The sequence below is a fragment of the Sminthopsis crassicaudata genome, chromosome 6 (genome assembly GCF_048593235.1).
Source record: "Sminthopsis crassicaudata isolate SCR6 chromosome 6, ASM4859323v1, whole genome shotgun sequence".
Lineage (NCBI taxonomy): Eukaryota > Metazoa > Chordata > Mammalia > Dasyuromorphia > Dasyuridae > Sminthopsis > Sminthopsis crassicaudata.
The window spans coordinates 236,177,666-236,462,258 of NC_133622.1; the positions used below are offsets into that span (position 1 = coordinate 236,177,666).

At 43.1% G+C, this 284,593-nt stretch overlaps 12 protein-coding genes and 1 long non-coding RNA gene across 49 annotated transcripts in view; 5 read left to right on the plus strand and 8 right to left on the minus strand.

The window, feature by feature from the left end:
• Window positions 1-6,805: 6,805 nt before the first annotated feature.
• On the plus strand, window positions 6,806-13,169 carry SLC39A13 (solute carrier family 39 member 13). Its single transcript, XM_074274703.1, has 10 exons — window positions 6,806-6,892; window positions 8,608-8,910; window positions 9,831-9,944; window positions 10,035-10,159; window positions 10,494-10,595; window positions 10,687-10,776; window positions 10,858-10,908; window positions 11,645-11,777; window positions 11,908-12,007; window positions 12,284-13,169. Exons 2-10 carry the CDS (start codon window positions 8,646-8,648, stop codon window positions 12,357-12,359), a joined length of 1,056 nt encoding a protein of 351 aa, XP_074130804.1. The 5' UTR covers window positions 6,806-6,892; window positions 8,608-8,645; the 3' UTR covers window positions 12,360-13,169.
• Window positions 13,170-15,337: 2,168 nt separating this feature from the next.
• PSMC3 (proteasome 26S subunit, ATPase 3) lies at window positions 15,338-23,214 on the minus strand. Its single transcript, XM_074274700.1, has 12 exons — window positions 22,973-23,214; window positions 19,018-19,101; window positions 17,925-18,050; window positions 17,568-17,672; window positions 17,388-17,450; window positions 17,031-17,168; window positions 16,693-16,836; window positions 16,413-16,561; window positions 16,113-16,209; window positions 15,862-16,007; window positions 15,640-15,721; window positions 15,338-15,551 (listed from the first exon to the last, which is right to left on the minus strand). Exons 1-12 carry the CDS (start codon window positions 23,081-23,083, stop codon window positions 15,441-15,443), a joined length of 1,356 nt encoding a protein of 451 aa, XP_074130801.1. The 5' UTR covers window positions 23,084-23,214; the 3' UTR covers window positions 15,338-15,440.
• A 3,386-nt stretch (window positions 23,215-26,600) lies between these two features.
• Window positions 26,601-37,525, minus strand: RAPSN (receptor associated protein of the synapse). Of its 2 annotated transcripts, none has more exons than XM_074274702.1 (8): window positions 31,675-37,525; window positions 30,948-31,178; window positions 30,537-30,695; window positions 30,023-30,121; window positions 29,746-29,868; window positions 27,862-27,915; window positions 27,320-27,519; window positions 26,601-27,229 (listed from the first exon to the last, which is right to left on the minus strand). In XM_074274702.1, the coding sequence occupies exons 1-8, from the start codon at window positions 31,864-31,866 to the stop codon at window positions 27,157-27,159; spliced, it is 1,131 nt and encodes a 376-aa protein (XP_074130803.1). In that variant the 5' UTR covers window positions 31,867-37,525; the 3' UTR covers window positions 26,601-27,156. The 2 variants fall into 2 exon arrangements, with proteins under 2 accessions (XP_074130803.1, XP_074130802.1); XM_074274701.1 differs by having other exon boundaries at window positions 30,948-31,286.
• A 1,752-nt stretch (window positions 37,526-39,277) lies between these two features.
• On the minus strand, window positions 39,278-134,070 carry CELF1 (CUGBP Elav-like family member 1). Of its 25 annotated transcripts, XM_074274693.1 has the most exons (16): window positions 95,176-95,422; window positions 86,513-86,604; window positions 84,254-84,293; window positions 58,104-58,291; window positions 56,651-56,733; window positions 56,198-56,246; window positions 55,624-55,758; window positions 55,253-55,332; window positions 54,755-54,916; window positions 52,648-52,723; window positions 47,968-48,096; window positions 46,720-46,830; window positions 46,246-46,431; window positions 43,380-43,523; window positions 42,997-43,163; window positions 39,278-39,750 (listed from the first exon to the last, which is right to left on the minus strand). In XM_074274693.1, exons 4-15 carry the CDS (start codon window positions 58,279-58,281, stop codon window positions 43,036-43,038), a joined length of 1,461 nt encoding a protein of 486 aa, XP_074130794.1. In that variant the 5' UTR covers window positions 58,282-58,291; window positions 84,254-84,293; window positions 86,513-86,604; window positions 95,176-95,422; the 3' UTR covers window positions 39,278-39,750; window positions 42,997-43,035. The 25 variants fall into 25 exon arrangements, with proteins under 25 accessions (XP_074130794.1, XP_074130798.1, XP_074130790.1 ...); XM_074274697.1 differs by lacking the exons at window positions 86,513-86,604; window positions 95,176-95,422 and adding an exon at window positions 133,913-134,069 and having other exon boundaries at window positions 52,648-52,711; XM_074274689.1 differs by lacking the exons at window positions 86,513-86,604; window positions 95,176-95,422 and adding an exon at window positions 133,913-134,070 and having other exon boundaries at window positions 39,278-43,163; window positions 46,720-46,833.
• Window positions 134,071-137,503: 3,433 nt separating this feature from the next.
• On the plus strand, window positions 137,504-143,933 carry PTPMT1 (protein tyrosine phosphatase mitochondrial 1). Its single transcript, XM_074274705.1, has 4 exons — window positions 137,504-139,518; window positions 140,487-140,567; window positions 142,512-142,703; window positions 143,621-143,933. The coding sequence occupies exons 1-4, from the start codon at window positions 139,027-139,029 to the stop codon at window positions 143,783-143,785; spliced, it is 930 nt and encodes a 309-aa protein (XP_074130806.1). The 5' UTR covers window positions 137,504-139,026; the 3' UTR covers window positions 143,786-143,933.
• Window positions 143,934-144,302: 369 nt separating this feature from the next.
• Window positions 144,303-147,533, minus strand: KBTBD4 (kelch repeat and BTB domain containing 4). The gene is made up of 3 exons (XM_074274698.1): window positions 146,825-147,533; window positions 146,387-146,493; window positions 144,303-145,898 (listed from the first exon to the last, which is right to left on the minus strand). The coding sequence occupies exons 1-3, from the start codon at window positions 147,402-147,404 to the stop codon at window positions 145,038-145,040; spliced, it is 1,548 nt and encodes a 515-aa protein (XP_074130799.1). The 5' UTR covers window positions 147,405-147,533; the 3' UTR covers window positions 144,303-145,037.
• A 154-nt stretch (window positions 147,534-147,687) lies between these two features.
• NDUFS3 (NADH:ubiquinone oxidoreductase core subunit S3) lies at window positions 147,688-151,645 on the plus strand. The gene is made up of 7 exons (XM_074274706.1): window positions 147,688-147,887; window positions 147,983-148,066; window positions 148,619-148,716; window positions 148,837-148,986; window positions 149,765-149,890; window positions 149,974-150,093; window positions 151,415-151,645. Exons 1-7 carry the CDS (start codon window positions 147,824-147,826, stop codon window positions 151,580-151,582), a joined length of 810 nt encoding a protein of 269 aa, XP_074130807.1. The 5' UTR covers window positions 147,688-147,823; the 3' UTR covers window positions 151,583-151,645.
• A 738-nt stretch (window positions 151,646-152,383) lies between these two features.
• On the plus strand, window positions 152,384-154,855 carry FAM180B (family with sequence similarity 180 member B). Its single transcript, XM_074274708.1, has 3 exons — window positions 152,384-152,712; window positions 153,370-153,440; window positions 154,007-154,855. Exons 1-3 carry the CDS (start codon window positions 152,625-152,627, stop codon window positions 154,406-154,408), a joined length of 561 nt encoding a protein of 186 aa, XP_074130809.1. The 5' UTR covers window positions 152,384-152,624; the 3' UTR covers window positions 154,409-154,855.
• Window positions 154,856-156,143: 1,288 nt separating this feature from the next.
• Window positions 156,144-159,902, minus strand: C1QTNF4 (C1q and TNF related 4). Its single transcript, XM_074274704.1, has 3 exons — window positions 159,676-159,902; window positions 158,578-158,758; window positions 156,144-157,350 (listed from the first exon to the last, which is right to left on the minus strand). Exon 3 carries the CDS (start codon window positions 157,343-157,345, stop codon window positions 156,359-156,361), a length of 987 nt encoding a protein of 328 aa, XP_074130805.1. The 5' UTR covers window positions 157,346-157,350; window positions 158,578-158,758; window positions 159,676-159,902; the 3' UTR covers window positions 156,144-156,358.
• Window positions 159,903-172,919: 13,017 nt separating this feature from the next.
• Window positions 172,920-194,802, minus strand: MTCH2 (mitochondrial carrier 2). Of its 2 annotated transcripts, XM_074275349.1 has the most exons (13): window positions 194,222-194,802; window positions 189,397-189,481; window positions 189,093-189,199; window positions 183,787-183,813; window positions 183,526-183,585; window positions 181,936-181,993; window positions 181,638-181,689; window positions 181,115-181,174; window positions 179,998-180,091; window positions 177,956-178,003; window positions 177,159-177,226; window positions 175,469-175,544; window positions 172,920-174,067 (listed from the first exon to the last, which is right to left on the minus strand). In XM_074275349.1, exons 1-13 carry the CDS (start codon window positions 194,306-194,308, stop codon window positions 173,981-173,983), a joined length of 909 nt encoding a protein of 302 aa, XP_074131450.1. In that variant the 5' UTR covers window positions 194,309-194,802; the 3' UTR covers window positions 172,920-173,980. The 2 variants fall into 2 exon arrangements, with proteins under 2 accessions (XP_074131450.1, XP_074131451.1); XM_074275350.1 differs by lacking the exon at window positions 183,787-183,813 and having other exon boundaries at window positions 183,526-183,620; window positions 189,009-189,199; window positions 194,222-194,441.
• Window positions 194,803-202,511: 7,709 nt separating this feature from the next.
• Window positions 202,512-265,157, minus strand: AGBL2 (AGBL carboxypeptidase 2). Of its 10 annotated transcripts, none has more exons than XM_074275340.1 (20): window positions 265,033-265,157; window positions 264,388-264,515; window positions 263,877-263,940; window positions 249,504-249,638; window positions 246,161-246,259; window positions 244,771-244,956; window positions 243,596-243,703; window positions 238,535-238,685; window positions 236,086-236,868; window positions 234,662-234,818; window positions 232,390-232,516; window positions 230,719-230,819; window positions 222,224-222,342; window positions 219,360-219,426; window positions 215,773-215,892; window positions 215,052-215,147; window positions 212,636-212,708; window positions 209,810-210,025; window positions 206,550-206,592; window positions 202,512-203,569 (listed from the first exon to the last, which is right to left on the minus strand). In XM_074275340.1, exons 2-20 carry the CDS (start codon window positions 264,421-264,423, stop codon window positions 203,296-203,298), a joined length of 2,955 nt encoding a protein of 984 aa, XP_074131441.1. In that variant the 5' UTR covers window positions 264,424-264,515; window positions 265,033-265,157; the 3' UTR covers window positions 202,512-203,295. The 10 variants fall into 10 exon arrangements, with proteins under 10 accessions (XP_074131441.1, XP_074131443.1, XP_074131439.1 ...); XM_074275342.1 differs by having other exon boundaries at window positions 209,810-210,022; window positions 264,873-265,096; XM_074275338.1 differs by having other exon boundaries at window positions 264,873-265,096.
• LOC141547041 (uncharacterized) lies at window positions 206,603-210,103 on the plus strand. Its single transcript, XR_012483496.1, has 3 exons — window positions 206,603-206,721; window positions 207,797-207,903; window positions 209,982-210,103. It is a non-coding gene; the product is annotated as an uncharacterized LOC141547041 (long non-coding RNA).
• Window positions 265,158-267,010: 1,853 nt separating the features above from the next.
• FNBP4 (formin binding protein 4) overlaps window positions 267,011-284,593 on the minus strand; it is a 26,123-nt gene continuing 8,540 nt past the window's right edge. For both annotated transcript variants that reach the window (XM_074274435.1, XM_074274436.1), the window contains exons 7-17: window positions 283,764-284,102; window positions 282,113-282,323; window positions 280,251-280,375; window positions 278,613-278,717; window positions 277,356-277,489; window positions 276,176-276,363; window positions 270,958-271,265; window positions 270,683-270,827; window positions 269,899-270,194; window positions 268,775-268,932; window positions 267,011-268,074 (exon numbers count right to left, since the gene is read on the minus strand). In XM_074274435.1, the coding sequence (XP_074130536.1) occupies window positions 267,984-268,074; window positions 268,775-268,932; window positions 269,899-270,194; window positions 270,683-270,827; window positions 270,958-271,265; window positions 276,176-276,363; window positions 277,356-277,489; window positions 278,613-278,717; window positions 280,251-280,375; window positions 282,113-282,323; window positions 283,764-284,102 (2,100 nt within the window). In that variant the 3' untranslated portion in view covers window positions 267,011-267,983. The remainder of the gene's footprint in view (window positions 268,075-268,774; window positions 268,933-269,898; window positions 270,195-270,682; window positions 270,828-270,957; window positions 271,266-276,175; window positions 276,364-277,355; window positions 277,490-278,612; window positions 278,718-280,250; window positions 280,376-282,112; window positions 282,324-283,763; window positions 284,103-284,593) is intronic.

Consider the following 284,593-nt stretch of genomic DNA (forward strand, 5'->3'; position numbering starts at 1 on the left):
CCTAATTCATTTTCCTGGCTGTAGGACTTCCTTCTAGTCAGGCTGACTAGACCCAGGACAAGAGTCTCGAAGAAACAAATGCCTCAAAGGGTTTTTTATCTAATCTCAACTGGCCAACCCTGGAGCTGGACTTTAGCAATAGAGGGGAGGGAGCTGGTGCGATACCATTAATGGTAATGGTGACTTCAGGAAGTGTGAAATGGCTTCTGGGTCATTACCCAGAATATAGGAAGCTCTTATCACTTGGAATCCCCTTCCCCTGTTACTGTGGACCTACTCAGTCCTCAGTGCGTGTGGAGTGAGAGACAGGAATGAATGAATGAATGAATGAATGAATGAAAACCATGTCCTCAGAGCCGATCCTGAGCCAAGCTGAGAAGCTGCAGGAACCCCATTCATTTCTTCATTCTCTTCCATGTCTCTCTGGGAAGTCAGGGCCCTCCACACCACCCTGCTGGCAAGGGTTTATTTATTTTTCTTCCTAGGAAATTTATTTCTTTTTAATACGCATTATTTTATGAATCATATCAAGTGAAAAAAATCAGAGCAAAAGGGAAAAAACCATGGGAGAGATTAGAAAAGAAAGAAAGAAAAAAGAAGGGAACAGAGCATGTGCTGATTTACAGTCAGTCGTCTCCTCAGTTCTTTTTCTGGATGCAGATGGCATTTTCTGCCCAAAGTCAATTGGGATTGCTTTGGATCCCTGAACCAAATTATCCATAGTTGATCATAGCATTTATTGTGTATTGTGTATGACATTCTGCTTGTTTTGCTCAGCATCGGTTCATGTAAATCTTCCCAGGGGATTATTTCTTCTTATTATCCTCACCACATTTTACCCTACAGCCTAAAAGGCAAAAGTGGTACCTTCAGTCCCATCACTCCCCCTTCATCACACCTTGCTCTATCACCTAAGCTTTATCACTTGCCTAGAATGATGGCCACCTCTCTCTTTTTTTCACCTAGTGAATAAAGTCATCATTTAAAGTTCAAACCATATGTTGCCTCCTCCAAGAAGCCTTTCCTGATACATCAATCCATAGAATCATGGCCCCAGAGCCAAAAAGGTCCTCAAAAGTCACCTAGTCCTTAAATTTTTAAACCATGGCTTGTGACCCTTTATGGGGTCTGAACGTGGGGTTATGAAATTATGGTTTATTATCAGTAAATATTTGATGTATACACCAATTTTATATGCCTATATACTGCAGACGTTGTGTAAAAATTTCTTGGGTGAAAGGAGGTCATGAGCACAAAAAGTTTAAGCCCTGGAATAGTCTAAACTTCTTATTTTATAGATGGGAAAATTGAGTCCCAGCAAAGTTAAGTCACTTGCCTGGAGGTCACTGCCAGGGACAGGATTTAAATTAGGTCATTTCTCTCTTTTTGGGGGCAACTGGGGTTAAGTGTCTTGCCCAGGGTCACACAGCTAGGAAGTGTTAAATGTCTGAGACCAGATTTGAACTCAGCTCCTCCTGACTTCATGATTGGTGCTTTATCCACTGCATCACCTAGCTACCCCAGGTTATCTTTCTATATTTATCTCCAAGTCTTTGCCCACTGCAAAAATTTCCCTCAGATCTTAGCAGTTTTTTCAGAAGATTTATTCTTCTTGTTGGTATATCACCTTTATTTCTGAATATGTCACTGTCCAGAGAGCCATTCACAAAGAATAGAAAAGGGGAGAATGTGAGGGCCGAGAAAGAGTTCAGCAAAACTAGCCAACGTAGTATCCAACCAAATCTGACACATAAGTGATGGTCCACATCCAACCTCGGTAGCCAAAATATATTGCTGAGGAAAGGGGTGAGTATAAAAGTAAGCTTGAAGCTTAATAGCAAAACCCCAAAGATCTTGGCAACTGCTCTCAAACTTCATGGTATAGAAAGGGAAAAGAAATGGAAGCAATGTCAGACAGAGACTGAAGTCACCAAACTAAAGATGTTTCTTGGAAGAAAAGCTTTGGCAAATCTGGACAACAGATGAAAAAAGCAGAGACATCCCCTTGCCAACAAAGATCTAGGTAGTCAAAACCGTGGTTTTCCATAGCAATTTATGACTGTGAGAATTGGAAAGTCAAGTGCCCCAGAATGATGCTTTTGAATTGTGGTGCTGAAGACTTTGAGAGTCTCTTGAATGGCAAGAAGGTCAAATGAGTCAATGCTTAAAGAAATTACTTTAGGCTATTCATTGGAAAGTCTAATACTGAAGCTGAATTTTAGATGCTTTGGTCAGTAATGAGAAGCCGGGACTCATTGGAAAAGATCCGGATGTTGAGAAAGTCTGAAGGCAAAAGCTAAAGGAAATGGCAGAGGATGAGATGGAGAGCTAGGGTCACGTTAGCAGTGAACGAGACCTTGGATCGACTCTGAGAGAAAGAGAAGGTTCGTAGAAGGGCCTGGTGTGCTGTGGCCCGTGGAGTCACCAAAAGTTTGACATATTGAACAACTTAATAATAATACACATATGTATATATGAAAATATATACATATATATAGCAATGATTTAATTCTTTTATTTATTGATGAATTTCTAATGAGATTATTATATCATTTATTATAATATTGGAATTATAGTATAACATTAGAAACAAAATAATAAAAATTATAATAGTATAATAATAGAAACAAAATAGTGGGGTTTTAATAGAAACAAAATAAAATGAGTCTTAATAGAAACAAAATAGCGGGTCTTAATAGAAACAAAATAACGAGTCTTAATAGAAACAAAATAACAAGTCTTAATAGAAACAAAATAACAAGTCTTAATAGGAACAAAATAGCAGGTCTTAATAGAAAGAAAATAACGAGTCTTAATAGAAATAGTGGGGTCTTAATAGAAACAAAATAGAGGTCTGTATTCTTTTCATTTCTACATCTTGGAGGTATCTCTCTTGGCAGTCTAGGTACTTGCCACATAAGCCAACTTTTTCTTTTCTTTCTTTTTCTTTTTTTCTGAGACAATTGGGGTTAAGTGACTTGACCAGGGTCCCACACTAGGAAAAATCGTCTGAGACCAGATTTGAACTCAGGTCCTCCTGACTTCAGGGCTGGTACTTTAATTACTGCGCCGCCCTGCTGCCCCTCCGCCTGTCTTTTCTATTTGACCATCAGCTCCATGAGGGCAGGCACCCGGCCTGTATATAGTCAGCACTCAGTATTTATCGCCTTTCAGAGTAATTGTATCCCAATGCTCGGCCGGGCCCACTATCCGAACCGTCCTATCCCAATCCTTTCTTGCTGAAGAAAGACTCTTGCCCTCTCGTCCTCTTGGTGCTTGGAGACTTTTAGACGGTCCAAGGTGACAGAGCTAATTTGGTCAACTAATCTGCTGATTCAGGCCACCTCCTCCCTTCCCCCACCCCCGACATCCTCCCCAATCAGCTGCTCTGATTGGTGGGAATCTCAGACCAGGCTGAAGAGGAGGCCATCTGGCATCGAGTGGGGAGGGGAGGGAGGCCCTCAAATCCCAGATATAGATTCTAGGTGCTGTCCCTCATCCTCAGTGGTCGGGGCCAGGGGCCAAGAACAGAAATATTTGATGTCAGAATGCTGACAGTGTTATTATGAAATCATTTGTATATTATGAAGTCGGGCCTAGCCCAGGGTAAGTACTCAATAAAAGCTGGTTTTGCTGACTGGCTGATTTGCCCAGCCTGGCACTCAGCGATTTGCATGCCCCAGGGATTGGGGTGGAGGTTCCGGCAGTGATCCAGAACCCTGGATCTAGAACTGCGCTCCTGCCATGTTCCTTTCCCACCCCAGAAGTCAGCCTGGGATCTTCTGCCTCAGAGGTGGGAGCAGAGCCGGGTGGTATGTGGGGTGAGGGAGTGTGGGGCTTTTAAAGTGTTGAGTCTTGGAGAAGTTTGAGTGAGGAGAAGTCGGATTATTGACAATGGAGAGAGAATTCAGCATCTGGAGGTTGAAAACTCCCCAGCAGGGAGAGAGGAAGTAGAGAGTCAGGTAGCCGGGAGTGCCCCGGGGGCAGTGGGAGAGCCTTGCCCAGGCTTGGCCGTCTCTACTACCCAGGGTTCCAATGGTGAATTAAAAAGGGACAGTGGGGAGGGCAGGCCTGAAAACTAGTGGAGGGAGGTTCCTTGTTGCTTTTACTTACAAGAGTCCATGAGCGGATTCTGTTCTCAGATGTAATGGAAATCTCCAGGGGGAGGGAAGCTAGAAAGATGGGGGGTTCTATCCATGGCTTCTGGAACAGCTGGTGGGGAGACTCAGACACAGAAAGAACTTTCCTTGGACCTCTCCAGCCTAATTTCACATCACTCCCTCAGCGCTGTTCCAGCCAAGACCACCACCACCACGCTCCCCTCTGCCTCTTAGAATACTCCACTGCTTCCAGGTTTAATTCACATGTTACCCCCTACTGAAAATCTGTCATGATTGCCCCCTGCACGCGTGCGCGCACACACACACACACACACACACTCTCACACATACACACACACACTCTCATACACACACACACTCACACACACACTCTCTCACATGCACACACTCACACACTCAGTCACACACACACTCACACATACACATACACACTCACACAACTCTCACACACACACACTCTCACACACACAGTCACACACACACTCACACACTCACACACACAACTCACACACACACTCTCACACACACACACACTCACACACACACTCACACACACACACTCACACAACTCTCACACACACACTCTCTCACACACACTCACACACACACACTCTCACACACACACACACACACTCACACACACACTCTCTCACACACACACAGTCACACACACACTCACACACTCTCTCACACACACACACACTCTCACACACACACTCTCTCACACACACACAGTCACACACACACTCACACACACTCTCTCACACAGTCACACACACAGTCACACACACTCTCACTCACACACAGTCACACACACACACACACACACTCACACACACACACACACACTCACACACTCACACACACGCCCCTCTTAGTCAGGGCTCTTTTCTTTCCCAAATTCTCCTGCCCTTACACGTTGGCTCATCCACTACCCAGCTTCTTAAGGACGAGAACGTCTCTCACTTCCTCCACTCTTTATACCTCATTACCTTGCACAAAGTAACAGGTTGAGTTTAGAGGTCCGCCATTTTGCCGATGAGGCCATGGAAGGCTACCCTGGCAATGAGCTGTTGCTTTGGTTCAGTCCTGCCCAGTTTTCTTGGCAGAGGTGCGGAGTGGTTTGTCATCTCCTCCTCCAGTCCATTTTGCAGATGAGGAAACTGAGGCAGGGGACTGAGTGCCTCGTGCAGGGTCCCTCGCCAGTCTGAGGCCTGATGCCCCACCCACCGCTGTCCCAGTGACAGCTGTTACCACCATAGAATCCATCTGTCCACGAGCCCGTGTTTATTGTACGGACCCTGGGGATACAGACTAAAAAGGGGACCGCTCCTCGCCTCCAAGGAGTTCACATTGTGTAGAAGAGACAAGCGCCAGGTTAGGCCAGGGGAGATTCCCTGTTGGAAGGGAGGATGGGGGAGGGGGCAGTCAGAAGCGGGAGCCGTGGAAGGTCCTTGGGGAGAAGTGACCCCAGTGGGGGCCAGTCACGTGCTTCCTCAAGCCTGGCTGCAGCCGGTTTACAGTTGGCAGGATTTGAACCTGGGTCTCCTGCGGCCCCGGTCGCCGATGGGCGTCAGAACCGGAGGGAGCGATGCTTTCTAACGGCCATGCCTTCCCCCGTGACGTGTGTCACGGGGCGCAGTTGTGCTGCCCCCATTTAGACCGTGGCCTCCTTGAGGGCAGGGATCGGTTCTGCCTTCCTTAGCGGCCCCAGGGCCTGGGCACACAGCAGGCACTTCATAACTGCTCCGGGCCCTAGATCAGTTGATTCGCGGTCGCCAAGGCCGGACGGAGAAGCCAGAACTCCGGCTCCCCGGTACACGGGAGGCGCCACATAAGTGCGCGTGTTGTGCCGGCCTCCCGGGGCTGGGCCACCCTGGAGCTGTGCCCGCCGGCAGCCAAAGGGTTACTGCCCCTAGAGACAGAAACCAGGCTCCCAGCAAAACCAAAACACAAAAATAATTCGATGAGTAAGAATAAAATTCCCTCTTCTGAGGTTCCTGGCCCGCCCCTCCCTGCGGCCCCCACTTCCCCTTTCCCTACAAGCCCGAGCCCGGCTCCAGGCTGAGTCACAGCCCGCCCGGTCCGGCCTCGGCCCGGGGCTGGAGCGCGGCGGCTCCAGGCTCGAGCTCCCGCACTGCGCATGCCTGCGCCAGCTCCCCCCCCCTTCCCCTCCGCCGCGACCTGGGCCGGAGCCCCAGCCGAGCAGGGTGCTGGAGGCGAGCCGTGGCGCCACCGTGCGTCCGCGCGGAGCCCTCCAGCCGGGGAAGGACTGGCGCTCGGGGCGCATGCGCAAATCCCATGGCGCGGGGCTGGGAAGAGGGATGGAGCTCGGAGGGGCTGAGCTGGCGCTCGTCCCGCCCCTTGCTGCCCACCCCTCTTCACCCCCACGCAAAGGGGCGGGTGGGCACGCCCCGCTGCCTGAGGCTCCGCCACCGAGGACCTCCCCCTCGCCCTCCCACCGTACGGAAGCCGGGAGGAAGTGTGCTCCGCGAGCCGGTTCCCCCACGGCGGGCGAGAGGCGGAAGCCCCCCCGTCAGCGTTCCCCCGCGGTGCTGGCGCCTCGGCGTCTCGGGTTCCGGGCTCGGGATGAGTTTGACGTGGCCGGGCCCCGGGGGGGCGGAGCCGTGTGGCAGGGGGCGGAGGGCGGGAGGAGCCGCGGCCCGGGCCGAGGCCGGGGCCGGGCGGGGGCAGGGGCAGAGACGCCGCGTCTGGGGCTGGATGGCAGGGGCCGCCCGGAGCCGCGCCGCCGCCGCCGCCGCCGCCGCACGGTGAGTGGCCGGGCCGGGAGGGGGCGTCCGCCGGCCCCCGCCCCCCGCCCGGACCCCCGCCTCCCCCCACAGAGTAGGGCGCTGGACCCCGGCCCCCCTCCGGCCGATCCCCCCAAAGAGTGAGGAACGGCCCCTGCTCCCTCCCTCACACCCCAGGAGTGGAGCCCTCGCTGCCCCTCGGCTGCTCTGGACCCTCCCCTCTCTCCGGACTCCCCCGGAGTAGGCGCTGGACCCCGGCGCTCTCCTCCTGATCCCCCAGCTAGGAGCTGGACCCCTCCCAGGGGCGAGAGCTGCTCTCCTGTCCCCCCGAGCCCTGGGCTTTTCTCCCCCGGCGGCCCCCCAGTAGCGGGGAGCTGGACCTCTGCCCTCCCTCTCTAACAAATCCCCAATTAGCGAGGAGCTGAGCCCCATCCCTTCCAACTGCCCCCCAATCAATTGGACCCGGGCCCCTTGCCCCTCCCCAAGTTACCCCAAAGGTTGGGGAGCTGGACCCCGAAATACCAGGGAGCCCCCCAGCAGACGCTGGCTCCTGGGTCCACCCCGCTCCAGCATTTCTGGAACTGGGGCTCGGGTCCAAGGTGGAAAAGGACCTGGTGACCTTGGATAAGTCATTTGACGGCTGTGAAGCCGGGGCCTGTTTGGTGTCCGAGGCCCCTCCCATCTTCTGCCCCCCTTTCCCGGGGTCGGAGGGGGCGCAGGCCTGGCAGGAAGGAATCAGCCGTCTGACTTCTTTTGTAGAAAGAAGGGGACTGTTTTAATGGAAAATCAGGGCTGTCAGAGCTCCCCCTCCCCTTCCCATCTCCCCAGCCTGGGGACCCAGGAACCCTGGCTCCCCCCCCCCAGTACTCTTGTGGGGTCCCCGGGGCCTTGCTCCAAGGTGGGGGAGGAGAAGTTGTGTCATGGATGGGGAGAAGGGGCCAGGAAAGGTGACTTGGGCTGGAAGGGGCCGCGGGCGGCCGGGAGCCCCCTCCGCGCGTTGGCGCTCTTCAGGCAGAGGCTGGACCCGGCGCCCGGCTGGAAGCTTCTGGAAGGGGCTCTCGTCCAGGCCGGCGGCACTAGAGATGCCGAGGGGCGAGGCCGGCCTCCCGACCCGTCCCATGAGTAAAATCCCCCTTTCCCGGCGTCTCCTCTTGGCTGATGATGCAGAGGGAGCATCTGGGCGGCCCATTAGCTCCGGGCTCCACATGGGCGCCCGTGCTTGGGGGGTTGTCCCCGGCTGAGGGCCTCGCCCCCTTGTCGGGCCCGGGGAGGGGAGATGCGGCTGAGAAGGGGGGGCCCTGAGCCCCCAGCCCCGCCTGACTCACAGCCATCCCGGGGTGATTCAGTGGGAAAGGCTGACTCTGGCTCAGAGGCTCCGGCCCGCCCCCCTCCCCCGGTGCTCAGGGAGGGGTGCCCTGTGTCCTTTCCCATCTCGGGGGCACTCCCGGCCCTGGGGGGGGATGAATCTGCCGGGTGGAGGCCCTGCCCCCTGGCAGCAGGAGGCACCCTGCTGGGCGGGCGTTCAGAGCCCAGCCAGGACCTCACCCTTTCATTAGGAGTGCTCGGCCTTGGGGCAGAGGAGCTGTCTGGGGCTTGGGGAAAGAAGGGGTCCCAGCTCCCGGGCAGCGCCCCTCGGAAGGTCCAGGTGAAGCCCTCGGCATCCCCTTGCAGGAGGGGGGGCTCTGGGGAGCAGGGCCCCGGCCCGTGGGTCTCATTCCGGCCTCTTCTCTCTCCAGCCCGTGATTCGCCTGGATGCCCCTGTGCTGGCGTTGGTATGACTGGGCAAAGCCTTCTCCTCACCACGCTGGCCCTGGGGCTCGTCGGGGCGGCCCGGGGGGCCCAGCCGGCCCTGAGGGGCCGGGCGGCGGCGGCTTGTCGTCTGGATGACAAGGACAGCGAGTCTTGGGGGGCCCTGCTGAGCCCCGAGCGGCTGGACGCCTGGATCTGCTCCCTGGTGGGCTCGCTCATGGTGGGCCTCAGCGGGGTCCTGCCTCTGCTGGTCATTCCCCTGGAGACGGGCGCTGCCCTCCGCTCTGAAGGCAGGTTCCCCAGCCCTCTTCCCGGGGACTCAGACCCTGCCTCTGAAGAGGCTGCATGCTGGGAGGGCTCGGGCTGGCCCTGTCCTGTCCCCTCTGAGGCACTCCGGGCCTAGAGTGTCGTCCCTGACTGCGTCAGCTAGCCAGCATCAGCGTCCCATCGGCCCTGGGGAGGAGGGCTTTGTGAGGGGACGAGGGGTCCCCGGGAGCCCCCGCCAATAAAGGCCTGGAGCCGGGGCAGGAGCCTGCGCGGGAGCCCCGTGGGCTTGTCCGGTCCCTCGGACTGCAGCAGTGTTAGGTGCCAGGGGAGCTGGGCCTGGCTCTGGGCACTTGTTTACATTTTGTAGCATGGCAGTCCAGGAGACCCCTTGGTGTATGAGGTATTAGAGCCAGGGTAGGAGGAGGCAGAGAGGGACTCCTCTTCAGGAAGATAAGGGAGGGCTGCCCTGTGCGAGCCCCCCCAACACCAGCTCAACATTTCAAGCACTGCCAGGGGGGGGTGACAGGAAAGTCCTCATGTGGGAGGGAGGTGCCCCCCGTGGGCTTGGGAAGCGAGGGATTCCTAGTGCTCGGTGAACCCTGGGCCAGCACTTGGGCCTCTCCCAGGAGGCCCCGTCTGGAAGGCGCCCAGACTGGGGGCACCAGAGCGGTGAGGGGCCCGGAGCCTGGGAGGTTTGGGGACGTGGGAGGAAATGTGGAGGGGGCTTCAGGCTGGCCCAGAGGAGAGAGAGCAGCCTCGCTCTGCTTGGACCCCACGGGAGGAGGCGTGCAGAGGCGGGGGGGCAGCCACAGAGGAGGGAATGTGGACAGTTAGGGGGCCCTGCCAGGGAATGCTCGGGCAGCGGGCGGGGCTTCCCAAGGGGGTCCCCAGGAGGTGGCCGGCAGGGCTGCATCCTCCTGACGGGGCACGCTCTGCCTTCCAGCTGGCTCCCGCCGCCTAAAGCAGCTGCTGAGCTTCGCCCTGGGGGGGCTGCTGGGGAACGTGTTTCTGCACCTGCTCCCGGAGGCCTGGGCCTACACCTGCAGCGCCACCACGGGTGAGGCTCGGGGGTCGCTGGGGGACCGTGAGGAGGGTGGGGTGGCTCCCCCCAGTCCTTGGCCGGCTCTGACTCCCCCTGTGTCCACAGGTGGAGGGGGGCAGAGCCTGCAGCAGCAGCAGCTCCTGGGCCTCTGGGTCATTGCCGGCTTCCTGACCTTCCTGGCTCTGGAGAAGATGTTCCTGGACAGCAAGGAGAAGGAGCGCCCCAGCCAGGTGAGGGCCGGCCCCCCGCTCAGCAGCTCCCGGTGCCCTCCTCCTCCCCCCGATGGCCTGCTCCTGGGCCCTCTCTGGGAGCCCTGGATGAAGGGGCGCCCACCATACTCTGCCCCCAGCGGGGGCTCCTGGCGATGAGGGGAGGCCCGGGCCCCGGCCTCAGCTGCCCCAGGACAAGGAGCCCCCCGTGGGAGGAAGGGCTCGGGGCAGCCGGCCTCTCGGGGATGGGACGAGGATGCTGGAGTAAAGGGCGCCTTTTCTGTCTTTGTCTCTCTCTCTCAGTGGGGGTGGGGGGCGTCTAACGGCCGCTTCTCCCTCACTCTCCTGGACTCAGGCCCCCACCAAAGACCCGGCTGCTGCCGTGCGCAATGGAGGCCGCTGCCTGGCCCTGCCGGCCGCGGTTCCAGGCCTGAGCGTTGAGGTGCAGAAAATCAAAGTGAGTGGCCCGATCGCGGCCCCCTCCCCGGGCCCCGGGATGCTCCCGCCGCGGCCCCTCGGCCCGGCTCAGCCTCCCTTTCCCCACCCAGGTCAGCGGCTACCTCAATCTGTTGGCCAACACCATCGACAACTTCACACACGGGCTGGCTGTGGCGGCCAGCTTCCTGGTGAGCAAGAAGGTGAGTGCCCACACTGCCCCCCACCCCGGGAAGTGACTGACCCCGGGGTCCCCCGCCTCACAGACTCCCTTCTCTGCACAGATTGGCCTCCTGACGACCGTGGCCATCCTGCTCCACGAGATCCCCCATGAGGTACGTGTTGCCGGCTGCGGGGGCTTCCAGACCCTCTACGGCCCGGCCTGGAGCTCTGCTCGGCCCTGGGGGGCACGGCTGGGAGAGGGTGCGGGGAGGCGGTGGGACTGGTGCGGCCCCTGGCAAGGTGGGAACTTCTCCCAGAAAGCCCGTGACGGCCTAGCGGGGTTCGGATGGATCTCTGTGCCAGGCCTGTCTGCACCAGGCCCCTTCTCTGCCGGGCCCCGTGCAAGTGGCTACAATATAAAGGCAGATAGAAACACTGACATTAAGCACCTACTGTGTGCTAGGCACTCAGGAGAGAAGCAGGGAGCGTCCATTCTAAATGGGGGGGGCCCTTAAAGACACAAAAGTGTGTAGGAAAAAGTCAAGAGAAATAGGGGTGATGAGGAAGCCCTCAAGGCGAGACGCTGGGACCTGGTCTCGGGAAGGTGGGGAGGGGGCCGGTGCATAGGCAGAGCTTGGGCTCTCTCTGGACTTTGGGATTGAGGCCCCCAGGGGCTGGGGGGCGTCTCGCACTGGGGAATGCTGGGGAAGAAGGGCCGCAGCCCACAAGTGTTAGTGACTGGCCTCTCCTGCTGCTGAGGACGGGAGTGGGAGTGGGTTCTGGCCACGTGCCCGTCATGGTGCTAGTGAGAGGGGGAGGACACAGCACCTTGCTGTGGCCCAGGGCTCCCTGAAGAACATGGTTGAGGGGGCGGGCCCCACACTAAGCCCAGCCAGGCTTTCTCCTCAGGTGGGCGACTTTGCGATCCTGCTGCGGGCCGGCTTTGACCGATGGAGTGCGGCCAAGCTGCAGCTCTGGACGGCGCTGGGGGGCATCCTGGGCGCCTGCTTCGCCATCTGTGCCCAGTCTCCCAAGGGAGCAGGTAGGGAGCTGAGGCGTGTGGGGGCCAGAGTGGGCCTCGGCCACCTCCCGTCCCTGCCCTCCCCTGCGGTCTGGTGGACGGTGTGGGGGACAGGGGTGCCAGGGCACTGAGAGGGTGCCACATTTTGCAGGGGAGACCATTGCCTGGATCCTCCCCTTCACCTCTGGGGGCTTCCTCTACATCGCTCTGGTCAACGTGCTGCCGGACCTCCTGAAGGAAGAGAACCCTTGGTGAGTGGCGCGGGCTCTCGGGCTTGGGGCTCACTTCTCCGTGCCTGGAAGACCCCTAGTCCACGTGGGGGCTCAGTCCCAGATGCCCCCTCTCACACCCCGTGTCAGGGAGAGGAGCCGCCACTGCAGCGGCCCTCATCCTGCCATCTCTCCCAGCCCAGGCAGGTACCTGCAGCAGCAGGAGGTGGGGGGCTTGTATCTGCGGCTGTGGGAGCCCCCCATCCCCAGCCGTGGGGGGCCGGGCGGCCACCTAAGCAGAAGCCTCTGTCCCCGCAGGAACTCCTTGCAGCAGGTGCTGCTGCTGTTCACGGGCATAGTGACGATGGTGCTCTTCTCGCTCCTAGCCGAGTGACGCCGCCAAGACCCTCGGCCCCTCCGCAATAAGACTCCTGGTGGCCCCGTGACCTCGTGTGTGTGCTTGGGAGCCGGTGGGGGTTGGGGGGGTGAGCCGCCCCGATGGGCGCTCTCCGAGCCTGGCGCCCCCGCCCCCCTGGCGGCAGGCTCGCGTCCTGGTCTCTGGAAAATAAGCTCTGGGGGAGCGGCGGCGGCATGTGGGGGTGCAGAAGGGACCGTGAGGAGGAGACAGAGAGGACAGCCGGAACTTCTGGTTCCGGGGGTGACCTTGGGCCTGGGGAGAGTGGGAGGAGGGGCCCTGGCCCTGCCAGGATCCCTAGGGCCTCAGTGAGGAGGGGAGCACCCCACTTCTCTTGAGGCTCCTCTTCCCTGCTGTGATCCAACACCGCTTTTGGCCCCCGGCCCCACCTGAGAGCCGAGGGATGGGGGCCGGGTTTTTGAGGGACAGATCCGGGGCTGGGGCCAGCCTCGGGCCTCCAGGAGCAGGCTGGAAGCTCCATCCCGCCTCGCCCCTCCTGCTACCAAAGGAAGTATTTAGTCAGCACCGAGTGCTGGAGAGAGCCCGGCCCCCACCCCTCCCCCCGCCAGGCCTTCCATCGGCAGCGGGGAGCATGCCGGGAAGCTGCGCTCAGCGCCCGGGAATGTGCCCGCTGCCCCTGCGGGGAGCCCGCCCGCTTGGGGCTGGAGCCTGGGCGCCCCCTGGAGGACAACGGGGGAAGCGGCTGCAGAGACACCGTCGGTTTTATGTCGGGCCTGCTGCCCTTCTGCCGGGTCAAGGAGGATTTGCAAATAAATCTTATTTTATCCTGAAGCTGGCCGCCTCTGCCTGGGACCCAGGCCCCCAGGGGGTGGGGAAGAGTGAGACAGCCCCTGGGGGAGGGGGGAGAGTCAGTCCCAGAGGGGGTGGGGACAGGACCCTGCCCATGCACAGCTCATTTGGCGCCCTTGGCACAAGCACTGGGCTCGGAGCCAGGAAGAGCAGGGCTGTGACTCCCTCAGCGCTCCCGGCCTCATCTGTGAAATGGGGACAATCACCCCATCTCCCTGGCAGTAGAATAACATGTGGGCACTGAGGATCTCGGGAGTAAAATGGACCCCAGGAGGAGGTGGTCCCTCCTGCAGCCATCCCTCGGGCTGGAAGGCCAGTTACTATCGAGGAGGCCCAGGAGCTCAGAGGGGTTAAATAAAGTCCAACTTGACTTAGTTGGTGAGTATGAGGCATTCCTGACTAGGGGCTGGCACGCCCCCCACTGTGCCACCCAGTTGCCCCCCATTCTTTTTCTGAGGGAGGGATTTTCATTCTTAGAAAAAGATAATTTTTTAAGATTTCCATGAATTAATGGAAGTGAAATAAGCAGAGCCAACAATCTGCGTTATCCCCACTTTACAGAAGGGGAAACTGAGGCCTGGAGAGAGGAGTGACTCGCCTCCAGGACCAAAACTACTGGGCTAAAGCGGGATCCACAGCGGGCCTGTCCATGGCCAGGACAGGCCTTTCCCGCCCCATCCCCCCGTCTGACCCAGGTCATTCCTTACAAAGGGGGCTGGGGGTTCTAATCGCCCTCCTGGTGGTCTGGCCCAGACAGCAGGAGGCACTGTTTCCTCAGCAAGGTCATTGGAATTAGAACTCTTATCTTGAGGATTGGCCTTTTACAGAAAGAGAAATTGAGGCTGAAAAGGACGCCACAGTCCCTATTCTCCTCCACTGCCTGGGCTCAGTCTCTGTGAGGTGTGATGGAAACCAGTCGTTTCTGGATGCACACAGTAGGGGCTCCCACTTGTGCTCCTCGCCCCCACGTACTCCCTAGAAATCCCCAGGCTCTAGGCTGTGCACCCTGCCATTGAGGAGCCACTGCCTGGCAGCTACATAAACCTCGGCAACACGCTCGTTCCGAGCCGTCCGTCGGTCTCTGGCCCCAAGTTTCCAGCCCTGACCACAGTGGGCCCATCACGTTGGGCACCTCCCGAGCACCAGGGCGACAGATGGGAAATCTACAGAGCTCGCCCCCAATGCCTGCTCTTCCAACCTGGACCAGGCTCATAGCACCGCTCCCCTCATGCCCAGGCCCGGCAGCAGCTCTGGCCCTCCTCAGAATCCTGTCCCAAAGGCGCTCCGGATCCTCAGTGGGCACATTCAGGGCATTAAAGGGGAACCCTCTGCAGTGCCCCACTCACATGAGCATATCAGCGCAGAACTGACAGCTCCTGGTGATGGGAGAAGAAAAGCCCAATGCCTTAGCCAGCTCCATACATGATCCGGGCAGGTCACTTAACCTCCTAGCCAGTTTCCTCATCTGTAAAATGGGAGAGCAGCACCTCCTTCTCAGGCTTAGGGTGTGGACCTCATAAGCCCATCAGCAATAAGGCACTTTGCAAACCCTGGGGTGCTAGAAAGGGTGTCCCTAAAGTCTTATGGTCTCTTGGAACACCACGTCCAAACGCCAGCCCTTAGGGTGGCAGATGAGTGGTGCCGTGCCCTGGTGCAGATAGCCAAAACTGGGCTTTGGCGTCCCACGGGAAAGGTGGAAAACGGATGGCATGTGCCCAGCTCCACGGGAGCCCCCCTGCCCTTCCTGGCCATCTAGGAGCGGAGCACCCTCCTCATAGACGCCATAGCACCTTGGCACAGGGTAGCCCATAGATGTAGGCGATCTGGGTGGAAGGCTTCCAAGGAAGGAAGAACTGAGGCAGGCGGCAGCTATGCATGGAGCGCGCCAGGCTCAGGGACAAAGGAGCTGGCGAGAAGCTCCAGGACCCAAAGGCTACATCCTAAACCGCAGGCAGCAGCCCTGTCTCACTGCTGCTGGCATGAAGCCCCAGGAATCCAGGCCACGCCCCACAGCTGGGCACAGCCCCATCCCACATAAACAACAGGAGAGCCAAGAGCTGCCTCTTCAGCTCCGAGGCTGCTGCGCCAACCTCGCGGGGGACCTGCCCTTTTCTAACGGCCGGAGCAAAAGCAAGACCCCAGACCCGTTGGGAGAAAAGAACCTAACCACCTTTATTGTTGCTACTGTTACCAGCCCACGAGCCAGACGAGCTGGTCCCAGGTTTGGGGCCCGGGATCCCCCCGGACCCCCTAAGCATAGTACTGCAGATTGGCCTTCTTCTTGGCCTGCACCTCCAGGATGCCCTCCATGTAGTCTTCATGGGTGAGTTCCGTGGCCCCCCGCCGAAGCGCGATCATCCCCTACGGCCAAGAGACGGAGCCTGAAGTCAGGCAGCGCCGCAGGACCCGCACCTGCACCCTCCTCCCGCCCAGAGCCCGGCCTACTCACCGCTTCCACGCACACCGCCTTGCACTGGGCCCCGTTGAAATCATCAGTGCAACGTGCAAGCTCCTCGTAGTTCACATCAGGGCTGGGGAAAGAGGGGGAGACAGGTCAGCCCCGCACCCGGGGAGCCCGCCGGCCTCTGGCTCCCCCTCTCTAGCACTCGCTCTGGATCAAGAGGAAGTGCTAGGTCAGGGAAGGCCCCCCAGGACCGTCACCATCCCTCACCTGACGTTCATCTTCCGGGAGTGGATCTGCATGATCCGGGCTCTGGCTTCCTCATTGGGCATCGGGAACTCGATCTTGCGATCCAGGCGACCTGAGCGCAGCAAGGCGGGGTCCAGGATGTCCACCCTGTTTGTAGCAGCAATCACCTGAGGGAGGAGACATCAACACCTTAGGGCCCTGGCCCGGCCACCCCAAGAGCCATGCTTGGCGGGTAAAGGGGGGGGGGAGAAATGCTGGCGCCTCCACGTCACCTTGACTTGGGTGTTGGGCTGGAACCCGTCCAGCTGGTTCAGGAGCTCCAGCATCGTTCTTTGAACTTCTCGGTCACCAGCCTTCTCGCTATCAAAGCTGGGGTGGGAGAAGCCACAAGCAGAGTTGGTCAAGTGCTCCAGACAGACGACCACCATCTGCCTGCACTCCCCCTCCGCCCCACCCAGGGGCAGCTTGTCTCCTGGGTCACTCTCCCCTCCCCATCCTGGGCTGTCTGGAGAAGTGCATCTGGCCCAGTGTCCAGGGCCTGGACCGCTCCCCCCAGTGCATTCAAGCCTTACCGCTTGGTTCCGATGGCGTCCAGCTCATCGATGAAGATGATGGAAGGGGCTTTCTCTTTGGCCAAAGCAAAGGCGTCCCGCACCAGCTTGGCTCCGTCCCCGATGAACATCTGTACCAGCTGGGGCCCCGCCAGCTTCAGGAAGGTGGCCTGGACAGAGCGGAGGGGCACTCGAGCAGACAGCCACTGATGGGCTCTCCTGATTGGGTCCCACCCTTGCCTCGTCCCCATTTCCAGCCCCCTTAAGAGGGACTCCCAGGTTGCGGTGGCCAAGCCCTCACCTTGGTCTGCGCGGCACATGCTCGGGCCAGCAGGGTTTTCCCAGTCCCTGGGGGTCCGTACATCAATACTCCCTTTGGAGGCTGAATCCCCAAATTCTCAAACTTCTCTTTGTGGTTCATCGGCAATACGATAGCCTCGACCAGCTGCTCAAAGAGGGACAAGGTCAGTGAGAGGGACCCCAGCACGGTTCGGCCTTCACCATTAACATTCAGCCAAGGCCCTTCTGAGTTCTCAGCACCACCCCAGCCCCAGGGGCGGGACCGGAAGGAAGTCCTGCCCACAGGGTCACTGACCAAGGGAAAGCGCCCTCTCCCTGCAAAGGCCCGGCCACACTCACCTCTTGGATCTGTTTGTCCAGCCCCCCGATGTCACTGTACTGCTCCGTGGGCCTCTCGTCCACCTCCATGGCCTTCACTCGGGAATCATACTCAGTGGGCAGGGTCTCCAGGATCAGGTAGGAGTCTTTATTTACTCCCTGAGGAGAAAGTACTCAACATTCAGCTTTTCCCAAGGCCAACAGCAACGAGCAACAGCAGCGGGCTGACACTCCAGAAGGCCCCAGAGCGTGCACCGACGAGGTCTGGGCCCTCGGTCTTAGGAGGGGTTGCCAGGCAGGCCAGAAATGGCCCCGGCAGGGTTCCTGCTACAGAAGCCATATGGGGATGGGCTGTCCCCAGAGTCAAAGGTCACTCACCACCAGGTCTCCGGGCTTCAGTTTCTCTGCATCAACCAAACCAATCACTGGCAAGAAATAGGTCTACAAATAAAAGAGAAGGGCAGAGGGGAATGGTTTTCCAGCAGGCTGATCCAATGCTCTCATAAAGCCCACTTCTCTGCCCTAGTTCCCAAGCAGGCCCCCTCCTTTGGCTCTCACCTGTCGGGTTGAGGTTTTGATCACAGCACATTTGCCCTTTCTCTGGGAGTCAAGGTCAATGTTGGCGCCATCTTCTTCTTGGTCATTGGGATCAACATCCAGCAGCTGGGAAAGGGATACTTGGTCAGAGCTCCCCTAGCCCTCTGATCACCCCTGTATCACAGAGCAGGGAAGCCCTTCTTCTCTATCTTCTAAGTGTTAGCATTAAGGTTGGTCACCTGGAGCTGCCAGAGCAGAGGCACATCAGAGCCCAGCCGTGTCTAACCCTGACAATCCCCGAGGAGGAGCCTGGGATCCCAATGCATCTCCCTCCCCTCCCCGCTCGCTGCCCGTTTTTCCCTCCATGTGCACACACACCTCGATGACGTTGGAGACGAGGTAGGGCAGAGTCTTGTTCACTTTAATCTTCTCACTGTTCTCCTTGATCTTGTCCTTCATGGCCTGCAGTTCATGCGTCACACGTAGCACTTCACTTTTCATGATCTAGGACAAAGGCGCCCGCGGGCCAGCTCAGACACGGGCTCCTCCGAGCCGGCTGGGGGCTGAGCGGGCCGCCCCCCAAAGTCGCCAGCCTTAGACCCCCCCCCCACCGTCTTCAGCCCGCTTCACAGAAGCCTCGGAGGAGAGCCCCTGACCTAGGCCCGGGCTGGGCAGACACACTACTAATGTGAAGGAGAGAAAGGGGAAAACCCATTGCAGGACCTCCGATGCTCTTCGGAAGCCCTGGAAAAGGCCCCAAATCCTCAGGTGCCTCCACCACAGTCTGACTCCTAATTCTAAGATTTAAAGTCCTCTATACCCTACTTGCTATTCCCCAAAGGAAACAGGTCCCCTTCTGCCTGAACCTCCTCACAAAGTCGCTTACTTCTGAAACCCTCAGGGTAGCCTATGAAAACCTGCCCTATAAGTGAAGGCAGAACTCAGGAGCCTCCAATTTCTCCAACTACCCAGAATACCTCTCTCCACAGCTCCACCACACCCTCCCCTGAGTGGCCCTTGTACAAAGGGCCTGGGCCAGAAGCTATCTGAGAAGTGGCTATAGTGCCTGTACATAGTAGGTGCTCAATAGTGTTAATTCAATGAATTTGTCCTGAGACAGGAAAAGGATTCTCCAACAATTAGGCAGCTGGTGGTGTACTGGCTAGAATGCTGGACTAGGTACCAAGAAGGCCCGAGTTCAAATCCAGCTTCTGACACTTACTAGCTGTGTGACCCTGCACAAAGCATTTAACCTATTTAATTCAGTTTTCTCAATTGTAAAATAGGGATTAGAACTACTTCCCAAGATATCATGAGAATACAATGTGATTATTTGTAAAGGGCTGTGTGTAAACTTTAAAGAAGCACTTTATAGCTTTAAATATAACTATATAGTGCTAATTATAGCTATAATTAATGTAATTGTACCTTAAGCATCTCTTGGGATAGAGCTCCATAGGCCACCCCTTACCTTGATCTCGCTGTCCAACAGACGAGTGCGCTGAATGATCTCCTCTGTGGACATTTTGAGCACTTCCTCCCCAATTCCATCTTGCTGTAAAGAAACCAGATGACCTTGAGATTCAGAGCTAGGAAGAACCCCGGAGAGCACGTAGTCCAATATCTCACAGATGAGAAAATGATTCCCAGAGATTAATAGGCAACACATGGCAGATTCCAGATTGCTTAGGCTCTCCTCCTGTGCTTTCCCATGAGAGACTCCTTATTTACTTTCAAATTCTCTCCTTTCCTCCAGTTTCTCCCCTATGCATTGAGGAGGCAGGAAATCCAATACCCACTGTACATATGAAGCCATGTACAAAACATTTTCACGATTAGTCACGTCCAGAACATGGGGGAAGAGAGAGAGTAAGAAAAACAAAGGAAAAAAATGCTTTCTATCTGGAGGTGGAGAAAATTTTACATCATTCTCCTTTAGAATTGTGGATTGACCAGTCACCAAGTCTTTTGCAGGTAATCTTCATGAAATTGCTGTTGACTGTGTACACTGTTCTTTCAGTTCTGCTCGCTCCAGCATTCATTAGTTCACACGTTTCTGACATCATATATCACAACTCGTTCACCCATTCCCCAATGAATGAGTATCCCCTCAATTTCCAATTCTGTGTCACCACAAAGTGAGCTACTTTGTAAGTATAGATTCTTTTTCTTTAATCGCTGGGGTAGAAGCAATACTACACGGTCAAAGAGTTTGCACAATTTTATAAGCATCTGGGCATAGTTCCAAATCGTTCTCTAATATGGTTATATTGGTTCACAGCTCTATCAATAGTGTATTTGTGCACTTGTCCACGATCCCTCCAGATTGTCATTTGCCTTTTTTGTCATGATTGTGATACCTTAACAGTTGTTTGAGTTGCAATTCTTTAATTATTAGTGATTTACAGCTATACCCAGAGAAGGAACCCTGGGAAACGAGTGTAAATTGTTTGCATTTTTGTTTTTCTTCCCAGGTTATTTTTTTTACCTTCTGAATCCAATTCTTCCTGTGCAACAAGAAATTCGGTTCCACATGCATATATTGTACCTAGGATATACTATAAGATATTTAATATGTATGGGAATACCTGCCATCTAGGGGAGGGGGTGGAGGGAAGGAGGGGAAAAACTCCAAACAGGTGTGAGTGCAAGGGATGGTGTTGTAAAAAATTATGCATGCACATGTACTGTCAAAAAATAAAATAAAATTAAGCGAAACTACTAGCATTCATTAAAAAAAAAAAAAAAAATTATTAGTGTTTTAGAGCTTTTTTCCTGTCTACAGACAGCTTTGAATTCTTTCTCTGTTCATACCCTGTGACCATTTATCAACTGGGGAATAGTTTCAATTTTGATGAATTGAATTCAGTTCTTTATATATCTGAGAAACGAAACCTTTACCAGAGAAATGTTACCTTCCCCCCCTCATTTTCCTACTCACATTCCACTGGATTTGTCTGGAAGAAAACTTTAATTTTATGTAATCCCAATGAACCATTTTACCTCCTCTGACCACATACTGGATTACAAATTCTCCCCCTACCCATAGATCACCAATTTGCATATAATACCACTCTTTCCGTTGCTCTCATTTCGATTCTTGCTATCTGGTGTGAGATGTTGGTCTCTGCTTCCTTTCCACCAGATTGCTTTCCAGTTTTCCCAGGAGTTTCCGTCAAATCTTCCAGTACTTGTCCCAAGGCTGGGGACCTGGGCTTTTTCCAACACTAACTTTCTGTGCTCATTTGCTTTTGTATGCCTGTGCCTAATTCATACCGTTGATCAACTACTCCATTTCTTATCTAGTGGCAGGCAGTTTTGAAGTGGGAGGGAAACTTCCCTTACTGACTCCTTTTCTGTATTCCCTTTTGATCTGTGATCCCTTTTGGATCACAGCCCCTCCAGGGGAAGGAACATCCCCCCACATAAGTTATCTTTTGGGGTTGCCAGAGCCTTTGATTCCATTAGAAATCCTGGTCAAAAAGCACCCCTTGAAGTATTGTTAATTCCAATAGGAGATCCGGACTGCAAACTGAGCCTCTAAGCCTGGGAACCTGAGTCCTAAAGCCTCCAGACTCCTTTCAAAGGGCAGTTTCTGGACTCCCCCTTGCAGAGGCCCAAGCAGTTTGCGAGGACCCTCTGCCCGCTGAGGAGGCATTCTCTTCTCAGTGCCAGCCTCCATTTCCCTAACAGGACTTTGCCACTCTAGAAGTCAGTCTCTTAGCAAACCGGTTTCTAACAATTATCTTTCATTTTTGCCAATTAATATTTCGGGATTGAGTGAATTCTTTCACTTTAAGCCTGCGGCCGACCAAAAGGGGATTTTAACCACTCTCTTGTGGCCACTAACCTCCCCCCCACCGGGAATCGAGGGGATACACACCTCCTCATGGCGATGACTACTTTGTCATACAGACTTAGATCTGGTGCTTCTAGGTTCTCTTGCTTTCCTCCCCATTGATTCCCTTGATACTCTTATTTGTTATTGTTTTTCTATCATAGTAATTCTTTGACACCCATGCACTGTTGGGGAAGGTGTGAACTGATCCAACCATCCTAAAGAGAACTGTGCCTGTGGGGGAGGGGGGCAGTGTATAAAACTGTGCGGACCCTTTGATCAAATGGCACTACTGGGTCTGTATCCCAAAGAGAGCATAGAAAGAAGGGGAAAAGGACCCACCCGTGCAAAGACGTTTCTGGCAGCTCTTTCTGAGGTGACAAAGAACTGCAACTTACGGCGATATCCGGCAACTGGGGAATGGCCGATTACTGGATATAAATATGCCATGAGAATCGGTGAGCAGGCAAACTTCAGAAAGCCCCAGAAAGACTTACAAGAGCACCTGCACAGGATTACCGACCACCAACTCAGCTGGGCGTGGCTCTTTCAAATAGGGATTCAAGCCGATTCCCAAGGCTTAAGTGCAGGAGATGAGAGGGCTGGGGGGACTCAGGGGTGTCCCAACATACTTTGTTTGGGGATTGTGTTTAGAAGAATCGCAGGTGTGTGTATTTTGAAAAATAAAGATTTTTTTAAAAGTATTTAGATGAATACATATGCAAAAGGGCTGCTCGAGCTTCTCCAAGCCGCCAAAGGGGATGCAGGACAAAAGCACGGGAGGCCGGCTCATCCGCTGCGTTAAGCCGGGCCATCCGGGTCTCTTTCCCACGGACAGTTTCCCCCATTACTGTCTGGGCGCAGCCCGTCACTGCTCCAGCTGCCGGAGCCGGAGGGACCCGGCCTCTCGCCTGACGGGGCCAGAAGGAACCCCCCCCCCCTGCTAACAGCGGCCTCTCCCCACCTTCCGGCCGGGGTCCACGCCCCGTAGGGCCTCATACAGTCAGTCAGGCCGGTCCCTGGCTCCAGGCCCCACGCTCCATCACCCCCTCCCCCTTTCGATGTCCCCCACCGATGGGCAGCTAGCAGCTGCAGGGCAGAGAGGGCCTTAGGAGGCTCAAATCCCGCCTCTGACACTTCCCTCCGGGCCTTGGCACCGGCCGGGCACGCTGCCCTTCTTTCACGGAGCCTTATTCCGGACGCTCCGCGGGGGTCTTGGGTGACGTCTTCCCGGGACTCCCCACGCCCGCCGCTCGGGCCTGCCCCGTCCTCATCCCGCAGACCCCCTGGCCGGGACTAGGCCCCCAGAGAAGGGAGGATGGTCGAGGGCAGGGCGCTTCGCCCTCAGGTCTCACAGTAGTTCCCCACCCGGGCCCCGCAAACAGCAGGCGCTTACTCAATGCTAACACTCCAGGTCTTCCCACCACCCCCACGCTTAGCCCCGCAGCTGTGGCCGTCCTCGGCCTCCGCCTAGAGCCGCCTCTCTCCGGCACCCAGGGCGCTGCCGGCATCTCCGGGCCGGACTTAGACCCCGCTCCCTGCCCTCCGCTCGCCTCTGGCCCGCCTGGCCGCCACGGCCGGCGCTTACCTCAGCCTCGTCCCACACGGACGCCATCTTCTCCTGCCGAGTCACTGAGCCCCCACTTCCGGCCGCACTTTCGTCACTCGGCCGCGGGATTCCCTGAGGCGATGGAAACATGCGGCGATAAATGCCCGGGGCCGAACACCGGCCTCCGTCACCTAACCCGGTCTCTGGTGCCCGGCCCGACCGGTGTCGGCGCTTCCTCTAATAAGCAAACGCTCTGGGTAGCCGGATCTGGCGAATCTGCGGGAGCGTTTGCGGAGGCTTGGGGGAGGTAGAAAGGAAGCCGGAAGGAGCGAGGCACTGGCCACGTGATACTGTTCTTGCTTTCGTTTCGTTCATACTCCGGAGAGGGGGCGGGCTCTCGACCGTCATTGGCTTCGGTGGCGGCGGCGTCCTTGCGGAGCCCGCCTCTGGCGTCTCGGGGCGTGTCGGGATTTGTAGTTCTCATGGAACTGAGGGATGCTCTCCTGAAGGCGGCGCTAGGGGGCAGGCCCTCAGGAAGGACTGCCGGTGCAGTCCCGAATAGATGGAGGAGGCGGAGCCTGACAACCGTAATCCCGTCTCGGTCCGCAGCTCTCCCTCCTGTTCCGGAAGGCGTGCGTCGCCCCAGCTCACTCTAGGTACCCCAAGGTCTCCTGAACCACGTATCATCATTATTCCCATTTCACAGAGTAGGAGACTGAGGCACAGGGCAGCGCTGCTCCACGGCGGGCAGAGGGCGCTCCCAAGCCGGAGCCTCCCTAGCGAGCCCAAGGAGGCTCCGGAGCTGCCCCATCACTTTCCCAGCTTAATCCCCGGGAATTCCCGCTGGTAAACACTGATTAAGCCTCAGTTTGTGTGCTAGGAGCTGTGTTATGGGCTGGGCACACAAAGGGGGTCAAGAGCAGTATCTGACGGGGCGGCACCAAACACCGCTCTGGCTCATCCGGGTCCAGGGAGGTGGAGCCAGGAGCGAGGTGAAGGCCAGGGATCGCGGCCGGCGGCGCGGTGCAGACTCTGCTCCTGGGGGGCTCCTGCAGGCCCAACTTGCCTTTCGCACCCGACACGGAGGCATTGTTGGTGGAGTTGGAACGGATCCAACATGCTGGAGAACAATCTGGAACTCTGCCCCAAAAGTTGTCAGGCTGTGCACTCCCTTTGACCCAGCAGCGCTGCTGCGGGCTTCTATCCCAAGGAAATACTGAGGAGGGAAAGGGGCCCGAACGTGCCAAAGTGTCTGTGGCGCCCTCTTTGTGGTGGCCAGAAACTGGAAACTGAGGGGATGCCCTGCATTGGGGATTGGCTGAGCAAGTTCGGGTATGTGAAGGCTCTGTAAGAAATGACCAGCGGGGGGATGTCAGGGAGGCCTGGAGAGACCCACCGGAACCGATGCTGAGGGCGCCAGCCGGACGGGACACGGAGGTCCTGACACTTAGAAGAAACCATTCCTTGCGTTTCCGCAGCCCTGCTTCTCTTCCGGAACACAAGGATGCGCTCCTCTCTCAGAGCCTCTCCCCGATCACTCCCGGCACCGGAAAGCTGGGCAGCTCCCCGACGCAGACAGGCTCTGTCCGGCCAAGCTTTAACGGCGTTCTGAGTCCAAACTTCTCCTCGCTCCCCAAGACAGACGGCACGTGGAGATGGGCTATAGAGAGAAAACCCGGGAACACTCGCCCCGTTAGTCACGTGAGAGAAGTTTGCGGAAGGAAAAAGCCGAGAACAAAATAAAGGGGAGCAGTCGGCTTGGATCTGCGCAGACTCCGTCGGGTTCTGTCCCTGAACCTCCCGGAGTTTGTCCTGGATCCTCAATGGGAAGAGCGAAGTGGTTCCTAGTTAATCCCCGCAGGCCGTACCGCGGGACGTTCTCAGCTCACTCTGCATTAGCCCCAGTCTTTCTAGGTTTTTCTGGCGTCCGCTCGCCCATCATCCCCTAGGGCCCTGTGGTGCTCCTTTCCGTTCATATATCACAGCTTTTTTCGTTTTTTTCCTGAGGCCGTTGGGGTTAAGTGACTTGCCCAGGGTCACACAGCCAGGAAGCGTTGAGTCCTCCTGCCTTCAGCTCTACCCCTGCACCCCCTAGCTGCCCCATCACAGCTTTTTGGGCATTCCCTCAATTTCCAACCACCACAAAAAGGGCACAGTTATTGTTGCACATCTGGGTCCCTCCTCCCGTTCCGGTACAGACCTCGAAGGGTATTGCGGGCTCAGAGCTGCCTTGTGGACACAGTTCTAGGGTTAATTCTTAGTCTCTAATAAAACTCAAGGACCAGCTGGATTGCATGGGGAGAGCGTTGCCTCTGTAGTCGGGAAGACAAGTCCAAGTCTGTTCAGGTAGTCTGAGCGAGTTTCCCCATTTGTAAGATGAGGGTAATGACAGCAGCTCCCCCCCCAGGGCTGTTTGTAAGCTAATCTGCAAGATCCCCGTGTATGTGAACATTTGTGTACGTGGGGAAATACACCCGGGGGCACGTGTCTACAGCCGTGCCCCAGGATTCATCCTTACCTGCTTCAGAAGGCCCGAGGGGCAAACATGCCGAGTACTGAAGCTAAGGGGCGCACCCCCAGTCTGCAGCCTAACCGTTCCCTCCCACTCAGGTCCCCAAAGGGGCAGAGGCTCGCAGCTGCCAAGAAAAAAGCCAGCCCGGCTCGTGGCTCCTGAGGAAGCTGAGCCTTTGCACTCTCCCCAATACCTCACTGCACAAGCTTTGGGGGGAGACGCTGGCTGCGGAGGCAGAAGCCATGGCCCTCCGTCGCCATCTCTTTGGGGCTCCCTTCCAGTACTACTGTTTTGTAGCCCATCATCCTGCAGGAACTGCCCTGTGTCCTGCTGGCCAAGGTGGGCACCTCACCTCCCTCTGTGGGGGAGGAGCAGCAGCAGCGGGGGCTGAGGGGCCCGGCCAACCTCACACCCCCAGCTGTTCCCCAGCAACAAGAATCAAGTGAGAAGTGCTGAGCAAGGGTCAAGTGCTGAAGTGTTTTCTTCTTGTCAAAATGCATTAATACTGAATGTGAGAAGCCAGAGTACCATGGCGGGTGCGTGTGTGTGCGCACATGGACGTGCGCGTGAATGTGTTTAAATAGTGAGGCAATTATTGCAACAATTGGACCTTCCAGTCCAGTTTTTGGGGGGCAAAGGAGGTAAACTTCTTAAATAGATAGAATAGAATGCCGAGCTTAGAGTCAGGAAGCTTAGTCTGCCTCTGACGGAACCTGTGTGAGCCAAAGCAAATTACTTAAGCCTAATGTGCCTCTCAGATCAGAGCCCATCTATGTTGATAGAAGGCTGTCCCACATGAGGAATGCCTGGCACCCAGTAGGTGCTTAATAAATGCTTATTGCTTTCCTACACTGAAATCTTTCTTGTATGATGTTCTAGCCAGTTTGTCATCTACAGTGTATACACTTCTCAGAGTCAGGGACAAATTTTATATGACTTTTTGTAGTTTTGTTAACATCTGGTTAATTACTTTGCATACTGTAGGTGCTTAATGTTTGTTGATGGCTGTTTCAGGACGGGCTCACCAACCAGGGTCCTATTATTCCTGATGCCCCGCCCATGTGACTTGGTCATAGGATGGTGGATGTCCTGAGAGCTGGCCAGAAATGACTGACGAGAGTTTTTCTGTAAATGGTACATTACATAACAGCCCTGCATAGAAATGATTTATTTTTTCTATAAAGAACAGAATACAGACAAGTGGAGGGTGGGGGGGTGGGGCTTGGGGGGAGGGCCACTTCCCGCCTGATGCCTGATCCACTGGCCCAAGCCTAGGCAAGGGGTGCAAGGCAGCCCCCAAGCCAAGAAAGGAGCTTCCCCTTCAGCGGGGAGTGGCCTGGATTCAAGAGACACTTGGAAGGGGGAAAAGAAGCGGGCTGATCCATGTAGGTTCAGGACAGAACATGGCAGCCAGGAATGCTACAGGACCATGGAAGGGCAGAGATACCGGGGGGTGACACGGACAAGGAAGTATGACCCCTCTGGGCCACATTGGAAACGAAGCTTTTGGGTGGAATTCCAGGGGGAAGACCCGAGGAGGACGTGGCTTTGGCAGTGGAGGCCGTGAAAGCTCTGAACAGGCTAAGGATGCCGAGGTCCCCAGGGCAGGGGCAGGACAGCAGAGCCCCCGGACAGGCGACAAGGCCTCGGGGATGACAGGAGGAGGAACTGTTCCCCCTCAGGCCACTGCAGGCATGGAGCAGTCCCTCCGTCACACAAAACCCGGCTTCATGGACGAACGGCGGCAGTTGGGGCAGCTCTGGGTCCCGTGGTTCTGGAGGCACCTGTAGGGGCAAAGTGGGTTTCTCCTGGCCCGCTTGATAGCTCACCTGCGCCGGTCCTACATGGGCTCCCCACCAGTCCTAGCCTTTTACCTGAGGTGGAAGAAGTGGGAGCACGGCAGGGCCTGCAGCCGGTTGTTGCGCTCGCCGATGGACTCCCCGCACAGGCCACAGTAGAGCTCCATCTCCTCCACACACTCGTGGAAGCGCACGACGTGGGCCCGCAGCTCCCGCTGCTGCCCCCGGCTGCGGTAGATGCCCTCACTCAGGCAGTGCAGCTTCAGCTGACTCAGCTGGACACGGAGGCGGGCGGGCGGAGGGAAGGACCCGAGACTGACGTGGGGGCCACGCAGGAGCCCCTCACAGGTAACTCTCAGGGGCTTCCCCACCCGCTTTTTACCTTTAGCCACCCAACAATGGTGCACGAGGGGCAGGGCTAGGAGAAGTCTCAGCGGGTGGGCAATGGGTTCAGGCAGGTCTGTTGGGCAGGGGGTGAGACCCTGCATCCGCTCCCCCCAACGCTCCCTCCTCTGAGCCCACCTCATCTTAAATCAGCCCAGGATCCCTGATAGCCCCCACTCTCCCTCGATTCTAAAGGCGCCGGGAAGGCCCCAGAGGGAAGGCCCCAGCCTTACCTTGTTCCCCAATCCCTCGGCCAGGTCCTGGGCCTTTTCGATGACATCTAAAGCCTGGGAGAGGTTCAAGGAGAGAGACATGGGGCAGGCCGGAGGGCAAGGGAAGGGATTTCCGGGGTACCCTCCATGCTCAAACCCACCCCCAGGCTGCCAGGTGGCTCCTCCACTAGAAGGCCGCCCACCGCAGGCTCTGCCTTTGGCTAGCTCAGACCAGGAGACCCAGGGGCCGGCGCCTTATCTCAGGCCTCACCGCCACTCTTGTTCTTTCTTCTCAAACCAAAGAGGGACAAAGAGCAGCCCTTTTCTCAGCAGCACTACAGTGTTTCCTCAGTCTGCCCTGACCTTCCGGAAACATCCTCCCTAACCACGAGTCCGGTCTAGGCCCCGGTCTTGTCTTTCTCTATATTCTGGATACATATCTGTATCCCATCGATTCTCCCAGGAGCCGCCACTGGCGACGGATGGGTGGCTCTCCAATGTGAATGTTTCACTACCTTTCTGCTCCGTTTGTGCCCGGGAAGGAACAGCCACAATTCCACTCCCGCACCAAAGCCAGTGCACAAAAGGGACTGAATCCTCCGCCTTCCCCCGTAGCCACAGGACCGCGTAGCCGGACGCCCGCTCCGGCTGTTCGGAGGATGCGGGTTTGGGCAATGGCGCCAACTGCCCTCAATCTCTCTGAGCTGGGTGCCCACCTCTATCAACAGGGGCAAGAGTGGGGGAGGGAACGCAAGTGGCCAGTTGGCTGAGACGATGGCAGAGCCTGATGGAGGCCCAAGATGGGCGGTATAACCTGCCCACTTCTGTTAATGACATCACCCTTTCCCACAGCACCGGGCTTGAAACTTTGGTGTCCCTTTTGGCTTTTCTTCCCATCAGCCTCCACATCCAATCATCCGTCTCTTTCAAGCATCCCTCTCATCTCTCCTGCTGCGATGACCTCATTGGTTTCCTGTCACAAATCTCTCCCCACCCTCCAAATGGCCCCATACGGACCCCCCCTCCAAATCTCTCGCCGCCAAGCCACCTTCCACACGCTCGCCACACTGACTTTTTAAGCACGGTCCTATGTCACCTTCTACCCAGGAAAGTCCAGGAGCTTCCAAACCAATAGGAAGTCACTCCTTGTTGGGCCTTGCGGCTCTTCACAATGAGGCATCTCCCTGCGTTTTAGGTTTTCTCGCGTTCCCCTCCTTGCGTGCTGTTTCTAGCACCTGCCACACGCTCCTCCCCTCTGGCTCTTAGCTCCCCAGTCTCTCTCAAGGTTCAACAACCCCAATATTCTTTTAATTAATCCCCCTGCCTCCAGGCTCCCCTCACATAGCTGCCGACAGCAGCCTCCCAAGGGATAACTCTGTTATTCTTCTGTTAAAACTGTCAGAGGCTGGCTCCCTGTCGCCCATACACCAAATAGCTTTGAGCTTAGCACTCAGGACCTCCGCCACCAGATCCGGCCTCGCGGGCCTCCTTCAATGCTTCCTCTTCCGACACCGCCCTGGACTAGGAGCAGGCAGACATGGCAGCCCTGCCCCGCCTTTGTGCCGGCCCTCCTCGCTTTTGCCCGATTTTTCTGGTTTCCTCCGTTACCCCCTCAACATTCCCTCATGCACGCCTGACTCTCCATGCTCCCCTCACGCACTACTGGGTACCTCCGCCGGATGCCCCAAGTCCCACCTAAACTCCTTGGGGGAAGAGACGGGCCTTTCCTTCTGCCTTTTTCGGCCCGTAACAAAATGCCTCGCATATAAGGCCCTTGTAAACGTTGGAAACGCCCCCAGGACTCCCTTGTTGGGCGCGGGGCCAGAGGGGAGCCAATCCCTGGTCAGACCCTGTCAGGCAGAGAGGCGCCTGAGATGGGGGGAGGGGAGCGGGGGACGAGCTCACCTTCTCTGGCTCCTTCCTGGTCACCCAGCACTTGGCCACGCCCAGCAGGACATACACCTGCCCCAGTCGATTTCCAATCTCGGTCATGATGCTCATGGCGGAGTCGTACCTAGGGAAGGCTGTCTGGGGGATGGGGGGTTGGAAGGTGCAGGGAGATAGTGGGGGGTCAGGTCCACTCCTCCCCATTCTCCCAGTCCCAGGACCCGTTTTCCTTTTCGCCGATCTCAGCCAACTCCCCGCCCCCCAGTAAAGGCCCTTCCGGACTCGGCTGTCTCACCTCCAAGTCCCTGCGGCTCCGGTGGATGTCGGCAAAACAGAGGAGACACAGAGCCTGGAGGGGCCGGTCCCCGTGCTGGAGGGCAATCTTCATGGACTCCTGGGAGGCAGAGGCCCTCAATCCCAACGTCCCCCCCCGGCCCCCACCCGAGAAGGACAAGGGAAGGGGAAACACTGGGGACAACCCCCTGCCCCATAATACCCTCTCCCCCGAGAGCTCCCCGGAGCACCCTTACAACAGGCAGGGCTCCCTCCTAACAGGATTCAGGAATGTTAATTTGCAGCCATGACAACTAGGCCCAGTGAGGAAATTTTTATCAAGGAAAAGATGGCCTGGAGGGGGAGGGGATGCCTGGGAGCTGGGCTGGGGAATGGGCCTAGGCCAAAACCGCCATGGACTCTGAGGTATTCTGGATCAGTCTCTAGGGTATCAAGTTGGGACTGAAAGAAGGAAAAGGAATGTTCCAGTCAGGACCCGTGCCAGGCTGCCACCCCCTCCCCAGCCCCAGGCGCACCTCACAGCACTCCATGGAATCACCCAGGTGCCCGAGTTTCCGATAGGCCACGGCCATGTGGTACTGACTCATGGCGCGGTACTTGAGGCTCCAGCCCTTGCCGTAGTCGTTCACCAGCTCGGCGGCTTTGCAGGGGAAGAACAGAGCTTTCTCGTAGTCCTGGAGCCGGAGGGGGCGGGCACAGGGAATAAACAGGGGCGGCCTGGCTTGGCTAAAGTTTCAGGGCCGGACCCTTCCAGCGGCCGGTCAGGGCCCATCCAGAGTGGATCGGGGCCTGCTTTAGGAAGGTGGAGGGTCCGGGATCCTGCCACGTGCCCACTCTGCATCAAAGGGCAGCACCTGCCCCCTCCCCAGAGCCTCCCTTGCCTGCCCTGAGGCCCCTGTGCCTCTCCTGGCCAGGACACCACTAACCTTGACCTGGGAGTAGAAGTTGCCCAGGCTGCAGCAGACCCGGCACTCCAGCATCTTGTCGTCGTTGTTGTGGGCGTAGCGAAGGGCCTTCTCGAAGCTCTCCAGGGCCTTCTGGAAGAGGCTGAGTCCCAGAAAGGCGTTGCCCATGCTCAGGCTGACCTGCCCGTTGAGCTGCTGGCCCACCCGGGTGCCCTGCATGTTGAGGCAGGTCTTACAGTAGGAGATGGTCTTCTGGAATTCACAGAGCTTTTCGTTGCTGCGGGCCAGGTTCAGGTAGCTCTCCATGAGGAAGTCGGCGTCTTCCAGTTCCCGGGCCGTGTCGATCTGCACCACGGCAAACTGACCCCCGGGCCCTGCCCTCAGCCGGGGTCCGAGAGGAACCCTCCGGGTAGCTCAGGCCCCAGAACTCGAGGGAGGTGGAGCATGGCCCCGGGAAAGCAGGGGGCCGCCAGGACAGGGAGCGACAGTCTGGTATCTGGTTTGAAGCCCAAGGAGATCGGGATGGGTACCCCCCAATTCCAACTGGCACCTCCTCCAAAGGGGGAGAAAAGGAAAGCCCCTTGCTATGGGCTTCCCGAAAGCGGCCTTCCTTGGTTCCACAGGAGGCACCTCTCCACCACTCCCACACTTGTAGGCCGGCTCCCCACTGGCCCCTATCTGATGAACCGGGGAGTGCAGCCGGGGGCCCGAAGGGTGGGGGGGTGGGGGCGCGGAAGCCCCTCCTTACCTTCAGCATATCCTTGTAGCGGCCCATTTCTGAGTGCGCGGTGACCAAGCAGCCCAGGACCCGGAACCTGCCCACGAGGTCTGTGCTTTTCTCCAGCATCCTCATCCACACCTGCAGGGCCTTCTCCGTCTGGTTCGACTGGTAGAGCTGCAGCCCCTTCTCAATCTGTTGTTTGGACTGGTCCTGTCCCATCTCTGGCTCCACCGCACCCCCGAGGTCCCCAAAACGATCCGAAATCTGAGGAACGGCCCCTCAGCAGAGAGAGGAACCAGCCAGCCCGAAGCTCGTTGCCATAGAGGGGCACGACCCCCAAGCTCACATCTCCCAAGAGATGAAAGAGGCAGTCTCCCCCCAGCTAGAGGAACAAAGGACAGAGGGACAGCGGAGGGACCCTGGGCGGAGGGAGAGCTCGACACCCGAGAAACGGCTCATCCGGCCCCCGCCCAGCCCGCAGCTGTCCCTGCCAGTCCGGGCCACATGGCCAGCCAAGAATGTCCGCTCCAAGGTCACGCTCACCCCCTCCCCCAGCAGCCAGCTCCCAGAGGCCTTGGTGACTGTTGGGACGATGACAGCCCGCTGACCAGGGGCCTTTCTCCCCCTTTTTTGGGGGGCTCCCTCCCTCCTCTTGCCTGAACCCTGGGTCACAGAAGGGGAAAGGAATCGGAGAGAGGGCCATCTGTGTCTACCAGAGCCTTAGAGACGGGGGGAGAAGGGAAGGCTGGGAAGCTTCTCTGAGCCACCAGAATGGGAGAGGACTGAGACGGGCTAAGTCAAGGAAGTCAAACTTAGAAGGTGACGTGGAGGAGGCAGCTGGGTGGCGCAGTGGATAGAGCACCAGGAGGACCCCAGTTCAAATCTGGCCTCAGACACTTAACACTTCCTGGCTGTGTGACCCTGGGCAAGTCACTTAGCCCCAGCCTCGGGGGGAGGAGGGGGAAGGTGCCATGGTTGACGCAGGCTGTGTGGACAGCCACGGGGCACCGAGGAAAGTGCTGGACTTGGAAACCTCGAAGCCTAGGCTTGAGTAATGCCGCTGCCCCTCACCAGCGGAGCAACATGGACAGCCACTTTACCAGCACCAAATATGGGGGAGCCCACGAGATGGTAGCTCATTCGATGGGTGGCTGATCCCAACCACCAAGCTCCTTCTTGTCCCAATATCCCCTGATCTTAAACATGGATTAAATAAAGGTTTTCCCAAAGCTCAGCTAAAAAAAACAAACAAAAAACGACTGTGTACAAAATACTTAAGAGAAAGGAAAATCAGGGTTGCCATCTCCCAGGGATCAGGTGAACGCATCTCCCTGTCTGCTGCTTCCTGGGGAACCCGTACAGAGGGTTCTCGTTTTGTGGCAAAAGGCTCTGCAGGAGCTCAGACGAGGTTCCTAGGAAGGACGATCAGTGGACACAGATCACAGGCCTTGGAGCCGGCAGAAGTCACGGAGCCAAAGCCCTTCCTAGGAAAGGGAGGAGAGGGGCAGGGGGAAAGGAAAGAGGTGGGGAGGGGAGAAGAAGAGAAAAACAGGCAGGCAGAAGCATCCCACCCTGTATCTGACATTACACCTGTTTTAGCTCTTCAGTATTGGAGGGGTTTCTAATTGGAAAAACAAATCTGAAAAAATTCCAGGTATAAAAGTAATAATACTGGGGCCGCTAGGGGGCGCAGTGGAGAGAGCACCATCCTTGAATTCAGGAGGACCCGAGTTCAAATCTGCTCTCAGACACTTGACACTTCCTAGCTGTGTGACCCTGGGCAAGTCACTTAACCCCAGCCTCAGGAAAAGGGGGTAAAAAAAGAGTAATACTAATAGCATTTATAAAATGCTTTAAAATGTGTAAAGCACTTTCTATGTTAACATTTCCGATCCTGAGGAGTTGATGTTGTTATCCCATTTTACAGATGAGGAACCTGAGGCTGACAGGGAGTAAGTGCTTTGTCCAGTATCTGAAGTCAGATTCTTCCCCCAAAGTTAGGGGCAGAGATTTAATTATACGCTAACAGTGGACCAAATACGGTCTTTAAAAGCTTTTAAAATTTATTTTTAATACATATTGCTTTATGAATCATCCATAAGAGCTTTTAGCAAGAAAAGGAGTTTTATCAAATAACCCTAAGATGCCAGTTAGGAGAGAGCCGCCTGGCAAGTGGGGGATTGCGTCATTGGTCGGTGGGCTGAATCCCTACTGAAGTTTAGGAGAATAAATCTCTTACAGGGGAACTATAACCCGAGATAAGAGTCTAACTGGGGTCTTCCTGACTATAGATCTTGCACTCAGTACCTAACTGCTGAATGGAACTGATGAGGAGAAAGAAATCACAGCTTTGCCTGGGAACAGACTGGTGCTTTCCCACTGAAAAGCTGCCTGCACAGGTGTCTCGTTGGCCTGTGGGGTGGTGGGTAGCACGGCCTGCTTGCAGAGACCCCCAGGATATCTTAAGTGTTTAGGAACAGCAGCAGCTGCTCCCATTGCCACAATACCGGCTTTTATTTAGCTTTTTATTTTATTTTATTTAGAAACTTGCACAGGCCAGGATGCTCTTGGTCGGCAGTAAATAAATATTCTTAGAAAAGGGAAGAAACTAGAAAGAAAGGTGAAAAATGGATTCCCTCATCAGTTTCAGGAACCTTAAATTTGGGCTTTTCCACAAGGCTTAGAACATTTGTCAAATTTTTTTTTTGTATGTAGAAGCACCATAAAGGCCGCTAACAGGCAGGCCCAAGAACGGCTTAAATTACAGATCCTTGCCTTTGTATCGCCATTGCAAGCAGAGCCCACCACACGGGCGTTCACTTACTGAAGGAACAACACGTGCGTGTGTGCGTGTATAATTAGAAGTTGACTACTTGGCCGTCTCCTAACCCATTTCTCTGTGGAACTAGAGGGGACACAGTGGATAGAGCACTGGCCTGGAGGCAGAACCCAGGTTCAAATCCAGCCTCGAACACAAGCTGTATCATCTTAGGCAAGTGACTTACCAAGTCTTTGTTTCCCCATCTGTAAAATGGGAAGAAAGGCTCTCAGCTCCCAGGGTTACTGGGAGGATCAAATGAGAAAAAACAGTTACCACTGTGTCTAGCACATAGTAAATACTATATAAATGCTAGCTATCATTAACTTTATGCTGAAGAACAAGGAGGATTATTTTTTGCATTCGGAGGCTGGCCCTCCCAAGACTATAGCATTACTGAGTGTCAGAGACCAGTCTGATTGCCTCCTGAGGCCTAAGGTTAAATTATCCAGGGTAATAGATAGGACATAACAGCATCTATACTCAATCTGAGGTCTCCCTTGACCTTTGCTCCACCACGCTGTAACCTTTTTAAACTGAATTTGTGACCCCTGTGGGGGACACTGAGATGCGGTGACTTCTGAGGCAGCAAGAGTGCGCCAGCCTGCGGTCAGCAGGGGACAAGACTCACTCACCCACCAGCCGCGTGACCCTGGGCAGGTCACAAAGCCCTGTTTCCCTCAGTTTTGTCATCTGAAAAATGAGCTGGAGAAGGGAACGGCAATCACTCCAGTATCTTTGTCTCTGACTAGGATCCCAGAGTGGGCCATGAGTGAACCAGTGAGTGCTAGGAAAATCATGGCAGCAGGGGCTAAACACAAGCACTCACCTTCGCTCTTTCCTGGCCATTGGTATCCAAACAGCATGCCAAACAGTGTCAGAAGGAAGAGTCCTTGGTGCGGGGAGATTATAATACCAGAATTTACATGACAGAAAAAAAAAGGTGGGGTGTTTTTGTACAAATCCATCTTGACAGAGGGTGACATAATCTGAGCGGCTTTATTTCCACACTTAATTGATCTCTGGTTGAGAGTAGCTCTTGACTCTCATTAGAGGCTATTCTGAGCTTGTCAAGTACTCGCTGGGTCGTTAGCTATCCCTATGCCAGCACTTTAATACAACAGCAAGAAAATGAATCTTTTGGGGAACGAAGTGACTCCCCCACTTCAAAGCTGGGCAAGTAGCAGCTTCTTCCAAAAGGGTTGGAGCAAGAGCCTAAGAGATGGACGCCACCCAATTGGATCCAAATGACTTAACTGTATATATCCAGAGATGGCTTTTTGGAGCCTTTTCTCCCAGGGTGCAGGGGCCACTGAAGGGGCTGCTCAGCCCAACGGCTGACCTCCCATTTCTAAGCTAGATGCGTCTGATCCTCCTGAGGCAGCTTGGTGGCTCTGGCTGCAGAGCTGCCTGCCATTCAAGTGCCACTTTGTGCAGCCATCCACATCCACTTGTGCTTCAAGTGACTTCCCAACCTCAGCTTCCCCAATTGTGCGGATCACGGGTTTGCCCCTCCGCCCTCTATAAGACATTCTCACATCCTTCTTTCATATGATCTATAGCAACCCTGAGGTGAGTAGTGAACTCCAGGGGGGGTAAAGGGGAAAATCAGACTAGAAGCTGGGTTTCTCACCTTCTGTGCCACGTGGCAGCACTGACAGAGATGGCAAGGGTTTGGTCAGGCCATTCCATCAGTCCCCACCCACTCCCCGGCTCTAAATCAGGGTCCTGACCCCTGTACCATGTACATCAGGGAATCAAATCTGGACATTCTCCAGAAATGTCCTCCCAATTCCATGCCCTCCACCAAAATCTAAGCCGGCTCTCGTGCCATCCTCTTTTACCGTTCTGACTTACCTGGGCACACACTCAGCCCAGTCCCGTAGCAGGACCACATGACAGGGCCCATCTAGCACTGGATCTTCTCCACAGAGAGGGTTCAGTAAATGGGTTCATTGGATGAACTTTGGTAAATAGTGGCACTGGCTGCACGGTCCCCAGACCCAGTCTAGCCTCTGCGGTCAGGGGCAGCGGCATTAGGACAAAGGTTACAGGCAGCGCTTCACCTTTATTATTGAAAGAGGGAGTGTCATACAGATTTTTTCTGATAATGTCCGTTGGAGGAAATAGGAGAGGGGTGGGGGGAGGTCCAGAGAAGAGGCAGGAGGACTGCGGCATGTATCTTGGGAAGAGAAAGTGTGAGGGGGCTGGGGGGCAGTTCTCCGGGAAGAGCTACACGCGGGTGCTCTTTGAGCAGAGTGTTGTTACCAGCTGTGTCACGGGGCTCTGGAACACCCCGAGCAGCAGGCCCCACAGGAAGGCTTCTGTCTCACGTCCCACAGAGCACCATCTTCCCATCCCAACAGCATTAGAAAACAAAGATATGACACAGATTCTTCTCAAACAGTTTAATAGCAAATAAACAAAGGAAGGTACCACACTTGGCAGATACAAAATGACTTTTTGTCCGTGTGTCTGTGCAATTAAAACAGGTTTAGGTTCCCCATTGGGACAAAAGGAAAACACACAAAGGAAGGAAATTTCCTTTTTTTTTTTTTTAAACACATACTCGCTTGTTCCAAACTTGTAACAATCTTTTCATCTTTAAACCCACTACACAAACTCTGCGACCAGGCCAGAAAAGCCACAGGGCTCTTCTTGCTGCTGCTTTTTTTGTTTTTTTTTTTTGTTTTTTTTTGTTTTTTTAACGATTAAAGTAAAATCCATAATTTTCTACAGAGTACAACACAATTTCACACAAAAGAGACGGTTTCTTTTGCAAATCAAAACAGGGGAAAGAAAGGAAAAGCTTGAACAAGGTTAAGGGGAAAGCATCTCTACAACTGAATCACGACTTCGAGTTGATTGAACCCCATTGCTGCTGCAGAACAGACTGTACGTTTGGTCAGTGGCAATTTTTTTCTCTTCACATTGTGAAATCACTTTACATTGTTTTCTAGTAGAAAAGGCAAAAAACTGTACAAAACCCCTAGTGTTTAAATACAACGTTTGTACCAATAAAAAACTCACACAGGTTTGTCTCCAAAATGGAAAGTTACTTTTTTTTTTTCTTTTTAAATTATTCACAAAAAGCAGCTGGAAATCAGAAAGGCAGCTGCCGTCCCAGGGTCTCAAATCCATTAAAACCACCACAGAACAACTAAAACAATCAAAGAGAGGAAAGGAAAGGAAAATAACATCCAACGTTTGGCATTTTGGTTGTATCCACAGGTTTCCCCAGAGCTCCTTTCGGAATCAAAAGCAAAACAGATTGGCAAAAGAGAGATTCTCCGGATCAAGGCGGGAAGGGAGAAGATCTCACTCGGGCTCTCTGTGCGGTCAGACTGTGGTGCTCACCGCCTTTTTCCATGCAAAGACCCCCCCCCCAAAAAAAAAAAACCTTCAGCTCTCCCCTTTCTCCTTACTATAGGGTGGCACTACCCAAGAAGCTGCCCCACCTCCCCAAACTGAGATATAGCTGGGATTTGCTCCTTTATCACCCCCTCTCTCCAGATCTTTCCAGCAGCGCCTCACACTTTCCTCTAGGCCTTTTACTCTCTCACCCTAGTCCTAGAGAATCACGACACTTCATCTCCCACGGCCCCCCAGAAGTGTCTGGCCCGTCATCCTTAAGCTCCCTCCTTCTAGAATCTCTATCTTCCATCAAATGGACACTTTCAATTCTTTTCTTTACTCTTCCACTTCCTAATGACTAGACCTCACTTTTATGCAATTCAGCTTTTTACTGAAGCGGGCTGTCCAACGAATCCCAGGATCCTGGGGAAAGCGGCCCCCGTGAAGGGCAGGCAGAAAAGCTGCTGGCTCTTCCTCCTGAGGAGAGGGGATGCGGAGTGCGGGAAGAGCCGGGGCAGTGCCTGAAGTCTGTAAACAGCAGGGAGACCGGTGTTGTGCTTGTCACCTAGGAAAAGAGCTGGTACGTGTGTTGCCAGCAGGGTCACGGGCTCTTTCCAACAGTGGGTCAAGAAACTAGCCTTTCCTTGGAGGCTAACTGGGGCTATCTCTCCAGGGATCAGGAAGTCAATGAAAGGCACAAACTTCCGAAGGAGGTCTTTGTGTGAAGGGATTTTTCAAATTCACATTGTTGGAAGTGTCCCACCCTCGGCCACCTTCTGGGTTCCCATCTCTTCTACCCTTTCCATAACCTTAAGTCTCCCACTATACTCAGATTTCTACTTGACCAGGGTGTAACCAGCCTTCCAGAAGCTCCCTCCCAAGGCCTGGAGGCCAATCAGGACAGTCCAAGCGCACAGGCAAGTAATCTTACAGGCAACCGAGGAGAAAATTGCCACATCAAAATAAAAATAATCCAGAAAAAAAACAAAAAAACAAAACCCCACAACAATTTGAAACAGCTTCTTTGAAACCCTTTAAATCAGTCAGTTTTTGCACAAACTATAGAAAACAGAGAGGTGAAGGTGATATATACGAAGGTGTGAAGAAAACAGCAGGAAACATGCAAAACGTGGGTTTTCTGGGCATTATCTGAGTTGGAAAGGAAAACCAAAGCATCACATTTTGCTGAGGAGATTGTAGAAACAAGCATGGGAGTTAATGAAACAGGACAACATCAATGTGGATCCAAAGGTTCACCGAAGATGGAGGTGGAGAACCACAGGGAAGGACAAAGAAAAGGGGCAGGGAGGCCAGAAGGCTGCCCGCTATCAACACAGGAGAGGGAGGAGTTCAAGTGTTTTCTGCAGTTTAAGAACTCAAGGGGAAAAAAAAAAATACATGCTGTCTCCTCAAGCCCCAGAAACTAGATCAGCAAAATGTGCTCAGGAGCCTCAAAGGTTTAGTGACGTCTTTTATTTCATTGTTTGCTTCAAAGTTTTGCTTTAAAACTAAGCACACAGAAAAACAAAGCCTAGAAACGGACTGGCTGTGTGTTCACAGAAATACAAACACCACACGGCATGTGCTAGTAGGGCTGCTCTGAAGACAATTACAAAGAATTGGAATCACAAAATCAAGTGGTTATCTTATGAAGTTCTAGAAAAATAGATTTTTTTATATTCAAATGCAAGTTTAAATATTTCCCCTTCAGCAGTCGTTCTAGCAAAACCAATTTGGCAGCACAAAAAAATTTAAAGAAAAACAAAGAAAGAAACAAACATAATAAAAAATACACATCAGCATCAAAGGTCAACACAAGGTCAAAGGTGAGAGTTCAAGCATCAGAGAAGCTGAAGAGACAAGGATTTGGACGATGTACTTGACGCCACATCGACATGCTTTAGGCACAACGATGAACAAACGGCAGGAATCTAGAAAAAAACAAACCAGAAAGAGGGAGACCCACTGAGTTACACAGAGCAATACGTCCAAACAAAGAGAGAGAAAACAGGGACACTCACTGTGTGTACAGCCCTGAAACGAGGAGGCCTTCTGGGGGAGGCAAGTGACAGGGAACTTTTGCACATGCTAACGATGGACACAGGGGAAAGTCAAAGTACATGGAGGACACCAAGAAGACATCAGACGGCCAAGAGCAAAACAGAAACCGAGGCCTGGATTTCCTGGGACGTGTCGCGGCAGACTCCACCAGACCCAATGTCCGGGTCCCCTTCTCTCCCTCCTCCACCCTCCCCGCCCCAAGGACAGCAGCAGCCGCGCCCCTGAAAGAGCAGGAGGGGTCCTGGTGAGGAGCGCCCTGGCGGCTGGCCGCGGGGAATGCTGGCGAGCCCTCTTCCTTTTCCGTCTGGGAAATCCAAGTTCTCGGCTTCCCTTTGGGCCCGCCCCAGTCTTAGGGAGGTTGGAGGTCTGGCTGCTTCCGAGACAAACTGATTTCATGATGGAACTGAGAAACAGAGGACAGCAGACGACACAATGGGAGCCGGTGACAGGACCACTTAAGACTCGACTGCATGTTCGGGCCAGGCCCTGGGCCTGACCCGCGCCCTTCCGCCGACATGGAGCAGCTTTTCCGTAAAACCCATTTCTGGCCTGAGGAGAGGGCTGTGCTCCGGGCTGACTGAGGGACAAATGAGGGCCCGGGGACGGCTGCCTCTCACCCTGACCCTCCTCTGGGAGGGAGTGGAGCCCCTTGACATAGGCCTGCAACCGGACACATCTTCCAGCATTGAGAGGGGGACTGTGCCCGCTGCTAGGGGTGTCAGATCGTGAAAGGCTGGCAAAACACTGGGGGAAAAGGTCAAATGAACCCTTGTGGCAAGAAGGCTTTGGGCACCTCACAGCAGAGAGGTGGCAAAGGAGAGAAGTGGAGAGGGAGGCTCGTGATTAACTGCAGTGCTCTGGGGAGCACGGATCTCTCCCCTACCAAGTCACAGCATCGATCCTCTCCCCTCTGGCGGGCTAGTCAGGCTGCAAAGGGGCCACTGAAAGTCAGTAGTTTCAATAATACACAGCATCCTGTGTGTGTAAAACAATCACATTCTGGATTCTACAAAATCCTGGCCTTTTCCAGAGATATAATTTAGTTAATAAATATTCTCCACCCTGGAGCTGTATAAAACTTCTATAAAAATAGAAATGACATTCTCAGTTCCAGCAGGTAGGGATTCAGAACAGTGCCTCCCAACCTTGCATTTTTTCCTCTTTTTATTATTTTTTTTCTTTATTTAAAAAAAAAAAAAAAATCCCACCATGAACCTGGAAGCCTTTGGAACAGTTTTCTCCTCTGAAAACCAGGACACATTTCTCCCAGTGCACAGAATTCAAGTTTACATGGTTCAGCCTAAGAGGTGTACATTACGTGCTTCCCTAGAGGACACAGACCCACATTATCACTTGGAGAAGGTAGCAGGTGTTCGCCCGTTAATGGAACAGGTCCACCACTATGTGGAAAACAGAAAGACTGACTTCTTGCCAGCCGTCCCTATAGCCAGCACGAAACAGAGAAGGCCCCCGCCTGGCTTCCTGCTGATAGTGGATGTTACGGTTCAGGGCTAGTACTTCTCGAAGCTTAAGGACTCTGGGGCCCCGGTTCCAGAGCTGGCCGACATTCACACTGAACGGTAACACAAGTGGCCCTGCAGGGCGTGCGTTCTGAAGAGCGTTTCCTTTCTCAAGCTCAGCTAACCCCCCACCTTGTGGAGAAGAGGCAGAGCCCGGGGCCGCTCATTGGGTACCGGCCCAGGGAGGGAATGAGATGGGGTGAGAGGCAGCTCGGATGCTCACTTGAACGGGGTCAGCACAAAGGACATGAAATGGACAAGATAAAAATTGAGGTAAATGAAATGAATACTATGTCGAGCGTGTAAACGTTCTGCCACCAGTGAAGGTGGGGTGTTGGTGGTTTAAGCAAGGACCCACAATGGCTCTGCAGAAACGTCCAAAACCCAGCTCTGGCAGCCACCAACATCCACAGAAAAACTCTGGAAAAGCTGACCCTGTGTGAATGCAGGCTTCTCATTCTTCTTAAATACAAAGTACTGGCCCTGGTCAGAAGCAGGCCACTGGCTGCAGGGACCAGCCGTCTGCTCTGGTACACTGGGAAGGGGACACCAAATAATGAGGGCCAGTGATTTATTCTGGCCAGGTTAGGGAAACTGCTCCTGGCCGGCTGCCCTTCAACTAGAAACCGGCCTCATAGAACACTTAGGATAAGACAGGAGGAGATTCTTTTTTTTTTTTCCTTTTTAAGAAAATCCAGTGGACAGAATTGTGAAAATGTAAGGTGGCCAACCCACTTTGAACTAGCCCCTTCCCCATTGAAGCTTCTGTTAAATTGTCTATGGACACTTTTAGTGTGTTAAAAAGGAGGGACTGTACCATGGCTTTGTTAGATCTATTTCTATCTAGCAAGGGCACTGGGCATCCAGAGCTATTGAATGCATCCCACTGCTATGAAAGCTAATGACTGATAACGACGGTTTCTCTTGTGTATATTGCTAGCTAATTTAGCAGGCGCTTTATTCCCAGAAATCTTGCTAGCTCCTTTTTTCAAAGAGAGGCAAAAAAACAAGGACAGGTATCCTAAATATAGATGGCAAGAACAAGAACCTCTGGAGCTCTCTGAAGCTGTTTTTTTGTTTTCTGTTGTTGTTTTTTTGCTCTAAGCAGCTGAAAAGAATCATCCTGAAGACAGCCACTGAGAGAAGGAGCTCTGTGAACCTTGCTCCCAAAGGCCATTTGGTGTCAGTCCCATCACCCCATGCTCCAAAGTCAGTGCTAATCTCCCTGCCTCTCCATCCTTGTCCCCAGGACAATCTGTTCTGGCTCTCTTGAGCTCCTTTCCATTCCCCCCTCCCACCCCAAGGCGGTCTGGTGTTGGTCCTTCTCAACACACACTGTTTACAAACACAGCAAACTTTAAATAAAGAAAAAAAAAAATCTCCGCGATATGGCACCTAAACTCCAAAGTAAAACACTGGAAACCAAACAAAGCACAAACTCGTCCTCCACACGAAGCCGAACTCCCACAGGAGGCAGTAGCCGAGTCTTCAGGGCAAGAGGTGCCAGCGAGAGTGGCGGGGTCAGGGTCCAGGGCTGCCAACACACAGCCTTTGGGCTTCGAATCACTAAGGGCGGGCGCTCCTTCCCCCACTTACCAGAAGACCCTCTCACTCCAGTCCCAGAGGGGAGAATGCTCAGTAGGGCTTGCTGTCATTCTTCGAGCGTTTGAGCTGCACTTTCAGTCGTTTCATGCCAATCTGAAAGCCGTTCATTGATTGGATGGCAGCCTGCGCTGAAACAGGATTGTCATAGCTTACAAACCCTGTGAACGAGATAACAAGCCACCGTGAGGGGACGAAGAGGAGGCAGGCAAGCTCTGAGCCTGATGCCTTGCCCCCACCCTCTTCCCAGAGGGCCGGTCCAAGGTCTGCACTTTAAGAAGTTGCGACAAGAAGCTAGGGGGCCGACAGCTCACTACACAAAGCGACCCTTGCCAGAGCCCTCACCTCCAAAGCTGGAGAAAAAGAAGCTAACGTACCAAAGCACTTGCTCAGGTTTGTCTGCTTGTCGATGAAAACCTTGGCAGAAACAACATTTCCAAAAGGCATGAACATCTGCAGTAGGTCCTGATCTCCAAACTCCTGGGGCAGGTGGTAGATGAACAGGTTGGCTCCTTCTGGACCTTCAAAATACCCACTGATTAAACAGACAGATCAGGGCAGCTGCACATCACACCCAGCAGACTGCACACCATGCAGACAGCTGAGTCCTGTAATCCTGCACCCCATCCATTCACACACCTGAAGCTTCTCCTTTCACGAAGGCAGGGTCTCTGCCTCCTAGTCCTGCTGTCTCTCCCCCACCTGAATTACTCTACATGAACACGGCACAGAGTAGGTAACCAGACCGGGCAGTGCCGGATCTCGGAGGAACTGGCAGTAACGGGTGAGACGATGGAACACGTTCCAATAGTCAGTCACCCGAAAGGCCAGTCTTGACAGCTTAGGCAAATGAAAGGAAGCCCTCAGTTCTCCAGGACTATGGACTACACACAGCCCAGGATTCAGTTTTACAGACAAAACCTCTAGAGTTTGATAGAAACAACTACCTATAATTGCAAAAAGATATCAACTCTGTACAGAAGGTGAGGTTTGGGAAGGAGCCATGCCCGAGGCGGGCAGACTCAAAAGGAGGACTCAATTCTGGATGGCGTGAAGGGCCCACCCACAAAACTATCTCACTTCATACAGCCTGAAATTTTACTAGGTTAAGAGAGAAGGAGGTTAACAAGTCTCCCCCTTTTGAAACACATGAACTATTGTTTTCTTTCCAATGAGCCCCACTTTCATAACCATTTAAGAAAAAATCTTGTAGTTGTTTGGGGGGGTTGGGGGGGAGAGGAACATACAGCTAGCAATACTTTTTATATGACTTAATATATTAATATAATTATTGTTTCTAAATGCACAAGTGACCCATGAACTGGAGAGAGGCCCAAGTAGAATGCCTCCAGCCCTTTTATCCATTAGCAGATTAACCATTAGTCACTAGGGTAAAAAGAGCCCCATCAAAGCGGAGAAAATTCAGGGAAAGACCGGAGACATGGGAGAGGCACTGGCAATGCAAGCATGTGGCCAATGGGGATTTGGGGTGAGAGTGAGGTCCCAGGTGGGACACTAATGGAGTGGGAACAGGGAAGAGGGCAGCATGCATGGTCCCTAGAAATCTTATTTGGGGGTACTGAATGCTGCTGTTTATCAATGACACGAGTCACTGTCTCAAAGAGACACTGACTCTTTCTGGCAGAGATTGCTACTTGAGCAGCCAAGCATACCTTGTGGATGCCGCACCAAATTGGGAATTGTAAATTAGGGCGGAAGAGGATGGTAGTTTGGGACCATCACACACCTTGGGGGATAAAAAAATGCCTTAGGATGGCACGAAGAAGAATTAGGGCACAGGATACGAATAGTCGTTCAAATTTTTGCACTTCTATCTCAAATGCCTGGCACGCTAGAACTACCTAATAAATATTTGACTGACTGAAAGAAGAGTATAGAAAGGGGACAGGAAAGAGTTAAAAAAAAACCAACAACATTTTTCCTTTGCCTCGTTCACAATTTTCGCCGAGACTGGCTCTTTCCTTAAGAAAGGAGAATCCCCTTCCTTCAACTTCATTCTGTATCACGCTGGCACCAAGAAGTCGGGCTAATACTCTTAGTGCAATTTATTAGGGTTAAAATAGAAGTCTATGACCTCTTAAAATTGGTCTGGGAATCTCATAGAAGACACTTTTCTCTAAGAAAATATGTTTCAAGTTATAAACAACTGATTTCCAAATAACTTATTTATAAGTGGGTCCTGCCTATAGAGCAAGGAAAAAAATCAGCAAAGCCAGTTTCAAGTGTGTCGTCTGACTGCTAGTGCTCTGAGACGCTTGTGTCTTTGTAATTATATTTAAACAATGCCAGCTCTCTATGGGTTACAAAAACACAGTCCGATGTGAACACTAGATGCTAGAAGTCATCCTTGTTCCTGCAGCAATATCTAAGTGACAAGAAGCTTATTACTAGGATGGGCCTCCTAAAGTCAATAAAATTTATGTCTAAGCTGAGATTCTTCAACAATCCTTCTTCAAATTACTGGGCCAATTCACTCCCTTGCTTCTTTCCTAATACATCACATCTTGCTTTGTCTTCTCTGTTAATTAAATTGAACTCATTTTGAAAAATTTAAATCTGAAGTACCTTACCTACACAATAATACAGTTAAAGGAATACCTAGGCATAAATAATACTGTAGAAATAACTTTCTAATAAGAGTCAATTTCTAAGATCTTCATCTGGTTTTAGACAAGGCCACAAATTGTATGAAAAGCGAGCTCATTTCAGGAGGTTCAGTATTAAAGATCACAATGCTAGAAATAAGATAAATTCTGATTTAAGGAAGAACCACATTGCCCAAGCAGATTGTTATGATCCCCGAAAATTAAGGAGAGGCTGTCTACTATACACAGAGTTTGAGATCCCAAGACAAGGTTATACATTGGCCAGAAGGATCCTGGCTCTCCCCTCCCTCACTATGGTACGAAAGTAACTTTGGATTCTTGAAGGCTGTGCCAGTGCAAACTCCCAGAGACCCTGCCAAGCTTCAACTGTCATTTTAGTGACAGACCATATCTCTATTATCTAAGGACTAGGTTAGCCATGGGAAAGAAAACCATTCTAAGAAGAGTGATCGCTAGGTGATGAATCTTTCTGAGACACACTCCATGCCAGTGCAATCCCAGACCTCTTTAGGACTGCATTATGACATCATGCCTGGCTCTAGGCCTTCAGTGTCCTCTGCTTCCCTCCCCTTCACCTCCCCTCCTCACCACCCTTAAAAGCTAATTGGGAACCTACCTTCCTTCTGACTTCCTGCAGCACCAATACTTTGCTGTGTTAACAGGTTCTGGTTGTAGAGAGTTGGGAGTGCAGCGGCAGCATACTGCTGGATCCCAGAGTAGGCCTGCGTGAGGGCCTCCATTGTGCTTCCAGTGCCATTAGAAAGACCGCCACTGCCCAGGCCACCGTTTAAGGCGGCCATCCCTGTATGGGGGAAACAATAGCGCTTATTCTCCTGATTTTCAAAGAAAGTGGTCTTTAGCCCTTCTCCTTCTTTGAAAGCTGACTAAGTTATGAAATGTACAGCCCTATCAAGGGCTAGTTCCCTTGTATGTAGGGCTCCACAGGTACATGCTTAACCACTGGATGTCTGGGGAGACAGAGATGTTTGTACAGTATCACACTTTTATGTCTACTTGGAATCATTAACATTTCCTCCATGACTTTCTTAAGTTCAAACCAAGGCCCGATGCGGAACATTTTGTCTCTTACCTGCTAAGGAGCCAACGTTGAGGCCGGCAGTTGCTCCTGCCAGTGTCTGTAGGGCTCCAAGGGAAGCCATTGGATTAACAGAGTTGCTGCTACTGGAGCTCGGTGAGGACCCTGCTATTAAAAATGAAAGCCTTAAATACAGACCATCTTCCTACTCACATCAACAATCATAGTGAGAAAGCATCCTATTTGTAAAGGGCATTCTAATCACACAGTTTTGTCATCTTTCCCACAGTGGCTAATAAAAGAAAAGGAGGGAAAACAATAAAATGGGATCTAAATTAGAGAAACCTTGTAAACAACTTATTATCCATTTTTTGAAATAGGCTAACAAAAGAAAACACTGAAGTTTCATCTCATACTCGAATTAGAAAGGAGAAAAAATGACAAATGTCAAAGATACAAGATGGCAGGCCTCCTAATGGAGCTGTGACTTGGTCCCCCTATTTTCAAAAACAACTTAAAGTACATCAAAAAGACTGGAATGTATGTATATGTTTGAATGCCAATATAATCATGGGATGTATATTCTAAGAGGGCAAAGATAGCAAGAACCATTCTACATAGAGTCCATTCTGGAGAAGAGCTAAATGGATCATGGGATATAGATAGAAGGAAATAGCCCTACATCACAAAGAAACAACAAATAAGACTTCAGAGGAACTGTGGCAAGAGTAGCATGAAATGATGTTGAATAAAGCAAATAAAGCAACTTTTTACAATAACTACTACAATTTAAGGAAAACAACACTAGAAAACATCAGAATGCTGAGCAATTAAGTGACCAGTCAGAGGACTGCAGGAGCATGGACTCAATGAGACTAAGAGGTGGCAGAATAAATAAGGCAGAGGAATGCTATCAGACAAAAGCAATCAGAGGATCTGTTTTGCTTCACTTTATTTCTCTGCTGTGGGGATTGGCTAGTAGGGAGATGTGTATGACCATTCATATGATGTCAGTGTGAAAGACAGAAGGGTGAATAAAATATTTCAAACTAAAGGCTGGGCACTGAACAAGTTTCCAGGATGAGATACTTTCCTCCTAGACAGATAGCAGAATGTTTAGGGTCAGAATGGAGCCTAGAAAGAATTTAAGTCTACACCCCTCATTTGACAGATAAGGAAACTACAGCGCGCAGAAAAGTCAAGTACAGACCTAAATTAGCCAGATAAGTTAGTGGCAAAGTCATGATCAGACTTTCAACAAGAACCAGCCTTCCCCTCGCCCCTAGCAGCAGTCAGTCTTACCTGAACTGGTGAGGACACTGAGAGGACTGCTAGATGTTGTGAGAGCATTGGTACCACTTGGCGTATTCTGAGCGGCGCTAGCAGCCGCCGCCAATGCAGCCAAATTCTGTAACTGCATTGCATTTAGTCCTGCAAAATTGAAATAAACATTTCAGACAAAAGATTGCTCCCACTGTTGAGAACAATGACAGCAAATTTGATAGAATACTAGCTTTAAGAATCGAAACGTTTTCTATCAGCTTCATCATAAGGTTCCAAAGATTTGGGTTATGCTTAACTTTCTCAGTATTAAGAATTAAGTTGAAGGATAGGAGATTAGGGTTTATTAGGAAAGAACCAGTCCCTGTCTGCACTTAGGAATGATCTATGAAGTACAAGGGGCTGGAACAAAACTGAGGGCCATTTTGCAAGAGTTTCTGCTCTTTGGAGGAAGAGACACAAAGAGAAAATGTAAGAGAACTAGGTCTAGAAAGCTAATTCAGAATGACAGGGTTCTCCTTTCCCCTATTTTCCCAAAGTTCTAGTTTTCTCTCGTTAGGATTATAATTAGTTTTGCTGGGTTACTTGTGAGGACATGGACAGCATATACAATAGATACATACTAGAAAGAATGACAGACAGAAGACCCAAAAGAAAATGTTTAAAAATTAAATCTCGGGGCAGCTAGGTGGCGCAGTGGATAGAGCACCAGCCTTGAATTCAGGAGGACCCGAGTTCAAATCTGGTCTCAGACATTTAACACTTCCTAGCTGTGTGACCCTGGGCAAGTCACTTAACCCCAGCCTCGGGGGGAAAAAAAAATCTCACTTTTAAGTCAAAAATAATCTCTTTCCTTCTCTTCAACGTTGACTTCTGCTCTTTCCCATCGAGAAAGAAAAATTCCTCATAATCAAATAAAATGGATCTCCACATCTGCCACTTCCCCCAAAAAGGTCTCATTCTGCTCTTTGCATCCTTCACCTCTACTGAGAAGTACATAGCATGATCCATCATTGGTCCCCTGGAATTATGTATAATCTTTAGACTAGTCAGACACTCCTAAAGTTTTCACTATGCCTTGTCTTAATACTGTTGCCACCTGGTTCTACCAGGTAAAAGTTCATACAAGTCTTTCCAAGTTTTTCATGTCTTAAAGTTCAATAGCATTTCAACACAAGTATATATCATAACTTGCTCCGTCATTCCTTATTTGGTGGCATCCCGTTGGTTTAATTCCTTATTAAGGGCAGAAAGAGCTCCTACAAATATTGTTAAACAAGAGAGTGTCTTTAGCTGAGGGCTAGTGCCCCATTTAATTTGCACTCCCTCTTATTTCCCTCTCTCTTTTCTCCCCTTTCCCTTATTTTCCTATTGACACTGTAACCAAGTATGTATTTTGCCTCCTTTGACCAGTTTAGATGAGAGATGAAGTTCAAGTGTCATTCACTCCCTTTACCCTCACCTGTTTCTTCATATAGACTTCTACTAGCCCATTCCAAATGTGAGATGATTTTCCACAACCTTTTTCTCCCTTTTATCTCCAATCAAAACTACTCCCAAGCCTTCTGTCCAACTGGACTCCATCTGCTATTCCTAACAATGGGCTTCTAGAGGGACACATGTATGTTGTCCCATATTAAAATGGAAGCAACTTCTCCTTTGATATTTAGTCCCTTGTGATTGTTTATATTGACTTTTTTTACATTTCTCTTAATTTGTGTGTTTGAACTTCAAAGTCTTCATGCACCTCTGATTTTTTCATCAAGAATGCTTGGAAGTTCTTTGTTATAGCAACTACCTCAAAGGATTGTTGTGAGGATCAGAAGAAACATCTGTAAGAAGCACTGAACACAGTACCTGGTGTAAAGTAGGTGGTACATGAAGATACTTATTGCCTTTCTTCTTCCTCTTTTCCATTTACTTTTGCTGAGCAAAGTATTACTGGCTTTGAATCCATATTGTCTTCTTAAATGTCATTTATCTAAGCTCTCCATTCCTTCCCAATGGTGGGTGCTAAATTCTATGTGATCCTAATTGTGGTTCCTTCCTTTTTGGCTACTTGCAGTCTTCTTTAAACTGATTGATTGTTCTAAATTTTAGCTATAACGTGCCAGGGAATCTTCGTTTTGGAATTTCTTTCAGGAAATAACTGGTGAATTCTATTTCCACTGTGCCCTCTGCTTCTGAGAGATCTGGCAGTTGTCTTTTGTGATTTCTTGAAATGCTACGTTTATGTCTCATCACGGCTTTCAGGTAGTCCTATGATTGTTTGATCTGTTTTTCAGGTCAGTTATTTTTGTCCTGAGATGTCTACGTTTTCTTTTTGTTCTTTTTTTCCCTTCAGTCTTTTGACCTTAATACTTCTAGTCTCAGTAATTCATTAGGCATCTCTTCAGGCCATTTTGATTTTCAAGAAATGATTCCCTTTTAATTCTGCTTTCCATAACTTTAATTTTCTTGGTAAGGATTTTTTCCTAACTTTTCTTCTTTCAGAATTCTAGCTGAATTTGTACCCAAGCAGTGTTTTGTTTTGAGTATTTGCTTGTAGACCTTTTGTAGTCACTCTCTTCTGGGTTTTGCCAAGTATTCCTGTCACCATAACTGTCTTTAAATGGTCAGATTCTGTTTGCTTGCTTATTCTTCTAATATTCTTCTTGACTTTAGATGTTTTATACTAAGACCAGACTCTGTAGGAAATATGTGGGCTGGCACTTCTTTCTCAAAGTACTGAGTATTGGTTATTACAGGATCATAAGAACACCTCAAACTGGAGGTTCTTGTGATATAAGCTTCTGGTGTTCCCAAAGTGTTCTTAAACAGAGCAAAATCTGATCCTACACACTGAATTCAGCCCAGTAGATTGCTGCTAGGCTTGACAGTTTGGAATGCTCTGAAGGCTTCCATTTGAGCTGGGATTTCTACTCTGATTATAACTATGCAGGTTTCAAACCATGCTAGAATTCAAAACAAAAACTACAAGCTACACTGCTGCTCTGCTGGACTCTGAATGTTCTCTTTCCCCCCACCCCCGCTTGGCACACCGAGTCCCCTCTGCACCCTGCACACTTAGGTCCCCCTTTGGGCAGGATCAGGTACTTTATTTCTCCCCATTCTGTGTTCCTGATCTGACTCAGCCCTCAGGGTCCACAGATATCTCATCTCTGTTTCCATATGTCTCCTTGGGCTGGAAGTTTTTCTATATATGAAAGGACAGGAGGAGGGTGGGAGGGAAAAAATGTACTTCTTTCTGTTCAATTGTCATCTTGGGTCCAAGGAAAATATAAATCTGATGGGGATGTGCCAAAGGAAAAATCTGATTATGGTGAATAAATAAGAGGTGACACAGTAGAATGAGAGCTAGGAAGCAAAACTGAGCAAGCTAATAATTTTCTGGCTCAAAATGAACCACCTTTTAACCTGGACATTTTTTTAACTTGGGAAAAAAACAAAGTCTGATTTCTTTTTAATTATTTAGTAGGCTGCTATGTGAGGGTGGGTCATGGAGTTCAAAATCCATTATACAAATTTTGGACTCAGTGGGGTGAAGCTTGTGATGTCAGGAAAGGGTGGGAAATCTCTTGCCTAGGAGATGGCCAAGCAATAACTGGACAGCCACAAGCCAGGCAATATTTACAGAGGAACTCTTCAGTTATAGATTATAATGAATGGCCGCTGAGGTCCCTTCAAACTCTGAAGATCATTTAGAAGAAGAAATTAATTTCTGGACTATTATTTCACGGAATAAAGGAAATGAACATTTATCTGCCGCCACAGCTCCCTGAAGGCACTTGCTTGACACAATCTCCCCTAATGGGGCATGGCTGGGACAGTGTCACGACAAGCCTCTCCTTTAATGTCATAAGACTTTGGGGAGTTATCTCAGGTAGAATGTGGAGGCTTTTTACATTATTAAATGATGAAAATATTTATATGTCTGATTTCTTTTTATTTTATTTTAAGGCACATTCCCTACAGAATTAAAATTTTCAAGGTTAATGCAACTTACATAAGAGATAAAGATGACTGAAAAATCCTTACTCTAGCCAAAAAACATGAAAGGTGATCCCCTGTGACCACAGAATAAAGATGGAGGGCCAGCAAAGACATTTTATTATAGAAATGAATAATTTCTTCAACACTTCTCCAACTTAGATAAAAGGAAAAAACCTCAATCATTTAATATCAACTATTTTGATGCCCTATAAAATTTATGAGGCTAAAATGAGCATGAGATGACAGATTCAGAGCTGGAAGAGACTTTGGGGGCCACCATATCCAACCCCTTGATTTTACAGATGAGGAAATTTGAGGTAGAAGGAAATTGGGTAACATGCCCAGAGTCTAAGGTGAGATATGAATCTACAACTTCCCCCATGTTTTCTCCATGAAAGTTGGGTCTTAGCCTCTTCATGAAGCACTAGGGAATGAAATCATTATCTGAGTCTCTTTCTTCAGCTGGGTGAATCTATTTTAGTTTTAAAATACTGGCAGGTGGAACCCTTTAGTGGGAGATCTAAAATCAGAATACAGTTTTTTCTGATGACTCCAAAGATCCTAATTCTAGTCTAGACTCTGCCCCAGAACAGGAAGTTCCAAGATGAGTTCTCTTTAAGATGACAATCTGATGTGGTTCATCTAATTGATACCCACCACCCAACCTTAATGATGTAGCCGAAGATGATAAATGAAAAGACCACTCACCTCCCATTGGATGGAGGCTGCCCAGGGTGTTGAGGTTCCCAGAAGAGGCAGTCTGCTGAAGGAGCTGCAAATAAAGCTAGACATTACACCAAAAAACAAAACAAGAGTGAGAGTGAGGGCTGGTTCCGCGTCTGGGAGAACTCTACAGCACAGCAAAGCGAGCACACAGGCCCAGGCCCCAGGAGAGAAAGGGAAGGAGTCTCAGAAGCCCCAGACAGCCCAAGAGCGCAGTCCAGCACAGCACGACACGGCGCAGCAAGAGCCCGCAAGGCTCCAACACAACAAGGACACAATCAGAGAGCAGCACAGGAAAGAACAGAAACCTCCTACCTCAGGGACAGGCACTCCTGCACCCAAGTCATTTCCATTTACTTGCCTCCCACCCATCTGGAAAATGTCTTCCCTGCTACTGTCCCTTCATCTTGGCCAGGCTGGCTTGCATCTCAGACAGCCCCCGATTCTGAGTTCCAACACTTCTTGAATGTTTCCTGCCATCACCCTGATTCTCCTTCATGTGAGCTAGACCCTATTCTCTAACTCCACCTCCCCAATCACAAGAACCTTTCCATACAAACCAATCCACACCACAGCTCCCTAGGGATCAAACTCGTTTTCTTGCCTCAAGAGACCCTAAAGCCGAGAAAGCACCTGCCCTCCCCCAGTCATATCTGAGTCCCTTCGTGAAACCAAGCTAATAATGACGCCATCCTCTAGTGCCTGACGACTCTCACTTCTGAACGCACACTATAGCTGGATGTCCACTTACTTCTATCTGCATTTGTGGCACATTTCTTTAGGAATGCTGCAACTTTAATGGAAGAAACCAATTCACACTCGAACCCCACAACCTTTAGAATACAGTGACAGACCCAGGCTGTAGATAATGAGAATACCCTCTAAAGCCTCCTGCCATGTCACTTGCCCAATGCTGAAAGAGAGGTTAAACCTATTTTACAAATGAAAAAGTTCAGACTCAAAGAGTAAACTGGCTCAAGATCATTCAGCTTTTCAGAGTCAGAAGCAGAATTTAAAGCCAGGTCGTCCAGCCATGTGCCAAGCCTTAAAAGTCACCAGGGAACTGCATCAGTGAAGGCATGCCCCACCGTGCTGAAACCTACCCAGCTCTCCAAGGCCACATGCAAGGTCCTAAAGGGTCTTTCACCAAAATCAGGACCGACACGTTACATGACAAACCCTAACAGAACCATTTTAGCCCAAGCTGAGCTGCTTAAACTAATCAAAGTGAGGACACAATCAGATTAAACAATCATCCTGTTAGAGAAAGCATCTTGGATCATAATAAATCTGAGCCTAAATGTACTTAAAACAGGGATAAGCACATGTCATTCTCCCAACCACAGGATTGGGCCCCCCACCCCCACTCCAACAACTCCACTAGACTCACTTCCCTCCAGTTTAGAACTAACCCTGGTGCTTGTTCCCTCTTCCAGCTCTTCCATAGCAAAGAGAAAGAATCTTATTTCCTAGATGCTGTTTTCCCTCTTCCACAGATATTCTAGAAACAGCCCATTTCATGTGGGCAATATTTCTCCTTTCCCCTACTGACTACACCTCTCTGGAAAGCTGGCTCCAAGAGTCACTCCAAGAAACTGGACTTACTACTGAGGTGCTCAATTTGGGTCTGTTCATGCTGACAACATGGGGACAGAAAGATGGAAGGGAAAGTGCAACAAAGGCAGGCACTTCTGATACAACACAGTGTCCCTGGAAGATGCATCTATTGGTTTCCTGTAATAATCATGTCAGCTTCTTGTTATCTTGAGAGAGAACAATTCAGGAAACCTTTGAGGAAACCTCTGCTTCCAGCAGGAAAATATCTATGACTAGGCAGTCCAATAAGAGTACCATGATATTAGAAGAGGAGAGGATAAATGGATTAAGAACTTAGTTTTCTGCCTATCACAGAAGCCTCAGGTGCAATTAGAGAACAGACAAGACAGACAAGACAGACCAACAGACAGACAATTGCCCAGAGTCTCCACTTTGGTGTCTGCCCATTACTGCGCCTGCTTCGCTGGCATCTACTTCACAACCAAGTACCCAGGAGTCCTGCTCCACGGGCAAAGAGCCAGGCGTGAAGACTCACTGCTAAGTACTGGGGTCCCAGAGTGTTCAGCCCAGCGAGGTTCCCCCATACAGATGCAGCACTGATCTGCTGCATCTGCTGTTGCAGCTGCTGGGCCATGCGCTTCTGTTCTTTGTCCTTCTGAGTGTCTGCAAACTTCACCACGATGGGAGAGGAACAGCCCTAAAGAGGCAACCAAGGGAAAAGTAAGAAAAAAATTAGTCTGTTCTCTAATTCTAGTGCCAAATGGGGAAGGAGATGAATTCTCAATAATAAGGGTCAAAGGTGAAGTAGCAGATTTTAGCTTCTGGGACTTCAGAGAAGCCATGAAAACAGGGTGGGAAACTGACATCAAAGAAGAGCCTCAACCGGCCCTGCTTCATGTTGGCAGTCACTCTTGGATGCCACAACCACTTTCCTACTGAAAGCAGAGAGATCAGCCTTGAAAATGGCATTGTGGCCCAATGAATGACAAAGGATCCCCTTATAGGATGTCCTCCTTATCAAAGGGGTCTTTACCTCCATAGTCTGTGCTTGATGCATTGCCTTGATGGCTGTCTGCGCCATGGCTCGTGTTGTAAATGTCACAAATGCACAACCTGGTGGAAGAAGGAATATCCTCAGCCTTCAAAGAGTTCAAAGACTTCTCATGTACAAAACCAAAGAGTTTTGGCTAGATGCTGAAAAGCAAGGTGGTGTGCAGGTCATCTGGATGAAGGCTGAGAACATCAGCTTTAACATACAAGCAAACATACTGTATTAACAAAAGGGTACCCCACATCTTGTCACACCGATTAGTCCTTGCTGTCTACAGATCACTGATTTTATAAACTCAGCTAAAAGGAGGGGAAAAATCACATTTAACATCTCAAGATCTAAAAGATTCATACCTCGGCTCAGACCATCAGGACCTCGTAATATTCTGCACTCTTCAATCTGTCCGAAGGAAGAGAACATGACTCGGATATCATTTTCATTGCACTTCTTGGAAATCATACCAATAAACAGCTTCCTGTCTTCCACTGCTAAGAAACCAAAGTAAAAAAGGCTTCTAAACATTACTTTGAACAAGAAGAAAAGGGTGAAGGTTATCTGTGCTCACTGAGGGCCGAGGAAAGACGTCTTTCACTGGCTCTGGATAGCCACTTGCCTTTTTCCACCTGGCCTCTAATAGTTCAAACTCATTCCCCACCTTTTGTGCTCCAAACCACAAGGCCTACAACCACCAAGATGGAAATTCCACTTAATTCTAACAGTTCTTAAATATATTCAACTTGCTACTAATTCTCTCTCCCTCTTTTTTCTCCCCCACTCGCCAACGCACTTATTTTTATAATACAGGACAATGGAGACAACCCTTTATTTCTTGTCCAACCCACCTGGATCTCTGCAATTCAGAAATTTTGGTAATATTAAAGCCCAGAGAATTGTCCTGATTAGGGGAAAGTTCAGCAATATATTTACCATTGTTTTTTTCACTGTCTGCAGGTTTCATCTGTATAGGATGATGCATCTAAAAAAGAAAAATACCATCACCTTATACTCATGCATTGGCTACATGGGCTATTTAAGTTTGGGCAAAAACTAAATCTCAATATGCATTATAGCACAACACTGCACATACTAAGCATCTCAGGTCCGTGAGTCAAATGGACAAAATACTAACAATACGGGTGTCTTGGGAGCTTCTCTTGATCCATGACAGCAACATTTTAATCCCAACTTAGGGCTCAGAAAACAAATAAAGGGAACATTATTGACAATTTTGTCAAAATCTCTTTCTTAGAGCTCTTTGCAGAATTCCTTGAGAGCCTGCTCCATGGGAAAGGGTATTCAATACCAAACCCAAGAGTTCATCCTACTTGTTAAAAACCATCCTAGATCTTCCTCTAGGAAGAATGGCCACTCTCTTCTTACCCCTGGAAGGATCTTCATATTGTGAAGAGCGTTCTGTGCTTCTAGTGCAGCTTTCCGGGTGTAAAACGTAACAAAACAGCACCCTGTAATCACAAACTTAAATGATTAAGACCATTCTTCTGCAAAAAAGCAATTTTGAGGGAGCTTGGCTTTCAGCTGAAATAATGTCAGAACTGTTGTAAGGAGAACCACTTGCCTGGACATTCAAGATGGAGGAAAAAACAAACAATTCCCAAGATCAATTTGCTCTAACTAAATAAGAAATGAACAAAGTTATATTGAGACTGATATAGTTTCTTATGTCAGTATATGCATTCTTCTGGAATCAAATTGAGCCTATCTGCAAGCTTTTTGAGCATTTAAAAACTTGCAAAGGTCAAATGCCTTTCTTTTTGATTCTATCCTTTAAAAATGTACTGGGTATGGAAAATGTGCTTTGCTCATAGCTGTCATGTATACCTATGTGCTGAACTTCACGTCCCTGCCCAGGGAAAGATACCAACTCTGCCAAGTGGTACTCCTACAAAGGATGACTCCAGAGATGACTTTTATTCCTCTTGCCTTGTGCCCTTTAGACTTCCCTAAATCTCCTCCTGCTTCTTGCCTCTAGGCAGGAAAGGGATCTTCCCCAATAGATTCAGCTTGGGTCCCACTTCCTAGACAAAGCTTTTCTCAAAATTTTCCAGCTAAAAAGGATCCCTCTTTCATTCAAACCATGATCAGATTTATATATATATAAGTTATATCACACTTACTAGACAATTAAGCTCCTTGAGGGCATGGATTATATCCTTTTCAATGGGGGACATGGCAAGACTAATCACAGTAATAATAATAGCAGAAGATAAGAATACTACAAACAACAATGGAATTTCAAAATGTTTTAAGGAAGAAAGGACAGAACAGTTAGATGGGATCTAAGTAGCCACATAGCCCAGATACTACCTAAAAGGAATCCCTACTATGACATACTTGGAATTGTCCATATGATTCATGCCATTATAACCAAAGGGAATCCAAGGTTCGCAGCTGACTAGCCCAGAGACCCACAAATAATAAAGGATGAGGGTCTGCCTGAAGCCATGATGCCTCTGTATACCCACAATGACAAGCACTGTGTTTATTGTACACACAGCAAGGACTTCTATGAATGTCTTCTAAAAGAGCATCAGACATTATCCTTGTTATCCCCAATCATTTACACCTTAAGTGACTTTTATTTTTTTTTCCAAGCCAACAATATGAAGTACTTTCTCTGTGCCAGGCGCCGAACCAAGCAAAGTTTGGTTAAAAGGGCAAACTTTCTTTGATGAGTACAGAAGTGACTGAACAATGAGAAACCATCTATCTAAGATAGACAGCTCAACCAACACAGAAAAATATGTGAGAAGAAAGAATCACACACCAAAAATTACACCTTTTCTCAACAATGAGAAAGAAGCAAAGTCCTCACCTTTGCTCTGGGGAGGGTTCTGGCTCCGATCCCTCAGGACATTGATTTCGTAGACAGCACCATACTGTTCAAATAGTTCCCTCAGATCTTTTTCAGACCAGCTCCTAGGAACCTGACCCACAAACATCTTGATGGCATCCAGGTCAGGTTGGTCCGGGTGATCCAGTGTTCCATTCATTTTCTTTGAGCTGCACAAGATAAAGAACTCCCATTATAGAGGCCAATTATACTCACCCACGGGACTTCTCTTCTAAGCAACTATAGCACCAAAGTGCCTCATCAAGAATGACATCAAGTATTCTAGTAGCTTAATGTACACTTATATACTCCAGAAACCTGGAAAAAATTCTTTACCTAGGGTAAAGGGGAAACATGGGGAGACAAGGAACTCAAAAGGTTCTTCTTGCTAATAACGAACACATCCCCAAGAATTAAGTCAATCATTCAAACAAGCATTTATTAATCACCTACTATGTATGTGCCAAGCACTGTGCTAGGAGCTGGGCATATACAAAAACCAAACCAAACCAAACAAACAAACAAATAAATGAAGCAATCCCTGCTCTCAAGGAGCTTACATTAAGAAGCAAAGGAAGAAGACCAGTCAGGAGCTGTTAGCATCTACTTGGAATTGGAATAATGGAATTAAAGTTGCCAAGAGGACTGAAGTACTATTCCCCCTCATTATCCGCTCCCCCCACCACCACCTCAAGCAGTGCTTGTACAGGGAAAGGAAAGTCTACTTGATAAGCATGTTCTTTTCTTTTGCTAGCCTCCAATCAATTTGTCCTTTTGCTGTCCCTCCCACCATGGCTTTCCCCTTCTGTTGGATCCTGCCATGAAGTCACCATTCTGTGTTTAGGACATCATTGTCTGTTGCCATGGAAATGATAATGCTATTCTCCTAGCCTGAGAATTTCACAGCAGAATCAAAGAGGCAAGCCAACTCCAAATAAGACCATTTTTAAACAAACTTCCAAAATAATTAATAGGCTAATAATGCCATAGAACCAAGAGTAACTAAAAGCCTGGGACCAAAGACAGGTTCTTGACTTCCTCGGCCTAGACTAAGAAGGCACAAGTAAAAATATTGACAAAAGCGATTAATAACAAGTCCAATAATTCTGAGTCTAGGGTTCACAGAGTAGAAGGAAAAAATGTAAAAACTATTCTGATAATTTAGAGCCAAAAAGGGTACACTGGTTATCTAATTAAATCTCATCTTACATAGTTATAAACTGAACATGATAGAGCTGAACAGAGTTGACACATAGGACAAAGGAGCAGGGCTGAAACTCCAATCAGATCCTATCAAATACTTTGTGCTAAAATTCAAGCACATGTACTAACTAGATGTGAACTTCAAACATTACACTCTCTAAAATCCAAACTTGCTTCTCTTTAGGCAGATGCATTAATTTCATCACTTCTCAGTTACCTTGAAATTCAGTATCCCCACTAGGTTGTGATACACTGTTCAACCTAGCTCTGTACTGATGCCATTTCACCAAACTCAAACTCCACGGGGACTTTTGCAGATCATCTTGAGAGAATTATAGGGCAACAAAATTCATCATTTTAAAACTATTATTTGCCTTTCATCTTTATCAGTCTTTCAGGAAATTTTTCTTTTAAGTTCCCTTATAGTTAACAACATTTTAAACCACTTCTTCTACCAACTTATTGAACTGGCCTGAAATCTTCACCAATATACCTGTGATCAGTTCTTTCTCCTTGGTCGTTAACCACACTCTATAATCTTTCTAATGTTTAAAAAAAAACATACATTTTCTCCAATCACCTCTCCTTTGTCTTGTTTTCTTTTAACTTCAATATTTGTTACTTAAAATGAAAATGTTATATGCTTCTACTTCAATTATTTCTCAATTCCATGCACTTTAATATTTGTGATTTCATTGGGCAGCAGTGTTTTCTGGTCACTAAAGATTTTCTAAGTAATTACCTTTAACTCTTAAGGCCAATTAGAAAACATTTAGCACATGAACTGAGAGCTCAAGTCACTGATATCCTGCAGATGTTCAAAGATATTACTGCAATATTGGGTTTTTCACAACCTGCTAATTACTAGTCATCTTCAATTAATATTTCCCCAATTTTTGAATTAGAAACAATCTCAGATCTTTCAGTGCCATCTATTTGGAAAGAGCCCACCTTTTTTTTCTTGAATTTTAAGGCTGAATAAATCAATTACCTCTACAGAAAGTCGATTCTACTTTTAGATAGCTCTGTTAGAAAATTCTTTTGATATTAAATCTTAATTTACTTCTGAACTTATATTCATGGCCTTGGTTTTGTTTCTGAAGCCAATCAGATTCAGTCTAATTCCCCAAGTAAGAAGGATGCACCCCTCTAAAAGGTGTCCAGGTAAACAGCTTTCATTTCTTCAACTGATCATTTTATGGTAAGACATTCAGGGCCTTGTCTCTTCTGGATTCAGACAATTTTCACTTTAAGTAAATTCACATTAGGCAAATCTGACTTTACATTAAGAATTGAAGAAATTTGCATTCCAAAAAAATCATTTATGTTAACTTTACAGTACAATCTGTTCTCTCCCAGCTTCTCTGCTCAGCATTCAATGGCCTTCCATGCCCTCACCAAAAAAAAAACAAAAAACTAACCAAACAAAAAATCCAAACCACCTCCAAAGGAAAGCAGAAGAAAGCAAGTTCAGAGACGGCCACCACTGGATCAGGAACCTGGCCTGAGACCTCTGGCATGGAGAAAGGCCCTTGCCCACCTGTTCAGCTCTGCGTGTCTGCTCTGGTACCACATGTCTATCCCTGGCCTCCTGTACGATGCCTGTCTTTTCTTTTCTGTGTCTGGCCCCCATATGTCAGTCCCTCATGTTCTTTCTCTCAGTTCCGGCCAGAGCCCTACAGAGCCGGTGGCCCCCATGTGCTTCTCCTCCTGCTCCAGATTTTCTCTTCCCAGCTCTTACTTGTCCTTGAACTGTGTGTTAGGCCCTTCCCCCTCAAGCACACAGGCTCCTTCCTGCCCACACACCTCCCTCCTTCCCTTCCCAATGTCCTTGAGCAAATCTGTATTACATAAATGTCACTTTTTATACATAGGGCCTGTAAAGTGGTCCACTTTTTTTTTTTTTTTTTTAAAATGATGACTGGTCTGTATTATTGTGCTTATCAATGATATTCCTAAGCTGTGGCATTCAAAAGCAAACTTAATACTACATATTTGGCCTAAGATAGAATGCCAAAAAGTTACTTCTTTATTCCTGGACACTATGCTTCTCCTAATACAACCTAAAATATCATTCATTAGCTTTTATTTAAACCACATCACATTGCTGACCCACAAAGTCCAAGTCCAGTAAAACAACCCGGTCTTTTCCAAATCACTATTTTACTATGTCTTCTCTCTCCCTCCCTTGTACTTATGAAATAAAGTTTCTGAATACAAATCTAAGACTTCATATTTATCCTATCCAATCTCATGTTATTGCATTTGGCTCAGTTTCAAGATTTTTTTGGCTCCTAGGATTGAAAACATAATGGATTTTTGATCCTTACAAGGTGTTAGGTAACTCATTCAGTTCTTTCATCTACAGATTTGGTAAGTAAACCATCCATAGTTTTACTTAAGTAACTCACAAAAACATTAAATAGCACATAATCAAGCACACATCATTTGGGAATACCTCATTTGAGACCTTCTGGCAAGCTGACATTTAACTACTGACAACCTGAATTTGTTTATTCAACCATCTATTGAATTTATCTAACTAATACTCAATATTTTGCTGTTTTAATTAAAGGCTTTGTCAAGTGCATTTCTAAGATCAAAGTAAACTCTCTCTACTATTCCCCAAATGTATCAAGTTTAGTCACCCTGTCAATAAAAGATATTAAGTCAATATGATGTAACCTGGCTCTACATGTTCTACACTTCCATTTAAAAATGTCTGTGCCTGGCATATAGGAGGCACTCACAATATAAATGCATGTTGACAAACCAACAGCCATGTTTTTAATTATATATTTTAGAATTCTGCCAGGTAGTACAATCAAGGAAGCTGGCTAACAGCTTACTGAGTTTATTCTTGTCATGAGAGTGAGACAATTCCCTCCCCATAATCTTCTCTTGTTATCTGACCCTATTTACAGAAACATATATTAAAAGGTATTCCTGAAACACAAACCCTTATCTTACATAGCTGCTCAAAATACCTGCTGTCCTGGTCTGGATTTTAACTTTAAAATTTTCCTTAATAATTAATCTTCCCCATTTGTTAAAAGTTTAAAATGCCATAGATTTTAATTTATTTAATTCTATACATGATTTAAAAAAAAAAAAAAAAAAAAAAGCTTTGGATAATGGAGTCCTAAGCTATATCATATGAGAATGTCACTGTGTGAAAAAAGGTTTATGATTAGTCAAACAATGTACTTGACTACACAATTCTCAGAGCAAGAAAAAGAGGGATTTTATTCTTTGAAAATAAGTGACTCCCCTTTCTGATAACTCATCCTGAAACAACTTTTATTCCCCATGCTTAAATATAACAAAAGAGTAAATTATGGCCATATTCCTTTCAATTAATGTAGCTGAAATATTTCAAAGAAAAGTGACCAATTAATTAAATTTCAAAGAACAAAGATTTAACTAAGGCCCAACTTGGGCTTCTAGAACCAAATTGTGTGCATGAATGGCACTGTTTTTGTTTGTAAAAAGAAAGGAAAGAGAAGCAAAGAAAGAAAATATCAATGAAAAAGTTAAAATATATGTAGAGAAAACAGAAGGAAGTTGAGGTTTTTTCCTATCATGCCTTAAAAATAAAATTTAGCTTCAGCATGCACTCAAACTACTTTCTCACCTTGCAAAACTTTGCTCATGGTTTCCTCAATAAAAGAAAGGTAATCATCTCCTAGTTCATGGGTTCTCAACATGGATTATCCCCCCAAAAGCTGGTGTTATTCTCCCACTGCAGAATCACTCTTAAAAAAGTCACACTGGACTTCACTTCTTTCCCACACCTCATCCTGCAACCTTCCTCTATGCTTGGGACCTTCTTGAAACTGGATTTTTCTTCTGGTAAGGCACACCCACTTGACCCCACCAAGAGATCCTAAGGTTCCATTGTGACCTTCGTTCCTGGCCCCCTGCACCAGATTCTTATATTCCCTTCCACTCGCATTCCTTCACCCATCAGTTTTTTCTAGTACATCATTCTTTCACTGGCTATACTTCCATGCCTGTCTTGAAATCTTGGGGAACTAATTCAACTCAAGTGGTTGCTCCTCCTTGCTCTTCCTGATCACAGCTAGCCTAAAGCCAACTTTGAATAACTTATCATCTATCTTTTTTGCTCTTGGTCACATGCTACTGATTGGAGCCAGATAGCATCACAAAATAGTACCAAATGGGTACATTACAAATTTGTGTTACATAATCTCTACTGGGCAAGAAAATCTTTTTATAACTCTGATTCACTCTCCCACTCACCACAGGAGCTATTCCAAACATCTTCATAAATCCTCAAGTCTCCCATGGCATCTCCCTCTTACTCTCAGGAAAGCACTTTTCTTCATAGTTCCGCGAAAAAATGAAGACCAATCACTGACATATCCCTTTTCCTTCTTTTATTCCATATGACTCAGATCTCTTTCACCCATTTCAACTGAAGAGGTGTCCAGTCTCCTCGTGAAGAACACCTTATTCCAAGCACCTTGGATTCCATTCTACCCAATCTATTCCAGCCCTCTATCATCACCACTTTTCACTAAGCTCTGGCCTTTTCCTGTGGCCTATGAACATACCCATTCTTCCCCATTCTTAAAAACTCTTATCTAATCTGATGATCCCTTCAGTTTATTCTAGATTTCTTTTCTCTTTTAAATACAAGCCCCTTAAGAAAACTTCTCTTTAATTACTGCCTCCACTTCCTTTCCCAGCACTCTACTCTCTTGTAATCTGGCTTCCATCTAGCCTCATCATCTCACTGAAACTTCTCCCTGCCAAGATATCAATGACCTCTTAGCTGCCAAATCCAAGGGTCATTTCTCAGCTTCCTATCCTGCTTTCCCTCTCTGCAGAGTCTGACACTGTTGATCACTTTGTTTCAACTGTTCTCACTACATTTTCCAAGTTATTTCTTTGTCCTGCAGCAGACTAGCAGTCTTGCTATTCCTCATTCTCCTATGCATTCTCCTCTTCATCATTAATGTACCCCAAGACTTTGTCTTTGTCTTCTTTCTAAATACTATTATTCTTAGGTATTCAAAGATCATCTTTATGCAGATGATTTCTAGGATCTATTATAACCTGTCTCCCGACCTCTAGCAGTCTAGCATCTCTAAATGTCTACTGTACTTCTTGAACCTTATGTCCCTAACAGACCTTAAAACTTTTCCAAAACTAAACTCATTCTTTCTCAAACCCTCCCTTCTAAATTTTCCTATTACCATAAAGAGCACTAACCATCCCAGTTACCCAGCCTCATAACTTGTCACCCTTTCTTCTCATCACTACTCTCTCTTCTCATTAACCAATCTGTTGCCAAGACCTATTGATTCCACTTTCACCCTATTTCTTGCTTTCTCTCCCTGATACGCCTACCACACAGGTGTAGGACTGCCTGCCCTCAACAGCTCAAGCCTGGACTACTCCAATCTATATCCAGCCATCTGGACGATGTTCCTGCCTCATCTTTCCTCATTCCAATCAATCCTCCATGAACTGCCAAGTAATCCTCCTAAAAAACAAATTTGATAATGCAGCCTCCTAACTTAGTCAACTCCATTGGTTCACTATTACTTCCAGTCAGTCAATTGTTATTTATTATATACCCATGTACCAGTGCTGGGGATACTAAGAAAATAAAAATAGTCCCTACTCTCAAGGAGCTCACAGTCCACTGTGGGAGGAAACATGCAAACAGCTGTGCGCAAACAAGATATATACTGATTAAACTGAAAAAGAAATGAGAAAGTTCTAGTATTAAGGAAGACCAAAAAGGCAGAAGGTAGGACTCTAGGTGGATTTGAAGGAAGTCAGAAGGAGGAGATGAGGAAAGAGATATTTCCAGGCATATAATAACATCAAGTAAGAAGATGGAGTGTCTTCTGTGAGCAAAAGTAGGAAGTACACGTGCATGCAAATGTATGTGACAGACAGATAGATATGGTCAAACCAGCTAAGATGAGGATGGACTAGAGTGGAGAAAGATTTGAGACAGGAATACTGATGAGCAGACTACAACAGTCAAGCATCTGGATGAATCTGGACCTGTACCACTGTGGTGGCAAGTGTCAGGATATAAAATAATTTACTCTCTGGTGCAGTATCAATATGCCTAATTTGTAAACAAGGGAATACTTTTCACACTATATGTACTGGGAGTAAAGAAAAGGACAGGAAGAAAGAAGGGGGAAAATAAGAAACATTCAAGAAAAAATATTAAAAATCTTCTAGCTTTTGTTATTGTTTTGTATGATTTTATTCAAAGTTCTCAGAAATAGTTCACTTTTTCTTTCCCAGAGTCTAGTCTAAAAGCTTCCTTGGGTTTGTTTTGCCCAGATTTCAAAAAGACTAGCACTGGCCCAAACCATGCAAAGACAAGCAACTGCCTTGAAATTCTTTTAATTTTTTTATAAGAGTTTTCTCTTCTCATAGATATTTCTGATGAGTTGGATGCGAACCTGAGTTCTTTAGGATGGCTACCTCCTTCTTAGGGGCAGATGGTTTCCTTGAGAAGAGGATTAGTTCAAAATACTATTCTTTCAGCCAATGCACATTTGTCTGGAGAGACTCTGTAGACTTATTTTGGCGATGAGGGTCCAGGAATATCAATAGTCCATGCCATTTTTGTGTGGATACTAGCCATCCCCATATGTCTTTCAAGTTGAATCCTTTACTAGGACATACTTTCATGTGGTTCTGTACAGTAGGAAACTTCACAACTGTTCAGAAAAAATGAGATGCAGGATGAGGAGCATTTCGACAGGTTTTTGCTTGATGGGCCTTTTGTCTTTCCATCTCCCTGGCTGGCTAGAAGAACAATGTGGAAACTCATCTTTTCCAGTCTTTTGAGAAAATGAGGCTTTAGACTCATGTCATTTTGGCTGGATGCCATGGCTGCTTAGAGGCCTCCTCAGAAGCACCACAGCCAAGTGGAAGGCTATTTGACTTCTAAAGCCTTTTCCAATCCTGTCTTTTCTTTTTATTTATCTTCATAGGTTTGTCCCCCCACACATACTTAACAGTATTTTACTTTTCTAATTACATATAAAAATTATTTTCCTAAAAGAGCTAGGGAAAAGGAACTGTACTTTCCTTGCATCTCTCTTCTTCCATCCCTCCCCAAGTTAGCAAGTTATCTAATATCGGTTATATATGTACAATCATTTTAAACATATTTCCATATTAGTCATGTTGTGAAAGAAAAAACAACAACAAAAAAGTAAAAGTAAAAATAGTATGCTTCAATTTGCATCCATCCTCCATGCATCTTTCTCTGGATGTAGTTGGCATTTCCAATTCCAAGACTAATGGAATTGTTTTGGACCACTATATTGCTAAGAGCAAGTCTATCATAGTTGACTATCACACGGTCTTGCTATTACTGTGTACAATGTTTTTCTAATTTTGCTCACTTCACTCAGCATCAGTCCATGTAAATCATTCCAGGCTTTCCTGAAACCTGTTTGCTCATCATTTCTTACAGAACAACAGTATTCTATTATATTTATATACCACAACTTATTCAGCTATTCCCTAATTAAAGGACATCAATTCAATTTCTAGTTCCTTAATAACTCAAAAAGAGTGGCTACAAACATTTTGCACAAAGATTTTCTTCCCTTTATTACAATCTCTTTGGGATACAGACCCAGTAGTGAGGGGTACTGCTGGATTAAAGGTACACATAGTTATGACTTTTTATAGCCATATATATAACTCAATATTCTGAAAGAACTGCATAAATTACTCTGTTTTCAGTAATTAAGGGCTTAGGGAGAGAAAACCTACAAAATTGGGCAGCTTCAAAGCATTGAGATCTTCTGAGATCACAACTGTTATCCAATGCCAAAAATTTATCTCCTCACTTTGGGTTATCAGCACATTATAGAGAAATATCATCTAGTTTTTATCCAAATCATCATTATCACATACGCTGCCAGGTTAAATGCAGTCCCTGGTGGCATTTCTTTGGAAATCTTATTCTTCTCATGGACAAGCTATTTAAAACTCCAAGTCCATTAATTTGCTATTCCCATCAGTTTATCTCCATTTAGTTTTCCACAGTTAAATAAGTGATTCTGTGGAATGCTCTGTTAAAATTTAGGTAAACTTAGCATAACAATTTATACAATGACTATGATGTTATATGACTATGAAAATAACTGAAAAGCTAAGAAATCTGATCAGTGAAAAATGAACTGGCCAACCATGACTCCAGAAAACTATTAGCTTAGACAAAAATAAACCCTTTATATGATTATACTTATTTGCTACAGGGAAAGATGAAGAGAAGAAGAGATAGAGAAAAATGATATATTGATAAAAAAAAATTAAAGAAGGCTTAATGAAAAAACAAAAAATAAACAGAAACAGAAGAAAGTTCAAAATAGGACAAAGATGAGCAAGAATGCTAATATGATTATCTTTAATAAAATTCTTTTGAAAAAACCAAGCTGTACTTGGTAGAGATTCATTGTTTCATACACAATGTTCTTTATGTTCTTAGCATGCAACAGATAATGTAAGAAAATAATTGTAATAAAAATATTTTTTAAAAAATCAAGATAAATTGTATCTATCATATAGTCAATCATGTTCCAAATTATTTAACTGATATATTGTATCTTAAAAAACAATTGTGTACACAAAAACAGGGTGTAAGAAAAATCACAAGACACTTTTCCCAATATACATCTCTTCTTATTCACATTCAACTTTCTGGTTATAACCACATTCCTATTGAGACAACATATCCCAGAAGATTACAAGATCAGATTTAGTCATAGAAGAAGTGCAAAGTAGAAGATCAGGTTTAAAAAAAGTCATTGATCTACCTAAGGTCATACAGAGTCAGCAGTGACATCTTTTCACTGAACCACAATAAAAACAAGAATAACTGGTCATCAAACCTAGCACAAATTGGCAAAAGTAGAAACAACTGATACTGAAAAGGCTGCAGAAAGAGATGTACCTAAAAAAACATTAGTGTAGGAACTGTGAACTGATCCAACCATTCTGGAAATTATGCTGGGAAATGAAATTGACTAAAATGTCCTTAACTCTTTAACTAGAGATCCTACTGCTAGATCTAGATTTGAAGGAGGGCATTGAAAGATCAAATATATGCCAAATGATTCATAACTGCACTTATAACTCTGACTCTGGATAAGAGATTTTTAAAAAATGGTTTTACTGAATACAAAAATGATATTTCTCCATTAATTTTTTCCTAAATATTATTTGCGTTAGATAGAAATGCTAATGATTTGTCAACTTACTTCCCACAATTGTGAGGAAGCTATTATCTTGATGATATTGTTACTACACAATAGCATCTAATAAGAGTAGACAACATTTCCCTATTTAAAAGGCATTAGATACAATGCTCAATTTAAATTGGAAAGTTTTGGTTACAAATAAAAATGTATCAATTCCAATAATAAGTATTACAAAAGCCTTACAATAATTTGAATGATTTGTTTATAGCGATAGAAACTTAAGCAGCAATTTATTGGTAGAAGGAATTGTACAATCACTCATTCCCTGAATATACAATTTGTCATATTATAGTCACTAGAACAGTAAGTGAGAGGGTTAAGTATTTAAGACTTCTTTACCATCGTAGCATTAGGATGTGTTAAAGATAGGACTTGACTCCAGGTTTTCCTGACTTTTTAAAGATAAGCTCCATTCACCATATCACCATGCCTATCTATGATATGACTATACCAATGGTATTCCCAATATTGAATTACCTTGGTGTATTTTGTGTAAATGTCACTTGATCAAAAAAAAAAAAAAATCAATATGGTAAAATAAAAAGAGAACTGGTTCAAATTCTATTTCTAACACTTAAAAGCTCTAGGAACCTGTGCTTATCATTTAGCCTCCTGGGCCCCGTGTTTTTATCTTTTTTTAATTTTTTACCATCAAAAGGCTGCTGAGATTTGAGGGTCAGCTTGAATAGGAAAGCCTTATTAGCAGGAGGTAGGACAGAGTAGTCCTATCTGCCAAGTTTCCCCTTCTATCACACTATCATTCCAGGCCACAAAGTCCCAAGTGAAGATTGGGGGGTATAAACCTCAAACACCACCTTGATAACATACAGGCCTCAGCTCCACATGTATTTCATCACTTATTCAGGGATTGATAATCAAATTGACATGATTATTACTGCTATTATGATGAAGGCAATGACTTTTTAAGTTCACTCTTGGTTTGCTCAGCCCTATCTGCCCCGTATGGTCTTGTCCCACTCTACCTCTGCCCTTCCACATAGCCTACTGACCTGGAGGCAGACTGGCACTCAACTGTCTATCATATTCAATCCAAGTCCTCTGTCAGGCCCTAGCAATCATTTTTTACAGATTAGTTGTCTCTCTTTGTACATGCTGATGAACTATAGCACAGCACAGTGAACAGAGTTGGCCTCAGACCAATAAAACCTGGGCTTGAGTACCTACTGCTTCTCATGTCTGTCAGCCAGATCACTCAATGCAAGTCACTCCAGCGTAGACCTCTCTAAAATAAGCAGTCAGAGAAGAGGTGGCAAGCTACCTTGGTGGAAAAGTATCTTCAACTGGAAATAATCTACACTAATGAAACCAGAGTCAATGCCCTTTCTCTACACATATGTGCTTATTCTCCCTTTCCCCAAAAGAATGTATCCTCTTTTAAAAAGTTGCAATTATTTCCTTTTTGTCTCTTTGCTTTAACCTGATCTCTTTGGGAAGAGCTGGGGAAAATTCAGTTCACAAAAAATGATAAAGTGATCTCTCCATTTTCTGATAAGTTTATACAAGGTGATTACTCTTTGAATATTAATAAAATTCATAGGGCATACTTGACCCTTAAAACTTTACATGTCAGTTTCTTTTAGTGACTTGTTAAAAGTTTTTCTTTCTGACCCTAGTTTACTTATTTTGGTTATTTCCTGCCTTGCCAATTTAACCAATCTGCCCAAAATCATTTGTATCAGCCTTAGTCCTCACATCAAAAAGGTGGGATTAACTCACACAGCAAATGATTTCAGAATGAGTGGATATTGGTATGTAAATGAAATGGAGTAATATTGCACCATAAAAATGACAAATATGGGAAGACTTACATGAAGTAATGCAGCATGAAGAAAGCAGAAACAAAACAACATACAAACTGACTAAAACTATGTAAAAATGACAGCTGCAACAAAATCTGAAAAAAATGTACAAAAGAAAAATGTTTAGAAGACATGGAATTAGAAGTAATTTTATTACAATTCTGGTCAAATGAATATACTTTGAAAGTTTATAATTTCCTGGTAATCTTTTGTTTCTCTCCTCTCCGCCTCCCCCCTGCCCCAACCCGGGGAAAGAGGGGTTAGGGTAATAGAAGGGCATCTGCTTGTTGGCGTGTAGAATTATACTGATTGATGGTTAAACATCTAATGCAACATTCTAGTTTAAAAATCCCAAGTGCGAGTCCCCCTCATGCTCACCCCTCTTCTTCCCCCCCCCCCAGAGAATATGCTCTAAGCCTCAGAAATGAAGCACCTACCCTCTTTTTTGAGGTGACTAGTGGATCAAAATCATAGAGACCAACAGGACTTTGAGCTGGAATGAATTGGCAAAGTATGATGGATAACCATGGGGTACGGGATATGAAGGGATGGGCATACCAAGAGCTAGGGAAAAGGAATTGTACTAGCATAGGGCCGCACTTCTTTCTAGGACAGAGGGAGCTTAGAAACCATCTAGTCTAAGCTTTCCATTTGAAAAGTGAGGCCCTCATGCTCCAGGAGGGATCACACTCTTTTGAGTTCTGATCCAGGACCCTCCTGGCTTCAAGCCTACCATTCTCTCCACTGCACCACCCTCACTACCATGATGTGAGGAAAGGCAGCAGTCATTACTCTCCCCAAATATGAGAAATTAGACAGGTTTTTGTAAAAGACATCAAGTACCACTGGCTCTGAGACAAAATAGGAAAAGCTGGCACAGAAAGGTGCTACTGTATCTTTCCAATATGCTTTGTGTTTGTTTGGGTTTTTGTTTTTGTTTTGTTTTGTTTTTTTTTTGGTTCTTTTTCCCTCTTTTCCCGACTTTCTTCTCAGGTCTTTTCCCATTTTCTTCTTTCCCCTCCCTCCCTTTGTTTAGCTTGATAACAATAATCCAATAACTACGGTTCAGAACTTTATAAAGGTTTCCACTAAATCTGTTTACAGACCCTCACAGAATCTTCTGTCATATTAGCCATTAGGTGGCGCAATAGGTAGAAGGCTGAATAGAGTCAGGAGTTAGTTTCCTCTGTAAAATGGAGATAACAATAGCTATTTGTATCCTAAAGTTGTTGTAAGGATCAAATGAAAAATATTTGTAGAGCACTTCCCCCAGTACCGGGCACAGAGTAGGCACTTAATAAATGCTCTTTCCTTCCCTTACAGAGAAGGCCTATGTATTCACTGTCCTAGGGAACTCCAGTGTAGACCTGCTCCACCAATCTGCAAATTCACATCTTAAAGAACTGTCCATGGTAAATGGAGTCACACAGCCAGTGTGTGTGTCAAAAGCACTTCGTGTTGTTCTTCAATCATGTCCTACTCTTCGTGACCCCATTTCAGGTATTCTGGTGGAGATGCTGGAGTGCTTGACCATTTTTTCCCTCAGTTCACTTTAGAGATGAGGAAACTGAGGTCAATAGGGTTAAGTGACTAGCTCAGGATCACACAGCTAGTGAGTGGGGCTGGATTTGAACTCTTCTTGACTCCAGGTCCAGCACTGTACACTTCATATGCCATGTGGATTTTAGAGATATTTCAGAATGAAAACAGAAAAACGAATCTAGAGCCTATCAAACAGCTGTTATCCCTTTCAACTGCCAGTAACAAAAAAAAAAAAAAAAGAATGAGTAAATTATATGGAAAGTGATTTGGTGAAGCTATGAAGGTATTTCAGTGAGGTGTTTAGACAAATAAGATTATCAAAGGAAAATGTATTGGTTTAGCATGAATGATTTTTATTATTTAACCATTCTCCAAGAAGGCAGATTGATAGATTAGAGAACACTTTAGATCACTTCTATGAAAATGCTCTATTAGAACAGGATTCCATAGAACACAAAATATCTAATATTTTAACCTAGAACTGGCCTTAGAGACCACCTAAGCAGAGGTCAAAAGATGCTCAGAAGCCAGCTGGTCCCAATAATGAAGATGCTTTTTTTTTTTTTTTTTGGGTGGGGGGGGCAATAGCCTCAACCCAAAATCAGCTTGCCCTCTGGAAGGAAAGTACAGTAGAAGTGTATTTACTGGATCTGGGCCCAGAACCTCCCCTCAAATCCTCACTGTTACTCTCCAGATAACCTGACCAGGTGGCTTCTGATCAAGCTCTACATCCCTGACCCTATGGGCACTATTCACTTTCCCAACAGCAAAGCCCTCTTTTCCTTTACATAAAAGTCTTTATGTCACTTCCTACTCAGGGTTCTTCACTCTACCCCCAAGGGCCAAGTAGATGAGACAACAGTTCAGGGAAGCAAGAGGGACCAGAGTTCAAACCTCCCCAGTTCCTTTAGGCAGATCTATGATGTACTATGATCTCAAGGCTCATCTTCTAAATAGTTTAACATCGTGAATGCATTCAGAGAGATTTTCAAGCTTATCACTGACTTTCCTAAAGCATGGTACCCAGAAGGTAACATGATGTTCTATCTGGGGTCTAGCCAAGATAGAGCACCACCACCTTTCTCTTTTAAAGAAGTCTTTTGTCTATTTTTTAAAGCCTCAACTTAGCTCCACATTAACTAAAATGAACATTTCCAGATACACAATACCACAGAAAGAGGAAAAATACACATGAAACTAGACAAGAAAATATGCTGTAAAGTTTATAGCACTTCTAGAAATGTGAGAATTGCCATCGTTAAATTACACTATTGTGTTTTATACACTATAGCTTCTCTTTGTGGATAAGCAGTATACCTATAACAAATCAAAATTCTTGTTTGGTTTTTCAAGTTCCCCCACTTGCCATCAGCTTCCACCTTCTTCCCTCTCAACATATTCTGCAATCCAGTGACTTTGGCCCCTGGACTCTTCTCTAAACAAGGTACTCTAGCTCCCAACTCTGGGCATCTTCTCTAACTGTCCTCTCTCTTCCCCCAATCCCAGAATCCCCTCCTTTCTCTTCTCACCTCAAAGTCTCAGCTAAAAATCCTAGCCTTAATACTAGAGACAGTCCTCTGAGAGAATCTCCAATCTATCCTGTCTAGATCTTATGAGGACATAGTCGTTTTTATGTTTTCTTCCTTTTCCATATGATGAATATTTGAAAAAAGACTTGTTTGCCATTCTTGGCATAGTACAGTGTTTGAAAGATCATAAGCAAAAAGGCAAATGTTTGTTGTTTTAACCTAAAAAGAAACCCAGGAAAACCTGCGTAAACCAATGTTGAATGAAGTAAAGAGAAGCAAGAGAACAATTTATGCCACACTGAAAAGACAGTTTTTTTTTGTTTTGTTTTGTTTTTTTGGTAAAACCCTAAGAATCCTAATTAATTTAATGACCCATCTCAAATCCAGAAGAATATTAATGAAGCAAGCTACCACTTACTGACAGATATGACAGAGAAGTCTTATATATATAAAGGAAAATTTAAGCATCTTCTTTTAAAAACTCTATTTCTATTAAGAAAATATAAGGAGGGGGTAGCTAGGTGGCGCAGTGGATAGAGCACCAGCCTTGAATTCAGGAGGACCCAAGTTCAAATCTGGTCTCAGACACTGAACACTTCCTAGCTGTGCGACCCTGGGCAAGTCACTTAACCTCAGCCTCGGGAGGGGGGGGGGGGGGAGAAGAAATAAAGAAAAGAAAATATAAGGAAAAAAAAAAAATCCCAGACAAGGAGAACATCAAAAGGTACATAATGAATACATGGTATAATTAAAAAGAAAAGCAAATTATACCAGATCTAGATCTACCATTTCAGTAACCATTTAATGCTCTGTTTAGTTAATGTTTTTTTTTTTTTTTTTTTGTTTTTTTTAAAGAACAGCTGATTTGGAAACAGAGGATTATTTACTAATTGTGTGACCTTGGACCAACTTAAACTACCCAGTGCCTCAGTTTCCTCATCTGTACAACAAGAAGCTTTGAAAGTTCTTTTTGGCTAAATGATATGCTAGAGTTCTTAACCCAAGGCTAGTGAATTTGTTTTTTAAAAATATCTTAGCAAGTATTTAAATGTAACTTGCTTTGTTTAGAAACCTGTGTATTTTATTTTATGCATTTAATAGCAAGTAATAATAGCTATTTTATACCTATTATATAATATAGTACTTATATGCCAAGAATTGTGATAAGTATGTTACAATTATCTCATTTGATCGTCACAACCCCATTTCAATGTGGGTATTATTATCTCCATTTTACAAATAAAAAAAATTGAGGCAAACAGAGGTCAAATTACTTGCCCAGGGTCACACAGTTGATACATGTATGAGGCTAAACTCACAGGTCTGGCATTCTATGCAGTATATGACTTTGCTGCCCATTTAAAAATATTATTCCAAGAAAAAGTCTACAGGATTCAGACTGCCCAAGGGGTTACATGTTATGAAAAATCAATTAATAATATTTGATCTCATTATTTCCTCCAGTATTAACTAAAACAAGGGATTCCACCTGGCCCCCTTTATATCACAAAAAGTCTAGGAAAAGAAAATGAGACCATAGACCTCAAAGGAACTTGAAAAAGACAAATGCACTATATGCAGGACTAATTTTTTATTAATGTAGGAACTTTAGCTAAAGCATTATAACCAAAGGAAAAGAAACATTGTAAAAAGTAAACTACAAGAAAGAAAAAAGCTCTTGCTCTAATAAGAGTAAAGAAAACCTCAAATTTACACACACACGTTTTACATGCTGTATTCTCTCCATCAGGTTGTGACCTTCTTGAGAGAAAGCTGTTTTTTGCATCTTGTGTACCTAGCACTCAGCACAGAGCCTGGCATAGAAAGTACTTAATAGATATCTGACAACTTAAATTTTTAAATTCTACATAAACATAATAAATACAGCTAAAATTAGAAAGGAAACAGTTAACTGGGGGAAAAAAATCTTTACAACAAGATTCTCTGATAACAGCCTCATTTCCAAGATCTAAAAGGAACTGATGAAAAAATTTAAGAATAAAAACCATTCTATAACCAATTAACATCCAAATAGCATGAACAAGTAGTTTTCAAAGAAAGAAATATAAGCAATCAAAGGAGGAAAATGCCTTAATTTAGAAAGTAATTTAAGCAATTCATACTATCGGACTGGCAGTTAACAAACACAAAAAGTGACAAGTGTGAGAAGGACTATAAGAAAGCAGGATTACAAATCTGGTGGGTTGGTAGGATTCTCAATTGGTTCAGCCATTTTGGAAAGCAATTTGGAACTACGCTCCCCAAATCAATCACTTATTGAACACTCTTTAACTCAATACCACGACCAGGTCTGTCCCTCAAAGAAAGCTGAAAAGCATTCCTCTGTACAACATTTATAAAGTGGTTCTTTTCATCTCTATCACTTGTTTGATCATGAAAGAAAAACTAAGGACTGCCCAACAATTAGAGAACCCTGGAAAGACTAATATAAGATGAAGCAGAATGAAGTGAACAGAACAAACTTTTAACAACACAGTAAAAAAAACAAAAACAAAAACAAAAACAACTTTTGAAAGTTTTAAAAACTATCATCAATGCCATTATTATCCAAAAATTCCAGAAAACTACACTTGATAAGAGAGGGGTTAAAACGAAGAATGAAAAAGGATAGCACACCCCCAAAGAGGGAATGTTTTGTTTTGCTTGACAATACATTTGTCACAAAAAGTATGCTTCCATAACCCAAGAAATCAAGAGAGTGCTAGAAATGTGTCCCTTAAACAATACTAATAAAGGCTAAGTTTTTCTTCCGTGTAGACAACTTAAAACCTTTTCTTTACTTGTAAAATATTTACTCTGTTGTCACTTCTGGCATTATCAGTTAAAAGATAATCTTTTTTTCCTTGCTCAGAATTTACTTGTGCACATTTTGCTTCACATTCAGCATTATGATTTCAACTATCTGGTCATCATCTGACACAGGCTCCTTAAGTAAAAATTTAAAATTTTAATGTAAGTTGAGGAGGAATGTACAGACCCACACTAGACATGAACTATCTCCCAGCATCCATTGTAATAGGTTTCTTACAGGTACTTAAAAACAGTCATTAAGTTCCAAAGTGCCATGTAATATTGTACAAATCAGGACAAGACAGAGCTATAGTTCAAAGATGCTTTATTGTCATAGGGAAAGTCTACAGAAACTAGAATCATTTAGTAGGGTTAGAGCTCTATGAAGCACACTATTTAAAAAAAAAAAAAAACCCATTGGGCCTAGTGAAAGAAAACCAATCTGTGGATCCAAAAATAGCTATTTTGAAAGGGTTAATCTTTTCTCTTTCCTCATTCCAATTCTTTAACATTCTGGAAGAGATCAGTTTAGGCAAATAGAAAAGAAAAAAAACAATCCGTTCTATCTGCTTACAATAACAATCAAACCACAAAACAAAAATACTTACACAGGACTGGCATTCAAAGAGCAATGATCCACCATCATTTCTGGAAGAAAATCCAACTTAAATGCAGCCATCACCTCACTTTTCTTACTACACTTGTCTGACCAACAAATATACAAAGCTAAAGACTCCTGAGTCTCACAACAACAACAAACTGAAAAGAGCAGAAGAAGCTCAGGAAGACCAGCAGTAAATGATACACACAGGCTGGGATGGGAAAGGGGCAAGAGAGTAGTGGATTAAAAAGGGGCTGTAACCATGTAAAAGGAGGCTCCGCTCTCCACACAATGAAAGTGCTGATGCAGGAGGCTTGTTTTGTGTGGTTTTCCCTGGCAAAGCAGTACTAAGTGCACTGTCAGATAAACAGTGTCAGATCCATGAAGATAGCAATGGGTGACAGAGTGGAAGAAATACAAACTTGTTTCTCATTCCCCAAACTCCTGCCCCTAAACATCAGTTCCCAAAGTCCCCCAAAGCATGGGATTACCTGAACTAATAATCTCATCATTATGACTTGTTACATCTTCAAATATTTTACAGAGGGAAGAATTCGGGCTGTTTTAAGTTGAGTTACAAACACAGCCCCTATCTAAATTGGTTAGCAATGGGTACAATGCTAACTACTATATATGGTGATAGAGCATTGCCATATATGGTAATCCTCCACAAAAGTCCTATTCTAATGCCTCATATCATGTGTAGAGGTGACCCTAAGATCTTTAAAAAAAGAAAAAAGAAATTCTTGCAGTTCCTGCCTAATTGACTCCTTCAAGCAGTTCACCAGTGGATTCTTTCCTGAACACTGGTTGGCTCTTTTGAAAGACTTAGCACCATAAGGCTAGTCATCAAATCAATTAATTTTTTTCAGTTCATAACAACTCAGGAGGAGTTAACTCACTTAAGGTTAAAGGAGTAACTACACTAGTGAAACTACAGATCCTAATTTAAATCCTTTAAGCATTCGAGTGACTGGAGTAAATAAGAAGGCCAAAGCAAACATCCTGCTCTCCCCACTCCCCCAAATTGGAAAGTGTTCACAGTCAGTCATAACACTTCCTCCAACTCAGAGAAGCAGTAAAACTCTGGTGCATCCGGAGCCCTGAGAGCTGTGCTGGAATCCTGCCTCTGCTACTTCCTACCTGTGGATCCTGCTACTTCCCAATCTGAGTGTTTCTCCATTTGAAAAAGGAGAGGATTGGATCAGATGGCATCTAACTTCCCTTCCTGTGAATCTGTGATCCTCCCACCTAAATGACTCAATTATATGCTTCTGAAAAGAGGGACTGAGACCTATTTGGGAAAAGAAGGATAACTGCATCTCTCTGCGTTATCAGTAAATGACAGTTTTCAAAAATCCTGGTTCTGAACAATTGTGAGGCACAGTCAATATTAGATTTTGTTTTTAAAAGTTTCTTAATAACATCTATTCAATTATGTGGTTGGTCTTAATTTTAAAACAACCAAAAAACCTTCTGCATAAATACATATCAGTAATTTAGGGGAAAAAAAAAAAAAAAAAAGGCATGGAGCCTCAAGGTCAAACAGGTTGATGTTAAATAAAATTGAGATGTGTAGAACCCACACATAAAAATTCTAATATGGATCAGCAGCAGAGATAGCTGTCTAAATCAGGCACATGTGATGTCCCGTGTCTGTTCTATAGTCCTCCAAGCAGCAAAGATTGCCACATTTCAGCAGTGACTTAAAGCAACACTGCCCAAGAGGGCATTGTGGAACTCTGCAGGCTCCTTTCTATGTTTACCTGGAGTTTCCCTTAGCATCATACTCTACAGCCAGAATTACATTACTTCTTACACTATCTCACAGCTGTATCAAACACATCATGTTTTACTCCAGATTTCTATCAAAGGCCTTTCTGTTCTATCTTAAAAAGGAAAATAGGAAACCTTTTAAGGATTTAGGGTTACTTTAAAAGCATAAGGCAGACTTCCTGAGAGTGCAATGTGAGTTGATGTAGGAAGGTCTGATAATTCTTTACAATTCGCCCTAGTGCAAACTGAAAGACATAGTAACAATTCCAACTTGTTGGTTTGGTTTTGTTGTTGGAGAAGAGGGGCACTTCTAGAGCTTTCTGGCTCACATATTCATGTATTTGGAAACTGTTTAGAAAGAACATAAATACCACATCCTACCAGCAGTTTGGATCATGATCAAGGTTAAACAATAACGGATCAAGAGAAAGTTAGAACCATAAAGCCAAGTTAATTGCACTCTTTCCTCCCATGCACATTTTATAATCCTGTTTGGGAGACAGCAGATAGTAAACCCTATCTTCAAGTATAATACTGATCAAATTATTTCTCTTTGCCCTAATTTCCTTTCTACAAAGAGTAATACTGGACCCTTTTTATATAGAATTGTTTGGTTCACTATTAGTAAATTCAACATGAAATTACTGTGGAAAAAGCAATTATCCAGATGCCAAATAACTCAGGATCAGCAGTAAGCATGCAGGAATAAACACTATTAAATGAATCAGAAAGCTTTCCCTTATATACATACACTGTAAAAATTGACGTGGCAAATGTTATATGCTTAAACTTTAATCCAAAGTTGAGGAAAAGACCTTTGGCTTAATTTTATATTAGCTATATATAGTAAGCTTTCTAAAATCATCAAATCCAGTGGGCAACTTTTCTCCTGCTATTAAAATCCACTTGATACTAGAAAAATACTACATGGCTTTTAAAATCTAAACCTACCTAATAGGAATCTTAAGTAACTGAACACAACAGTGTTTGATAAAATGTTTAGGAAATAAGAACAGCAGCAAAGCATCACAAAATATACCTAAGACCCACTATAACCTTATCTTTAATAAGGGTTTGATAAAAAAAAAAAAAAAAAGACTATTAATTGCAATACGTGAGACCAAGGCACTATATACCCTAAGAGAGAAGTGGTGAAAAGATGAAAAACAGCTCTTAAAAAAAAAAAAATTAAATTAAATTTAAAAATTGCTAACATCAACCACTACTGAAAGATTGCTCCAAAACATCACTAAAAAGAGAAATAGAAATCAAACCTCCCACCTAGCAACTTGTTAAAAATGCTGGAAGGTGTAGACAGTCAATATCAGGTTCTGTGAGGACAGGCACACTGGAAAGCTGTTGGTGGGGTTATAAATTGGTATGTACATTTTAAAAAGCAAGTGGGAACACAAGAAAAAAGGTAGGTTAAAAGGGAAGAGAGGGAGGAAGGAAGGAAAGTCAGAGATCACAGATACAGAAAGTAAGAAAGTCAAAGATAGATAAGTTTTTATTTATGCCAAAATAGTCACAGGAGACCTTTTGTAGCAGCAGACAATTGAAACAAAGTAGATTCCAATCAAGTGATTTTAACAAATTGTGTTTCATGAATGTAATGAAATGCTGCTGCATAATTACATAAGAGAACAACTATTTGTAGAAATACGAACAATTCAAAAAGTATGATAAAGTTCATAAGCACCATACAGAATAAGCAGAACCGAGGAAACAATGCCCACAGTAATGTAAATAAGATAATAAAAAGAAACTAAATACCATGGTAGAGAAAATGTACTTCTCTTCTTTCATGGCAGAGGTAAAAGACAATGAATATGAAACCATGTACACCCTTTGAGACACTTAATATCCCGCTTTGCTTGCTTCTGCTATTTATTTTCTTTATATTTTAATATTTGTTACAATGTAAAGTTCATAGGGAGAAAAAAGCAGAAGAGGGAGATTTTGAATGCAAACCTTGTACAGCAGATGGAACACTAATCCTGAAGACAAGAGGATTGAGTTCAAATCCAGCCTCAGACACCTCACACTAGCTATGTGACCCTAAACAAGTCACCTAATCCCAATTGCCTCCCAAAAGAGGAAAACAAATATTATTTTGCAAATAAGAAACCAAACTGCATAAATTACAGTAAACAAGTTTTACTAGTGCTATTTTAAGGAGAGTATGTGTCAAGTTAAAGGCACTTAGATGTGAACTACCACAAGTACAAGAAAAGTATTTTATAAAACATATCTTTTCTTTGTGATTTAGCCTGTGTACCAGGAAACCAAATCTTTTCCATTTGTATTGTCTTAGGAAAATTCTGAAGATCACCTGGCAGAATAAGATACCAGACACTGAGGTCCTTTTTCGAACTAAACTGCTAGCTAAGAATGTAAATTGTTAGCACTACTGTCTATCTACCCAGGTTACTTATACCTTCGGAAGCTAATAATTAATGTGCAACAAGAAAATGGTATTTACACACATATATTGTATCTAGGTTATATTGTAACACATGTAAAATGTATGGGATTACCTGCCATCGGGGGGAGGGAGTGGAGGGAGGGAGGGGATAATTTGGAAAAATGAATTTAAAAAAAAAAAAAAAAACTGCTAGCTAAGAATTTCAACTTTACTGCAGAGAGCACAATTCAAAAGAGTGGCCCCATTGTTTGATGTCAAATGTATGTTTGCCAAAAAAATGATTTTATGGAGAATTCCCAAAAGGCAATCATTCACAAGGTGAAGAAGTGATACAAGGACACTCTCAAGGTATCTCTCACTAACTTTAGAATCAATTTTATGGCATAGGAAACACTGGCACAGGACTGTCCAGCATGGCCTGCCTTCACCAGAGAAGATACTGTGCTCTAACGAGCAAAGTAGAACTGAATTAGCCCAAAGGAAACGTGAAATACGCAAAATAAGAGAAGCTCCCCCAAATGTTCACCTGGGCTATTTGTGTCCAAGCTGTGGCAGAGCATTCTGAAGGCTCATATTAGTCTGATCAGCCACAAATGGACACACTTTGACTCAACTCTAACATAGTGATTTCATTTTGGTCCTCTTTGAAAACAAAGGACAACAATCAATCAGTTATAAATAGTAACAGTAAATACAAAGTACTTCACTGTTTATCAAAAACCTTTTTCTCACAATATAATTTTTAAAAAGAAAGAAAGAAAATGGAAGGAATGGTGGACTTGAAATTAGGAAGTCAAATCCTGCTTCATTCAATCACTTATTGATTGTATGACCTAGGTAGGACATGTAACCTATCACAGCCCTCCAGGTTAGCCATCTGTAAAATGGGGGAAATAATAGCACCTGCTTCATATACAGTTAGGACATAATGTACATAAAATACTCTTTGTACTTAACAAGCTACACAGATGTCTATTACGTTCAGCATCACATAATGTAAAGAGAACAGGATTATGAATTTATAGCTTGGGCAGTAATCATGTCTATGACGTGCCAGATACCAGCACTAATAACAGTTAGGGATGCAAAGAAAGACCTAAACAAGTACCTGTTCTCCAAGAACTAATAGACCAAAGGAGTCAGTAAGATGCAAACCGATATGTACAAAGATCCATAAACAGGACAAACTAAAGCCAATCACTAAAGAGAAGGTACATAGCTAAGGGAAAATCAAAGAGATTTCTTGTTTCCAATAGAATCTGGAAGAAGCCAGGAGTCCCAAAGTTGGAGATCAAGAGAGAAAAAATTCCCGACCTGGTACACACAGCTAGTGAGAATGCACCTCCATGGAAGATGGGAATGGTCCTGTGTACAGACCAACAAGGAGGCCAATCTTATGGGATGACAAAATAAAACATAACTGGAAAGAAGGGTAGGGATAGGCAATTTCTGAAGGGGTTTGAAAGTCAGAGGATTTTATATTTTATTTTAGGGGTAGAAAAGAAGCCACTAGAATTTGTTGAAAAGGAGGGAAGAGAAGAACTGTGATTGTTGAGATCTATGTTTTCAGGTCACTAGGAAAACTAAGTGGAGGGAGGCTGCAGTGGGGGGAACTTAAGGCAAGCTTTAAAACCATTCTGGCAGATGGTAGTTTTGGCTGGTGGTATCAGAAAAGAAGTAAACATATACAAAGACCTATTCCCCTAAAGCTGAAGCCGACCTTTTCTAGCACAAATACTGTATACACTGTGGGAGGGGGGTACAAAGAAAAGAGCCAGCCTGCCCTGGGCTTTCCATGATAGAAGAATCCTTGGTAAGGAAACTCTCTACCAATGCAAATCTGTAACTATTCAGCAACTCGGTCTTAGAAATACTTGGAACACAAAGAGAGATTTGTCCAGTAAAACCATCAGTATGAATTACAGACCAGACCTACATTCAGACCTTCTTACCTCCAAGTCTAGATTCCTAGTCACTACTCCCAAGCTGCCTCCTTAATGTTTGAGTCTATTAATTCAAAATCTCAGTAGAAGAAGGAAAACCAGAGATATCCATCACAGCTGTTCAATCTTAGAAAAAGGAACATAATGAAGAAATGGGAAGAACTGCAAGCCAATTTAAACCAAGAGAATTTGAACCAATTTAGAGGAAGTTTCTTAGGAGAAAACTTAACAGGCTGCCTGTCAAAACTGAAAAATAAATAAATAAATAAATAAAAACAAAAGCCAAAACAAAAAAGCCCCAGAGAAGAAAAGGAACAAATAAAATTAGCAGCAAATCTAAAATTAGACGTCAAATAAAAGGTATCTTTTATTTTTTCCAAAAGGAAAAATAAGCCCAATAAGAAGAGAGGTTCAAATTAAAACAAGTATAAATAAGAAATTAGTTGAGGAAAAAAAAAATTGAGGAATAACACTATAAGAAACTAAGAAGGTCTTAGAAGACAATAATATGATAAAGAAAGCTGGAGAACTGATGATCTATTTGATGCTCACAGAGCTAAAAATATAGTCAGAAATAAAAAGATCACAAAGATGCATTAATTTTTTTCCTCCCAACGGATCTCAGAGAGTCTAATCCATAACATACATGAAATCTCCACTCTATAATGTGGGGAATGTATTTCTATATCTTTGATTGAAGACTTGTAAAAGGAGCAAACCCACCCCTGGAGAACATCTCCTTGTAGATAGATAGCTCTTATCACCAGGAGGTTTTCTGTATCTCAAGACTAAGTTCTTTGCTGCCACTACTGTTCCTAGTTGTACCCTTTGGGGCCATTCAGAACCCAACTAACAATCAGAAGAGAGGTCATCCAATTTAAGCTGAACAAAAATGCCTTCCACAATATGCCTAGCAAGGGGTCATACTGTCCATGGCTTAAAGATCTTTTGGGAAAAGGGAAGGGAAGAACAAGGAAATAATCATTAGTGTAGCGCTTCCTATATGCCAGGCAGTGTATAGTTTCACCTCAAAGAAAAATAAAAATCCAGTCAAGAAAATGCTTCCAAATAGTATCAGGCATAAAATAAAATGTTCTTAAGATAAAAAAGGAGGAAATCTTCACCTTTCTGAAGTCAGCTTTCCTATTTAATATACAAACTGGGGATTATTCAATAGGAAAACCTCAATTAGGTCCTTACTTACCTATGGTTTCACACCTGTATTTTCTGGATTTGTCTTCACTCTAGAAAACAAAGAAAACAAATAACAGTGAGTAAACTTTCCATTTCCACCTTTGACATCACAACCCAAGTTTCATATATATTGTTTCTTTCTGAAGGAAAGCCCTTTCACCATCATGTCAAAAGATAAGAAAAATGAATCATTTCACTCTCCTGGGAACATATAATACCACCTGACATATCAAAGTACAATTATAAATAAATCAATTAATTAATATAAAAAGAAAGCAAGGAGTTTAGGAAATTGCCTAAAACTAACCTGCCAAAACCAAGAATCCACAATCTTTGTGAATTCCCTATCATGTAATTTCTAGCTCACACACCTACTTGTAGGAATCTGAAAAACTCTCTTTTCAGAATTAAGAATAATATTAAAAACATGGTGTTACTAATGATACTATTTGGAATATCCTAGTGCAACTTTCCTGAGTCCTACCAGACAGAAACTGAGTTCTTGCCTAAGTAAATGAATTTCAGAGACCCCAGAGTTAGTGGTATACCACAGAAACCAAAGAAATCTTAAGATGGAAAAGTTAATAGAAGGTAAAAAGCAAACTGAGAAACCACAAAACCAATCTGTCCAGTAATGTTAAAAATAAAGCTCTTCTGGCCAAGGATCTAGAAATCCCACAAATTTGTGTTCACATCAACTATTAACAGCAATATATCTGATGTTGCTATCTATTCCCAGCCTACTTTGGTGAAAGTAAAGAACAGCTTAATGTTACAAAGGGACAATAATTTCTACTATAGAAAGTATAAGACTTTTAAAAAAGACATTCATTGGCGTAATAAGAGAAAAGTCTTTTGACAATATGGATAGATATGAAGACAAAAGCTAATTTCTTTTTTTGTGTGATTCATTTTAAAAATAGCTTTTTATTTTTCAAAATACATGCAAAGATAGTTTTCAATATTCAAACTTTCAAAACTTTGTGTTCCAAATTTTTCTCCCTCCCCTAAACAGCAAGTAATCTAACCTAAGTTAAATACGTACAATACTTCCAGACATATTTCTACATCTATTATGATGCACAAGAAAAATGAGATCAAAAGGGGAAAAAAAAAAACACAAGAAAACAAACAAGCAAGCAAACAACAAAAGGCGAAAATACTATGTTGTGAACCACCTTCAGACTCCATAGTCTTCTAACTAGATACAAATGGCTCTTTCCATCCCAAATCTATTGGAATTTCCTTGAAACACCCCATTGTTGAAAAGAGCCATGTTCATCATGGTTGACCATCACAAGATCTTTTTGCTGTGTACAATGTTTTCTTGGTTCTACTTACTTCACTTAGCATCAGTTCATATCTTTCTTTTCTGAAACCATCTTGGGTTTGCAATAAGAAAGAGGAGTTCAAATCTAGCTTCAGAGACTTATTAGCTGTGTGACTAAGACCCTTAACCTGTTCTTGTCTCAGCTTCCTCATCTATAAAATGAGGATAAAATATCTAATTCCCAAGGTTATTTTGAGGATGAACTGAGATAAACATTGTAAAGGGCTTAATGCTTACACAGTAATCAATAAAATGTTAATTATTATTTTTATGGTTATTTATCAAATATATTTTATATTTAGCTTAAATGCCATAGTATTTTTTTTGTAGTAGCACAGGTAAACAAAGCAGACACCACTGATTGGGGAATGCCTGAACAAATAATATCCATGCCTTTTATATTTCAGTTATAAATGACTAATATTAATCCAGAGAAACGGCATGTTTTTAAAGAACCGACAGAAAAAGAAAGCCAGGAAAATTATGTGCACAATGATTACAATAATAGAAATGAAAAGAATAACGAAAGGAACTGTAATGCTATTATAATCAACTTCCCCCTTTCCCTTTTCCTTTCCCTATCCCAAGAAATTAGAAATGTAACTCCAACCCTTCCTTAGAAGGGTAAAGAATACATACATGCTGCAAGGCTTGGTAATTGCATTCCTAAAATATGTTTAGTTGCTTTTCTTTCTTATGAAGATAAAAGGAGAGGCTAGAAGGCATTAATTCTTGGTCATATTGTGGTATTTAAATAAAAGAAAGCAATAAAACTTTAAAATAAAAGAATGATGCAATAGTATCAGTCACATATTTGTAAATAATTGCAGAACATCATTAAAAAATTATAACATTAAACTGCCATTATTAAAATACTGGCTGTAAAAGAAAAAAGTTAACTGGCCTACAAAGGAATTGAACTCATAAAACTATTCTCACTTGCCATGGTATTCTTAAGCCAAGCAATGGAGAGGGAATGTCCAAGGTTTACTATGCCGATCTTCATTCATATATAACCTGATCAAGTCTTTCTGAAAAAAGTAGGGAAAAAAAAAAGGCAAAGTAAAACATTTAATTAACAGAAGTACAATTATCTGCAATACTGTAAGAGTAATACAAATCTACAGACAGGTAGGTGGCAAAAATAGATAGAGCACTGGCCCTAGAGTCAAGAGCTCTGGAATTCAAATCTAGCCTCAGGCACTTAATAGAAGAAGCAAGTCACTAAACCTCACTTGTCTTCCTCTTCCTCCCCACCCCTCCTCAAAAGAAAAGTAACACCCTTGAGATCTAAATCTAACAAGGTTGCAAAACTGCTAATAATAGGCTCTCTCTTTTGGCAGGAGATTTTTGTAACAATACATCTAAAATACAACAGGAGAATTCCCAATGACCTAGATAGTTCAGAATGGTAAATAATCTTTCCAAATCTAGCTCTATAATATGTGTATACATTTATATTTGTAACAGAGTATTTAACTAATTAACTTTTGGTCGATATTAAAATCAGGTCTAGAGAACTTTTGGCAGAAGGCACAGAAGGTCTTCCCTTCACTCTTTACTACCCCACTCCCACCCTACCTTTCAAAGAGTGAAGGGAAGACTTCTGTGACTTCTGCCAAAAGTTCTCTAGACCATCCAGGCTCAAAGGTCAGCTTGGGCCCTTCTCTTTGCCAATGACAATTCATTTCCTAATGCCTTTTAGCCATCCCCTCTCCTCCACAAAAAAGTTTGCCCTTACATCATTACTAAGAGTCAAAGGCTTCCCTGACTAAACACTCCTCTTTCTGATTAGTCCGCTCTTCCAAATGCTGTCTTGCTCTATCACTAAATTAATTCCTTGAGACAAGGGATTGGTTTTTTTTTGTTTGTTTGTTTGTTTGTTTGTTTTTTTTTGGGGGGGGGGGGCTGGTTTTACAATTAAGTAACAGCAGGATGTTTGTTTTTTTAATTATTCAGAATTTGTCTAAAAGAAACTCCTAAACCCAACCCTAACAAGTTTCCTTAATTCTCTCAAACAGAATTACCATTCTTTCAGTTGAGACAGTACACAACTAATTCATTATAAGAGGTTTCACAATAAAGAATATCTTCTATCTCAAAGGAATATAAAAACGTTCCCTTTAAAACTCCTGTATTAATGAAAAATATTCCAAATATTCAAAATTCAAAATCTGCTTGGCCACTATTGCTCATAACCTCTATCTATCAAAAAGAGAGTGACAAGGCAGATAAGGGAAGTAAATAATCTACTATGTGAGGACTACTTACTAAGGGGGAATTCCGTTCCACAAAAACAGAAATGGTTGCAAGCACCTAGAAAACATAAAGGTTAATAACCTCTCCATTTGAATGGCTAAGCTATCTTGTCACAACAACTAATATTTATTTGGCTCTTCCATTAATATTCACATGTTACTGACTCAAATCTGATGCATTTTTAGTCTCTCTGCCCTGCCATCAAGCCAGATCTGTTTTATTCAATGAGTCACCAAACATGACTCTCTCAAATTACATTTTCATTTCAACCCACTTCTCCAACTCATCTCAGCTATACCATATGTTAGTCCCATGTAGGCACAATGTGACAACTTTTTCTGGAACACTGATTTAAAAGTGATAAAATTTCAAAGTAGCACAATCTTGATTTTTTTAAATTAAGAATTTCCGTAAAATTTAATATTTTGAAAGATTTTATAATTATTAATTTTTACTCAAAATACTTGTAACATATTAACAAATAGTGAGTTACCTGAAAACTAAGATGGGACTTGGAATAAAAGCCACAGGGACATTATTTGGCAAATAAGTGATGATGATTTGAATATATTGCTATTAGAAATAAAATCAAGAATAACTAATGTAGAGAATTACATTAAGGGCCATATTATATTGATTTTTCTGAATTACTAAATAAACTTTGTTTAAGGTAAATATGCTTGGTTATGAATCCATATCATAAGCAGCTCCCCAACACAAAAATTTTTTTGAGGCACAGGGTATCAGAGGCAGAAAGGTCTGAATCCAAATTCAGCTGCAGGCACTTACTAGCTGTGTGATCTGGGGCAAATATCCTTCAGTTTCTCACTTGTGAAATGGAGATAACTTTGAAAAGCTGGTGTAAAGATCAAACGAGAAACTTAATAAATGCCTGTTTTCCTTCTTTTCCTTTTCAACATAAATATTCACTTAGTAATGCTATATGACTGCAAAATAAACATGAGATGTCCTCCTGCTGTTACTAAAGAAGTAAAGGGAGAAAAGGCTTCATATACAACAAAATATTGATAGCATCATTTACATGTTTACTCATGGTACCTAACATTTCCAGGCACAACTTGCTAGTGGCTGCTGGGGATCTAATTCTGACCAGCAGAATAGATCCCTTCATGTGAGAGGATGATAACGATACAAGGAGACTGAGAGGCAGTTGCATTCTCTGATCTCTCTCCTCTTCCCCCAATTCACAAGCAACATCTGTGTCAGGAAAGGCTGATTTACAATTACTTCAGGTGTGTTATGATTCATAGCTGTGAGGGCTTTCGGACAACTAATTAACCTGGCCCTTCACACTTAGGTAGAGTCCTTAATGCCTAACCAAAGCCACCAAGTTGCTTACTGCTCCCCAGACATCATCCCATGACACAATATACATATAATTTCTGTCTGTTCCCTTTCTACTTCTAACTGGACAGAATAATCAAATCAATACTATCACTCCTGCATTTCTTAAAAAGGCAACCTCAGTAAGTTCCCTTATGATTCCAATCACTATTCCTTCCATTTGCCTAAGACACTTCCAGGCCTCCATTCGTTTTTAATGTTTGGTTTTGTTTCCCAGGAGAAATTAAGTTTTTCTGGGTCAGGGAAGGCAGCTAGATGGCTCAGTGGATAGAGTGCAGCATTAGATTTTAGCCAGAAAGAATGGAGTTTAAATCTGGTCTCAGGGGGCAACTAGGTGGTGCAGTGGATAGAGCACCACCCTTGAATTCAGGAGGACCGAGTTCAAATCTGGTCTCAGACACTTAACACTTCCTAGCTGTGTGACCCTGGCCAAGTCACTTAACCCCAGCCTCAGGAAAAGGGAGGGGGGATAAATAAATCTGGTCTCAGACACTTATTAGCCTTGTGATCATGGACATCCACTGAAGAAAGAAATGGCAAACCATTCCACTATCTTTGCCAAGAAAAACCCAGAATTATACTGACCTGCTAAGGTGTACAGGGTCCCTACAAATACAACTTAACAACAAGGTCAGGGATTGTCTTTTTTGTATTTGTATTCCCAAAACTTAGCACAATCCTCAGTCTATAGGTGAATGCTTCATAGATGTTTTCCACTCATTCACAAACTAACATCACGGGTATTACTGTAAGTAATGGGTAAGTACTGTAAGAGGCACTTAATATGGAGAAGCATGAGAAGATTCATGAAGGGATAGCAAGAGAAATAAACCTACACAATGTAACAATGATTACAGAGCTCTGTAAAAGAAAGAAGACATTTCCCCCTTAAATAGTGTCATTATAATGACAGAGTTTGTTCCAGAAAAAAAACAAAAACAAAAAAACCATGAAAACCTAAACTTTCCTTAGTATTTCTCAAAGGTGATGCATTTCCAAAATGGTGCATATAATGCCAGACTCAGCTAATGTGTTGATTAGTTGTGCTTAATTTTTTTTTCTTTCTTATTAATTACAGGGAATGATTCTCTGGCTATGGGAAAGGCAAGGTGAGGAAAACCGTGATATAAAAGCAAAAGAAAAACTTCTAAAAATTATTTAAAATATGATCATCTTGGACTTGGTTCCTTTCAATTATGAGGTGATTCTAGGCAATTCCAATAGTCTTGTGATGAAAGGACCCATCTGCATAGAGAGGGCTATGGAGACTTGAGTGTGGATCACAGCATAGTTGTTGCTTGTTTTTTTCTCATTTTTTCTCCCTTTGATCTGATGTTCCTTGAGTAGTATGATAAATGTGGAATAGGTTTGGAAGAATTGCACGTGTTTTACCTATAATGGACTGTTTGCTCTCTAGGAGGAGGGAAAAAGGGAGTGAGGGAGAAAAATTTGGAACAAAGTTTTGCGAGAGTGAATTTTGAAAAATAAAAAGCTGTATTATATATTTAATATGATCATATGGTTTAGGCCAGTTCCAATGGTCTTGTGATGAAGAGAACCATTTGCACCCAAAGAGAATGGTGGGAACTGAGTGTGTATCAACAACATAGTATTTTCACTCTTTTTGTTGTTGTTTGCTTGAATTTTGTTTTCTTTCTCATTTTTTTCCTTTTTGATCTGATTTTTCTTGTGCAGAATGTTACTTGTGAAAATATGTACAGAAGAATTGAACATATTTAAAATATATTGAATTACTTGCTGTCTAGGGGAGAATATGGGGAGAAGGGAGGGAAAAAATTGGAACACAAGGTTTTGCAAGGGTGAATGTTGAAGGTTATCTATGCATATACTTTGAAAATAAAAAGCTTTAATTAAAAAAATAAAATAAAATTTAAAATATGATCATCTCCAAAGAATCAAAATAGCCAGTGACCAAAAGGCAAAAGAGAAATGCATAATAGGTTCCAGAAGTTATTCTTCTAGTTAGAAGTGGTGCAGAAGACATTTTTTTAAAAATTACTTCTGTAAGCAGAAAAAGAGTAGACAAATCATGTACCAAAAGCTAAGGATAATAGAGCCCCCCACTCCAAAGGATTGCTGACATTCATGATGTTGATCTTAAAAGACCAAAGGTCCAATTGGGTAGAGGTTCTCCTCTACATGGTCCTAAAGAAGGAGAGGAATGAGTAAGAATTACACAAAATAAGAAGGCACAGATGGACCACCATCTGAACTTGTGGAAGGAGTCCCCACATTGATGAAATCATGGATTTACCATACTTGGGCAACTAATAGGAATTACAATGAATATTTTTAAAAGGCTTCCAGAAGATTTTAAACTCATCATCACATTTGATATTCAAAACTCATTAAATGCCAGTTTCCTTGCTAGATGCAAGAAATACAACATAATAACTAAAAAGAAAACAATTAAATGGCTACTTTTAGGCAGTTGTTCTATACCCTGCCTTCATAATTCTCTCAAACATACAACTTATGTTCATGCAGTACTCAGTGCAAACAGGGAAGCTGTCTTCAATAACAAAGTTTGGCATCCCCTTTTTGGTCACACAAATGTTATTTCTTGTGTACGTTTTCTTCTAATAACCTTTCCAACCAGCCAGAATGCAACATTAGCTGGATTCCAGTAAGGAAGACAAGGGCCAGGATGAGACATCATGTCAAAATAAGTCCTATAAATATAGCTCAAAAAAGAATTAAAATAGCTTCAAACCTGAATACAAAATTTAAATCTGAAATGTCTTCAAGAAGGTTCACTTCATGACTCCAAACAGACAACATCTAGGGGCTTTACAATAATCCTTTTCACCTTATTATCTTGTCTCTCTAACTTTCTTTCTAATCTCCAGGTCAGGTTTAATACAGCTTATATGCAATTATGAATTCACCATCATCTGATGATCATTGTCACCCAACTCTCATCTACATTTGATCTCCATATAACCAGATTCCTTTCCCACTTAGATAAATGACTAGCATAGAAAAACCCTTACAGACTACCTTACACCTCTAATCATCATCATCTCTTATCAGCTTGGATTGAGCAGCCAGCTTCCCTACTTGCACCATCTGTCCTAACACCACCCCAGAGCAAGAAAACATGCACATGGGCATTCATGCAGTATTGTTCCTTATGGTCTTTTCTAAGGAGGTTTGTCCAGCTTGGATAAAACAGAGAAAACTTTATTCAATCCCTTTCTGTTCTTACATTTCATAATTCTACAAAACGAGAAACAACAGAAGCTCAGTATCTAGAATGTGATGACATTTCTACCATCTGTACTACACATATTTATAAGCTTTATGTGCAAGGCAGAACAAAAACACCATGAGATTCTTAGCCCTCCTCCTCTCTATCATACCCTTCAGTTAGTCAAGAAAAAATAGATTAATGCCACCAAAAGAATGGTCAGATCATCCAATCCTAACCCAATCAAGCACTAGATATTTAATAATAATAATATAATAAAAAAATTGGGTGAATTTGCATCACTATATTCTTTTAACTCTTTTTCACACCATTCTAAAACCACCTTTTTATCTTCTAAAAAGTATTTCATATTTAAATACCCATTAACATGTTTTCCTGTATTTCCTTCAACTTATTACTAAAACCATAGTTGCTCTAAATCCCTCTTATTCTCTACATTTAGACTTTCAATAATTTGATTTCATTTTGGTTTGTAAAATGAGAACTTAAAAAATGAAAATCATTAAATCAAGAGTTTGAGCATATGCCCAGTGAAAGAGTCATTAGAAAGAAGTTTCAGTATTTATTTGCCCTCAATAAATCTACAATCTAGTTAAAGAGATGAGACCTGCACAATCAGCAATTAGAGGAAAGGTAGGATCAAATATTAATTATGGTGTTCAGAAAGAAGATGCTATCAATTCTGACTGTTTCTAAATTGCTGTTAATCCCATAAATCTTTAGGTTATTTCGTCATTTTGATTATAAAAATAGTTTCTATCTATGACTTCTAATCCTCCTGCAGCAAGCTATTCTTTATCTATAGACCTAATATATCTTCTAGTTCACAAAAAAACATGTTATTCAAAACCATCAGCTTCATAAATATAGGAATTAATTATTCAGTTTATTATTTATGTGAGTCCTTTGCTTATCCTCTTTCTTTCACAGTCCATTTTTGGCTAATTCACTCTTCATTTGCACTGCAAAAAGTGGAAAAATTTAAGAAAAAGAGAATGAAACTGAAATCAGTTGTACTTTCAGCAGTTCTAGTAAAAAAAAAATAATAATAACACCACACACAAAAAAACTAATGAAGAATAGTGCCAAAATTGGTAACTAGGATTTTAGCACTTTCTATATTCCATAGGCAATTCAAAAATTATATGTAGTATACATAAACCAAATTATCTATGTATTCTTGTAATGACTGAAATAATGCATAATCCATCTGTACCTCTGTAAAAAAAAAAATTCAAATTAATTATAAAATATTACAGGTTGGTTACTCAATTATCAAATTTATTGAGCACCTAACTTGTATACAACATAATGTATGACACCTTCAAAGACACAAAGAAGGACATCCTTGGTCATCTTCCTTTCCCCTCCAAAATGGGGTGGCTTTCTTTTGATAAAAACAATTTTCTCTTTTTGGCGTGAAGGTAATGGCAGAATATTTGATAGACCAAAGTAATTTTGATTGTCAAATGAGGTTGCTAGATCTCAGTATAAGCATTCACTTTTTGGTGAATTATTTAACCATTTTATTTTCAACTAAGATTCATATTCCTCTTGTAATCTCCAATGAGTTCCCCATAGGGAATATAAAAAGATTTTATATTACAGATGGAGAAATGCCATGGAGAAATCAACAGCTTAAAATGAAGCAGGAATTTGATTTGTTCTAAGAACAGTTTTTCAAAATTGATGAAGTCAACAAATTGAGTAGTTCCTATCAACTAAGTGCCTAAGACCATAGTGCATAGATATATATATATATATATATATATATATATGGAGAAACCTAAAGGATGGCTAGGATGTTTTTAAACATAACTAGAATACATCAGCAAATAATTGCATGGCACTCTGCAGCAGCACCATTACCTCCATGGAAAGAGGATGCCTCTAGGAAGGTGGTTTTTATCTAGCACTTAAAAGCCCATCAACCTTTCCTTTCCAGGCATGGCTATAAATATAGACAGAACCACCTCTTTTCCACTGAAGGTTTGTTCCCAACAGTACAGCAACTAGGACTGGAAAGTGGGGGGAAGGGGAAAGCGTCAACTACAAGACAAAGAAAAACCAAGAGGAACTTACATTATTAAATAAACATACAGTTGACATTTCTTTTGGTTATTTAGAATAAAGTGAAAAACACAGGTTTTATTAAAAATATCAACTCGACATCAGGTTTTCCTTGAGATGGCAAGCATCCACACAATTCTTCTCTAAGTTTTTAAAGGTAATTCATTAAATAGAGATAATACCCAGAAGAACTTTTTAAATGTCAAAGTATTAAAAAACGTTTTGAGAATTAAAGTGCTGAGCAACAGAGTAGCAGAAAAACTAAATAAAACACAATTAAATAAACCATTTTTTAAACAAGGTATTTCATCCAACTTGTTACTCAGCATTATACTTGGTCAACAGGTCATCTCATCCTAAACTAAATAGGAAATCATCTCTAACAGAATCTCAGCCCTTCTCTTCCAAACATTTGTTATAAACAGGGAAAGCAGCCTCCATCTTTCTGAGGAAGGTTTCTTTTGACCTGTAAAAATCTTTCGATGAAAATTGTTTAAAATGGGTCCAAAGACCATTTCTCTTGTAAATATCTATGTTTTCTATACATTTTACCAGCATATCTTGCACATTTGGACAGGCAGATAATTACATGTTTCTTCCCCTTCCCTCCCAGCTTCTAAAATATTTTTAAGCGCTAAAAACTGACAAAACAAGAAATAAGACAAACGGGTCACACCTCTTTCCCCTGGAAAAATCAGTCCTCCACAGATAAGCACACAGACAAACAAATGGACGAAAGCATACAAGAAAGGACAAAGACTGCAAGTCTTGGCTCTGAATCGAGCAATGTGGGAGCTGCGCATGGGCCCACACGACCAGGCAGCCACAAGGCCTCGCCAGCAAGAAGACGGCTGCTGCTGCTCCTGCACAAATATAGAAAGCAGAAAAGTGGAACAGCGACTTCAGCAGAACAGATTCTCTTCAGATCTCAGAGGGAGGAGCACACAGCTGAACAGCTTTACCCATACATGGTTGCTGAGAGAGGACCATCAGTGAGTGCCCAATTCTCCTCAACACAAGCATTCGGTATCAAACAATGTGGGCACTAACTAAAAGCCGAAATTAGTAAGAGAAAATATACACGAATTTAGGTTCAACAGATTCAACCTGAATAAGAGAATTTCAAAAAATAGCATTCTCAATAATTACCAGTATGCTATAATCCCACCAAACAATGGCAGGTAAGGAGGCATTATAATCAGTTTTACAATAACTATGAGACAAGCCTCACCATTTAATTCCTTGATTTACAGAATGACAAGAAAACAGTTATCCTCATTTATGTGGCTTTCAGTTTGGTTCCAGACCTCACTGCTTAGGTCCCTACTTTCTCACCCTCCAAATGACCTACTAGAAATTCAAAAGATTGTCATTAACTAAAAACTTTCTTGTGTTGTCTTTTTATAATAGTCTCTCTAGTAGGGAAAGGGGGCAGGAAAAAAGGAAGGTAGTACCTACTATGTGCCAGGCACTCTGCTAAGCAGCTTACAATTATTACTGCATCTGATCCTCACAACCACCCTGGGAAGTAGGGGCTGTTATTGTTTCAGTATTACAGTAAAGGAAACAAGGCAAAAAGGAAAAGTAATTTGTCCAATATCACATTGCTAGTATACATTTGAAGCTATATTTGAACTCAATCGAGGTCTCCCTGACTCCAAGCCCAATATTCTATCTACTGTATAATCCAACTATTTCTAGTAAATATCCTAGCAGATCATTTTTATTCAATATGCATTTATAAACCTATATGCCAGGGATTGTGATAGCTTTGGGGAGACAAAAACAAAGATTAAAACCTTTCTTGTCTGTAAGGGGTTCCTATTCTATTGGGGGTAAACATGTATGCAGACATGTAAATACAATTTAAAATACAGCTTTGATACATGCATACATACATACTCAGTATCTGTTTGAATCTGTGATCTCTTTTCAAGAGAAAATTATGGCTAACAACCCCTGTACCTGGCTATCTCTTGCCTATGGACTTCAGGAGCTAAACAGAGAAGCAAAGTTTTAGAGAGTCCTCACTTGCCACCCAGGATCACTGGGACATCCCTGAAGAACTCTAGCTGACCCCTGTCACACACCTCATTCTCGCTATGTGGTCAACCCATCTTCTCTTCCTCAGGTAGGATTCACTGATGACATCTTTTAACTCCAGTTCTTCAGCTGTTACATGGTCCAGCCTACTCTACACCCTTCCCACTGTCCTTTGGGTGAATCTCATGTTTAATTCTTCAGAAATAATACTGTTCCACATCACACTGTCATATAGCAAGACTAGTAATATGTTAATATTAAAATATTTGGGTTTTTACTTTCACAAGTCAATAAAAGGCTTCTGAAATTCCCCCAAAACAATCCAACTCACTGCTTACACACATGGTCTGAACCAGAGACATATGTAATTGGACAATGTTCATCCAAATAAATCTAGACAAGAGTTTATTAATTCCTTCAACTTGGTTCTGAGGATAGCCAGGCCAGACTTAGTACACTTTTCTATTTTTATAATCTTAAATACTATTTCTATCTCCTCTATAAATATTTGTAGGATTGTGAAGGGTACAAGAATATGGTTCCACTGATCTGGATTTAAAGGTGGGTAGGTGTTTTAGAAGATAGATACAGTCAAGAAGACCAAGTTTGAAGGAATCTGGCCTCATTCTATCTGTATGACTCTGGACAAGTCACTTAATCTTAAACTAACTTCCTCGGTTTCTTCATTTGTAAAATGAAGATGACAGTAAAAGGACTTACCTCTAGGGGTTATTGTGAAGATCAAATGAGGTTAATATTTATAAGGCACATTTTATGGTACTATATGAATGCTAACCATTAGAAAGTTTTTCAAAAAATGATTTTTATAAATCTTTTGACATTATCCTGTTTGAAGTCCTCCTTTCATCTTTGAATGACCTTAGAATGATTCTGCTTAGCTGATCCTGAAGTGCTTTTTTAAAAAATGGTTTAACGTTCCCCTATTTCTCTTTGCTTTATGACATGATACAGTATATAATCATCTGACAGTTTTTTCTAAAGGTTTTAAAAATGAGTTTATTTTTCTCCCTCAATTTTATTTTTCCAAATACAAGTACTACAAGATAGTTTTCAACATTCTTTTTATAAAGTTTTTGTGTTCCAAATTTTTCTCCCTCCCTCCCTTACCTCCCCCCCAACACAGCAAGCAGATAGGTAAAAAATGTGCAATCATTTTAAACAAATTTGCATATTACAAATGAGTTTAAATCACAGCCCATGTTATAATTGGCATTTGTCACTATTCCCTTATGTCAAATATCCAACTAAAGGACTCTTGGTCTCCTTATTGTGACAATTAATTTACATTTATTAAGTCTATGGATGAAATTAGTATAATCTGTCAATATCCTTTCTGTCATCCATTTCCCACTTTTCATTTTTAAGTACTTGTTTAAATAATTCAAGATTAAGTCATTTAAATTATGCACCATATCTGTTTCTCATCATTCTTTTTTGTTTTGTTTCAGATCTGAGTTCTGATGATTCAATGACTTGACTGGTCAGTGGACACAGACATTTGCCACGTCAAAATCAAGTCTTTTTCTTTCTATAAAAATATATTGTGTGTGCTATTCACAATCTGACATGCCAAGTTCTTACTGATTTGTGTTTTTGAAGCACATAGTTATGAAACTATGGTTCTGTTATAGAGCTATGTGGGGTTTGTGCCAAGACTTTAAGCTGTCTAATTCCTTCTTTCTAAACCATGCTTTCCCCTCTATGTTTCCCCCAATTCCCATACACTGAATATATCAGATTTGGAGGCTCTATTAAACTTTTCACAGAGTTTCTCCAGCACAGCATAGATATTGACATGTAAGCTACAAGTATTTTCATTGAGTTCTTTTTATAAAAACTAAACATTAGTACTTTGATTCATGCCGACCAAATATCCCATAAAGTGTTTCTTCTTGCCTCTGGGTAAAGATGGTGCAGCGTATAGAGCACTAAGCTTAGAGGCAGAAAGACCAGAGTTCAAATATAACCTTAGACATGTATTAGTTGTATGACCCTGTGCAAGTCACTTAATGACTACCTGAATAAAAAACCGGAAAAGGAAATTCCAGTATCTATGACAAGAAAACCCCCATGGTATCCCACATGACCCAACAACGAAATATTATGAAATCCACACTGCAAACCACTGTCTCTGCCTCTCTGAGTACTTGTGAACCAAATCTTCCTTTTGGCTGCAATTTTCTTCATTCCTCAGGTTTCATTTTTACAAGAAGCGTTAAAGTCTGACATGATTCAGCTCTTCTAGCAATATGGTCATTCACCAGTCATTAAACAAAGAACTCATGTTTAGAACGCTAGCAATAAAATTAAAGATTATTGATGGTCTATAAATTATGGGATTCTCAGCATTCTTTGGGACAGCCACTCTGCTACCACAGGGCTGCATAGGTCTAAGGTCCATTATAATAAGCGCTGAAGTCACTATCCTTTATGTTCAAATAGGTCCAAAATGGGTAATATGCTGGGGTCAAGGTATAGCGAGTCTAACTGTGGCTGATAGACCAATAAACTCAGAAGGCTCTACACTACAGGTTGAGCACAAAAAGTGTTTCTTTCTGAGCTACAGCAAATCTGCTTTGCTGATAGAGTACAGTGCTTCTGATGATGTGTTTGCCTTGCTGGAGCATCCCTCCCATGCCTCACAATCAATTTTCAAAGTGTCCCTGTATTATTTCTTCTGACCAGCGTGGGAGCCCTTATTTTGTGTGAGTTCTCCCAAAAATAGTCATTCAGGCAAATGTACATTTAGCATTCGAACTACATGGCCAGCTCATTAGAGTTGTGCTCTCTGCAGCAGTCTGATACTTGGCATTTCAGCTTGAAAAAGGTCCTCAATGTCTGGTATCTTATCCTACAGGTGATCTTCAAAATCTTCCTAAGACAATTCAAACGAAAGTAATTCGGTTTCTTAGCATGAACTTTTCCTGGCATGTTTTGTGGGGTTTTCAAAATTAAATTTGTTGGCTAATTTACATGGCCAACTAAATCAATAAATCAATGAATTTGGGGGCAGTGAGGGGCCAATCTATTTTGATTTTAAAAGTTGCTCAGACCAACATGTTCCAAAAGTGAAATTACTTTGATTATTCAATTCAGTCTATTCTCATCATGAGCCTGGAAAAACTCAATTCCATGACAAATAAGGGATCCAAAGCTAAAAAAAAGTTCACTAAAGATTTTGGTCATTGCCTTCTTTTGGTCTAAATCTGTGTTGGGAGGTTCCCTGAAAGAAAACTCCTGTGCCAAAGCAAAGCAGCAGCTATCCTGCAAGTTTTACCTCAAGGACTAAGAAACAACTTGCCCACAACAGATACCAGCTCTATCTACAGCTAGTTTTCTCTGCTGTGTGCTTCTATTCTTTATATCTTATTCAATCAGTCAAAACAAATTTATTAAATATGCACTAGATCCTTTGTATTGTAAAAGATATGGCCTCCTATCTAGGGAAATAAACTGAACATACAAATTAAATACTAGCAAATAATTATTGAGATACACAGTGATATTTAGAGAAGGGAAAAGTCTTTTCTAATCTTTCTGCTTTCAAAATTTCCTTTCTCATTGCCCTTCCTCCTTCCTTCAAATTGTCCAAGACCTTGCCTACATAAGGAAACACTCATATCCACATTAAGTGCTCAGGACCAATTTACAGGAAAGCTGTTCTTTTTCAGATCAAATGGCTCCTCTCATTCCTCCCACCAATCTCAAATTCTCTCCTTTCACTAAGCAGTTCTCAAAAATGAAGATGGAAAGGGTTAGAGGGAAAGGAAGAGAAGAGCATTTATTAAACACCTACTACTTATTAGGCATTGTACTAAATGCTTTACAAAAATCTCATTTGATTAGACTAAAGAAATTTTCAATAAGGTGTTAAATACTTTAAAACAACAAGCTAATATAAACTACAGATTACTGTTCTCTCTCCCAGAGGAAGTTGTATTAATAGCAGACAACTCTTCATCTGGAAAAAAAAAATGCTAAAAGATTTCAGAGATCAACAGACGGGTTTTCCCCCTTTCTACTTGTGTGCTGAGTCCTAGCTGTTCTGGTTAGTGTAAAGATGTCACAAAATCTAGCTGGTCCCAGCAAGATTAAGTCTCTTCACCCCTGCTATCATCTGACTTAATTCTAGTTTGCATACCATCCTAAGCATTCTAACCCTCTTCATCTTCCTCTGTGAACTGTCATCAACACTTTCTGGAAAAAAATCTATCAAATAATTGCTACTTTCATCAACCCTACTATCTCCCAAAGGTAAATACTATTATTCTCAGTGTTTTCTCTCCCATTAGGATGTAAAGACCAACTCAATTTTGTATTTTTTTCTCTGGTACTAATGCTTATTAAATATCTTTTCCATTTATCCCCATTTGTGATTGGGAAATAGGCAAATTGTGATAAGAGAAATATTCCAGAGAAAAAAGATGACAGGCTTTGAATCTCAATCTGCTGTTTATTCCCTGTATAAACATTGGCAAATCACTTGGCTCTATCAAAAGACTGAATTAGATTATATGACCTCCACGGCCACTTCTAACTCCATATGGTTCTTATATGTATATCTGAGAAGTGTTAATGAATAACATAAGTAATAATGAAGACAAAGGATTCAGACAAGTATAAGAACAATATAAACTAATATAAAGTGAAGCAAATAGAATCAGAAAAACAGTGCACATAAATCACAATGATGTAAACAGAATAAGAACAAAACAATTTAAACTAAATTCTATTGAAATTATATAGCCAATAAAATGACAGGAACAAATAATGATGAATGTTGGAGGGGATGTGGGAAAACTGGGACACTGATACATTGTTGGTGGAGTTGTGAAAGAATCCAGCCATTCTGGAGAGCAATTTGGAACTATGCCCAAAAAGTTGTCAAACTGTGCATACCCTTTGACCCAGCATTGCTGTTATTGGGATTATATCCCAAAGAAATACTAAAGAGTGGAAAGGGACTTGTATGTGCCAAAATGTTTGTGGCAGCTCTTTTTGTTGTAGCTAGAAACTGGAAGATGAATGGATGTCCATCAATTGGAGAATGGTTGGGTAAATTGTGGTATATGAATGTTATGGAATATTATTGCTCTGTAAGAAATGACCAGCAGGAGGAATACAGAGAGGCTTGGAGAGACTTAAATCAACTGTTGCTGAGTGAAATGAGCAGAACCAGAAGATCACTATACACTTCAACAACAATACTGTATGAGGATGTATTCTGATGGAAGTGGAAATCTTCAACATAAAGAAGATCCAACTCACTTCCAGTTGATCAATGATGGACAGAAATAACTATACCCAGAGAAGGAACACAGGGAAGCGAATGTAAATTGTTAGCACTACTGTCTATCTACCCAGGTTACTTATACCTTCGGAAGCTAATAATTAATGTGCAACAAGAAAAAGGTATTTACACACATATATTGTATCTAGGTTATATTGTAACACATGTAAAATGTATGGGATTACCTGCCATCGGGGGGAGGGAATAATTTGGAAAAATGAATAAAAAAAAAAATTATATAGCCAAGGCTGGCCTTGAAGAAGAGATGGATCTATGAGTGCAGGATAATGCATATATGCAAGACTGCAAGTTGGTTAACAAGTTGGTTAATTTGGCAAACATTTTTTCCTCCCTTTTTAGTCTTTTTTTAAAAAATTAAGTATATTTGAGCAATGACGGTGATGTAAAAAGTTATTAATTTTAAAATTTTCCAAGTAATGACATGAGAAGCACAAAGAAAAAGGGTATCAACTCTGTCAAATAGTACAAAAGAGGAAAACCACCTATAACAATCAACTACAAAGATTATAACTAATGAAAAGTCTAATGAAATATGAAACCTATCATATCAGAAGGTTTTTTATTAACTAAAAAAAGGATTTGTATATTTTCTATTTTTCATTATTAACATTTTATTGTAAAATTTACTAACCACATGATTTTTGCATCCTTTTGAATATAGCCTCAAAACGGCAGTAAGCAATGTCCCAAAGTAATGTGGCCCACAGCATTTCCCAGATGGAGCCCAATCAGATTAAAAATGTAGCTTAAAAATTTATGAGCAAAATAAATAAAATTACAACACATAATAATATCAATATTATGAGAGTTTATGGTTTTCTAAGTCAATATGCTGTCCACAAGGGTCTTTCCTATTTGCGTTTTGACATCACTATTCTAAAGTTTGGCTAACACGAGCTTAGCAGAGATAAAGAAAAAGTGATTGCTTAGTAGTGTCCAACTCTTCAGAATCCTTTTTGGATTTGTTAGTTTGGCAAAGATACTGGAATGGTTTGCTATTTCTTTCTCTGGCTCATTTTATAGATGAGGAAACTGAGGCAAACAGAATTGAGTCCTTTGCCCAGGATTACATGGCTACTACGTGTATGAGACAAAATATGAACTCAGGTATTCCAGATTCCAGGCCCAGAATTTCATCTACTCCATCCACTTTGCCACTTTATTGCCCACAAAAAAAGGGTTCACACAAAGCAATCAAAAGGCATCAAACTAGAAAGGTCAAGGAGATAGTTGCAAGCTTGAGAAAGGAGGATGAGATTAGTATGGAATGCAGAATTTCAATGTGACTACCATTAAGTTAACATTTCACCCAGGACAGTTTGTAAACAATACTGCAAAGAAAATCAGGCCCCAATGTTGCCTTACAGCCTGTAAATTTTGGTTCAAGTCATCTTGGCCTCAGTTTCTTCATCGCTAACATGAAGGGAACAATTTAGATTATCTCTAAAATTTCTTTTGAGCTCTGAAATTCCAGGATTTTTGTCTGGAAGACAACTTACCACAATCCGATTCCTATATCAATGTCTGGAGCATAATTTAAACCTAAGGCAAGTTCATCAGTCTCCCTTGAAATAAAGACCACATTGGTTTTATTAGCAAAAATATGTATATTTTTTATCTTAGGTGAAGGAACTAGGAAAAAACTTTTTTTTAAAGATTATTAATCAGAATTTAGAATGCAGGCTGATATCTAACAAATGTTAAAAATTTACCAGTCTTGGGGCAGCTAGGTAGCGCAGTGGATAGAGCACCAGCCTTGAATTCAGGAGGACCGGAGTTCAAATCTGGTCTCAGACACTTGACACTTCCTAGCTGTGTGACCCTGGGCAAGTCACTTAACCCCAGCCTCCAAAAAAAATTATATATACATATATATATATATATAAATTTACCAGTCTTAAATTTTTGTTTTTAGATTTGGAGAAAATAACAATCAAAATCTGAGATAATTACAAGAAATGACAGGGATATAATAGGGAAGAGGCAAGAAAAGAAATCAATTCTGTTAATGGACTCCAAAAATCCTGGTTATTAACCATACCAAATAATTAAGGATTCCCTTCTATTCCTACCAATGAGTAGATATATGTGCAGTAAGAAACTATTTCACATAAACTCTGTACTTAAATCATGTTCTACCTCTAAGGAACAGGGATTAGACCTGTGTTTTCACTGATGCAGAGAAAACCAGGTGAAGAAATACCTACCAGTGCAAAGAACAATCTTAAAAGTTGCTTAGAAGAAAGCTTTTTAAACCATAGGTTATGACCTCATATTTGGCAATAAAAGGTTTCTAAATGCAATAACCAAAATTTTAATTCAAAATCAACTGTGCAATGAATGAATCCAAAGTATTTCTGTAACTATGAGACTTTACTGCTGGCCTTATTTCTGAACATACAACATACACACTTTGTACTGCACATGCACAAATGATGCCAGAAACACCGAAGCTCAGATTTGAGAAATTTTTCAGGTGAAGAGGAATTGAAATTAAAAATGTTTAAGAAACCCTGGCCTGGAGCATTCAGAGTTAAATGAATTCCTGGATTGTTTCAGAGCAAAATTTGAACCTGAGTTCTAATTTTTAGCTCTCTACCCATTATGCCAGACTGCCTCTCATTTCTAATCTTTTACTTTACCAAAATTGTTGTCCCCAAATTGACAGCAAAGTTTCAAAATGAAACTATAATCAGTCATCAATAAAAAGTGGGAAAACATTTAATTAGCAAAACACTCAATAGAAAACAGAGTTAGTAACACATTAATATTAGTAATATAATTTGTAGAATTTTGATAATTACAAACTTAGGCTCTGAGGCCCTTATTTCAATTAAGCCCTCAATGAAAAAAAAAAAAAAAAAAAGCCACTATCTCCCTCCCTTATCTCTCTCTTGGGCTCCAGCACCCCATCACCAACACTTCAGATTGGGAGTCCCATAGTTATCTCACACTCAACATATCCAAAATAACATCCTTCACCTCCATATAGCTTTTATCAGTTCCAAAAGCAGTCATTCTACCTGCCATTTCTATCTCTTAAATCCACTTTCTTCTCACTACCACCCACCTTCCATCTTGTCACCCCTCACCTGGAATATTGTAATGGCTTCATTAATCCCCCCCTTCCCCTTTCACTCCAATGTAACTCTACCTTTGCCTCCAAAATGATCCTTGCTAAACCTTGGTCTGACCATATCAAACTCCTACTCAATAAATCCAGAAGATCTTTAAGGCCTCTAGTAATAGGGAATCAGAGATATAAAACTGGAAGGGATGTCAGGAATCAAATTTCTAAGTTGGGCTTTAAAAGCACTTTGCCATCAGCCCTTTATTTCTGGGCCTCTGCATTGTCCACTGTGCTTGCCTAGAATGCCCTCTCTCTTTTTACTTCCTTTAATCTTCAACTCATGATTTTAGAAAAGACTGGAAAAATGTATACGAACTAATGCTGAACAAAACAAGCAGAATCAGGAATACATTGTACATAGTAACAGCAAGAATGTATGATGATCAATTATGACAGATTTGGCTCTTCTCAGTAGTTCAGTGATCCAAGGCAATCAAATAAACTTTGGATGGAAAATGCTATCTCCATCCTCTTTTTAAAGAGAGATATAAAGACTGAATGTAAACCAATACATAATATGTTCATAGGGCACTAAGGTTAGACTTGAAATCAGGGATTCCCAACTCTAAGGCCTATTACCACTTTCTAGCCTTTCCATATCACCTTTCCCTTGCAAATATATACTGGGTCGGAGTTAAAATGAACTGGCCTCATCAAAACCTGTTTAAAAAGCCAACATGTTTTTGTTCCTAGTTAAAACTGATTTGGTTCCAAAAGACTGAAAATGATTACCTTCTCATCACTAGAAATTAAGTAAATTTTGGTTTGTGATATTTACTCTTGACTCCCTTCAGAGCTTATATCAAAATCAAATTCTGACATGCAATGAGTTATGTCCTACCAAGCACATTTGCTGTAGGTATTTTGTTTAACGACAACAATAGAAGAAAAAAAAATAAATTGGCAAAGCTTCCAGTTTTCTATTCTATTACTACTCTGTAGCAAGGAAAGTAAAAGGAGACAGGACAAAGAGAAAACTGGGGCAAAGACTGGACTGAAGCAAGCAGTCAAACAAAGAAGCTATCCTTTCTATTAGCTGATATCTAAGTAGTGATTAAGCTGCAATTTGTAAAATGAATTTCAGGGTAAAAGAGTAACAACAATCTGCCTTGATCTAAGATGATAAAAGATAAAACATTAAAGGCTACAAAACTTAAAATGAAAGCAACTCAGTTTCTCCTAGCAACCTAAGACAACACAATGCATATACTGTATAGAAAGTGCACATTTAGAAGCCTAACTAGTAAATATAAATGTGACATGTGCAATGTGGGCGATAACATTATTCTGGGAACTTAACTTTGAAATTTTCAAACTTTCATATTGCAGTCTCAATGATGATATAATAAAGTCAGCTATGCAGAAGGTGCAAACTCAAGGAAGAGGAGGTACTAAGAACAAAAATAGAAGCAAAAAAAAAAGATAAAAGACAAGAAAATTTAGGTTGACTATGAAGAAAGTTACTAACATCTCTCCAACTATGAATCAGCCTACAGAGACTTATGAAAGCACCTTTGTTTTTCAAATTCCATGTATCTAGGGTACTTTATATTTACCATGTCCCTAAAGAAAAGAATAATAAAATACATGGCTGGCTTTGAGAGGATCCTTGGATGAGGGCGAATGCCTTTATTTCCCTTGCTCATTTCCATGACCCACTGTACTTTACAAGCTGTTATCCAATTAAGAGTTTGTATGTACTTTAACATATTTCATATGTATTGGTCAACTTTCCATCAGGGGGAGGGGGTGAGGGAAAGGAGGGGAAAAGTTGGAACAAAAGTTTTTGCAATTGTCAATGCTGAAAAATCATCCATGCATATATCTTGTAAATAAAAAGCTATAATTAAAAAAAAAAAGTTTGTATGAAGTAGAATAGTTAAGTTAAACCAGTAGTTCCCAATCTGTAGGTCAAATAATTCCAAAAAGTACATATTTAATCTTGTATTGTCTTAATTAACTAATATTGCTGACATTAACACTACCATTATCACATGATAGAATTCCTCTAACCAAAAATTTGATGTTAAATAGAGATCCTTGTAATCACTAAGTTTGGGATTAATGGTTAATGATAATTTAAAAAACCCTTGAAGTTTTAAAATTCTAAGACTCAATGTTTCCAAATTTGGGAATAGGAATTCTGTGAAGAGTTTAAAATTTTGTTTTAACAACCCATAAAATATTCATATCCTTAGAGATAGGACCTTATACAAATAATATATAAAAGCTATATAAGGTACTTCTATATCAGTTGGTTTAGGGCAACATCAATATACTCTATATCCCAACAAGACACTATTACATACTTGTTTGACCTTAAGGCACACACCTCCCATTACTGGACCTCATTTCTTCATTTATAAATTTCTGAAGGTATTGAATTTGACTTATGAAGATTCCTCAAACTCTAAAATTCTATTAGATTTTAAATCAACATTAGACCCCCAAAAAAAATTAAAAAAAAAAAAAAAAAATCTAGCCAAAGTGGCAAACTAGATTAAGTAGTGTCATGCACAAAAATCACTGAAAATGTCAGTCCTTGTTCCTTACAAATGCAAATATTTGTATTAAATTTAACTTAAAAATAAAAAGTAGTTTAAGAAGTTAAACAAACAAAAAAAAAAGATAGTATATCACAGAAAACAATATCTAATTGGATGGACACAGAAAATTCAAGGTAGCAGCAGCATGTGACTAACAACAAATAGCAACAGAAATTCTTATCTTTTCTGTGGAGGCTTAATTTGACAAAAAGGGTCAGATAATAGATTTACCATAGGAAATCAGAGAAGGACCTTAAATGACACTGACGCATAGGTCAACAGTTAATAACCAGGATAAAATGCATTAAAAAGTTATATACCACATTAAAAACATGAAACCACTTATTCAGTTATGTCTGACTCTTCACATCACAAGACTAACCATATCAAACCACCTATCCACAATGGTTAATAAATTCTAGTGCCTACCTCTTACACCCAAGATCAGATGCAAAATCTTATTTGTTTTTCAATTCCTCATATAACTTAGTCCTCTTCTTACCTACCCCCAACCCATATTCCCTCCTAGATGTTTATCCCAAAAGATACCATCTTACAACTCCTTGAATTTTTGCTAGATGACCCACAAGCCTCCTCTCTTTACCTCCACATTCTGAGTTCTCCCAAATTCCAGCTAAAATCCTGCCACATGCAAGAAGCCTTTTCCAAAACCCCCCTTAATGCTAGCATTTTTTCCTGAGATATTCAATTTGTCTTGTATATATATGGGCATTTAATACTTATAGAAATCACTCAATGGTCTTTTAGGCAAAAGGGAACTGGATTAGCCCCAAGAATGGGGAGATCTACCAGACCTACCAAATAATAAGCATTCTGGAATCAATAATAGGAATGGGCATTTTATGCTGTTTCTCCTGTCTTGCAGAAGAGACCAGAATTTGATGTTATTTTCAGACCAGAACAGCTCAAAGATTCAAATACACTACTTTTAAAATTATGGAGTCAGAAGAACAGAGTCCAAATTATGCCTGTCACATCAGATTCCTCATTTGTAAAATGAAGGAACTGTAGCAGACAGTTTCCAGGGTTTCCTTCTAACTTCAAACAATTGTTCTATGATCCTGAAAGAGCACTTAAGTGCGTGTGGTCTCAAAATTCAGGAATGCTAAAAACTCAGCGACACCATACATTGACAGCATCATCTCCTATGCTTTGGTGAAAATCACAAAAGTATTGGCAAAACAGCTTCATATCCAACTTTGAATTTTGTCAAGACATTTAAAAAAAGAAAAAAAAATGTTTTTAATCCAAATGACAAATTTTTCACAGAATACATTATTGTGCTACAAAAACAAAACCAAGAGCCTACATCTCACTGGAGAAAAGCATCTGCCTCTTTCAGAAGTTCAAATCTTCAAGTCCATAAGGATCTCTGATTTGGCAATTTGGAGCTCTTTTTCTTCTGCTCAGCATCACCAAGAACTTGGTTCTTGCTTCCTTCACTTCCCCAAAGTCTTCATGCTTTATTCTTCAGACTTGCACAGCACAACACAGACCACAGCCTCAGAAAATTTTTCATCTTGGAAGAGTGCCTCTCCTTCGGATTGAATGGCTCCTCCACGCAAGTCACTTCTGTGAATTTCTTACCCACTAACAATCCAGACTCTGTTCCACTAAGTCCCTACCTGAAATCCACTTTAAGTGTTGTCTTCCTTCATTAGAATGTAAGCTCTTAAAACATAATTTAGTTTTTCTGCTTCAAGCTGCACTGAAATATTTTTTTTTATCAGATACTGAACAATTCTGGAAAAATATTAACAGTAGTTATATTTTCTTTTTGCTTTTGTTTATATTCCTAGTGCTTAGCACAGTGCTTTATGAGGTATTAACAAACAATAAATGTTTGACAGGCTGACAATAAAATTTTGATTTCTCAAAGACCTTTTCTAAATTTGAAATTTAACTTTATTTCTTTTCATTCTCAATTCTCTCCCTCCCCTTTCACTGTCAAAGAAGACAAAAAATGAGCATGGATAGTTAAGAAAAAGAAACTCGCATAATGATTATGTTTTCTAAAAAGAAAAAAATCACGCTGCACTCTGAATCCATCACTTTTCTCTATATGAAGGTTGGATAAACAGTCTGTTTCATCTTGAATTCTCCAGAATGGTTTTTGATCATTGATTTGATCAACAAATCAAACTTAATGAGGTTTTCAAAGTACTGCTGTTACTGGCTTCTGCTCATTTTACTTTTTATCAGTTCATAAAACCTTTCTCAGATTTCTCTGAAACAATGTCTTTATCATTTCTTACATTCATCTTCAAAAAGCCTTCAAGAATTTTCAAAAGAACTAACTGAAATAGAAACTATATATACACAACACTGGCAGAAAAGAATTGTACACATACAAAATTAGCCTAAATATGATCTTCTGTCAAACTTGGTAATCCCCTTGTTTTCCCAAAAAAGAGTTTTGAACAAGAAGGCAACACAAGATAATACTTATACACACTCAACAATGACAAAAACAAGTCATATATAAACTATGAAAATACACAGTAACTTACACATTTAAAAATTCCTCTTTTATATGAATTTTCCCCTATGTGAATTTCTTTATAACCAAACCAGTTATAATTATCTCCTTTTATAAAGCACATAATTAACTGTTTTAAAGTTCAATATAATAATTCATCATCTTCCTTTCCTACATGCCTAAGGTCCAAATTTACTTTTCTAAATTCTGAGAATAATCCTCCTCCTAGTTTATGTGTGGTATAACTCCATTAAAGGTGTATTTCCTGCCAAGTGTTCTTTCACAATTTTCAAGCCAGACTGGAATGTGAAGTGAAATGGAGATAAACATACACTGGAAAACACTTTTATACATGCTGAAAATTTTCTAAATATGTTTTAAAATTGCTCTTTATAAAAGAAAACATACAAAAAGGAGAAGAGTTTTAAAAGGTAAGCACTGACATAATAGTTTTAATCTAGGGCCTTCTTTTCCCTCTCCCTTCCACCCACTTAAAAAAGCTAAGTTACATGCTGAGCCAAACAAATAATTAAGCAACTTTCATCATACATCTCATTTAAGAGATTTAAAATGAAAAAAAAATTTCCAGAAACACTTCTGACTTTTTAAAAATCTGTATGTAACATCTTATCAGACTAACTTAATGCCAGTTTTTAAAAGCTGGATTTATTTTGAACCCCAGTGACAATGACAGTGATAGAATGACGTTGCAAGCAAGTCTTGACTGTTACTATGGAGATTTGAATGTAACAAGCTTTCAATATTTTTTTTCTAAGTATGTTTTAATATCCTGATTTCTGTTAAGCTAAATCAGATTTTTAATTTTTCTGCTTCAAGCTGCATTTAAGTTATTTTTACCTGATACAGAACAATTCTAGAAAAATACTAACAGTAACTCTTAAGTTGCTTTGTTCAAGTGGAGAGAGCATTCAATTTGGAATAAGATTCAAGTAACTGTTACTTGCAACAAATCACAATTTATTTTTTAGAGCACAAAAATCATGCAAAATGAAAAAATGCAGAAATATTAAACATATCTTTAGTAAACTATAATACATTAAACACTACATTCAGTAGGGGCCATGGAAGAAATAGTTATTTGAAACAATAACTTGAGGCTGTATAACAATCCTAAAGAATTTTTAAGTTAAAGAGAACAAATCATAGAAACAATAATTTCATCATATAAAATGGTTTGCCAACATGCCAAACTTTGTGGGGTGCAGCCAAGGCAATCTTTAGGAGAAAATTTACTTCTCTAATTATTTTCATCAATTTGCAATAGAGAGGGGAAAAAATCAATGATATAAAAAAAATCAAAAATTAATGACTAGAACAAAAAAATTAAAGTAGAAAACTAATTTTTAAAACCCCAATTTATAAATTTTTTAAAAAAATAAAATAAACCCAATTGTACACCAATGCAATTCTGAAAATCAAAAAAATTAACAAGACGTTTAATTAATAACAATAGAAGAAATAAAAATGATAAGCCATTAGCAACAAATTACTAATGCCAAAAATGTAAAAAGGAGAACTCATAACAAATTATTAAAATGTATTATTAGAAACTATTTTGCACAATTATGCCAATAAGATGACTGAGATGAAAAAGATATTCACAGAAAAATTAAATGCTCACATTAACATGACAAGAAATAAAATTTAACCAACTTCATAAAAATGAATTGAATAGTCCATAAATGAGTTCTTAAAAGAGATTTTTTAAAATCCCAGTATCAGACTGAATTAAAATCAAGTTTGATCAAATAAAAATCAAAGCACATTAATTCCAAATAATGAAAAATTACATATAAATAACAAAAGATAGGATTTCTTCTATAATACCAATATGGTGTTAATAGGGTAATAAAAGTAACAAGAAAAAGAAAACTATAAACCAATATCAATGTAAAAAGGTTTTGACAAAATTATCAGCAGAGAGACTGAAGCAACACAACAAAAAAAGTATACACTATAAAGTCAGATTTATACCAGAAATGATTCAATAAGGAAAAAACATCTCACCTTGATAACAAAATGATGAAAATGATATATTTTTAACAGATAGGGAAAAGGACTGACAAAATCCAATACCTGTTTCTGTTCAAAGAATTAAGAAGCATAGGAATAAATGGATTTTTCCTTAACATGAAGAATACTATTATCTAAAACTAAGAGCAAACATTACATGTAATGTAGATTTTTCCAATAAGATCAGGTGTAAAGAAAAGGTGTCAATCATCATTATAATTTCATGTACCATTTTAAATACTAGGTATCCTAAGGGACAAAAAAACTGAGAAAATAAAACAATATTATTCTTTTTTGCAGATTGTTTATAAAACCCTAAAAATTAACTGAAACAATTAAAAAGCCAGCAAAGTTGCAGAATATAAAATGATCAGCTTTTCTGTACTTTGTATATTCTGTTAAAAAAAAAATCCAGTAAGAAAATTAAAGAAAAAGTTTACTTATAATAACTATAAAATAGCTGAGTCTATCGATCAATATTTATTATCTACAGGAATTATAAGAAAGCAACTACAAAAACTCTAAAAATTTGACTAAGTAATTGTTTCTGAGTAGCTTGAGTCAAAATAAATGAAAATGACAGTACTATTAGTTTATTTAGTACCACACCAAACTACCAAAAGATTACAAAACTAGAAAAAAAATTGAAATCATCTGGAGGAACTAAAGGTCAAAAATTCTCAAAGAAAACAATGGAAATGAAGAGAACCTGGTAGCCTGCAATTTCATAAGAGGAAGGAAGGAAGAAGGATGTGAGAGGGGGGAATTGGGGGCAGGGAGAAGAAGAAGAGGAAAAGAAAAAAACAACAAAAAAAAAATCTCAACAAAACAAAGAAGAAATCAGTGGAATATTTCAGTTACACAACATACAGAAGCAAAAATATTACATTACAGTTTGATAAACCCAAAGGGCCTAGCTAAGAATTCACTATTAATATAAATTGCTGGGAAAATTGGAAAGTAGTATCAGAAACTGAGTATTGAAATGAGCTCCAAATGGATATATAAAAGATGATACTGCAAACAAAGTAGCAAAAAAGATTATCTTTTAAGATAAACAGATAAATGAAGAGCTCAAAATCAAACAGGGACAGACAGGATGCACAGAAGACGGGCAATTTTTTAAAAGTTTTTGCACAACTGGAAGGGGAAGGAGCAGGTAGGAATCTTTGTATCAAGCTTTATTTGAAAAAGTTTTCATTTCCTAGCTATAGAAGAAAATGGTTCAAATTTTAAGATCCATTCCCCAATTGATAAATAGCCAAAGAATACATTTTTCTTTTCTTTTCTTTCTTTCTTTCTTTTTTTTTTTTCCTTTTCTGCTGAGGCAATTGGGGCTAAGTGACTTGCCCAGAGTCACACAGCTGGGAAGTGTCTGAGACCACATTTGTACTTGGGTCATCCTGATTTCAGGTCTGGTGCTCTACCCATAGGGCCACCTTGCTGCCCTCAAAGATAATTTTCAAAGTAATGTGTCAGCAGCCTCATGGAACTATAAACATTAAGAGAAATATGTATTATAAAGCAAGTTTGAGATTCCATCTCACAAAAGTCAGGTGAAAAAGGTGACAAAAAGGAGGGACTGAGAAAAATTCCATTATTGAATGAGCTGTTAATTGATTCAGCCATCGTAAAAAAAAAATAATTTGGAACCAAAGATCTAAAAGTCACTCAACTGATGGCTAAAGTTTTTCATTATAATTTTTTAAATTGTGTCTTTAAGGCCCATAGGATGACAAAGTTACGTTCATACAATATTATTACAAAAAAATACTACATAGGGATTACATAAATTTCTGGTAAAGTTGCATCTTAGTTAAGTGTCTTCATTTGAAATTAATTGAAATTGGCTAAAACACTTCAATATCTGAAGAGTAGACTTTAAACAAAGGGTAATACAGGTTTTGTGTCTAGTTGATAAGAGCCTTCTCAATTAGTTCACTCATTTTCAATTGTGTGATCATTCGTAATTCCTTTTAGGGTTTTCTTGGCAGAAAAGGTAGAGTGGTTTGCCATTTCCTTCTCAATTTAAAGATGAGAAAAATGAGGCAAACAGGGCTATGAGACTTGCCCAGGGTGTCACACAGTTTAGTGTTTAGAGCCAAATTTAAACATAGGAAGATGCCTTCCTGACTCAAGACCCTATCCATTAATTCACCCAGCTGTCCTTTCTCAGCAGGTCAGTCAATACACATCTATTAAAAAGCCCATATTATATGCTCACTAAGAAGTGTGTCTAGCAAAAGGCAAAAGACAGTGCCTAATTTTTTTTTAGGAGTTTACAAACTTAATGGAGAAGACAATGTGCAAGTTATTATGTACAAACAAGCCATGTATAGGATAAATAGGAAATAATCAAAAGAAGGAAGGCACTAGAATGGAAAGGAGTAGAAAAGGCTTCATGTAGAAAGTGGGATTTTTAGTTGGGACTTGGGGAAAAAAAATACAAGCCAGGAGGCAGAGGTGAGAAAAGAAAGAATTTCAAGAACATAGGGTGACAGATAAAGAAAATGTCCAGTGCCAAGGAATGAATTGTCTTGTAGAAAGAGCAGCAAGGAAGTCTGTGCCACTAGCTGGCAAAGTATCTGGTAAGGTGTAAAACATAACTAAAGTAGAAGGGGGAAGAGTAGATAATATAGAATTTTGAATCCCAAAAGAGAAGTGGGGGTGGGCAGGAAATTAGGTATAAGAAAATGAGGGAGGGAGAGGAAGGGAGGAAAGTTATAAATAAACAAAAATAAAATTCCAAGTTGGAGGGAATCTCTAGATCTCTAGTTGCATTTGTCAGAAGAAATCAAGTCATAACCTTCAATGGGTAACTCAGTAAGAGCAATGGCTTATGATAGCCAAGCACAGTCTGGAGTCTAATTGTACCAATTTTTACCTTTACTTAATAAGATTTACCAGAAAGTCTTACATGTGGTAAGCACCAAATACTTGGAAAGACTATCAATGTGTGTGTGTGTGTGTTGTTTTTTTTAACTACTGGACATCTAGGGAAAGGGTTCCTTTAAATTCTATTTCAAGATAGCTTGAAGGACTCAGAACAGGAACAACACATTTAAATGTGAATTTTTAAAATTCTTGATTTCATTAATTTATCTTCACTTCCTAAGGAAAAAAAAAAAAAAAAAAAAACAACCTTCAAACCCCAAATAATTTATAAACAACTAGAGCTTTCTTCAGAAACAGCTTTACATAGAGAGATATAAATGTTTGCTCAAGGAAAGCTTTATCTGAGCACCTGTGATCACTGGAAAGTGAGTTAGATGCCCACTACTTGGGGAATGGCTAAATAAGTTATGGTATATGAATATTATGGAATATTACTGTTCTATAAGAAACGAAGAGGAAAAGGATTTCCAAAAAATCTCAAGAGAGATTTACATGAACTGATGCTAAGTGAAGTGAGTAGAACCAAGAGAAAATCAGCAACAAGATTATGTGATAATCAACTCTAATGGACATGGCTCTTTTCAACAGTAAGATGATTCAGGCCAATTCCAGTAGACTTGTGATAGAAAAAGCCATCTGCACCCAGAGAGAGGATTGTGGGGACTGAATGTGGATCACAACATAGTATCTTCACCTTTTTGTTGCTATTTGCTTGCTTTTTGTTTTCTTTCTCATTTTTTTCCTTTCTAATCTGATTTTTCTTGTGCTGTATGATAAATGTAGAAATTAAGTAAAATAAAATTGTACATGTTTAATACATATGGAATTACTTGCTGTCTAGGGTCAGGGCTGGGGGGAAAGAGGAAATTCTGGAACACAAGATTTTGCAAGGATGAATGTTGAAAACTATCTTTGCATGTATATTGAAAATAAAAACTATTTTTAAAAAAATCTTTCCTTGAAAAAAAAAATCCTTCCTTGTTAACCTGTTTTTCATTCTTTTTCAATAGTACCCAACTCTTTGACACACCTTTTGGAGTTTCTTGGCAAATATACTAAAAGGTTTTGTCATTTCTTTCTCCAGATGAGGAAGCTGAGGCAAACAGGGTGAAAAGTATTGTTCAATGTTAAACAGATTGTAAGTATCTGAGGCCAAATTCAGCCTTCCTAACTGCAAGTCCAGCCCAGCCCTCCACCCACTGCGCCAATTTGCCAATGCTGTTTCTCAAAGCTCTAAAGAATAAGCACAGGAGCATCTCATGTTGTGAACAGTTTGCATTGCTTTGCTCTTGCGGGGGCCAACAATATAACATTTTATTTAAAAATAAAATAAATAAAATTATAAGTCAGGAGTAAAAATGAGCAAAGGACTCAGGAGAATGCAACTCCCACGTCCCAAAACATCCCACATATTCTTTTTTCTGCCTATAGACTGTCTCTTGTTATCAAACTATTATGGCAAAAGTATCCCCAAGGCTTGTCCTTCAAGTTTCCTCTTTTAAGTTTATGGGAAATGTTCATGGAAAATCACCAAGTTTATTATATATTTACTATATTTATTGGCTGCTGCTGCTGCTTAATAGCCTCTGGATGCATTTACAAGTATTTAAAAAAAAAAAACAGCAAGCATTTTTACTAAGCTAATCTGGTTTTGGATTGTGGTAAAAAGAACTGGAAAACTAAATTTAAAAGTAATTCTTCTAGACCTGCTAGCTGGAGTCATAACTAGGCTGGGACAGGATTACTAGGAATTTACCCAAGGGCAAAAAAAAATTTGTTTGATTTAGCCCTTTTCCCCACTCTCCATTTCCAACTGTAGACTTCTCATTTTGTCCACTAGAGAAAGACTGAACAGGAAGGAACCTAATAGCAACAGAGCTCATGAAAGAACAAGAGGAAGATTCTGGAGTGGGCACAGGATGGGGGCAGCAGCTTGATTGTCCCAATCTGAATTCAAGGTAGCCCTGATTAGGACTAAAGAAGAACACAGGTCTAAGCCATATAAAAGACCTTGCCAAACAAACCAGATCCCACAGAAAGCCACAAAATGGTGTATGCTTTTCAGTCTTTCAATAAGTATTTATTAAACACCTATTGTATATCTGGCAGTGTGCTAAGTACCTTTCTGGGGAAAAGTAAAAGGCCAGGAAGGCTCTCTACTGCACAGCCTAGGAAAGCAAGTTATTACTTCAGAGAAATGAGCCCAGAATCTCAACCTTACTTTCTCTACTCCTGTAGGAGAAGAGTACTTTCCAGAACACCCCAACCTCCAAAATGGGGACTTTTTTCTCAATTAAAAAAAAAAATCATTGTTGATGTTTTAGAATGTATATGTTCTTATTTTGTTTTGTTTGCAATCCCTGGAACCTGAGTTGGTCAGGATAAGATCTCAAGTTAAGAATACTATCCTATTAGGTTAGGGGTACAATGCAAGGATCCTGAGCCCCAGTAAGAGCTTAAGCATATGGAAGGCGGAGAGAACATCACTATATTGGGAGCCTTTATATTCCCATAGCCTTACCTTCTCTTCAGTTTGTATTTTTCTAGGGGGGATACTTGTGTTGAGAACGCATCCATGCCTTGGCCTACAAGTATGTACAATTTAGACTCCACCTTAGCACAGACTCAATTAAAGAGCTGAATGAATGAGACCTACTATAACAAGTCATTTCCCCTATTGGGAGAAATCTCTTAAATGTTAAATCAAGTCATCTGAGAACGAAGGGAGAAACGGCTTTAAATCTTTCCACCCCTCACACAGGACTGCATCATCCAGTTACTAAGAAAAAACTAAGAAACCTAATGGATCACTAGGTGGGAAGGGAATGGGGCAACTCTCCCAAAAGCAGTTGCCTTTTGGAGACCAGCACCCTTATTGAAGGTATCATCAGTGCCACTTGCTTCAGGCTCCATTTGGTGGGCCTATAAGTGAAAAATTCCTAGTTATAACTGTGATAAACCAGTCAATTAGCATTTATTAAACTCATATTATTATAATATATTATATAATATATTAGGTTCTAGTGATACAAACAAAGCCAAAAAACTGTCCTGGCCTCAGAAAAAGAAATAGGCAGAAACAAAATGTAAACAACTATGTACAAGTTATATACAGAATTAATCAGAGTGGATAGCATTGAGATTAAAGAGGACAGAGAAAGCCTTCTTAAAGAAGGCAAAACTTTAGCTGAGAAAGTCAGGAGGTAGATATGAAGGAGCTTAAGGGACAAGGAGTAAAAATGATTGGTGCTAGGAGATGGTTATACTTAATGAGAGAAACAGCAGAGTCAGTGTCACTGAGTATGTGGAGGCAAGTGTAAGATTAGAAAGACAGGAAGGGGCCAGATTATGAAAATCCAGGTAGCAGGAATCCACTGGAGTTTATAGAGTAAGAAATAACATGATCAGAACTATGCTTTTTAAAAAAAAAAAATTACCCAGACAAGTAAGTGGAACATGGAGTGCAGTGGGGAAGACTCTTCAGTAGGAAGCATAACCAGTAGGTTTTGGCAATAGTGCAAGTATGGAGTGATGAGGACCTGCACAAGGGCGGTAGAAACTTCAAGAGAGAAAATGTCTTAAGAGACCGCAAGAAAGGACTTCTTGGACTAGGTAACTGATTAGATATGGGGAGTAAAGAATAGAGGATGACAAATAGGTTGGGCACTGGGAAGATGGGTTTGCCAACAACACTAAGAAGGACAGAACAACAGGCAGTTGGGAATGCAAAACTGGCGGTCAGCAAGGAGAAGAGCTAGGAAAGTAGATCGGAGTCATCTGCATAGAGGTGATAATTGAAACTATGGGAGCTCATGAGACCAAGTGAAATAGTATAGAAAGAGTAGAGAAGTGGGTCCAGGACACACAATCTTGGGGAACTTCCACTATTAGCCAAGGAGACAGAAGAGTGGTCAGGATGGGAGGAAGAAAACTAGGCAACAGATCAACGTAACAGAGAAGAGGAGGTGTCAAACACATTGCCTCTTATAACACTCCCACAACAAGCTGAGAACAAGCTGAACCAGATTAAATTTTAATTAGGAAATATTTGGCAAAATAAATAAAAATACAATAAAACATAGGTAGTATTAATATCCTCAGGGATCCTTATATAGAGTTAACTGACCTTTGTTTCTGAGTTTGACCCCACTGAGCTACAATGTCAAAGGCTATTTAAAAAATCAATTTGAGAAAAGTCCATTCGATTTGGCCATTATTAAGTTTGCAAAGAGTTTCAGTTGAATGATGAGATTTAAAGCCAGACTACAAAGAGTTAGGAGAGTAGGAGGAAAGTAACTGGGAATATAAATTGTAGAAGATTGCAAAGTTTACCCATATGATTCAGATCAATTCCAATGGACTTGTGAGAGCTATCTGCATCCAGAGAGAGGAAGATGGGGATGAATGTGGATCACAACATACTATTTTTACCTTTTTTGTTGTTGTTGTTTGCTTGCTTGTTTTTCCTCTCTCATCTTTCCCCCTTTTTGATCTGTTTTTTCTTGTACAGCATGATAAATGTGGAAATATATTTAGAAGAATTGCACATGTTTAACCTATATTAGATTACTCGATGTCTAGGGGAGGAGATGGGTGGAAGGAGGAAGAAAAATTTGGACAAAGTTTTGCAAGGATGAATGTTAAAAAAAACTATCTTTGCATGTATTTTGAAAAACAAAAAGCTATCATTAAAAAGAAAGTTTACCTATAAAAGGGAGGAAATACGGCAAAACTTCAGTTTCTAAAAAATCTCAAAATTAGATTACAAAGTAGATGAATGGCAATTTTATTGAATTTGGTTTTCTTATTTGTAGCATAATTCATTTAAATATATCTTTTCTTTTTGCTTATAGATTCTGAGAATTTGCTTCTCTTTCCTATTTTGATTTGCAAATAATGAGCTGGGATCTCAAATCACATGGGTGCATTCACAATCAAAAGGTAAATAGTTGTTTTGGACAGGAGAAAAGGTTTTTAGGAGACCTAGGCAAATTGCTTCAATAGTGTGCCCCAGATTCTTCTTTGGGTCTATTGAAGTTTTTAAAAATGTTTTATTGATTTTTAAAAAAACATCAATGTCACTTTCCAATGATATATCCTGCCTCATAAAAAAAGCAGAAAGCTCAAACAAAACACATTTTTTCTGGATAATTCTTAAAATGAGAATTACTAAGGTTGAAAATAAGAGCTTTACTGCTACTATATAAGAATGGAGGTGAAACCACAATTAGAATCAGAAAGGGGGGGGGGGCTTTCCTTCCAGTTAAAGATCCAGGCAATTTATTTAACCTCCTTATGTCCTCAGGCTACTTTCTCAGATAGCTAAATACCAAAGTTTCGTGTTTTATAATGGTACAGGAATTTCCTCTCCTAGATCCCTCCAAAGCATTGAAATTAATGTTATTGTTGTTTGGTCATTTCAATCTGACTCTTCCAGACCCCAGTGGGGTTTTCTTGGTAGATACTGGAGTGGTTTGCCACCACTTCCTTCTCCACCTCATTTTACACATAAGGAAACTGAGGCAAAAAGGGTTAGGTGACTTGCCCAGGATTAAATAGTAAGTATCTGGGGCTAAATTTGAACTCGGAAAAATGAGTCTTCTTGACTCCCGGCCCGGTATCACAAAGCTTTCCCAACAAAATCATAGGTCAAAAAGCAATAACCAGAAATAAATTAATAAGTATATAAATCCCACTTTCAAAGTAATGTATGGTATGCAACCCACCCAATAAATCTCAGCGATCTCTCAAGGTGTAAGGAGAAAGTTTATTTATTTCTCATATGAAGCAGACAGTCACTCTCACCATATAGGGGTGGGGGAAGTGTGAAAGTGAGGCACTAAGCACAGGTAGTAGGGGTAACATGTTCCCTGACATTCATCTTCTCCCCCATCCCTGGCTCATTCTCACTGAGAATGTCACCTTACATTCTTACCTTACAAAACTACATTGAATGGGGAAGCCACACATAGATTCAATTTTAAACAAAAACATGTTTTTTACTGATCCTGAGACATGAACTGGATAGATTAGGGCTGAGTCAGTCAGCTCTACACCCTCCCAGATTTGCTCCATCCACCCATATCTTGGGAACTATTTGCCAATGAGGAAAAGCAGGGGAAAAGAAGAAATTGATGTTATAGCTTGGTTAATTTATAATTTTCCTTTTGAAGAAATCAAAATTTCCATTGAGTAGTATAATATAATGTTGGTGATGAAGTCATGAGATGTACCTTTACCTTCAATAGTAAATGACCACTGTTGCTGTTTCCTACCTACTACTGCATTTCTCCCAAAGATACCTTGCCATGTCTAGTAGTCTGAGCTTACTCTAGCATTAAAGTCACCCAGAATTATTTATATATTTGTCCTCTTTCAGTGCATTGATAATAAGGGGTTCCATTTATCTAAACGCAATAAAACTTTATGGATGCACCTTCGCAGCAAACATAGGCATTTAATAGACTGTGATCATAAGGAGAGACAGACAGAAAGTGAGAGTGACTAAGGCAAAGTGTGGGGCAGAGTGCTGGACTGATCACAGATTTATCCTTCTCAAGCTAAATATTAGCATTCAACAAAAGCATTGGTTCCAAGGCAAAAAGACTACGGGGAAGAATTAATGTCTACTGGTTAAAGTGCTTCTCTGAGACAGAACACTTTGTTGTTAATTTGAAGGTTAAGGAAATTGTGCCAACACACAGTTGGCAACAATGGAGCAGAAAAGGTGTAGGCAGTTCTCAGATTTGGATGTACAGTATTGCATTTGCTCATCTGGGACAGAACATGCAAACATCAAGAATGGTTTGATGAAAATGATGGGGGAATTCAGAAGTTGCCAAATGAATAACAAGAACTCCACAAAATGTACCAGCAGGATAGTCCATCCATCTCTAAGAAGGTAGTATTCAATTCTATCAAAAGTAAAGTAAAATTGAAACTTAAGAGAAATGCGGGATTCTTATGTCAGTAAGAAGGCAGATGAAATTCAATTTATGCTAATAGTAACAATCCAATACAAAGAAAGTTAATCGTGGAATTAGAGCTAGAGATGGATATTCAGGTTCTAATCCTGCCTCAAGATACTGTGACCAGGAGCAAATCACAACCTCTCAGCCTCAGTTTCCCATGTGTGAAACCATGATGATGATAATCATACCTACTTCACAGGGTTGTGGTAAGAATCAATTAATGTGATATAAAACAAAACACTGCAAAATCTAAATAGTTTTTAGAAATGTTGGCTACTACTATTATCAATGAAAATTAAACTTCCCTACCCATCAAGAAGCTTACATTCATTCCCTAGGGAGAGAAGTATACACAAGTATATACAAAATAAGACAAGGCCCTTTGGTTTGGGAGAAGGTCCAAGGAGGGCTGGGGGGTGGGGGAAAGGAGCCTAGGGTTAGGAAGTGGGGACTATAACCTTATACAGAACAAAATATAAGCTTCTTGAAGGTAAGACAGTGTCATTTTGGTTTCGATAACTTCAGTGTCAAACAAAGGCTGTTGATCAAGCAACTGCTAAGTGGTCTTTAAAGCTGGTTTCAAAAGAAACTAGGGATTCTAAAGGAGTTGTAAGGGGAATAGGCGAGAAATAAAAAGGCTGATTAGGTTATACTGAAGTAGCTGTAGGCAAATGAAGCATAAGGCTGAAAAGACAGGATGAAGGGGGTTAGTTAAACATTTTAAATGCCGAACAAGAGTGTATACTAGTTTCTAGAGATAAGAGACTCATTGAAATATGTTGAGCAATAAATCACTTAGCAGATAATATTTGAATGAATAGTGGGAACAATAAGAGAATCTACTCTTAGAAAAGCTGGGTGTTAAACTTCTCTGAAGCATCTTCATCTACATTTTGAGCAATATCTGTTTAATCAACAGTGGTATTCCAAGGAAATACTTTATAAATCATAATGATCTATATTATTGAATTATATTATTACAGAATACTTTCTGTATTCCATGAAGGTTTCAGAAAGAATACTGGATCTGTGGCACAGCAGTACATTTTTACCAATCAACCAGCAAACATTTTAATCAAAAAGCACTTACCATGTACCCTCATTGTTAAGTAGCAAAATACTACCTTTCAAACACACAAAAGAGGGCAAAATAATTGTCCTTGTGCTCAGGAAGCTCAGAGGAAAAGCGGGAGGAAGGAGAGGAGAAAGGAAAGAGATCAGGAAAGGACGTTTTAAAAGATGGAATGTTAGAGATCCAGTCAGTAAACATTAATCACCTACTATGTTCCAGGCACTGTGTTAAATACAGGATAAAAAGTCCAGAAAAGAGTCTCCTGTCTTCAAGAAGCTCACAATGTAATGTAATGGGGAAGACAAGCAAACAAACACATACCAACAAATTATACAGGAAAAACAAGAAATAAATGAACAAAAGCACTAGAATCAAGAGGGATTGGAAAAGACTTCCAGTGGAAGATGGGACTTAAAAGAAGCCAGGGAAGCCAATAGATGAAGATGCGCAGGAAGAGCATTCCAGGTATGTAAGATAGCAAGAGAAATCTCCAAAAGCCAAGAGATGAATTTAGTGTCTGGTTCATGATCAGAAGAGGGTAAAGAAGATTGTAAAAGTAGAAAGGAGATTACAATCAAATAAAAATATTCATAACCTGAGACAAAGGTAGTCACTGGAATGAGACCTAGAGACTCATGAGTCATCCCCTTCTTTTTCCCCTTTTCCTCTCTCCCAGAACTCAAGAGTTCAGGCCTGAGGGGATAAGAGCCAATACCTGGGTAGGGAAAGTGCCAGGAAAGGGGAATATTCAAGAAAGGTCACAAAACTGAAATTAACAGGCCTTGGTAGGTAGCAGCTTGGAGACTAGAGGGGGGAGGGGGGAAAAGAGTGAGTGAGGAATCAAGGATGACTCCCAGCTTGGAAGCTTTAAAGACAGGGAGGATAACTTTGCCATTTACAGAAACTGGGAAGATAGGAGGGTTTCCAGGGAAAGATAATGAGTTTATTTTGCACATGTTGAGTTTAAGATGTCTCCAAGACACCCAGTGTGAGATGGGAGTCTTGAAAAAAAGCCAGAGAGGGAAACATTATTGCCATGAGGGCTAGGGGGAAGAGGAATCACTACAAAGAAGATAGAGGGTGGTGTGCTAGTAAATGCAAGGAGATTAATAAGAAAATGTTAAGAAACATTCACAGATAGGCTTTATATATTTAATCCTGGAGGCATTAAGGAGCCACTTTAGTTTACTAAGTAAGAGGTAGTAAGGTCAAATGAGAGAGACTTGAAGCAGGTAGAAGAGTTATAAGTTTAGTGCAATTGTTCAGATGGGAGAAAAGAGATAAAGGATCTGTACCAAGGTGGTGGATATGCAAGAGACAGAGATCTATCTGTATTTGACAAAAATTGTTGGGAAAACCAGAAAGTACTCTTTAAGAAACTAGGTAAATTTCAAACTGTACACAAAGATGAACTCAAAATTGGTACCTGATTTGAACATAAAGAATGGCATCATCAGCAAATTAGGGGAGTGTGGAGAAATTACCCGTCAGATCTATGGATAGGGAAGAGAATTCATGACCAAACAAGAAATAGAGAGGTTCACAGGCAGTAAAGGGATAATTTTGAAAGCTTTTGTACATGCAAAATAAATGCAGCTGAAATTAGGAGAAAAGCAAAAAAAATGGAGGAAGAAATCTTGGCAGCAAGTTTCCCTGATAAACGTTTCACTTCTGAAATATAAAGGAAACTGAGTTAAATTTATAAGAATTTCCCAAACGGTCAAAGACATGAACAATGAATGAACAGATGAACAATTTATGTATTAATCTGAAGACCATAGGCAGTATTCAAAGGAAGGAATCTAAAGTATCCATAAGCACATAAAAAAAGTGGAAAATGACATACTGGAGTTGTTCAGTTTCAGTTGTGTCTGACTTTGTTTCTCATTTTGGAGTTTTTTTTGGGCAAAGACATCGGAGTGGTTTGCATTCTTCAACTCATTTAATAGAAGAAAAATTGAGAACTCCTGAAGAGTCTTCCCCTCCAAGACTAATTACATTTTTTTGGGACTCAAAAAAAAAAAAAAAAAAAAAAAAAGCCTCATTTCTCTCTAACATAGAATTAATTACAGAATGGGCAATTGCCTTAGCAAACCACTTAAAGACCTTAATCTTTAAAAGGCCAAGATTCCACTATATCTAGGGCCCTCTCCAGTCGTCCAGATCTATATCTGGCCACTATACCCAGATGACTCTAGAGAAGAAAGTGAAGCAGGTGACTTTGCACAGTCATCCCTCACTCAAATCTAGTTCACTTACATGTCATGAAATCACTTCTCTGATGTCTTGGTCCTCTTCCAGAACAAGGACAAACAACAGATGAGGCAAATGGGGTCAACTGACTTGCCCTGAGTCATACAACTAAGTAAATGTCTGAAACTGGATTGAATTCATGAAGATAAGTCTTCCTAATGCCAAGGCCAATACTCTATCCATCTGGCTGCCCATAAATGCTGGAAAGGATGTAGGAAAACAGGTAGACTAATTTACTATTGGTGGAGTTGTGAACTAGTTCAACCATTCTGAAAAACATTTGGAACTATGCCCTTAAGCCTTGTTAAACTTTGCAGACTTTGATCCAATGATAATGCCACTAGAAATAAAAGAAAGAAGACCCAAAAGTATAAAAACATTTATAGCAGCTCTTCTCGTGATGGCAAAGACTTAGAAACCAAAAGAATGCCCATCAATTAAGGGAATGGCTCAACAAGTTACACCACATGAATGTGATGAAATACTATTTCTGCTTTAAGAAATGATAGAGAAGAAGATTTCAGAAAAAACCAAGAAGATTTGTATAAACTGATGCAAAGTAAAATGAGCAGAACCAGATGAACAATTTATGCATTAATCTGAAGACAAACAAATTTGAAAGACTCAGTAATTCTGATCAACACAACAACCAAACACAATTTCAAAGGAAACATGCTATCTCCATCCAGCTGCAGAGAGAGAAGGCTAATATATTCAAAGTGTAGCAGGGGTTCTCAAACTACTGCAAGAGGGTCAAATGTGGCCTGTTAGGGACGTTTATGCAGCCCGCTGGCTGTGGCAAATGGGTTGAGGGGTGGAAACAGAGTGTGAGGTTTAATTTTTACTATACTCCTGCCCTCCAACAGTCTGAGGGAGTGAACTAGCCCCCTATTTAAAAAGTTCGAGGACCACTGGTGTAGACTGAAGTATATTTTCTTCTTTTTGGCCATTCTTCAATTTGGCCATTTGAGAAATTATTTTTTGTTTTGGCATAACTATACATATTGGTGATGAAGTTTGGTTTTGTTGCCTTGGGGAAAGAAAGAAGAGAATTCAGAACTTAAAATAATCAGGAAAAGGCAAAGAGAGTTTGATAACTGATTTTTAAAAGAGGGGGTTAGAAATGTTAAAATCTGAGAACTGTGGATGAAATGTTTAAAGGGATCTTTATGTTGAAGTTCCCTAAAATTAGGGAAGGGAGAAAAGCTATGAACCAAGAACTAAATTCATATAGTATGGAAAAATTCACTGATTGAAGGGGGAGGGAGGTCAACTGATAATAATCCCTAGTATCCAATGTCTCCCTTCTCTCTAAATCATCTTCTACATAACTGTGCAGCATACCTCTGACCAAGAATCTCCACAGCTCAATAAACACCAGTATTTCCCAACTTCCTAGAAGGAAATAAAGTAAAAACTCTTTCCTTTGGTTTTGAAAGCTCCTTTACAATCTGGCTCTTATTTCATATTTCTTTCTTTTTTCTGTTCCAGCCCTATTTACTTACTTGTCCTGTACACAATCACTAGGCCTGAACTTGCTTGTTTTTCTAAGCTTCTTCTAGCGGAATCCTCAGTTTTCTTCAAAGCTTTCCATTGGAAGCCAGTTTCCCCAGTTGCTATTGCCAAACCCCAAATTAGATATGTAACAAATTCAACATATAATTTTCAAAGGTGTCTTCCACCTATTGTCATTTGGAAAGGGAATTGTATCCCTAGTCCCCTTTCTTTCTATCCTCAGCAGATTAGTTGAAAAGAAAAGTGAAATCTTTGTAGCAAGTCAAGCAAAACAATTTCCCTTTTTTGGCCACGTCCAAAGAATATAAGTCTCTTCTGAATTTTGAGTCCATCACCTGTCAATAGGTAGTTAATTTGTTTCACCATCAGTACTATGGAATCATGGATGGTCATTACCTTGCTCAAAATCCTTAAAATGTTTTTTTTACTTTGTATTATATAAATTGTTCTGCTAATTTACTCTGCATGTTTCATGCAAGTATTCCCGGTTTGACTTCAAACTGTCCGAATTACTATTTAAGGGTGCCATAATATGTCATTACATTTATATATAATAACTTAAAGAGCCATTTCCTAAATGAAGTGTTAATTTCTAGTTTTTTGCCACAGCAAATAGAGCGATTATAAATATTAAGGGTCCTTCTGATCTTTTAACATTTGATCTCTGAAGGATAGGCTTAGCTGGATCTTTTTGGTCTTGGTTCTAAATTGCTTTCCAGAATGGCTATAGAAATTCCTAACTCTATCAAGATTGCTTTAATATGTGTGTTTTCCTGAAGTCCTTCCAACATCATTCTTCTTCCTATTTATACTCCTTCCTTTAAAACCACTTGCTTATTTCCTATGACCACTTATCAACTGAGAAGGAAGCTAGGAATTCCAAGAAGCATAAGTAAGGAGGGACAGCCAGTGAAAGGACATAAGACTACTGATAGTTTAAGGGAGGATCAACAACTAGACAAATTTGATAGAATTGTAGAATGAATGCAATCAGTCAGTCAATATTTATGAAGCATGTAACTATGTATCAAGTACCAGAATGATGGGGATTCAGTCATATAAGTCAGTTTTATTATAAAATCTCCCTGAAGGTAGGGATCTCTATGCCTGTAGACTACACATAGCAAGCACTTCTATTCAACATTTCTTGTCAACATTCTTAGGAATGTGTTCTGTGCCCAAATTTGCCAAAATCTTACAATATTCAAATAGTTTCTGATTTACCTAAGTGGACCATTCTGTATATCCATCTGTAAAATGATTTTTCTCTAATGAGAATTTGCCAGAAGAAAGGGAGGGAGGGAGGCTAACTAGGGAGTTGTAGACCTGTGGAGGGAGAAAACTGGCCCATGGTTTAACACAGGACTCATGAGAGCAGGACCAGATTCAGAAAGGTGGGTATACACACACATCCAGGTAGGATGTGGACCTAGACAGAAAAGGAAATGTCCTCTCGAACAGTGAAGGGGGACAGACTAATGGAAGACACATGGGCCAGATGGGCCTCAAATCAAGACAATCCTATGATACTTATCAAGTTCTACTTGCACTTAGAGGGATTATTAAATATATATATATATATATATATATATATATATATTTCTGATGGAGGATATAAGTCCAGAAAGAGACAGAGAGGGAGGGAAAAGGGGGGGAGGGCACAGTACTGTACAGTAAAGTTATTTACACAAAGATGGATTTGCATAATTGTTAACATTTGCATATGTAAAGCAAGAACTGTCAGTATTTTTAAACAGGCAAACACAATCAATCACACATCTACAATCAATTTGCTTCCCAGCCTATGTTCCACCCAACTTAAAAGGTTAGCAACTACAATGTCACAAATACAAAATTAATTCACAAAGCAATAAAAATTACTTAAGGAATAGGAAGCAAGGGAAGGTTGGAGAGAAAAGAGGGAAGGAAGCTCAAAAAGAATAGTACTAAGAAGGAACATTTCTTACAAGCAAACAAAAGACACAAAGAGGCTGAGAGATGTTTATAGGAAATTATCTGTACAAAAGAGAAACTTGTAGGAAAAAGAATCTGTGCGAGTTTTGACAGATATTCAAATAATATATTTTTTAAATGGAGGGGAGGGGGAGAGAGAAGGAACAAGTATATATTAAGCACCTACTACCTGCCAGGTACCGTCTAAATGCTTTACAAATAATATCTCATTTTGGTCCTTGAAACATCTTTGTGATGTTATATTATTACCTACATTTTCCAATTGAGGAAACTGAGGCAGACAGTTTAAAGTGATTTGTTCAGAGTCACAAAGCTACTAAGTGACACAGACTGGATTTGAATTCAAGTTACCATTATTCCTCAACATGTCTGAAACTTTTTTACTGTAGAATATCATAACATCATCATTGATGATACAAAAGTTCCTTGATTTATTTCCTATACACACTGAAAGAGCCGAAATCAAACTTTAAAAGGAAGGGGAGGAATTTAAGATAGGACAATATGAAAACAAAAACATCTGCAATATTAATGTTTTGATGCTCTGGACTAACAAGGCTACATAAACAATGGTTATCATAGCAATTTCCAGTTGAGTCATTTGAGTAGTGCCTGACTCTTTATGATCTCATGTTCGGTTTTCTTGGCAAATTAACCACAGGATTAAGTGACTTGCCCGGGGTCACACAGTTACTAAGTTATCTGAGGCCAGATTTGAAATTAGGTAGACAAAGGGCAGCTAGGTGGCGCTCTCAAATCCGACATCATATACAACACTGCTGAGCTATGTGACCCTGGACAAATCACTTAACCAAAACTGCCTGTCTCTCCCCCCTCAAAAAAGGTACATTTAAAACTGATGGATCCTTATGAGATATCTGAGCTAATCATTCCCTTTTTATAAATCATCATTTATCTTCTAGTAGCAAGGGCAAAATTAACTATGTCAAGCACCTAAATAAAAAGCTTTATTTGAATTGCTGCTGTCATTAAATGAGAGGAAAGAAACTATTCTGTAAAACACATGAAGTATTCGATACACTGCAGGACCCTTTTCAAGGATGATCCTTAAAAACTAAAAATATAAAGAATCTACTAAAGGTAAATTTCTATTTTCCATCACTTTTAAAATTCAAGCAAATTGGTCACACACACACAAAATCCAAGTTCGTGAGGCCCCAAAATTATTCAGAAAATAGAGAAATATGAGGAAAAATTACCTAGATGTTATAATATCAATGATAACACAGATTTAAATCCTGACCTGAATAGCTTATGGTACCTTAAAAAAAAATAAAAAAAACTTTCTCACATCCTGTATATAGCATCAGAAAATGCCATGCTTACATTTCAAAATTTTACTTTTTCAGGAAAAGCTTCTCTAAGGGAAGGATATGGAAATTCAAAATTCTTAAACAGTTCATAACTGCTACCTAATAAAGGTGATTCAAAGAAATGAATTCTAGGCCCTGAGGTCAGGAAGAAGAGGCTCCCTGCCAAATGAAATTAGCCAACAGTTGAGGAGGAAGGCAGGAGAGGAACATTCTCAGATGATAAGATATTCCTAGAAGATACCTTCCGCCTTAGTTTTACCCTACGACAACAATAACTAACAAGGTTAGAATAAGCCAGAATATATTACATGCTAAATAGAGTAGTATACATACCAAGATATTGATCCTACAGCCATATTTGTATTTCAAAAGATCCCACTCAAGAAAAATCCATCATATGAGGGTCAAAGCCAAAAGGAAATAATGACTTGTAAGTCATGTTGAGTGATTCCATAAAGCAAGGGAAGTTCCAGACAAGTCCACGAAAAGGGAATATTAGTAACTTGATCATAACTAAAAGCACAACTGCTGTATCAAACTAAGAAAACTTTTGAAGGCAAACTAACCACAACTCTTAGAGCAATACATGTTGTTCTTTAGACATTGACAGAGTACAAAGCAAAGAAAACTGATGACAGTCTTCCCAGACTACAACCCTTCTACAGTGAGACTTCTTTGAAAGCAGAGCTTCTGAAAGGTCACTTAACTAATTAAAGTGCAAAGGGAGCCAAGTTTCCCTTCTAGTTGAACATAAACTTTCAATGCAAATTCTCTAATTTTTATGAACATAAAGAAAAGCCTGCCTTAACTAGTAACCTTCATCCAGCAGCAAGTTCTCTCTACCAAAATTGAAACAATGAAAAAAATGGAGATAATAAGAGATACACTATCTGGGTATCACACACACTGAGCACTGAGCTCTAAATTTCTAGGGGAGGTTGGATACATTATATAGAATCTATCCAAGTAGAAACACCTGTGGATGTCTGGGAAAAAACAAAAATCTGTACCAAGGTTACAAATATAACTTCATATGAATGTTTCTGTTACACAGCTTAACAAAACCAATCCTTAAGAGGATTGTGAAAATTTTCTTTTTCTTCACTTACCTTGTGCCCATCTCACCATTCATTAAGAAATCTATCAAAAATTCCACAGAGTACTAGTTATTGTTCAAATTCTATTTCTGATCATCTGGGAACCGGCACTGTCTATGCTATCATTAATATAAATAGCCAAGAAAAACATTTTTATTCAAGTTTCAAAGAAGTATTTCTACGGTTTGAAGAGATGCTTGAAGGTGTTTTTTTTTTTTTTTTTTTTTTTTTTTTTTACTATTTGGAGGAATCAGTGATATCACATGACTGCTTCAATTTTAAGAATAAAATGACAAAATAAATTTAAGCCATAAACAGGACCACCTAAAGATCTTAAGTTTTGTAGTTCAACTTCCTCACTTTACACGTCAGTAGGCTGGGACACAAGCCAGGGTGAGATTCAGTTTATGCTTCTGTAAAATATAATGCAATGGGTGAAGGAGGTCAAATGTGAAAGCTATGTGCTATGAAACTAGAAAGGTAGTGATTTCTTAGGAAAAGTGTGTGTTTTTCTGGCTCCATTCAATTCTTTGGGGGTAAAGACACTAATAACATTTCCCAGTTCATCTTCCCCCTCCTGACCTCACAGCAAAGACAATAGTAGGGGGACAGAAAGAAAAAGCAGCATGTCAAACAGCAGTTAAGGATGTTCCAGAAACTTCCCAAAAGGAGACCTGTAGACTTCAAAAAGTATCTCATTTCTATTCCTCCTCCCCTCCCCAAGCTTAATCAGCATACTCAATGACCAACTTACAAGTTAGAAATCATGGCAAATCTTCACTCATTTCATAGATGCTGGGAGACTTCAGAAGCAGACATAAGACAACCTCCTTATCTGAAGATAATATAAATTCTCCCTCCTCTAACGGCCAATTCAAATATCACCTCTAAGAAGCCTCCAAATACCAATTAAGCTGCAAACTTCATAAAAGGAAGGCCCCTCTCCCCTGTCCTAGTATACTGGAACTTGAACTATCTGAAGATGAAGACCTTCTTAAACATTCACAAGCCTCATATAGGTGTGTGCATCGGCAACGAAAGTCTGTAACAGGCTATTCAATGGGCTTTTACTCACATAAGGTTTTATTTTTGCAAAGTATTTATTACAAAATGTATCTGTAGATGAATGTGCAACATAGTCACACCACCCAAGTTTGATTCCAGTAAAGACCAATGAATGATAAATGACCTACGTGCATTTACAAAAATGGCTAGGAATTAGGGGCCGCCAGAGGGGGAGGGCTGTAAAGGGTTAGGAGAAAGGCCATTTCTTAGGAGGAGGTGGAAGGACAGAATGCCCCATTCTGGTCCTGCTAGATTCTTCACGAATGCAAAGTGAATCAAGCTTCCTTTCTCACCACCACAGGAGAGAGGGCACCCGGGCCACTTACACTCTCGTCTTCTAGCAAACACTCCCCCCCCCCCCTTAAGGCAGTCTCTTAACCCACAAGAAAATAAGGTGCCGGACTGCCAGGAAGGCACAGCGAAGTTGGGCGCTCGGGACTCTCCGGTCTCCTCACTCTTTCTACCTTCCCCGACAATGTCCAAGTTTCCAAGCTGGCAGCTCATTCATGCAGCAGCCAACTCGTACTTAATGAAGTGTATTTTAAAGAGCTCATCTCCTCAGCTCCCCCAGCCCTCCTTCCACAAGAAACTCCCCGGGTCCCTCCCGCAGCAGAACGTCTTCCAATGTCAGCGAGCAAGTACTATCCTGTGCTTTTAACAAATGTCAGCCCCTAATCAGACGGGGGCTGCCTGCGGGATTTCCTTTCTCCCGGAGCCCAGCCCTGCGTCTACAAGGAACACGGCAGGTTTGCTCTTGGTTAAGTTCTTGTTCTCCAGGAGCTCCCACTTAAAAACGCCCCCGTCCCTCGGGTTACGAGGAGGTGGCACGCGGCGACCCCGGGCCGGGCAGGGATGTGCCGTAACAAACAGCCCCAAAAGCTGAAGGGTTCCATCGGCGAGAAGCCATTTTCCCCAAACAAGACCCTCGTCCCAATCCCACCGGCCCGCCTCTCCAACTCGGAGGGACAACTCCGAGCGGACTCCTCCGTGATACTGAGGCCGGGCCGGGGGAGGGTCCCCGATTCCCTAAGGCCAGCCTGTAAACACACCGGCTCGTTCCCGCAGAAAACTCCGGGGAGCCCCCTCACTGCCTCCCCTCCAGCACCGCTCTTTTCCGAGGGCGGGGTCCACTCCAGGGGAGCACCGGGAGGGACCGAGCACACGAAGCTAAGCCAAACTGTCCCCTGCCCCCCAACCCCGGCTGGGCCAGCAGCCTCCGCACCCGCCCTCCGCCGGCTCCCGGACTCGTGGGGGCCACGGCTGGGGGGCGACCGCCGGGGCATTTTAAAGACCGGGGTCCCAGTCACCTCTCTCACACCGGGGCCCGCCGCGGGTCCGTCCGGGCAGTGTAGACGCGCCCGGAGGAGCAGGAGGCGGCGGCGGCGCGGGGGGTCACGGCGTGGCCAAGGGGTGGGGAGCGGCTCACGTGGGGGAAGGGGGAGGAGCGCGGGCACGAAGCCCGGCAGGCCCGAGAGGAACGGGGGCAGCGCTCCCCGGGGGCCGAGGCACGCGGCGCCCGCCCCAGCTAGGCCGGGGGCGAGGAGCGGCCGGCGGGAGGGAGGCCCCGTGACCCGGACCCGCCCCGCGGCGCCTCCCCGCCAGCCCACTGCCCGCCCGGCCGAGGCCCGTTATCCCGCCGAAGCCAAGCTCACCTGCAGCTGCACCTGCGCCCGTCGCCGTCGCCGCCGCCGCCGCCGCCGCCTCCTCAGCCGCCGCCGCCGCCTCGCTGAGGCCCAGTCCCCGGGGAGCCTCCGCGTCCCGCCGCCGCCGCCACCGCCGCCGCCGGAGCCGGACACCCCAAAATGGCGGCACTTCCGGCGCCTACCACCGGGAGACGAGGGAGGGGTGCGGTGGAAGGAATGAACCACCGCGGCGCCGCCCTGAACTCCGTACACCCCCGCGCGGGGCTGAATGGAAGGGGCGGGGGTGGAGGGAGAGGAAGAGCGCGGCAGCTCCCCCTGGGGCGGGGGAGTGGAGAGACATTCCTCGGGCTAGGGTGCCGGACCACTGGAGATAGCGAGCTCGGGCTTCCGAGAGGGGGGTCACTGAACCGCGCAAAACTCCGAGCGGCTCTTGGTTAGACCGGACTGAGGTGCGACCTGCGGTTGAGTGTGACTCTCCGACCAGTGGCAGTCCAGCCTCCGCTTGCAGACTCCCGGTGATGGGGAACTCGCTACCTAGTGCGACAACCCCGGGCAGTTTTTTAAGTGCAAGAGCAGCCTCTCAGCCTAGTCAAGCAAAACAATTCCCACGCGTGTCTCCTGCTTCCCATCGCTAGTGTGAGGTACAAGAATGGAAGCGCCGCCTATAACATTATTAGGAATTTTTCCTTCTTCCCCTAGCCGGAAACAATGGAAGTGGAGCCCACATTGTAAGTCCGAGGTAACGGGGAGGGGGCTCCGCGCATCGGAAAAAGCTTCCAGAAGATGGGACTTAGGTAAGAAGGGCATTGGGACAGGTGTGGAGGTGGGAAACGGAGTGTACTTGGTGAGAAACAGCTGGCAGTGCAATTGGGCTGACCTCCCCCCCCAACCCCCACCCCCCCCCCTCCGGAAGCCGAGTTTTACAAGTCTTTTCTGCAACAGCACAATAAGAAGTACATGGTAAGTCCGGACTGTATTAAATCTCTCTTAGCTGATCCCCTAATTTTGCCTAGTACAAGCAAGGCATTGGACTGGCCACTCAACAAGTCTCTGCTTTCAAGGAGTCTGCTTGGGAGTATCTGGACTCCCAGCTCCCAGTTCCTTTCCACTCCATGCTTTAAGTAGCTTACAAATGATTCTTCCCAAAGTACTAGTTTGATTGTCATGTGACTTCCCTGACCCCAAAACTTCAGTGGCTATTATTTTGCATCTTAGCATTATCATATAGCACATATATAACACATTTATTTTATACTGTATGTATATACATTCATATATGTACATATATGTATATATATATATGTACACACACACACACACATATATATATATATAATGTTGTATAGGGTAAAACCCCAAGTCCTCTGCTTAGCATCAAAACTCTTTCCAATCTGACTCCTTCCTACTCTTGCTAGGATGGTTTCACATGAATCCTTCCCCTTACATCCCACTTAAACTGGATTATGAAACTGGTCCATAAACTTTGTATCCATCTCTCACCTTCACACCTTTACAGAGTAGCTTTAGCCTCTTGGCTGGAATGCAGTCTCTCTACCTCTGACTTAGAATGCTTAGCTCCTTTTAAAGGCCAGGGCATGTATTCCCCCCTCCTCACTGCTCTCCTCCTTCTGAAATAACCATGTACATATGCACATACTCGGAATATATTTAATGCAGATGTAAACACTTGTAATGTTATACATATATCTAAACAAGCATATATGTACATAGACATAATTTCGAAATTATGTTCTATCACCCTGCTCCTTACCCCACCCCCCAAAGCGTAAGCTCCTTCAACAAAAGTAGGAACAATTTCTTTCCTTTTTTGTTTTTGATTTTGTACATCCACTATGTACCTTGCACATAGTGGGCCCTTCGTAAAGATTTGTCGGATTTGGATTGACTTGCCATAGTTGAGGAGAACCCTCTGTGGTTTACTGTATAGGGTGTTGCCTTCACCTCCATTTTACAGGATTATAAATCCTCATTAATGCCGCTCGTTTGCAGACTGGCTCATTTGTGAGTAGCAAGCTTTCCTGTTCAGTTCTTGCCTGGGGGAGCATAAACTCTACGAATAACAGGAATTCTGGCCAGAGTCTAGTTATCTCAGAGGAAACAAGTCATTGATTCCCCCCCCCCTTCATTTATTCCTCTGCGCCTCTTTTGCTAGAGGGAAGGAGGATACAGAAAGCTGGCAAGGAAGCATTACCCTCACATTCCCAAGCCTAGTATTTTACCCTCAGACAAAGCCGGTTAAGAGAAGGGATTCGGGAGCTCTGGGCGAGGAATTTGGGCTGGCGATTATGTGGAAGGGATCACTTCGTGGGAGCAGGAGGAGGAGGAGGAGGAGGAAGACACTCTCCCACCCGTACCCCCAAAGCTCGCTCCCTCCCGGAGCCAGGGACCCTGGAGGAAAAAATACAGCCTGACAAGAGTTCACATGTAACAGGAGAGTGCCAGCGGCCGCCAGCCGGGCTGCCGGGTGCGGGTGGCCAGCCGAGCAGCTGCCTAGGTCTGGAGGTGGAGATAAGCGCCTGTGGGGGAGGGCTGGGAGGGTCCGGGATGGGGAGGGGGTTGGGTCGCGAGATAAGAGCTCCTCCTCCTCCTCCTCCTCCTCCGTTTGGCTTCTAGGGAACCATTTTGCGGGATTCATTGCGACCATTTTCCCAGCTTGCGAGAGCACCTTTAAAATGCCAGCGTTCGGCTCGGAAGAGCGAGCTCCCGCAGGCCAAAGTTCTGGCGAGTGCTCCCTGTTGCGGCTCCCCGGCAGAGAGGAACAGGGCGGCAGCCGGGGAGACCAGAACCCGAAGGGCTCTCTGCCAGGCCCACGGTCGTGTGGGAAAGACCCCGCCGGGGGGCTGGGTGAGGAAGGGACTGAGTTCGGACTCCCTGGGTCTCCTCTCTGGACGGGACCTGAGGGAGAAGCAGCGGGGGCTCATAACCAATGATTTCTAAGCCATCCAAAGCCGAGTGATCTCAGCCAGAGGCTTCTCGTTACCTTCGGGTCTGTTTCCTTACCTTTAAAATGAGGTTGGATTACAGACAGGGGCTCTTAACCTGGGATCCACCAAAGAGGTCATTGGATAGATTTCAGGAGATCTGTGAATTTGGGTGTGAAAACATTTCATCTTTTATCTTCATTAAGCTCTAGCATTTCCTTTAGTCAATTAAAACATGGTTTAGAGAAGGACCCTATAGACTTCACTAAACTGTCAAGAGAGGTCCAAGATTCACAGAGGGGCCAGATCCCCTGAAAAAGAGGATTTCTAAAGTCTCTTCTAGGGGCATAGCCCAAGATCTAAAGTTAAAAGGGTGCTGACCCCCGGGGGGGGGGGGGGGGGGGGTCTGTTGGGAATGGAATCACCAGGGGGCCTGGCCATTCAGTATTCTACAAGTCAGCACACATTCTGTACACTCTTTATTCCAGGGACTACCACAAAAAGAAGTTGAACCTTAGGACCATAGATCTGGAATTGGGAGGGGACCCACTGGCCAATTAGTTAGCCTCTCCCCCCTGACCCCATATTGATGGAGAAATGAATGTCCACAGAGGTGATATGACTCCTCCAAGATAACACAGGTAATAAGCTTTTAAGAGACAGCATTTGAACCCAGGCCTCATGATTCCAGAGAGCCAACAGGCTACTGGAGACAAGTTTTGGGGCTTGTTAGTTTTTTTTTTTAAATGTTTAAAATGCTGGGGTACTGCTATATTCAATCTTTTCTTTATACTATGATTAATCATTTTTGTTTTGTAAATTTAGGGTTTTAGGGAAATTAGATCAAAGATATGTACAATCATTTGCAAGCTTTTTTTTTTTTTTTTTACCTAACCCTGCATTTCTTATTCTCTTGTTTCCCTCATAACTCAGGCCAAGAGCCATTTCTAGGAAAAGCCCTCCTTATCATAAGCTGCTAGGATTGTTGTTTTATGCCTTTCATTCTGGAGGATGACTATGACATCTGGGAGGTGATGCTGCTAGGAAGAAAGCTTTTGAGGAGTGATTCTTCTTACTTTTTATCTTTAGCACCCAAAAGATATTTAATAAATCTCATTGACTGATTCCTTTACCTTTCTATTTATTTTGTCGTGTTTCCTTGTATAAACTATAAGCTCTTTTCGGAGCACGACTGTTTGTTGTTTTTGTAACTCCACTGCCGGCTATGTAATTGGCAATTAACATGCTTATTGTTTTGTTCTTATATTTGAAACCTCATTCTTATTAAGGGGAGCTTCAATTTAAAAAAAAACACATTTTAAAAGATAAAAACAAGTTTGAATTTTTGTTCTTCAACAAGATGCAACAAACGATAAGGAAGCATCTCCTATGTGCAAGAACCAGATCAGGTTTTCCTACATGGCGTCAGGGCACCTAAATGGATCTCCTTTTCTCCGTCCCTACCAACTCCCCCCCCCCCCCTCCTCGCCCCTCCACCACATTCCTACAAACCACACCCCCGCAAAACGCAAGCTCTCCAAGGTGGGTCACTTTTCCTCCCAGCGCTTGCTGCCCCCAGCTCATAGCTGGTACGGAAGGCGTCTGGTCCAGAAAGGGTCGCGTCGCTCACTTTCTCTGGGCTTGTCTTCTTACTGGTCGCCACCTTTTAGGGAGGAGATGGTAACTAAGAAGCGCCCAGAGGGACGGAGGCTAGGTCCAGAGCTAGTCTTTGACTCTGCTTTAGGGAGACAAAAAGAAGTCTTTTAGCCTCGTAACTGTGCGAGGAAAACTAGGAACCACGCGGGAAAGCCTTCCCGGCCCGTGGGGAGTACAGGCGGAGCGGAGGTCTCTCCGGTAACAGGTGGCATCGCCGGCGAGAACGGACTGCCCCGAACGAAAAGCTTCACGGGAACTTCAGTCCCCTTCCCGGCCGGGGGCGGGACAGGTGCCCGAGGCTTGGAGGCCCTTTCCTCTCTCTCCGCAGCGCGGCTTCGTACTCAGAGGCCCCGACCGCGAACTTCAGTTTCTCTCGTTTTCATTTAGCCCACCGCCTTCCTTCCTCTCTATTGGCCCGCGGTTCTGCCGGTATCCCTCGGGCTCTGCCGGCGGGCCTCCCCATTGGACGAGGCCGACGAGCGGCCGCGGGAGGGCGGGTCCGTTCCTCTTCCGGGTCCCGCCCTCATGCCGCCGGTGCCCGCCCCCTCGCTCCCCTCCGGGGCCACCGCCCAGCCCCTTCAGAAGCTGAGCCTAGACTTGGTTACCGACTCTGGAGGCTCGCAGCCGCCTAGTCAGCTATCCTTGTTCCCGGGCACGTCATCGGGAAGCTCTGGGCTCAGCGCGGAGGCGGTTGTGGAGGAGCGAGGGCGGAGGCCGAGCTGGCGCTATAGACGAGGCCAGAGCCGGAGCCGGAGTCGGAGCCGGGAGCTCCAGCCGGAGCTCCTGAGCCCGGATCCAAGGTCAGGCCTGAACACGGACTCCTCGCGCTGGGCCCGCACCGGCATGGCGGCCTCATCGGTGCTGAGCGCCGGCCTGGCGCGGATTCTCTTCTATCCGACGCTTCTGTACACGCTGATGCGCGACAAGGTGTCGGGACCCGGCCACCGCGAGTGGTACCACCGCATCGACTCCACCGTGCTGTTGGGCGCACTGCCGCTGCGCAGCCTCACGCGCCGGGTGAGCGGGAGGGAGGAGGGATGCAGGGAGGAGTCGGAGGCACTGCCGCTGCGCAGCCTCTCGCGCCGGGGAGAGCGGGAAATGGAAGGGGAGCTGCCAGGCACCCTTCCCCCAGCCTCTGCGGCCGGGTGTCCCGGCGCCGCCGCCGCGCAGCCTCACGTGCCGAGAGTCTGAGGGACGGGACCGTGCCGGGAGGGGGGGCAGGGATCTGGGCCGCCCGGGGCTTCCCCCTCTGCGCTGCTGGCTCTGGTCGCGAACGGCCTGGATGGGGGAGGTGTGGGGCTTGAGCCTGGGCTCTCGGGGCACGGCTCGGCGGAAACCAGCGTGCCTGGAAGGGCCTGGCTCGCGGGAGAGTCTCCGGGTCCTCTAGCCGGGCCGAGAACCGAAGCGATTGGCTCGCGTTGTCCGGGGCGGTCCCTGAGGCGGATCTGAACCCAGGGCTTCGCTTTCTGCAGAGGTCCGGCCCCCCCTCATTTTTAGACGGCCAGAAAAGGCATGGCTCTCTGGGAGCCGAGCGGAGCCGGCGTCTCGGTCCTGGTCCCGGGCCGGGAGGGGGCGCCTCCACCGCTGGGAAGTCTGCCCGACGGGCCGGAAACTCGCTGGAGCTGTCCAGAGTGAAACTCCGCTGCCGAAGCTTCCGGAAAGAACGTTCTCTAGTTCAGGAGGAGGGGGTCACCTCAAACTCAGAGCCTTCCACGAGCGTCAGCCCTTTCTGGGGCAAGGCTATGTGGGAAGAACTGGCAGTCAGGGAAGCTGGCCTTGAGCTTAGGGGTTAAACTGTTCTTTGTGCAGACTTTGGAGCTTTCCTTGGCAAACTGAGATTGGGAACTTAGCGCCCTGCGTCCTTTCATCTTCCTAATAAATACAAGGTGTCGCCAAATGTAGGAGGGAACCTCCCCCCAACAAAAGGAGACACAACGCGGAAGGAAAGTTTGAAAAATGGAGTGGCTCTCCTTTTCTTTCTACAGCTAATAGAGGAGGAGAATGTTCGAGCAGTGATCACCATGAATGAAGAATATGAGACGAGATTCCTGTGCAACACTTTTGAGGTGAGGGCTTCAGGAAATCAATGCCACCCAAACCCGCCAAGCACACTCTCCCTCAAATCGCACTCAGGATTTGTAGAGTGGGGTGGGGGAGGGGAGCAGACTGAAGGAATATCTACACGGTCTGAGCATTTCCAGCACCCTAAAATCCTGAAGAAATACAGAAAATTGACCTTGGGTCATACACAATTAGTTATTTCTTCAACCTTACAGAAACGAAGGATCTTATTAAAGTCTTTTTTTCCCTTTTAAACTAAACTAATTTAGGGGCAGCTAGGTGGCGCAGTGGAGAGAGCACCAGCCCTGAATTCAGGAGGTTTAAATCTGGTCTCAGACACTTAACACTTCCTAGCTGTGTGACCCTGGGCAAGTCACTTAACCCCAGCCTCAGAAAAAATAAATAAATAAAAATAAACTAAACTAATTTATATTGTAGATAAGAGAGGAAAAAAAACCTGCATTTTGAAAGCAAATTTATTACAGTTTAAAATGAGTACATTTATTCCAGAGTTGTACACAATGTCATTTCAGGTTCTGTGACAAATAAAAATTGGCACTGTTGGATAAGAATATAAACGAGGCCCTTTGTTAAACAAAACTTAGGTCCATGCTAGCTATTAAAAGAAGATTCACCATTCTCACTAGACAGATTATTGTTTCTATCATCTCTACAATCCAAGTTACTAGAAAATTTGAAAATTCTACAAGGACTTTCTGTAGGTCCTATACTGTAGAAATATGTCTTCATGATAATAAAGTGATAAAATACTAACCTATTTCCTATCAGTTTGGGGAGAACATGAGTTTGTGGGAAACATTTTAAATCAGAAATACTCCAGAGCCTTTGCCGGGCTGCCCATTTGGGGAGTGCTTAACACGAGCAAATTAGTCACTAAAATTTTCTGTCTGTCTTGCTCACTCCTTAGGAAAGCTATTTCTTTTCAAAAGACCCGAGAAACTTTAAAGCTCATTTTTGAATGTTCTAAGATCTTTTTTTGGACTTCAAAAGCATTGACCTTAAAGATCATTAGTCAAACTTTAAAATATAGATTAGTCCTATCAGTTGTAGGGCAAGTGAAGGATATACATTTTCTACAGAATAGCCCTGGATTAGGTTTGCCAAATTCAGATTGGGAAAAACATGATTACCTTCTGTAACCTTGAATATTAATACTTAAAAAAAAAAAATCCAAAATAACACATTGCATGTATTTATGGCTTTATGTTCACTTATCAATATTTTTTAAACTATGGCCATTACTCACGTTTTAGGGTTTTCCAAGTAAGACTGAGACCTAATTGATTACGTATACACTGCCAAAATCCTATAAAATACTCTATATTTGCAGCTTTTCTTTCAAGCAAATATACAAAGACTGCTGTGTTGATTTAAATTTGAAATTTTTGTTTCCCAGATAATTTATGCACCCTCTTCTGTTTCTTAGACCTATATTTCTCCCATCTTCCAATGGGAATTCTTCCATACCGACATAGAGAATCTGTAAAATAGTTCTATATAACCTATCAATCACTCAGGTACCAAGATGATCCAAAGACAGAATCACACAATTCTACCTCTGTTAGATATTCTGTAATGGAAAATTCTGTAAAAGGAAATTAAAATAGCCAAGAGATGCATTAAAAAAAAAAAAAATTTGTTTTAAATCTTTAAAATGTTCCCACCATTAAAAGATCAACTCTTCTTTCATTAAATATTAACACCCTAAGATCCACTATTTTGGAGAACTTTGTGCAGTAGGCTTGATTTTACAGAACAAGGAACATTCAATTTTACTTAGATAACATTAAATTAACCCTGGTAATTGTTTTGTTCTGGTGAATCTAGTGCGTTCATCCACATACCAATCACATTGTGTTTCACTTTATTTACCTTCATATCAGCCACATTTTTAAATTTTCTTTTTCTAATGGTGGAATTGCTTTCAGGAATGGAAAGCAGTTGGAGTAGAGCAATTGCGTCTCAGCACAGTGGATATGACTGGAGTCCCAACTTTGGAAAACCTAAAGAAAGGTGTCCAGTTCACACTCAAGTATATGACACTGGGGAAATGTGTCTATGTTCATTGCAAGGCTGGGCGTTCCAGAAGTGCCACCATGGTGGCAGCCTATTTGATGCAGGTATGAGTTTGGGCAGAGTTCCATACAAATCCTTGCAGGGACCCATCCCAGACTTCAAAATTGGCCTGCTACTAGATCACTTGGCTCTTGAGAAGGGAGCCACCGAAGAGCAGGTGACCAGTCCAAATTCTAGCTTGTCCCTGATGGCAGTCTTTAGGTTAGTTCTCCCCCTGTAAAAAGAGTAAAGTTCTAAGGACTTTGTATCACTCCTAGCACCTATGAGTGCTATGTCCTTAAAAGTCACTTAACAAATGATTACTCAGTGAATGAATGTATTTCTACATCAAGAACTGATGAAGCACATGGAGCTTGAAAAGAAAGAGAACAATATTTTCTAGGCAGCAATGAGCCCAAACAGATTTCTTTTGGTATTCCAATTAACTGTTGGTGGGAGTGATGCTTTACCTTCTGTTAAAAGAGTTTCAGGAGAAGGCCTGAAGGACAAAACCTTGAATTATCAGGCAAGGCCTTCAAAGGAATCCCAACTATCTCCATTTCTGATTTAATGCAGCAGCCTTGATATAGAGCAGTGAGAGAAACAGGAGTTGGTTTTCATTGTCTTGATGAATTTCTTGCCTTGCTCTCCTTAAAATTCTTAGTTCCTCATTTTGGAAAGAAATAGTTGGCAGTTCAGGCTTCTCTCCATGACTAGGTTACAATAAGTCTCTACTCTGTAGCACTACCAGCTTATAGAAGTTTCTTAAAGCAAGAACAAGTACATAATATGGGAAACAATTACTGCTTACCTCCCAAGAGTCTTCAAATTGTGTGTATAGAGAAAGCTGAAACATAAAGTACCATTGAATAAAATTCAGTTCAAAATGACTTGAGCGAAAGTCATTAGCATCTGGTCTTTGGGTTTGTACAGAGACACTCTTCCCTTCATTCATATCTTCCTCACTTTCCTTTTACTCCAGGTATATAACTGGAGTCCAGAGGAGGCCGTGAAAGCTATTGCTGACATCCGTTCCCACATCCACATCCGACCTGGGCAGGTAGAGGTCCTCAAGGAATTCCACAGACAGGTCATGGCTGAAGCAGAAAAAACTAACGTTTCCCAAAAAGAACCAGCTGATGAATGAAGTAGGAAAACTGGAAAGAACTCTTAAGACTCTGCAGCTCGTTACAGAATAAACAAATGCATTCATTGGACCCTGGGGGCTGTAACTTGTAATAGGCAGAAAACATCCTGCTCTACCAGAAATGTGGCAAAAGAATGGATAAACCATCCTTTTTTTGTCTGCTTTGCTTTGCTTCGGTCTCAGAAAACTATTCATTCTGCAACAGAAACTAAATGTAAACTTGGTTCTTAATAGATTTTATCTTTTACTACATAGGGGCCGAGAAAAATTCCATTTGATAAATATATATTGAGGCCCCATGTGCCCAATATTTTTCCTCTTAGCATTTGTCATTGCAAAGCATTTTAGCCCTGGAAAAGGGGAAGAGAAAGGTCTTAGGCTCTTGACCTTTACAGATGTCATTTTCTTGGATGTCATTGATCCTGGATGAGAAAATGTCACAGCAACAAGTCTTGGGTATATAGCCACATGGCTTTAGGAGGTGATCCATTCAATGGTAGACACAAACACATATATATCCCATCAAAGACTTTTATTAACAAGAACAGTCCTGGCATTTGCCTGGGTTCACAGCCTCTACAAGAAGAGGGGCTATTTCCACAATGCAAAAACAGTTTCTGCTATGGATCAGAAATAAAATCTTGTGCCCCAAAGATAGCCATGGGGTAACCTAGAAATAAATGCCATTTACTTTGACCAATGAGAAGACATCAGAGAATTCCACTTCATCATTGTAGTCCCTAAAGGGCAACCAAGCAATAGCTGAGGCCAAAACCATAGATCAGAGACTGAAGGAGAACTGCAAACTAACGCTTTTCTTTAGTTCACAAGGAAATAGCATCCCTTCCATTGCTTCGGTTCCCTGAAAAGAAAAGGCCCCTTTAGGCCCTCGTGTTTAACATAGTTCAGACAGAGGGAAGGCTATGCCACAAAGATTTGAGAATGGCTCTGTTTAAACCAAGCAAAAAAGTGCCTGGGGATTGTGAACAACAGGCTAGCCTACCCTTAATTCCAGGTAAGAGTCCGAGATGCCTCTGAGTAAAAAGCCCCAAAAGAATTGTAGCCTATTCCAGCTTGGAACCAGGCTGGAAGAATTTGCCTAAGGGGAGCAGCAGAAGGTAGCCTAGTGTACTTAGAGGCAGGATTCCTTGGAACAGTGGGTTAAAGGAGGTCTTTTGGGCTAGGATGAAGAAGGGAAGGAAGCATCCTGGGAAGAGGAAGGGCGAAGCTTTGCCTCCTCCTTGTCCAGGGCCTAGGCCAACACAAATTGCAGGTTGGTGAGCAACACCTTGATGCCACTGGTGACCGTTAGAGCCGAGGTGGCAGGGTCAAGCTTGTAGGTGCTGGCATCGCCCTTTTTGTAGTGGTCCCGGAATACATAAATGCTGCCGTTGCAGCTGGCAATCTTCCAGAGGGAGGGAGCCGAACTCCAGGCCTCAGGAAGGCAGAGCCTGGTGAAGCTATCCAGCAATGGGTTATAGCATGCTAGGGAGTCCCCCTCTGCTACGATGAAGACCAGATCCTTGTGGACAGCGGCATGCATGTGGCCTGCAAAAGGCAGCAGGTAGGGCTTCACGTGGCATTTCTCGGTCTCTGTATCAAAACACTGGATGAGCCGGGAAGGTTTGGTGAAGAAATCCAGGTCGTTCTCCTCGCCCCCTAGCAGATAGATGATTCCATTGAGATTAGCCCCAGCTGCTCCTGATACCGCCACCTCCAGCTGGCTAGTCTCTGTCCAGACGTTATCTCCCACGCGATAGTAGATCACAGCATTGGAAAGAGTATCTTGCAGGGTCTTGCCACCTAAAGAGTAGATGGCATCTTTTCCTGGCACAGAAACCAGGGTATGCTGAAGCCGGTCACGGGGCAAGGGAGCACACCACTCCCAGTCAACAGTCGCATTATTGCACTTCCACATTCGACGGGGGATCGACCCACCTACCACATACAGGTCACCGCCATGCTTGCAGGCTGCTGTGATCTGGTGGCACAAACTGTTCTGGCCACTTACGCTGATAGAGTCATCCCCAGCACAGCGTAGGGAGACAGCCAAGGAATGGGTTCGAGATGATTCCTTCCCAATCAGGTAGATGTGGACATTCTCACCGATTTCCTGTTCATATAATTAAAACACAAATTGTGTCATTCTTGAGTTCCAGCTGACAACGGCCTGACCCCAGTGAGCTCCCCTTCCCCCGACTGTCTTGCTCAAACTCACCCCCATCTGGTGACTATGGGAGGCTCAGCCTGGTTCCTATCACTGTCTTTGCAGAGCTTTTTAAGCTAGAGGAAGAGTTACTTGCACATCTCCAGCTGTTTTTACTGTAGCTCTAATTGTAGGGTCTATGCCTTATCAAAGGTTTCCCAAGTTTGCTAATGATCAAGCTGAAATGGAAAGACCACATTTAGAAAGAAGCTGCATTGACAGACAAGTCCCAGCCCCCAAAGGGAACGAGACCAGAGTTTCATCTGTTTTATCGGCCTGGGGCAATAGACATTCTCTTGGGTGATCTTATTACAGTCCCTCAAGGCGGGCTTCCCTGGCCTTCTCTGCCTGTACCGGGGAGGCAGCCTGATAACAGGACTCTCAGAATTCCATACCTTTAAACTGGACTTGAGTGATTCGGAGAAACTCTCTCTCTCTTCTTTGTTGAAGTTGACCCAGGTTTCTATGGCCTCCGATGGGTTCTGGGAACGTGGGACACCATCTGGAGTAGGGAGAGAGCAGAGGGAACAGGCTGCCACGGTCATCCAGAGGACTCAGGGGCAAACAACACTTTCTCTTAGGAGAAAAATAACCAGCCTCAAATTAAGCTACCCCGGGTTGCTAAAGGGGGAAGAGGGGAGGGTTCGTGCCCTAAGGTTCCCGCTTCCCACAAGGGTGTGCAGAGCAAGGTGGGCTTCATCGGCCCCAACCCCGGGGATTCGCCCATGGGCGGCGGCGACTCCTTAAAATTGTTTCCAGCTGTTTGCGAGATGGAACACCCGCTGGGCTCCCGGGCCGGGGCGCCCCGCGCGCACGCGCTCTCCCGGGCTTACCTTTGATGATGTCGGCGAGGAGGTGCTGGGGCAGGTGCAGGAACTCCTCGGTGTCCCGCAGCTGGGCCAGGTGCGTCTTGGCGCAGTGCTTGGCGGCGGCGTAGAGCTCGGGGTCGCTGTGGCGGTCGGCCAGCCACATCACCTGCAGGCAGTTGGCCACCTGCACGGTGCGGGCCAGGAAGCGCGAGCACTCCTCGAAGAGGGCGGTCAGCTGGTACATGTCGGACACCTCGTAGATGTCCTGCAGCTCCTCGGCGCGCAGCTTCACCGTGCCGTGGTAGATGTAGTCCACCAGCAGCTGGAACACGGACTCGCTGACGTCCTGCAGCACGATCACGCGGTTGTGCGCCTCCCGCAGCTTGGTCGTGAACATGGACCTGAAGAAGCAGCTCTGGGCCGACAGCACGAGCCGGTGCAGCTGGAACTCGCGGCCCTCCACCGAGATGGTCACGTCGGCGAAGAGCTCTTCCTCCAGGCACAGCTTCAGGATGCCCTGGGCCACGCGGCCCGAGTGGGACCGGTCCCGGAACGTGTAGTTCACGAAGTAGTTCTCCTCCGTCGAGTCCCCTGGCCACTCCATGGCGGCCGTCTGCAAGGCAAAGCTCGGTCAGGGCCCGGGACGCGTCGAGTTAAAGGGAGCGGGGCGGGGCCACGGGCGGGGGCGGGGCCGCCCAGGTGCGGCCTGGAAGCTCCTCGCGGCCCGCCCTCTCCTTTCCCGCATACGTCATCGCCACTTCCGGCGCGCACTTCGGCCCTCGCATCCCGCTCTCCACGTACCGCGCCGCCCGGCTCGCTCGCGCCTGCCTCGGCTTCCAGAGGTGGGGGGTGCCTCACCGGAGCTCCCCAGTCCCCCCGCTCGCTAGCTCACCCGCGGCCCCCGTGGTCATCTCATACACCGGAACCTCTGGCTCGGAGCCCGCGTTCCCCCGGACCCGCCGCCCCTTTCCGCTTCCGGTCCGTGCCCTTGGCGCTCCGTCTCGGGCTCGGCGTCCTAGGGACATGATGGCGGCGGCCGGGGGCCTGCTGCGGGCTCTCGTGGGGGCGTCCGGAGCGCGGGCGCGGGGTGAGCCGCGGGCAGGCCGGGGCTCGGGGTGAGCTGGGGGCGGGAGGGGCTCGGGATCCTCTCGGGCCTAGCTGAGGCCGCGTGTGTGCTTGCAGGGGCGGCGCGCGCTGGGGCCCTGCTGCCCGTGAGGAGGGAGAGCGGCCCGGGAGCCAGCGACCAGGCGGCAGTCAGCCCGTCCCGTGAGTAGTGCCCCGGGGAGCCCGAGGTCGGGATGGGGGAGGGAAGGACCGGGCGGGCCGGTCTGCGTGTGAGCCGCGGCGGAAGCCGTGTCCGGCCGCGGGGCGTTCTGGGGGGCTTGTCATCCGCTAGCCCGGGGTCTCCAGCAGCGCCCGGCGTCCTCCTCCCCCGGCCTCGGGTGACAGCCCGGCCCCAGGTCCCGTTTCGCCCACGAGAGCTTGGAGCGGTGGCACGCCCCACCCGAGCCCGCTGGCGCTTCTGGGCAGACTGGCGTAGTGGCCGGCCGGCCTTCGGCGACGCGAGCCGGTGCGGGAGTCTCCGCGGATCTGAACGTTAACTCGGAAAATGGGGACTAAGTGAGTGCTCCGGGCCTCGCTCAGGCTGCGGTCCTGCTCCCTCGTCCTGTGCCACTGGCGCCGGGACGCACCCGAGTGTCCACAGGCCATGCCAGGGTGCAGAGCGCCGCCGGGCCGGGACAAGGAGCCCCTGACTCAGCTTCCAAGAAGGGCCTCGGCCCTCTGAGAACGGGGTTTCTTTCTCGTGCTCCTTTTCAGCCACCGTCAAACAGTGGGACGAGGTGACCCACAAGCAGCTCTCTGCTTTTGGGGAATATGTGGCCGAGATCCTGCCCAAATACGTGCAGCAGGTTCAGGTGCGTGATTCTCCTAGCTGGGGGCGTGGCTGTGGGAGGGGCCGGTCATTTCCGGCAGGACCGAACTTCCACCTGGTCTTCCGCCCCGCCTGCCGAAGCTCGCTCTCCCCTGCTTCCTAGGTGTCCTGCTTCAACGAACTGGAGATCTGCATCCATCCCGACGGAGTCATCCCGGTGCTGACGTTCCTCAAGGATCACACCAATGCCCAGTTCAAGTCCTTGGCTGACTTGGGAGCGGTGGACGTCCCGACCCGGCAGAACCGTTTTGAGGTAGAAGATTGGGAAGTTAGAGAGGAGCCTGCCTGAGGAAACAGTGCGGGGCCAAGGGGACGGGATTTAGTCCGAGGGTGAGGGCAGTCCCTTCTCCCACTGTGTGAACCGGGCCAGCGCTTGGGCTTTCAAACGGAGGCATCAGAATGGGACTTGACCAGGGGCTGGTTAGCACCTCCATGAGCCGAAACGGACCCATTCTAGCGCGGGCGGGAGGAACGCCAGCCGCCGGGCACTTCTGTTCTCTCCCCCACAAGATTAGTGAGCGTGAAACTTTGTAAAATGATGGCAGACGAGACCCTGTTGGGCTTTTGTGGATTAGTCATCCTGGAGCTTTTACAACAGACCCGTCCCCGGAGTTGGGACCCACTCTGCCATCTAGGGTTTGGGAATCCTGTGCTCTCCTTGGCTCGGGAGCAGTTGCTTCTGGACACTGGCCCTTTGACGAGAGAGGGTCCTCACGGGAGCCCCAGCAGGTGGCTTGTAGCACCACCTACTGACTGGGATGCCAGAAGTGCTAAGAACTCTCAGAACTAGTGGGGGAGGGGGAGCTCAGGGAGATCAAGGCCTCCGGATTGTGGGCAGGTCCGTAGGCCAAGCCACAGGCGCACTTGGGAGCTGAGGGGCAGCTGAGTGTCTGGAGGGGAGGGAGGGCCCAGCAACTCGAGGCTTAGACTCCTCATTCCACATGCTTGTCCACTTTTAGTCAGTCTTACATCAGCCCCACTGCTCTCCCTGGAGCCCAAAGGAGACCCCGGTGGCCATTTTCCTTTTTCAGCTCGTTTATAACCTGCTCTCTCTGCGCTTCAACACTCGGATCCGAGTGAAGACGTATGCAGATGAGTTGACCCCTGTGGATTCGGTGGTCTCAGTGCACAAAGCTGCCAACTGGTATGAGAGGGAGGTGAGTTCCGTCAGTTTGAAACTGGGATGGTGAAGGCCAGAAATGACTCCAGGAAATGTAAGCCTGGATTCCCTTTCTCCTAGATCTGGGACATGTTTGGAGTCTTCTTTGCCAATCACCCCGATCTCAGAAGGATCCTGACAGACTACGGGTTTGAGGGCCATCCTTTCCGGAAGGACTTCCCTCTCTCCGGCTACGTAGAGGTACGGGAGTTTGTGATTCTGTGATCTGTCATGTCCCTGCCCCCACTCCCTCTTCCAGATCAGAGCCTCCAGGGTCTTTCCATGTTCCACTCCCCAGTCTCCCTGCTTCTCCCTGGCCCCCAGCCCATACTGAGCCCCTCAGTCAAAGGTCGTTCTCAACCCAGCCTCACAGACCGTCTGGTTGAATCCCTTGGTTTCCCAGAAGAAGAAACAGAGGCCCAGGGAAGTGGCCTGACCCTTAGGTCAGGCACAGCTGCTACGTTTTGATGGCAGGTTCTCTGGCCCCTGAGTTCCCTCAGACTGATATCAGTCTGGTGCCCGGGCACTTGCCCGTAGGATGTTTCGAGTTGTGTGGCTGCGCACCCTGCAGGAGGGGCTGGGGGCATTCCATGTACTTCACCCACCCCATCCCTGAGCCTCCTAATGGATGTGTGGGGATGTGGCTTTTATACAGCCACATCAATGTGACCGATACTTGTTAAACACCTACTGAGGGCCGGGCACGGGGCTAGGCACATGGGTGCCAAGACAAAAAGGCGAACCGGCCCCTCGAGCTACTTTCTACAACTTGGACCCAACCCGTTCGTCAGCTAGCACCTTGCCTACGATGTGCCAGATGCTGCTAGGCCTTGGGGGTGCTCACACAAAGAAGTCTCTTAAGGAGTTTATCGAAGAGACGGCTGTTTGTAAATAGAAACTGAGTCAGTTCGAAGCGTGTAACTCCATTTGATTTTGAGAGGAAAGGTGAGATCAGGAAAGGCTTTTACCTGGAAGCGTTCCAAGCAGCTTGAGCGAGGAGGCTGGCCAGTGGAGCGATGTGGGAGGGAGAGGGCTTTGGAGGTGGGGAGGAGGCTGTTCGGCTGGATCTTGGGCTGTGGTGTGGGAGTCTTACACAGAGAAGCTAGAAAGTCTTAAGAGTTTACCAATGTAGTCATTTGGAAGATTCGGTTACAAGATGGGGGGGGCCTACACAGCAGAATGTGGGAGGGGCAACCCCATTCCTCCAGCACAGCTAGAGAAATCAAAGCCTCTCCGCTGTGGGGGTAGTCGGGAGCTTCCTCGGCCCATTGGGCTAAAGACCTGCATTCACGTTTGTTCTTTAATTACCTGGCTCTGGAACCCCCTTCGCCCATGTCTCCATCAGCCTCTCTTCTCTAAGGCCCATGGGGTCATGGATTTTGCATGACAGCACTGGAGATGCCAGCATGGCGCTGATCTGGGCACAGCTGGCATCAGGAGCAGAAAGTCTGGGGCAGCCACTCAGGGCTCCATGCACCCCCGAGCCTGCCCCAGCGTCAGCAGCAGCCCTTCCCTTTTGCAGGTCCGCTACGACGATGAGGTGAAGCGGGTGGTGGCAGAGCCGGTGGAGCTGGCCCAGGAGTTCCGGAAGTTTGATCTGAACAGCCCCTGGGAGGCTTTCCCTGCCTTTCGCCAACCTCCAGAAAGCCCCAAACTTGAGGCTGGAGACAAGAAACCTGAAGCAAAATAGCTTTTAACGAGAGCAGAGCCTGCCTTGTCACTGAATATTTCTGTAAATAAAATCATACCTGAACCTGCAGCTTCCTCTTCATTGGTGCCCATGAAAACCCGGGGAGCTTTGGGGGTCCTTTGTTCATTCTCTGTGCCCGTGAGATGTGACAGGGAGTGTGTCAAAGCTGGAGGTTAGTGGCAGCAGCTTGGGGCGAGCCAGCCGCGCACCTAGTGTCCAACGAGTTCTAGGCAGCTATGGGCCCAGATGAGATTTGGTTTGTTCTGGAGAAGAGCCAGGGAGGGGACTGGCACTGGCTAGTCAGATCGGATGCCAGAACCCACCCTGGTCCGGGGCTTTGTCTCTGAGGACAGAGAAGCCCCAAGTTAGCACTTTGGGCTGGTAAACTGTTTAGTACCAAGGAGAAACATCCTGTCCCACCCATCCTTTCTTTCTTCACAATGTGACAGGAGCCATTGGCTCCATTTTAGGGAACTGAGCTCCTTTCTGGTCTCGGGGCTTGCCAGACCTCCAGGATGGCACTTTTGAGAGGCCTGCCAGGATTGGGGGGCAAGGAACCAAGCGTGTGGAGAAGTTGCAGAAAGGGACCGGCCAGCGCAGGGGCACTCTGAACTCTGAACAGCCAAGCTCACCCTCCCGGGTCTCGCCTGCTAAGGAAGTCCCAGAGCGCTGGCTGTGACACGTAGAATGAGCATGAGAAGTGTGATGGGGTCACCAGAGCCAATCACCAACACCCGGGGGGGGGGGGGGGGTCATGTTGCAATGATTTGCTACCAAACACCCTGTTTTTATTAGCCGGACGCCCCAGCCAACTGGGCATAAGCCGAGGGAAAAGGCCCTGGACGGCAGGGAAACGGGGCTCCGACTGCCAGAAAAGCTAATTCCCCCCGTTTGAGGATGCGAAGTGCCCCAGACACCAGGGAGCTTCCAGGCAGCCCCACCCTGCTCTCCATTGGAGACAGATGGAGAGTGAGGAAGAGCTGCTTCCAGTGGAAAATTGGAGCTGCGGCAAACGGGGGAGCCGGACGGCGTCCTACGTGGCATGGCCCCGGATCTGCAGCTCTGCAGCTGGCTGTGGGCACTCCTGTACCTCCAGCTCCCTGTGGGGGCTGCGTCCCAATGGCACCCAGGTCAGACCAAGGGATGGGCAGCAGGATGGCAGGGCCATCTCAGGGGGTGGGGGCCAGGGGGCGGGGAGCAGGGCTGGGTGGGATGAAGTTTGCTCAGTAGTCCCTGTCCCAAACCCCAGACAATCCTGGACTTAACAAAGGGAGAACCCTGCAAGTCTCTGGCTCCGGGCCCTGGAGAGGTCTCCCTCAGCCTCAGAGGCTGGAAGGCCTTTGCTGAGCCTGACAGCTTTCCCTCTGAGGGCCTGAGCCAGGAGATGACCCAAAGGACATCTCGTTGCCTTTGTCTGAGCCAGAGCTTTCAGGCCCTCCTGCCACTAGGGTACCAAGGGAGTCTGGGACAGTGCTCTCCCCTGTCAGGGGCGTGAGTTGTCTCTCTGTTCCCTGTCCTAGGACTTGCCACGTCCTCCCTACCCAAAGGATCCTGCCCTCTGCTTCTCAGTGTTCTCACCTGTAACAAGTGGGGATCGGACTCCATGATCTCGGGACCCTTCCTGGTCCAGACTCCCGATCCTGTGGTCTTTCAGGGCCCTGAAGCAGGGCAGCTAGTGGGCCAGGATGTCGGGGAGATACCCAGCTCGTTCTACAGACATGCTTAGAGCGAGCGCCGCGGCTAGGGAAAAGGCCAGGAGGCCCTGAAACTTGTGTCTGGTTCCTCAGGAGGGCCTATGGACAGTGCTGGTGTGGGCGGTGTTCCCCTGGAGCCCGAGCAGCCGGACCTGATGTTTGAGGTCGCTGACCAAGGCCAGGACTTGCTGCCTGGGGATGGCGTGGGTTGAGGAAGGAGCTTAATTAAGGCTCAACATGGGTGGGGAGAATCCCAGGGGTCCCTGAACCATGAGAGCCCCTAAGTCCTGGGAGATCTCATCCTACCCCGGGAGTCTCTAAGCCCTGGGAGACCTTACGTGTCCAAGGGTTCCCAAGTCCTGGGAGACCTCACCTGGCCCGGGGGTCTCTCAGCCTTGGGAGACCACATGTGCCCAGCAGTTCCTGAGCCCTGGGAGAGCCCTGCTCTGCTTAGGGAATCCCTAAATCCTAGGAGACCTCACCCTGCCCTGGGGGTCCCAGAGCCCTGGGAGAGTCTTGTTCTGTCCAGGTCTCTAATTCAAGTTTCTGTCCCGAGTCCCAGCTGACCTATAACTCCTCCTAGACGAAGCCCTGCCCCCCCTGTTTCCCAAGACCTGCTTGGACCTCGTTTCAGTCCTGGCACTAGGGCCCCATTTGCCCCTGACCAGTCCGTCTCCTTGACTTCTCCTCTGGCTCCCTGTCCTCCCCTGAAATCCCACTTTCTCTTTAGTTCCTGTGGTCGGGACTGGAGCTGGACGCCCTGGGACAGCTCCACCTCCAGGATGAGGAGCTGGCATCGACGCGCCCCGGCCGCCGGCTCGGCCTCTCCCTGCAGCAATGGGTCCCCAGCACCTTGGCGGGCACCGAGCAGCGGCTGGGGCACTGGCACCAGGCCGCTCCCCTGAGCCCTGCAGACTTCCAGCGGCTGCTGCTGACCGGTGTGGCCTGTGTCTACCGCCTCCATGCCGCCGGCGAGGACGAAGAGAGGGCTCGTTGGGCCCAGCTCTTTTCTCTTGTGGCCCAGGAAGTGCTCCAGGACCTGTGCAAGGGCCACTGCCCTCGGGGCCAGACCCCCTTGCTGAGTCCTTGGGCCTTCCCTGGTGACCCACCCCAACAACGCTCCAGCCCCTGAGCTCTGGCACGGGGCATCCTCTGCTTCCTTCCAGCTCACTCTCCCCGGCCCCTCCTGGGGGGCTCAGCTTCTCTCTCCGCTTTTGTCCCTTTCTGAGACCCGTAGTCCCAGGAAGCCCGGGGGAGTCACTGGGCCACTCAGGCTTGGCCTCCTCACTTGTAAAGTGAGAATTCTAGTGTGCCTTTCAGCCCTAATCCTGGTGTGGGTGTAAATATAGATACAGAGACATGTACGTGTGTGTATATATATATATATGTATAAAACCACTTGCACACATAAACATGTCTATATCGTATGCATGTATATGTACATGTACATGTGTATACACACACATATTATTTCTACGTATGGAGGGATCCCAGAAATGAAAGGAGCAGTCCCACCCAAGAGCCATTACAGATAGATCAGGAAATATGGTGACCCCACCTAGAGGGAGTCATTAGGAATCCTCAGAGGGACCCGGCCTACGGGCAGAGGTAGGGATAGAAAAAGAAACTTCTCCCGGCCCTCAACTTGACCCTGACCTTCAGTTCTTCAGGTCCGCCATAAGCCCAACTCCCAATCCCGTAACTTACTGAAAAAATGTTCAGCAATAAAATGAAGTGAAGAGGTTTGGAGGAAGGAGCCAGGAAGGAGTACGGGGGGACAATGAGGGGGACAGTGCTCGGGCTATCCCTGCCATCTTAACCGGAGACCAGCCCGCCCCCATGGGAGAGCCAAGGGCCAGGAATAACAGGTCAAGGCACTCTCTTCTTGTGGCTCAGCTGGCTACTGCAAAGTCCTGGGATAGCACACAGAGGTCAGACGAGGCCCTCCTTTCCACCCACCCACTGCTAAGGAGGCAGGAACGTAATGTTGGTGGGGGAGGAAGGGGCTGGTTCCTTTCAAGAATCTCAGGTGGGACATGAGCATTGGGAGGAGCAGAAAATGGCCCAGTGGGATCTCCCAGCCTGCCCCCTCCTTCCTGCCCCCAGACTCCCTGCGTCCCAGGCGCCAGAGCCACCCTGACCGTCTGTGCCAATCTTGCCCTAAAACACTGCCCATCTGCTCCCTGGGGACGGTCTGCTGGGGCCACGGGTGACGTCCTTTTCTCCCCTCGCTGGTTCATCCATGTCAGAACAAGCCAGACATGGGGAGGCTCGCCTCCTCCCTGGCCGTGACAAGGAATTAGGGTGGGCCCCAGGTTGGACCGTGGGTTCCTGAGGGGCCTCAACAACGTGGAAGGAGGGTGGGGCCCATGCTCACATGGGGTTAGCTAAGGAGATTCACCAAGGAGAGTCTGATGAGCAGTAAGGGGGGGGAGAGGTCTGGAGGGGAGTCAGGTGACAGGAGCCTCTGTCTGGGGAGAGGGCATGATCCCCCCAGGGAATCATGGGGAAGTCTGACTCTCAAGGGTTAAAACCAAAATCGAGGCAGACGGGAAGAAAAGATGGGCCCAGGGGCAGAGGGAAGGAGGAGTCCTACCAGCATCACTACTCCTTTTCTTCTGTCAGGGACTGCCCAGTCCAGGCCTCTGGCCTCCAGAACCAGGGTTCTCCCCTCCCCGAGTGAGCATCTCTTTCCCTCTCCAAGGCCCCAGAGAAGAGTCTGGTTTTTTCAGGCTGTGTCCAGCACCATTCCCGGCGCTTAATAAATGCTTGTTGAAGTGATTTTCCCGAATCTTGGTGTTGCCTTCTTCCCCTTCCCCTTCCCCATCCCTCCCATGCTGGGCGGTGGAACCGGAGAGAGTCATGGCTTGGCTCTTGGACTCCTCGGGAGCCCCACTTTATTGGCCCAGACACTGTCCGGTCGGTTCCCGCAGCACCTGCGGCCTTCACGCTCGCCCGGAAGGCGGACGGAGCAGTTGGGCCTCACCCCCACCCACCCTGGAGCCTGACCCGGCCGTCCACGCATGCACCCCTCCCCCTCCCGTCCCCGGCAACGTCCACCGTGCCCAAGCGGCCCCTCAGCTCAGGGGCCCGCCGCGCCGTCAGGGTAGACCAGGAAGCCGGTGAAGGTGATGTACTTGCCGTGGTTGCTGTAGGCCCCGTAGCCCTCGTGTTGGTGACTCTGCAGCCAGACGGTGTCCCCCGGCTTCAGGGCCAGCATCACGCTCTGGCTCTGCATCTCGCGCCTCCGCGAGGGGCTGTCGTCGTAAATCATGGCCTGGACCTCGTCGCGGTTCTTCATCAGCTTCACCGACAGCATCTTGTGGGGCATCTTGCCGATGGTGAAGGAGAAGTAGTAGGCGCCGGGCAGGCGGCAGCGGAAGAGCCCGGCCGCCGCGTCGAAGTCCCCTCCGATGTTGACGAACTCCGTGTCAAAGGTCAGCGGCCGGTGGCGGACGGCCGGCGCTTCGTCGATGCCCACCAGGCTCTCGGAGCGCGCGGCCGAGAAGGCGGAGCGGGGGTCGGGCTCGGCGGCCCCGGGGAGCTGGCCCGCCGGGCCCTGCCGGCTGTGGAAGTAGGAGGAGGTGTCCGGGTAGATGAGGTAGCCGCTGAAGGTGGTGCAGGGCCCGGCCGCGGAGCCGTAGAGGGCGTACTGGGGGTCCCCGTGGAGACGCAGCCAGACCGTGTCCCCGTAGTCCAGCTGGAGCATGGCGCTCTGGCTGGCCGCCTTGCGCTCGGGCCGCTGCTGCTCGTCGAAGGCCAGGGCTTGCACCTCATTCCTGTTCCTCACCAGCATCACCGAGAGGCTCTTCTGGGGGTACTTGCCCACGGTGAAGGAGAAGTAGTAGGCCCCTGGGACTCGGCAGCGGAACGTGCCTGTGGCGGGGTCGAAGTCGCCTCCGATGTTAACGTAGACCTTGTCGAAGGTCACCGCCATCTCCGTGGTGCCCTCCAGGCTGCTGGTCCGGGCCACGGAGAAGGCCGAGCGCAGCTCGGAACCCGAACCCAGCGCCCAGCAGGCCACGGGGCCAAGCAGGCTCAGCAGAAACCCCGCGGTCAGCAGCGCCATGGCCCCTGCAAGGGAAGCGGAGGGAGGGGTCCATTGAAGGCAAGCCCAGGTCCCATGCAGGTCCTTCAGGGAGGTCTGGCCAGCTTGGCTTTGAGGGAAAGGCAGAGTGGCCCTCCAATCTGGGCCAGCCTTGGGACTAGTGCTGGGGGAGGGAGTGCTAGGAGGGGCTGCTGGAGAAGGGAAAAACAACTAGACTTGGAATAGGTGGGAGGAGATGTAGAAGCAGTCCTCCCCTGGGCTGGGGAACTCATCTGTAAAATGAGCGCTTTCCACTAGATTACTTCTCGAATCCCTTCCCACTCAGAATCGGTGATGTCATCCCCTGTGAACAGGACTGGTGGGTAATAAGACTGTTCAGCCCACCTCCACCCCAATCCTGGCTCACATGGACTTGGTGCCTTATTGGCAGCCCAGGACCCAGTTCTCGATTTAAAAACCGTCATCCCCTCTAAAGTCTGAACTTGCTGAGACCCTGAGATACAAAGGCCGGAGAAGCCGCTGCCCCGCCAAAAGGAGTGATTTCTGGAATTTGTTCAATGGAGGAGCCCCTCAGATTGGACCACTTCAACTGACCTACTTAAAAATCAGCCCTGACTAAGAGAGAAAATCCAAGAGGATCCCAGAGAGTAGACATAATATGGACCCCCGGGATCCTGCTTGTCCTATATACACTGTACATACATGCCTGTAGTATACAGAGCAAGACATTCTGGGTAATGGACCTTGTAACCTGGGAGGAAGGCTGGCGAGAACTCCAAGAATCACGCTTTGGGGGTGAGAGTGGACCGTGTCTTTTGTCACACTGTGCAGGAAGTCACTGTGTAGAGGCTGCTCTGGGCTTTATTCTGGAACCCGGGGCTGGGGGCCAGCTCTGTGCTTGCCTGTAATCAGGCCCTTCTCTCTGGTTCCTAAGAAAGTTCAAAGGCCCAACAGGAGCGGAGTGGGACCTGGGAAGAGGCTACAGTTGAGAACCTATCAAGAGCCCATGGAAAGAGAGCCCCAAGCCCTGAGCAGAGGGCAGCTGGTCCACAGCCCTGATCTGTCCCTAATCTCTGCCACTTGGATTCCTGCCTCTGCCCCTGAGGAGCCTTGACAGGTCTCCTCCCATCACTCCTCCCTTCAGCCTCCATCATTTGCACAGGCCGCTCATTCCTCCCCTTCCAGAGGGCCCCCCCCAGTTCCCTTCTTGGCCCATCCGGGACCCTCTCCCCCATCCTTCCCCCACTGCTTACTCTGCTTCTGCCCAGTCCAGCCCCAGATGAAGAGAAATGTTGTCACTTAGAAATTCCAGGGAGGATGGAGCTGGAGCAAACCCCAGAAGCTGTCGATTCAGACTCAGTTTCTCCTTTTGCACACTGAGGGAAGACAGGTGGATCCCAGCGTCGGATGGGAAGCGGCCAGAGTGGTGGGACCCTTTGTAAAAACAAAGAAACAGACAAAAATCCCCCAAACTCAAGTTTCACCCAAAGGAACAGGGAAACTGCTCAGCTCTGCCCAAGCCCTCCCGGCTCTATTTTTAGAGGCTTCTGAGTGGGTAGAACCTTGCAGATCAGACAGTCCAGCTCTTCATTTTATAAATGTGGAAGTGGGAAGGGAGGGAAATGACCTGTCCAAGGTAACTCGACTGGCTAGCGGCAAAGCCAGGCCTAGAATAAGCGGGTCCCCTGCGCTCCGGCTTCTTCCGGGTCTCCCTTTTCACCTCCCCCACGTCCCAGGCTCCCGGCACCCTCTTCCCTTGTCCATGCTGCAGCTGGCTGCAGACCCTTCTCCTCCTCCATCCTGGTGGCTTCTGGCGGAGGGGATGGGGGAGGGGGATGTGGAGGGGGTGCCATCACTCTCCTGCTGCCCTTGGCCTCCCCGCGGGCCAGCATTTCCACTCCCGAATTCGGAGCCCCCCCCCCGCCCCCCGCAGATGGGAGGCAGCACTGCCGGGGCTTAAAGGCTGCTCCCTCCCCTCGCCAGGGGGGCCTGAAATAATAAAGGAGCGAAAACTGGGACAGGGAACGAGAGCAGCGCGGGGGGCAGCGGCAGCGAACGGCAAAGGCGGCGGGCTCCGGCGGGAGAAAGCATCGCCCCCAAGTGTGGCCCCGGGCCCCGCTCGGACCCAGCCCCCCTCCGGCAGGGGTGCCCCCCGCGCCCCCCCCGCGGGACCTGCCGCCTCCCGCTCCCCGTGCGCGCACCCTGGATGCGCCCCCGGCCCAGGAACAGCCCCCCCAGGGCGGAGCCCCCCGGGGAGAGGACCCTGCCCTCCCCTCCCGCGCCCGCACCTTCCGCCCGCCAAAAGCCCTCGTCCCCTCCGCGGGCCGGGCAAGGGCTGGAAGGAAGCTCACCTGGCCGAGCCGGCTCCGCGCTGCGCACTGCCAGCCGGGACGGCGCCGAGGACAGCGCGAGCGGCCGAGCGCGCTGCGGTGCCTGCCGACTGCGGGCGGCCCAGCGGGGAGCCGAGGGGCGGGGGCCGCAGGGCGCGCGGGAGGGGGAGCGCGGGGGGCGCTCGGGGCGGGGGGCCGGGACAGATGGAGGGAGGGAGGGAGGAGAGGGGGCGCGACCGCAGGTGGGCGAGGAAGGGAAATGAAGGAGAGGCTGCAAAGGAAGAGGGAAAGGGCTTGTGGAGTGTGTGTGTGTGTGTGTGTGTGTGTGTGTGTGTGTGTGTGTGTGTGTATCTGTGTGTCTGTCTCTGTGTGTGTGTGTTGTGTGTCTGTGTATCTGTGTGTCTGTGTGTTGTGTGTCTGTGTGTCTGTGTGTGTGTGTGGGGGGGTCTGTGTGTGAGTGTGTGTGTCTGTGTGTCTGTCTCTGTGTGTATGTGTCTCTGTGTGTGTGTTGTGTGTCTGTGTATCTGTGTGTCTGTGTGTGTGTCTGTGTTGTGTGTGTGTATCTGTGTGTGTGTGTGTGTGGGTCTGTGTGTGTCTGTGGGTCTGTGTGTGTGTGTCTGTGTATCTGTGTGTCTGTGTGTGTGTGTCTGTGTGTGTGTGTGTCTGTGTGTGTGTGTATCTGTGTGTCTGTGTGTGTGTGTCTGTGTGTGTGTGTGTGTCTGTGGGTCTGTGTGTGTGTGTGTCTGTGTGTTGTGTGTGTGTATTTGTGTGTGTGTGGGTGGGTCTGTGTGTGTGTGTGTGTCTGTGGGTCTGTGTGTGTGTGTCTGTGTATCTGTGTGTCTGTGTGTTGTGTGTCTGTGTGTCTGTGGGTCTGTGTGTGTGTGTGTCTGTGTATCTGTGTGTGTGAGTGTGTGTGTGTGTTGTGTGTCTGTGTGTGTGTGTCTGTGTGTGTGTGTGTGTGTGTCTGTGTGTGTGTGTGTTTGGGCAAACAGCGGCTGTGCTCCCTCAATGTTTATTGAATGAATGAAGCAGCCCCTGCATCCTTGACATGGCTCTGTTGGGATCTCTTTGGACCTGTCTGGGGGGGGGGGGGGGCACAGGCCCCCTCAAGGCTGCTCTAGAAATGTTACTGTGCCCCTTGCCAGCAAAAAGGGGGATGAGAGTCATTGTCCAAACACATGCCTAAGAGGAAGGGAGGTGGGCTGGCCCTTTGGTGAGGGCGAGGACCACAGACACCCGCTGAGCTGCCCAGGGGCCCAGTGGTACCAGGAAGGAATGCCAGAGTCCCCGGGGCCTTCCCTTCTTCTTAAAGGCATAGGGCATGTGTGGGGACAAATACCAAGAACCTTAGAGAGGCGGCTGGGGAGTCAGCTGGGAGGGTCCTGGGGGCTTCAGGAGACAAAGATTTAGGGCAACACTTTGGGTTATGGTTTCTTCCTTGAACTTGCTGGATCATGACAATCTCCCTCCAAAGAACGATTTCCCATCCCACCCCACCCCAGAAACTTTCATTGACATTACCAAGGAATTCTGGGTGCTCTCAGGACCAGCTTCAGGTGAGAACCTTCCTATCTGGATGAACACAGGGCAGGCCATGGATTTTTCAGCCACCTCAGCTTCTACTAAATCATAAAAGAGTTGCAATCTGCGTTGGTGGACAATGCCCACATGGACCAAACTCAGATCGGAAGTACGGAAATCATAAGGAAATTGAAGGTGGAGGGATGGAGTACCTTGCCAAAGGTCAAAGCGAGATAAGGGGCTCAGCTGAAACTCAGTTCTCCTGGACAAGGGTAAGATCCATTGAAGGCTCAAGTCTTGGGCAAAGAAGCTCTTGGGTGGAGAGGGGCAGAGAAAGAGGGCAGCAGATCTGAGAGAATAGGAAAAGAAAGGTTGCCATGGCTTAAACCCCACAGCATCACAGCGTCCGGTCCCTCACCCTGCTCCTAACCTTGGTATCATCCTCAACCCCTGACTTGCCCTCAGGCCACGGATCCAACAGCATCTTTCCTCTCTATCCCCTTTTCTTCTCTCAGTGGTCACTCTGGTGCAGCCCCTCATTCCCTCACCTCCCAATGTTTTGCAATAGCTCTCTGCCTCGAGTCTCCTCTCCCTCTGATCCATCTTCCGTCTGGCCGCCAGGTCTGGTCATGTCACATCCCACCACCAACATCCCTGCTCCTCATTCAAAAAATTGCACTAGGTCCTATTATCTCCCAGCTCAAATAGAAAATGTCTGGCCCTTCACAATCTGACCCCTTTCTCTCTTTCTCCTTCCTTCTCTAATCTAGCTGTAATGTTCTTTGAATATAACATTTCATCTCCTTCCTGACTGTTCACTGCCTGTCTCACTGGAATTTTTCCTTCCTTCCCTCCATCTCCTAGCTTCACTTTCTACTCTTTCTACTTCCCACTTTCTATAGTCTCCTCTCTAGCCCCACAATGCCTTGCCTCTGACATGCTCTCTCATTGGCATAACATAGATCCTGAATGCACTTTGTCTCCCCAAATTAGAATGTGAGCTTCTTGAGGGCAGGGGGTGTATTTTCTTCCTAGTTTTAGTTTGTAGCCTCAGGGCTTAGAACAGTGTCTGGCCACATAGTTAAATGCTCATTTAATATTTCTTCCTCACTAATCTGAAGAGGTGCAGACAGATTAAGATGGGGCAAAAGAGAAACTTCTTGGCCACATGAGGGGGGTTCATCCTGGATTTCTCTATAGGAGAGAGAGACAGAGACCAACAGAGAAACAGATGGAGACACACACACAGAGAGAAAACAAGAGAGAGAATGAGAGACAGAGAGAACGAGAGAGAACAAAAGAGAGAGACAGAGACAGAGAGAGAGAGAGAGAGAGAGAGAGAGAGAGAGAGAGAGAGAGAGAGAGAGAAAGACAGAGAGAGACAGAGACAGAGAGAGAGAGAGAGAGAGAGAGAGAGAGAGAGAGAGAGAGAGAGAGAGAGAGAGAGAGAGAGAGAAAGACAGAGAGGGACAGAGAGAGAGAGAGAGAGAGAGAGAGAGAGAGAGAGAGAGAGAGAGAGAGAGAGACAGAGAGAGAGAGAGAGAGAGACAGAGACAGAGACAGAGACAGAGAGAGAGAGAACAAAAGATCCATAAGGAGCAGGGTTCAAAGCAAGATAGAATTAAGTAATAAGGCTATTTACAAATAAAAAGAAGAATTTTAGGGGAAGAGGTAAGTAGGAAAAAAAGAGAGAGACAGACATAACTATAGACAGTTGCCCTATAGAAGCTGGAGGTTTTAGGAGTTAAGTAAGAAACAAATGACAAAAAGTTACACTTAGATAATCTCTGTTGGAAAGGATCTTAGAAATAATTGATTCCAACCTCTCATGGGCTCCCTGCAGGAATTCTCTCTATGGGATCTCTGAAAGGAGGGGGAGGTTTGGTTACTTAGGCTCTGCCCAAATAGCTTTTTTGATGGAAGCTGGAGGAGATGGATGATGGAGACAAGGATAGGGAGGGTCAGCACTCAGTGGAAAGGTTGGAGTCCCTCCAAACAGTATAATTAAATCCCAGCAGGATCCTGCCTTGGGGTTCTGAGCCATGTGGTCCTTTTTCTTCTCTACAACAATGAGTTTCTCCAGGGAAAGGAAATCAGGACAGAAGGGAATGGGTCAAGGGCGAGAGGATTTTCAGTTATGGAATATACTGGGACTTCTGGAGTGTGAAAGTGCCAGGTCAGGGGAGGGCAGTTAAAACCTAAGGGATTCCATCCTGTCTCTTACAACAGATTGTTCCCTCTGGCATTGCTATTCTCTCACTTCTTTTTAATGTCTGTCTACGAATTTGCTCATGTGACTTCTCTTCCTCAAAAAAACAAAACAACAACAACAACAACAACAACAACAACAACAACAACAACAAAAAACAAAACCCTTACCCTATTCTTCCCTGCTAACTATCGTCCTAGATCTGTTCTGCTCTTTGTGGCTGAATTCCTTAAAAAGACTGTTCACACTTGTGATGGAGAGAGCCATCTACATGCTGAGAAAGGTCTGTGGGCTCTGAATGTGGATCACAACATAATATTTACATCTTTTTGTTGTTGACTGCTTGCTTCCCTCCCCTTTTTGATCTTTTTTTTTCCCCTTGTGTAGCATGATAACTGTGGGAATAGGTCTATAGAAGAACTGCACATGTTTCATCTATATTGGATCACGTGCTGTCTAGGGGAGGGGGTTGGAGGAAGGGAGGGAGAACAATTTGGAACCCAAGGTTTTGCAAGGGTGAATGTTGAGAATTATCTTTGAATGTATTTTGAAAATTAAAAAAATAAAAAATTTAAATTATTAAAAAAAAAAAAAGAAACAAAAAGAGACTGTCTACAATGAGCGGCTCCAATTTATTCCTCTCCCCTCCTTTTAACTCCTTTACAATCCAGCTTCTGGCTTTATCATTCCACCAGATCTGCTCTCTCCCAAGTTACCAACAATCACTTAGCTGATACATCCAATGGTTTTTTCCTCAGTCTTCATTTTCCTTCCGTCTCCTGACTTTACTGATCCCTCTTTAATCCTTGATATTCTCTCCCTTCCAGGTTTTCTGGACAACATTTTCCTTGTTCTCCTCCTATCTCTCTGACCTCTCTCTGTTGCCGGAGTCTTTCTTCAATAACTCCCTCTAATCAGAGGTGACCCACAGAGTTCTGTCCTGAGCCTTTTTTTCTTCTCTCTTTATATAACTTCACATGATCTCATCAGCTCCCACTTATTTAATTACCATCTCTATGCTGATGTTTCTCAAATCCAACTTTCCTGCCCCAAAACATTTCTGCTGATTTCCAGTCTTGCATCTCCAATAGCTTTTCATACATCTCAACTCGATGTCCAGTAGATATCTTAAACTCAACACATACAAAACTGAACTCCTTACCTTTCTTTCTAAACTTCCCCCCACTCATTGTACACATCAACAGGAGGATTGTACAATGAATTTTAAGAATCTAAGTTGACGATGGTTTCAGACATGGGGATAATCTGTTCAAAGGCATGGAGATGGAAAATGTCATAGGTGATAGATTTGGCTCTTCTCATCGCTTCAGTGATCCAAGGCAATTCCAATAATCTTTGGATGGAAAACACCATCCACATCCAGAGAGAGACTCATGCAAATCAAAATATAATATTTTTACCTTTTTTCTTCTTGGGTTTTTTTTTCATGGTTTTTCCCCTTTTTGATTTTTCTCTCTCAACATGACACATGAATATGTTTTAAAAATGAACATATATGTATAACCTAAAAACAAATCTAAGAAAACCTTTTAAAAATGAAAAAATAATTAACTACCTCCTGACCTCTCCTATTACTATAGAAAGTAACACACTCCTTCTAGTCCATCAGGCTCAAAAACTAGGAGTCATCCTGGAGTCCTCACCCTCTCTCATCCTCACCCCAAATTCAAGTTCGTGCCCAGGCCTATTGATTTCACCTCTGCAACATCTCCCAAAATATGCTCCCTTCTCTCCTCTGATCCTGCCCTCAATAGTGTAGGCCCTCATTCTCTCATTCCTGGACTGTTGCAATCGCTGCTGGTAGGTCTGCCTGCCTCCACTCCAATTCATTCTCCATTCCACCACTAAAGTGATTTTCCTAAAATGAAGGTCTGATTGTCACCTCTCTTCTCTCCCATAAACTTTAGTGGGTCCCACAATATACTTCATCACAGCCCTCTCCTCCCTTTCCAGTTTTTTATATCTTACTCTTTAAAGACCCTGGCCTCCTTCCTAGCTTTTCAAGGAACAAAACATTGAATCTCTTGGTTCTGGCTTTTTCCCACACTTGGAACAATCTCTATTCCTTTCGATCTACTGGCTCCCCAGCTTCCTTGAAGTCCCAGCTAAGATTCCATCTCTCACATGAAGCCCATTCCACCCCCTCTTATTTCTAAGACCTTCCCTCTCTGAATTATATATTTATTCTGTACTTTGTGTAGGTTGGCTTGTTCTCTTCTCCCTATTAAACTGTGAATTCCTCAGAGACTGTAGCACAGTGCGCACTAAGCACTTAATTTAATACATAAGTAATATATTATTAATATACTATATTAATATATGTCATATTAACATTATACAATATATAACACAATACTATTAATATATATTTAATATGTAATAATGTTTGACTAACCAGTAAAATCCCAGAGGTACACACAGAAGGCATGTCTTGTATTGCTGAAATGTAAGCATTCTTAAAAACTTAAGGGATTTAATTAAGTATCCTGGACCTTAAAAGGCAATTCTAAGGAAGAATAGTAGTAGTTAAAGGCCAGTAGGAGGAGCCAATGAGTCAACAGTAGAATGGTGAAGAGAAGAATCTTGGGGTCACTAGTCAGTCATTCCCTTCCAGAAAACCCCTTTTTGCCCCATCTGTTAGAGAGTAGCATTCTTGTACCTCAGGGGGGATTTATGGGTGATAGGAAGCATATTGGTCTTAGAATAAGGAGAGACCTGGGTGGAATACTAGGTCCACAACTCTCCGTGATTGCTTCCCCATCAGTAAAATGGGTTACTAGCTATCATAGCCTTTTGTAGTGAGGCTCAAATGAAATAATGTATACAGTGTGTTTCAAAAATGTGTAATAGTTTAAACTTTTAAAAATTTAATCATTTTAAAGTCAATGTGCTAAGATTTTTAGAATACAATGTATAAAAAATTCTTTGTAAATGTAAATGTGTTATTAAGTGTTTAGGGTCTCTGTAGAGAACACAGCATCCTTAAGGAGGATTGAGGAAGAGGTTACTATCTATAATAGGGATTATTGTTTTTTTTTAAATATCATGAACCCTTTGGCAGTCTATAGACAACTCTGGAGTCCTCAAAATATTTTTAAATGCACAAAATCAAATACATAGGATTGCAAAGGAAACTAATTCTATTGGGAAAAATAATGAAAACATTGTTTTTTTAAAAAGTCTCAAAATAATGGAAACTAAGGTACTGGGTTTCCCAGGTATAGCTCGTGTCTAATGTCAGAATTGAGCTCATCTGAATCTAAGCCACTGTCTAAGCACTGTCTGCTGACTCTAAAGTTGGGTTCTGAAATATATCCCTAAGTTCTCAAACCTGCTCTAGTATTCATCTTTTCTGCCCTTCTCCCTTCCTTCAGTCAGTGCTATAACACATGGGATGAGGTCGTCCCTAGAAATGTGGCGTAGTCTGAAAACATTCCATTCCTTTGGCTGCCTTCTCACGGCTGGGGTCGATTCCAGTGAAGGATTCTCTCCCATCTACCATGTTTCTGACTGCCACTGCTTTTTAAGATCTAAGAGTGGGAAAGACAAAAGGTGAATGTGATGGTGGGGGTGATTGTTGTCTTCAGATCCTTGTGGATCCTTCCAGGAAATGCTTCTCCCTCCCCTGCCAACCTCCCTCCAGATCCCAGTTGAAACAGCCAAACCCTCCCTCACTCCTGTCCCTGGAATGTTGGCCACGCATCTCCCTGTTCCTGCCTCTCTGGGATGCCTTCAGGATCTTTGATCTTTAATTTCCCAATCTGGCACTATTAACAAGATTCCTCTTAAGGGTTGCAGTTAAGTTGATTCCAGGACAGTTGCAATTTAACACAAATTTTAAGAAATGTTTATCAGTCCCAGCCTGAGACCTGGAGTCAGAATGCCTAGGCATTGAAATGGACTTTTACTCAAGGCAAAGTAGGTCCTTGTTGCCATTATCACCACAGGATCCTAATCCATATAGGGACAGTGTTCCACTTGGGGATACCTAACCCTCAACTAGAAGCCCTTCCTCAGTCATTTACTATGTACCTCAGTAGTATTTAATTTTTGTCCAGTTTTCACTCTTATCACCTTCTGTTCTTGCCTAGAGACACATAGGTATTCTTGCCTCGGAGCTATGTAATCTTTTAAAAAAATTATATTTTTAGGCTATATAATCTTAAGGTTGCTTGTCTTGCAGATTTAAAAATTTTTTTCCCACCATGGATCCCTAATGTTTTTAAATGCATACAATATTCAGGACAGTAAATTTATTATACTGTTAGTACTTATATTTATTTATTTTCTGAGGCTGGGGTTAAGTGACTTAGGAAGTGTTAAATGTCTGAGATCAAATTTGAACTCGGGTCCTCCTGAATTCAAGGCTGGTGCTCTATCCACTGCGCCACCTAGCTGCCCGGAAACACTTATATTGAAACAGTTAATATTTTAAAAACACAGAATCCTTGCTGAGAACACTTATGTAAGTAGGAGCACTATAACCCTTCTCTGCTTTCTCAAATTAGGTCAGTTTTTCATTCAAAGGTATTAAAACTATTCTTAACATTTAATTGGCTCAGGGGACTAAAGTCTCAGGCTACTGACATCACTTCTTGGCCACTTGAGAACAAAAATGACAAGAAGCTGGGTGCTCTGCTGTCTAGCTGGAAACCAGGCTAGTTCAGGCAAAGGAGCTTAGCTGAGATACTCGAGGAGTCCTTAGGAGCCACTCTTATCTTTCTCATACTATGACTAAATAAATCTCCTTTTGGTAACCATTGATTTTTTTTCCCCCCATTCCATTCCAATATCTAACATAAATGACTTGGATATCAGCTTGAGTCAAGCACAGCCCCAAATAACTCTGCTTAGAGGTAAAGATTGCTAATTAATCATTTATTAAGCATCTAGAGTGCTAGGGATTGTTAGGTTACTGAGGATTCGAAGACAAACATAAAATTGTCCCTGATCTCAAGATTACATTCTATGGGAGAGCGCTACACATATAAGTGTACACAACTGTAGCTGTCCACTCATTTCTGATAGTGACCCCATTGTATGTGTGTGGGGATTTTCTTGGCAAAGATACTGGAGTTGGTTTGCCCTTTCCTTTTCCATCTTATTTTGAGAAAAACAGAGTTAAGTCAATTGCCTAGAGTCACACAGCTGGCTTCTAAGGCCTGATTTAAATCTAGCAAGATTTAAACTTCTAACCATTTTGCCATCTAGAAGGTAATTTTAAGGAAAAGGTATGAGAAGCTGGGATAGACCAAGCAAGACTTCAAGGAGGAGGTGACTATGTTAGTCACAAATTTAGCGAACTAAGCTTTGGAGAAAACAAGGAATTTTAAGAATCGAAATTGACAATGGCTTCAGACATGGGGACAGTCTGTTCAAAGGCATGGAGATGGAAAATGTCATATGTGAGGATCAGAAAGGCTGACAGTTTGGTTGGATGGAAGGATATGTGATAAAGGGACAGAAAGCTCTAAAAGTAGGTCAGAGCCAGGGGAGTAAAGGATTTAAATGCCAAATGATTTGATTTTGATTCTAGAGTAAGGGATTTTAATCATTTATGTCTCCTGGACCTCTCTGGCAGTTTAGTGAAAACGTACCTTCTCAAAATATTTTAAAATACATACGATTTCAATTATACTTAGTTATCAACACATATATGTATGTATGTATATACATATACATACATACACACAAGAAGATAAGTTTATTGACCCCAGGTTAAGAACCGTTTATTCTAAGGTAACAGGGAGCCACTGGAGCTTACTGTACAAAGAAGTGTATTGTCAGGAATGTGCTCTAGGAATATCATTCAGTTGCAATGTTTTTGTTTTTTTTTTCCTTTTTCTGAGGCTGGAGTTAAGTCTTAGACTTACCCAGGGTCACACAGCTAGGAAGTGTTAAGTATTTGAGACCACATTTGAACTCAGGTCCTACTGAATTCAAGGCTGGTGCTCTATCCACTGCGCCACCTAGCTGCTCCCTGGTTCCAATGTTTTAAGTTAGCACAATCTATGGTAGGACAGGCCACAGTAGACTGTGTTCTTTGTCTTCTCTGAGGTTTCTTCCTGAAAGAAAATGTCAATGTAAGAGGAAAGCTTCTTTCATAAAAAACCACTGTTGGACTTGTAACTTACTAAATGCTGGATGGTAGAGGAAATAAAATAGGAGAGAGAAAATTAAAGGAGATGTTATTGTAGTTTAAGTGGCTGACCCAGTTTCCCAAAAACTGATGAAGTGGTCAAAAGAAAACCCAAATAGTTATAAAGATTGATGACTTTTATTTAGGTGATTAATGTCCAGGTGCGGGGAGGAAAGAGGGAGAAGGGGAAAAAGATATAGGGAAGAGAAAAAGGCCAGAGAGTGAGGGACTGAGCTGAAGAGAGAAGAAATAGAGAGGGGAAAGTGTTAGGATTACAATTTAGAGAAACAACTTTACAGGAAAGATTTTGTTATTTGTAAATGTCATCATAAGCATATTATCTTTTGTCTATGAGACAAAATTTTACATGGTAAAAGACAAATACAGATCCCCCAACACTGCACTGAAGATCTTCTTTAAACTGCAAGTGACCACCTGACCAGTTTCAAATTCACCTAAAATCTATTGTCTAGTTCCAAGCTTCTTAAAATTATGATTTTTTTTTTATCTGTAAAATTAATTCATGTATCTATTCTATATACCTGGGTTCATGTAAAAAAATTTCTTGGATGAAAAGGGTTTGAGAATATAAAGTTTAAGAAATCCTGGTTTAATTCACATCTGTTTTTCATATAGAAAGTACAAGATACTTTTATCAGAGTTTGCTAAAATTTCAATACAGATTATCTTCAGCACTGCCCTGATCTGCCATCTCCTGTCAAAAAGAGAAATGAAGTTGTCATCATCCGTCCTACACTGGCCACTTGTGACTCAGTTTCCTTCTTACTATTAGGGTCTAGAACTTTGTCATCAATTAAAGTTACTTTCAATGGCCAAGAGAACCCATTTTCTCTTAAAAATTAGGAAAACATTTGCCCCTTTCTAGTTCTATAGCACCTTTCAATCTCCAGACCCTTTCAAAGGTCACTAACAATGGCTGATGGCCATTTTGGATTTTGTCCTTTCTACTTCTAAAGCCATTCTATGTAGCAGAGAAAATATGATTCATACAGATCAGTTCTGTATGGTTCTGACTGGTGAAAATTATCACCAGTTAACCTATTCATAGCAGTCCCATTTCCTCCTTAACTTTCCTGTTTCAACATAACTCAAAATCACACACACCTTCTTGTCCTTAGCATTCCTTGCCAGACTTAACAGTCTAACCTTTAGCACACCTAATGGTCTTCTAAACTTTACAATTCCATTTGTGATCTATTCTGCTATTTTCTATACATACCTTGAAAAATCTGACTCGAAAGGCAAATTCCTATGGATTCATAAGATCATCCAGTTCCACAAATCCAATTTCTTCTCCTCTGTCAGAATTGCTTCTTTTGTCACATTTCATTCTTCAGTTTTCCATACCTAAGTAGTCAATTTTCCTCATGGAACTTTAGTCAATGGAATCCTAACCTTCTTCTGAACCTTTTGCAATGCACACTCCTCAAATTTAGGATGCATTTAAAGTATTTTTCTTTATTACAAATTTATGTAAAGGAAAACTTGCACCTTCCCTTAAGGTTCTTAGAAGACATTCCCATCCTAGCAGTTCAGATGCAGAATATAATTCCCTCTTGTTGGTCATGCTACTCAAGGCAAAAGGCTCTAGCTGATATATCAATAAGTTGCTCCTGATACATACACAATACCACGTCCTTGTGCCAGATCCGGCATCTCATGAACTCATCTATTTACTCTTTCTGTCCAAATGGTCTGTAGTAAGACTATGATGACAAAGATTTTTTCCCCTCTCCCTCCACTGATCTCCCCTCAAATAATTACTGACATGGCATGTTCCTATATTAGCAGTTTTAAGTTTTAACAACTTTGCAAAATATAAATACTAGACATCAAAAAAAGATTTGAAATATGCTACAAATTTATAAAAATACTTATTTAATGAGAAAGTATAAACCAGAATTCCCACATGCAATGCAGAATGACAGGATGTCCCATTTTGTTTAAATTACATTACTTGAAATTCACAAAACTAAATAGAAATGTGAATAATCAAACTTTCAAATGACTTTTGCTAGCATTTTTACTTCTGAAGTTATTCAGATTTAAAGTTGCCTTTTAGAACACCAAGTATTAGGCTATTTCCCTCTAACCCAATTATTTTTTTTTTTCCTAAATAATGCATATTCACTGAGAAGCATATTCCAAAGAGGTTTCACTTCAAGCCTCAGTGATACACTTAGGAGGACCAATTTTACTTTTTGTGTAGGCAGTTCTAGTTTTATTTTGCTAGTGGCCCAGACATTTGTACAGTGATATTCAAGGTTATGAGTTTTACTTATTAATGGTTCCTTTCTTGAATTTCATCTTCTGCAAACTATTCAGTTATCTTCTAAAACACAGATATTCTCTGTTGTAGCTAGCTTCATAGTTATGTATATCAAAGACAATTTTCTTTCTCCCTCATAATTTCATGACTATAATAGCATCTGAAGTTGGGCTTTGTTCTCCCATCTTCTCTATCCCACCCAATTCGTGATTTCATAGCCTTCAAATGGCTCTCCTCACCTGACAACCAGCCCATCCTGATGGGGAGGGTTTATCGATGATAATGCTGAAATGACTTAAGAGGCTAAAGTGTAACCTTTGTGCATTGTCTAGACTCCCAGACAGAAAGCTGGACAATACTGTTGCTCCATAGAACTTAGTTTAACCTGAACCTTACCCTCATGCTCTCTGGACTCTATTCTCCCTCAGGAATGCCAAGAACCCCTATTTGGTTTTCTGTAATGGTCAAATCAATTCTGTAGATTGTCCCACTATTTAAACAGCAGCATCTAACAGTTTTCAGCCTTGTACTGCCAATGAAAAACTGTAGCTAAGCGCAGAATTGTGCCAGCAGATTTCTAGGTGTAGCTCATTATCCTATTCAGATTTGTCAATATATGTTGTACCAAAATGGTCTATTATTCTTTAAAACAAAAATAAAACCCCCCCACACAAAATGCTCTGCATTTACATTGTAGGTAGCAAAATTCATGTTTTCTGAAAGACTCTGATTTTTCAAAGTGCTATATTACAACTTCCTGCAAAGATTTAGATGCTTGGATGCTTATGATTCTGGAGCTTGCTTCATAAAACAGTACATCCCTTTTATGTAACCACATTTTAGAATGCTGGGAAGATAAAGGCAAAACTTTTTCATAAGATAGCAAAATCTAGATGCCCTCTAGTGGAAGATAAAAGGCTATATAGTTAGCTTGCTCCTAAAGCCAAGAGCACTTTTTTCTTTTGGATTCAGCAATTATCCAATAAATTTTTCAGACATGTGACTTTGCTGGTAACAGCAAATTTTCTTTAGTGAATTGTTCTGAATCTTTTAAACATTATTTAAAAAAAAAAAAAGAAAAAGAATTAAAGTTTTTTAGAATTTTATTTTTCCGTTTCCTTCTAAAATGTTTTTTGTTCTGTAAATTCCTGTAACACACTTAGTTGTGGGTCACATCGTGCCAGGTTATTGATGCTTTGGCTAAAAAAAATCTTGGTAGTAGAGAATGAAATTTACATTATCAGACCCAATATTACAAAAATCCTTTTTAAGAGTGTCATGAGGAATTAAAACTAAACCACTCCCACCCTCCTTTAAACAAAATGGGGGAAGGGAGTAGAAGAAAAATTTAAAAAATCATGTACAGTTCGAATTATAATGCACTGTTGGATATGGCAAGGACACAGCTCATAGAGAAGACCAAGGACGGGACCTTAAGTCTGTTTCTAATTTGTGTTTTCTACTTTATAGGATTTGTTGTGGAGCTTATAGGGAAGGAGGGTTGAAGTCATTACAAAGTCAGCTTTCTTGTACTTCATTTTGGTTAAATGAATTTAAAAATAATCTTTGCTATTGTTAACATGTCCCTCTCAAATCTCACTTCTATATCCACTGAGTTGTGCAGAATGAGGGATAGGGCCAGAGAAACATAGTTATTTAGAGCCCTATACCAGGACATAGGCTCTGTGGGGATCCTACTGTCTCCTCAGACAGAGTCCATAAGAGGAGAGTAATTATTCATCTCCTACAAAGTTGCTTTATTAATTTTTCTGAAGTTTCACAAGTTGTTTCTATTCCTGTTTGGAATTTAATGATTCTTCATTCTTAAAAAGTTTCAGATTGAGGCCTAAACACCAGAATAATCTGCCCATTCCTCTAGAAAAGTGCAATTTTGCTTTATGTAAATCATATTTAAACCCAAAGCAAAAACTGCCCATTTCAGGAAAAACAATCACTGGGGAATCTCAACAGTAAAGCAGCTTGCACTGGGAAATGAACAAAAAAGGCAGACACCAAACACCTCCATTTTCCCAAGATTAAATGATTATTAAAAAAAAGCGCACCACACTGTGTAGAAATCAACATTCTCTCCCATAATTCTGTGCATCTGGGACTACAGAAATGTCATTGCCCCTGCCCCACATCTTCAAATCAACATCCTCAGGTCACAACTGTAAGTCTTCCCAAATGGGACCTTCCGGAAAAACAAGCTATTTCCACGACTCATGTTTCCCTGGAAAAAAATCAAACAGATAAAATTTATAGTGAAGGCCATGACATCAGTAAATCCAATCGGCAAAATGAGCAAAGATACAACAGATGTCCTGGAAATGCAACTAAATGGTTAGCGGATACAAAGTCTCCACTCCTACAGAACAGAGAGCTATACTCTGATTAATGGTAACAAACCAAATACAAAGGAAATACCATTGTACCTCAGAAGGAGGATGAGAAGAGGTTCTTCCCAGCCTTTATAACACTGTCAGTGCCACAGGGGCACAGGACAATTTTGTACTCCTTGGGCTCCCTTCTTTACAGGCCCAACCCAGCATCTTCCGCTGGAGCTCGCTCCATTTTCCAGTCCATTCAGAGGAAGTACAAGAGAAGCAGCCACAAGGAGAAGGGAAGGCCTCCATTCTTACTTTTCCACCAGGGGGCCGGAGGATGGATCAAGAGAGAAAAAGGTACAACTACAATGATAAACTCTCTCTCTCCTTAAAGTGGGGACCACTGTGAACACTCATTTGCTGCTAAATGCAGGGAGGAAGTGTGATCCCTGAGAGCAGGCGTAAAAAATTATTCTGAAGGTTATTTCAGTAGAAACATTGTAGCCTTTAATTCTCAGAGAAGGTCACTGGATTTCTGTCCTGGGACACGGCAATCCTAATGGGACTGGTTGTCTCTACTCATTTTTATAGACTGATCCTGAGCGTTAAGAAGCAAGGCCTGCCTTTTGTATATATTGCAACTGCCACAAAATAATGCAACAAAGAATTTTATCTCCTTTCTTCCTTACTTTGTCTCTTATAAATATTCAAAAACAATTGTGGTGAGACAATTCTTTGCATTTTATAATAAACCTGATGCTTAATGGTGGCCCCTGTACAGCTAGGTCAGACCTAAGAAATCCGTGTGGGCACAGCATCCCAATGCATAAGCTTTGGGTCTACGGGATCAATGATTACCCTAACACTCAGTCCAGGTGCTCTAACTCTGACACTTATTTGTTGCTATAAATTAATGTAATTTCTAGTGCCTGAAATTCCTCATCTGCAAAGTAGGATAATCCTTAGCTTATAATATACTGTTGGAAGAGTAGGGGAAAAAAAAAAATCTGAATCTCTGCATTTGATTCAGAGTGGGAAAGAAATAAGTATTCGGTAACCAAGACCTTTCAATAACTTGCAGAGGCAGACCCTCTTATAGTGAATGTGCTTTTAAAAATATAGATTATTTAGATGGATTATTTCTCCTATCTCTAGTACAACATCTTCCCCTTCTGCTAGAATGTCAGATTGAACGTCATTTAAGTTAAACAAACGAGACTGGTAGCTGCAGGTGAAATTTGTGGGAGAAGGAAGGATCTGGATAAAAACCCAAAAATACTGGTTCAAAAAGCTAAGAATACCAATACCTCTTTTTGCAGCATGCACCAACAGTCTAACCAGGAAGAGTAAAGTGGGGCATAAGGAGGACATCCACCAGCAAGCCTGAAAGAGAGAAAATCTCAGTTATCCTACCACATCTCTAGGGGCTCTCGTACCCTTGCGTCCACAGTTCTAGTCACAAAGGTATGGAAGAAGAAATGCCAGTTGTGAGGAAACTGCCAGTTTCACTGGAACAAGAGTCACAGGCAGGCTCCACTTGGCTCACTTTTTTCTGGCACTGCCCATGGCCCTTCTGTAAGCACAGCATTATACAGTGGGGGCCCTGCCTGGCAGCCCTTTAGACTCTGAATATACTGAGTGCTCTGCTGCTTTCACAGTATCTAGACAGAATGGTCATGAAGCCTTCCTCTTATGTACACTACTCTGGGCTGCCTTAGAATCAAAATGGGTCAAAAAGCCCAGAACACCACATTTCCTCAGCTTGCACCCAAGGACATGGCTACATTAGGCAAGGCACAGGGACACAAGGAATTACTATTATATCACAGACATGCATTCTGGAGGCCACTTGACAGGTCAAAGTTGGAAATTTCTATCCTGGTCTCCATTTAAACACTACATAAAGCCCTCCTCCGGCACGAGCCAGGCCCGACAGTGGGGACAAGAAAGAAGCTCCTTGCCAGGCTGCAAAGACGGGGGTGGAAGTGGGGGAATGATTGTCTGCTTAGATGAAATTATGGACCCCAAAGTAAAGTGATACAATGTAAGGGAAGGAAGAGAAAAGGCAAAGAAAACCAACATGCCCAAGCAATTCCTTTGAAACCCAGTCCTTCCACAAAGTGCCTTCTGACTGTGGTCCTCCCAGCCATTATCCAGAGGGATCACTCTGGGGGAGGAGGTGCTGGCTGTCCCCACCCACTGCCACCCAGAGCAAGCAAGCCAGCTGAGCCGAAGTAGTGTGGCTTCCTGAGACAGGAGGCAGGCCATGTGCCAGCCAAGTCCAATTGACCACCATTTCCCATGAATCCCGATGGAGCTAAACCAAGAGTCTTGGGCAGTTGTGCTTCTAGGCCCTATTCTGCAGTCCTGGGCCTGGGAAGCAGCCCGGATACCAAAGTATCTGACATGTCTACAGTTTAACATTGAAAACAGACCATTTTTTCCATGGAACTAATATTAAAGGGGCATTAGTCACTGTACCTAAAGGACCATGGGAATCTTTCCATCTGACTTGAAACCTGGGGCTGAAACTGTCCTTATGTGTTGTAAGCTCGTGCAGAGGCTGCCTTTTTTACTGTAATTCCAATGCTTGAGACCCACAGAGTGGCTAATAGCTCTCTCCTTCCCTCTCAATCAGAAGGAACATGGCAGTACTTTGTGTATATGGGTTGATAAAGAAATAGAAGAATTCAAGTTAGTTTGCCTCCTTTAGTATGGAAGCTCCCTGAGGATACAGATCAGAGCATCTGTTTCATGGCACACAGCTCACAAAGTTCACTGAATGTGTTGTTTGTTAAGACATATACAGCCACCACCTGATAATAATATAAAAATCAAATATGGGACCAAAAGTCACAATGGGTTTCAATTACAAACAAAAAATAACTAATTGCTTTGGGGAAAAAAAGTTGTCCTTCTCAAAATTTCCATTAGGCTCACCTCATCCGAGTCAAAAAGGAACCAACATCCAAGAGAAAGCAAGCAACGGTTACTTACCCACAGTTGTTGACAGCCATCAGGTTGGAGATAAGTACAAAGGGATAGGTCAGCATACTGGCAAAGAACTAGAAGACCAAAAGGAAGGAAAAAGATGGCAAAGCTTTCAGGACAACTTTTAATTTTCACCTTCTATTCTGTCTCTATTCTTCTATTAAATGGCCTGGGGATACCCACTTGGAGTGAAAAAAAAAAAAATGAGTAAATATTCCCTTTGAGCATGGGAGTTCCACTGAACATTCTACACAGTCTTCAAATATGAGCTATTAGCAGCTGGAAGTTAGTCAGTGGACCAAATTCTCTATTTCCCCATAGAGAAGTTTTACTTTTGTTGTGTGATCAATCATTTCACATAGAGAAAAGTGCTTTGCAATACACAGTGTAAAATCATATCCACCTATAATCAAGATATATAAATCAAAATTGCAGAGTCTCTTGGCTGAATACATGAAAATGGTTACCTATTCCAGGATAAAAGGATGCTGGTGATAATAAGTGATATTTTAGGATACCACATAGATCAAGATAATTAAAATTCCTCAGTACTGAAATACCAGGAAGCCCGCTTCCTCAGGTTGGAGGAGGTGGCGGGGTCTACTTTTTAGACATGGTGTGGATTCAATAATAAGGTTTAAGAGATCTAGGTGCCTCTATTCACCTACAAAATAAATTATCAACGAACTTGGGAAGAAATATTCTGAGACATGTGATGGATGACTTTTTCATATACTCTCAATACAGACTGGATGATAAAAACAAGTCTATTTCTAATCCGAGGAGAAGATGAACAAACTTACTCCGGTGACAGCTTGGGAATAACTCTTCATTTCATTCATGGTGGAAACCTAAAGAAGGAGAAAACCTTTAGAACAAATGAAAAAATTCTGCTGCTATTAACAGCTGAGACCATCAATATATCCTTTATCTCAATTACTATCAATTTCTTTGTAAAACTTAACTTTCCAACTAGATTTTAGAGAAAATATTAACAAAAAGTAGCTAATTATTTAAATCCTTGTGAAAGCAGACAAATATGTCTTAGGTCAAAGTGATTTTTGGGTATAGAAGAATGAGTACAGATTTTTAAAAAGGTTGGTTAACTTACTTAGAGACAGCTAGGTGAACCAGTGAATAGAACAATGGGCTTGAAATCAGGAAGACCCAAGTACAAATCCAGCCTCAGATACTAATAAGTATCTGATAAGCTCTCATTTTTAATCTCTCTTTGCTTGTTTATTCAACTGTAAAATGGGATTAATAATAGCATCTGTACCCCAGGCATGTAATGAGGATTAAAAGAGATATTTGTAAAGGCTTAGCAGAAAGCAGATATTTGTTCCCTCCTTCTTACCTAGAAATATAATTCCTCTACCAAGAGAATATTCCACTTAAGACATATGGGCCTCCTAGAGGGAGTTCCATCACATGGTCCTTTTCCTCAAGTGATATTCAAATAACCCAATCTGGTCCAAACATATTTTCTGACATTTTCTGACATTTACTCACATACCCCTAGGGCACTGTTTTTCTCCATGATATGGGGTGGTTAGTTGGATAAACAATAGGGTTGAAATAAGGAAATCTCATCTTCCTGAGTTCAAATCCAGTCTCAGACATTTCCTGGCTGTGTGACTCTACACAGGTCACTTCACCCTGTTTCCCTTAGTTTCCTCATCTACAAAATGAGCTAGAGAAGGACATGATAAATCACCCCAGAATCTTTACCAAGAAAACCCCAAATGGGGTCAAGAAGCATTGGACACCCCTAAAATGAGGGAAGCCGCCATGGTAGCGTTACGCCCCAGAAGGGCACTTGATGTATGGGCTGGGAGTACCACCAACAAGAGAACATGGTCAAGTGATACTAGCTCTCCAAACCCAGGGTACAAGGGAAGATTTCAAGGGAGCTAACAACTTGGAACTTTTAATATCTGAATAATTGAATTTCAATATAGCCAGTTTCCTTGGTAATCCTGGGGATTTTATTTTATGCATTTAAAATCATTCTGAAAAGGGGTCAGTCTCACCCCAGATCAAGGAGGTTCAGAACCTTTTCTCTCATGCAGCTTTTAAAAGATCCAAGGAAGTGAAGGATTCTTCAGGACTTCTTCCAAATGCCCCATTTCTCCTAAATATGGTGGGGAAGCTCAGCCTACAAGTGATTTGGAGGCAAAGAATTGGGCTCCTGAGATCACCTAATTATTCTCCCATACACCTGTTGGCTTTTCATGGTGTTTCCTAAGGTAGCTGGGTACCATCGGACACTGAGATCTCTACTGGGAGTCAGGAAGCTTAAATCTGACTCCAGACACTTACTGGCAAGTCTTTTGAGCTCAGACTAGTCACCCAACCTCTGCCTGGCCTAGGCTCCTCAGATGTTAAATGTGACTAATAAGAGCACCTATCTCCCAGAGTCACTATGAAGCTAAAATGAGATAATATTTATCAAGTGCTTTGCAAACCTTAAACATGATAGATAGGGGGCAGCTAAGTGGCACAGTGGATAGAGCACCAGCCTTGAATTCAGGAGGACCCAAGTTCAAATCTGATCTCAGACACTTAACATTCCTAGCTGTGTGACCCTGGGCAAGTCACTTAACCCCAGCCTCAGGGGAAAAAAAAAAAAAAAAAGAATTTAAGAAACACAATAGATAAATTCTAGTTATTTTACAGGGCCTTATTAAGGTCAAAGATATAAACTTCTCCATTAGCTCCTGGCAGTCTGGCTTTTACCATATATTCTGGAACCTCAGGGAAGGCAGGTCACCATTATAATAGTCATTATTCACACCTAAAATCTGAGTCTAGTCATAGTTCATGCAGATCTCACACAACCTACCCCACTCTCCAGTGCATAGGTATTGACGAGGTAGGCCAATGAATTACAGAGCCACAAGGAAATGATATCTCCCAGAAGGCGAGGAATAAGGCCCCTGTCATTAAAAAAAAGTTAGAGTTTAGAATAAAGAGTAAAGAATGAAAAAACCTACTCTATGTACACATTGAAATGTATTATATTTCATATAATATTTTGAATTTTTCAAAATTAGATCCAGAAGTCAAATAACTTTGAGTAATTTTTTAAAATTTGAAACCAAAGACCAGAATGTAATATCAAATGGAGCACATCTTCACCAAATTCACCCTTCAGGAAATGGGGCAGAGGCTAAAATATGGAAGGCTGATTTCCAAAGCCCTTAATTCCCTTTTTAAAAATTCTAAGTGAAATAGCCTTCTCATACTGTTTTGTCCACCATATCTATTATCATGAATTATATTTTTTTTGAGGCAAAAAAATCTATTAGAGGCTTAAAAGCCTCTAATCCTAAAGAGGATTAGATATAGTATCTGTCCAACAAGATTTTATAAATATAAAATTAAGACAAAAGAAAAATCAGGAAGAAAAGAACATCACACAAAGAGGATGACACCATGAGGGGCCCATATGAGCCTGAGAAGAAAAATGGTAAGCAAGGACAAAAAGTTGGGCAAAATGGACCTTTGTATCTTCCACTTCCTCAGGATAAATAAAATCAAATGCTGATAAGAAAGACGAAATTCCTTGAACTTGCTACCTGCAGAATCCCTTACTGAGAAGAGACAAGATGATACTTAGAATGAGGTTATTTTTATGCATCCTTGACCAGGACAAAGATTTTGGATGAAAAACTTTAAGAAACAGGTAACTGAAACATTTCAAATGCACAGAAAGATATTTAGAAGGAAACAAATAACTGGGACAGCTTGGAAAGTAATTTATTATATCTTACAAGGAAAATCAAGTTAGATTTACATGGTTTTAAGTACAATTCTCATTTTATTTGGAGTCTCATGTTCAGAACTTAAAAAAAGGTATATCCAGAGACTAAAGAGAGATCACTCTCCTAACAGCTGTCTCTGAAGATACCCTCCCTTCCCTCGCACTAAATTACTTAAGCAAAATAACATCAACTCACGCAAAGAATCCTAGGAAGCCTTCCTCTCGGTAAATGGTTATTATGGAGTCACACAGTCCGCTGAATAAGGGAATGAGGAAAAAAAAAAAAAAACAAAAAATGTTTTGTTATTTTGTAGACTGAAGAACAGCACTCATGGGTCTGGGAGGAAGCTGAAGGTCCTCCAGTACATGCTTCCTCCATCTTCAATTTGCTTTGGTTAGTTCTTTAAAAAGACCTTGCTTTTTTTTTTTTTTTTTTTTTTTTTTTGGAACATCCACACCAAAAAAACAGGGCTGATGGCATGTGCTGTGTCCAAACAGCAGGAAAGACAGCATCACTTTCCCATGATGTAGTCAATAGCTCAATATTTATGAAATGATTACTATGTGCCAAGCAATGTGCTAAGTGCTAGGGAGATGGACCCACCCACCCATACTTCTGTCCTCAAGGAGCTCCCTGTCTCAGTTTTAGAAGAGTCTTCATTCTAACGGTCCAAACTCTTTCAGCCTCTCCTTAGGAAAGGGTGTCCTGAGGCACTTACCAGTATTTGCTCTCTCTGCCAATGAACTGTACCATAGATCTCAGGGTAATCACTGTAGGACAGAGAGAAAAGGTATTGGTAGACACAGATGCTGAAAAACCACTTATTCCACCTAGAGATACTTGGCCATCTGGATAACTTGGACTATAAAAAGAAACCACAACACCCACGAAGAAATCCCTAAATGAAATCCCACAGTAACCCTCCTCAGAGGTCAAGGGGCCAAGTCAAAACGGATCAGGAATATCAATGGAATGTGCGCCACAATTTCTGTTACCATGTCATACCAGAAACATACCATGGAAGGGATGTGTAACGAGGGTAGCAGCAGAACGAGCCATCATCTCTCGAGTAGTCTAGAAACAATCGACACACATTTCTGAAACCTAAATTTTGACATTCAAAAGTTGTATGAGATCAAATGTGGGTGAATACTGTACTATATGAAAAGGGCGTGAGGTGAAACAAGGCTCCAGCCTTGGAGTCAGGAACAGTAGCGTGGAGAGGATACAGTAGAATACTTTGTCATTCTAGCATACCTTTCACTCATGGATTTCAATGTTCTTTTTTAGTTATTCCTCAAAATATCTCTGCGAAGCCGGTTCCCGTTATTTTCTCAATTTTATAGATGAGAAAAACAAAAGCAAAAAACAGGGAGGGTCACCAGCAGGTAGTCACAGAGCTGGAAGAAAAACTAAGAGTCCTGAATTCAGAGCATAAGGTCACGCTCTCTTCTGAGTGATTTGCAATCAATCCAGATCCCTCTATCACGCAGGCATTATTTCATGAGCCTCTCCAGGAGAGATGGAATGACTTTTAATAGGGCTCTCTCCTACAACCCTACAAAAGTAAGAAACTCAGAGTTGCTGAGGTTAGCTGTCATTTTTCTAGTCTAGGGCACTGTGTGTTAGGAGCAAAAAATTAACTATGATTCCTAGACAAAAAATTCGGGGCTTGAAATATGCTAAGTTGGTCTTATAACTTTCTGCACAGAGACATTCTTGGTATTAACAAGAAGACAGTCACTGTAGGAGTCACTATCACCTAGACAGAAGGATTTTGGGACCACCCAAATATAAGCAAGAATAAAATAGAAAAGGGGCTAAAGTTAAGTGAAAAAAATTTTTTGTTACCACTAATGCTAGTTTTTGTTTGAAATGACATTAAAAAAAAGTGTATAAAACCAAATCAGCTTTTTGTTTGATAAACTTAAATTTTAGATGATGAATGCTAAAGTTAACTCTAAGAAAACATCTAATATCCAAACAAAAGCAGCAGTTTTGGGGGGGAGTCTGGAGAGGCAAAACAGAAATTGCTTTAGGGGAAGAAGGGATGGAGAATGGGCAATGGTGAAGGGGATATCCCAAACATGCCAAGTGTCACACAAGCATTCTTAGAGATATGACAGTTAACATGCCAAGGGCTTCATTCTGTCTTTAACCTTTTCTTGAAGATTTTCATTCAGTAATTACATAATGGGATTGTTTTAGACAAGAGAATCTTAATTTTGGTTGAATGCATCTTTTTCTCTAAAACAAGAAGTGTTTTTCTTGGTTCTTTCTAGCTAAATAGCATTATTAAGTCAAAACCAAGTTAATGTTTCATTTTAAAAAAAACAAGAGACTAAAGAATGACATTATATTTACAAACTATCAAAGCAGCCTCTGGGCCTCTTAGAGTCAGGGCCAATACTAGGTACTAGGAATCCAAAGACAAAGAATGAAACAATTGCTATTCTCTGAGTCAAGGTAAGAAGCAAAGGGAAGCTTGAGGCCTTGAATCAGTCACTGATTACATATGGCTGAGGGGCTACTCATTCTATATATATTGCAGCACACTTAGTTCAACTTAGAGAACAATTTTTTTCATATCTAGGTTAACTTCCTACCTCCTTGATAACCCTGTCAAAGCTGGATGGGCCATCTTTTTGCGATCCTTGTTTTAATTCCTGTGAAAAGAATAAGAGATAAGAGAATCAGGCTTCTGAGGCTTCACACAGAATGATTCAGATTGGTGTCTACTCCTTAGGCCAGCAGTTCACTAAGTACTTAAAGGTTTAATTATGGTGCCTTCTCCTGAAGGGAAGGGTTAAGCAGCAATAATCATTTGCAAGGATAGGGTTCATGCATAAAAATGAGCTTCAACATACCTCAGTTTTGTCACAATCCTGGTATTGCTATAGAGGAAGGAAGGGAAAAAAAAAGAGGATTTAGGTTATTGCAGAATCCTATGAGAAAAGACACAAAACACAATTGTATTGGTGGTGGCTGGACTAGATCAGATATCATGGGTAGTCTCCCATCACTCATCAATAGCTAACATCAACCAAGAACTGGGAACAAGCTCTGTCAGCCCGACTAACCAAATCTGTCATATGGGTCTTAGACACAAACAGTGCTAACACTAAAGCCAGACATCTGTGCAAAAAGCTAGTGAAATCATAGCACAAAATTCATTTTCTTCTGGAAAGAATAGAATGGACACCAAAGAGCAAGGCTACAGTGTGGGACAGGAAAAAACGTCAACTTCCCAAAGTCTGGTCAGCTGAAATCATACAACTATTTAAACTGTTCTAAATCAAGAAAATAATATTTGCACAGAGACATATAATATAATCATTTCTTTGATCCTACAAATAGCCCTATAGGGTTCAGAAACTCCAAAAGGCCAATCTAAAGTCACATGGCTATTGTCAGCCAACACAAACTCCCATATTCTGACTCCAAGGCCAATGTCTGTCTGACTACACTTCAGAGAAGGTAGTATAGAAGGATTAAGTATGGTTTCTGCTCAACCAGATTTTTAGAGGTAAAATTAGACATTTTAGACAAAAAATTCACAAAGGAAAAGGACATCTTACAAGAGGATAACTTTTAAAATGATAACACAAGGGGCCCACATAAGCCTAATACAGAATAGGGATATCTATTTATATCATTTGCCCTGGGTTAGAAGATGAAGTAGGAGTTGTGGGATACTTTAGAAACATAATCTTTAAAGTAAATAATTATGTCATATTTGAAAATTGGACTTCTTTCTTTAAAGTCACATAAACTCAGTTTTGACAAAAATAGAGAGTGCCAAGTCATATTCCCCTAATATTTTCTTTCTCACAAGAACACAAAGACAGGGAGTCAAATGAGGGACCTACGGCTTAGGCAGAGGAAGGGAAGGCTTCTAGATAGAGTACATTTTTTATATCTAGGAAACCCCCATTCAAGCCTTTCCAGATCCAGGGCAAATCCCTTCACTTCTAGAGGAAGTTTTAAAAATGGATATTAGGATAACATCTTGTGTACTGGGCTGCAGTGAAGAACAAGTGAAGTTGGAGGAGCTTCCCCCCACTGTAATGGCCTAGAAATGTTAGTTATTATTATAGTCAATAGGCACAAAAAGGCCAGGCCAAGCGCTAGTCAGCACTGTAGCTAGGACTTGGAGCCGAGTCTTGCCTAAATTCAAGGTCAGTCCTTCTACATCTCCTAAGAACTGAAGGAAGGTAAATAACAGAAGCCAGAAACAATGTCAAAATTAACTGGAGTTAAGGCTTGGTAAATCTGCCCTTCCTTCCACAGATTCTGTTCTAAGAGTCTGTCTAAAAATGCCTATTTCTGGACTTTTTTTTTTTTTTTTTTTTTTTTTAAAGCAAAACTTTTTGCTTCTTTTACATCATTCTGGACTAATTCTAATATGTGCTTGGTCCAGACATAATCCAGATATATTTACTCTCACAGGGGCTGAAAGTTATTTCACATTGGAGGCACTGGCAACAGAAGTTTCTTCACCTGGGAGGAACAGGTTAGATAAGGAAAAATCAGGAAAAAAATGAATTCAGAATCCAGTGTTGGCTAAACCTGAAGACATCAATTTGGGATAATTTACCTTTTAATAACAACTGCTAGGAAACTTGGGAAGTAATTTGGTAGAAACTAGACTTAGACCAAGCTACAACTACATATACCATAGTGACCTCAAAATGCTTATATAACCTGATTATCCAAAAGTCCACCATAGAAAATGGTGCAAGAGAACTAGATAAGGTACCTTTTAAGGCTGTGACTAGCATTTATTCTAACCTAAACAATAGATAGATATCATTATAAAAGATTAAATACTAAAATTTAAATTCACTGAAATTGAAAAGCACTTCCAAGAACAAAACTAATGCATCAAGGAGACTATGGAAATTGATAGGGGGAGGGGAAAAGAAGAAATCTATGTACCCAGTATTTTGTGGAGTACTGGACGAAGCACAGGTCTTGGAATTAGAAAGACTAGCTGTGTGATCCTGGACAAGTAATTTTTGTCTCAGCTTCCTCATCTGTAAAACAATACCTTTCAGCTTTTATTCTGCAATCCTATAATCTCATTTTTTAATATCCAAGATACAGAAGGAACATAGGATCGACATTCTCCATGAGGTAACGGTCTTTCAGTCATTGGACATGAAAGGAGTAGATATTTCATATAAATGTCAAACAGATTGGAGCAGAAAATCAACAAGGAAAAGGCCACGGTCAGAGAATTCTGGAAAGATGGTGGAGATCAGAAAATATCAAGTTCTCCAGATTTCTCCCATCAGGAAAATACAACTCAGGGTCAGACTTAGGCTATCTAATGATGAAAAATAAATAAGGTTTGGGGCAGACAATTGGAAAAGATCAAAAGAACTCAGGACAGAAATTTGACCAGCCTGAAATGTAAACATATTCAGGATTCAGCAAGGGCTGGGGGGAGCCCTGGAGCTTGCTGGGAGGCAAATGAGGGAGCCCCAGTCCTAACCACAGAAAGTGTAACCTTCCTGGGGTCTGAGTATGAGAAGACTGAGGGAACCTTGGCAGATAAGATAAGAAGGTGAGTGCAGAAGCAATGTGGCAGGGATGCTGTTGGCCTCAGGCACTTAAAGCAAGTGGGAATGCTTAGTTTTAGGTTCCAGGCAAGAGGGGAGAACTAAAGGAAGAAGAGACACTATATCCCCCATTCCAGAATTTTAGTAGTGATTCCACTAACAAACTTTTATTAAAAAAAAAAAAAAAAAAAAAGGCAAATGAGAAAGAAATGAACTACAGAAAGTTACTATGGAAATAGGTAAGGAAGACCAGGATTCATCTTCAGAGGAAGATACTAGGTTAAAAATAAAAAAAATAAAAATAATAATAAAAAAAAAAGCCTCCCCTATCCCAAAGAGTAATGTTGAATGGTGACCTACCAAAAAGAGTTCACAGAAGAACTCAAAAAAGCTAAAAATCAAATAGAGATTGAGAAGAAACTAAATAATAAAAAAAGAACAAGATTATAAAAAAGAAAGTTAACCAATTATAAAAAGAGATCCAGTCTTAAGGAAGAGATGGCTCATATAAAAAAATTTTAAAAATATATAAAAAATGTGAGATAGCTCTTAAGAAAACAACAGACCTGGAGAAAAGATTGAGAAAACATAAAAATAATTGAATTATGTGAAAGTTATGACCAAAAATTAAATAAACAAAAATGAAAATCTGGGGCAGCTAGGTGGCACAGTGGATAGAGCACCAGCCCTGAAGTCAGAAGGACCTGAATTCAAATCTGACCTCAGACGTTTAACACTTCCTACTGTGTGACTCTGAGTCAAGTCACTTAACCCAATTGCCTCAACCAAAAAAAGAAGAAGAAAATTTAGATACAATAATGTAAGAAATAATTAAAGGAAATTGTCCTGAAATGTTAGAACCAGGGAGAAAAGTAGAAATAGGAAAAAAAAAAATCCATCAATCACCACCTGAAAGAGATCCTAAAAGGAAAACCTACAGGAACATTATTGCTAAATTTCAAAACCTCCAAATCAAAGAGAAAATTTTACAAACTACAACAACAATAAAAAAAAACCTGATTCAAATATGCTGAAACTAAAATCAGAATCACACAAGACCTATCAATGGTACAATAAAATACCAAAAGTAATGGAATACTATATATTAAAGGTTGTGGCCAAAAAGATTATATCCAGCAAAATTAAATATAATCCTGGGGGGAAAAAAAAAAGGATAGCTAGATTTCCAGGATTTAATGGCAAAGAAACCTGACCTTGACAGAAAATTTGATGACATATAAAAGTTAACATCATAGATTAATTTCAAGGAACTCAACAAGATTTTTCATGTGTATATGTGTAAATGTAAGCCCTGTGGCTAAGACTTTCATTAAACATTGGATAGTTCAAAACAAAGATTGGAGAAGAGTTTAGTATGATGTGATTTTAAAAAGTAAAATAGTGTAAGAATAGGTAAAAACAGAAATTATGTTAAATGAATAAGTACAAGAGCAAGAATTGCTACAAATGAATTAGGAAGAGAGAGGACTGGTGATTCTAAAATCTTATACTGGAATGAGAAACAATCACATATACACCCATACCCACCCACCCACATACACACCCATAACCTTATTCATCCACAAGGGTTTATCATAAAACCTTCCAAAACTCAAAATTCATAAAGAAAAAAGAGGGGGAGGGAATAGGATAAGGTGGAACATTAAAAAGTTTAAGAGTGGGGTAAGGCTCAGAGATTAATGGGAATGGAATAAAGAGGAAGAGAAAAGTTAATAGTAAAGCAAACTTGTGGGTAGAAGTAAAGGAGTTAGCAGGGATAGTAAGCAAGAGCTATATGCAAACACAAGATCAGAAAGAGAATTTATTAGGAAAAAAAGTGGGGGTAATAATTACTGATCTCAGAAAAAGTAAAAGTTAAAAAGAATCAATCAAAAGAGAAAAACCTATATATTTCAGCTATATTAATATAGCTTTAGATGCATATGTATACATAAGGATATCTGTATACATATATATGTATGCCTAAATATATCTATGCTTAACCATATTCCACTTGGGGGGAGGTGGGAAAGGGGAAAAAAAAAGAATAAAGTAAAAAGCGCACAGAACAAAAGAAAATCCACAATGAAGAAAAGATAGTTCTGAATATAATGTCTTCTATTATTATATGATTTCTTGAAATGTAAATTTATCATTACATATTTTGAAGCTCTCATGTTCTGCTGTGAACATAACAATCTTTTTTTTTTTCTTTTTCTATTTTGTATTTAAGTTTCATTTTATTTTATTAAAGCCTTTTATTTTCAAAACATGCATGGATAATTTTTCAACATTGACCCTTGCAAAACTTTGTATTCCAAATTTCCCTCCCTTTCTTCCCCACTTCCTCTCCTAGATGGCAAATAACCCAATACACGTTAAACATATTAAAAATATGTTAAGTCCAATATATATTGCATTTAAATTTTAAATAAAGAAAGCTTAAAAAAAAAAGAGAGGGGGAAAAAAAAAGGTCACAGTTATAAATCTATCCCTGGAGTATGTACACACAAGAATTTCTCCACTGGACCAACAGTTTAAGTTATTAAAAAAAAAAAAAAAAAAAAGAATATTTACATATATGTGAAAATGGGTCTGAATTTACTTACCTGCAAAACTTTACTGTGGACCACAGTTCCAATGGCTCCAGAACAGAGTCTGGGAGTTAAGCCTTTAAAGAGCCCGCTTTTTCCATCGATATTCATAATATGTTGAGCTAAGAAAAAAAGCCAAATACTTAGATCACAATCTGAAGGAATCATTACCTAGACACAGAAAAATGCCAGAGAATCTTCATGATCCATTTCTAGAATTCCACATTCTACTCTCTGCTTCCTTTTAGACAGACAAATAGACAAACGTACCACAAAGTTTTATAGCTGTCCATCTCAAAAGTTAATAATACCAACTTACCATAACAAAAGAGACCAGGGAGTTGATAGACTTGCCGCCCAAAAATATTTCTTCCCATAGTTGGAGGAAGAGGCTCATATCCCACCTATAAGAGTTAAAAAAAAAAAAAAAATCATTATGGCCTTGAAAAGAGAGTAGAATTAAGTTTAAATGTTACTATACAACTAAAGATGTGTTGTTGGTTTTTTGTTTTTTTTAAGCCAGTAATGAAATAGCTAAGCAAAACCACAGTACACAGCCAACTTTAGACTGTAAGGAAAGTAATTTTGTTTCAGGAAAGCTACCAGAACTGCAGGAAATGTGACAAGTAATCCCCAAAGAAAATCTGGAGTCATTTACATTTGGAACAATAACCAAAAAACCAAAAACTAACAAAAAAACAACAACTGTGAATCAATTAGAGAATATGAGTGCATGAACTGTAATTAGTGAGGCAGTAAAACAGATTTGACGGATAGCTTCAAAAGCTGTGACTAGAGGATTGCCATCTCATTTCTATAATCTGTTCAGTTTTTCAAAGTGTTTAAAAGGATATTGTGTGTGTGTGTGTGTGTGGGGATATGGATCTTATTTTCTGCCAACACAATTACTAAATATTTGTTTCCCTAAAAGTATAGCCAGGCATTTTTCTTTTTTTTTTAGAGTGAATATTATTCCCCAATGGATAAGTAGTTAAAGGATAAAAAGAAACAATTCTCAAAATAGGAATTACAATGAACAATTAAAAGAAAAACTGCTCCAAATAACTAAGGACAAGGGAAATGCAAATCAAAATAACTTTAAGGTTTCATCTCTCATACCCAGAAAGCTGACAAAGATAACAACAGGCTGTGGAGCTGTGAATTGGTCCAACTGGTTCTGGTACGCTAAGAAAGTGACTAAAATATTCATATGCTTTGACCTATAGATCCTATAGCTGGGCTTTTCTCCTAAGGAAGTCAAAGACAGAAATGATAGTCTCATTTACAACAGTAATAGTCCTTATTGTGGAAGCAAAGATATAAAATACATACTCCCTGTTAGAAGTTGGAATAACTTATCTAGTTTTGGAGTAATGGGTTTTTACTATAAGGAATACTGAATATGAATAATTCAGAAGCATGAGAAGGAATATAAACTCATCCAAAGAAATAAATTAAACTAAGCCAACAATGGGCACAAAAATCAGACGTGAACACTTGGTCCTATGGGTGTAAAATATTTCTTATATAATGTTATTAGAGTTGGTTAATGTGCTGGCTGGTTCTTCTAAATTGCTTTTATTCTTTCTTTTTTTTCTTATTTAAGTGATGGCTTGCTAAGTAGTGGAGGGATAGGTTTAAATAAAGTAAATACTAATAATTTAGAATTCTACCAAACTTTTAGGAAAATTTGCAACAAAATTGTTGTGAAATCAAAGTTAGTAATGAGTATTCTAGTTTCAGATACATGAAATGTCAGAAGCTACCAACTTGACGCTTTTTGTTGAGAGGACCTCAGAGGCCTTTCTCTTAGCTCAGCTGTTAACAAATACAATATAAATTATGATCGCTTCCACATATGTACTATTCTGTCATAACAGTACTGTGATTTTGCACATATCAAATTTCAAAGACTATGCTGAGTTTAAATCTTTTCTTCCCAATCTATCTAACAAATTAACCCCGACACTGTAGAATCTAAATCCACAAAAGTCAATCTTTGTCAGACAACCTGAATAGACTCAAGCAAAATGAATGTTGAAATCTGTGTACCAACACATGAAATTCATGTTCATATTCCAAGAGATATGAATACTAACATGATCTGTTCTAACCTGGAAAGCTATACTGGCTCTAACTACTAAGCAATAAGTAATTATTAAACACCTACAATATACAGCACACTATTCTGGGTGCTAGGAATTACAAAGACAAAAATGACCTAGTCTCACCTACACTCAGGAGCGCACACTCTACAAATGGGGATAACATACATCTAAGTAAGTATATGCAAAAAGCATACAAAACAGACATAAGGTTAAGTTTGAATGGAAAGGCACTAGTCATCGAGGAAGGCCTCCAGTAGAAGATAGTGCTTAAGCCAGAGTTCCAAAGGAAGTCAAAGACTCCAAGAAGTAGAGAGAATATTCTAGGAATGGGGAATAGTTTAGTACAAAGGCCCAGAAAATGTATTAAGTTTTCCTGTGAGGAGAATAGCATTATGGTTAGACTTCCTTGTTTGTCAAGGACAGTAATACGGAAGCAGACTGGAGCAGTAAGAAAGGGCCAAAATCCTAACAGAAATAGGGAGTCACTGGAATTTATTTTTTTTCAATCAAGGCTTTTAAACTTCCTCTCATCTCCCCCATACTGGACATAAAAACCAAATTTCTATCATAAGCACAGTCAAACAACAACAACAACAACAACAAAAATCCCTATCTGCTACGTCCAAGAACATGCTGCACTGGAAACTTTCAGGCAGGAGGCAAACATCATGCTTTATCACTGACAGGCTAGAATCATGATTGATTAATCACTATACTGATCAGTTCTTAAATCTTTCAAAACTTTTGTTTTACAACACTGATGTTAAAGGTAGAAATTATTCTCCTGGTTCTGCTCACTTCACCCTGCAGCAATCCACAAGTCTTGCTAATTTTCCCTAAAACTACCTTTTTAGTCATTTCTTATAGCATTACATTACATTCATATACTGGAACTTGTCCCCAATTGATGAGCACTCTCTTAGTTTCCAGGGTTTTTTTTGTTTGTTTGTTTGTTTTTTTGCTAAGACACAAAGGTTGCTATAAATATTTTGTACAGGAGCCTTGCCTTTTCCTTTATTTACTTGGGGTATTGCTTGTAGTGACTGCTGGGTCAAAAGGTATACTGTACACAGTTTAATAATAACTCTTTGGACACAGTTCCAAACTGCTTTCCAAAATGACGGTATCGATTTACAGCTCCATTAACAGTACACTCATGTATTTGTTTTCCAAAAACCATCTCAACATTTGTGATGTTCCTTTTGCTTTAATTTTCATTTTTCTAATTACTGTCGCTGGGGTTTACTGCGTGGACGTGTCTATGGGAGCACGTATGGGGGACATATTGGGGTGAGGAGAGGCCTGAGTTAGAGACCCGTTAGAAGACTGACTGCAACAGTTTTAGGAGATGATGAGGATGGTAGAAGAGATAGAGGAAAAAAGGGGAAGCGCCACCTGAGATATGAAGATCTGGGAACTGATGGGATATGAGGGAAGAGCAAGGCTGAGGATTCGAAGACACCAAGGATGTGAACTTAGGAGACAAGGGCAGTGATAAAATGAGCGCTCTTCTGAGGGGAGAGTGTTGAGGGAAGGAATGCGTTCCGTTTTGAACGTGGCTAGCGGATAGCTGGTGAAACAGTACTTGGTAGTGCTGAACTGGAAGTTGGTTTATGGACTAAGCAGAACTGTCCAAGAAGCTGCTGAGGTCACCAAGTGAGAGTACACAAAGAGCTGAAAACCTGCAGGGGGGCAGTGTGGGGTACATGAAGTTGTGGACTTGACTCTAATGAAGGGCCAAAGGACACTGAGAAGAAACATCCGGACAACTGGGAGAATCAAGGAAAAGCAGCCCCATGGAAGGCCCAACAATGGCAGCCAAAGCAGTAAGTGCTAGACAGTATCAGCAAAGGGGAAATTCGGGAGGAAATTCAAAATACTTCACACTTCAACTGAGGCCCTGTTATGTTGACAAGCCCATTCACGGAAACAACCAAGCAATGAATAGACCGCCACTGCACGACCCTTCTACAAGAATATTTCAAATCATCCGAACTTGGCTAAAAGCCTTTCAAACAACCTGTTTTTAAGCTCTAGGTAAATGTGATGCTCATGCCGTTCTAAGCCACATGGGGTCCCACATCAGAACCTCATGGATTTCTTCAGAAACTTGACTCAGCAACCCTTCCCACTCGGCCTATTATTTCTGAATGAGCTCCTTGTGTCTAACTGGTATCTGGTTCCAAAATCTGCTACAGAATAGCTGCACAGCCCCTCCCCAGCGCAGCCCCTACCAACTTCCCCTCCAATAACTGCAGTGGGTAGGATCTCCGCTGAAAGGCAGAGGAAGGGGAGGGGGCGGCAAAGAGGAGCTTTTTTTCCTTTAATGGGACCTTTCTTCGTTCGGAGGGTGAAAGAATCAAGATCCTCCCCCCCCAAAAAAGGCTGGTCAGAACCATACTCGGGGCTGTTTTCTCCCGCAAGGTCAAGTCACTGCAGCACCTAAGGGCTGGGGGAGGCAGGGAACGAGCCGGTCACACTTGGTGGGGTCGGGGGGAACCTCGGCTCCGAGTCGGGACCAGGGTCCCGGCACCTTGGAGCAGGTTCTTTTGAATTGACAGGAAAAAGGTTTGGGGGGCGGGGGATGGACCGCCGTGCAGGAGGGGGCGGAGGGGGATCAAGAACGAGCCCAGAAATGCTCGGGTTCCGGGTCCCGGCCACGGTCCAGGTCTGAGGTCACCTTCCCCAGATTCCCCCAGCACTCACCACAGGTTAGACCAGGGTGGGGGCGAGGGGGAGGAGGAGGGCGCGATAGCGGGGAGACCCCAAGGCCCAGCTGGAGGGCGGAGGCCGAAGCACCCGAGCGACCCCCACTCCGGGGGCACGACTGTCCCACCCGCCCTCACTCCGGCCTCACTTTCCAAGGTTCCCTTGGAGCGACTTGGCGGCCACGGGGAGGGCCCTCAGGCCCCGGGAACGAGGAGGAGCGCCACGGGCCGGGCCCTCGGGCTCGGCCGAGTCCTCGGAGCAGGCCCGGGCCGGGCGGGCCGGGGCCCGGGCGGGGAGAAGGCCGGCGGCGGCGGCGGCGGCTCCTACCTGTACGAGCACCTTCACGTACATGAGCGGCTGCGAGAGGATGGTGAGGCCCGAGCCCAGCAGCACCTGACTGGCCGCCTCCGCCATGATGGCACCCACGGACGGACGGGCTGACGGAAGAGCGGGCTGGGGGACCGAGCCACCGACCGACCGGGTCCCGGATCACGTGCCGGGGCCGGCGGCTTCGCTGACCCGCGGAGCGCGCACGCACGCGCTCTCTCCGCCTTCCGTGAGCGGCGGCGGAGGCGTGCACGCAGGGCCCAAAGAAACGGCAGCGCCTCGCGGGCGGCAAGGAGGCGGCGAAGGCTGTGGGCGGGGCCGCACCCGCGCCCAGGCCACGCCCCTCGGGCCTGCCCGCGCCCAGGCACCCCGCGGCGAGGCGAAACGCTACTGCGCTTGTGCGGGGCAGCCCAGGGTGTAGCGAAGCCGGAGAAGGAGGAGGGGGAGGAGGAGGAGGAGGAGGAGGAGCCGGAACCGCCGTGGCGGGAAAGTTATGCTGGCGGCTAACTGCCGGAGAGTTCGGGAGAAGCTGGTTCTTGACGGCCCTGCGGCAGCCCTCCAGCTCTCACCCTCGCAGAATCACGGAGACAGATAACAGCCTTTTCCCAAAACCAGTCCGCGCGTGGCGGAGGCGGGGCCTGTGTTGCTCCCATTTCACAATTGGGCAAACTGAGGGCGGAAGAGGGGCCGCGGCCGGTCCGAGGTGCCAGGCACCCTTTGTCGGGCGAAGGCCTCTGGATCTGAGTACCCGAGCCCCGGGGCGCCACGTGGCAGCGATCCGACCGCCGAGGCTGGGCAGTTTGGGGGCGCTGAGCTCTCAGTATGACCTCCCCCTCCTCCTCCTCCTCTGCCACCTCCTTGACCGCCACCTCCTCTAACACCTCCTTGGCCTCCTCCCCCTCCGTGGCCTCCTCCTCCTCGGCTTCCTCCCCCCGCTCCTCGGCTTCCTCCCCCCGCTCCTCCCCCCGCTCCTCTCCCCATTCCTCCTCCTCCTCCTCCCCATCTTCTTCTTCTCCCCCTCCCCCTGCCCCAAGTCCCTCTCCTCCTCCTCCCCATCCTCCTCAACCAACTCCTCCTCTTCCTCCTCCCTCCCCTCCCTCCCCTCCCGCTCCTCATCCTCCTACCCCCCCTTCCCCTTCCCCCCCTCCCCCTCCTCGACCCCCTCGACCCCCTCGACCCTTTCCTCCTCCCTCTCCACCTCCTCCTGTTCTTTAATAGTCCTGGATCGATCGAGCCGCTCGGAGGTCGTCACGGGCCCGAGCGAGGAAGTGTGTGGGGGGAGACTTGAACGCGGTTCTTGGGGGCTCCCAAGGTCAGGAGTGATGAGCAGGAAGCAGAGATCCAAGTGGATGGCCTGGGAAGGTGGGAGGACCAAAGTAGCCTGAGGACGGAATATAATAAGACCTCAATATAATATATCAATGTCTTAATATAATTTATAATAGTTTCTTAGTATAAGACATGATCATGTCTAATTCTGGGCATTATAATATAGTCTTGATCATATATAATAATATCCTGATATAATATAATAACATCTTAATATAACAATATGGCCATTTAAAAGTTTTCAGAGCAGCGATCTCATGTGATCCTGAGAACAGGCCTGGGAGGAAGGCACCATGCACATCCTGAACAGACAAGCACTTGTCCCGGTCACACAGCCAGGGGGTCAGAGGTCACCTGGGGCCTTGGGGCTTCCAACTCTGGAAAGCCTGACTTCCTTCACCTAGGAGGGAACTGACCCAAACAGGCTAAATGACAACAGGTGGACTCTGGGAAACAGGTTGGGGTCATCCGGTTTTGTAGTTACATAAAAAGGAAATAATGGAACTGAGGTTGAAAAGGAAGCTTAGATGTGTGACCAAATATTCCAGGATCATTTATGCACCGTTGTGGGAAAGAAATATAAACCCCGCTCCTACTCTTAAGAGTTTATAGAGCTCCCTAGAATTGGAGAGACAAGATTAAAATGCAAAAAACAGATTACATGACAATAATCCCCTCAAGAGTTCTCTGATGACCTGCTGTGCGGTGAAAGTGAACCTCTGTTTCCTAGCTCTGTCAGGGCTCACCGGCAGGAGTTTGGCCAAGACCCTTAAAACAATTCCAGAGTTCTCCATTGTGACCTTGACTCCGTCAACAAATTCTCATATTCCTCCATTAAATATACACTGAATGCTGAGATACCGGTACAGATCCCTCTTGTAAAGGTAAAATAGGGCAGCTGAGGGTTATATGGCTGCATTCTAAAATGCTGGCTCCATGTGTTTTTCTTCTGTGGCTGACTGGTTTGAGGAAATGGATGGTAAGCAAGGTACTCTGGGGAAACAGAGTTTGGGGGAATTATTCACATAGAGGTGACAGATGAAATGAAAGACATCTCTTGAAAAAAAAGAAAAAAACCATGTCTGAGGCCTGACTTAGCCAATACATATTGAATTGACCAGAAGAGGGAGAAAAGCCAATTAAAGCTCCAAGAGAAGCATTCTGACAAGTATGATAACCAGGGGTAGAGATGTGACCACAAGACCCCCCTAGAAGAGAATTTTGAGAAATGTCATCTCTTTCAAGGTCAAGGTCTTCTCAGAAGACAGTTATTTAGATCAGGGATTCTTCATCTGTTTTGTGTTATTGTTCCTGTTGGCAGCCCCTGTTCAGAATCATATATATATACATACATACATGCATATATATATTTAAAAACAAATAGCTTTATTTTCCAAAATACATGCAACGATAGTTTTCAACAATCCTCCTTGCAAAGCCCCACGTTCCAAAATTTTCTCCCTCCCTAGCTAGCAAGTAATTTCTCCCTTAGACTGCAAGTAATCCATATATGTTAAACATGCAATTCAAAATCATATTTTTAAAATGTAGCAAATAAAATACATAAGACTATAGAGGTAACTAATTATATTGAAATAGTTGCAAAATATTTTTTAAAAAGGCAGAGGCCCTATGTTAAGAACTCTTAGAAAGTAACTTAATTCAACTGCTTCCATTATATTATTTCACATTGGTCAGAGGAAAAGTGTCAGGTTTTGGAGTTTTTTTTCTTGTTTTTGCCTTGTCCAAGCCTAGAGGTGTTTGACTTTATTTCCTTGTCTCTCTATTCCATAGCAAACTTGGCCTTGAAATACTCTAATCTGGGCTCTGTTTCCATTCTATTGTCCTATTTAGCCTATATTTTATAGCCTGTCTGTACTGAAGTGGATAATGTCAGTCCAAGAGGTGGATACTATCAGTCCACAATTCTCATGTCGTTCCTACCAGTAAGCAATCAGCAAACAAGCTTTTTTTTTTTTTTTTTTTTTAATTTCTTTTTTTGTCTCATTTACTTTTAGCAAACAAGCTTCTAATGATCATTTTAAAAGATTGTGATGTTAATCATCAAGGTCTTTATTTTTTGTACTAGTTGATTCTTTTAAAGCTATAAGAGCATTAGCAACAAAATTACATGTCTTGAATTTAGTAATTTTGCTATTTGGATGGGAAACCATATGGATGGAAATAGTTTTTGAGATGGTGTTTTAATTGTGCTAGGTCAAATGTTGCTAAATCATCAAGTACAGTGAGATCTTATCTTTGGATTAATTTTGTGATAGATGTGGTTTGCTGTGTAAAATTGTTCAGGAAAGCCTGTCTCTACTCGGCTAATGTCTCCATCAAAGATTCCTCAGCTGCATGTGTCCAATAGGCTCTTGGAAATTTGATATCTATAGGAAAGAAGGCATTTAGATTGTAGCTAATGTTTTTTCAGTGCCTTTTCTTTCCTTCCTCCCTTTCTCCTTCCTTCCTTCTTCCCTCCTTCCCTTCCTTCCTTTCATCAGTAATGTTTGAGAATCTTTTTTTCTATACTTCAATTACCTACCCTTCCAGATATCTGTGAATTGATCCCTCGGCACTCTCAAAAGTGTCATTTCACGATCTCAAGGTATTAAAAGCCTTACTTTTAATATGTCTGATTTCCCCAACTGTGTTTTTTCTAGTAACACAATGACTTTAGGAACATATTTGGAACTGTGATGTCAGAGTCCAAGGGAAGTGGCTCTGCTGTCCATGATAATGACAGTTATCAAAATTTTGCAGATCTTTTACATTTTTTTTCCCTGTTGACGTTCCATTTCATCCTTAAATGCCCTTGGGATAACTTGTGATCTTTTTTGGAAAATTGGATCAGCTTCTTGAGTTTTCTTTAAACTGATTTTACTTTTTCCAGACTTTTTATTATTATTATTATTATGAAACAGGAGGGGGATATTTATTGCAAGTGTCCTTTCCTTACAAATGAGTTTGTAACTTAAACTAGTGTTACCTCTAGCTACTAGGTCTCTTTTTTTGCAAGTAAATTGTTGACTAAGATGTTTTTAAAGGATCTTTTACACTTCTTATTATAGAAGTGGATTTATATCAACTAAATTCTATAATAGATTGTTATGGTTTGGGTTTATATAGTTTTTCTATCTAGTACCCATTTTTTGTTATCAGTAACTTGTTTGAATATGACAGGATTGAATTGTTTTGTACCATTTTCTTTTTTCTCATTTTTCTTTTTCTTGCTTTGTAATACTTTTGAAGTTTGGTCTGATAATGGTGGTCTATGTGAATATGATTAGACATAGTTCATTCAGGTAGACCTGTAGAATGGATCTCTTCATGTGAGAGGATGAGGAGGAGGAGGAGGATAATGAGGATGAGGATATGATGATGATGATGATGATGATGATGATGATGATGATGATGATGATACAGTTTCGTTGTCTGACCTCTCTCCTCTTCCCTCTTGCCTACAAATTATTTCATTCCCGGTCCACAAGGAACATCTGCGTTAGTAAAGGTAACTTTGCAACTCCTTCAAGTGTTATGATTCACAGCGGTGGAGGCTCTCTGAGAATTGATCTGCCCTCTCACTTAGGCCTGGTCCTTAACAGGAAACTTATTGAATTCTATTAGAATTTCTATACCATCTGGAAAACACTGATACATGAATTACATTTTTTTTTTTTTTTTTTTTGGCTGAAGAAATTGGGTTAAGTGACTTGCCCAGGGTCACACCTAGGAAGTGTTAAGTGTCTAAGGCCAAATTTGAACTCAGGTCTGGTTCTCTATCCACTGTGCCACCTAGGTGCTCTTGCAGTTATTTTTTTTATGGTGGTCTTTTTGCAAAATTTTATTTAACGTATGCAATAAGTTGACAGAATGTCCCATGAAGTGATGAATTACTGCCTTTGGATGCAGAATAAAACCAGCTCTTCCAGTTTCTTTATCTGCCTCTCTAAGGAGAACCTGTGAACCACTCTCCCATTTAATTATAATTTATGGTTTTGTGTACAGTGACAATATGAAGATTGACATGCTAAGTTTCTCTAGTCATTAGTTTTATGTTCTCTCATTTAAAGTAGCAACAGCCAAGTTACAGATCTGTAGGTCTAAAAGCTATGATTCTGGATCCAACCCTTTTCATTATCTGCATTCATTATGCATATCATTATCTGCTATCATTACTGAAGAAATGGAAGGGGGGGGGAAGCTTTCTGGAACAAGGGCAATTAAAGTGTGTGTGTGGTGTGTGTATGGGTGTGTGGTGCTTGCCATAGCCGATCCATTGTCAGTCATTTACAATCGTTTATTAAATGGTTAACTCTGTTCTAACACTGGGTTAAGTGCAGTGGATATAGTGAAGGTCAAAAAACCCTAAATTATTCTTAAGGAACTGGCATTCTAACGGAGGAGACAACTGTGACATTTAGGAACATGACATATAGAATATGAAGGGAATTTGAAGGCAGAAGGCAAGAGCAGTATCAAAGAAGGCTTCTGCAGAAGTCTTGAAAGAAGTCAGGGAAATGAAGATGGCAGATTGGGGAGGGAGGCAGAGCCTAGTGAGCCTGAGAGTCAGCGAGAGCAAAGGGGGTCCAGCCTCTTATTTGTAAATACCCTTGGTATTTAGCTACCAGACTGGTCCTTGGAAAGCAGATGCTAGCTGTTGCTAAGACCTTTCTTGATAGCTTTCCAGGATGGCAGAACCTGCCAAAGTTTGGGAGAACTCAGGGTCACAAGTCCCATGCCGTAGTGGGACTTTATGGTAAGTAAATGGCTATTACAAAACTATTTCCACAGCAGTCTTTTCTGAAAAACACAAAAACACTTTTGTTCCCAGCACTGTACGTACTATGTAACATTATGACATGATAGAATCTCACTGGTGACCTGAATTTACAACATTGTTCCCTCATGTCTGAAATGTACTCCCCCATCATGTAGGACTTTCTGAATCTGTTCATCAGAATTCAGCTCAGACACTGCCCTGTGTCTTGCCTGATTTCCCCTGTTGAATATGATCTCGAGTAGTCCCAGTACATTTTGGACTTCTCTTTTGCAGTCATCCCATTCTATCTTGTATTATCCTTCCCTCATATTTGGCGTATCTCTACTCTCCTCCTGGAGACTTTTATGCTCCTAGAGGACATAGACCTTATCATCTATTTGACTTTTATTTTTAATCTCCTTGACTTTTGACATCTTTGTATCTTCAGAGCCCACCACAGTGCTTTGTATGTTTAATATCTGTTGAATTTAATTGTCAGAAATTGACTTTTAACAAAATATTGCTCCTAAATTTGTGTCCTACAAGTTGTGTTATTCTGAGGTGAGGCAGTAAAAGGACATTATTGTGCCACTTTTTTGAAAATTGAAATCCACCATCTTGGGGCATTCAGAAGGCATCTGACATAGTCTGCTATTGAAAAAAAAATTTTTTAGCAAGTTTAAGGCCTCAAATATAGGGAGAATGAATCAAGTTTTTAAGACTACAATTCCATTCCCCAGTTAATAAATAAATGGTCAAAGGATATGAACAGGCAGTTTTCAGAAGAAATCAAAGCTATAGTCAATATGAAAAAAAACCTTTAAAGAAATGCAAATTAAAACAACTCTGAGTATCTCACATCTGTCAGATTGGCTAAAATATCAGTAAAAGAAAATGACAAAAATTGGGTCACTAATGCCCACTATTGCTGATGGTGGTGGGAGACTAATTAGAGTTGTGTCCAAAGGGCATTCAAACATTGCATTCGCTGGCTCTAGCAATATTACTACTCGGTCTGGATCCCAAAGAGATTTTAAGCCAGAGAAAAGGACCTATGGGCAAAAGGACTATTACAAACATTTGCAGCAGCTCTTTTCCCGAGAATTAGAATTAGAAATTGAAGGGATGTCCATCAATGAAGGAATGACGAGTTGTAGCATAGGATTGTGATGGAATACTATTGTGCTATAAGAAATGATGAGCAAGATGGTTTCAGAAAAACTTGAGACATGAACTGATGCAAAGTGAAGTGAGCAGATCCAGGACATTGTATACAGCAACAGCAATAATATACAGTGATCCACTGTGATTGCATTTTTGCATAACTTTGTTATTCAGTTGATTTTCAGTTTTGTCTGACTATTCATGACCCCATTTGAATGAGGCAGACAGGATGAAGTGACCTTCCCAAAGTCATACAAGTAACAACTAAGTGTCTGAGACCAAATTGAAACTCTGGAAGATGTCTTCCTGACTTCAAGTCTAGGGTTCTATCCATTGTGCCTATCTAGTGCCCACATGTGCGTTTATGTGTGTGTATGTATACATATATATGTAAACAAATTGCCTCTTCAAGGAGGTTATGGAAGGCAAGAGAATTTGGAACTCAAAAGTTTTACAAAATGAATGTTTAAACTTTTACATGTAATTGAGATTTTAAAATATTTCATCCTTTGTCCCTTTTTTCACTGTTTTGCTTTTCCTTTCTCTTACATACCCTTTGCTCTTTTCATTTTATCTTTTTTCTCTTCCTCTCATCTTCCCATCCAAGTCTTATTTTCTCCATTTCCTTCCTTTCAAACTGGTAACTAGAGGTAATGAGAGGAGCCAAGCCTTTCTCCAGATCATTCTTAAGTGATCCTTACATACTGTGGGTAATGACGATTCCCAAGCCACACTTTGGTAGCTAAATAGTTAAATTTCCCATAATGCCCTCTTACAATTTGTCAACATTGTTAACTTATGGATAGAGTGCTGGGCCTAGCCTCAAACGCTATAGCTGTGTGACCCTTGGCATTTAACGTTTCCCTCAGTTTCATCATCTGTAAAATGAGCTGGAGAAGGAAATGGCAAACCACTCTTTGCCAAGAAAACCCCAAATGGGGGTCATGACAAATTAGAACTGAATACAAAAATTAATGTTATATAGTCCTTAGTACACTTCAGTGCTTCATATTAAATAGGTTAACAAAAACAGTATTTAGAAGCAAAACAGGACTTTATTAAAGAAAAAGGAAGGACAGAGATGGCTTAACTGCCCTAAAGAATCAGCTGCATTTAACAGGAAAATGCAGCGTGATGAGAAAAATACATTTCCTGGGGGAAACAGTGTTTGTCAAAAATACAAATGATGGATCATCAAATGGAAATGCCTTTCTTGGTCGTCTTCAAACAGAATTTGTGGTGGGAACTGGATTTGCTTGGAAATACAGAGAACAGCAAGGGTTAATGTGGAATCAAAGTGGTGACATCAGATTCCACTTTCAAAAGATCCTTATGTTTGCTTAGTTGGAAAGATGAAGGTCCTCATGAAGGCTCTTGAGAAAAGTACTGTGCCCCAAACCCTCACTTTGGGGGAAAAGACACAGACATTGGAGATGAAAATGTTATGAAAAATTGAGGAGAAAAAAAAAGCAAAACAAAATTGTTAAATGACATTTCCTGCAAAGAAGTCTCTTCCCCATCCTGCCGCCTTCTCCACCTAGAATCTTGAGTTTCAGAAAAATTCCAGCATTAGAGAAGATTACAAATTGGATCCTTTTTGCTTTATGTTAGCCTGGTATCAAATGAGAGAAGTTGCCTGTGATTTTTCGTTTTGAGTTTGTCCAAGCAGCAGTGGTGGCAAGTGAAATTTGCCTTGCTCTTTCTATCCTTGGTAACTTGCCTTGCGGGTGTTCGTTAGCTTGTGGATTGAAGCATTCCTTCAGAGGACATCCTTTTGCCGTGCCATCGGCGAGAGTCTTAATTCTGAGAAGTTAGAATCTTATGAGAAGTTAACGATATTGAAGGAATTCATTGTCCTTTTGAATTCTTTTTTGGATATCAGTGAAGATTTGAAGCCATGTTTTCTTTTTGCTTTAAGTTTTCCCCTTTCTCCAAAAAGACTGTGCTGATCTTTCTTGGTCAGGTTAGGCCTTCCAGGAAATTTCCATTTGTTTTTCTTCCGTTTCCTTTTTACAGAGATCTTAGGGGTCAGAGAGAAAGTTTTGTCCAGCAGCATGGACACAGACGTGACTTTGGGAATCCAGCACAGCGACCTGATAAAAAGGCACAAAAAATTGTCTTTCAGCCTTACTGGGCTCATTTTCACTGTAGCTATCCCATCTCCTATATAACATCGAGGCACCTTCCAAACCTGCCTTTTCATGGGGGTGAGAGGTGGGAATGGGGAGAGCTTTATCTTGAAGGAAATGCTGGCCTTCACACTTGAAACCACATTAAGACTCTATATAAGACTTCCCTTTCCCCACCTCCTTTCCTAGTTCATAGACTCCTCTCAGAAACCTCAGACTAATCTGATTTGGGCATGTTAACTTTGTTGTCTGCACAGAATTTTATCAGTATTTAGAACTAGAAAGGGCCTTGACCTAGCCTAATCCCCTCATTTTGTAGAGGAATAAATTGACTCAGTGAGGTAAAACATCAGACCACAGATTCAGTGCTCTTTCCAGTGGAAAAATAGTCCCCTTGTTATGAGATCCTACTTGATAGGAACATTTCAGCAGATTTATAAAAATTGGAATAGAAATGAAATTGCCTCTGCTAAGAAGGAGCACCATGTGATAATCAGGCTTCCATATTGTGAAAAAGTTGGATAAATCCACATCAGTTGAAAAGTTTAAGTTCTGAGGAGTTACTTGTAAATTTTACTCAGTCTTATGGTTAAGAGTGAGGTTGCTGAACAAAGCCTAGAAAAGAATTCTCTCTTCCTTGCTTGGATTATTAAAATGAGGGGAGATGGCGGGGCGGCTTCAATAACTGAGAGACCAGCAAGACCTTAGCCAGTATCAACCCATTGAAAATGCCTGAATCAAGAATCAACCATATGAAACCACAGCCAACTGTTGGGTGCTATTAGTAAATAGTAGGTTAAACAATATACAACTAGGTACCACTGGACGTAAGACGCCTTTGGGTGGCACGCCATCCCAAGTATGGATGTATAGCATCAATCTCCAGGAAAAGGGCAAATCTACATGGTATAATTAAGGTAGCCATCTGTGTAAAATGTCTGCTGTTCCCATGCCTGGGCTGTAATCCTTTCAATGGAAGTAGCAAGGAACCTGGGCTGTAAGAAGAGAAGGGTAGGGTTAGGGTTCAAATCATACATTTCCCCTATCCAGAACACTGGGATTTGGAACAGAAAAAGGGATCCTTGATCACCTATTGAGTCTTCTAAACTGAAGGCAATGGAAGTAGAGAACTCGGGAAGATAATCTCGAAACGGTTTTGTTAGCGGGTGTAACTAAAGTCTAGGGCCGTTGGTACTGGATTGGGTTACTTTAAGGGATCTAAGATAATGCTAAGACCCATTAAAAAATTCTTGAAGGAAAATTTCAGAAAGGACACAGACCCTGAGGATCTGGGAAGGAGAGCCCCAAACACCATAATTTTCTTGAAATTAGAAAATTTGGATAGATTATTTAATCCTTGAGCACATTAAAGGATAAGGGATTAAGATGTATGATTGAGTGCCATGCTGAGTACACTAATATTTAGACATATTCCAGATCAGAAAGGGCTTCTGGAATAAAATTACCATAGAACCAATGGGGATAAAAACTCCAGGACCCAGGGGCTCCATGAGCCAAGTTTTCCATCTCTGTTACTGGAAGAAAAGCTTCCTATATATATTTTTTTTTAAATGGGAGGAGAAGCTTCTAACGGACTAGTCTCCCACTGAAAAATGTTATGGGTCCACTTGATACAGAAGGGCATGAATAGCAGAAATTCTTTTCCCCCTTTACAATTGAGAAAAAAAGCATCCAGGGAGAAAATTTGTTCAATTGTGAATCTAGATTGGTAAAGGAACCAAGACTTGGAAGAAGGGAGAGCTGGTTCCAAGGTTAGCTTTCGGGTACCCTTGATGCCTTTTTGCCTATTTTATATGGGATAATGCATTGCTAACCCAAGCAAACAATTTGCATACGAGGTTTTGGAGAGGGACATTATCCATTCTCAAATCACACAGACTCCTGGATTCTTGATTCTGGAGTTGTGAATTTGTGTAGCGAGTCCCGGGATAGGGAGAAGCCTTTTGAATACAGGTGGTTCTAAAGAATCTTGGAAACAAAGTCATCACAAAATAACTATAATTTATTGGATGTCTTAATACAGAAAATAGTAACTTTTCCCCACAACCCACTACCCATATATATATATATATATATATATATATATATATATTATATACATATTATTTTAGCATTTTACTCAATTGCCAGTAATTTGCCTCGCTGGGATTTCTGACTAGGAGTATATTCTAACACAATAATGCCTAATTGCTGCAAGTACTGTCTCCTTCCTGCCACATAGACATTTTCATGATCCACCATTCAGTTTCCTGTCATCTTTAAGTCTCTGGTTAGCATCACATGTTCAGCATCAAGCTCAGCTGCTGGTGCCCACTGTGGTTTTCCCTGTCTCCTATGGATGATATTTGCATTACTGGATCATGCAGGAAAATCCTGAGGTTTGGATGCTGTGGGTTGCAATCCAGTATAATAGTTATTAACCAGCAGAGAGAGTAAATTAGTACTCAGTATTTTAACACATATAATTTATAATCTCGTAAAAGGATATCGTTAAGTCGTGGTGGTAATTGATGCTTTTCTTCTATATAGCATTTCATATTTTTAAAAGCACTTTCACGTACATTATTGAAATTGATCCTAACTACCATATGAGGTAGTAGATAGGGCAGGTACTCTTGTCTATTCAGATACTAATAAGAGTTAGGTAAAATAGCTATTTTTCAGCGGGGTAGGGAGCCTTTGTCTCCTGCTCTGACAGTGCTCCTTTTTCTACTGTGTCCTTGGTAGTCACTGCTAAGATCAAGAGCAATATTTGGTATATTTTTTTCAACTGACCAGAAGTTAAATCACACTTGCTCTCTCACATGGTAGACATGATATATGTTCAATGGAATTATGGGGAATTACTTGGGTAGCCACGGGCAATAATTTACTACTACTATAGAGTGCAAGTTTAATCTTCTCACGTATATCTCTGTAGTACCTGGGTGTTATAGGAGATGAAGTTTGTGATGGTATCCACTTGCCTGGATGGAGTTGAAGAGAGGAGACAGATTTGATTAACATGGAGAAACAAACCATATCTTTGCATTGCCTCTTCTATAAAATTCAGTGCACCACATGCTCCCAGATCCTTTGGACTAGACTTGTGAGAGGTGAGAAATAAGCTTCTTTCAATGATGAATATCATAATAGGTTGAAAGAAAAATCTTTTAGTCTTAGGCCTGTCCTTTTGGCACCGTTCCAAAAGAGCAATTTACTCTTTGCCACAGCACTTAACTCTACAGTGCTCGACATATGGTAGATGTTCAATTCTTGTTTCATTCACTCAACCATTGTTCACCTCTTACATATACTGGGCACTGGTTGGGGGAATGGGGAAAAGGAATACAATTATGATTAAGAAATATTTGCTATCCTGAGGGAGGTTACAATGAAAGTCATCTCAGGATTCTAGTCTCTGCCCACTTTTTTACATTATGGCTACTTAAATCCGCTTTTAAAAAAAAAGATTAGCAACAGGGCTCATATAAATCTACATGTTGCAATTTGAGCCCATTAATTTGGTATCAGGGAATCATTTTATTTCCTGCATTCACTTAAATCCTCCGCTTTTTTTTTTAGACTAAAGATTAGCAAATCTACATGTTGCAATCTGAGCCCATTAATTTGGTATCATGGAATCATTTTATTTCCTGCATTCACTTAAATCCTCTGCTTTTTTTTTTAGATTAAAGATTAGCAACAGGGCTCATATAAATCTATATGTTGCAATTTGAGCCCATTAATTTGGTATGGGGGAGCCATTTTTATTTCCTGCATTCGTAGTAGAGGCTGTAATGAAGAATGGCAGTGTATCTCTGACAAAAATTGGTACACTAGGCACTGAAATTGGAGGGGAAGGAGAAAGTCCTAGCTTTTCTGAGATTCCTTGAGGACTATCTCTTTTTGCTAGTCCTCACTGGCTGTAGAGCTGGAAGGAGCCTTAGAGATCTTGTCCAACCCCTCATTTTAGAGAGGAGAAAACATCCAAAAAAGTGAAGGGCCTTGCCTTCAATCACACAATTAGGAAGCAAGCAGAGCTGGAATTAAAACCCTGAAGCTCTGAGGGCCTGCTACAGACCTTTCAGGGAATACTTCACGTGACTAGCCCCTCTTCCAATTACATACGCTATGAAATGGTAAAATGATACTTCCTTTCACTGTTGATTTGTTATCTTGTGCTTACAGGTAAAAATAAGGATGCTGGAAGCTATCAGCCTAAAGAACACAGTACACTGATGGTAAAGCATGGAGCAAGCATGATTAAGGGCACGAAGTTTGAACCAAGCCAAGAGGTAACTAAAATCAGTAAGAGAAAAAGAAACTTGAGGTTATTAGTAGCATTTCTAGTGAAAGGAACTAGAAAACAGCTTGAGTTAGCCAATATAAACTGAACATGACCTTTGTGAGTCTGGGAAAGAGATTTCTGGTCAGAGAATAGAAGGATTAAGATGCAGCCGGGCCACATGGCTGGGGAGAAAGGGGTTCTGACCCGACCTTGGGAGTTTACTCAGAAAGGCCCTTGTTTCCATTAAAAACCAAGAGTTGAGATTTAAGAGGAAGGCAGACAGACTCGGTGTCAAGCACCGCATCAGCCTGGACTCGAATGGTTTGTGTCTGAGTATGGCTGGAGAAGACAGGTTCTGAGGGGTACGATTGCCACAAAATCCCAGGCACGTGTCATAAACTACCTCACCTCTTGTAAATGTCTGACTTGCCATATAGCTAATGTTCCACAAGCTATACATAGGATAGTCACATTTCCATACTAACTCTGAGATTGGGTGTCAAGGGAAAAAAAAAGGCAAGAGAACCAGGAATTGTGGGCCTGGACAGCTCTAGGGAAATAAGTGGGGCTACCCCGGCTGTTGCCAAAGCAGATGCCATCGGGCTGTGTGTGCCTGCGTGTCCTGGTCCGCCCCGGCTGCCTAGAGGGGGAGTGTGAGAGGGGAGCTGCAGAGAGGAAGTCAGGGACCTTGGGCCCTAAGCAGCCAACATGGCTTCTATGTTTCAGGGTTGCAACCGAGGGAGATATCCGCATCTGCACTGGGCGAGGGAAAGATTCACTTCTACTTTTTCCCCTTTACCCAACTTTGGTCCCTCTCCTTCCCTCCTGATAATAGGGTTGAGGGTAGTGAAGGAACCTCTATGTCGATTGCTTTCCTTCCTTCCCAGTTCTCTCCCCACCCCCCAAAAAAAAACTTGTGGTTTTTTTGTTTTTTGTTGTTTTGCTGAGGCAACTGGGGTTAAGTGACTTGGCCATAAGTATCTGAGGCTGGATTTGAACACAAGTCCTCCCAAATCTCATTTTGAAAGCATTTCCCCCTTGTGGAAACAGAAGTTGTCTGTTAGCTACTATGGTCTGTAGGCCAAAGCATAGCCTAAGCTGTAAATAAATCCCTTTTCTTTCAGATACTCTGAACAGAAATGTTCTTGTTTTCCAAAAATATCAGGTGACTGGTTAAGAATATTCCATTTCTCAAAATACAGAAGGATAAGTCTAGCTAGGGTAACCTATGCCCTTTCACCCCAGAATTTACAAGTGTAGTCAGTATAGTTCAAACCAAAAAGTTTTATGGAACTAAAATTATTTTCAGAAACATTGACCTAGTTCAGTAGTCTCATGTAACAAACTAGGAAACCGGCACTGAGAGAGGTGATTAGTGCCGATTCTTACACATAAAGCAGACAGGGGAGCCACGGATTTGAGCAGCTTAGCATTCAGTCCAAGTGAGGCTCTGAGGGCTCGGCCACGCTCACAGAACTACTTAATAGGAGCAGCATTCTGAGCATCAGGGTCTTCCCCAGTTCCTAAGGGCAATCATTCATATCTCCGCTGCCTCTCAAGGGCCAAGGCCGGCAGACTTGTCGTCCTTAATTAGAGACTGGCCAACCCTCTTTGAGCAGACCAGGAGGTCTGTGGGCGGACATCTTGTTTCTCCCTCTCCTTCTCCCTTTGGGGGCCCCATCCTGGGAGGGTGTGGGGGGGTGCTCAGATACCTACAGCTGTTCCTGATGGACAGACAACTCATGTGTTATTTAGAGTCCGAGAAAGCTGCCCAAGGCCACAGAGATGAAGGAACTTATGGTCCCCGTTGCCTCGGTTAGCATATGCCAAATCCTGGGGCCAAAGCTTGCCGATCCCAAGGTTGGCCCTTGGTCTGCCCCGGCACATGCTCTCTCGTCTTTTGACATAATTACCTTGCTGAATCAGATTACGCAAAGCCACCTGTTTCTCACAGCCCTCCTGGCTCAGCTGCAGAAAGACTGGAGGCGAGTATTGCTTAATTGCTATAGGAGTCTTGCTTCTTTCTGGAGGCATCGCCGTGACGAGTGCTGGCTGATGATGGTTGATGTCTTGCTTCGTTAACAGACAGTTTTGGTACCTGCCCATCTTTTCCTTCCACGGATATGCTACTAAGAAACAAACAGAAACGTCACCTGTACCACCGGCTGCTGATCGGGAACAAAGCCCGGGACAGGTCAGAGAACGGCATCTCTCACACAAGGCCAGTCTTTTGTGTGAAGGAAACTGGAGTGTCCTTGGAGACAAGAAAACTATACTCTGAGGGAATGTGAGAAGCCTACAAAATTTGCCCACTGTAATAATACAAGTCTTTCTCAGCTTCCCAACCAAACTTTCTGAGCACGCAGTGAAAGGCATTGTGACCTGGGCATTCCAGAGCAGATGGACATCTAGCAGCACTCCATGACTGAAAATCCCTTTTTATAAAAAAGGCAAAATCTAGTTGGAAAAAAAAACTCAAAACTTTTGTTCCCTCTAAGAATATAAGAATATATCTAAATTAGAACACTACATCTAAAGTTCTAGTCAAAAAGGTTTTCTCACTTTACATACATACACATATGTATATTTAAGAGCAACTTTTCTGAAAATTGGGGTTCACAGATGGTGGTCTAAACAGTGAAGCTTCTACTATTGGTGTTCCCCTGAGATTCAGAATAAAGACATGACTAATTTTTTTCTTAAAACTGAACTTAAAACAATAAATAACTACATTTAATGATAATATACATGGAATAAGACTTGTGGGTACAATTTAGCACCTTTCATTCATTCATGCATATTCTATTCATTCCTAAGTAGAAACAAAGTCCAAGATATAGTTTGGCCCTTTTTTCCCTTTTCTCCTTCTAGGAACTTGAATTTATTTCTTCACTTCTCAGTTTTCTCATCAGTGAGTGAGGGGATCATCCTCATCCCCTGAAGAGAACATATGCTGGGTATCATGGGGACTACTGGTGTTGTCTCCAACATCCTTCCTTCAGTGATCAAGATGAGTTTACCTCCATTTTTACTCAATTAGAAAAAGTGACCATTTTCTCCACCTTCACTTTTAAGCCTGTCTCCTGATCAGTAAGCATCAAAGAATAACAGTTGATAATTACTTGTTCTGTGCTCATTTCCCATCAGTTCTCCTTTAAATATGATTTTTAAAAAATAAGTTACAGCTCTTTCTTTAGGCCAAAATACAAAGAACATGTTTTCTTATGATTACCTTTGTCTTTTTAAAAGAACAGTTGGCAGCTTTCCTAAAAGGATTTGCTCCATACCATGTTTTGACATGGCCATTCAGTGATCCTTCAGCAAGTCTAGTCCAGTTTCCTTTCCATTTTAACAAACTTCATCTAAAAGTTTCTTAGTCCTGACAGAATCTGGGAGCAAGCAGTCTGGGAAACACTGTTGTTGCTCTGGCAGCCTCTGGGGCTCTCCATCCTTCGTTCCAAGAACTGACCGTTTTTTCTTGTATTTGGATGATCACCCACCTCTAACCAACCACTAGCCAACCAGTCAGCAGTAGGGGAGGAGAGAAAAGGGGGAAAGAGCAGAGGACAGAGAGATTGAGCAATAAGAATGAGACAAGGAATTGCACAAGGCTCAACAGATGTGGTAGGAAAAGAAGGCAAACAAACTGAATTTGGAGGAAGCTGCAGAGGTCAGTGGTCATTTCTTACCCTGATTTTGGTAGTACTGTAACTCTGTATGATTGCACTTGGAATACTTGAGAGGATATGCTCAAATGAAAATAGTTTACAGTGGTCCTCAAACTTTTAAAATAGGGTCCAGTTCACTATCCCTCAGTCTGTGGGAGGGCCAGACTATAGTAAAAACAAAAGCTCACACTCTGTCTCTGCCCCTCAGCCCATTTGCCATAACCCGGCGGGCCGCATAAACGTCCTCAGCGGGCCGCATCTGGCCCACGGGCCGTAGTTAGAGAACTCCTGGTTTAATCTTTTCAATAGGAATGTTACACAATAGGTAAAATATAAGTTATAATATAAATATTATTTATAATATATAATATAAATTGGAAATTACAAATTTAATAGTCCAACTACTAGGGTGAAGGAAGGAGTAAGCTGAATGTAGAATTTTAAGTAAGCCATAAAAACAATTACATTACTTTCCAGCATAACAGAAGGAAGGTTAAAGTATGAATAGTATGAGTTACTCATGGTATTTGAGTTGCTTATGCTGTTTAATGTCTACCTTGCTTTAAGCAAACCTGAACAGGATAATTTGACCAATGAAAAAGAAGAACCTAGGAAGTGGGATGATTAGTAATTAGAGAGGAGGATTTATCTTAGGATTCTAGTAAGTAGCATACTTTGTAAATATATATGACTTGATGATAAAAATTTGATTTACAGGAAATAATATATTACATAAAGAGAAGTAGACTTCTAATAGGAATTCAGTAAACATGCATTTCAATTCCCAAGAAGGAAATTTTTATATATATCATGGTCACATTTAATTTGATGGAAAATAAGGTATAATGCTGGGAAATATATAGATGGATTAAAAACAAAAATACAATCAATACAGAATGAATCCACTGTGGTACACAAGCATAATCTACCACAAAACATCCATGGGGTAATATAATGCAGAGCATCAGAGTCCTGTGGATATAAGTATGTGAAAGGAATTCTGGGACAGAGAGAAGACTTGAGGTGTCTTGTTTGCGGGGTGTCTGCTCACAGACCCGATTTGCTCCATACCTGAAGCGACTTCGTGACTGCTGGTTGGGCCCTTCTTCCGAGGCTCTGGAATTTTAAAACCCGGTTTCTTGCTCTGTGTAAACAAAATAATTGAAGACGGAATTCACTTCACATCAAAGTCCCTCCCTGTCAGTGCTGCTTTCCCTCCCAGATTTCTCTTTAACATGGACTGAACTTCTCCTTCCCAAGATCCCTTGCTTGCCTTTGAATCACAGGGATCAGTAGTCCTTTGTTAGTCTGTGAATTCCTGGAGAGCAGAGCCATATCTGTCTTTGGCCCCCAGAGCCTAGTAGTGGTTCACATGTAGTAGGTTCTTAATTGATTGATAACTTCTCAATTAAAGTCAAATAAGTGCAGCATCTTACAAGTAGGGCTAGTAAGAGTTGCCATCTAGTTACTGAAAAGCACTTGCATTTTTCTTATATATCTGCTATTCAATATACTTAAACCTTACAATTCCCAGACAAAAGGCACCTCAAGGATTGGCACAGGGACATGATAGAATCTTATTCACAAGGATCTGGGAAGATGGGCCTGAGGCCCATTTAAATTTTAAGCTAGAATTTAAAGCTAGACTCTTAAAAACTGGCTGTAGACATAACAGCAAGGAGAAGAGGAAGAATTTTCACCTGGCGAAAGAAAGGCGTCTCCTTTTATCTTTTCATGAAAGATTTGAATAATTTAAAGGCCAAATAACTCTTAGGGTGTCATATTTAGAAGTCAGAAGAGTGAAAGCATGATAAATGTGGCAATATATTTGGGAAAACTGTACATGTGTAACCTATATTGGAATTTGCAGTCTAGGGAGGGGGAAGATGAGAAGGGAGAAAAACTTGGAATACAAGGTTTTGCAGGGGCAAATGTTGAAAACTGTCTTTGCATGTATTTGGAAAAATAAAAAAGCTATTTTTTCTTAAAAGAACAATGCTAGAAAACCTTTAGGAAGGCCTTTCTGCAGTGACCGTGGGCCATCCATCAGTGCATCCACAAAGGGTCTGACAAGGCTTGTGCCCATTGGCTGTTTATGTCTGTGAGAAAAGCACTGTCCTCATGGGGCTGTGATGAATAACATGGGTTCTGGGACGTGAACCAGAAGAGACCTGGCTTTCATCTTGCCTCTCTGACACTTGATGGGGATGACCACAGGCTATTTCAATTCTGTGAGTCCTAGCTGATCAGGGTAATCAGAGATAATGTACCTGTTCAATTTACTTAGCAAAACTCTTGTCGAGACAAAATGAGAAAACACGTCATTGATACCAGCTATTGGGCATTATCTGTTGCTCCCTTTTCCCCTACAAGCTTCTTGGCTGTGAGGCTGTTTGTCTCTGGCAGTAAGTACTTAAGAAGTGCAAATCAACTTGGTCAGGACATAATTTTTAACATCAACCTGGCCCCCATTCCAAATTTCATTAAAAAGCCAGATGTAAACAAATTTTAGCTTATCCACTCTTTGAAGTAAAGTACTTGTGACTTATCTTTATTCATAATCAGAGATATGATGGGCAGTTTTGGTTGGGTGAGAGCTACCTTAATTTCTTTCCTTTAAATTCATGTTAAAAATGGTATGCAAAATAAAATAATTTGTTTCATTTAATTAAATGTGATTAGTTTGAAAATACACATATGCCATTTAAAATGCAAATCAATCCTCTGTGATGGTCTAACATTGTTAGGAGGGTGAGATACAGAATAGGAGACCACAGGAGAGATGCTTTTAGGATGTTATGTTGGATAAACAGTAGAATTCAGAAAAGAGAGTTTGGGATTCTTCCCAAGGTAGTTTAATTATAACAGTTAAGTTAGCTAGACCTGGCCGGGGAAGAGATGACAAAAGGAACCCCCTTCCTTTCAAGTGAGGAAGAGGAATTACAGGTGCTAAACACAGCATACATCGTCAGACTTAAATGTTTAGTTTTACTGAATTTTTTTTCTTCCTTTATTACAAGAGAAGGAAAGAGGGATATATAGATAGATAGAAAGGAAAATGGTATAATAAATTTTTAAAAAAAGTAAAGGGAGCTATTAATATAAACTAGTGCCATGCCTCGGATTCCCAGAAACAGCATTTGAATGAGGTCTTAACTGCTCCATTTCTGGCTGCCCATACTTTAGTTTCCAGAATCAGTTAATTTCCTGGGAGTCTTCCTTATAAAGAAGATTTCAGTCCAGGGTTCAGCCTAGCTCAGCTTGGCCCTTTCCTCCCTTGGGGGATTCTGGGAAATTTCCTTCCTGAGTCAGAGTGGGGAAGGGGGGGTGTCTTATGCCAGAGGAGCTGCTGATGCTCTCCCACCTTTTTTGGTAGTGTATGATGAGAACACTTTGGAAGCCTTAAAGCCCCAGAGAACTGCACGATTCTCGGGAGCTTTTCAAGTCGAACATATTTTGTGGAGAAATGCTCTAGCCCAAATCTTACCTCGTTAAACTTTGAGTTCTCATTTTTCATTCGGATTTCTGGACCTTTGAGAAAGCCTGGTGGTTTTTTCAGTACGGCAGTAAATTCTGTTTTTTCCTAGTATAATTGATTGGAAAGAAAATGCCTTTAATTAACCTAAAAAACACACACATTCCTAGTCTGATATTTGAATCTCTGCCAAAAGTCAGATAGGAAAAGGTCACAATGAATTTTAGAGGCTCTGGCAGGGCAGGAGGAAGGCAGGCCACGCTTCCCCAGCCCTAGCCTTTATCAGAACAGTGTCCTTGGGATTTACCCTATAGCCAAAGGCCAAACTTGCCACACCCTGAGCCCAGTACTGGCTGAAGGAAGAAATATCTAAGGGCTCTGGTGGAAAAAGGATGGGATTCTGGGCCCAAGAGTCATCACCAGAAGTTTATAGATAAGTTCCACTTCTAGAACTGAGGTTTTCTTTTTTTTTTTTTTTTTTTAATGTAAGGAAACCCCTTCATGTAACTAGATAGCAAACACAATTTGGAGGCTGTATCCATGTGGACATAAGGAGTGCAAACCCTGTAGAGTGAAGGAGTTCTCCCTCTGGGGGGCTGTGGCCGGAGTCACTTAAGAGAGGGAGTCTGGGATCTTTCCCCCAGGGGAAGCTCCCCTAGGTCTTTAGCTGTGAAACTAGCTAGGGATGGAGCAGAAGGGTCCATACCTGCCTTCCCATGGATGCCCTCCTTACCTGGCTGTCATCAGCTAGCTTAGTCTCCTGGATCGCCCTGTGCTTCTGGTGCAGCTCATTTCTTTGCTTCCTCGTCTCCAGAGGTTTCTTTTTCTTCTTTGCCTTTTTCTTCATTTCAAGCTATTCCAGAAAAGAAAAGAGAAGCATTTTCAAGCATTTTTCATCCTGCCACTAAGGACCATCTGCCCAGCACTTCCTTTTGAAATATCTTCTCCGTCCTCTGACAACACAACCAATAGAAGGAGCATCAGAAGGACATGAGTCCATGTGGTTCTGGAGGTTTTGCTAAAGCCCATGCTCTTCTTAAAAAATGTAAATGGTTCTCCAATGATAAATGGTCAAACGTATGAACAGACAATTTTCAAACAAAGAAATAAAAGCCATTTCTAGTCATATGAAAATATGCTCTGAATCACTACTGATCAGAGAAATGCAAATTAAGACAATTCTGAGTTACCACTACACACCTCTCAGATTGGCTAAGATGACAGGAAAAGATGATGAATATTGGAGGGGATGTGGGAAAACTGGAATACTGATACATTGTTGGTGGAATTGTAAATGGATCCAACCATTTTGGAGAGCAATTTGAGTCTATGTGCAAAGGACTGGCAACTGTGCATACCCTTTGATCCAGCTGTCTCTCTACTGGGTCTGTATCCCAAAGAGATCATAAAAAAGGGGAAAAGACCCACATGTGCAAAAATGTTTGTAGCAGCCCTTTTCATAGTGGCAAGGAACTGGAAACTGAGTGGATGCCCATCAGCTGGAGAATGACTGAATAAGTGACGGTATATGAATGTTATTGTTCTTTAAGAAACGATCAGCAGGTCGATTTCAGAAAGGCCTCGAGAGACTTACATGAACAACTTCTGAGTGATGTGAGCAGAACCAGATCATTCATTGTACACAATAACAAGATTATGTGATGATCAACTGTGATGGACTTGGCTTTTCTCAATGATGCAATTTAAGGCAATTCTAATAGACTTGGGGTGGAAAATGCTATCCACATCCAGAAAGAGAACTAGGGAGACTGAATGTGGATCGAAGAATAGTATTTTCATCTTTTTGTTGGTTTTTGTTTTTTGTTTTTTTTTCTTTCTTGTGTATTATTCCCCCTTGTGTTTTTTCCTCTTTTGGTCTGATTTTTCTTGTACAACATGATAAATATGAAAATATGCTTAAAAGAATTGCACATATTTAACCTATATCAGATTTCTTGATGTCTTGGAGAGGGGGGAGGTAAGGGAGGTAGGGAGAAAAATTTGGAATACAAAGTCTTATAAAAATGAATGTTGAAAAACTATCTTTACATGTATATGAGGAGAAAAAAAAGCATAAGACAGTTTGGGATTTAAGAGCAGGGGAAGATCTGTTTTTATCTGTATTGCATAGTGTAACGCTCCGCATGGAGTAATAGCTTAATAAATGCCTGGTGAATTTGTCAAAAAAAATTTAAATTTGTTGAATTTCTTACCAACCAACAGTTGGAGAAATGCAATGAAGGGTCCCCTCTAAAACATAACAAATGGTACATTAATATTTATTTTATGACCTTGGAGAAGGTGAAACTTACTCCTGGCCATTCATAGTCACTAGCATTTACTATGTGCCAGACACTGTGCTAGGAAGATAAAGGCAAGTAGCTCCCAGCCTAATGAGGAGAAAACCTACAAACAATGATCTGCAGAGAAGATCTGGACAGTGTGAGTTGAGATGATCAGCAGAGGGAAGGAGCTAACATTAGGAAACTAGGATTTGATCTGGGCCTTGTAGGAGAACTAGGGAAGCCAGGAGGGAAGGCACAGGGGAGAGCAGCCAATGAAAATGCTCACTCCCCTTTGGAAAGTTCTGGTTTTTGCACATCCTAAAAACTTGATAAGCAAGTCTGCATGTCAGTCTGTCTCTACATGGTATTTGGGGTTTTTAGAGAAAACATAATTGCCAGATTCTTTATGTGTTTTACAGCTTACAAAGCTCAAGTGGAATCAGATTCTGCTTGGTGGCAGAAGGTAGAAGTTGCAGATAGGCTGATGAACCAAAAACTTCTTCAAAATGAACCCCTTCCCAGAGTGAGATAGGCCATCCGGTTGTCGGTCAGGGCGTTATACAGGGGTTGCTTGTTGGACCAGGGGGACCAGGGAGGACTTCTGCTCTGACCTTCTGGGATCTGCTTAGGCTCGACAGTGGTGACTTTGAAGAAGATGGGAAGCATCTGGCGCGACGTAATGTGAAGCATTTTTAGCACATAAACTACGAAACTATTTGTTGCTCTTAAATCCCATTTTCCATGTGAGGAAGCATATTAAAAACTTTTTGGTTCAAATGAAACTATTAAGTAATAAATAGTTCTCAAGTCTTAAGTCCTCTCCCTCTTTCTCGCCGGTTTCTTTTTCTTTTTCTTTAGGAAAGTCTGACAAAAGTTACTTCAGAATATCTTGTATTAAAGGCATAGCCAAAGACATGAAGAGATTCTACTGTTTTGGACATCTTTCTTGCTAAATTAGAAATGGTTAGATTTAAAATAATGATAAATTAATAAAAATTTATTTTTGGTAGACTTAAATGCAGAGTATAGCATTAAGATTTTTTTCTTCAGTATGTAAGAAAATGTAAGGAAGGTCTGTGGAAAAAGAACAACTATTTGAAAAGGCTAAAATCAAGCATTTAAAACAATATAGATGGAAAGAATAAAGAATTTAAAAATCCTCAGAAGTGTTTTTTTTTTTTTTAATGGCTCCTATCACAAAACAATTTCTTACTTTCTCTAAAAACATCCCCGTGAGGAAGATGGGGACTCAGTGAAGTCTGCTAGCAGCCTGCATTTGGGGATAAGGATCCCCTGATCTCTGCTCAGTCCTCCTTGTCTTGGGGCAGGAGCCCTTTGGATGCCTCTCTTTCTCTCTCTCTCTCTGTGACACTGTTCCTGGCCCCCTCGGACTTGACTGTCCTCCCTCATTCTCCATTGCTCCTTCTCATCCATACAGGTGCCTCCTGCCCCAGCTGTGGATGTTCTCCAGAGTGCCACTATCCAGCCTCTATTCTTGTTCCTACCCAGCTGACTCACTGTCCATCTGTCCACCTGATTTTTCTCACTAAGACCTCAGCTCCCCATCTCTTACTGCCTGCTGGACATTTCCACCTACATATATTATAGGTTTTTAAAAATTAAAAGGTGCAAGGGAAAACTCTGAATATTTTCCCCAAACTTGCCTCTTCCAACTTCACTTATTTCTGAATGAATAAAGAATGGAAATGATCATGATAATGTTGGAGCTGTTGACTTTGGTATTCAGTAAGTCCATTGTGATGGATGACTACAGATTCAAATATTGATTTCTGGCCTCCTGGCTAGTTGAAAATTAATATCGAAGAAAACTATGTTCAGCTTATAAAAAAATAAGATTCCTTATTATAAAAAAAAAAAAAAGTCCTCTGCTGTAAGTATGACCTAGGAATACGAGGGAAAACCGATCCCAAAAGATTACCTCACATAATCCTAGGCTCCAGTCTACAACCGTGACTGATAATATTTAACTGCTTGTTCTTTTTCTTGGGTTTATAACTCCACTTCCATTTCTTACCTTTTCTGACATATCCAATAAATGAATAGGAAGCCCATCGGAGAGAGAGCTGTCTGAACCACTTGTACTGTTTGAGGAAAAAAAAGGCACAAACGTTATTTGCAATCTACCCAGAAAGAATAACACTTGCATCTTCTCTCCAGAATAACTCATTTACTGTAGGCGACTGCTCTTTGAAAACCCCAGAACCACACTGAGAATTGGGACTTCACAGGCTCACCGACTGCAGAGCTGGAAACACTTAGAGCAGAGCAGAGGCGTCGACTGCCATGCATTAGTCCCCCAGTGCTGCCCAAACAGGATTCAAATGGAATCGGGAAAAGTTGGAAAAAAGAAATAACAGGTAATGCTAGCTTAGTTCTCTGAAGAGAAAGCACAACCAATTTGTAGCTTGGCGCCTCTGATTCCAAATGCAAAGCTTTGTTCACTGGGCCATTAGACACTTATGGATGGATAGACCAGAACTCATACTATGAAGACCCCCTATCAAGGGGGTACAGTGTGGTATAGCACACTTTGGGGCTCCTGTAGAGATAATATGGCAACCATAGAGCAGATTATATGGAACTCCAAGGCAGGGAAGCTCTGTAGCCCCCTCCCTGGAGGTATCAACTCTATCTACCTGACATCAATTGATCTTCAAATACCTTTTCTACCCTGCTGGGCTTCTCTTCTCCTAAGGTTTTTACTCTTGGGCAGTAGCCTAAGAATATTCAGGCTACAGCAACCTCCAGTCCCTGCCTGCCCTCAGTGCTGGTGACTCCAATCCCTCCCATTTCAGCTCCCCCATCAAGCCTTGATTGCTATGCTGTGCTGGGGGAAGAGAGCCTCTAGTCCCAGCCTTATTAACAGCTTTAAACCGTATAGGGAAGGTGAAAAAAAGATTCCTATTGACCTGCAGAAGTCCATTTCTCTGCCTCCTAGATAAAGTCTCTGGGGAGCATGCCATTCTGAAGCTGTCTGCCTTTTGAGCTTTTATACTAAAGATTATTTTAGGATCTGGAAAATGGGATTTATAAGATGCATTTTGTAATGGAAGAAGGGCAGGAAGTATTAGTGCTGAGGCTAGCCTGGAAACAGTAGTCTTATGATAACTGGGGCCTCCTGGAGTGTGGGAACTCCATTTCCCAGTAGATTTTGTCCTCTACTTAGAATAAGGAGATTGTCATCCTGGAAGCTTGGCTCTGGGGGAGCTCTTTCCCCCTCAATATTCCCAGGCCTCAGTCTGTTTCATAGTTCTTCTCCCAAAACTATCTATCCCAGTAAAAAAAAAACAAGAGAAAGCCCCATGCAGAAGGCCTGCATGGGAACCTGGTGCCGTGGCTATGGGCAAATCTCCTAACTTATTGTTCCCTCCAACCTCACAGGGTGGCTGGGTGGGAAGCAAATGTGTGTGAAGTGCTTTATACATCTGCCATCTCTCTTTATTACTGCTGGGCAAGGAATTGGCCTGATGGCCATCTATGGCCCCTAGGGAGAGCTCCCAAGGCCACCCAAACCCTCGACAGGGGACCCCTGATAATTCTCAAGACAATGACAATGGTGATAATTCTGGCTTTTCTCTCTGTAGCTGATTAAAGAAGTGCTAAGTAGTTCCATATCATCCTGGATCTCGGGCACACACAAACCTCCCCATGTTAGCAGAAGAAAGCCCTCTTGCTCCTCCATTGAGGAAGCCTTCAAGGCTTCTTCCATGGGAAAATCAGATGGTTTATTCTCATTATAGATCAGAGAAAGAACATATCATTTCAACTTAACAATTTTAATTGATATTTAGATCAATTAAAAACCCTATCCTCCCCATTTCCTTCAGGCAAGAATGAATTAGGATCTAAATATCCCTACTGATCATTTCCTTTTTATATCCTTAATTTGATTTTTACGTATTAAATTTTACATATCAGTTTTCTTTCACATATCAAATGCTTCTGTTTCCTGGGTTGTGATTAGACAGAATTGAGAAGTAGGCTCAGACCACTATCTTTAGCCTAACAACTCCCATTTCTACAGTATTTATAGGTTGACATAACACTTTTCTCACCACAGTCCTACGCTTCGGGTTATGTCTGAGTATTTTTCTCATCTGACAATTGGGGGGATGGATGCTGAGAGAGATGCCATGTTTGGCCCAGTCTCTTGACCAATAAGTCTCTGGAACTCGGGTCTTCTGATTTTAATAGCCTGAGTGCTATTTCTGCCTGCTCATGCTGATTTTGCTTAGTCTCAATGAGAGATTCATGAGATAAGAAATCTAGCTCTTTCTTTTTTTATTTGTAAGGCGCTGGGCCAGATGATGGAGTCTGATCATTTCAGGTTTCTATGATTCTCCCTTTCAGCTCCTCAGCAAAGCCACATAAGGAACCTTTCCCCACCACCCCTGAGATCTGTCAGCACTTTGAGTCCCCACCAGTCAGCTGGCAATCTGGGTAGCCTTGGCTAATGTTTTTCTGAGTGCCTCTAAAGGAGGGAACGTGGGAAGTTAACAATTGTGGCTTCTCTCAGAGAAAGCCAAGCTCTGCTCCAGCTGGGTTTGTCCCCCTCTGTGCTCTGGAGCTTCCACATTTGCTGGGCAGAGGGGAGAAAATGTCCTCTCCTTCTTGAATAAGCCTGTGGACTAAGCCCTTGGGTACTGATGGTGATGGCAGTGGAGGTGGGGACGGGTTTGAAGGAGTTTTATTCCTGATCTATGGGTTGAGGAGGCGGGTTAATGAATTCTTAACTAAGCCCCCTGGAATTTTCTAATATATTTGAAATGGCTCCTCAATATTTTTCTTGGACTCGAGAGTCTATTTTGACTAATAGTCAAGATAATATAACAGAAATAACAACTTTTCTTGCTTTTCTCTGGTAATAGAATATATTACCTAGATTCAATGTCAGACAAGGAGATGTCGCTCCAGTTGCCATCCAAGTCCATTTGTTGTCCAAGTTCTGAGAATTTCTTAAAGATTTCATCTTTAAGCTCTGTTAGACACTGCTGGAACTTTGGGAAGACGATGAGATTGAATGAGATAATACATGTAAAACTCTTTGAAAATTTTAAAAGACTAAAGAAGTGCTAGTTATCATCACTATTATTATCTTTATTCTTCAGGAGTTATAAAAAGAGCTGTTTTTAAAAACTTGGAAAAATAATGACATTTCAGGAAGTACTTGGACAAATCCTTTCACAAATTTTTCCTGGAAATAAAGTTGTGCTAGCATTTAGGACCGCAGTTATTTGGAAACTTAGAATATTAGTATCATTGAAAAAGTATCTAGAGGAAAAAAAAGTGAAAAGTGGCTAGTCCAGATTCTATCAGTTGACAAAACCCGTAATAACTAATCTTCATTCAGTACTTTGTCAGCATTTTTACCAGCACCACTGACACAAGAGCATACTCCTGCCTAAACTTGTCCGGGCAGTCTCCAAGGGCTTCACTTTCACTCTCTCTGCCTCCTAGGGAGCCTTTTTTCATCAGCCAGCACCTAAATTTCACTGCTGTGACTCACCTGAGTTTGAGGTCCCATTGACTGAATTTCTACATAAACAATGAGGCTAAGGGACAGATCAAGCCAGAGTTGTTATTATGGCTCACAGTGCATTCTTATGGCATTTACAGAAGTAGTGAGGTAGCACAGTGGGTAGAGCACCAGATCTGCCATCAGGAGGACCTGAGCTAAAACCCTGCAGGACTCTGGGCAAGTCACTTCCCCATCTCCTTCATATCCTCATCTGCAGAGTGGAGATAATACAGCTATCCCTTCCACATCGCCACTTTCCCCACTGCAGTTCTCACATATCATGGGTCGTCATAAGAATTTAAATGGGAATTTGGGGGGTTTTGTAGAAACCCCAGATGACACACCAAGAGCTTATGACTAAATGCTTAATACAGTACAAACCCCCATAAAAGAAAAAAATTCAAACTCCTTTCCTGCAAAGGGAAGGCCAACAAATTTTATGTGAATTTTCTGGATCATGGGATCAGAGGGAGGAAAGAGATTCCCCATCCTTAACCCATTGGGATATAGAAGGGATAACTTTTATAAGACCTATCTCTCACCATTGCTATGAGGGGAAACTAAAAAATATTTGTGAAGTCTTTAGTATAGTGCATGCAGAAGGCAGTTAATGTTTATTGCCTTTCCATTTCTTATTTTATACTGAACCTACAAGTAAAATAACTATTGGGGAACTTTCTTTGGCAGAAGAAATATCTGTATTGCATTTCTTTTGCTTTAAGAAAATTTTCACACTTTTATCATATAATGAGGTACTGAGACATCTGAACAAGTAAATGTCTAGACTTCACAAGCAGCTAACCGCTGCTTTGCGTTATTAGAGCAGTTTATCAGCACATTAAGAAAGGATAATTGTTTGCATTATTAGCATTATTTAGACATTCTCTAGTGCAACACAGACTTCTGAGGTGCAACTGCTTTCACATCCAAACATGATGTATGGCACTCAAATAGGGATGCGTTACCCAAACAGGGATGCCGTCACCCCGACAGGGGCGCCATCACCATGGCGTTCTCCTGCCATGTGTGTGAATCTTGAAATGCTTTGAGAGGATGGGGAAGAAGGCAAAAAGGAGGGAACAATGTGGACCTCTCTAGGAGAAGTGGCTCAGTCCCACTTGTGCCATGTAGCTTGAACAGGTTAGTGTGGGCCTAAGTGCTATTGATATTCTTTAATAGAAACATCTGGGGGAATCCTGGGCAGGGGGGAGTCTTCCTTAGCCTGTAGCAGTCCCATGACCATACTGAGTGTACAGCTGTCAGGACGGGTTGGAAGTCCCATGTTAGGACAATGTTATATTGTCTGGAATGGAAGACGAGACAATTTCTCTAAGATGGCTGCTTGACCTTGAGCGTCTGGCTTTCCACCAAAGACAGGATACAGCTATCTCCCTCTCAGTGTATATGTGTAATGTACATATGGACATGGACATGTATGTATATGTACAAGTATATAGAAGTAACCTAATTGGTTCTATCACAATCAAATAACTGATAATAATGCTGGTCAAAGCTGGATCCAATCCATTCACTGCCATAGTGGATCCTTATCCAATAACACAAACTAGGATAAAAGGTTGAATCAGATGATCTTCAAAGTCTCTTCTGGCTCATAAATTCTGTGATTATTATATCCTGTTGTTGCAATGAGATACAAAGTCCTCTCCACTTTCACTCCTGAGGCTGTTTTATTGTGATCCTTCTTCCCTATCTGTAGAGTTACTGATTGTGAAGTACACACAATTGCTTGCAGGCTCATAAATGTGTTTGTCTCAAGTTCCATGTGTTTTAGGGTTTTGTTTTGTTTTTTCCCCATTAATCTTTGCCCTCTTCCCTGCCCTCCATATTCTAAGACAAGAGGAGTTGTTATCAAGACCTTTCTCAGGGCATTTATTAATGTTCAAGTTGAGCAAGTTCCTGTGCTGAATACTGCTACCTCCCAATGTCGCTGACCACATTTCATTCTTATATTATGGGAAGCAGCCCATCACAAGTTTTCCCACAAATAGTCAGCGGAGATCACTGGGAGCATGATGGTCTATGAAGACTGAGTTACCCCCAAGGACCAAATTTGAGGGCATGAAAGACTAAGTGAGGTGTGGGAGCCTTGGCTGATTAACTTTTGTACGAGCTCCTTTAGCATACAGTCTTTAAGACCACCTGAAGAACGAGGGCCATGCTGAAAAGGTCTGTAGTTTTTTTGTCTACATGAGGCAGAAATACAGACTCAAATTTCTTTGCTGTCCACAATCTTTCTTTTTCACTCTTCCACAGAGAATGGTATTTTATCAGTGTCAAGGAACAGGAATTCTTCAGGCCTAGAGGAATAGATTACTCAACTGGAATGAAACTGTACTGTTGAGCCAGCATTCTACTCCCGTACTAGTTCTTCATCCAAGATCTGGCTAGCTGTAATTCTTTTCCTTTTTTTTTTACAAGGGCAATGTGGAGGCTCAGGGACTTGTCCAGGATCACCCAGCTAATAAGTAACAGGTGTCTGAGGCAGCATTTGCATCCAGGTCCTCCTGCCTCCAGGGCAGTGCTCTCTCCACTGCACCATCCGGCTGCCCTGCTGGCTATCTCTCAAATCCTCCACTCACTCCCCCTGAATCTCTATGACTCCTTTCTTGCTTTCCTTTCTAAGGGTAACGTTTAACACACAACCACTCATTGAGGGAGCATTTGCTGTTAAATGTTGAGTAATGTTAAAGAGATCCTGGCCACCTCTCCAACTCTTGGAATTAGTTCCAGGAACACAATTTTAATTATTCTGGTTCTTAGATTACGGACATAAGAGTCCACTGCTGGGCACATACTCAGGACCTTACTACTTGATTGGCAGAGCTTGTATTTCACTGACATAGTCTTCAAGCATGACCATACAATACAAAATAAGGCATCATCAAATTCTGAAAACAAAATCTCTCTGAGAATGATGAAGTTCCTAAATTATGCCTTTTATACTGACTACAGATGCATTTGGGAACTATGGAACAGGAAGATAATGGAAAAAACCCTGAACTTGGGAGTAAAAAAATCTCAGTTCCAATCTGGCTCCTGTTTATTATCTGTATGATCACTGGGAGAGTCTTTTCCCATCTCTGGAAGTCACTTTCCTCTTATTAATTGAGGGGGTAAACTGGACCTCTTTGGTTCCTTCCAACTCTAAGATCTAGTGTATGTATCACAGTACAATTATTCTTTTCTTTTTTCCTTTTTCTGTCCTTGACATCATTACAGATTATCACTTCTACACACATAATAGAAATAAGGATTGGGCACGTAGTTGTGACTCTACTGTGATAGCTTACATTTAAAAATATATAATAAACACTCTATGTCCATTTCAAATCTGTCCTGCTTCTCTGTTCTCTTCCTAACCTCCTGCTCACTTCTGCATATTTTTTATTTGTATGAGCTCTATGATGGCCCTTTTTCATTCTGTCTTTTTAAGCATTTCTATTATTAGTCTCTCTCTCTCTTTCTGAATCCCTGCTACTTTGCCCCAAATGGATTTGTGTGTGTGTGTGGGGGGAAAGTCCTCCATTACAACCAAAAAAAGACAATCAAGTAAAACAAGTTTACATATTGGCCATGTCCAAAATGATCTTTCAGTTAGTTCCTTGAGTCCCCGACTTCGCTGTCAGATGGTGAGAACAGGCTTCATCACTGATTTTCTGGATTAAGGGTTGGTTATTGCATTAGAGTTCCTAATTCTTTAAAAAATGATTTTTCTTTACAGTGTAGCAGTTATTGTATACATTTTTCTCCTGGTATTTTGCTCATTTCATTCTGATTCAGTTTATATAATCTTCCCAGATTCTCTGAATCTATCTGCAATAACATCCCATTAAATTCTCATATTATTAAATGGTTCAGTCATTCCCCAATTGGTAGGCATCCCATCAGTTTCAGAATCTGCAGCCTGGCTTTTGAGCTGATCGTTCTTCCTCCAAAGTCTCTTAATTTCCACATCCAATGGCCTTTCTCAGTCCTCATCCTGCTTGTCTCCTATCGACTTCTGCAGCGTTGAATGCGACAGATCACCCTCTTCGCTCTAGCTTTCTGGGATGCTACTTGGTTTTGGTTCTGTCTCCTCAGCTTAATTTTAATCCAGATCACACTCACTAATCATTAGTGTCCTGGACTCTCTTCTCTCCTTTTCTTCTTCATTTAATGAAGTCTCATTAACTCCCCTGGATTCAGGATGCTAATGATTCTCAAAATCTCTGTAACTAACTCTAACCTCTCTCCTGACCTCTTAAATCCTTGTTAATGGAATACAAGCACAATTTAAAAATATATAGGTTGGAGCTGACCCTAGAGGATCTTAAATGGCAAGTTAATTACTGTATTTTAATCAGCAGTCAATGGAAACCACTTTGAGCAATAAAGTGATTTGGTCCCGAACCGGCATGGGACAATTATTTTGGGAATGATGCAACAAATTGGAAAAGAGAAAGTAGAGTCCAGCTGAGGGTGAGCATGGCCAGGGGATTCTAAGTTTTACAGCTGTAAGGGACCTTTGAGGGTATGTGATCCAACTCCCTCACTTTATAAGTAGGAAATTCCCCTGAGGTGAAGGGGTTTCCCCAAGGTCATCCAGGCAGTAAAGAGCAAAAGTAGGATTTGAATGAGGATGAGGCATTAGGGAAAGAGAGGAGAGGGGCAGATAGGGAATCTAGGATGGGAGCAGAACTTTGGGACTGGATGGCAGGGGGAGACTTAAGGAGGGATGGGTCCGAACTTTCTCAGTGACACAAAGAGGTCATCATCAACAAAAGTAGGGGAAGAAGGAGGAGCAGGTTTGGGCACAGATGGTGAGCTTTAAGTGCCAGGGAGCATTCCCAGTGCACTTGGACATGGTCTGCAGGTAAAGTGCAGGAGAAGGGTCAACCCCACGGCTATGAAAAGGAAGCACTGGGAAGGGCGGATAGAGAATGCAGGGCCACCAATAGCCATGGAGGCAGAGGAACAACTAGGGAAGGAGCCCTAGACAGGGCAGCCCAATGCAGTCTGGGAAGTGCAGTGCAAAAATGCAATTTCCTGATAACATGTAATTCATGAAGTAGGTCGAGCATTACCTAAATGATTTGAATTATGCAATCTGATCTGACTGAAAAGCTGCAAGAGTGCTGGATGGGACCCTATCATGGTCGGGAGGGGGAACGCACAGCCCAGGCAATTTTTCAAGAAACGGTTAAGTAGCCATTAGGCAGCAGGGAGCCTGCCGTCTTGTACCCAGATACGATGGAAGAGAAAAAAAATATCCTGGAACAGCAGAAAAATATCTTTGGGTTGCTCTCTGTTCATAAGGAAATGATCTTCTCAGAGTAGGAGAAGGGGATCCTGAGAAACCTCATCTTTGACTTTCTCAGAGTGATGATGATTCTTAAAATTTATATAGAATTGTGACTTTAATTGCAATTTCATGAGTTTCCTATCTTTCCTATTTGCCTTTAACAACTCAGTAAGATAGACAATATGACCTTAGAGATCACTGGCTTTGGAGTAAGAGGCCCTGGGACAGATCCCTGCCTCAACTGACTGCTGCCACTATGAGGGGTCCTTTTCCTGTCTGAGCTCCAATTTTCTCATAAAATAAGAATGTTGGATTAAAAAATTTGGATTCCAGGATTTTGTTCATTTCCACCTCTACACTTTCTCTTATCAAGATTTTCCTGCTTGTAGGGCCCTTCCCAACTCAACCCTGTTTGCCCTTTGAACTGCAGAGCATTCTACTTCCAGTTTAAAAAGAGAGAAAGACACAATCACGGGGTGCAGGGATAGGGGGATAGGGGGAGTGGGAGCGGGGAGAGTGATTTACTGATTTTTTCTATCACTGCCACTTCCCAAAACTTTCCCTATAATCCCCAGGATCCTCCTCTTTGATACAGAAATAGAATGAAGTGAAACAACTGGGATAGGGGAAGAACGGCCTCTTTTTATATCTGTGGCCCATCTACCACTTGTTTGTGGAGAGGAAAGAGAAAGACACCACCGTCAGCCCTTTGGAAAACGAAGCAGAGTTCTGACGTCCTTCAATGCCGTCTCCACTGTGTGATTGCAATCACTGTGCAAATTGTTCTCTTGGTTCACTGTGTGATTGTAGTCAGTGTGTAAATTGTTCTCTTGGTTCTGTTCGAGTCTCTGCTTTCCACTTAATTGTCTTTTTACAATGCAATATTATTGCAGCACAGTCATATGCTATAATTTCTTTAGCCATTCCCCAAGTGATGGGAAGCTATTTTGTTTCAAGTTTTTTTTTCTAAAATAGTGCTGCCAATTAAGAACTCTTGAGATACCACTACACCCCTATCAGGTTGGCCAAGATGACAGGAAAAGATAATGACCAATGTTGAAGGAGATGTGGGAAAACTGGGACGCTGATGCATTGTTGGTGGAGTTGTGAATGCACCCAATCATTCTGGAGAGCATTTTGGAACTATACTCAAAAAGTTATCAAACTGTTCATACCCTTTGACCCAGCAGTGTTTCTACTGGGTTTATATCCCAAAGAGATATTAAAGAAGGGAAAGGGACCCATATGTGTGGAAATGTTTGTGGCAGCCCTCTTTGTAGTGGCCAAAAACTAGAAACTAAGTGGATGCCCATCAGTTGGGGAATGGCTGAATAAATTGTGGTATATGAATATTATGGAATATTATTGTTCTGTAAGAAATGACCAGCAGGATGATTTCAGAAAGGCCTGGAGAGACTTACATGAACTGATGCTGAGGGAAGTGAGTAGAACCAAAAGATCCTAGTACACAGTGGCAACAAGATTAAATGATGATCAAGTCTGATGGACGTGGCTCTCTTCAACAATGAGGTGATTCAAGGCAATTCCAACAGACTTGTGACGGAAAAGCCAATCACATCCAGAGAGAACTATGGGGAATGAATGTGGATTGAATCATAGTATTTTCACCTTTTTGTTTGTTTTCTGTATCATGGTTTTTTTCCCCCTTTTGGTCTGATTTTTCTTGCACAATGTGACAAATATGGAAATATGTTTAAAAGGATTTCACATATTTAACCTATATTAGATTACTTGCTGTCTCAGGGAGAGGGAAGGAGGGAGAAAAACTTTCAATACAAAGTTTTATAAAAATGAATGTTGAAAACTATCTTAACATTATTTGGAAAAATAAAATACTATTAAAAAATAAAATAGTGCTGCTAAGAATATTTCTGACAGTATTTTGCTTTCAAGCAATGTGGGAGATATATGCACACATACATATGCATATATGTATACAAACACATATATACATATATACACGTGTGTGTGCATATCCAATACATATATATGTATGTTATATATAATGTATGTGTATAAACACATTCTTCTCTGTATTACTCCACAGTTCTATGCTTGGTAAGCTAATTAAAATTTACTCATAAGAGAGGTGAAATAATACATATTATCTCAAACATTATTAAGTGCCTAGTGTATGCACAGCACTGTGCTCAGTGCTGGAGGAGGTACAAAATGGAAACATAATGTGGCTCCTACCCTCAATGACATTAAAATAATAAATAATTGGGGATACAAAAACAACATGGAAATTCTCCTCATTTTGATCTCATAGGGTTTGAACCTCCTATTATTGAGTACATATATTTAGCATCATTTAATGATTCCACATTGGGGGTAAATTTATTTCCAAGTCTGTATTGAAAGGCCTGGGTTTGGCTGCCTCCAAAATGGGTCAGTGAAGAGGAAGGAGATCTTTGAGTTGTGGGGACAGAAAGCAGCTTTTCCACACATTCTGAATACTCATCTAGGCTTTTACATTTACAACTAGAATCTTCTTTTTGACTCTCTACTGACTAAAAAGAGCTTTTTTACCTTAGTGCGATCAGGATCACAGAAATCAAGAAGAGTATCACAGACATGATAACCAAGGGATGTCAGGTCCTCAGTGTTAAAATGAGTATCCCTTTTCTTGCCTGGAGAAAAATATGGACATCAGTGATTGAAAGTCTTTTGCTGAATCAGGGTGATATAGAAAGAATCCAATAATTCCTCTTTGAAAACACCTTTCTCTCTAGTTCTACTACCATCTGTCTAAACCAACCTGGCTAACTCATTATGCAGACCAGCAGTGGTAAAATCAGATAGAAATAGGGGTCACTAATCCATACATAAAGATCCCTCTGAGCTAATATTGACTTAGTTTTAAAATGTAATACTAGCTATGTTTTGTTGTGGATTTATTTATTTTGTTAATCATTTCCTGCAAATTAAAATAACTCTGACATACCACTTCACACCTCACAGATTGGCTAAGATGACAGAAAAAGATAATGATGAATGTCGTTCAGGGGATGTGGGAAAACTGGGACACTAATACATTGTTGGTGGAGTTGTGAACTGATCCAACCATTCTGGAGAGTAATTTGGAACTAGGCTCAAAGGGCTATCAAACTGTTCATACCATTTGGTCCAACAGTGTTTCTAGTGGATCTTTGTAGCAGCCCTTTTTGTAGTGACAAGGAACTGGAAACTGAGTTGAAAATCATCAGTTGGGGAAATGGCTGAATGAGTTATGGTATATGAATTTAATGGAATATTATTATGCTATAAGAAAGGATCAGCAGAATGACTTCAGAGAGGCCTGGAGAGCCTTACATGATGTGATGCTAAGTGAAGTGAGTTGAACTAAGAGAACATTGTACACAGCAGCAAGATTATGTGATGATCAACTGTGATAGACTGGGCTCTTTTCAACAATGAGATAATTCAGGCCAATTCCAATGGACTTGTAATGGAGAGAGTCGTCTATATCTGGAGAGAGACCTGTGGGAACTAAGTGAGCATCTCAACCCAGTATTTTCACCTTTTTTTTGTTGTTGTTTGCTGGCTTGTTTTTTTCTTATTTTTTCACCTTTTTATCTGATTTTTCTTGTGCAGCATGATAAACATGGAAATGTGTTTAGAAGATTTGCATATGTTTAACCTATATTGGATTAACTGCTACCTAGGGGAGGAGATGGGTGGAAGGAGGGAGAAAAATTTGGAACACAGGGTTTGTCCAGGTCATGTCCCCTGAGCATGGCTACTGTTTCCCTATGTTCTGTGCTCACTCTTCTTTCTCCCTATCAGTCTCTTACTGATCTCCTCATGATCCCATAAGTTTTCTTATCATTTCTATGCCAATCAATATCAAATCATTGAATCCAAGTGCAGTATCTCATTCTCTTGATTTTTAATCCTACATTACCAATTGCTTAGCAGACATTTCAAAGTGGACTCCCTTCGAACATCTTTGAAAAAAATTGCTAACCATTAAATACAAAATATCATTTCTCACGAAAATACAGTATTTTTTTTCTCTTTGGGGGAGGCCAGTATTTTCTAAGAAGCTTCTGTTTCACTTTTATTATCAGAGCTAGTTCAAATGACAGGTGGATGGCAAAACATTTCCTTAGGTTCAAGTAAATCAACAATAATGAAATTATGCATATCTTTACAAGGACTTGGCTTGTCCTCATAACCTTGGGGGAAAGGAGGCCTTACCTAATGTTGACCCTCCAAAGGTAGATTCCATAGTGTAGCTGTTCAGAATTCCCATCCGCCACATCACAACACGTCCAGTCCCTTCTTTGCACTTGTGGACTTTAAAATTACAACTCCGGAAGGAAAACTGAAGAGAAATCCAGCTATTCAGTTAGCAGACAACTAAAAGTCAAGAACACTCAACAACAGTTGTTTTTGTCTTTCCATTGTCAATTCTGACTTCCTTATGGGAATACGGCCTCTTTATGATGTTACAAATATTATTTTTACCTCATCAGAAATTTGTTGTTACTTTTTTTGATCATGTGACTCCCTTTACCCCCAAATCAATCTCTCCACTATCATCTGACACTCTCCTTGGGCCCCAGTGGGTTTCCCAAGGGATCTGCCTTACATGACCTCACTACTGGCCCCTCTGGCCTAGTCACATCCCTCTTTGAGGGTGTCTTCTGCATGGATTCCCACTTCTGAATGGCTTCTGCCCTTTCCCCACTAATCTAATTCCATTCTTTCCTCAAAGTCCTGTTCAACTTCAACCCCTACAGTGTCAATGTTCCTGACTATAAGTCTTTAATAAGACCTTCTCTCACATTTTATATTGTATATTATATCATAGCTATGCTATAGAACAGGGGGTCTCAAACTACAGCCCTCAGGCCAGATGCAGCCCACTAAGGATGTTCATGTGGCCGCCGAGTTATGGTAAATGGGCTGAGGGGCGGAGACAGAGTGTGAGGTTTTTTTTACTATAGTCCGGTCCTCCAACAGTCAGAGGGACAGGGAACTGGCCCCCTATTTAAAAAGTTTGAGGACCACTGCTATAGAACTTGATGTTCTAGGTAATTCTCATATTCCTAGGGTTGCTTAGCATAGCATTTTGAACTGTGCATAGAATCATGTAACATTTCATAACATGAGGGGACCATAGAAATCATAGTTCTATTGTGGATTAGATTGGATCCCTCACAGAATCTGAGGGATCACAGCAGGCATCCAATCCAATCTACAAGTGGAAAGAAATCTCCACTATGAAATATGGCACAAGTGGATATTTAGTCTCTCCTTGAAGGCTTTCAAAGAGGGGAAATACGTCCATTTTGGAGCAAGTCATCCTTCCTTAGGATCATCTATCAGCTGAAAGGTTTCCCTGACATTAGGTTTGAATGTGTCTTTCTATACTATCTACTCTTTCCTTGGTTCTGCTTTCTAGTCCCCCCCCCAAAAAAAAGAACAAATCGCATCCCTTCTTCATGTTGAATCCCTGCCAATTTTACAGATGAAAACAGCAGACACTTCCATGTTTCACAGTGGTGTTTGGCCACATTCCACTAGTTCATGTGAAGAGATAATTTTATATAGTAGGTCTATACCATCCAAAAACATCTTTTATTCTAACCAGTTACTTGTCAAAGGTCTATTTTTTCAGGGACGTGGCAATTCTTTCAACTGGCATAGATGACAGCCCCCTTACAGACTTTAGCCAAGTGGCCTCCATGAGGTCTTGGTCCAAATTATGGCGAGAACAAGCCACAGCAATGTCAGTCAATCTGGCTTTTGGGTCACAGATACAGAATCCACTGCCAGGCCTATTCTCTAGATCTTTATCAGCCTGGTAGGACCTGTCCAAACTTGTGGTTCAAATGTGAGACTTTCTAGGGGGTCACCTCACCAGGATGAAACATCAGATTAGCTATTTAGGAGAGGTTCAACCAACTGCTTCCTTATCCTACGTATTTAGTAAAGATCATCTTACTATTCTAAAAAAAAGTTGGATTTTCACTTTCAAATTATCACAGATTGTTATATGCATCTCTCTCAGCTGCAGAATTGTTTCTAAACATGCTTTATTATCTGAGGCCTCTTTTATCAGCTCCTGAGTGGCCTTTTTATTATTTGCAAGTTTGAGGCAAGTATGAGGGTGTTTCAGATTACATAACCTTATGAATTTGCTGGCTTATCTATTATGTAATTCCTTCTTCTGATGCCACAAAGAATTAAGAGTTTTTCACTTACTAAAAGTGTAAGCATTTGGCCCAAGAGAAATGGAGAAATAACTGTGATTCTCTGGAATCTCACTTGGAAACACACTTCTAACCCTGAAGAAGTTTTCGCTGGGACTTACTTTTCTACTCACTCATCACAAAGGAGACCATCTTTAAGGCCCCTTCCAGCTTTAAGTCTTAGAAGAAAGTTCTGTTTTCTCTATGAGATTTTTACATGATTGCCCCTATGTTTCATGGACTATTCTGTTAGAAGTATCTCCCATGCTTACCTTATCTGGGGCATTTTTGCTCAGCATTAAAGGGAAGACTCGCTCATGAAGCCATTGTTTGCGACTGGTGCTGTTACACCCGTACAGGAAGATGTTGTTCTTGCGACTGTGCCCGTGGAAATCACAATACAGCAGGACCTCCCGCTCTTCAAGGACTCTACAGAATCAAGGCCTCATTAGATACAGTCCCTGCAGCTCTCGCCTTTGCCCCATCCCCTTTTATTATTTGATGTCTATTAGAACATGCCATCTGTCCATCTCCGTTAGGTTCCTTGAGGTCAGGGTCTGTACTCAGTTCCTGGGAATATTTTGCACACTGTAGCCACGTGATAAATAATTGCTGAGTTAAGTTGGTATGGTTGTTCCCTTACCTTCCCAGAGTCCATCAGTGACTCACATGAATGAATCAATGAATTGCTGGATACTATGCTAAGGGCTAGTAATACACTTCTATAAAGAGAGAGGGTGTTCCTACCTTGAAGGAACTCACGTTCTAATATTAAAGAGATCTTGACCAGAGAAAGGAGTACTGACCTAGGGTGTCACAGAGACCGTGAAAGGATTATATGATAGGCCCTTTTCAGAAGTAATGATGTTAACTTGAAGTCTTATGTTCTGAGCTAGAGGTGGAAAGAAGATGAGAGATGAGATGGAGCTGGGGAAAGAGGCACATTAAGTGCATCAATAACAAAAAACTGAATAAGCATTTAACATGTATGAAGCATGGAGCTAGGTGCTGAGTGAAGAAATTAAAAAAAAAAAAAAAAAAAGGAAGCTATAGTTCCTGCTCTCACGGAACTTATAGCCCAGTTAAGGGAGATGGCCGTCACAGGTGATCACAATATAATACAGAGTAAGCACATTAGGGAGAAGAAGTGCTCTGGGTAGCCCAGGCCCAGTGATGGCAATGATGGGCAAAGCAAACACATCTGCTAACTAAAGCTGGCTCGTGTCTCTCCAGAGACCACATATGTCTTGTGCCCTCTGTCTGAAGTGCTTTCCTGCTCTGTTTCAATGTGCCCTCTCTACCCCAGTGCTGCTCACTCCCAGCCTCCACGGACCCGGGGCAGGCTAACGAGGCTGCCTGCCCTGCCAGGGGACTGTGTTTCCTCCTATCCTTGTCTACAGACAAGTTTAGTGGGCCCTTAAGGTGTCTGCAGAGTGTGTTCATGGGCATTTTCTTTTAATTTGCTCATCTCCACTAGGTCCCAGATCTCTGAGGGGGAGGGCCTCATGGCAAAACCAGAAGTGCCCTGGACTGTGTGATCTGAGTGTGGTCACTTTTGGCTGACCAATCCATCAGCCCAGCTGGGGGCTATTGGGGCACAAGGCGGGACGTGGTCCCAACGTGTCATTAAAGCCAGCTTTCTTTTATCAACCAATGGGACCGTTTTTACAAAAGGGTTACTGAGCGTCTTCCTCACCTCTTGATCATGTTCCTGGTGTGCCAAATGCAGGGGAAGGAGTCTTTCAGGAGGGTCTTGTAGTGCCTGTTCAGGTCTCTGCCCGCCAGCGAACAGCGGTAATTCCCCACGATCACCCCATCTGGATTTAGCATGGGAACCACCTTAAAAATGAAAAGGTCCCTGAGGAGGTGGGCATCGGGGGAGTCTCCGAGAATGAAGTCCAGGAATCCTTTCATCATCCAGGAGCCGTTGCTTTCCCCGGGGTGGACTCGGGCACTCAGAATGACTGCTTTCTTTGCTGCGGCCATTTCCAAAGTCTTGGATGGGTTGGTGATGGTGAGCAGGTAGACAGTGTTGCCTGCCAGGCTTCTGCACAGAGTCCTGAGCTTGCAGAACTGAGACTGGATGGGATTGTTGGTCACCGTCAGCAAGTAATACTGCAAATCCGTGTACGTGTAAGGGTAGAAGTGAGCAAAGTAGCAGGTGTCCTGGTCGTGCGGGAAGCGGACCGTCCAGGTGAGGCAGTAGAAGGTTGGCTGTCCATCCTCAGCAGCTTTCCGGTAGTACTTGATCTCATCCCCCGCTCGCCTCCAGCCCATGTTCTGGGTGCGGGCATCCACCTCCGAGTACAGGAGCGGCTTCATTCCTATGGTGTAGAGGCTCTTGGGTTTTAGCAGATTGACTATGGTGAAGCGATAGGTGATCTCCTTCCTGGTGTTCTGGACTCGGAAATAAAACCACTGAGTGTGCTTGTTAGTATAGAGATCGGTCCGAAGAGTGAGTTCATAGTCATAGGTGTCTCTGCAAGGGACAAAACCAGAGAAGGCCTAAGCCTGGGGCAGCCAAGAGGCTTCCCTAAGAATCTACTCCAGCAAGTGGCCAGATGGGCTCTGAACCCTTCTTCCTGACTCTCAGCCCTATTTCCTACTTATTGGTCCATCAGTTGCTTGAGGGCAAGGACTATATTTATTTTTGCTCCCTCAGGGCCCTTTTCAGGGTCTGGCTCTGTTTGACTGGCAGCTGGCTGTGCCATTCTCCTTTGGTTCTTGCTTTGGGTCTCAGGATATTTGCTATCATTTATATAGGCTTTTATAATCAGTATTTCTTTGGAAACTGCCCCTTCTTTGGAAACTTTTAACAGCCTTTTGAGGTCAGTTGTATGGTTATTGCCTTCATTTTACAGATAAACAACTGAAGGATAGAAAGCTTGTGACTTGTCCCCAGAGGGTGGCTTAGCCAAGCATGGCGCCTTCCTCTAAAGGAAGGAGGGAGATCCGGGACAGATACAGTTGACAAGATGATGACCCCTGAGTAAAGCTCCAGACCCAGTTTACCCTTCTCTGTCCTGATTATGAATGGCATACATTTGTTAAAGGCTCCAGGCTCCTTTGGCTTGGCTCAGCAGACAGCCCAAACAATAGTCATTAGTTTGAAGCTCCGGGCAGGGCCAGTTTTCAGCAGCTGTTAGGTGACGGCTTCATTCTGCAGACCCAGAACTAAAGGCAGAAGCACACGGCTCCTTGGGTCAGAGGGAGCCTGGACCTTTGGATTAATCAGTCTATCAAAGCCTTCATACGTGTGAGAAGTCTTTGATTCATTCATTGACTGAAGAGACTTGGTTAGGCCTTCAAGCCCTTGACCAACTGGTTCAGGGCAGAAGTCCAGGAACTCTGTAATTCCTGAGGTAAGCTTATGATAATGTCCCAGCCCTAAACCAACCCAACACACACACACACACACACACACACACACACACACACACACACACATCCTTTTTTTCAGTGTTATTGTTTCAATGGTGGTCTGCAAACTCTTAGGAAATTTTGCAGTTGCATTAGAAGTGAGCATCTTCATGTAGTCACTCACTGAGACTTCTGTCTAGAATAATTCACCAAGGCTGCACAGTCCATGGCAGTCAGCATTGAACCCCAGGCCTCCATCCAGAGGCCACATGCAGGCCCTTTTCAACTGCACTTTGGTGTCTCCTTTCAAAACTTATGAACAGACCATGTACTTCAAAAATGTAAAACTGGCGTTATATAATTTTGATTTCTTAAGGAAACTGAAAGACTTTATTCCTTATTTGCTTCTATTTTTGTGAGGACAGATGGGGAAATGACTACAGCATGTGGAAGACTGGAATTAGAACACGAAAAATGGTTGACCTCAAAGGTAGACACTGAAGTGAGAGAAAAGCCACATGTCTGAACGAGAGATGTATTTGTAGCTTGCCGGGGTAGGTGGGGGATGGCAGCTGGAGAAACTTGCTCTTTTAATTTTTTTTTTAGAGAATTAAGAAACTCCAATTGCAAGATGCCCTTAGGAAATATGGCAAATAACAGCTTTTCCTTTTATTTCTACCCTTCTTTCAAGAGTTAATCTCAAATTTCATCCCACTCTTGCAGGAATTCTCAGTTGCCCCTCCAATCACCATCCCCACCAGAAATCCCTTTTCAGTATTACTCACACTCTCACAGCTTTCTGCAAATTCCCACTCTCGAATCTTGACTCAAACAGCAGGGTATCATCTTCTGGGCCTTGCAAGTTCACAGAAAGTTGTTTGATCAGTCCTCGTTTGCCTCCCACTCTTGAGCTGGTGAAATAGGAACCCGGGGGGGCTGAGAAAATGGACAGACTTAGAAGTGGGGACAAGTTGTCTTCTCTACTTACACAATACTTGGGCTGACCATTATCCTGGCCTGGCCTCTGGCCAAACTCCGAGGAGTGTGATTTTGTCAGGGTGGGTACTTCCTCTGCTGACATAGTTCATGGCTTCTCTGTGACTTAAACAGTCTTAGAGAGTTCCAATCCCTGAAAAATTCAACTATCTTCACCCAAGCTTGGTGACGAGCTAATCTGACATTAACCAGGCAGATCCTCAATAAAGACCGAGGCGGTCAGCTGGCTGACGCCCCACAAATTTCTAGTTTGTTTGGATCTGCCCATTTGTGCTCAGTTGGCACAGGCTTCTAGAAACCAGGCTACCTCTGCCCTACTGGAGTAGGTCTTTAGTAAAAGAACATCAAATATATGACTATAAAGTCCTTTCTTCATAAAGCTTTGATAGCAACAATGAGGGACAAAAGACGGAATTCATGTGGTAGCCCTGAATACTAAAAAATGAAAAAGTGTGTGTGTGCATGTGTATGTGTGTGTGCGTGTGCATGTGTGCGTGTGTGTGTGTGTGTACGCATGTGTGTGTAGAGGGACAATGGAAAAATTTTCATGGAGGAGCTATACGATGAGAACTGGACAGGATGAAAAGCACAAATGGGCTGTATTCTGCCATAATGGAAGGACAATCTGCCCCCATTAAATACACAGCCTAGAGTCACCTTTTACTTGGATGCAGGGTTTGGGGCAAGAGAAGAGAAGGGGCAGTATATGAGGAGATCAAAGGAAGAAAGCAAGACCATCCGAGGAAAGTGCCATTATTGGTCAGAGTGGGGGTGTAGAAGAGAAATCCTCCATCCACCCATCACCATCTCCATCCAGAACCCGATAATCACCCCAGAGCCAAGGCAAAAGGCTTCAAGAGCTCCTGCCTGAGCCAAGGTGCCAACCTCAAGGCACTTTATGCCACACTTAAAAAAAGCTTAACAATTTAGGCACTTGGTTATGGATTGGAACTCCTGTGTTCATCCCTTGATGTGCTGGGGATGGATAGGAATGAGGTTAGTGGAGACTGGGAAAGAATTAGATTATAATCTACCTGAAAGTTGTACGGTGGCCCTTGAGGGGCCACTATCCCCAACCTGACACTCGTGGATTGGTTCCCTGCGGGATGGCTACCTCAGTTTCAAATTTCTGTGAGTCTGTAATTTTGAAATTCGGGCTCACCAGCATTCACCTTTAACAGTCAGCCACTTGTCACAATTATCTCAAAGCATTTACTAAAACACTATAGCACAAACTGTAGATTAAACATTCCCCTAAGCTTTGCCCAGGGAAACGCAAGTCGGTGTGAAAGGTGGGCACATGCACAGAATATTCTAGAGAGGGGTACATGTGAGGGTACCAAGTGCAGCCAAGCACCTCATGGTTAGCACTGCAGGGTCTCGTCCTTTCTGTTGGGCACCAGCCTGCTGGGTACTTGCCCTTAGTCCTCCTCTTCCCTCTAGTCCATCAGCTGGACCTGTTAGCCTGCTTTGTGCTGGCTATGGCAAATCCTCCTGGATGAGCTGATTGGGGGGAGAGAGGAGAGAGAATCCCTTCCTCTCTGTGGCCAACCTTTGCCGGCCACCAGCTGCTCTGCTTCCTTGGAGCCTCACCACCATCATCATGACCTACCCTCACCCCCAGGAAAAGCTCTTTGGCCCTTACACTCATCAGAGCTTCCCCTTTGACAGGAGAGCTGGAAGATGGAATAACAAACTCCTCACAGCTTGTTTATGGAGGGCTCAAAATCCAAGCCGTCTTTTCATTTACCACCAGTTGCTCAGCTCGGTTCCGGCTCTGGCAAACATCTTCCCCCTGTCTCTGTTGTGGCCCTCCCCTTGCCCCACCCCTTTTCAGTGCCTTTTTCTACTTTGTCTTCCCTTGCTAGATCATTAGCTCCTTGAGGGCAGATTGGCTTTCTTTTTCTTATTTGTCTCCCCAGCTCTTATCCCACTGCCTGGCACATGCTTGGCAGCTGCCCTTTGTTCTCAAGGAGGAACAGAATGACACCCCCATGTTAGAGTCGAGCCACTATGTGTCTGACTGTGGCCTATTAGAGCTCAGAATACTCGGCCACGATCGGACAGGTGAACATTTGGGGACTTCGCTAACTGAGCATCTCGTATTTCTTCTGGGGTAATGCAATTCTGCTTTGCTCACAGAGCCGCTTCTCTGGTGAGGGCACACCATGCTGGAGGGGTCCTGGGCCCGTGTCTCCCATGGCACACAATCGATTCCAAAGTTCTTCAAGGACTCCTTGAGAGTGTCCTTGTATGGCTTCTTCTGACCACCCTGTGACCTGGCCCTGCGCGAATTCTCCCTGAATTTTTCAGGGATAGGAACTCTCCAAGACCATCTAAGTCACAGGGAGATCATGAGCTGTCTTTTAGGGAACCACACGATTAGCATGTGAATCACATGGCCAGCCCACCAGAGCTGCACTTTCTACAGTTTGAATGCTTGACCGCTTAGTTCGAGAAGGGACCCCTGTGTCTAGGATCTTATCCTGCCACATCTTCAGAATCTTCTGAAAACACTTCAAATAGAAGTAATTCCGTTTCCTGGCACGGCTTAGTTGGCGTTTAATAAATGTTCATTTTATCACCTCCCTCTGGAGGAGGAATGATTCCTTTACAGGAACTGAATTCTTCGATCATAGCTGGTTCTCTTTTCCAAAGCCAGACAAGACTCCCTGTAGACTAATAAAACTTTCTCCTCAGGTGAGTGTAGACAGAGCTGGCAGGCTTTTTGAAGGCTCCTAGGCTGTGACTAGCCCTTAAGTGGACAACAGCTGGTTGCCACTGCTATGACTCCATCAAAGTGATGGAGGAACTTCCTTCTTCATGCCTCCTAAAGGAGACTCAAGTTCTCTGTGTCCTTTTCATGCTACAAGTGGCCTACTCCAAGTTTTGTAGTATTTTGTGACATTTTACTTACAAAGTCCTAGAGAATCAGCAAAGAAAATGATTGAGCCCATAGCAGCAAAGTTGCAGATTCTATAGAGTAGTAACAAAACACAGAGACAATCAAGATGAGATTCTCACTTAAAGTAACTAGGACAAGAGGGACTGATGGCCACAGAGTAAGGGCATCAGTTCTGCTTGTCTGATGCACATCTCCCAAGTGAGAAAGGCTGGAGACTCTGTTTTGTGGAAAATGCTAAGAGTGTCATAAAAATGTGTTGGGTAGACTGGGGCATGTGGAGACATTCTGTAACTTTGGTGGTTAAGTGGAGCCTGAATGGGGAGAGAGTCGGACAGGCGGACACCTCAGCCCCGCAGTTGTTGTACTGATCAAGGGGTCAGGTGATGGGGGGCAGTGTCAGAGGTGAAGAAGGGGCATATTCAAGAGCTGTCTGTAGTATTATCATTGTTAATTTTTTTTGCCATGGCCCAAACATGAGCACTGAGGATATTCCTGCAGCAATGAGGTGATTCTAGTTTTTTAAGGAACACTTTGTAACCGTACAAGTATCAAGTATTCTTTGGCAGGTGAACTCTGAGACATTTTATATACTTTGCAGTGAGGGAGCATGGTGGCTTTTCTCTTAACCTAAGTGAGGCTTTTTGGGGGGCTGTGATGGGGGGGCTATTCTTACTGCAATGCTGTGAGCTTTCAAGTCACAGGAGAAACAGAACCGCAGGTGAACGAACAAAAGAAGAGAAAGATGGGCTGACAAGGCAGGGGCGGACTGTAGCATGCTGTCAACAATGACATACATGGGGCGCAGTGTGAAAGACATCCTCATGGTCGACTTGCTACAAGAGCAGAGAATACCGGGCAGACAGGCCAAGCTCAGCCCTGGTTGGCATGACCTGCAGGGAATGTGGAGGAGATTCTCTATGGAGGCTTTATGCAAAAACATGGACAGAAAGCATGAGGACACAGAGATGGGCTGCCATCTGCAAAGCCAACACGGATTCACTGAAATCTGGCCATGTCCTTCAGACGCTGGATAGGGCTGAGACTCAGAGGGCCTCCTGATCTTCTAAGCAGCTAAAGTGCCGCTTCCCAAAATATCCACGGTGATTCACATTAAGTGTCCGAGTCAATTGTAAACATCGTCACGGACAGAGCAGGGACATAGCTGGCCCATCGATTCTTCATGTGCTTGGGGCTGCTACGAGCCACGAAGGCTTACCCACAAGTTGTAGCAACACCAGCAAATGTATCATCCAGGAAAAGATGACTGAAAAAGGAGGCAAGCCTGTGACATCACAAGAGCATGCAAGGCAAGAAATGGGCAGATCGAGAGCCGGCCGGAAACCATCAGCACGCTGAGTGGCAAGGCTCTGGGATGCTGGGTCCGTTCTCTATGGAGTCCATGGAAGGCATGAGGTGAAAAAGTGGGAGAATGAGATCAAATCTACACCACTGGAGGGAATAGGACCAGCTGTGAAATCACAACTCCATTGAAACACTCATGGATTCTAATTTTTTTTAAATGCAGCTTTTATACATGTTCTCTTAACATAATAATCATGTACAAATCATCCCCACAACTATCTTCCCTTTAAAAATAAGTAAAACCCAGAATGATGTGTCTTATAAAAAACCATCAGGAAATGGAGGAAGAAGGAAGGATGAAAGATGGTGTCAGTGACTTAGCTGGGAGGTGAAAGCAGGTTCCCTGGAGGCAGCTCTAGTGAGATTTGCTTCAGAGAGAAGGAGGAAGTCACAATACAAGCTTATAACCAAAATAATAATGATACTTCTGCAGAACCGTGAAAGTATTAAGGTTGACCTCCTACAAATATCAGCATTCTTGCTCAATCTGGTCATCAAAAGATACTTCACTTGCTTTTCATTTATGTGATTACAGATTTTTCCAGCTGCCACAATGAAGCCCTTTTGAGGAAAATGAGGATACCTGATTCAATGTGATAGACCACTGTGCCTTTTCCCTCTCCAACAATTTCCGGTACCTTCTCATTTCCTGTAGGATGATAGAAATACTCAGGCTTGGGTGGGACCCATTCTGAAAGGAGACATCCAACAGGAACAGGCAGTCAATAACCACCTAATGAGGAGCAAAACTACCAAAATTACTCTGTTCATTTCTACAAGGACCACAACAAAGACTTCTTCTCCCTTCTAAAGCATTCCCCCTGGCAGCTCCCACACGTGGGGTTATTTGGATGCTGGGACAATTAGGCCGTGAAGACTTCCTTGGGGCAACTGAGGACAAGAATGTAAATCAGCCTGGTCACTGCAATTGCCTTTTAGAATAGAGGCTCAAAGTGCATTTCCCAGAAGCAGTTTAGGGTTCCACAGGGATTTCTAGAAGGAATAGAGATAACGAGAGGCAGCCAGGACTGAGAGTGCCTGCAGGGTGTTAATTTGAAGGTCTGGAGTAGCACAGGATATGAGGACGGCCTTAACTCCAATGGGGAAGTTCTGAGAAGTACCCAGGTGCAGGGCACACTACTGGGCCATCCAACTTTCCTTGCTTTGCTTTTCCAGTTGACAAAGCAACTATCTGATCACCAGGACAATTCTTAGTGACCTTGATCCTGGGTGGGGCAAACATTGCAGGGCAAACACTAACATGAGTACATAACAGTAAGGCATTATCTCCTCTCTCAACAAACAGTTTTGGATTCTGGTTTGCTTCAGTTACTTGTGGCCCGGTAATAACGTGAATCATTTTGCCAGAACATGGTAAGCTTCGGGATCTAGAAGCCCTGGGTTCAATCACTGCTTCTGATGAATACTGTCTTTGTGAAGTGAGTAATCACAAGCCAGGCTCTTCCCCAAGACAATTCCCTAAGCTACAGGAGCCTCTAACCTTCATCAGGGGTGAGAATTTCCACAGGAGGGGATCCCACGACCAATTAAGTCACAGGTCTTGACGTTGACAAGTCTAGATAAATGATTACCTTTTACTTTCTGAAGCTGAAAGGTAAAGAGCCAGAGCACAGACCTGTGGTGATCCCTTTAAGTGAGAGGAGCCCTGGCTGAAAGTTCTTGCCAGTTAGTTGTTAGCCTTACTTGGCAGAGCCCTGTTACTACTAGCTCACGGAAGCAGCGATAAAGTTAGATTACCGATATGTTGAATGTTTTCCTTGATGACTTCGCACTCTACGGGCCATCGGGGAGCCTGCAGAAACCCATCATTAGAGAAGAAAGCAAAGAGATTTCGGGGTTCTCGAAGGCGCGGGTTTCCTTCACCAAACTCATCAAAGAGCAGTTGGTTGCTCTTAAACAGAGGTGTATCCAACAAAAGGGAACCTAGAGAAGAAAAAGGGAGTGAGGAAAAGGTTTTCTTCTTAAACCTGAGAGATCTAATCCTGGAAATATCAAGAATTTGGTGGCTTTTTTTCTATAAAAGACTATGGAAGTGCTTTTCTTGGTCCCTTATTAGGAGGAGAGAAGGGAATAAATAGGCCTGTTATGTGCCAGGCACCATGCTAAGAACTTTTACAAACCCTTTCTTTTAATCTTTACTCAGAAGTGGGTACCATCATTGCCCCCATTTTACAGCTTAGGAAACCGAGGCAGGCAGCAGTTATGTGACCTGTCCAAGGTCACAGAGCTGGATTTGGATTCAGTTGCATGAAAAGGCAGCGTAGGTTACAGACAGACAGACAAACACGCTGCCTGTCCTTCATTTAGGCTCTCAAATGTGATGCCCAAATCACTCTTTTCATGCAGTGCTCAGCAAGGATCTAAAAGACTCTTGCAACAAATGTGATTCCTCATCTGTAGATTTTAAAAACAAAAAGCTGTACAACTCATTTATGAGCATCAAAAAGCAAAGTGGGAGTAACAAGCAACTGAATTATTTCTTTAAACGAGAACTTATTTCATTAAAAAAAAAAAAAAAAAGAATCCATATTAAAAAAAGAAAAGTAGTTGCCCACTGGCCACATCCCAAAGCACGCCGCCTCTCCTGCCTAAGCCCAGACAAGGTCCTTACAGTGGAGGAAGAGTGGCTCTGCAGCCAGAGATCTGAGATTCAAATCTTTCCTCCAATCTTAACTGAAATGATTTGATCTTGAGTAAGTTCTTGAATCTCCTGGGTCTCGGTTTCCTCATTGGAGGCTCTGACCAGTTCCAGATCTAGGAGGTGAGATCCATTAAGATAAAGAGCTTTATCTTTAGTGACCTCAATTCTCCTCACTTCTTCCTCCTATTCCCCCTAGGTCGGATATCCTGAGGTCAGTTCCTGCCACCAAAAAGCAACTTCTTTGAGCTTTAGCTTCCTTTTCTGTAAAATGGGGAGGTCTGCCACCAGGGATCACTGGGAGGAAAGTGTCCTATCTGTCATAGTCAGGACTTGCAGACATGAAACTGGCCCTTCTTTTCTACTCATTCTAACTGATTTTATTCACACTAAGGCATACTTTTTTCCTCCCACTATAAGCTACCTCAGTACATTTAAATATTAAAAATTCAAGTCAATGTTTCCTTCTTGCTACACTTCCCAACTTACTGTCTTGGGAAAATGAAGATGATCCAGATTTGAAGAACCATGTATTGGTTGTCTCCATTCGGGACAGAAGCCCGGAGGAAGAGGAAGCACATTTATTCCCTGGCACAGAGGAAACAACTACATTGATTAATTTTCAAAGAGTTAAAAAAAATGATTAGCTAATTCAACAGACACTCAAAAGCAGTATTCCCAGCACTTTTCTGAACCAAATGCAGCGACATCTGTAGGAGAGTACGTTGAAGTCATAATTACCCAGGCTGATACTAAAGAATAATAACAAAGATAATTACTACGGAATGATTAAGCTCTTATTCTACCTGCCCAGCTCTTTCACTTGGCTCTCTGCTCCTTGTTCACTATTCTTAAGACTCCTACTTCCAAACCTGCTACGAGTGCTTTCTCCAAGTCTCGTTGAATTTACAAGCTGTTGAGCAGCATTCATCTTATCAACTGTTAATCAATCAACAAGCATATTAATTTTTTTTGCAATTCTTCTAAACACATTTCCATATTTATGTTGCACAAAAAAATATCAAATCAAAAAGGGAAAAAAAGAGAGGAAAAAAAACAAACAAACAAGTAAGCAAACAACAACAACAACAAAAAGGTGAAAATACTATGTTGTGATTCACACTCAGTTCCCACAGGCCTCTCTCTGAATGCACATGGCTCTCTCCACCACAAGACCACTGGAATTGGCTTGTATCAGCTCATTGTTAAAAAGAGCCATGTCCATCCAAATTGATCACTGTAAATTTGGCGTGTACAATGATCTCCTGGTTCTGCTGATTTCACTTAGCATCAGTTCATGTAAGTCTCTCCAGGACTCTTTGAAATCATCCTGCTGGTCATTTCTTATAGAACAATAACATTCCATAACATTCATATACCACAACTTATTCAGCCATTCTCCAATTGATGGGCATCCACTCAGTTTCCACTTTCTAGCTACTACAAAAAGAGCTGCCACAAACATTTTTGCACATGTGGGTCCCTTTCCCTCCTTTAAGATCTCTTTGGGATACAAGCCCAGTAGAAACACTGTTGGGTCAAAGGGTATGCACAGTCTGATAGTTCTTTGAGCACAGTTCCAAATTTGTTCTCCAGATGCCCATCCATTTCTCACCCAGGCTGTTGCCACATCTTGTCACTTCTACTTTTACAGGCTCTCTCATGGACATCACTCACACAATCATCCCGGTGGTTCGACCCTCATCCTCCTCTCTCTTAGAATTTGTCTCCCAGGCTTTGTCTCTGCATTCCATTTCATTTTCCCTCAAAGGGATTTTCCTTAAGCCAAGGGTCTGACTATGTCTCTCTGACTCTCACACACATATATACATACACACATACACACACATCTCACCTCTGTTCTCTAAGCTCCTGTGGTTCCCTATTAACCAAGAATCAAAATCAAAGAATCAAATAGAAAGTATGTTTTGGCATTTAAGGCTTTTTATTACCCACACCCTTTTCATTTTTCTGGCCTTCTTAAATAGTTTTCCTCCATTCCCTCTGGGTTCCATTTATTTTGGTCTACTTACTATTCCTTGATTATACAATACTCCATTTCCTGTCTCCCTTTATATTAGCTGTTTCTGTCTGTGCTTAGAATGTCCTTCCTTTTCACTTCTGACTCTTGGATTTGTGCCTTCCTTCTAGACTTGGCTCAAATTCTGCTTTCTACAGGAGGCCTGTCTCTTTTCCCCTAGATTTTAGTACTTTCTTCTCTGAAATTACCTCCTATCTCTTTTGAATGTAAACTGTTACGCATCTAATTTTATACATGTTATTTACATACTATCTTCCCTCATTTAAATGGGAGTTCCTAAAGAGTGGAGACTTGTTTGTCCTTATTTGTCTCCCCACAGCTTAGCACAGTTATTGACACAAGTTCAGTCATTATTCAGTTATGTCTGATTCTTTGTGACCTCCTTGGGGTTTTCTTGGCAAAGACATTGGAGCAGTTTGCCCTTTCTTTCTCTAGCTCATTTGACAGATGAAGAGACTGAGGAAAACAGGGTGAAGTGCTTTGCCCAAAATCACACAGCTAGTAAGTGACTGAGGCCAGAATTGAATTCTAATTTTTCTGACCCCAGGCCTGGTTCTCTAACCACTGCACCACCTAGCTGCCTTAATAATATGCTTGTTGAGTACACTGATAAAAAGTCAATATGTGCAGACAATCTTCAAAGAAATTAAAGCATTTCTAGGTATATGAAAAAAAATGCTCTAAATCACTATTGATTAGAGAAATGCAAATTAAGATAACTCTGAGAAACCACTCCACACCTGTCAGATTGGCTAAGGAAAAGATAATGATGAGTGTTGGAGGGGAGGTGGGAAAACTTGGACAATGATGCATTATTGGTGGAACTGAACATATCCAACCATTCTGGAGAGTAATTTGAATCTATGAGCAAAGGGTTAAATCAGCAATGTTTCTATTGGGCCTGGATCCCAAAGAGATCATAAAAAGAGGAAAAAGGACCCACATGTGCAAAAATGTTTGTGACAGCTCTTTTTGTAGTGGCTAGAAACTAGAAAATGAATGAATGCCCACCAATTGGAGAATGGTTGGGTAAATTATGGTATATGAATGTTATGGAATATTATTGTTCTGTAAGAAATGACCAACAGGAGGAATACAGAGAGGCTTGGAGAGACTTACATGAACTGCTGCTGAGGGAAGTGAGCAAAACCAGGAGGTCATTATATATGGCAACAGCAAGATTATGGGACGATTAACTCTGATGGACATGGCTCTCTTCAACGATGGGGCAGCTAAGTGGTGCAGTGGATAGAGCACAAGCCCTGAAGTCAGGAGGACCTGAGTTCAAATATGATCTCAGATACTTAACACTTCCTGGCGATGTGACTCAAGGTAAGTCAATTGCCTCAGCAAAAAAAAAAAAAAAGACGAAATGGACTGTTTCAGAGAAAACTGGAAAAATCTGTATGAACCGATGTAACTTGAAGAGAAGGGACCCAGTGAAGAATTTATACAATAATAACATTATAAAGAAAACCAATTCTGACTTAAGACAGAGAGATGAATTAATAAATATGCAGAATGATACACATTTGTGAATATGGCCAATATGGAAGTTTGTAATTAGTAATACAAGTCCCACTGGCATAGCATTCAAGAAGTCAGCTGAAGGGCTAGGAGAAAGATAAAGATAAATAGGCCTCTCATAAACCTTTGCTCCCCAAATTCTTAGCAGTAGCAACCCAACTAAAGAACAAGGGCTACTGTGGGAGGAATCATTCAGGCAGCTTCCTGGGCTTTTTCTATCAGATGAGAGAGGCCTTTGGCTCACATTTACTCTTTAATACTTACATATTAGCTTCTCGTCTTGCAAAGTATCCTGATTCAAATCACTTCTTTTCCGTAAATTCCCCTTGAACAGGTATTGAGGATGCCTCTCCCAAGTATCCTGGTGTTTAGCAGCATTTGGCAAACCATCACCCTGAGCTAAAAGCAAATGTTTAATTAAGGGAGCTGAAACACTCATCACATGACAAACTTAAGCTTAGTAGGATGGAAATTGCTCTATTATTGTTACCAGTAGAATTAAAGCCTTGCCAACATTCCAAATTGGTTTCACGCTCTTTATGGAATTATCTGGCAGAAGAATAGGGGGATAACATCTACACACCTCCACTAATTCTTCATGGTCTTATGGGGAATAGCTTAAATTAAAATATGGGTCACAAAAACCAAAATGGTAGCTACTCTTTCATCCCACAGAAAAGAACCAGAGGAACTTGGGAGATCAGTGACCAAACTCATTTAGCTTCCTCCCAATCTAACTGACAAATGGAACCCATGCTCATTCCCTCACCTTCTTTCCTCTTTCCTCCCTGCCACTCCTCCAAACAGTCCATCTTCCTAGCTAAGAACCCAGCAAACAGAGGCCATCCTACAGGTGCTCCCTTAACTATTCTTTTTTCCCATATTTAAACTTCTCTGTATTTTGTGTCTTGATTCCTTGAAAAGGTTAATTCTTCTACCACCATTTCTGCTTTAAACTCACTTCCTGCACTTTATTCCAGCAATTAATCCTTTTCTTGTTTCTTCAATCCTTATTTGCATATAAATGGATTTCCTAAACCTAAAATAAAAAGCCTTTTCTCCACACTCTACTCCATCAAGATACCATCCCATCTGTCCTTTCTACTGCCAAACTGGATGCCACCACTTCCTCAGTATTCACTCACTACTCAAACCCCTTAACACTCTGGCTTTGGTATCTATCATTCTATGGAAACTGCCTTCTCAAAGATAATTCAAACATCTTATATCTATAGCCCTGACCTTTCTTCCAAATTGTAGAAAAGAATATCAAATTACATAATTCCATCTGAATCTCCCAGTGGAATTTCCTTGTAGCCAAAAATAAAGACCTATTCTCAGTCCTCACTTTCCTAGAGGTCTCTTCATTTTTAATGGCTTCTGAGATATACCTCTTTTCTGATGCTCCTCCCTCTTAACAATTCCATCAGTCTCTTTTGCTGGCTTTTCTTCCTCTTCATGACCTTTTAATATTGATATCATCCAAAGTTTTATCGACAGTCTTTTTTATCTGCACTCCTTCCCCCAGTGATCACATTCACTCTTGTGGTTTCAAATATTATCTGCCTATGTATGAATGCTAAATCAACGACTCTAGTTCTACCTTTTCCCTAAGTTTCAGCATCTCAGCTGCTGATAGAAATGTCCTATTGATGCTACAAATTAAACATATCCCAAATGAACACTATTCCTCCCAAAAACCTGTTCTCCTCTTTCTGACTTTATTATTTTTGCTAATGGCAACTTTATTTTCCCTATCACCAATGTTCAGAACTTAAGTATTTTCTTTGATCTTCCCCCTTCCCTGCTTCATCTAATTAGTTGTCAGTCCTTAAGTTTTGAATATGACAGTTTATCTTGCTCTCTTTCCCCATATTACCAATCTGGTTCAGGCCTTCATCTAGATAATCATCTATCTGGCCTTGCTGCTCCTACTGTTTTTTTTTCCCCTGAGGCTGGGGTTAAGTGACTTGCCCAGGGTCACACAGCTAGAAGTGTTAAGTGTCTGAGACCACATTTGAACTCGGGTTCTCCTGAATTCAAGGTTGATGGTCTATCCACTGCGCCACCTAGCTGCCCCTTGCCCCTACTGTTTTAGCAATTTCAATATAGCTTTCAAACTTCTACTAGCCTTATGTTTCCCAATGATCTGAGTATGTCATTGTTCTGTTCAACACAGTTTAATGGTTCCCTATTATTTATCAAATGAAGATCAAATTCTTTTTTATAATAATAATAATAGTTTTTTTATTTTTCAAAATACATGCAAAAGTAGGTGGTAGGGGGGATGTTTGTGATCTCTTAGACTCACTTATGGATATATGGGCATGTGAAAAAAGGCTCTCTTTTCAGTGTTTAAGTTAAAAAAATTCAACATCCATCTCTGCAAAATCTTGTGTTCCATATTTTTCTCCTTCCCCCTCCCCTCCCCTAGAGAGCAAGCAATCCAATATGGGTTAAACATGTGCAATTCTTCTAAACATATTTCCACATTTAGAATAAAGATAAAATGAACAATTCTTATTACCTAAATTAGAAATATTTTGCACAAACAAAACCAATGCCAGTAAAATATAAGGAAAACAGTTAATTTGTGTATAAATATTGTGCATGTAGATTATAGCTATGCATGGAGATTGTCTATATATATTTATGTATATACCCCATATATGTGTACATATATATGTGTGTGTATATATATATATATATATATATATATATATACACATATACATAAAACATACACATATGTTCAAAGAAGTCCAAATTGTTAACAACCTCATGAAAAAACGCTCCATATTAATAATCAACAAGATATAAATTAAAATAACTTTGATTTTCAACCTCACAACTATCCAAATGATAAAGAGGACAAAAAAGGAAAATTACAATTATAGGGGAGGAAGTTATTTCAAGAAGAAAACAGTTATGTTAGGAGATTGTCAGCGAAGTCGTGAATTGGTATATTCATTGAAATTGTCATTCTGGAAAGCAATTTAGAATGAGCAAAATCACTTCGGTGTATATACCCTCTGACGAGGGATACCACTAGTAGGCTTATACCTCAAAAAGATTGAAGAGAACAGAAAAAGGATCCCACATGTATAAAAATATGGTGGCTTTTTTTTTTTAACTGTAACAAAAAACTGAAAATTAAGAGGGTGACTTTCAACTGGGGAATGGATAAATAAATTATGGATATGAATGTAAGAGACTTTTAATGTGCTATAAGAAATAATGAAAGGAGCAGTTTCAGAAAAATCTAGGAAGACCAAGAATAATGTTGGAATTTGTTGCGAGACCATATCTGCAAAGCACTTAGCCTGGCATACAGTGGGCACAATATAAATGCTTCTTCCATTCCCCCTTCTCTTCTACCTACTGCATTGTAAACTCCGTGAGGGTACAGATCTTATTCTATTCAATACTTCTTTTATCAGAGTGCTCTACACACAGGAGACTTTTTGAAATATTTACTAAAGTTAAAAATGGTCATTCAGAACTGTTTGTGCCGAGGAGCTCAATTCTTCTGAAAGCAGATTGTTATGTGCTTGGATTAAACTCAGTAGAATGTTTTTCCTTATATAAAGTAACTGATGAAAGCTGACTGGGAAAGGATAAAGTCCTGAGTCCATAAGCACATCACTAGAGACCTTTAGTTGATTGCAGGATAAATAAAGATGTGAGAATGATACTAAATTGGTTGGTAGTTACATCTTTTTATAAAAGAAAATTATTTGCAAGAAATCTTTCAATCAATAAGTACAGAAGAATTGTATATATTTAACATATATTGGATTACTTGCCACCTAAAGGAGGGAAAAGAGAATTTGGAACACAAGGTTTTGCAAGGATGATTGTTGAAAATTATCTGTGCATGTTTTGAAAATGAAAAGCTTTGATAAGAAAAAAAAGAGATATCTTTCCATCTCTCTACCTCTTTTACTTTCAAGCTACTCTCTCCCTCATTCCCTCTCCTTTCAAAATTCCTCCTCTCCCCCACCTTTCTTGCTTCTCTTCCTCTTCCTCCCGGCTTTTCCTTGGCCCTTTCTCTATGGTCCCCACCATGGACAGATCCAAGCTTCTTTCCAGTCTGCATAGTCTGTTAGCTGCTACCAAATATGAAGCCACCCATCAAAAAACTTGAAGCTCTAGGAGCCCCCTTCCCACATTATTCTCTTTTCACATAAAACCACTCAATGTGGAGCTGAAGGTTAAATGCAAAAGCCAGAAGGGCAAGGCAGATGGCTGAAGCCAACTTATCCCAGAGTCAGAGGACACAGATGGAGAAGTCTTCTCATGTTGATGAATAAAAGAATGGAAAGCCAAGTTATACTTAAATGTATTGGCCCAGAGAACGTTTTAAAAGTACAGACTTGTTAGAGAAACATTTTAAACTTTCTGAGGGCATCCTTAAATGTAGAAAGTGAGTTTATTTACATAGTTATTCAAATGTGCCAATGGAGAAATTCATGGCTGTGCAATACTCTAACCTGGCAAAATAAGACACAATATTCAAATTTTGTTCATAAACATTGGAATTCATTAGAATGTCAGAGGCCATCTCACCTCCTTGTGCACATGAGGAAACTAAGGCACAGGGAAATGAAGTGATTTACCCAGAGCCGGGTCTAGAGTCAGAGGTGAGAAGCCAGCTTCTGCTACTTTCAAGCTGAGGCAAATGGTTCAGCCTCTGGTGGGGGTAGGGGAGAAGTGTGGGGTAGTGGGCGGTGGTGGTAGGGGGGATGTTTGTGATCTCTTAGATTCACTTATGGATATATGGGCATGTGAAAAAAGGCTCTCTTTTCAGTGTTTAAGTTAAAAAAAATTAAAAATAAGTTAACATAAAAAAGATTTCAAACAGGATCTTACACCATCTGTAACAAAAGTTCCAAAATGATACACAACCTAAATGAAAAAGGTTACCTCAAAAAAATTACAGGGAAATAAATGGAAACACTTTTTATAACTATGGTAATGAGGGGATTTATAACTAATCAGAATGAAGGAGATCAAAAAAGACAAACTAGATAATTTTAATTAAATGAAATCTAAAAGTTTTGGAAAGATGAAAATCAGTATTATTAGTCTAAGATGGAAAGCAGTCAGGTGAGAAAAATTTTGTGTGAAAACCATATGGTAAAAATCTAATATGCAAGATCTACAGAGAAGTGACATAGATATGTAAGATTTAAGAATCATTCACAAACAGATAAAGTGGTTAAAAGCTTTTAGAAAAAATGCAAAATATTAACAGTTATATAAAGAAAGACAAAATCACAAATAAAAATGCAAATTAGAACAACTCTGGGGTTTCCTCTTATATACATCAAATGGCAAAGATGGTGAAAAGTAGAAATAGACCATTTGGGGGGCTCCTGGCAAGACAGGTACATTAATACATTGTTGCTAGAGCTACTGTGAGGATTAAATTAGATAATATATATAAATGCTTTGTAGATCTTAAAGTACTTCATAAAGTGTTGTGCATTATGAAGAAGATGATGATGATGACTGCTATTATAATTTGCTAAGAAGAGAGAATCAAGGGGGACATTTATTTGGAATATAAACTCATAAAATCTTATGGAAACTGGTGATGGGAGATTATGAACATCATCTTTTCACAGAACACAGAAGCAATAGGTATAAAAAATTAAAGAAAACTTAATAAGAGGCCCATCTAAGCAAAGTTATCCCAAAGGCATCTCAGTATAAAACTGGAAGAACAGATGCAAGAAACAGGAACAGATTTATAAAAAATATTTATAACTTTTCAGCCTTGAAAACAGTGGAGCTATCACATTTGGGCTCTAATATTACAGTCTGCTCTGTCCTTATAAAAAAGGTAAATATGTTACTGAAAAGAACAAATAATAAACTAGACCAATGGTAGATAGAGGAAGTCTGTCCTAGAGGTGACATAAAGGAGAGCACATTGAGGGAATGATTTTCAAGGTATGTAAAGAAAGAAAAAATAGCAATGGCTTAGGAAAAAAATTTTCAAATTTTATTACTATGAAAAAGGCAATCTCGAAAACATCAGCAACCAATGGAGTATATTTTTTTTATTTCTTTAATTTTATAATTATAAAATTTTTGACAGTATATATGCATGAGTAATTTTTTTTATAACATTATCCCTTGTATTCATTTTTCCAAATTTTCCCCTCCCTCCCTCTACTCCCTCCCCTAGATGACAGGCAATCCCATACATTTTACATGTGTTACAGTATAACCAAGATACAATATATGTGTGTAAATCCAATTTTCTTGTTGCACGTTAAGTATTAGATTCCGAAGGTGTAAGTAACCTGGGTAGATAGACAGTAGTGCTAACAGTTTACATTCACTTCCCAGTGTTCCTTCTCTGGGTGTAATTGTTTCTGTCCATCATCGATCAACTGGAAGTGAGTTGGATCTTCTTTATGCTGAAGATATCCTCTTCCATCAGAATATATCTTCATATAGCATTGTTGTTGAAGTGTACAGTGATCTTCTGGTTCTGTTCATTTCACTCAGCATCAGTTGATGTAAGTCTCTCCAAACCTCTCTGTATTTCTCCTGCTGATCATTTCTTACAGAACAATAATATTCCATATCTTCATATACCATAATTTACCCAATCATTCTCCAGTTGATGGACATCCATTCATCTTCCAGCTTCTAGCCACTATGAAAAGGGCTGCCACAAACATTTTGGCACATACAGGTCCCTTTCCCCTCTTTAGTATTTCTTTGGGATATAAGCCCAATAGCAGCAATGCTGGATCAAAGGGTATGCACAGTTTGATAACTTTTTGGGCATAACTCCAAATTGCTCCAATGGAGTATATTCTTACCTTCCCAGCTATATAACAATTTTATAAAAATAATCTACACAAATCAAGGCCTTGATCCTTGGGCAAAGGATAAAGATAGGATATTTTATTGTAATGTTCCAGAATAGATGGTATCCTTATAAATATCAGATAATTGAAAGATATAAAGAATACAAGATCTCATTGTGCTTAAAGTTATTGTTAAAAAACAAAACAAAACCAACAACAAAAAAATTTGATTTAGTAAAACAAAATGCACTTTTAAAACTCTCCTTCAATAGAGTATCTTATACACATATGTCAAAAGCATGCAGATTTTCTGACAAATAATTTTGTTTAATGACACTGTGGTCATTAACACAAAAAAGAATCCTATCCAGCAAAATCAAAGACTGCTTTACAGGCTCTTTTACAACAAAGTGTTCCCCATCCCTACATCAAGATCATTAAAGCTACCTTGGAAGATAGAAATAACTCTACTTATCAACTCTCTGACCATAAAAACAAGATGAGGCAGACAATAGGAAGATGTATATTTGACAACAATATCCATCATTTGAAGAGAGCCATCTACACTCAGAAGAGTTATTTTCTCTGTTATTTGCTTCCACTGTGTTTTCTTTCTCAGTTTTTCTTTTCCTTCCTTCTTGATCTGATTTTTCTTGTGCAGCAAGATAACTTTATAAATATGTAAACATATATTTGATTAAACAAGTATTTAACATGTATTGGACTACCTGACAACTAGGGGTTGAGGAAAGGAGGGGAAAATATGGAACAAAAGGTTATGCAAGGGCCAGTGTTGGAAAAAATTACCCAAGCATATGTTTTGTAAATAAATAATTAAATAGAAAAAAAATCAGTATCCATCACTGTGCTAGAGAAGGCCCAATGTAAAGCCAAGATCCAGAGAACCAAGGAAGGTGAGGGCCTCCAGATGCTCCTTGCAGATGCCACCATGATGACCGCGTTAAATCCCAAGTTACTGCAGGATCGGGGTCAGGGTACAATATGTCTGACTATAGCTGATCAGACCAGTAGACCTCAGAAAGCTCTGCAACAGGTCTGGCACAGACTGTCTGAGTATTTGGGACAGAGATGTCTCTAGATTTGTGCATCTTACATTTCTTTTGAGCTACTACAATTCAGCTTTGCTCCTAGAGCGCAGAGCCTTTTGTGATATGGACATGCTGGGCGGTCCCATGCCAGTATCTCCCATATCTGCCAATCGACTCTACAATTCTCTGGAGAGACCTTGAACATGATTTTCTATCACTTCTTCTGATCTCTGTGCCAGCCCTTGCCTTGGTGTGAGTTCTCCATAAAATAATCTTCTGGCAAACATACATCTGGCATTCCACCAAAAAGTGACCGGCCCATCAGAACTGTGCTTTCTCCAAGAGTCTGAATACTTGGCAGTTCAGTTTGAGAGAGGACTTCAGTGTCCAATACTTTATCTTGCCAGAATCTTCCTAAAACAATTTAAATGGAAGCAATTCAATTTCTGGGTGTGGTGTTGGTGGGTCTTCCAGGTTTCACAGGCGTACAACAATGAGGCTCTATAGACCTTCAGTTTGGTAGGCAATCCAATATGTCTTCTTTTCTAGCCTTCCCTTTGGAGCCTCCCAAATCCTGAGCCAGCTCTGGCAATACAGGTGTCAACCTTATCATCTATGTGTATATCCCTGGAAAGTAGACTGCCAAGGTCAGTGAATTCATCCACAGCATGCAAAATTTCTCCGTTTTCTGTAACCAATGGTTCCACTGTTTTGTTGTTATTGTTACTTGTAAGGCACAACCAGCAGAGAGTCAAATCATACTCTGTTGCATCTCAGCCTCCGAGGCTACACTGAGTACACAATCATCTGTGTATGATAAAAATCTGATATGCCAGATTTTCAGAGAAGTGACATCGATACACAAGATTTAAAAGCCATTCCCCAATAAATAAAGTGGTTAAAAGTTTTCAGGAAAAATGCAAAGTATTATATAAAAGAAAGCTTTAAATCATTAATAAGAATGCAAATCCGAACAACTCTGGGGGTTTCCTCTTGTACCAACCTTCTTCCACTTAAATCTTGGCCTTTTCAACTTCAACAACTTACCATCAGTGCAGCAGCGGACCTTGATGAAGGTGTTCGACAACATTGCTAAAAAACAACCTACTAAAAAATGTGGGAGCAAGCACACTGCCCTGCTCCACTCCACTGATGACTGGCAAAGAGGACATTATCTATTATCTATAAGCTGCATAAGCAAGCCGTCAGCAACCTTAAGATAAACTTTTCTGGGTAACCAAACTTTGCCATAATCTTCCACAAGCCCTCACAACTGACAGTATGAAAGGCCTCAGTCAAATCAACAAACATGCAGAGATCCCTCCTCTGCTCCTGGAGTTTCCTGTGGAGCAAACACCCTTAATAACCATTTTTCAGCCCCTTCTGAAGCCACGTTGGCTCTCTGTAGGTAACCATCTTTCAGGTGGAGGATCAGTCAATTAAGGAGGACTCTGGAAAGAATCTGGCCAGCAAGGACTGAGAGAGAGAGAGAGAGAGCCCCACCTTTCACCAGCCCATGATAACCTCCAACAACAACCCTATTTTCTTTTCTTTTATGAAGATAGGCAAGGGACACCTCCTTGTCATATAACCTAGAAGATTTCAGTCAGCTTTTGTACAAGCGGTGGAGCCCTGCCTTTAAATATCAGCTGGAATAGAATCGGCACCAGGCATTTTGCCACACAAGAGAACGTAATGGCATTCAAAATCTCTTCAGTTGGAAATTCGGAGGGGTGGGCAGCTAGGTGGCACAGTGGATAGAGCACCAGCCCTGAAGTCAGGAGGACTTGAGTTCAAATTTGGACTCAGACACTTAATGCTTCCTGGCTGTGTGACCCTGGAGCAAGTCACTTAACCCTAATTGCCTCAGCAAAAAACAACAAAACAAAACAAAACAAAAAAATTTCAGGTGTGGCTTCAACACTGGCTAATGAAGGTCTGTTGAAAATGCTATGGAAGTGTTCAGCCTACTTTTCCAGAACCTTGTACATATAGTAATTGATGAGGCTCCATTATTACTGAGTAGCTGAGATGCACCATTAGTCTCTGGCCCTTAAATAGCCTTTCAGGCATCATTAAAAGCACCTCAGATTGTTACTATAAGAATAAAAATAAATTTCATCTGCCTTCTTCCTAAGCCAAGAATCCTGCATCTCTTTAAGCTTCGCTTACATTTTACTTTCAATGGAGTTAAATGGATGAATTATCTTATCAGTAAACCCTGTGCTTACCAGCTTCTGAAATTTCCCCATTGGGTATGTTTGGAGTATTTTGGGTACAGATAATACAGAGCCCAGAGTCAGAGAAGGCAACAGATGGGATTGCTTCTGGCCAACTATGAAGCCTGGGTACTCACTGCAAGCTCCTTTAATAGTCAAGGTCCATCTTTTCAATACAAACATTTTAGTGCTGTTGCTTTAAGGCTCTAAGACCTGGAACCCCACTGCTCAGTGAGAGTGTCACCCCAAGAGCAAAGGGAAGAGACATGGTTGGGGAGAGCAGGCTCCAATTAAGTGCTCCAAGAACAGGATGGATGCTATGAAGGAATTGTATGACAGAAAGAGAAGCTAGGCTGGTCATGTGATGATGACTGGCTGGAATGCTACCCTGGCACCTTCTTTTTTTTTTTTTCCCCCTGAGGCTGGGGTTAAGTGACTTGCCCAGGGTCACAAAGCTAGGAAGTGTTGAGTGTCTGAGACCAAATTTGAACTCGGGTCCTCCTGAATTCAAGGCTGGTGCTCTATCCACTGCGCCACCCAGGTGCCCCACCGGCACCTTCTTGATATTGGGAGAAAGTGAGGAAGGTTTCCAGTAACACTGGCAGGAGCCATTGGAATGAACTTTTGGGAGGACATATCTAAAAGGAGGGATTCCCTGCAGATAGTAAGATCCTCCAGATATCTCTGTTTTCAGATGACATTGTGGTGATGTCATATAGTCCCCAAACAGAGGTGCTGCCCTGGATGAGATCCACATCTACTGAAACAGTCTGGCCTGGCTGTTCATGCTGGAAAATCAAGGATGTCTATTGTCCAGACTCCCATCCCCTCTTCAGACTACATATTATAAAATAATAGGGGGAAGGTGCGTCAGTCACAGAAAATCTTGTCAATAATTAAAATTATTATCAGAGTCTAAAATACTATGAGAACGACTAAGTCCTTGATTAATTCAGTGGATAAAAGTAACTCCTAAATTCACCTTTGTAAAATTAAAAAAAAAAATTCTTAGTGGAAAAAATCATAAAGGGATTTTTGACTTGTTTTCCACTTTAAATGAATGACTTGGAGCTAGAACAGAACACAGGGAGGAGACCAGGCTGGCTTACATCTAAAAACTACAAACTTCTTTTACTGACCTTAAATTTCTTTGTGATACAAAGGCCTATTGTCTTAATAACAATGTTATTATAATTGTACAATGTAAAGTTACAATTATAATCATAATTATAATTACATTATGAAATAACAATGATTATCTTATATCTTTAAGTCATAAAATATTAAAGTTTCCAATAAAGTGAAAAGAATTATCACCCAGAAGGCCATGGATAGTTCACACTGGATAATCTAAATAAAAACAACAAACAATTAGGGAGAGGAGGAACAATGCCTGTTATCCCATAATGATAGGAGTGAAAAAAGAAATTGCCAGGTCACATGGCTGGGGTGAGGGTTAAATAAGCAGAGACTGTACAACATCAAGATCTTCCTGGTGTAAAGAGAAACCAGGGAGGCTTAATTTGTTGGGTGGGCCAACAGAGACAAACTTGTGGCAGAATATGAACAAGAGGGCAGGTATGGACGGGAGGTGACCTACACCACCAGAGAGAACAGCCATTCACTGTACTCACAAAGCCATGTGAGAGTTCAAGTCTCTGTGCAGAGTGTGCACAGTCATTCTCCAAAATCTCACTATGGCAGCAGGGGCCCTTTGGGTCTGAAAAGGGCAGCCTTGCTAGTTAGCACGGTGCAGGGCACTGGGGTTGGGTCCAGTGTTCCTCAGACACTGACTAGCTGTGTGACTCCGGGTCCTTCAGTTAACCCTCTGCAGCTTGGCTGCAAGGGACTGGATGGCCTCTAAGTCCACATGAGACAGAAGAACTGGAGATCCCTGCTCTGGCTCCTCCTCTAGGTCATCCCACAGGGCTCTGTCCCAGACCCTTTTCTCTGCTCCCCCATGCCAACTCACTGGGAGAGCTCATCGGCTCCTGTGGACTTAATTACCATCTCTTCGCTGCCCATATTTTCCCCCAATCCCTCTGCTGGCCTCCAACCTGTCATTTCACTGCCTATCAAAGTCAATGTTCACTAGACATCTTAGACTCCGCATGTTCAAATCACCACTCTATCCTGGCTTCCTCTGCCTCCTCCAGCCCCGTACCCCAGCTGTTGTCTGGGCCTGTCCCATTCACCTGTGAAGGCCGTCTTGCGCACTCCGCCTTCTCTTCTCTCGCCTCCCCGGAGGCAGGCCCTTCTTCCCTTCCTCAGGCCTGGACTACTGCCATGATGGCTGCAGCTCTGCCTGCCTCAAGTCTCCCCACTCCAAGCCACCGTCCATTCAGCCTCCAAAGTGAGTTTCCTGAAGCCCAACTCCATTCAAAATCCAATTGCTCCCTATCGCCTCCAAGCCAAAGGCAAAATCCTAAACCAAAGTCCCTTCCAGTTCTAAATGTGTGATTCGAAGATCCCCTTCTTCCCTGCCTCTACTTCTCGGGACAAATGCTTCTAAGAAAAAGAAAACACAAAGGAATTCTCCACTGCTTTCGAAGTGCGTGGGACTTCAATGGGGAAGTTTGGAGACATTGCTGATGATTTGGTCCAACCCTGCCATTTTACAAAGACTGAGACTGGACAGTGTGATTGAGTGGGTGAACCTCCCAGCACAACCAGAACAAAGCCTTACTCCTTACCCAGTGCTTGTGGCTAGGATTCTATTAAAGGCTATTAAGAGAGTAATACAATTATCTGGGATAAGTCCTGAAAGAATATATACATTCTATACTAAAGCACAAATTAATGTATGCTGTGAGACCATCCCAGAATGGCAAATTTTATTGGCCACCACTCCAAATTTTGCACATGGATCTCCATTAAAGATAACGCGGCTACTACATAATTGGCAATGGATTTTTGAAGAAAAGGTTTCTAAGGTTCCTCTTAAAGGACCAACAAAGGCTGCTCGAGCTTTACGTTTACAATTTGGAATCACAAGAGAGGAAGCTAGGAGCACAGTAAAAAGCTGTACAGCTTGTCTTCCTCTCCACGCTCCTACACTCCCTCCAGGGAAGAATCCTCGTGGTTTGAGACCCAATAAAATCTGGCAAATGGATGTGGCCCATTATAAATCTTTTGGTCTATCTTTTATTCATGTCGTAGTAGACACCTTTTCAGGATTTACTTTTGCAATGCCAGCAGCAAAAGAGACAGCCCGAGTGGTCACTGAATTCCTTATACAAGCATTTGCAATTATGGGCGTGCCACAAGAAATAAAAACAGACAATGGACCTGCATATACTTCTAAATATTTTACACACTTTTGTGCACAGTATAAGATTTTACATACCACGGGCATACCCTTTAATCCTCAAGGTCAGGCAATAGTAGAGAGAAGAAACAGAGATATTAAGACACTCCTCCAAAAACAAAAGAAAGGGGGAGCCACAGGTAACCCTAGAGAACTTCTAAATTTAGTTCTCTATACCATTAATTTTCTAATTTTTGACAAAGATGCACTGGCTCCGGCAGACAGGTTTTATAACCCACCAGAAGGGCAGTGTCCTGTGTGAGCAGCTCCACTGTCCTTAGATAATCTCCAGGTGATGTGGAGAGATCCAGAAAGTGGTGAATGGAAGGGACCAGAGAGGTTAACTGCTTGGGGGAGAGGGTTTGCTTGTATTTCTTCAGCCGGAGAAGGAATCAGATGGGTGCCAACGAGTCGTATTCGCCTTGTCCATCAGAGAGAGACAGAAAAAGAGAAAGACCTCAAAACAAAGGGTAAAATCTAAGAAACATCTCACACCGAAAGAGCATGGCTAATAAAAAGACTGTTAAAGAACTTTAAAACCAGCAGGAATCATTGGACTTCCTAACACAAGATGAGACTAATGGACAATGGACTTATGGACATTTATAAATTTTCAATTTATGATTATTTGATCATGTTATTTGTTATATATACTTCTAGCATGTATTATGTTACTATGTTAAAAAAAACAAACAACAAAGACTGAGACTGGGAGTATTCATGAGACACAAGGAGCTCATGGAAAACCTTGGACTCGGTGTCCTAACTTTCCTGTGCTTTTCCCTTTACTCTGTGAATCAATCAATCAACAAACCCAACTCTGGCCAGTTTTAATGTCCCTCTGGGAGGTGGGATGTTTATTCTAGAACACTGAAAAGGATGAGCTCAGTCACTCCCATCCAAGATGCACCAGAAATGGGTGCTTGATCCAAGGGAAGAAGAAACGTGAGAACCTCTCTTTCTGAGCACAGAGTGATGCACCGCTGGCGGCTCACGGTCCAGGCCACGCCGCCTGCTGGATTCAGTGCAGGCTTTGGGCCGTTTGAGCTGAATGGCCTCTCTGGAGGCTGCGCTTCCACCTCCTCTGCTGACTTTGGTCCCGCCTGCCCTTCCCTGGGAGCTGGCTGGGACTGCCACCTCCTGGGCACATCCTGAATGGCGGAGATGGGTTCCATAGAGCACTGGAAGGGGAGGGCGCTGCTGCACAATCCCGGAGCAGCTTTCTTTCTTACCTTTGAAGTATCCATAGTACTGAAGGTGATGGTTCATAAAGGCTTCGTAGGGATCTTTGAAGTTCTGGGAAAGGAAAGGACGCCTGGTCAGGCAGATCCCCCTCGGGGAGGCAAGTTAGAGCACTTGTGTGTTACTGTGGTGATGTCATTTGTTCTGGAAGAGGATCATGGTATCAGGGAGGCCCGCTGAGGGAACACAGGGGCCCAGAGAGGCTGGGCCGCAGGAGTCCCCTATCTGGTCCTGCACCAGGAGAGGCAAGGGCCCAAGACTGTAAACATTAAAATTGCTCCTGGCGCCCCTCAGGGGCCTGAGCTTGAAAGAGCGTCTGCAAGGCCTGGAGGAGCTGGGGGCATTCTTAGGGTCCGGGACCCCCAGGCTGTAGGATCCGGGCTGAGCCCCTTAAATACCGTGCTCGGATCCCCCGGGGGAGTTACCTCTGCCGCCCCTCCCCCACGCCCGGCCGAGCCGCTGGCACAGGGCGCCCCTCCCCCCGGGGGCGGGCACACCGACCTGCTTCAGCTCGGCGGCGGCAAACATTGGATGCATGTTTCCCTAGCCCGGGAGCTCCGACTGCTCAGGCCGCGGGACCCGCCTCACACAACAAGCTTCGCCCAGGCAGCTCCTCGCTTTGGAAAAAGCTGCAAGGCCACAACGTGACGACGCGCCCCCTCCCCTTCCATCCCCCCCTCCCCCGGGTTAGAAACACGCCCGGTGCCTCACCTCCACCCCCTCCCACAGGGCGAGGGCGCGGGGCTCCCCGAAGGCCTGGGGGCGGGGTCCCAGAGCCCCATTTCCCCTCTCACAAACCGCCAGAGCTCCCCCACAGCCAGTAGGAACGAGAAGGGGGAGGGGACGGGGAGTCAGGTCGAAATTGAGATCGGGACAGACCCTGGAGAGATGGCGAAGGAGCTGGGGGGACTTCCGACCTCCCCCAACGCCTGGAATTGGGACCCAGGGCCCTGAGTTCGAATGCCGACTCTGCCACCACTTACTACCTGTGTAACCTCGAGCAAGTCCCTGGGCCTCAGTCTCCCCATCTGTAAAATGGGGGTGGGGAGGCCGGACTAAGATGCTCTCTAAGCTCCCTTGCAGCTCTAACTTTTGGGCGGCCAAGGCTCTGTGAGGGCTTCGTGCAGGAGACCCCAGGCTCCGCACCTGGCTTCCGGAGCCCAGCGCTGACCCTCCAAAGAACACCCAGGGTCGCCTAGCAACGGCGCGGCGAACCCGGAAGCGCGACGCGTGGGACGCAAGCGCTATTGCTGAGGGAAACTAAGGGCGCGTGCCCCCGGGCCCCTCCCCTTCCCGGCGGGGATTGGTCGCGGCTGTGGCTCGAGAGGTGGGCGGAGCATGTCGGGAATTTGAAGGAAGAGGGCGGGAGCCGGGGGCACGTGACCGGCGCCCAGCGGAAGCTCCGCCCCAGGCTCCCTAAAGCGGGTTTGTAACCGCAGCTCTGTGCTAGAGGAACCCCTCCCTCCGTTCATTCATTGGTCCGCTAGCTCACGGATTCCAGCGTGCAAAGGGCCCATTTTAGAGCTGGGAAAATAGGTTTAGAAAAGGAAACAGCCGGGGCCGCTAGGGGGCGCAGTGTTGGCACAGGAGGACCCGAGTTCAAAAGTGATCCCAGACACTTAACACTTCCTGGCTGTGACGCTGGGCAAGTCACTGAAGCCCAGCCCCAGGGAAAAAAGGAAACCATTAGTAGCAGGGCCGCCCCATGCATTTCTTCCACTGGCCAGAATGGCCCCTGCCTTCTCTGCCCAAGGGAGGTCTGCCAGAAGGGGGTCATGACACCCGGGCTAGCGCAGGGAACCTTCGGAGCCGGAGTACCTTCTCCGCCTCCACCCACGCCTCGGTGCCGCTCCATATTTACTTCTCTGGGTAAACGTTTCCTCCACGTGGGGAAACCAAGCTCTTCCGGGCGTGCTGAGCAGAGGCAAGGAGCCAACCTGGCCGTGGAGAGACCGGCTCTGATGGCAGACGGTGGGCGCGAGTGTAAGGAGCCCTCGAGCTAGAACAATGGTCGTTTTTCTTTTCCTGAGGCTGGGGTGAAGTGACTTGCCCAGGGTCACACAGCCAGGAAGTGTGAAGTGTCTTGAGACCAGATTTGAACTCGGGTCCTCCTGAACTCAGGGCTGGTGCTCTCTCCACTGCGCCACCCAGCTCTCCCAAAATGGCGATTTTTATGGGGAAACACCATTAATTCTTATTACTGGGTGCTAATAAAGTAAAAAAAAATAAAGGCAGGAGAAGTCATGTTAGTTTTCTTAATTACCAGGAAAACCTCCTAAGAGCCGTATGTCAAATTTTGTATTTTCTGGATACAGGTTTTTCGTCGGGGAGACTCAGTCCAGGGCCTGTTTTTATCCTTCGTGATAGGCATTCAGTGCCATTCTTACCACCGCGTCTAACAGAATTGTTGACACTAGCTAGAAGGGGCACTAGGAACTTTCCGAAAGTCTCCTCATTTTGCAGATGTGGAGACTGAGGCTCCAAGGCAGACTTGTCCGCCAAGGTGGGACCACAAAAGCACTCTATTGCTCACCTTAGAGCCTCACATCAACCTTTCAGAGGAAGGTTCCTCCGAGTATCTCCCTTTTACAAACATACAACGCAGAGGCTCACAATGGGGACACCCCCAAAGGCACCTGAACCTTCATTCTTCAAAGTTCCTCTTTCTCATGGCCCGGGTTATCGGGACCGAGAATTGTGTAGTGTTTGGAATATGGGCTTATTCCCTGCCCTCCCATCCCAGTTCCATCACCAGCTGCTGTGCGGTAGGAAGTCAGGAGAGCTCAAGGAGCCTCCTCTTCCACCTTTTGGGCACCCCAGGTTGGTTAAAACAGGAAAACATCCCCCAGAAACATTGTTCTTCATGGTGTTAGGATCCAACGTATCAACTTAGCAGAAGCACAGCCTCATGTGCGCCGTCCGTTTCCCAAGAGTCCTGCCACCATGACAACATTGTTTCTATAGAGAATTATGCTCCAAATGTAAACAAATGACTATGAATGGCTGCAAGATAAAGTGTACAAATTGGGAATCGTTTGTACTTACAAGTTGCTGCATGAGATGTATGAGAGAAGACTAATTACACACAGTAATAGAATTTAGAGAATCACAAGAATCAGCTGGATGAGAAGTATAAAAAGATTTTATTAGTGCATATATACAAATTTACAAAGTCAAAAACTGGAGAAATACAAACAGCTTTAAAACACAATTTGCTTTTCCTTCAGTTTAAAGAAAGTGACTTTTACCTGATTGTGATAAGATACAAAATACAGAAAGAACGGGGAACCGCTGTTTAAATACTGGAATCTTTACAGAGAGAAAGTACAATGCAGACAGAAGGAGGGCGCACTTGAACACAGGGTAAAATGGAGACAGATACATTAATCTGGACTCGGCTGCTCCCCATACTCATTCTGCTCAGAACAAGAGATTAAGAAATCTACTTTTCTTCATCCAAAATATTAAGTGGTAATTGCGGCTGCTTGGATGAAGTTCTGAGCCCCAACTCCACAAAAGTGAGTGAGATGGGTGCATTCAGCTCTAGAATCTCTGTGGACAGTAACATTAACTGCGCACATTCTTGAGAGACCACCTTGGTACCAGTGGGCAACCTGAGCAGGGGAGAAGCAAGTAACTTTTGGGGAAAAACTAAAGAGAGCTGCTGCCTTCTGCTTAATTGCACTTGCTGGGGACAGATGGTCAAGGGGTCCAAACTTTTAAGTCCAGATCCCTCAGCCTTCCCCCCCACCCCGTCTTCCCCGATTCCTGCACCCCCAGGCCTGGAAGCATCTTCACACATTAAGCTGTGACTGACATCCTGCTTCTCAGCCTCAGCCTCAAACTGATGAAGCTGTTGGCCTATGCAGGATGTGCCAGAAAAGTGGCAGAGGAAGTCCGGGGGCCCTGAGCCTTTAACATTGGCCATTATGATTCCAATCTTCAAAAGGGAGGGAAATCTTGGTTTTGCGTGTGTTCTTTCATCAATCCAGGAAATTCAATGTTCTCCCAAAACATTTACAGTTTATTTGACAACAGTAAAACTGGTAAGACTCTTAACTGTACATGAAAATAAAACACAAAATGCCCCAAATGAATTATGTGTTTGAAGCTGTTTTTCTTCGCTTTAGTCGAGCACGCCAATCCTCAGGAAGGGCCTCAAAGTTAGCATTTCTCTCCGCCATGCCACTGGGAAAACAAGAGACAAAGTACTTCAGAACAAACAGAAGCAGAAAGTTCATGTGTTCGTGGGCACTGGGAACTCCTCCTGGGCCCAGGTTTTTAGTCTTGAGTTTTTAGTTTGAGAAGACAGATGTTTTTACATTTTTATGGGAAGTCCTAAGAAGCTTCTGCACAGATCAAGATTCTAAGTGGATTTTTCTATTTATTCCCTCCCCCACTTCCAGCTTTCTGAGTCATTACTAGTGTGAAGTGCTGAGGACCTTAGAAAAACCCCCAACCGTCCTTGTGCTTGAGGAACCCAAGGGTTCACTCCTGAGAGTGGGGGTAGTGGGGAGCCCCGGGGGATGGGGACATGCAGCATCACTTATAATTCCTATTAAAGAGGTTTACTGCATGGTTTTACTGGGATTTCACCTGAAGAAGGTTCTTTGCATGTAACAGTCAAGATCACATTTCAAGATAATCTTCATCATTAAGTTTGTATTATTTCTTAATCTATCTTTGGAATGTAGGAGTTACTTCCCTTCACAATCAAGTACCTAACTTCTACAAAAGCCCTTAACAAAATGTCTGGATGAGGCTTTGAATCCCATGGAATTATTTTTATATACCTATCTACTTGTCAGGAATGGATAAAATTACAGGAAGGGCTACAGTGTGAAGAATAAAAATCCTCCTTTATAGCTTAAAAATAAATTTTCTTTACCTGACTAATTGTTGTTGTTTCCATTCTTCAATTCGTTTTTGTGACGTCAACTCGCGGTCTTCCTCACTGGAGCTAGAATTCTCCTCCTCATCCAGCTCCCGCTGGATACTCTGCCATTTCTTTACCAGAGATGGCATTTTTGTTTTACTCTTCTTCCCCTGAAAAAATTCAATGTAAAATTTGGGGAAAAAAAGTATTCATAAGAATGAAAGGAAAAAGGAAAAGCAATTAACTTGAAGAATGGGCTTTTCTCTCCTATTGACAAAGCCAGAAAAGTTAAAGAGAACAAGAGGAGGAATATCAGAAGATCTGTACGGTTACGATGATCAAAGAGTTACAGACCTATGTTAAGTTATTATATTATTCAATAAAAGATGGCCCCTGAGCTTTACAGAAGACCTATGTGGTTCCTTGAGTCTTGTACTTCTAAAACAATAAATGGTTGACTGGGGATGATATCACCCACATCTGATTGGGCTCAGGACAAATTTTACTGAGAAAGTAACATGTGAACTGAACTCTGCAGGATTTCTCTAGTTAACACTAGGGGTATGTTACAAGCAGATGTTCTGGGAACAGTAAAAAATGCAGTTTTTTATGGGCATAGGTGGGCACATGATCATGTACTGAAAAGAAATGCACAGCTTAGAAAATTAGTTTTGCCTGTGTTTTCTTTGCTCAGTAAAGGCCCCAGTGGTGCCTACAATTTCCCTTAAGCTCTACTTCAATCTTTGAAATAAACATGATGTTCATGGCAATAAAGTGATATCCATCCACAAACAGTGTACACACACCACATACTCACACACACCCAGTGTATGATTATTTGTATAATTCCCAGTAATTCTTTATCTTGGGGGGGAGGGAGAAGCTGCAATCCCAAAGAATGTCTGTCTTGTTCCATTTTCTTCTCTTTGGTGTTACTAATTATGTTGATTCTCTCTCTCAATATGCCCCTTCCCACTCTCATCCATTGCCTCCTAATTCTGCATTAAACCAGTCCTACACCTTTCTACCTATAAAGTCTCCACCTCCTGAATATCTCAGACACTTTAAATCTGAATTGTTTTGCATGGTTCTCCAAAGTAGCATTTATAAAACCAAGTAACGAACATATCCTGTACCTTATCCTTTTTCCCTTTTCTGTTCTTTTCAGGTGGTGGCATCTTGGGAGCAGGGGGAGGCGGAGGCTCTGTAATGCTAGTTGTGCTCAGCATGCTTCGAGATGGGACTGGCTGTAATGTGGGAACAGTCATTCGAACCGGTAAAGGACACTCAGCATAAGACATGACAGCAGGTGATGCTGTTAATCCCAAGTAACTTGATTGGAGACCTAGCCCTGTGGCTTGGTGACTGGTGCCTGTTGTTTGATGAGCGACATCTGAGGCTTGTTGGTGGCCAACATTTACAGTTTGGTGACCTAATGGAGAAACGCCATAAAAATCACATAAATGACAAGTAACCACACGAGGGGATTTAGCAAAAAGTCTGCCCTTAAGAGAGATTTCTGGAACAAAACTCTTCCTTGCTTGTACTTTCAACCTATCCCACAGGAAACTTAAGAATCAAGTGCAAAATGAAAAGAAAAAATCTTTCTTCATCTTAATCTTTCCACTGTCTAGTAAAATTTGGAACAGCTAATTGATCCCTCCACTTTAAACTGCAATTGACAAATCTAGTGAACCAGTTAACCAATAGCATCCAGTCTACCTACAGTGTGGAAGAAGTGGGACAGTGCCACAGCTGATTGGTGGCAAGGTCAGTCTTAGGTCTCGAGGTCTCCTGACCTCCGTATACTTTGCCAAAGCCACCCATAACGCAAGGCAGGAACTCAAGTAGATTTAAGTCTTTTTTGGATTTGCAACTTTTAAAGCAGCAGCTCTACCACGCCCTAAGGATGCTGCTCACCTGTAGTTAGGGCTGGTTGGCTGTAGAGAACTGGAGAACCACCAATGGTGGCTGATCTTTGGGCCACGCTGGGATTTGTTTCTGAGGCTTTCCTCTTTACTGCTTTAGTGGTAGTAGAATTGGAGGTGGTAGAATCAACTGAACTCTAAAATAGAAAAAAAGGTTGAGAAATTTTAGACAGAAGAAAAATGATTTCTTTTAAAAACAAACTCATATTTTTAAAAGCTGCATTTCACTGAACCAATCCTTTCCAAGATCCCCATGGTACCACTCACCTGGCTGCTGACAACTGGTGTGGACACAGCGGGCTTCAATGGGGCATCTTCTTCTGTTCCTGGGGCAGGAGGTTCTTCATTTTCCTCATCCTCCATCTCTACCTCCTGAATCTCACCATCTTCTCCAGGAGGGGGTGGGGGTGGGGGAGGGGGAGACTCTGGGGGAGGTGGAGGCGGGGGCGGCATTTCTAAGGGTAATGGAGGCTGAAGCACAGGAACATTGGATTGAAGGAGGGTCCAAAATGGAGTGAGTGGCACGAGTGATGCAGAAGAAACTTGACCAGAAAAGGGCTCTTTACAAAGAGAACCTAAGATAGAAGATACATGTTAGGAGAGGAAAAAATACAAATTAAAAAAGACCAATCTGGATAGACAACTGACTGCTAGCACCAAAAATGGAAAAGTAGAGTAGAAAGCCAACTTGGTCTGTGATCTTGACACACAGAGAAACACCGGACTTCTTGTCCTCTTTCCACTAAAGCCAATTCTAGCTATATATGCCATACACTTTTTACTTTGCATTGCCCAGTTCATTGCACTCAAAAAAACTGTTTAAAAAACAAAAAACAAAACAAAACAAAAAACACCATATTTCTTATCAACATAGTTAAATGATAGTCATGAAAAGGTAAGACTTAAAAGGCTTTTAGAGGTGCTCTGGCCAGTTCAACTTCTTACTAGGTCAGAGACCACAAAGGAACAGGACAAACTTGCAGAGATGGGAGCAGTCAAAAGGTATTGACAAACTCTGAGCTAAATTAAAATCTAGGGAAAATGGGAAGCATGGGAAAAAAGTAGCCAGCAAAGCTCCCAACCTTTCTTATCAGTTTCATTTAGTTTAATAAGTTGCTAACTCAGGGCCAATTGGACGGTACAATTCATCAAAGAATGCATGTTTTTGACTAGGTGGACAAATTTTTAGACTATGGGACATCCCCAAATCCTCAATGGTGCTTTCAGAAGTGATTCTGGAAAGCTAATGGGCCTTATGTCACCAAATCTTCAAGAGGAGGAAGCAGCTAATAACAGAGCTCAGAAAGGACAGCATGACAGCATAAAGACAACAAAGACCAAAACATTTCTACTTTGATGCCCTGGCAACCAAAGCATCATTGAAAACGTGCTGCCAATGCAAAGGAACTCAGATGTAGTAGTATGGGACTATCCAACTCTCTGTAGCTCAACAAGGTGAGCCTTTTCATTTATCATCATCTTCTTTTGGGAAATGGCATGTAGGAGGAGAAAAAGAGGTAAACATACATTCTCCACTTTTTTGTCAGTGTCCCTATTTCCTGAGAAATTTACAAAAGGGGAAAGGAGCTGCCATCAAGATATTCTCTCGAATTTATATAACGGTGATCCTGGAAGAAATCACTCAAATCATTTAAGTCCAACATTTGTTTGAGACATGAGGGAAATGAAACAAAGTGTAGGTCCAGTGTTTTACAATTCAATTCCCTAGTTACCAAGTGAATCAAGTCCCAGGAACCTAAAAAATCTCACCTCTCAGGGAGTGGGTCCAGATGCAGCCACCTGTTAACAGTTTCATGGTTAAAAGCAGTGTTTAACATGGACTTACAAGAAAATTTTAATGTTATTCAATGGAATATATAGGTTGCATAAGCCTATAAAAATAGGAATCCTGTATTTGTAGTTCCACATAACTCAAAGAAAACCATCAGCCAATAGTCACTTAGCTTCTAAAGTATTGCTATATGGAAGACAAAGATAAGCTATTAATGATACTACTTGAAAAGCTCCAAGTTCACAAGATTTGGATATCCCACCAATCCTAAAGCTGCTCTTAGAGCGTACAAAGAACGAACACCAATGTAGCTGACCGAACTTTTGATCTTTTTTTGATACTAAGAAATCTTGTGGGTTAGATAAAAGCATTTGCTGTATTCCAGATCAACAAACCCCATTACAGGGTTCTAGCCAATACATCATTATTCTGACTTAGTTTATACACTACAGACCTTACAGAGTGTGACCCATCCTGCAATGGACATCTGGATAGGATTTCCAGCCAGGCATGAAATCTAGAGTGATGCCTTTAGGCTTATCTTAAGTTACCAGAACAGTAGCATGCATTAATAAGCTTCTTAAAGAGTTAGTACCAATCCTATCTCTCCTACTAAAGCAATAACTAGTGAAATAGTTTGTGAAACACGTGGCTAAGATTGATGGCTCGATAACAGATGATGAATTCTGAGTAAATCAGATACTTAAATGGTAAGTTGGACCCGAGTTCATGTACTCAGGATATGAGTATAGATAGATAGATAGATAGATAGATAGATGAAGCTTTGGTAGCGCAATGTGACATGAAATCCAACTAGAACATGGAGCTGCTCTGTGTGTATTATCATGAAACAAAATAAATACCAAGTTACAGCAGAGACCAAGTACATAAAGATCATGATGCACTAATTTACATACAAGTAACTCAAAAGTCTAAGGTTTAATCCTTAATCTTTTTGGGCCTACGACCTTTAAGGAATATTATGATGTATTGGCTGGGTTTGTGTGTTAAAATTTTAATTCAGCACCCAGAGTTCTATGGCATAGATTTGTCTTTGCATTCGTCTCTCTGGGGAAAAAAAGAAAAAAAAAAAGTCCCTTTTAGCATTCAGGAAAGCCTCTGAGATGGAAGAAGTCCATGTTCAGCTGCCATAAAGAATGGCATCTCCATAGGTAATCTTACTTAACTGTAACATGGAAGATCATCTCAAAGTTGAGAACAAAGTAAATGGGGAGTTTTTAATCCTACATATTTTTCCTACACATGTTTACCTGTACATGTACTTTTATCCCTCCCACCATGTCCCAGCTGTATTCACAAGTATCAATTAATCCCCTGGTACCATGGCTAGAGACAAACGGTAGTAAGCAATAGTTAAGTTAGGAATTATAAATTTGGATCTGAGGGATTAAAAAAAAGGTAACTTCCTGATACTAATATTTGATAATAAGTGGCAAAACAAACAAAATCAAGAATTTCTGGGTATCCTGAAAAATTGTCCATCTTCAGGAATAAAGGAGTTCTAAACAAGAGAAATTCCCAGGATAATCAGAAATCAGAAGCAAGTTCCTTAAGTTGAAAGACCACCTTTTTTCCATTGTTATTAAAAGATACTACTTGAACAATTACATTGATTAAACTTTTCTTCAGCAAGTTTTTAAGTATTGTGTGCTGTTTTCCATAGCAGATATTTCAGCTGTGCCAAACCTGAGATCAGTTTGTTTTAGCTCCCATTGGTTCTAACGTCATCAGGTACCTGGCCTGAAGAGAGGCTTTATGCTCCCCAAAGCATGACTAACTTTATCTCTTGGGGAGAGGTTAAGGGAGCTACTTTAAAAACAGTTCCAGTGGAAAGAATGAATGCCTTGGATTTTTTTCCTAGCAGAATCAAAATGGGGATTAGAAAAAGGCAAGGAATAAGTGGATGTGGATGGAGATCACTTTTAATATTCATGGTGCCATTACTAATAAGGTTAGTGATTCTAGAATTTCTGTAAGTAAAGATTATGAGTGTAGAAAAAAGTGACAATAACTCATGACCTCATAGTTAATCAAGGCTGAGATATAAAGGACATTTGATATGATATGCCTGCTGAGAATTTCATCAAGCTTCTTCAATTCATTCAGTATGTGCTAAAAATCACTATAATTAATTTGACATTTACATTTTACATATTTGACATTACATTACATATCTATGAACGTATAGTGAGGGGACCAAAATTATTTTTCTTCAAGAACAGTCAGGTGTGGTGCTGCTTCAGTTCTACAACTCTAGATCAGTAGATGATTCTAGATTCATGTGGATAGTTTAAGATGAAGAGATTTGATTTGGGACAGAAGTGATGTTAGTTTTCATACAAAGTTGCCTTGGATGTCAAAAGTGTTCACAGCTCTCAGATAGTCCCAAGAGTCAGTTGGCTCACATTAGAGGGAGGAGAGAGTTCTGTCCCATTTAAGAAGCTGCTGGTGGTATCTATCTCCATTTTAGGTTTTCCTCCTCTGATCTGTGACTGATACAGATCAAACTAATCTTCTTGATTAGCAAGAAGAAATTCTGCACTTCACGTGAAGATATGGGACTAATAAGAGTTTCAAATAATTACTCTTCTTGCAGGAACATATAGTCAAAAAAAATTTGTCTAGAGAATTCATTTAGAGTAAAATCTCTAGCATTTTACTAAGTGCTAGAGATTTAAGAAGACAGAGTTACTGCTCTCTCAAAGAAGTTAAGTCTCCAAGTTACTTGGTATTTGGGAAAAAAGCTTCCTTGGGACTGAACTGGTGTTTTCAAACGTAACAACTGCTGTCACTCAAAGTTAGCAGAGCATAGCTAGCAAGTGCCATAATCTTATCAGATCACATTAAGACTCCATTTTTTCTTCCATTATTTAAAAAACAGTAGCAGTTACAGAGTGGGAGGGATCTTCCATATACGTATCAACTACTGCATTTAGGAGATAAACAATTCAGTTACTTTTGGTGAGACTTCCCAACCGATCTCTGGCACTACTATTTATTTATCCCTGAAAGTGAAATGCCATTTTCTCATATGCAGAGAAAACCTGGAGCCTCCAGAAGGCACCACGTCCACACTTCAAGAATTATACGAGAAGAAAGTAACTGGGCAATGCGAGTACCACAGACCATTTTCAGTCATGACTTGCTATGTCTGTGCCCCTAAACCACTGACTGTTGTAAGGCAATGTTTCTGTTTATATGGTTCACAATTTATCTGATTTCAACTCCGAAGAGTGCTAGGCTTGTTATACTCAGTGTTTGTCACCTTTTCATCTGACAGAGCTGGGCATGAAAAAGCAGATTAAGACTGATTCCTAACATCTTAATTCAGTGCTCCCTTTATGTTGTAATAGGTCACACAGCCCTATGGCTCATGGAGATTCACAACTTGGTCTGCTTGATTTGAGGTAATTTTCAAAAAACAGTTTTTAAAGCAGTTGATACTCTGCCAGCACAATCTAAACATGCAGGCACAGGACGAATTGATTTTCAGGAGTTGGCAACTGTTCCCCCTCCCCCCAATGTTTTTTCTCTTGGGTTGAATCACTATTTTTTAGTTAATAGCTAAACCTCTATTGTCTTTCCTTTCACAACCAGTCCTTGTGTCTTTGTGAATCACCGAGACCCTCCTATTCCTGTCTAATGACAAGATTACAAACTGCCTTTTTTTACCTGTGGAATTTTCAGTGGATTCCCCAGAGTTTGCATCAGTGCCAGTTTTCTCTTTCAAGATTTGTTTAGGAAGAGTCTCTGTTCTATTTTCCTGGGCTTGCCCTTCTTCTTCTTCTTCTTCACCATCTGGGAACTCCCACTGAGACTCGCCCGAGTGTTCGTTTACATAGAAATAACGTCTATGATCCCTAAATCACAAGAAAGAAAACACACGTTTTAAGACCTAATCTCCTGTAGTGACACTTCCACTTGGTCCTGTCCCAGGACAGCAGTCTGCTCTCACAGGGAAGAACCTCTTCTTAATGAACTGCTATTCACAAAGGCAACAAACAGCTTTGAGAATTGAGGAAGGAGAGCCAAGGATGATTCAAAGCTATTTGCACTGCCAGCAGCTCTGTGAATACAGCCCTGAGCCCTCCAACTCCAACAGATGACGGGCTTGCAAAACATCTCATTTTTTGCCAATGCTTAACAGGGTTTCAAGTTTCATTAATGAAGGGACTCAATCGCCTAGAACCCTAATTTCCCTTCCAAAGAAGAGAACAGCGGAGTTTGTGAAAGATGGCTCTTCCCCTCTTGGACCGTGGAATTTCATACTCTTGATATCAAACACAGTGAAAGCTAAAGAGAGGGAGAGGATCTGGGAGCTGAAAAATAAAAGAGCAAAGATTTCAAATAACGAAAAAAAAAAAAAAAACCAAAAAAAAAAACCAAGAAAAGCCAAATATAAAAAGAAATATTTTCGTCTGACCTGCTGGCAGAAGATAGTAATCTTGCTCTTCATTCACATCTTCCGCCACGAAGCTTTCCTTAACTTCACCGAGGTTAATCAGGAGTAGTTGCTTCCAGAGGTCCTGTAAAGCGCACAGAGCTCTCGCATGCGCTTAACCCCCAAGCCCGCCCTACTCCGTGAAATTACACTCTGGAGAGTAAAAACCAGCTTTGTCCAATCTTGGGAAAAAATCCGTTACATGGAACACTTTAAACATTTGCTTTTTGTTTCTCCAATTTGTGGCTGGCCCAGACTCTGTAAGTGCCGGTGGTGCTCTGCCTGCCCAGCACCGCTAAGCGCAGCTGCTCGCAGTCTCCAGGCAGGACGTCACGTTGTCAGGTGGTGATGATCACAAATCATGTCTGAGATGTCAAAGGTGAAAGGTGAAAAGGGGAGAAGAGTGCGTACCTGTCCCAGTGGCAGGACCAGCCTTTAGGAGTGGCGTTTATTTCATACTGTTTTAGTTGCTCTGCTGCGTCCTGTAGCTTTCGTTTGAGGTAGCTGCCGTTGAGAGCTCCTTCTCGCCAGTCTGCAATCCGCGTCTAGCAACAAACATATTCAAGTCACTGTTCTAAGGAGCAACTTGGCTGTCTCTACAAACATACATTCTGAAAGGCAATGGCCCCTGAAGGCCCTGGGGGTAACAGCCCAAAGCTGGAACGCTCAAGCAGGGGATGGCAATAAGAATACATACTGACTGGCACCTGACAAGTTATGAGTGAGGTCTTGTGCTTCATTGTTGGAAAGCTGTTACTGGGAATTTGTCAGGATGGAGATGTCCTCCACTGATGAACATCACCAAGTCACCTTTCACTTACATTAAAAGGGGATTGTTGGGATACTGAAAGGTTGTTTAAGTGACCTCTTGGCAGCCTTGGGCAAGGCAAGGCTGACCACCCTCTTTCCTCTGATACCTTTTTTCTTGCTATTTGTCCTACTAGTCAATTGTGGCTCTTTTCTTGCTTATCTGGTGTCTCTTTCTCAGTCTCTGCTGTTGGATCTCCATCCAGATTACCCTTTCAAGGCTAAGTCTGGCTAAGTCTGCTACAGTACGGCCAGGATCACAGGTTTCAATTCCTAGTGCAGCATTGGTTTCTTCAGTTGTATGGACAAGTGAAATGTTTCTGTCCCAAAGGAGGTACAAGTGGGTGTGGATTACCACTTGTCTGTCCCCATTACTGGGAACAACTCCACAAGAACTCCTGTGCAGTCCACCAATCAGTTACAAAACAATATTGTGGATTGAGAAAGTGTTTGATTACATATGGCAACAACAGCTAACATTAAGGTCTGGAAGACATGATTCTGACATTTCATTTTGTTCTCACAATAACTTTTTTTTAAAAACAGATGAGGAAATTAAAGTAGAAAGAGGTAAAGTAACTTGCCCAGGATCAGGAAGTTACATAGTACTTGAGACAGATTTGAACAAGTCTTCCTAAGTTCAGTACTCTAATCACTATACCACCTAACTACCAGCATAATGATAGTTTTGCTTTGGGTAATATTACTTGTATTTCCTGAACTGGGAGTTCAGAAATATATTGCGGAAAAAAAAAACAAAAAAACAAAAAAACAACACTCTTGAATTAAAAATTTAAGACAATCAACCAACAGATAGTCACATAGGGAATTGATGGAATACATAAAACTGCTTAAACCTACCTCAGTCTGTAAGAGTAACACGTGAAAATTGGAGATGGATTGTCTGCTAATTCCTAGGAATTCCAGTTTACTGGTCAGGGTATTTGCCAGTTCTCCAATCTGAAACTATTCCCCAAAGGAGGAAAAAAAAGGAAAAAGAAATGCAAAGAGTCAACACAGCAGTTCCTATGAAATCTCTCCATTTACATATGCATCTGGAAGATTTTCTTCCTTAGGCAATCTGTTTGCCTCAGTTATAAATGCAGAGCTAGGTTTGGAGCGGACACTATTAAAAAAATGTCCTTGAGAATAAAGATTATCAATATTTTTCATCTGCAGGGAAACGTCTCCACATGAACAATGAAATAACCATGTAAACATCACAAGTGTCTGTCAAAACTTATAATACCAAATATATCATCAGAACCGATTTCAAAATAACTTAAATAATAACTTATTTGACCTAAAGACATAGAACTACTATTCATTTTAGGTATTTGTGCCCCAACCTCGTTTCTAAGTGGCTATAAATGTGGAAGTCTAAAACACGAGCAAGATTCTCTTGCTGTCCAGGCTCTATATTTGTTCCAGTTAACTGTAACACTGCTCTAATTCTTTCAGGTAAAAATGAAACAAGCTCTTGACCAAGATGCTGTTCTATTGAGAGGGCATCCCACTGGACCAATGAATGATGGTTGTTAGAATGAGGTATGTTGCCAACTACAGCTACACAATCAAATTTTTTTCCCTAGTCCAAAAGGAGGATGGCATTGTGACTGCTCTTAGAATAATGTTCTAACTAAATTACTTATTATTTAGCCCTTAGCTCTAATGGCGTGAGATTCATGCAGTTTCTTTCATTTATAAGAGATTATCAGTCAAAGAGGTCTTCAACAACTTCATTTTATATATGAACAAAGTGAAACTCAGGGAAGTATAAAGTTACTTGCCCATAGTCACTTGGCAGGGCCAACGTAACTCAAGCGCTCTCTCTCTGTGTGTCTCTCTCTCTATTTAAAAACAGTTTTTACATAAGTGAAATTTGGGGAAAACTTTTTTAAATGAGAAGAGTCAAATATGTAGCCTAGCCAGATTAAATGTAATTCAACAAAATAAGTAAAAATATTATAGAGATAATGTTCATCTGTGGTTTTCTAAGTCAATATGTAGCTGAGCGGGGATGTTTGATACCACTGACAAACTAAATGACTGTCCTGGTTCTAACCAAACTACTCAACACAATGGATGAATAACTTATTCCTTTCACCAAGGCAAATTCTATTTCAGTCCCAAACAAGATTTTTGGCAATTAAATTGTAATAGGAAAGTACATTAATAGTATTGACTAGAAAACATGGCACTGGTCACTATTGCTTACAATTAATAAACTTGTTTGCTTAAATCTACTGGAAAAATAACTTGCATACATGTAATATACCTAGCAATTTCTTAACCCTAACCCTCACTTGTGAACATAATCTGCTAACTCAAATTCTGTGTGAACAACACGTTATACTTTGCAGAGTAAAAATTGTTCATTTTGCTAAATTGTTGTTTTCCTAGTGGCAAAAGGCTGGCTTAAAAAAAAAAAAAATACCAGAAAACAAAACAAAAACTGTTAATCAAAAATCTAATTAATGCATTAATAAATATACATACTTTCAAGTCCTGTTCTTCATCTAGCTTTGGCACTGTTTGTGACTTTAGTTTTTCTGGAGATTCTTCTGCTTCTAGCTCTTTGTCTGAATTCTCATCAATTTTCTCTGAAATCTCAGTGCCCATCACTGGAAAAAAGAAACACAAAATGAACCTTGCTGATCAAAATCCTAGTTCTATGTGGCTCTTTCCTCACTTTTGATGTCCTCTTATGGACAGGAAAAGACTGGGGAACTGCAACTTCCCAATATGTCTTTATTCCTGAATAATTTTAAACTTGCAATAAAAGTGAAGGATGATTTTTTTGTTCCTTATTGCACTTGCACGCACACACACACACGCACACACACACACACACACACACACACACACACACACTACAAACTAAGAAAAGTTTCTTTTTAATTGATGTCAATCACAATTTGTTATTGTGGGTCTTTATTTACTATGCTGTACTTTCAGCCAGTAGCACTAGCTTGGTTGCATGCACTGGTGTGGAACCACCAAGGAAAAAGTATATTTGTTAACCCATCTGCCTAAATTTTTAAGAGCACAGTAGGTTTATATTTCCAAATCTTTTTTTCTGAAAGTATACTTTTTAAGAGTATTAGGAAATGTTACTCAAGAGACATGAGCTTTAAAAAGCATTAAATAACATGAAGAAGGCCAATAAACCAGAAACCTCAGAAAGAATATCTTCTGATAAGAAAAAGGATTTTTCTTTGTTGCAAAGGGTATTGTTATGGCCAGCCCTCAAAAGTTTTAGATAAAGATAGCATGGATGAATAAATGCAATTCACAGATGGTTTGTTTCCAAATTGCATTTTAGTCATTTCTCTCAATGAACATGTTTTTCCTTAGCTGCTAATAATCAGGAAAGTAAACTCACCTAAATTTAATTCCTTTGCCTTTCTACCACTCACACCAATCCTGCTGGCATCTGAATGATCTTAAGATGCCTGGTAGAATGGCTAAAAATTTGTTTTTCTATTTTAAAGATAAAACTTCTCAAAAAGAACAACTCCATCCCCTTGCTGTTTTCACATACCCTGTTCCTAGCGGTTCTTTGTAAGTTTTCAAGACCACCTTGATTTTTGCCGTTAAGACTTCAATGGTTGATCCATCAGGAATTCTTTCCCAAAAATGTCCTTTGTGAATGCCTTTCAAATTGTTGTTGATTCTATCAAACTCAGATGCCAACACCTGAAGCATGGCACAGGCAAGAAGAGTGTGCCCAAGAGATGTGCTCTGGGCATTTCTGGTGAATTCACATTTAGTGAAAGCTCATCTCTTATTCTATAAACTCCCCCATGTCTCTGATGTCAGTGTCCATTAGCAGTGGAATTCTCTGATGGGGAATGGAAAGTGGTGCCTATTGAATCCAGGTCCATGTCACTTTTGACATCTTGGTGACAAGCTTCTCTTACTTCCATCTATTAACTTCCACTCTATTATTATAGCTTTTAAAGTTGACAATACTCAGATATCCTTAAGAACCAATGAAATCCTCCCAGAGGACTTTCATACTTATTTTAAACAAAATACCACCACAAGGATCTGGAAATTTTACTAACTGCTTTACTGTAGATCCAAGTAATGACAGTTTTCTTTCAATGTATCTCTACTTCTGCTTTCAAGTATCTTATTACCATGAGCATGATATTTACTACTAGATCCACTCTGCTTTTATGTATTCCTCATAAAAGTGATGGATCTTAAATCAAAATATCCCATTAAGTTAATAATTCATGAAGCTATGAATAATAAGGATGAGGTAAACAAAAAACTACACTTTATACTATTGCTAGAGGAAAGTAATAACTTATAAAGTTCCTTCCAAAATGCTATGAAAATCCCTGAATTACCAATTTCTCCATTTTCTGGGGTTTCACGGCCAGTTTTGCTAGAACTCCGGCTGGTAGATTCTGGACTGGTAGCTCGAATAAACATCTTCCATTTTCCTCTCTTAGACATAAGTCTACGCATTCCATCTTGAGAGGCTGATTGACTGATATCAGAACGTGGACTAGACCCTGACACACTACCATCTCCTTCCTCCAATGCCCGTAGTTCAGCCTAGAAAAAACCCAACAGATTGTTCATTTTAAGAGTTAGAATAATTGCCTACAATATACTATGTGCTCTTTAAGTTCAGAAGAATGTGTTCTAGCTCTTAGTAGCTCCACACCCTATTATTAATGTCCATATACAATAGATAATCAAAATACTTGATATGATTTTGCAGTTAGTGTTTGGAAATATATAGATCATTCTCCCAATATTCAAGAATAGTAGTATCTAAAGATCTCTGAATAGAAAAGCCCTTTAGAATGTGTTCCTCAGATAAAATGGTTTTATGCAGCTGCATTTCTTTCTAAAACTTTAGAAGAAATTCTCAATGTGTCTCCTGATATTTGTTTCACTCCCTTTCAATAAGATGGATCTGTCCCACACACCAGTGACCTCTGCTAGCATTAGGGAGCTGAAAATTTAAATTAAAAACCTAAATCCCAATAGAACATGTAATAAATCTTTACTCTGGCCTTTTTGGGGGATGGAGATGGGGGCTGATAGCTTAGGGAGGAAGGAAACTTTTTATAATATGCAGAGATTTAAAGGAAATCAAGAGGTTAGAAATAAGGAAGGAGAGCATTTCCAGGCATACAGGACAACTAGTCAGAGAAAATGCTTAGAGTCGAAAGACACGTTTGTTTGTTTGAAAGATGAATCAAATAGGCCAGTATCATCAGATGTAGGGAGTGGTGAATGGGAAGAGAAACTGTTGACTATAAGATAAATGGAAAGGTAAGGAAGTTATGCAGGGTTCTGAACATCAAATAGAATTATATAGTTGATCCTAGAGATGAGGTGATGGAAGTCCCTGGAGTTGGATGGAGGTATGTGAGGATGAAGGGAAGAGGCAGACAGACACTGAATGATGTGGGTCTAACATGTGCTTTAAGATCATTGATTTGACTGCCAAGTGGAAGATGGACTTTGGTGGGGAAACCCACCAACAGGCTACTGGAATAGCCCAGTCATGAGTAGAAATGGACCTGCACCAGACTGGTAGCATTAGAAAGGGGGCTTATATGAGGGATGTTGTGCAGATAAAACCAATAGGCCTTGGCTACAGACTGGTTATGGAAAATGAGAGAAAGGCATATGAAAATTTGATTACGCTTAGAGGCCTGGGAGGATGGTGTTGCCTGCTATAGTAGTTTGAAAGGTTGGAAAGGGGAAAGGGTTTGGGTGGAAGAGATGAATTCCATTTGGGAGATATTGAGTTTTTAAGCCTCACTCCACCAAGAAACAATCCTGAAGAAAGTGACAACTTTAATTGTGGTATCAAAATTAAACAAATTCTCCAACAGTTACTGTTGTTAGAAACTAAGAGGAGCCTTCTAGGTCCAATCGCTGCTGAGATATGAGCAGTAGCATGCTAACACACAAGCCTCATGAACTGGCTGGTGCCATTCATTTTGGGGCAGAAAGAATCATCCTTCCCATACTTACTTTTTTTCTCTCCAAGACGAGCTCTAGCTCAAGGGTGTCTTGTTCTTCTTCCTCCTCACTTTCTCCTGATTGCACAACACTACAAAGATCCTCCTGGGAATTGTCTTCTGGGATTTCTCCTAGGGGTTCTTGTGTTTTCCTTGGCCCTGACAAGTCTTCTGTTGTCACCATCTCCTTTACCTCTGCTAGTGGATCAACTTCTTGACAAATGACTTTTCTCCTCCATCTTTCTTCTTCTTCTTTTACACCCTCAGGCAATAAAGGGGCCAGCAGAGCTGCTGCTACTCCCTTCTTTTCTTCTTCACTATTTGAAAGAGCTTGGATACCTTCGTTCACCTCCTGTATTGACATGGGAAATATTCTCAGTGACCCATTTTTTCCCTTAAATACACTTTTGCTTTTGTAACCAAGAAGCCCTCAAAATGTCAGGGTAAATGGTGTCAATCCTCTTTCAGCACCTTTGTGGTCAGGGTACCATCCAATGAGGACCATGATACATCCTTTGTTCAGCCCAAGCACCACTACTGGTAAAGTATTTATTTCAATGTTTTGGTTGTTAGAAAGCCAAGAAAACTATGACTTGTATATCTTTCTCAAAACTATCTTCTCATTATAACAACAACTACTACTACAAAAACTAGTAGAAAATATTAGTAGTCTGAAAAAAAGATCAGAGCATCTTCAATGTTCTATTAATTCAGTGAGTAATCACACAAGCCCTAAGTCCAAATCATTTCTGTAAAATGAGCACCTCCCAAAGATGCTGTAAAGGTAATTTAAAGTGAAGATTAACTGTCTAAATTGTACTATAGAGCTGTTCTGAGGCCCAA

What these genes read in the sequence shown, in the direction of transcription:
- SLC39A13 (XM_074274703.1), top strand. Translation starts at nt 8,646, where the DNA reads ATGACTGGGCAAAGCCTTCTCCTCACCACGCTGGCCCTGGGGCTCGTC. An exon ending in CACCTGCAGCGCCACCACGG is followed by an intron (nt 9,945 to 10,034) that starts GTGAGGCTCGGG and finishes CTGTGTCCACAG; the next exon opens with GTGGAGGGGGGCAGAGCCTG. An exon ending in CTGAAGGAAGAGAACCCTTG is followed by an intron (nt 12,008 to 12,283) that starts GTGAGTGGCGCG and finishes CTGTCCCCGCAG; the next exon opens with GAACTCCTTGCAGCAGGTGC.
- AGBL2 (XM_074275340.1), bottom strand. Translation starts at nt 264,423, where the DNA reads ATGCATCCAATGTTTGCCGCCGCCGAGCTGAAGCAG. An exon ending in GCAAGACGAGAAGCTAATAT is followed by an intron (nt 246,260 to 249,503) that starts GTAAGTATTAAA and finishes CCTCTGTGCCAG; the next exon opens with GGAATAAATGTGCTTCCTCT. An exon ending in AGCTAGCTGATGACAGCCAG is followed by an intron (nt 215,148 to 215,772) that starts GTAAGGAGGGCA and finishes CAATTATACTAG; the next exon opens with GAAAAAACAGAATTTACTGC.
- RAPSN (XM_074274701.1), bottom strand. Translation starts at nt 31,866, where the DNA reads ATGGGACAGGACCAGTCCAAACAACAGATTGAGAAGGGGCTGCAGCTC. An exon ending in GCTACAAGGATATGCTGAAG is followed by an intron (nt 31,287 to 31,674) that starts GTAAGGAGGGGC and finishes CCCGGGGGTCAG; the next exon opens with TTTGCCGTGGTGCAGATCGA. An exon ending in ACTTCTACTCCCAGGTCAAG is followed by an intron (nt 30,696 to 30,947) that starts GTTAGTGGTGTC and finishes CTCCGGCTCCAG; the next exon opens with GACTACGAGAAAGCTCTGTT.
- PSMC3 (XM_074274700.1), bottom strand. Translation starts at nt 23,083, where the DNA reads ATGTTTCCATCGCCTCAGGGAATCCCGCGGCCGAGTGACGAAAGTGCG. An exon ending in TCGTCTCCAACGTCATCGAG is followed by an intron (nt 17,673 to 17,924) that starts GTGTGTGTGCAC and finishes TCCCTTTCCCAG; the next exon opens with CTGCTGGATGTTGATCCCAA. An exon ending in AGGCGGTGTGCGTGGAAGCG is followed by an intron (nt 15,552 to 15,639) that starts GTGAGTAGGCCG and finishes TCTTGGCCGTAG; the next exon opens with GGGATGATCGCGCTTCGGCG.
- NDUFS3 (XM_074274706.1), top strand. Translation starts at nt 147,824, where the DNA reads ATGATGGCGGCGGCCGGGGGCCTGCTGCGGGCTCTCGTGGGGGCGTCC. An exon ending in CCAACTGGTATGAGAGGGAG is followed by an intron (nt 149,891 to 149,973) that starts GTGAGTTCCGTC and finishes CCTTTCTCCTAG; the next exon opens with ATCTGGGACATGTTTGGAGT. An exon ending in CTCTCTCCGGCTACGTAGAG is followed by an intron (nt 150,094 to 151,414) that starts GTACGGGAGTTT and finishes TCCCTTTTGCAG; the next exon opens with GTCCGCTACGACGATGAGGT.
- FAM180B (XM_074274708.1), top strand. Translation starts at nt 152,625, where the DNA reads ATGGCCCCGGATCTGCAGCTCTGCAGCTGGCTGTGGGCACTCCTGTAC. An exon ending in TGCGTCCCAATGGCACCCAG is followed by an intron (nt 152,713 to 153,369) that starts GTCAGACCAAGG and finishes CTGGTTCCTCAG; the next exon opens with GAGGGCCTATGGACAGTGCT. An exon ending in AGCCGGACCTGATGTTTGAG is followed by an intron (nt 153,441 to 154,006) that starts GTCGCTGACCAA and finishes CTTTCTCTTTAG; the next exon opens with TTCCTGTGGTCGGGACTGGA.
- CELF1 (XM_074274679.1), bottom strand. Translation starts at nt 76,983, where the DNA reads ATGGCTGCATTTAAGTTGGATTTTCTTCCAGAAATGATGGTGGATCAT. An exon ending in TGGGACCCCAGTACTTAGCA is followed by an intron (nt 52,724 to 54,754) that starts GTGAGTCTTCAC and finishes TGTAATGTCTAG; the next exon opens with CTTTATTTGCAGCTCCTTCA. An exon ending in CAGCCTCCATCCAATGGGAG is followed by an intron (nt 48,097 to 52,647) that starts GTGAGTGGTCTT and finishes TCAATTTTGCAG; the next exon opens with GACTAAATGCAATGCAGTTA.
- PTPMT1 (XM_074274705.1), top strand. Translation starts at nt 139,027, where the DNA reads ATGCCGCCGGTGCCCGCCCCCTCGCTCCCCTCCGGGGCCACCGCCCAG. An exon ending in TGCGCAGCCTCACGCGCCGG is followed by an intron (nt 139,519 to 140,486) that starts GTGAGCGGGAGG and finishes TTCTTTCTACAG; the next exon opens with CTAATAGAGGAGGAGAATGT. An exon ending in TCCTGTGCAACACTTTTGAG is followed by an intron (nt 140,568 to 142,511) that starts GTGAGGGCTTCA and finishes AATTGCTTTCAG; the next exon opens with GAATGGAAAGCAGTTGGAGT.
- KBTBD4 (XM_074274698.1), bottom strand. Translation starts at nt 147,404, where the DNA reads ATGGAGTGGCCAGGGGACTCGACGGAGGAGAACTACTTCGTGAACTAC. An exon ending in CCTCGCCGACATCATCAAAG is followed by an intron (nt 146,494 to 146,824) that starts GTAAGCCCGGGA and finishes TCCCTACTCCAG; the next exon opens with ATGGTGTCCCACGTTCCCAG. An exon ending in CACTCAAGTCCAGTTTAAAG is followed by an intron (nt 145,899 to 146,386) that starts GTATGGAATTCT and finishes TTATATGAACAG; the next exon opens with GAAATCGGTGAGAATGTCCA.
- C1QTNF4 (XM_074274704.1), bottom strand. Translation starts at nt 157,345, where the DNA reads ATGGCGCTGCTGACCGCGGGGTTTCTGCTGAGCCTGCTTGGCCCCGTG.
- MTCH2 (XM_074275349.1), bottom strand. Translation starts at nt 194,308, where the DNA reads ATGGCGGAGGCGGCCAGTCAGGTGCTGCTGGGCTCGGGCCTCACCATC. An exon ending in AGGATTGTGACAAAACTGAG is followed by an intron (nt 183,586 to 183,786) that starts GTATGTTGAAGC and finishes TTCTTTTCACAG; the next exon opens with GAATTAAAACAAGGATCGCA. An exon ending in ATGGCTGTCAACAACTGTGG is followed by an intron (nt 175,545 to 177,158) that starts GTAAGTAACCGT and finishes TCTCTCTTTCAG; the next exon opens with GCTTGCTGGTGGATGTCCTC.